This window comes from Marmota flaviventris, chromosome 12, assembly GCF_047511675.1.
Source record: "Marmota flaviventris isolate mMarFla1 chromosome 12, mMarFla1.hap1, whole genome shotgun sequence".
In the NCBI taxonomy this organism is placed as follows: domain Eukaryota; kingdom Metazoa; phylum Chordata; class Mammalia; order Rodentia; family Sciuridae; genus Marmota; species Marmota flaviventris.
The window spans coordinates 72,178,521-72,465,987 of NC_092509.1; the positions used below are offsets into that span (position 1 = coordinate 72,178,521).

At 43.2% G+C, this 287,467-nt stretch overlaps 7 protein-coding genes and 1 long non-coding RNA gene across 17 annotated transcripts; 3 read left to right on the top strand and 5 right to left on the bottom strand.

Annotated features, from left to right (window-relative positions):
* The first annotated feature begins 9,477 nt into the window (after positions 1-9,477).
* Irf6 (interferon regulatory factor 6) lies at positions 9,478-25,883 on the top strand. The gene is made up of 9 exons (XM_027934754.3): positions 9,478-9,539; positions 13,177-13,271; positions 13,802-13,978; positions 17,802-18,006; positions 19,045-19,173; positions 21,235-21,393; positions 22,406-22,798; positions 24,237-24,355; positions 25,170-25,883. The coding sequence occupies exons 3-9, from the start codon at positions 13,805-13,807 to the stop codon at positions 25,392-25,394; spliced, it is 1,404 nt and encodes a 467-aa protein (XP_027790555.1). The 5' UTR covers positions 9,478-9,539; positions 13,177-13,271; positions 13,802-13,804; the 3' UTR covers positions 25,395-25,883.
* A 1,338-nt stretch (positions 25,884-27,221) lies between these two features.
* On the bottom strand, positions 27,222-29,125 carry LOC139701408 (uncharacterized). Its single transcript, XR_011703981.1, has 2 exons — positions 29,064-29,125; positions 27,222-27,498 (listed from the first exon to the last, which is right to left on the bottom strand). It is a non-coding gene; the product is annotated as an uncharacterized lncRNA (long non-coding RNA).
* A 7-nt stretch (positions 29,126-29,132) lies between these two features.
* Positions 29,133-31,569, top strand: C12H1orf74 (chromosome 12 C1orf74 homolog). 5 transcript variants are annotated; one of them, XM_071600106.1, is made up of 2 exons: positions 29,133-29,283; positions 30,197-31,569. In XM_071600106.1, exon 2 carries the CDS (start codon positions 30,271-30,273, stop codon positions 31,078-31,080), a length of 810 nt encoding a protein of 269 aa, XP_071456207.1. In that variant the 5' UTR covers positions 29,133-29,283; positions 30,197-30,270; the 3' UTR covers positions 31,081-31,569. The 5 variants fall into 5 exon arrangements, with proteins under 5 accessions (XP_071456207.1, XP_027790469.1, XP_071456205.1 ...); XM_027934668.3 differs by lacking the exon at positions 29,133-29,283 and adding an exon at positions 29,290-29,508; XM_071600104.1 differs by lacking the exon at positions 29,133-29,283 and adding an exon at positions 29,290-29,485.
* A 3-nt stretch (positions 31,570-31,572) lies between these two features.
* Traf3ip3 (TRAF3 interacting protein 3) lies at positions 31,573-55,877 on the bottom strand. The gene is made up of 16 exons (XM_027934665.3): positions 55,666-55,877; positions 51,542-51,942; positions 49,386-49,533; positions 49,176-49,239; positions 48,628-48,652; positions 48,368-48,397; positions 48,179-48,274; positions 41,082-41,153; positions 38,315-38,455; positions 37,946-38,083; positions 37,007-37,142; positions 36,343-36,405; positions 35,211-35,267; positions 33,808-33,944; positions 32,829-32,942; positions 31,573-31,826 (listed from the first exon to the last, which is right to left on the bottom strand). The coding sequence occupies exons 2-16, from the start codon at positions 51,881-51,883 to the stop codon at positions 31,734-31,736; spliced, it is 1,656 nt and encodes a 551-aa protein (XP_027790466.1). The 5' UTR covers positions 51,884-51,942; positions 55,666-55,877; the 3' UTR covers positions 31,573-31,733.
* Positions 55,878-60,857: 4,980 nt separating this feature from the next.
* On the top strand, positions 60,858-210,694 carry Lamb3 (laminin subunit beta 3). Of its 5 annotated transcripts, none has more exons than XM_071600108.1 (26): positions 152,504-152,741; positions 153,837-154,026; positions 173,160-173,227; positions 173,323-173,514; positions 175,126-175,213; positions 175,976-176,130; positions 186,603-186,717; positions 187,269-187,342; positions 190,513-190,704; positions 191,946-192,009; positions 192,340-192,533; positions 194,363-194,483; positions 195,226-195,414; positions 196,634-196,789; positions 197,204-197,400; positions 197,814-197,928; positions 198,648-199,026; positions 200,553-200,713; positions 200,821-201,041; positions 201,317-201,514; positions 202,001-202,145; positions 205,770-205,977; positions 206,373-206,514; positions 206,905-207,081; positions 207,722-207,875; positions 210,175-210,694. In XM_071600108.1, exons 5-26 carry the CDS (start codon positions 175,183-175,185, stop codon positions 210,309-210,311), a joined length of 3,525 nt encoding a protein of 1,174 aa, XP_071456209.1. In that variant the 5' UTR covers positions 152,504-152,741; positions 153,837-154,026; positions 173,160-173,227; positions 173,323-173,514; positions 175,126-175,182; the 3' UTR covers positions 210,312-210,694. The 5 variants fall into 5 exon arrangements, with proteins under 5 accessions (XP_071456211.1, XP_071456209.1, XP_071456210.1 ...); XM_071600109.1 differs by having other exon boundaries at positions 153,933-154,026; XM_071600110.1 differs by lacking the exons at positions 152,504-152,741; positions 153,837-154,026 and adding an exon at positions 60,858-60,914.
* On the bottom strand, positions 74,938-126,047 carry Hsd11b1 (hydroxysteroid 11-beta dehydrogenase 1). 2 transcript variants are annotated; one of them, XM_027934795.2, is made up of 6 exons: positions 125,859-126,047; positions 124,944-125,074; positions 124,065-124,176; positions 123,756-123,941; positions 77,445-77,588; positions 74,939-75,589 (listed from the first exon to the last, which is right to left on the bottom strand). In XM_027934795.2, the coding sequence occupies exons 1-6, from the start codon at positions 125,944-125,946 to the stop codon at positions 75,372-75,374; spliced, it is 879 nt and encodes a 292-aa protein (XP_027790596.1). In that variant the 5' UTR covers positions 125,947-126,047; the 3' UTR covers positions 74,939-75,371. The 2 variants fall into 2 exon arrangements, with proteins under 2 accessions (XP_071456208.1, XP_027790596.1); XM_071600107.1 differs by lacking the exon at positions 77,445-77,588 and having other exon boundaries at positions 74,938-75,589.
* On the bottom strand, positions 151,277-152,267 carry G0s2 (G0/G1 switch 2). The gene is made up of 2 exons (XM_027934855.3): positions 152,132-152,267; positions 151,277-151,977 (listed from the first exon to the last, which is right to left on the bottom strand). Exon 2 carries the CDS (start codon positions 151,945-151,947, stop codon positions 151,633-151,635), a length of 315 nt encoding a protein of 104 aa, XP_027790656.1. The 5' UTR covers positions 151,948-151,977; positions 152,132-152,267; the 3' UTR covers positions 151,277-151,632.
* Positions 210,695-212,659: 1,965 nt separating the features above from the next.
* Positions 212,660-229,710, bottom strand: Camk1g (calcium/calmodulin dependent protein kinase IG). Its single transcript, XM_027934807.2, has 11 exons — positions 229,619-229,710; positions 224,976-225,104; positions 222,127-222,201; positions 219,803-219,941; positions 219,040-219,163; positions 217,596-217,671; positions 216,537-216,649; positions 215,699-215,777; positions 213,980-214,067; positions 213,320-213,744; positions 212,660-212,750 (listed from the first exon to the last, which is right to left on the bottom strand). The coding sequence occupies exons 1-11, from the start codon at positions 229,708-229,710 to the stop codon at positions 212,660-212,662; spliced, it is 1,431 nt and encodes a 476-aa protein (XP_027790608.1).
* Between the last annotated feature and the right edge of the window lie 57,757 nt (positions 229,711-287,467).

The following is a 287,467-nucleotide window of genomic DNA, read 5'->3' on the forward strand; positions in this document are numbered from 1 at the left end:
CAGAGATTGGTACCTTCTTTCTATAAACAGAAAGTATGCTGTCCAGGTAACTACAGCCCTCACCATTTCTGGACACTCCTACCTTGCTCAACCTATATGATTTTTTTTTTTTAACTTAAAACCTTTAAATGACCTTTCACTGTAAAGAGAAAGTCCAGTCTTCTGTATGACATTTGAGGCCTTCCAGATCTTTCTCCTGCCTAATTCAACCCTGCAAATGCTTCAGCAAATCATAATGCTCTGATTATTCTGTGAGGTACCTCTGAACTGTTGTGATGCAATTGTATTTGCTCGAAATGTTTTTTGCTTCCATCTTTCTTTCCAGAAAACTGATACTGACTTTTAAGGAACATCTTAAATACCCTTTTTTTCTTTGTGAAGACTTCCTGTGAGGAAATTCCCAAAAGTCACATAGTCAGGAGACCTTCCAAGATGCAAATGGTCCACTTGAGATTTCAGCTGGGTCCAGAAGCCTTCCAATTGGTGACAACTTGTAAAAAGCCCCCATTTTCCCAATAAACCAGGACAAAAATAGAAACATTCAATGAAGTAATATCTGTGAATAAAATTAGATACTGCATGAACGGTGTTGAAATGGAGTTGTTGATACTTCATAAGCAGTAACTATTAGTCCAATTGTTAGTTTCTTAATAATCCAATTGGTGAAAATTTCATCAAGGATGGTAGGGTCAGCAGGTGCAAGTGTATTTGAGGAAGACAAATTTAATATGGTCGAAGGGCATAGGAATGCTAAGAGATATGATTGAAAAGGTAGGCAAGGGCCAGAAAAGGTCCTTCTCACTAGTCTTCCATTCCCTTCTGAAATACAGCAATGAGCATAATCTTAAAAACAAGTTATGTCCTCTCTCTTTCTGCTCAAAAGCTTCCAGCGCTTCCTGTTACTCCCAGAGTAAAACTAGCAGTCTTTACCTCTCACACCTTGTATGCTACCACTTTCCCTTCACTCATTCCTCTATGTTCCAGCCACAATAACCTCCCTGCCTGTCTTTATCAGGCAAGCATCCTCGTGCGTGCGTCAGGGCCTTTTCACTAGTCAGCCTCTTTCTGGAATGATCTTCCCTCTGAAATCCATGTCTCCCGTCTCCCATCATCATATTCTTAGGTCTTTGTGCAGATAACATCTTCCTGGTTAGTCTGTCTAAAAGTTGATTGCACCCACGCTACTTCCTAATCTCTTTCAGGTGCCCTATTGTTCTTAGAAATTACCATCAACTAACATGCTTTCCTTATTTATCCATGTTTGTCTCCCCCACTAGAATATAAGTACCATGAGAACAGAAACTGTTATCTGTCAGTCTTGCTCTATAGTTATGTCCTCAGCATCAAGAACAGAAACACAATACACATTCATTTAATGAGTGAAGTTTCTTCATTCAACGAACATGAGGAAATCATGGAGTGTTCTTGAGCAGGAGGAGAGTGGTGAGATCAGAGCTCAGGAGGGTTGTAGGGTAGATAGTAGTAGGGCTGGGACCTGGGTTAGGAGATGATTACAACAGTAGAAGAAGACATCAGTAAAGTTTAAACAGAGGGCATCCACAGGAACAGGAGACAATTGGAGGGAGTCAGTTTCAAAAGGGCAGGGATGTTTTCTGTTGTATAGTAGATGCTCAATAAATATCGACTGAATGATGAACAAAGGAAAGATGCCTGTTTCTCCTGTGTCCCAGAGTTCTGGCCTCAACTTGTCTTAAAAAGGCCCAAATTTGCTGGGCACAGTGGTACATGCCTGTAATCCCAGCAACTCCGGAGGCTGAGGCAGGAGGATCATGAGTTCAAAGCCAACCTTAGCAACTTAAAGAAGCCCTAAGAAATTTAGTGAGACCCTGTCTTAAAATTAAAAAAATAAGAATTAAAATTAAAAGGGCCGGGGATGTGACTCGGTGATTAAGTGCCCCCTGGGTTAAAAAAATAGGAGTTCAGCATAGATCTCCTATAACACCTGGCTAAGATAACGCTCAGGAGAGAAAGGAAATTTAGATCTTTTTTTTTTTTTTTGGTACCCAGGATTGAACCCAGGGGAGATTAACCACTGAGCCACATCCCCAGCCCTTTTTATTTTGAGGCAGGGTCTTACTAAGTCACTTAGGGCCTTGATAAGTTGCTGAGGCTGGCTTTGAACTTGCCATCATCCTGCTTCAGCCTCCCAAGTTACTAGGATTATAGGCATGAACCACCATATCCAGCTGAACTCCTGTAGTTTTTTTATATATATATACCCCCCTTTTCTTCCTTGTCTGAGCAAACCCTCTGTGGCATCTAGCCATTTTAAAAGGTGGCTCAGATCTTAGCACCTTAGTCAGACAAAGCTGGGATTTAAGCTATAGGAATTGAGTTGGGGCTGTCAGTGTCTAGGCACAGGGACCAGATCCAATGGCCTCTTTGAATACTAGGTAACTAAAGTTTTAGGCCTTGTGGAGAAATTGGGGTTGAAGGAGTTTGTAGGATGTCTCTGGTCGGCCTAACCACTCAAGAGAGTGGAAATGCCTATAGACATCATCTTTGTTTTTTCTATACAATCACAGAGTTGTTAACTAGATTAGTCTGGATTGAGGCTGGGCATGTGGACTGCATTAAGAGAAGGTTCTCACAGTGGATGGGTGAAGGGGTGGGGCTGCTACTTTGTCAAGGAACCTCTCATCTATACTCTCCCTTCTCTGTCCTTTAGCAAACTGCATCTTCTCAAGGGATATTCATTAGCTCTGAGGTCCCCACTTGGACCTTACTCCTAATGTAGTCAACAGAAATGAGGTGCCTCATATTCTTTCTGCTTCAAGAATAAATATATAGAAATACATTTCTGTTCCTGAATTTCACAGTTTGGCTATCTGTTCCTTCCTTACTCCTCCCTCTGTCTCTCTCTTCCTCCCTCCCTCCCTCTCTCTCTTCCTCCCTCCCTCTGTCTCTCTCTTCTTCCCTCCCCCTCTCTTTCTTTCTGTACCAGGGATTGAACCCAGAGGTGTTTAACCACTGAGCCACCTCCCCAACCCTTTTAAATATTTTATCTAGAGTCAGGGTTTCACTAAATCACTTAGCGCCTCTCTAAGTTGCTGAGACTGACCTTGAACTCATGGTCCTCCAGCCTCAGCCTCCCAAATGGTTGGGATTACAGGTGCACGTCACCACACCTGGCTATTTCACAGGTTCTTATTAAATGAATATTGGTTGCCAAGAACCATGCCATATTCTTGCCTAAAGATGGATGTGGGTGGGGAATACAGAAGTGAGGAAAAAAAAATGTCTGCTGAGATCATTATTGTTTTCTTTCATTTAATCCTTTGGTCAGTCCTGTGAAATAGGCAGCATTCTTATTTAACGTTAGTAAACCGAGGTTTGAGTAGTTCAGACAATTAAAAAATGAAAGAACGGAAATTTGAGATAAGTTTTGACTCAAAGCAGTTTGTTCTTTGGAACTCAGGGCTGCCTCTAGAGTTTTCTAGCTAGACCCTGTTGGAACTAGGGTCTGTGGCATTTGTTCACCTCCTTTGCAGGCTCTTTCTTCTCTCTTAAAAAAAAAGTAATATTGAAAATATTTTTGTTAATGTAATGTATCTGTGCCAGGTGTGGTAGCAAAAACCTGTAATCCCAGGGGCTCAGAAGGATGAGGCAGGAGGATCACAAATTCAAAGGCAGCCTTCACAATTTAGTGAGGCCCTAAGCAATGCAGCAAGATCTTGTCTCGAACTAAAACATATAAAGGGCTGGGGATGTGGCTTAAAGTGCCCCTGGGTTCAATCCCTGCAATAAATAAAATAAAATAAAATAAAATAAAATAAAATAAAATAAAATAAAATAAAAAGTCCTGTAAGCTTTATAACCAAAACATCAACTCTCTACACTCCCTATTTTTGCTGAAATAATATTTTGTCTCCTGGTATTTTTGTTGAAACCTCTTATCCAGTTTTTATTTGTTTGTTTGTTTGTTTTTTGTACCGGGATTCAACCCAGGGGTGCTTAACCAATGAGCCACATCTCCAGCCATTTTTTTATATTTTATTTAGAGACAGGATATCACTGAGTTGCTGAGGCTGGCTTTGGACTCACGATCCTCCTGCCTCAGTCTCCCAAGCTGCTGGAATTACAGGCATATTCCATCATGCCCGGCCAACACACACACACACACACACACACACACACACATTTCTTTATTGTAATTGTACTGGAATGATCTGAGGATGGAGAAGAGAGAAACACATTTGGTCTATCGATCATATTGATCAGAAGTTTGTCTTCTTGATATACTGTTCCCCCCCCAAAAAGAGATTCTGTATCCACACATACCTCATTTTTCTGAAGCCAACAAATTGTGCAATTCTCCTTTAGCTCTCATTGAGTCCAACACTGTGGTAGGATTTCCTGGCCTAAATAGTTCCTGTCTGGTTGTCCTCAAGAACTTGACAGAGGCCTGGAGAGAATGTTCATGCAGAGCAAATAAAGGGCGGGTGATAGCAGTGATGGTCAATCCCATCCACATGCCACTCTGCCAATCTCAGAGAACTTCCATATCCAGTAGCTCACTTCAAAGCAGCATATAATTGCAGGACAGGTTGTTCGGAGCTGATCTTCAGGCCACTGCTCCATCCCCATAGGACAGCATATTTAAAATTGGAACTGTAAACCTTTACATTTTTGGTGGTTATAGTTTCTTGATCAGCTTTCTTTGGTCTGTAGAGCCATGGAAACTCACCTGGCTAGGGTGAGATGGGAAGTAGACTCTCAGGTTTGCCCTGAAGGGGAGGAAGAATAACTGGAGGGCTGGGGGAGGGGGCTTACCTTCAAGTGATTTAATTGAGCCTTGGTTTTCCTCCTCCTCCCACATAGTCAATTTTGGAATAAAAAAGCTGCTTTTTTATTTTTGGTACTGAGGATTGAACTCAGGGGCACTAAATCACTGAGTCCCATCCCCAGCCCTATTTTGTATTTTTTTAGAGACAGGGTCTCACTGACTTGCTTAACACCTTGCTTTTGCTGAGTCAGGCTTTGAACTTTTGATGCTCCTGCCTTAGTCTCCCCCACCGGGATTACAGGCATGTGTCACCATGCCTGGCAAGAAATCTGCTTTTTGAGAACACTCACCCATTCTCATTTTGGTTCAAGGATAAAGAGAGTCATAAATGAATAACTCTGAACACAGTAGTGGGGAATTCTCCTAGAGTTTCAAGCCTAAGTCTGTTCCATTGCTAGGGTTGCAAAGTGAGATTCATTCATGTGTTTATATTGCCAGCCTACTGTGGCTCCCCACCATCTCGTGATTCTAGGATTTGAAGTATATTCTGGAATACAATCCATATCGCGTAAGATGACAGAGACAGGGTCAATAACAGAGCCACAACCAATGTGTGCAAAGGGGAATGAAGGGAAGGAGGGGGGAATGAGAATAGGAAAGACAGTAGAATGAATCGGACGTAACTTCCCTGTGTTCGTATATGAATACATTACTAGTGTAACTCCCCATCATGTACAACCACAAGAATGGGAAGTTACATTTCCTGTATGTATAATATGTCAAAATACATTCTACTGTCATGTATAACCAAAAATAACAACTAAAAAATTAAAAATAAAAACAACCAATGTGTGTTCAGTTTAGGCTGTGGTTTACAAAATGTGTTAGGCTCATCTCTATTCCTGGTACCTTGAAATCTTGGATGGAGGCTGAGATAAACCAGGACCAAGAAAGGATTTGGAGTAGATCTGAGGCTCCAGAATACTTTCCGGGGCCTGAGTTCCTTTGAGAGAGCACAGAATTGGTTTAACTTAATAGTCCCACTTCCTTTTCAGCAACTCCATCAAACTGGCAGTCTAATCTCAGATATTATTTATTATCAGGGACTCCAGCAAGACTAAGCTCTCCATTGTATGGAGCCCTTGGGAAGGTTCCCAGTTGCCACACCCTCTGCTGTGCCAAGAAGAGAGTAGGATTTGGAGCTCAGGACTTTTTTTTTTTTTTTTGTTACAAGTCTGAAATTACAGAGGTTAAAGTCTCTGAATAGTGAAAAAGACCCCTTTCCACAAAATAAAGCACACCTGAACACTGGGGCTTTACTTTGTTCAATTGCACTTGACTGAGAGTGGGAGAAGGGAATTCCCCAGCTCCCTGTGGCTGTGAATCCGGGCCCCTGTAATGAAGTGTACATCACTCTGCCTGAAACTCAGACTCACAAGTGAGTCAGCAATGCTCCACCTGAGCAGCAACAGAGGACATCACAGGCTGAGTCCCACTGGGGATGTCTGAACCCCGAAGGGGCTACATTGGGAATACAGAAGAATAGATTCCTTTGGTGCCCTTTGGAAGTGCTCACAAGATGTTGTTAACCCCGAGACCAAACCAGGAGGTGTGTCTCAAGCAAAGAAGACTTCAGAGTGGCCTACTGCCAGGTCTGATCATTTGAAGAGCCAGAAAGTTCCTCCTGATCTCCATCTTAATTGTTCTTGCATTCTCTCCTTTCATTGATTCCTCAGTAGAGTGACATGAACACTGGGGCTTTACTTAGTTCAATGGCACTTGGATCGATGGGTGATTTTGGAAAAAAAAAAATAGACAACAAACAGTATAGCACCATTCAGAATAGATTCTGGCTGGAATGCTGAACAGGCTCCCAGTGGAAAGAGCCCTGGGTTTGAGTTCTGGTCTTGGCTTTGTGGGTGACTTGCCTGGTGACTTTGAAAGATTATTTTACCTATGGGTTTTTCATCTATAAAAAGCAGGGACTTGGATTCAGATGTCTACAAGGTCAGGCAGTTAAAGTAAATGAGAAAGCTCAATAGAGTGGGGTTGTCCTTACTGTAAGGTGTAGGCTTCCTCTAAATGGGCTGCTGTTGCCTGGTAGAACTTTTGGTCAGAGTGTCCAGGAACTCATGACTCTTCAAGAGATGCTGTGAATCTAGATGTTTATGTGAAATCTCTTGGTATTTAAAATTCTGTGTGGGTCAAACAAAAGTCTCTAAGCCAATTTTATCCCTGGAATAGAGGATCTAGAATAAAACTCCCCTATCTCAAATTTTCCTCATTCTAAAATGTGTATCTTCTAATGAAGATCCTTAAGAAATCACTTTAGTTATGGGAATTTCAACTAGTGCAAAAGTAAGTGACTGTGTGTGGTTCATATTTGGATGCTGTTGGACTTTTGGCTTCTCTCAAATGGCAAATGGGGTGGTCTCCCCCTAACCCCTACCAATCTGCATACACACTAGAAATGGACTGTTGGCTTGGTCTCAGCAGCCCAACCCTAGGCCAGTTGGAAGATGCTGCTTGTTTAGTGAGCTCATTAGCAGTAAAGAGCAGGCTAGCCTGGTGAGCTAGCCCCTCCCAGTGAAGAGAAGAGTGGCTACAGGGCAGTGGTTGACTTGGAGGCTGGCTGCAGCCTTGCTACCTTCCCAGCCTTTGGTGGCTACATTCCAAAGCTGAGTTGGGGCTAGGAACAAACCTACATTATTATCAGGGGCTCTACAATTCATATCAATTTACTCGGACTGCCATAACACAGTACCACAGATGAGGTGGCTTAAAAAAGATAAAATTATTATCTCATTTTCTCCCCCTTGCAGTATTGAGGATTTGACCCAGGGCTGCTCTACCACTGAGCTACAACTCCATCCTTTTTGGTTTTTAACTTGAGACAGGTTCACACTAATTAGCCAATCAGGCCTTGAATTTGCTATTTTCCTGCCTCAACTTCCTGAGTAGCTGGGATTACAGGTGTGCACCACGGTGTCAGACTTTCTCAATGTTCTTGAGATTAGAAGTCCAAAACAGCCAGGTATGATGGCTCACACCTGTAATTCCAGGGATTTGGTAGGCTGAGGCAGGAGAATCGAAAGTTTGAGGCCAGCCTCACAACAAAAGTAGTGAGGGTCACACGGTTAAGTTAACATGACCCTGTCTCAAAATAAAAAAAAACTGTCTTGGGATATAGTCCAGTGGTAAAGCACTCCTGGGTTTAATCTCTGGTTTGGAAAAAAATGTCCAAAATAAAGGTGTCATTAGATTCTGCCAAGAGCTGTGGGGGGAGGATCTATTCCAGGTCTCTCTCCTTGACTTGTAGACTACCATCTTCTCTCCATTTCTCTCTGCATCATACTCCCTCTATGAGTGTATACCTCAGTGTCCAAATCACTTCCCTTTTGAGGACATCAGTCATACTGGATTAGGGTTTATCTTAATGACTTCATTTTAATTTGATTACCACTCTAAAGACCCTCTCTCCAAATAAGGTCACATTCTGAGATACTGGAGGTTAGAACTTCAACATATGGGTTTGGAGGTGGGGCACAATTCAATCCATAACACCACTCCTCTAGTTTCCCCCTCATTACTTTCAACTCCAAAACCTAAGCACCCGGTCCCTGACCCATCTCACCTGTGACAGAGCAGTGCTTGAGAATGGGAGTTTGTGTCATTTGCTGATATAATACTGCCAGTAAGCATGTGATCTATAAGGATGGGGAAGGTGAGGAAATGCTCATTAAGCAAATGGGACTTGGATTTCAAGTAATAACAAAAGATGCCTCTTATTCTGTGAGGCACTGTCTATAGGGTATTTTTTTTAAAATTCTTACCCCAATAATAATTACAAGTACTTAACATAGCACTTGATAAGTGCCAGGTATTTCCAAGCACTTTATATGCAGTAATTTTAATTCCCACAACATCCCTATGAGGAGGTACCATTATTAACCTCATTCTACAGATAATAAATTGAGGCCCACAGAGCTTCCGAAACTTTTGTGAATCTGTAGTATCTGATGGAGTTGGGGCTGGAACCTCAATAGTTGGCACCAGAGACTATGCTTTTGATAGTGATTAGAAAAGGCAGGAATCATTGTTCTAATTGACTATATGAGGAAACTGAAACCAAGAGACTAACTTATCCAGGATCACACGGGTAAGAAGGCAGATTTCCAGGCTAGAAAGCATTGGACAGGACCTAGTGTTAGAGTCCTTTCCCCACAGCCAACTCCACAGAATAGTAGGGCCAATCTCAAAACCCTTATTTGGGCTTAACTGTCTGCATACCTCTGGGTAATTATGGGGCATGAAAGTGGGGAGGTACTCTCTCAACTTAGATTTGACCTCCCAGTGGTTTCCTGTTCCCAGGACCACTATCCCCGAGGCATAAGGGCGAGGCTTACGTCTCCGACTTTTCTAAGCTCAGTTTAGAAACTGGGAGTGGGCTGGAGAAGAGGCTGGGAGGGGTGGATAGCACAGGAACTCAAGAGTATCATATTTCTCACACGCAGCCAATCCCGAACGTCGGAGGGCGTGGCCACACCTGGAAGGCGTGGCCAGACTGCGGAGGGGGCTGTGGCGTTCTGGGGCGAGGCGCTGACGTGAGCTCCGCGCACCTGGGCTGGGCAGGTAAGGGCTGGTGCGCGACTCTGGGAGGAACCCTCAGTCTCCACTTGCGCAGAGCCAGGAGTCACTGGGCCAGGCCGTCGAGGGTCACAGTGGCTAAGGGTGATCTTATTGCGGACTTGATTCAGAGGGACATCAGCTTCGGGTAGCCAACTGAAGAAAGGTGGGGACGCCAACTTCTGGAGACAACCTAGAGCGAGGGGAGACACCTCCGTGGGTGGAGAAGGGCTCCATTACAGTTTGTGTGGGTGGGAGAGCCTGCTTTGATACCCACTGGAGCTGAGTGCATGTCGCCCTCCTCTAGGTAACTTTGGGGTCCTAGTTCCTCAGCGCTGGGCCCCTCCCGATTCCCTCCTGCGGAAATGGAATTCGCTGTCGCTGCTCTTGGCCCCCTCCCACTCACCTCACCGTCGGATCGCGCCAAGGTGCCCCCACCCCCACTCCCCTTCTGTGTTAACTAACTTGGTCACTGGCCCCAGGGTCCCAGAGGGAACTTCCCAGGTGCTCTGGCCCTAGGTCCTGGTGGGTGTTTTGGGAAATTGGGAAGGAGGACGACCAGGAACTTTGGCCGGTTTGTTTTCCTTCCCTTAGTTTGTTTAGCACAGTCAGGCCTCTGCCCTGGGCCTGGGAGACACCCTTGGATTTCCAAGTAGCTAAACTAGGTGTTGGGGAGGGTGGCGCTAGGCGTGGCCGCTCGAGGTGAGGCCCTCTTTGCCTGAAGGGGCTGGAGGTAGGTGTGGGGAAATGGTGAACGTCTTCCAACCCTGACAGGGAAGGAGGGCTGGGGTGCCACCCTTTATAGGAAGCCTACTTTGTGGCTCCTACTCGGTTCTCTTGGTGGATACCAAGAATGGAAGCCCGGGAATGGAGAGGGAGAAGGTGCTTCAACAAGTATTGGAGACCTTCAGGGTTAGATGTGTGTATAAAACGTGAGAGTGCCACCAGTATCCTGCATCCCTTTTGTCACCCTCCAACTTTAATCCAGCAGGAAGGAAGGAAGGTGAATTATGGGTAGAGACCCAGACTTTACCCCTGGGGAACTTAGGATGGCATTTCAGTTTCCTTCAGGAGGAAAATAACAAGTGGGACTTACTCTAAGATCTGTCTGCAAGAAATGGTGGGTGTATTTTACTATGAGCAAAACTTAATGACAGCCAAATCAGGGCATTGAGGTAACAGCGCCCCTGGAAACTAGCCTGGGCAGGGGCCTGGAAGGTGGTGTCAGTACTGTTTATAGAGGTCATGCCCCCTGGACCCAGCCCATGAGAGAGGACAGTTAGTGCCCTGGGGAGGATGAAAGAGTCCCTGTTCTGTGTTCACTGTGAGGGGAGTGGATGGGTGGCATCTTTGTCTTTGGATGGTTACATACCTGTTTGAGAGACGGCCTTGAATTTTGCTGTGATGGCAGATGGAGATACCAGGGCTGATTTTAATTAGGTAAGTTTGAGTGGTGAGAGGCTTTAGGAAGAGCACTCTGATTTAAGTGTGTTTGAGAATGGGTGTCATCCACTCACTTTGTTGTTCCTTCAGGGAGGCTTTGTTGTTGTTTTGGTTTGTTCTCTTAGTGTGTAGAAGAAGATAGGAGGGTCTTGGAATGTATGTAGAGTGCAGTAGCTAGCTAGATTTGGTACAGCTCACTCTAACTTAGGAGTGTTGGTTCTGGACTCAACCAATACCATATAATGCACACAATTTTTGGTGCCTCAGTTAATGCAGCTTTGAAATGGGAATAATACCACCTCTAGGATCCTGAAGATAAAAGCAGACATACTAAGTAAAAGTACATGTAAAACTGAAAGTCTTATGCAGGTATGAAGGATTGATATCATCTTTTATGAGAAATGGTATGGTCCTGTGGTTAAAAAAAAAAAAAAAACTACTGGAAGTTAAAAAAAAATTGAAACATGTCAATATAGGGAAAGGTAAATGATATAGGAAAATATAAAAAAATACCCATAATCCATCACAAGGTAACATTATAAAACTCATATTGCATTGGTATATTTTCCCTTTTTCATTTCTGTGTGTATGTGCATTTGTATAATAGTATGTTATGTTAAAAAGTGGAAGTACTACATATAATCAGTGTTGTATGCTGCTCCCCTCCCAATTTCAAATTGTAAAACTTTCTCCAGATTCCATAAAATTCTTCCGACACCCTTTATAAATGGCTGTTTGATATTGCAGCCTGAATATGAAACTTAGCCACTTCTGACTCTTGGCATTTTGGTTGTTTTCAATTTTCTCTCTCTGCCTATTTGGAGAGTCTCAGTTATTAGACGGCAGGTGTGTGTGGGGGGATCTTGGCTGACTTTCAGAAGGTGGAGAGGGTTGGCAGTGAGGTAGGTAGGGCACACAGGAGGGCAGGTTGGGACTCTTTCCCATGAGCTGAGGTGGGGTTGTTCAGGTATAGTCCCATCTGGGGAGAACACTGAGAACCCAAGCTCTAGATTTTCATCACTGATCTCTATGGGTGGCTGCTCCTCCTTCCCCATCCTAGTTGCAGCTCCTTATCATGGCCGTATTACCTCATTTTTTTTTTTTCTTCATGGACTATGGATCAACTACAATAAGATCAGTCAAGAGGTAAATTTCATGTGTCTGACAGGCTCTGACACAGGTTTTACCAGTAGTGCAATAGAAATTCTCAAAAGCCCCTTACTAGGCTGATTGGTTTCTGGTCCATTTCTCTATTCTCTTTTTACTCCCTTTGCTCTATTCTCCTTTTGGTAGGGCCGTGACTGGGAGGAAAAGGTAGAACTTGCCCTTGGAAGAAAATGCATTCCCTCCTGATTATAAGGAGTACATGTACTACATGGTTTAATGGGCTTGCATGCTGCCCTTCAAAATACCAAAGTGAAGAATGGGGGCACTTGAATACTGTTTGCCAAGCTCACTTGCCCACTGTGAGCCATGCTCCCTGGGGGAGGGTTTCAGTTGCTGGACTCCGTAATTGGGTCAGAAGGCTCAGATGAGAGCAGTTCCTACCTTGCTCTTAAAGTGCCAGAGGCTGAGTTGGGTTTGGGTTCTTCGAATTTATTAGGAATCTGGCTGGGGAGGAAAGTGGGATTAGGGTCACTCCTTGGCCAGGCTTGTCTGAGTGGGAGTGTTCATCTGACTTACCTGGTTTGGTTTCAAAACTGTGATCTAGCTAGGGATCTTTCTGGGTGTGAATGTCATCACTTCTTTTTAGGCTATTGTGGGGGCTTGAACAGTTCCAATGTGGATTTTCTCAAAAATGGACATCTGATGAAAACATTGGGCTTCAGTGTTTAATAACTAACACAGTGCTTGGCACACAGTAGCGGGTGAACAAATATTTGTTGAATGACTGTTGTTTTTCCAGGCCTCCATTTCTTGTCTTAAGTAAAAGCAAAATAAAAACATCAAAAAGTCCAAACATAACATCGCAGGCAAAAATTCTCCAGTGACTACTTTTTTCTTTGGGCACCCGATCCAGGCAGGCCTTTGTTTTCTGCTGAGTGCCGGCTGCACAGTTATCTGCTGTGCCCATGTATTTTTATGAGAATCAATTGCAGACTTTACCCAGGCTGGCGCCTCTAACTAATCGACTCACTCCAGCCTCTGTGGAGAGATAAACAGACCCAGGTGAGGAGGCTGTGCTAACTGTGCAGGGCTTGTCTTATGTCTGTTTCTTGTAGGTTAAAGCTAGGAACTGTGGTATTTGATTATTATAAGGGCTTCTGAGCTTTACCAGACTGTTTTGGAGAAGTGTTCTCAGAGGCTTTGTCTTTACTGTTCCCGAACATTCTCCTAGAGACTGCTTTTTCTTGGTACAGAATCTTTGGGTGGTCAAGAGAAAGAAAAGTCGACTCAGCCCAGCTCTTCAGAACTCTGTGAATAGACTGCCTGGACAGACTGCCTGCTCACCCATGTAAGTGAGGACTTTGGAATCCAGGATCCGCCCCTCACATACTCACCATGATATGGGCTTCTTATTAAACATTCCTACTCGTTTTCAGTTGTCTCATTTGAAAAGAGAATGCACTTCTTGCCTTTGTATGTGCTGTTTCCATAGCTTTTTTCTTTCCTTCTCATGAGGAGAGATTGTAAAGAGCAATTGCCCTTCTCTTCCAAAGCCCTTGGTACTTCAGGAAAGACTGTTCCAGCAGGGATGACATCACCTTTTTATTTTTCTGCTTCAGATTTAAATAGAAGAAATGTGATCTACTTGCATGATAAGCCTGATTTGGCTAAAGCATGAAGTATAAATGGCTTTGGAATAAGAATCAAAAGAACCTTTTTACCTCTTTCCTACCTGGCACAGTTTATTCCCATATTTAGTTTCTTTACTGTAATCTAGTGAAACTGTAGCTCTAGCATACGGGAATGGTAGCTGGGAAAAGTTCCCAGTGGCTGGCCTAATTTTCCTGCTCTCCCTACTTCTTATCCCCCTACCCCCAGATCATGGCGCTCCATCCCCGCAGAGTCCGGCTGAAGCCCTGGCTGGTGGCCCAGGTGGATAGTGGCCTCTATCCTGGACTCATCTGGTTACACAGAGACTCCAAACGCTTCCAGATTCCCTGGAAACATGCCACACGTCATAGCCCCCAACAAGAGGAAGAAAATACTATTTTTAAGGTAAAGGACTTCTTTACCATATGAATTAAAAATTCTTCCAGTTCTCAGAACTTTCTGGGTTTGTTTGTTTTTATTTTGTCTGTTTTGGCATGAGGAATACACTAAATCTAAAACTGATGAAACAGATTTATGATAGAATACCCAAACTTATCAGGCATAGTACTTCTTGGGGCATGTCTCTTGAAGCCCTGTATTTCCCATTGGTTGAAGGTATTTAATTCATGTTCCAGAGGAGTTGAGGTGGGGTCAGCTAAACTGTAAGTGGTTGTACTGATTGTGCTTAGGTCAGCCACTTTTCTTCATTCCTTCAGGGCCCTTGCTGGAAGTCAGGTGCTTAGACCTGAGGATGGCTCTTAGACTAGGGCAGAACTTGTATTTAGCACAAGCTAGGGAACCTATTAGGGAATATGGCCTGTAAGATGGGTGTAGAGGGCCCTCAGGACATTATTCTTTTAATATTAGAATATATTGCCCATATTCATAATGTCTCCTTAAAAGTTAAGAGTGATTTAAATCCAAATTTTTAATTCTTTCAATACATTTTCTGTGGTATTGGGATTGAACTTGGGGCCTTGCCCATGCAAAGCACACTCTCTTACCACTGAACTACAGCCCTGGCTTAATTATGTTTTTTTAAAATAAAAAATAGCTCTGATATGATAGTCATTTTATTGAACTGAAAATAAGATTTAATCACATAGCATCTTACAAAATTGAAGTGAAACCAAGGGCAGTAGGTTCCATGTAGTTGTACTTCCACGAGATGTACTTCTACTTCAGACCAACTTCTCCCTGCTGCTCCCTTCCATCTCAGAAGTAGATTTAATTCCTGAAGTCCCAATTCACAGAGAAGCGAGTTTGCCCTTTTCTTCCCTGACTGTGAACTGGAAGGCAGAAGTGTAATCCAGCCCTGACTGTGGGCCTCTCAAGATTGATGTCCTGGCTTCTTGTTGATATTGGATCAGGAAAGGGCAGGAAAGGTAGGGTCAGAGCTTACACGAAAGCCATCCTAGTGATATTTCCCCACTGACTGGGTTATGCCAGGTGTAGAGAGGAGAGGCAGAGAGAAAACTGGCCTGTGAGTACTTAGAAGGAATGTAAATGAACACACCTAATGTAGATATAAGTAAAAAAGAGGTGTTATAGAAAATATTTGGAAAAAAACCTCCCAGTTATTGAAGTTGGCATTGAGGGGATTGGCCTGCCCTGGATTACTGGCCTCCCTGTGGCCTTGGTCTGAAACTGGATTTGTAATTGAAGTGTCCAGTTGGTCATGGGGAAGAGGCTGATTCCTGAATGCCTCACACATGAGGGTGACCTGAATGCTTGGGGTTTGAGGAAACTCTGGGGAGTCTGCTTGGCTTTATTTGTATCACTGTATCTGCAGAATATGAGGGAGGGCCTGGGAGGTCAGGAGAAGAGTTAGGGTGCTTTCGCTGAGCCCAAACTCTGATACGCCTTTAGTAAGACACATGGATGAGGAACTGGCATGCACTGGGTGCATGTGTCTATGATCTCACTTAATTCTCATGATAACCCCTGAGAGAGGTATTACCTGCATGTTGTAGATGCAGAGGCTGACTCTCTGAAGGTCTGACTAACTTTTCCAAAATCACACAGTGAGTACATGGTGGATCCAGGATTTGAACTCATGTCTTTTTGTTCCTCTATCCCCTTCCTACTAACACTGCCTTTTCTAAGGCTTATGGAGAATTGGAGTATCTGGCCTCAAATCATGCTATCATCATGAAGGTTACCCCTTCAGCAAGGCAGGTAACCTCAATGGGCTTCAATTTCCCCATAGAATAAATTTGGTATGAAAGCAATCTTACTTGCAAGACTCACGGGATTATTGTGGAAATTAAGTGAAAATAAGTTTTGGAATGGATTTGTAAAGCATTATAAAAAATAGAGAGATTTTCTTCATTTTAGAAAGAGAAATAAATAGTGGGTATGGTGGTGCACACCTGTAATTCCAGTGATTCAGGAGGCTGAGACAGGAGGATTGCAAGTTCAAGACCAGCCTCAGCAACTTAGCAATGTCCTAAGCAACTTAGCCAGACCTTGTCTCAAAATTTTATAAAAAGAAATAAAGATCTCCACAGAGATCAGAATTTCTCTAAAGCACAACTCAGGATGGGTTTGAACAAGTAATATTTATAAGTCACAAAGATTGTTACATGGTACTTCTTAGGACCACCTTTCTTGATTCTGAAAAGAGTACAGTCTTCTGATGCATTAAACATGGATCCTTAGTGTCATCTGAGTGGGCCAGGAGGATGCTGTGGTAAGCAGGAAGGTGGGGCTGTGGTTCTGGCTTAGTTTGGCTGTTCTCCACGGAGGGGCAGGGCTTTAGGGAACCACAGAAATTTGCAAGCTTCTGCCAAAATCTGCACAGCCTGAGTTGGCTGGGTGGGACCAGAGTGAGCATGAACACGGAGGATCAAACAAACAGAAGGAAAAATATGGGGAGGCAGCAATAGGTACAGCAAGTAACTACAGATGTGTCTCCCAGACACTAGGGACCAGTGAAGTTGAAATCACCTAGGGGATTTGATGGAATGGAGCAGCAGTTAGGCCCCTAGTTCCTGCTAAGCCACTGAGTTCTTTATCTCTACCACAAAACAAATGTAGGAACCCAATCTGAAAAGATAGTAAGAGGAAGTGAGTCTGAATTAGAAGAAGAGGAGGAAGATTTTGATTAGCTCTGGAAAGAATCTTCCTCATGACTACCAGGCTCTGTAGGGAGGTGACTGAGGGAGATCAAAAATCTGTAGGATTAGGTAGAAAAATTCAATTTCTGTTTTAGGAAGAAGTGTATGGTCAGAACCAGAGACAGAGAAGTTGGTTTGCACAAGTGACATGCCCTTTCATCTTGAAAAGTTAATGTGTGCTTCATATGTTGAGTTTTCTCTAATGACATTTCCTTATTCTATATCAAGTGTCACACTCCTGAAGACAGTTCAGAGATGAGAGCATATGTTAGCAAAAAGGGAGAGGTATCCAGTGAGTGGAAACTTAAATGCCTGTTAGACCTGGATGGGTTTCTACTACTTGCTTTGTTTCTAAGGAACTTGGTCTATAGGCCAAGCAGCCTGGCTTTTCCTTTTCCTCACTGGGGAGACTACCTTGTTCCCCTTCTCTGGTGATACTGCTGCAAGTTCCCTTATTTGAAATCAGAGAGGAAGAGTCAAAGTGGTTTTAGCCCATGCTACCAGCCATTGCCATGGTGATGGCATGAGGTTTCTAGTGCAGTTGGAGTTTGAGAATAGGGAAAGATGAGAAGTATGGGTTTATTAGAATTTGCAGCCCTCAGCCACGTGGGGCAAGCTGACCCCACATAGTATGCTTCCTGTCCTCCTAAAGGCTATGGGTTTCTATAGTTCTTTATGTATAAGATTAAAGACTGAAGGGAGGGGACCAGCCAGACAAATTCTTTTTATTTGCCACCCCTCTTTGTTGTACATATTCCTACATAAGCAATCCATAATAAAAATGGTTAAGGAAGAAGAAAAAAGATTTGCTCCAGACTTTTTATTGTTTTCAACCCTTCATTGTAGCATCGTCGTCTTGACAGGTGCTGGTACTAGGCTTGAGATAACAGTCCTCCTTTCAAAGTTAAGTTTGCACATAACTTATTTCCCTTTGGCCCCACCCCTCCTGATCCTAAGGGCACTGTTGCCTGCTGTAACCTCTGTAAAATGGGATAAGACTGTGGGTCACTCACCCAGATGTGTGTGCGTCTATATGAGAAGGGGTGAGCATATGCTTTGCAGTGGTCCCAGGCGATAGTAGGCACTAATTGCAGTTTCCTGTTCCTCAGGCCTGGGCTGTAGAAACGGGGAAGTACCAGGAAGGGATAGATGACCCTGACCCAGCAAAATGGAAGGCCCAGCTCCGCTGTGCTCTCAACAAGAGCAGGGAATTCAACCTGATGTATGATGGTACCAAGGAGGTGCCTATGAACCCAGTGAAGATATATCAAGTGTGTGACATCCCTCAGCCCCAGGGTTCGATCACTAACCCAGGTAAGGCTCAGGTGCTGGGGAGAAGGTGGGCTATATGCCAGATTGTGGGATGGACTCTTAAAGAGATAGTCAAATTGAAAACAGCCTGGTTTTCAGAGTTTTAGACTGGTAAAACTTGAAAACCTATCCCTAGGAAGGACCCAAAGAGCAAATGGTATATGTTCAGTAATGTCTTCTTGCTCACATAGGGGAAATGGTTATTGCCTGCATTGTTAGAGCATGAGAAGTACAGTATAGAGTTCTGCTGTAAAAATAGCCTCTCTTGGGACTTGAGAGGCCAGGTTGTTTTGTAGGAGGAGGAATTAGAGCCTAGAAGGTTTGAGTTCTAAACTTCTTTTTATCACTTGACCTGTTGTGGGACTTGAATCAAGTCATTGGGCCTCTTCAGCTCTAAAATTCAGGATCTCATCTTTCTTGCCTATTTCAAAGGCTATTGTAAGAATCAATTGACAAGACATGTAAAAGCTATTTAGTTCTTTAGAAATGTTGGGTGAGTGATCATTTAATTTGTAGGATACTTTTGCTAAGAGAAAAACACCTGATCCTCCTATTTACTCAATTCTTAGTGAATAGTGAAAGCCAGATAATTTAGACATGTAGTCCAGTGAATCCAGGGAGGCCCTGCCATAAGATAAGAGTCTCTGCCTCATGAGAAGCTCAGAAGGGTGGAGCTCAATGAAGACTTGCCAAATAAAAATTTACTTTGCAGAGTTCTTAAAAGAGGTGCCTGAGTACAGAAAGTTAGTAGTAGCAATACTAATGTACAGAGATTAAAGTTTAAGAGAAGGGAATGGAATCTGCAGCTTCTGGATTGGGGAAGAGAGAAGAGCATATATTAGGACCCATAGGAAGATTTGGAACTGGGAGTTAGTATACCCTAGGTTCCCATTTTTTTTTTTTTAAAGCTAGGGTATTGAGAATGCATACTAATCCTGACGAGACTCTGTGCTAGTAGTCCCTTGCTTAGGTGATGGGTCAGCTGCAGTGATGATAGTTTAACTTGAAGCACTAACTTATGGGCCTATGTATTATGTGTAGGATCTACAGGGTCTGCTCCCTGGGATGAGAAGGATAATGACGTGGATGAAGATGATGAAGAAGATGAGCTTGACCAATCTCAGCACCATGTTCCTATCCAGGACACCTTCCCCTTCCTGAACATCAATGGTCAGTGGACTGGTGGGTGGTATGGAGGGATAAGGAGGATGCAAGGATTTTGGCTTTTAAGCTGCTGACCCCTTGGCTACCATTGCCCTGGGAGTAGTGATTGGACCCTGTGGTCAGACTGTGCTGGTCTGAGAGCAAGGAGTAGTCACAGGCAAGGGAACTTTGCTGGCTCAATTATTCCAGTGCAATGAAGTGGGTTCTAGGCATAAAGGACATCTAATTCAAAGAAATAAAAAACAATTAAACTCATTCCAAATCCCACATGCAAACATCAGTGGTTATAAATTTTACCTGTTTTTTTTTTTTTTTTCAGGGCAAGTGCAGATAACATTTTTATGAATTGTAGGCAAACTGTTCCATCAGTTCCCTTGGTATAAATTCTGTGTCACTTCCTTCTACTAGGTAGGGACTACTCTACCTAGGCTATATCATGGGAAACTTGCTGTTTCTATAGCTGTTGATACTAGGCTCTGATGGGATTTATCAGCAAGGAGCCTTTCTTTTGTGAACTTTTGAATTTAGCTTCCCAGGAACAATTAGTTGAGAGGTTGGGAAGCCTCTGTGACTGCACACATTCTGAAGATACTCAAACACAAGTTGAATTGTTCTTCTGCAATATCTTCATGTCATCTCTCCACTGAAATGCTCTGAGCTAAATGATTCACATCCAGTTCAGCTATTTACCATATTTTTAGTACCACCTGTATGTCATGGGTCACTTCAAATAACTTGTGCCACCTAAAAAAAACTTAGTATATCAAGATGTTTTCTTTAGGATTTGGGGGTCTCTATCTTTGAGAACCAGGAATGACACTTATTGTCTGTCCAGTGTCCCTCTTTCACTTATCCTGCCATTTAGATATTTGTAACCGAGTGATGAGTAAATAAAAATTCCGTGGAATTTACTTCTAGGTTAGTATTGCCATGTGCTATATTCTCACTTAGAGAAATTTTAAGATCTGGACATCTGGAAATGCAGATGTTTTCCCAAATTCTTGGCTGACTTATTCTGTTCTTCTCACCCTTTAAAAGTATGAACCAGTTACTCCAGGATCCTGATTTCCTATCTCTGCTCATATTTTATTAAAGTTAACATGTGTCCTTATGTTTTGAGCTGCCTCGGATTATTTTTGGAAAGGTGTGGACTATATATTAAAAACAAAAATGTCAATTGGATACATAGATTTAACTATACTTGAACAAACAGGGTCAAAGAAACATTAACCTCTGTGATTTCAGAGCTGTTGGGGCAGAGGAAGAAGAATTATTGAAGAATAGATGCCTAAGAGGTGAGGCTAGGAAGAGGAATCTGTAGACTTTGGAGCAAGCCAACTTTGACAGTAACAGGGAAATAGGATTAGGCTTTTTACTCTTCTTTAAAAGACTAAATTGAGTATATTTGAATGAATAATATGTTCACATGGTTTAAAATCCATAATCGTACAATAAGGTAATCAATTGAAGTTTTCTTCCATTCTCTCCCTGAACTTTCTAATTCTTTCCCTGGAAAAGACAAATCTATGTTCTTGAGTATCCTTCCAGACCCTTTTTAAAATATATTTTTTTAATTTTTAATTTGTTCTTTTTAGTCTTCCAGACATTTTATACATGTAAAAATATTTGTTGATTTTAATAGAATTTCTATATATTAATATTTACTCAAAGATAATCGGCTAATTCAATTGAGTTCACTTTATGGAAGACAACTAGCTTCTATGTAATTGCTGAGGCCAAACTTTGTTGCAAAGCGTCTCACACTCATGCCTTTTCTAATGTAATGCTTCCCTTCCCCAAGATAAATCACTTGTTTCTGTTAATCTTTTGCAAATATAAGTTTTTAAAACTATGAATTTATGGGGTAAATAATATGATTAGGAAGGAGGTGTTGGGGAATCTTATTTTGTATTGTGAGTTATGGGAATCATCGGGGTGGGAGATCACACTAGATCATGTTTCAGTGTTTGATTCTTGTCTTCAGGTCTTGTTAGTTCTTAGATCCTCAGAGTGGGTGATGTTCTTGTGTGCTACTCCTTCCTGTTCACCCACATCCTTCTGTTCTAGGTTCTCCCATGGCACCAGCTAGTGTGGGCAACTGTAGTGTGGGCAACTGCAGCCCTGAAGCAGTATGGCCCAAAACAGAACCTTTGGAGATGGAAGTGCCTCAGGCACCTATTCAGCCTTTCTATAGCTCTCCAGAGCTGTGGATCAGCTCTCTCCCAAGTAAGTGAGCACTGATCTTTCTGGGTCTTCATCTCTTACAATAATCCCTTCTTATTGCACTTTCTGCTTCCATTTCTTTGGAATGTGTGGAGTAGCTGCCTGCCCCACAAGTGCCCTATTTCCTGATTGTCAGATGAGTCACTAGGGAAGTAAAGAAACATCGACCCATGCCTCATTGCTCATGGGGATGTTCTGATTGGTTATATAGCTTCAGGTTACTCACCTCTTAGGTGGGTAGGAGGCCTGAGTTTATTAGTCTGACAAGGGGATTTGTGGAAGGAAAAAAAAAAAAAAAAAAACAACAGCTGTGGGATAGGGAGGTTAATAGCCATGGATATGGTCAAGGAGGTTCTTGATTTTGAGGAGCGTTAGGGGTCTTTCTGAATTTGGTACAAATTTATCTTAAAGAAGAATCTACACCATTACCCTGATTTCCCTTTCATACTATGCTTTGGTGTGAGAGCAAATATTTTGTCCAAGAGGCTAAGTAGCTTTGATAAAGCCTACTTGGTTCAACGAAGACTTGCCAAATAAAAATTTACTTTTCAGAGAACTGTGCTTTTGGTGTATATTAGAACAGATCCAGTATGTGCTCACATTTGTGATTTCTAGAAAGATGGCTAAGTATTTCTTTTTGTTCCTCTGGCTTCTTTGTGCCAAAAATTAGACACAAATCAGACACCTTACTTTTTAGCTCCTTCCAATGCTTATTGGTGTGGACAGTTGCTCCATGAATATGGAACACCAGGACTCAGCACTTTGGTGAAATTATAGTCCTTAGGATGTGGTAACTGACCAGATGGGCCTCAAATGCTTTGCTTCGAAGCAACCTTTTGTGTGAATATTCCTGGGATATGTTGATGTTTCCCTTTATTGCAGGAAGGATAACTCTGGCAGTGGCCTTTCTGAATTCCAGTTGAAAGGTGGCTTGATAATGATGGACTTGCATGAGTCTTAGGGACAGACAGGCAGAGAAGTGGAGCAGAACTCACTGTCATGTCTCACCTTGCAGTGACTGACCTGGACATCAAGTTTCAGTACCGTGGGAAGGAATATGGGCAGACCATGACAGTGAGCAACCCGCAGGGTTGTCGGCTCTTTTATGGGGACCTGGGTCCCATGCCTGACCAGGAGGAGCTCTTTGGTCCTGTCAGTCTGGAGCAGGTCAAATTCCCAGGTCCAGAGCATATCACCAATGAGAGGCAGAAGCTCTTCACCAGCAAGCTACTTGACGTCATGGACAGAGGTCTGATCCTGGAGGTCAGCGGTCATGCCATTTATGCCATTAGGCTGTGCCAGTGCAAGGTGTACTGGTCTGGGCCATGTGCCCCATCACTTGTTGCCCCCAACCTGATTGAGAGACAAAAGAAGGTCAAGCTATTTTGTTTGGAAACATTCCTGAGTGGTGAGTCTTTTTTCACAAGTTTGATGGTGGGAATTGCTCCTGGAAGTTTAGTCTTCCTCCATCCTTCCTTTTTTTCTCCCTCCTTTCCTGGCTTAGCAGTGATCTTAACCAAAAAACTTTCTTCTGCTGGAGGTCAGGGAAAAGAGAACCTAGATTCTGAAGATGAAAGTGACCTAAGCATGAGGAAAGGAGTTCCACTAGAAGGCAAAAATATATGGAAACTATTTCTAGAATGGTTGTGGCTCCTTCAGTGGCAGGAGGAAGACAGTATTATTGTTAATCCCTGAATGTTATTAGCTTATATTTAACTTTAGAAGGTGGTCTTGTTCATCCTGTTCAGAAAAACATACTTTTTTTTTTTTTGAGAAATATTCGATGAATCGAAGCAGATAATTTTAGGAAGATTATTAAGATGTGAATTTCACAATGTGGTTTGAACCCCAAGACTAGATCAACTACATCTAATAGAAGAACCCTCTGAAATGATGGGGATGTTTTCCAGTATGGTAGCCTGGTAACTGCTAGCCACACGTGACCACTGAGCATGTAAGTGTGACTAATGTGGCGAAGGGACTATTTCCTTTCCTTTCCTTTTTTTTTTTTCTGAGAGAGAGAGAGAGAGAGAGAATTTTTTTTTAATATTTATTTTTCAGTTTTTGGTGGACACATCTTTATTTTATTTTTATGTGGTGCTGAGGATTGAACCCAGAGCCCCGCGCATACCAGGCTAGCGCGTTACTGCTTGAGCCACATCCCCAGCTCCCCACCCCCCTTTTTTTTTGGTACCAGAGATGGATCCCAAGGGCACCTATCCACAGAGCCACATTTCCAGCCCTTTTTATTTTTTTTTAATAAGAACATCAATGACTTTATTTATTTATTTATGGTACTGGAGATTGAACTCAGGGGCACTCAACCACTAAGCCACATCTCCAGCCCTATTTTGTATTTTAGAGACAGGGTCTCACTGAGTTGCTTAGTGCCTCCCTTTTTTGCTGAGGCTGGTTTTTTAACTCACAATCCTCCTGCCTCAGCCTCCCGAGCTGCTAGGATTATAGGCGTGTGCAATTTATTTATTTTTATATGGTGCTAAGGATGGAACCCAGTGCCTCACATGTGCTAGGCAAGTGCTGTACCACTGAGCCACAATCCCAGCCTTTATTTTTTTATTTTGAGACAGGATTTCACTAAGTTTCTTAGAGCCTTGCTATGTTGCTGAGGCTGACTTCAAACTTATGACCCTCCTACATCAGCCTTCTGAACAGCTGGAATTACAGGCATGTACCACTATTCCTGGCTGTGGGACTATTTACTTTTAATTAATTTAAAATTAATTGCCACATGTAGCTAGTGGCTAAGGGGCAGCATGAAAGATGGTATTTACTGAATGGTTATGGACTGACCTAATGTATCAAATTTATTCTTCTATCTTCTGCAGATCTTATTGCCCACCAGAAAGGACAGATAGAGAAGCAGCCACCATTTGAGATATACTTATGCTTTGGGGAAGAATGGCCAGATGGAAAACCTCTGGAAAGGAAACTCATCTTGGTTCAGGTGAGAAAATAAGGGTGTACCAACAATTCTTCTTTTTGCCAACGCATTAGTCCTCAGGTGTGGGTTGAGTCCTGATTGAGTATACATTAGTCTGTGTGAATTTTTATCCCATAAAATAGGGTAGCAGATTCAGACTTTGTACGGTAGAGCCAACTTAGAGAAGATGTGTTTCTAAAATAGGTGATTGATTTAGTAAAGACCTTATTTTTCATTCTCTTACTGATATTAGAGTCTTATTGAGATCTTTTAAGATATGACTCTTGCTAGCTTTCCTTAGAAAAGCCTTTTGAGTTGTTTTTTAAGAAGGTAACCTTATTCTAGGAGTGGCAGCAAGGCCACTTGGGGTTGTGCAGTGAAGCTGGCAATAGATGGCATTTGGTCTTGCTAAGTAAGCAGCCATTTATTTAGGCATTTGATGTGATGCTACATCTACATTCTCTACTTTCAACTGAACCAACTTCTACAGTGAAACTTGGCAGATGATCTGGAGAGATGAAGGTATATCCTATATCTAGACATTACAGTGGTACTTCCTCAAAGACTCCTTGGTTCTTCCTACAATCTTGGTCCCTCCTGCTAAAAATACCTCTTCAAGTTGAGCGTGGTGGCACATGTGTATAATCCCAGAGAAAGTCAGGGGCCTGAGGCTGGAGGATAGCAAGTTTGAGATAGGCTTCAGTTTGAGACCCCCTCCCCACAAAAAAATAAAAGGCAGGTGGGGGAATTCCTGGGCTCTATCTCCAGTTACCAATAACAAACAGATAAAAATTACCTTTATCTCACTGGACACTTGTGTGCTTTGTGTCCTGAACAGGTCATTCCTGTGGTAGCTCGGATGATCTACGAGATGTTTTCTGGTGATTTCACACGATCCTTTGACAGTGGCAGTGTTCGCCTGCAGATCTCGACTCCAGACATCAAAGATAACATTGTTGCTCAGCTGAAGCAGCTTTATCGCATCCTTCAAACCCAAGAAAGCTGGCAGCCCATGCAGCCCACCCCCAACATGCAACTCCCCCCTGCTCTGCCTTCCCAGTAATCTTGAATGCAATCTTCTCCCTCTATTTTTTTTTACAACATTGTACATATGTTTTTGTGATTTTTGAAAAATATTCAGATTTAACCAGCTTTTAAACCTTTTTCTTTTAATAATGTTAGAATTCTCTGACTTTTAAAATATACCTAGCTTTTAAAGTTGATTTAATTTATGGAAAAAAAATATCACTCCTCGAATTTCCTTTTCTTTTTAAAAACATCGGATGGTAGAAGGAAATTTAGTCTGGGAGTTTGGACACCAATGTTCTAGCTGCAGCTTTGCTTCCAATGTGACCTTGAACAATTCATTTAACTTTTGGGCTTCAAATTTATCACTTGTAAATAAATCAGAATTGGAAGGATGCCCAAAATTATGTTCAGTTTTAAAACTCTGATTCAGGAACTGTATTCTACTTGTGCAAGGCAAAACTGCCTGGATCAGAACCTGTACCACATTTTTCTTCTTGCTTTCATTAAAGTTCCCTCAAGCACTGATATGTCCAGGATTGAGCTCTGTTTGACCTGTTCTGCTAGTACAGTAAGCTGGCTCCCTGATGGGGAAAGTAAGAGGCCGACTGGTTGCTTAGGAACCAAGCTTGATATCTAAATAGAAATGGGTGCCAAAGTCTGAAAGTCACCTTGCTTGTGGAGTAAAAGTTCATAAATTGAGCTTCTAAAAGGAAGCTGATGACACAGAAAGCCTAGGGATTCTGTGAAAGAATGAGTTGTCAGGTGTTCACCTTGTTACAACTCAGATACCACCTTGTGTGTGAGCGAGATGAGCACATGTGACTCAGTGGTAGATTTCAGAGGCAGGCTCTCTCTTTTAATTTCCTTTTCTGGGAAAGGCCTATGAATGAGCTGGCCACCTAGGATATATTCCTATGACTATAAAAGGGCCTGCTCCTGTTTGGAGACTTTTAAAAAGTTTTCTCATCATTTGGATTTTTGATGTTGGAAAAAATGAGGTGTTGGGTGTCCTAAGGCCAGGGTGTAGAAGGGTTGGGCAGCACTCTTCTGGAACAGACTCACCTAGCACAAACCTGCTCATCTTCCTTGCTAGGGGAGGTATCTGGGTGTGAACTATGAAGGTGAGGAGTGGTACAGAACACTGCCACTATATCATGAACTAGTCCATCTAGTAATCTTTGCTTAGCTCCTGACCCTTCTAAGAAGAAATTATACATGATTTAAACTCTTATCACCTAGTAGAAAACCTAGTTGTGGGCCCCAGTCCTCTTGAATACTGAATCTGATTGTCTACTTGTTCAGGTCATAGTAAGGAAGCCCATGTGTAGCCTTAAACCCTTAAACTAAACCACCTCCTACTTTTCAAGTAACTGAAAATTGGGCTAGCTTTATTTAGAGAAATTAAAAGCTCAACTTAATCAAAGGTGACAGTGGTAGTTATTTAAAATGCTTAAGAATCGATTTAGGGTCCTTAAGAGAATTAAGGAATCTGGTATTTTTAAAGCATGTTCAAGAGAAATCTGGGTAAAGACCAAGTGCTCACAAGAAAGAGTTGGGCTTTTAGAGACCAGGAATCATACAAGGAATAAAACCATTGCATTTTTTGGTCATTTGTTGAGTAGCTGAAGTGAGAGATTTGGTTCTGATGTTTGACTGTCTGATCTGTATCTGGGAATGCAAAGTTAAAAAGAACCCATTTTAAGTTGGGAGGATAACTTTGAATTGGGGGTGGTTCCTCTCTCTTCTTTTGTGGAATGCTACCAGCCAGGCTGTCTATCTAGATGGGAGGCTAAATGATGTGAGCCGTAAAGAATGGTAAATATAGTGTTCTGAAGCGTCAAGAAGGACTGAGCTTTTAGGATGTGTTTGCAATGAAAAGTTTATGAATGTGTCAAAGGGATGGATAAACGGTCTCAAGTGATTTTAACTAGATAACCTGGTTTCTTGTTTTAAATCTTCTTTAGGATGCCGAGAAAGTACATCCTGGCATCTCCTCTTACTACCTCCAGTCCTCTTTTTCTGGTTTTGATAGTACCAGATGTTTCATTTATTGGGGACTCAGTCTGCTGTCTCCATTGCTGGTTACACCAGTTACTCTGTGGGCATCTTCTACTGCCTTGTCTTCACCTTGTTTAAGCCTGGGAAGGAAGTTAGATCGTCAGTTCTTCCTGTTTCGCACTGTGCACCCCATCACACTAGATTAATTCAAAGTTAAAAAGAAATTGTGAATAGTAAATCGGGAGGAAAAGTGTTGGATATGGGTTGGTTCCTTCCCCCTACAATTAGGTCCTTGGTTCTATGTTCCCATAGCACCCTAAACTTTCTCTTTCAGAATAATCATGTCCCTCGTAATCGTGTATCCTGCTTGACTACAAACTTGTTGAAGGTGAAAATTGTCTTGAACTTTGCTGCTGGCCTTAGAAAAGTGTCTGATACAGTGTGTTCTCAAATATTTGTTGCTGTAATAAATGAATGAACAAAATAAATTTCCATTTTTGGGATTTACTCCTAGCCACCATGAGAAAATAAAATAAATATGAGAAACAAAAAGAATCTAAAATTAGAGAATTAGTTCTATCAATTTCTAGTCTCTGCTTCAGATTCCCTCTGTGCTAAAAACCAGTTAGACTTGCAACCCCTACAAGCTGGTCCTCCTTCCATATTGGCCCCATCTTTACTCCATTGTTATCTCTGAAGTGGTATCTGCAGACTGTGAAAAGAGATCTATGTTCCCATAGTTCCCTATACCTCTAGTATAGGCACCTTACAGCCCATAAATTAGGGTCATTTCCTCAGATACTTTGGTTTTCTCAAGAAAATTTTTCTTTTCATGGCATGGGTCAAATCTCTGTCAAATAACATGATTTCTTAATAATCTGAATGAAACACCTCTGGATCTTCACTTCTCGTTTGGTAGTGGGGATTGAACCCAGGGGCCCTTTACCACCAAAATACATCCCGTTATTTTATTTTGTATTTTTGGGACAGGATTTGGGAAAGTTGATGAGGCTGGCCTTGAACTTGCCCTTCTCTTGCCTCAACCAGCCTGAGTAGCTGGGGTTACAGGAATATACCACAGCTCCCAGCTTGACATGTCATTTGAAATCATGAAACGGGATTCCTAGGATATGAACTCCATGAAGGTGACCGGTTTTATTTGTCTTGTACAATGCAATATTTTTGAAGCCTATGAATATGCCTAGCACATATTCAGTCAATAGTGACACCTTTACACCCTGCCTAGAGATATCTGCTCCATGGAGCTCGCCTATCAAATTTGATTTAGGGAAATAAAAGTTAAAAAAAAAAAGGTTTCCAGCACCACTCACAGCTAAGGATATTCTGCAAAATGTCAGATGATTTGAGACACAATCTATTAGGAAACGTTGATATCCCCAGACACAAAGGGGGTTTATTCTTTTCCACACTTTTTACTGGTGCGTTATGGTTGTACACAATGGTGGGATTTCTCGTTACATATTCGAACATGCACACAATATAGCAATATAATTTGGCCAATATCTTTCACCAGTATTTCCTCTTTCTCCCCCCTCCCCCCGCCGCGCGGCTCCCTCTCGGAGATAAGTGCTCGGTGCCCTGTCTGGCTTCCCAGTCAGGCGGGCCCTCAGACTTCATAAACACAAGCAGAGCACACCCGGAAGCAAAATAAAGGCAAGGGCTCACAGTTAGTTTAAACAGGTACCTCTATCTTTAGTCCGCTTCCGCCCCTCCCCTTTCCTAGAAGATGGGCGGGGCGGCTCCTGCCCGACCGGAAGTGGCGGCGGCTGAAGGCAGCCCCCACTTCCGCCACTCTGTGGGGCTGCCTTGCCATTGGTTCTTACGCGAGGAGCGCCTGCGACTGGATGACATCACCAGAAAAGGGAGAAGCGGGCGGGGCTTGAATGGTTGCGCGTGCGCAACAGGTTGTTTTCGCCGGCCTAAAGAGTAGCGGGTTGCGAGGGTCCTCCGCGCACTGGCGGGACTTCCAGTGTTGTGGCGGGTAGCGGAGAACTAGCCACCTTCCTGGCTGCGGGCAGGAAACCGGAAGGGGTCCCTGAGCCCGCGAACCTGAAGCGGAAGTGGAAGTGTAACGTTTGTGAGGGAGACAGCTACCTCACTTAACAAGTCTCTGTAGTCTCAGATGTGTGGTATGTGGGTGGGAGCCCATCTTCCCAGAGTGCTTGGATTACTGCCAAAAAGGGAAGGCAGGGTCAGCAAAAGTTAAAACAACCCTCGTGCAGTTCAAGCCAATTCCATTTATTTATTTATTTATTTAAATTTACCATTTTCTTTTTTAAAATTTTTATTTATTTTTTTACATGAGCTCTATTATTATTATTATTTGCATTACAATTCTTAGTATTTTTATGTCACAGGATGAGGTGGTTGTTACACATTCTAGTGTAATCAGTTGTTCTTATGAAGAAAAGGGGAAATTAGCAGCAAAACAGTACATTTGGAATCCAGAGCTCTGTCCCCAAAGGGCAGTTTTGGGTGAAATGTGTTGGAGTTTTGCCAGACTCTCTTTGCCTTTTCTTAGACTAGAGCTCCTTAAGTTTAGATTCAGAGAATGTAATTGGTAATAGGTACAATTTAGAATAGAAGTCAGAGATAATAGGAATCAAGCTAGAAGGTTTGAAAGACAAATTAGGGACCAAGGGATATTGGGTAGAATTGGTGATCCCATCTTGTCTGCCTTGGCTGAGTCTTCCAAAATAGAGGGAAGGACAAATAACTTTTGGAAAAATCTGTGAGACTTAATGGGAAGGCCCTTGGTAGGTTTCCTGTGTGTGACTGGCTGGTGTTAATAATTCCCTGCTACCACTTTGTTTCCAGGCTCTTCCTCAAGTGTCTGGAGCTGAGATGCGACCCAGGAAGGGAACTGTGGCTAGCTAAGGAGTCAAAGCTTGATGTTACTTCCAGATCTCATGTCAACACTGAGCCCTCAATTACTGGTGGCAGTTGCTCAGCAGACCCTGGGCATGGGAAAGAAAAAGGGTCCACCTCGAGCCATCTGCCTTCACCTGGCTGGAGAAGTGCTGGCTGTGTCCCGGGGGCTGAAACCTGCTGTGCTGTATGATTGCAACGGTGCAGGAGCATTGGCACTCCAGAACTATCTGGAGGAGCTGCAAGGGCTGGGCTTTCTGACTCTGGGACTTCACATTCTTGAAATTGGAGAAAATAACCTCATTGTCAGCCCTGCACATGTATGTCAGCACTTGGAACAGGTATTGCTTGGTACCATAGCCCTCGTGGATGTTTCCAGCTTCCAACCTCACCCTTCTATCTGTTCCCTGGACCAGCTTAAGGATTTGAAGGACATCGTGACTGAGATCATCACACATTTGAAGGGGCTGCAGAGGGATCTATCCTTAGGAGTCTCCCACAGCATGCTCCATTCCTCAGACTGGAATCTTTGTACTCTATTTGGGATCCTCCTGGGCTATCCTGTCTCTTATACTTTTCACCTGAACCAGAGAGATGACAACTGCTTAGCCTTGACCCCACTACGGGTGTTCAGTGCTCGGATCTCATGGCTGCTAGGTCAAACCTCAGTCCTGCTCTATTCCTTTAGTGTCCCAGAAATCTTGTTCCCAGCCCTAAGGGACACTCTAAATGTCTGGGAGAAGAACCTCAGAGCCCAATTTAGGACTCAGAATGACTTTGCTGACCTCAGCATCTCCTCTGAGATAGTCACACTGCCGGCTGTGGCCCTCTGACTTTAATTTTTGTCCTCCTATGTAGAAGGCATTCAGTAAGTGCTCATCTCTGGGTTGGGGGTATCAAATAGTGATCATTTAAAGTGCTGGTTTTAAGTGCCTGGGGACACTAGGGAAGAATGCTGTATTCAGCTGGCCACATCATGAATGGGAATAGGTAGTGGCGGTGGTGATGCTAACATTAGAAATACATATTGGCCATTTCTATACTAGGAGGTCCTTAGTTAACAGAGGTGTCTGTTCATTTTTCACTGGATAAGAGTTAGAAGGAAAGAGACAGAAGGGGAAAAGAATGGTTGTAGAGGACAAGCAGTATACCCGTGTGTGGTATCCTACCCTGTGTAGATAGTGTCTTTAGAAAAGGAAGACTGGGTCCTTTCTGTATGTTTCTGTACCTCCAACTGAATTGGTCTAAGGGGAGTAGACCAGGATGCTTAAGTGCCACACTTGTAATATGTTATTTAGGAATAAACTGAAGATTCCAGGGAACAGTCTGGTGAGGTAAAGTTTATTTATTTAGGCTAAAAAAATTGAAGTCAGAAATCCCAATTCAGTTGGAGGGTAAACCCAAGCTGTAAAGTACCCAAACCTTCTGCGTTTTTCATTGAGTTGTTTGCTGCTGATTTTTACTCCAGGCAGCTGTCACAAGTTATTCAGATTCTCAGGTTATCTTTGTTGGCCAGGAATACTGCCAGTGCTATAGCAATCACCACTGTCAGGATGGGGAGCCACTGACCACATTGCTTCTGTGTGGAGGGAAGGGAGACAGAAGAAAGCAGCCATAAGTCACTTAGAGAAAATATGGGCAAAAGCACCCCTTCCTATTCTAGCCCAATGGAAGACCGTGGGTTGGTGCTAGAAAAAGCTTTTTACTTCACTGTCTCACTTTCTGTCACCTCTCTTGGGATAAAACCACTTTACTAGTGGTCCCTGGCCCAGGGACCATGTCCAGTAGGGGCCAAACATTTAAATGCTGATGTGAAAAATTCAGATTGGAAAATAATTCAGCAAAATAATATTATTCTCTTTGTATGCCTTAGTACCTTTGTTGTCCTTCCCTGTCCTTGTCATCATGCTGGCAATAGACTAAAAGAACATCCTTTCATACTTGAGTTAATGCAGCTTGAGAATCCCTTACCTGAAATACTTAGGACCAGAAGTGTTTCAAATTTTGGAGGTTTTCAGATTTAGTAATATTTGCCTAGACTTTACCAGTTGAGCAGATCTCATGAAAAAAAAATCTGAAACACCAAATACTCTAAAATCTGAAACTTTTTGAATATCATGTCAATGCTCAAAAAGTTTTGTATTCAGAGAATTTCTAATTTTGAACATTCAGCTTAAAAATGCTCAGCCTATAGCAAATCTTTCCCCCAGGCCTTAAGAGTTCCACAGAAATTGGACTTGGATACATGAATCAGTGTTTCATGACTGCTGTACTTTCAGCATGGACTAAATCAAGCAGAATAGGCAGAGTATTCAGAGCATTTCTGATTTTGAACATTCAGCTTAGGGATGCTCAGCCTATAGCAAATCTTCCCCTCAGCCCTCAAGAATTCCATGGAATTGGACTTATGTACATGAGTCAGTGTTTCTTTCATGACTGCTATACTTTCAGCATGGACAAAATCAAGCAGAATAGACAGGATGACTAGATATTGACATGGGCTGGCAAATTTTATCTGTAAGACTTGGCTAAAAAAGAAATCATCCCACCACCATTTGTACAGGAGGATGGACCCTCTTACTCTGGGAGGTGGCTGCTGGTTGTGGTTCAGCTCTTCTCGACAGTGCTGCAGCTTACGCATGCAGGAGAGGTACTCGTCACTGAGGTTGTCTAACTCCGAATGCAGTTCTCTGCACTGGGGAGAATATCATCGGAGTCATCATCATCAATTCTATCTTGAGACAGAACCCAGGAAGGGGAGACTGCCCTGAGTAAGGTACTCCTTCATTCATTTTGAATGAACTATTCTCCCTTCCCAACCTTCCTCAGAATTTTTAGTTTGTACTGTCTCACTTGTTTTTCTCTGGAATGTGTTGCTTTAAAAAAATTGATTGTACTGCATATATTACACTTTATGTATTGTAAATAGTTTTATGTGACCAACCGTGTATGTACAAGTGCTTTGTAAATGGGGAGACCCAAAAATGAAATTCTTAAAGCACAAAAGACTTCAAAGTATTATAAGTTTCTTTTCTGGGAGCTGATTGCTAATGTGTGCTTTTAGGGATATATATGTATATCCATATGTACATATACATATATATGTATGTATGTATGTATTTAGGAAAGCTTTTGCTATTGAAAAGTTGCTGTGTAAGGCTTTAAGATATTCAGTGTGAGAAAAAGTTTGGGAAGTTAATATGTTTATCAAATGTGGGTTGAGGGTGTAGCATAGTAGTAGAGTGCTTGCCTACCATTTAAGAGGCCCTGGGTTTGATCTCTAGCATTACAACACACACACACACCCCAAAAATATGTTTATCAGATATGTTTTAGTTTGACTTTCTGAAAGGTAACTGTTTAAACCTTAAGTAGGGAATAAATAAGGAAAGAAAAATATTGACAGGTCAGTACAAAAGCAGACATTTTATATGGGCAATGGAAGACCTATGGACATCCAATCACAATTTAAACACAATTTAATCCCTGCTGTCTGGCTGTTCCTAGCAGTTTTCTGTGCCACACATAGATGAGCTCATGATCCTAGGTTAATGGCTCACCTCTTTTTCCTTGGCCTGGAATTGCAAAGTCGTCTTCTGCAGCTGGTCTCTGAGATCCCAGTCCTTCTCCTTCCCTGCACTCTCAGGCTTCACTTCATTGTGGGAGGGCTTTGCACTACACACAGGCAAAGCCTCATCTAAAAAAGCAGCCAGATTCTCAGTGATAGGCCCATACCTATGAGGAAGGATCCTGTCACTGAGTAAGACTCCTAGGAGTAGGGGAAGGGGAAGGAACAGGAAAGGCCTGACCTTTGGCTAGACTGAATGAAATGGAGTTCTCTGGCTTAAAGAACTCCTGATGGAACCCTGCTTAGCCTGAATGACACCTGGAATTTGAGCCCCTTGAGAGCAAGATTGGCATCTTACTTTACTTTGTATCCCCAGACCTGTCTGATATTTTTTAGTGAATACCTATTAATTTAATTTTTTTGTTGTATGCCACATGTTTTAATTTGTGAGGCAGGTGTTTCTTTTCCCTTACATCCTCATTTCAAAGTCCTGAAAATGGCAGTCATATCCTAGAATTTATCTAATGTGGTTAAAGATGGGTTTTCAGCCACCTTGCAGTCTTTTTTTGTGTGGATACCAGGGATTGAACTCAGAGGCACTTGACCACTGAGCCGCATCCCCAGCCCTATTTTGTATTTTATTTAGAGATAGGGTCTCACTGAGTTGCTTCACCATTGCTGAGGCTGGCTTTGAACTCATGATCCTCCTGCCTCAGCCTCCCAAGCTGCTGGGATTACAGGCATGCGCCACCTGCTCCGCACCTTGCAGTCTTAGCTTTGGCTGAAAAGAGCACTGGACTAGAAGTCAGAATTTCTTGATTATCTTAGCTCTGTCCTTGATTTGTGTGACCAGGGGCCTTTATTTTCTTATTCATCCTCTGTGGGTATAATGGCTTCTGCCTTTCATATTATACCCAGTGATTATGAGGAGAAAACAAAAAGCTATGTGTTATGGATAAGTGAGGAGCTATTATTCCCATGTATACATGATGAATTCTTTTCAGGAAGCTTGATCAGCAGACTAGTGCGAGATGACTCTTGCATGCTATGTGATTTGGGGCTGGGGAGTTGGATGTGATTTGGAAAATTAAGTGTGTAAGAATTGACATGAAATCCTGAGTTCAAAATCAATTTATTAAAATCTTCAACATAGACATGTTTTCAGAGAAAGTAGAAATTATTTTTCACAGCATGTATACCTCTCCGGAGAGGAGGCTAACTAGTTAAAGTGTCCTCAGGGCCAGTGATCAGTCCTTAAAAGACTCCCTTCTATTCCTGACTCAACAGACTCCCAGAACTGAGTGGGACTCCAAGAGATCATATAGTCCATCCCCCTGCCTCTAGCAGGCAAGGAAAGAGCAATATCTTAGAATTTGTGGTAGTAAATTTGCTGACCTTTCTTTAAGAGTTTCTCCTGTTCTTGAAGCTGTAAGGATTGATTCTGAAGCAGACCTGTTGGAAAACACAAGAAACTTGTCTGTGCTACTGCAAAGAGCCTCTTTACAGACCTTTGCTTAGAACCTAGTTAATAATATGCCTTTCTGTTATGAATTGAATTCTGTGCTCCCAAATTTATATGTTGAAATCCTAACCCCCAGTACCTCGGAATGTAACCATCCTTGGAGATAAAGTACAGGTAAAAATAAGATAGGTAAGGTAGGCAAAGTAACTGATCGAGTAACTGATGTTGTAAAAAGAGGAAATTTGGACAAAAGGAAGCTTATGGTCATCTTCAAGCCAAAGAAAGAGGCCTGGAATAGATCTTTCCAACACAGCCCTCAGAAGGAACCAACTCTACTGACTCTTGATTTTGGATGTCTAGCTTCTGAACCGTGAGACAATATTTTTCTTTAGTTTAGGTCACTCAGTCTGTGGTACTTTGTTACAATTTTATCATCCTTTTCTACTGTGTCTTTGTCTTCCAGGTCTCTGCTTAAATATTATCTCAGAATTAAAAGTCTCCCAGATGGCCCTACATACAAAAGTGACTATTTTCCCTTTAGCCTGCTCCCGCCTCTATAGCAGTTATTATAATTTGATGTACGTTCAATTTTTTCATGCACTGAACTACACTTGTTTGTAGACCTTTTTTAGAATATAAGAGAAGGAACTGTAAGTTTTGTTTGTTATTGTATCCTCACATTTAGTATGGATCAATAAGTGGTTGATTTTTGGAACCATTCCTAGTGAGATTTAAGTGACATATTCATATACATAATAAGTTAGACTACATAAGAAAAGAACTATACTAGAAAACCCAGTACTTTTAATAATCCATAATTATGGTAGAAATGCAAGTGGTTGTCATTGGCATGGAAGGAGAAAAGTAGAAAAAAAGAGTAGAGCCTGACAATATGTGAAAAGCTATGTAAGTGACTCCACGGAACAAGAAGTAGGTATAGAATGTACAGAGATAGGAGGATATGCCAGAGACTGGGCCCCTAGATCTTCCTCTGAATGAGTGTTGTGGAGCAGGACCCCAAGGAACACCAAAAAGCTTTCTTGAGAATCCAGAAAGGAAACTTACTCTGCAACTGCTGTATTCTGGTCATCAGGGCAATTTTTTCTTCCTCTGACCTCTTTAGTTTATCTGAAAGTGAAACAGTACAAACCAAAAATAGAAGAACCCAGCTTAAAGAACAGAATACCTGAGTATGGAAAGGAATAATTCATGCTGACTTGTCTATGCATCTGATAAGTGTCAAATGGAATTTGCCCTGTCTTCTGATTGTCCTCAGTTCTCAAAAGGTAGACCAGGTACCCCATCAACAACCAGGGGTATGCATCAACAGTGTTGAGTTGGACTAAGGACTCTTTTTATACATTATCTGGTCCTTTTAGCAGACACGGGCTAACTTGGAGACCTTCATTCTGCCTTGTATTTGAACTGACCTTTCCTTTTCAAATTAGGAATGTGGTTCTGACACTTGTGACTAATATAGGAATGGCTGTCATTTGGCCCAGAGGATGGGCTGGAGAGAAAAGAGCTCATGCAATAAGATCCTCTATTGTAGTAAAATGAATTTCCATCTTGGATGATTAAAGTAGTCCTGCCTTTCCCTCAAGGTAAAATGAAATCATAAGGCCAAGCAAACAAATGAAGGCTGAGGCTTTTTCTCCTCGCAGCTTCCTTTCTCTAAGCTCACTCAGCCATGGTTCCTGTGTTCCTGAGGCCTCTAAGAATAGAGTACCTTGAAGGTCCTGGGTATCTGAGTTGCACAGATCTCTGTCCCCTTGCAGGCGTTCAATCTTGGCCTGCAGTTCCTGGTGCTCATTCTCCAGAAGTCGCAGGGCTTGGTTCATCTGTGAGTCTCTACTATCTGCTCCCTGAAAGGAGGAGGGAAGGGCCAATATAGAAGCAGGTCTCATGGAAGAGGAAAATTACTGAAAATTATAGAATTTTAGAGGTAGAGGAGTATTAGGGTAATGGAAAAACATGGAAGTGTGTGTGAGCCACATCCCCAGCCCTATTTTGCATTGTATTTAGAGACAGGATCTCACTGAGTTGCTTAGCACCTCCCATTGCTGAGGCTGTCTTTGAACTCGCCATCCTCCTGCCTCAGCCTCCTGAGCTATTGGGATTAAAGGCATGCCCCACTGTGCCCGGCTATTCCTCACATTTTTAACAGTGCATTAGACTTCTGGTATTCACAAGGAACATATCTTAACACTTTGATAAATCTCAAAATTAAGTCATAGCAAGTCATATCTTTTCTAGATATTTTCACTTTCTTTTTACTTACCATTCTAGCCCTATCAAGTTTGTTTGTTTTGAGGATGGTAGAACAATTTTTTTTTTCATGAAGAATTAGGTTTAAGAAACTCAAACATCTTCTTAAGAATTGCCTTGTAGTTGACAGGAAGATAAGAACAACAGAGGTTGAGATGTGCATTTGGATAGTGTTATTCCAGTTGAGCACTTAGTTCATTTGCATGAATAGTGTAGGTATTCTTACTAAACTCAAAACTATCTCAGAACTCAAACAGGGAGTCTGGTACTAAGTGGGTAGTGACTGAGGAACTGAAAGCTAGATGCTCTGAGCTGCCCTTGGAGTCCCCAAGCTGGGAGCAACTTTTCTCACTACTACCCCCCTCCACCTTCCTGCTCTTCTTACCCCCAGTGCCTGTACCTGTAGTTTAGACTGAAGCACATGAAGTTGGCTCTCCAGCTCTCTGTGTTGGGTCCCGAGGGCCCTCCAGTCCTCTTTTAGAGACTCATATTGGTTCCTCCACTCTTCACATTTCTGCTCTGCCAGAGCCAGGGACCGCTGAGGGAGATCAGAGAGGAGGGAGTTTCAGTAGAAGCCTCCCGCACCAAGGCAACAGCTTGGTGGAAAGGTTGCAAAAGCACATTGTACCCCCTCAATTGTGTATTGTAGATTAATAAATTCTAGGTGTATTTATGAGGAGAAGGTTCCAGGAATTTGTGTAGCTGGACCCCTTGCTTCGTAGAGCTTCCCCCCGGATTCCTAGTCCCAAGAACTGTGCAGCATCCCCACCTGTGTGCTCTGCAGTTGCTGCTCTGCACTCATTTTCTCTTCCAGCACTTTTTGTAGTGATTCTTTGGCCTTCTGCTCATAGCTGTTTTTCTGGTCTTCCATCTCCATTAGCACCTTTTTCATTCCCCAAGGGGAGTATTTCTGTAAATTTGATGAAGTTCAACAGTTATACATTGAGCTTCTATGTGCCAAATACTGAGCTGGGATACAGAAATGAAAATTTGGTCTTTCCCTTAAGGTGGAGACACTAGTGATTTGGTTGGAGCTGAGCACAGAGTCAACTCAGGTGATCTGAGAGGTGAGTGCCATAGGATTTCTGTACATTGTACCCTAGGCCTTGTGCAGGCTTTTGGAAACCAGCATGTCCAAACAGAACTCCTATTTCTTTCTTTTTAAATATCTTTTAGTTGTTGATAGACGTTTATTTTATTTATTTATAGGCAGTGGTGAGAATCGAACCCTGTGCCTCACACATGCCAGGCAAGTATACTACTGCTGAGCCACAGCCCTAGGCCTAACTTTTATTTCTTTACCAGCTCTTTTCTCCTGAGTTTCCTAGCTCAGTGATCAACATCATTACCTACCCACTCTCCCAAACTTTAAACCAGGGAGTCCTCTTTAATTTTTCTCTTTCTGCCAGGAATTATTTGGTCTTTGAGCCTTGTCAAGTCATCTTCCTGAACAGTTCATACCTGTCTCCTCTATATTCCTACTGTTAACTTTCATAATTCAGATTCTAATAATTCTATTAAATGGGTTAATGCAATACTTTCCCTATCTCCAAGTCTTGCCCTTCTTCAGAACTTTTTTAGTGGATTCTTTTTAATACATAAGTCTGATCATGGTACTTGTTGTGTAAATCTCTTAGTGGATCCTTGATGTCCTAATGATCAGGTCCAAACTCCTTGACTTGCATACTTCCAATCCAGACTTTCCCTCCGTGCTATCACTGCCCAAAGGAAACTGCTTACAGATCTCCTGAGCATTGCTTTTTTGGCCTTTGCCATTTCCCAGATAGGTTCTTTTGGCTGGAGCCTCCTTACCCATCTTTTTTTCCTGGCTAAACTCACTCACACTCAAGATTTAGTCCAAGTATCATCAGTTCTGATGATAAATCTTCACTAACCATGCACCATTCTCCAACTCCAGGTAGCTTTTCTTAATGTTTACATAGTATTCTCTGTATGCCTTCATTATTTCAATCCATCAATTCATCTTTCTTCCTTACTGGATTGTAAATTCCTTAAAAGCAAGGTACATGTTACTATTTCTTTAAAAAAATCTTTACGGCTTCTGATCTGAGAAATCCAGAGTAGACTCAATTAATGCTTTTAAAATTAGTGAATTTAGATATTGAAATTATTCCTGGCTTCAAGATCAACAACAAGGCATAAGAACAGGGGCTGGGGTTATGGCTCAGTGGTAGAGCGCTTGCCAAAAACGTGCAAGGCACTGGGTTTGATCCTCAGCACCACGTATAAATAAATAAGATTAAATGTATTGTGTCCATCTACAACTAAAAATATATTAAAAAAGACATAGGGACAGATTTGTAAATTCACTGGAGGTGAGTTCCCTTCATCTCTGTGTGCTATGATTTGGTGGAAGACAGGCAGCTTTCATTGTCAATTCTGGACTACTCATGGGAGAAACAGAAGTCCAGATAATGAAAATTTAGGGATCAATATGAATCATTTCCATTTACCTTTGGAAATGTCTGAAAATTTGGGCTTATATATGAATAGGTCTTATATCTTTGGAATTTTTATTTAAAATAGGTCTTAATATTTTTGGAATTTTTGTTTCATATATGGGGGATGTTCCAGTTATTGGTCTTATCATACTGGTGACTGGCTAGCTTCAACCCCATAGAAAATGAATAGGCTGGCATTCTGGGTTATATGTCAAGACTCTTGGGAGCTTGATTGGCATTATTTAGTTTAAAAGAACCTAACAAAGCAGGCCAGATTGAAGAAAACAAAATTTGTGGACCAGAAAACCTATGGACTATATAAACTCTATTCTGGAAGACCCCAACTATACAGCCAAGACTATCTTATCAAATTCTAAATCAGGCCAAATTGGGCTGGGGTTGTAGATCAGTGGTATATATTTGCCTAGCCTGTATGAGGTACTGGGTTCAAACCTTAGCACCAAATAAATAAACAAAGACATTGTGCCCATTCACAACTAAAAATATTTTTTAAAAAGGGATTAGGCCAAATCAAGAGATTGCTGAAACTGGATAATAATGTCACAGAAAAGCCAAGAGTCACATTCTTACTTTCTTGCAGAGGTTATTACTAGAAGAAAGTTGGTCCTGGAATGAAAATAATTTTATGAAACTTCTTTATAACATGCAACTCATCTGTTCAAAGATTGGGACCTGAGAAGGTTAGCTGGGGTGTTGTGATTTTTTTTTTTTACTAAGCCTCTCCCTACAGTTTTAGGTATTTTCAAGGTTCCTCTGGAGCTAACAATAGAGCTAACAATAGCTAACAATAGAGCTGGTATTCCTTTACAGGATGTAAAAGGAAAGATACTGGGAGAAAGGTGCAGATAGTGATATGGCAAATTGGTACCAAATATGGTACTAACGTGAAAATGGTCAAGACAGAACTGTGTAAAAATAGGTATGTTAATCGCTATTTGGTAACATTTCTGGAAAACAGGATTGAGGTTCAAGCATTCTTCAAAAAAAAAAAAAAAGCATTCTTCTCATTTAATTCTAGATTCATGAGCTGGAAGTATCATTCAGAATGCTTACCTGGGTACAGGTATAGAGTTGGTTTTCCAAGGACCTTAGTTTGCCCTTCAGTTTGTCCTCATTAAGCTGTCCCTGAAGCAAATGGGAAGAGGAGTTAATAAACTTGGGCCAAAATATAGTCTGCAAAGAGATTAACTCAATATTTCTAGCCCACTGCTCAACACATAGTCAGTACTCAAACATTTATGGAACTGAGTTCTTTCAAGAGGTTTGGGAGGAGCACAGATGACAAAGATATGGGGTAGAAAAGGATCTTCTTTGGGAGGCTAAGGCAAGAGGATTGAAAGTTGGAGGTTAGCCTCAGGAACTCAGTGAAATCCTGTCTCAAAATAAAAAATAAAAAAGTCTAGAGATGTAGCTAAGTGATAGACCCTGGATTCAATCTCCAATATGGAAATAAATTTTAAAATAAAAATAAAAAGAAGAAGGAGAAGTAAAAGATCTTCTTCTCTTTCTCTGGGGTAGGACAGGATGCATCAAACTGGTTCCCCAAATCCTCTTTTACCTTGAGGTTCACCATCAAATGGTCTTAGGGTATTTTGTAAGGGGCCACTGGAGGGAATGTTTCTAAGCTGTCCTTCCTTTTTTGCATTACCTCCCTCCTCACCTCATCTCAGTCTTGTACCTGGACTTTTCTCATAAAGTATAGGCCAGTAAGGCTAGAGGAGGAATTTTTATTCTTTTCCTTATTCCCCCAAATTTATATGTTTAAGTTCTAACCCTCAGTACCTCAGAAGGTGACCATATTTGCAGACAGAATCTTTGAAGAAGTAATCAAGTTAAAATGAGGTCATTAGTTGGGCCGTAATCCAACATGACTGGTATCTTTATAAAAAGAGATCAGGACACCAAGATATACCAAGGAAGAGAATGTGAAGACAGAGTGAAGATGGCCATCTGCAGCTGAGGAGAGAGGCCACAGTAGAAACAACTCTGGGGACACCTTGATCTCAGACAAGTCTCCAGAACTGCAAGAAAATGAATTTCTGTTGTTGAAACCACCCAGGCTGTAGTATTTTGTTATGGCATCCTTGAAATACAATCATTCGTTAGTGTCCACTGGGGATTGGTTTCATGTTTCCTCCTCCCTCTGGGATGCCAAAATCCATGGATAGTCAAGTCCCTTATGTAAAATGGTGTAATATTTTCATATAACTTGTGCAATCCTCCCATATACTTAAAATCATCTCTAGATTGCTTATAATGTAAAAGCTATGTAAATAGTTATTACTGCTGTATTGTTTAGGGAATACTGACAAGAAAAACAAGAAAAAGTTTCTGGATTTTTTTTTTCAATTAGTTTTGATCTGAGGTCAGTTGAATCTGAGGACGTGGAAGCTGCAAATAGGTAGGGCTTGCTGTACTAATGCACTCTCTATAGCATACACGTACACACATACCTATGACTCAGAATGAGAGATTCTTTAAGAAAGCAAGAAATGGAGGGAGAGATATTAAAACAGGATGGGGGCAGGGTAAGGTACGAATACTTCCCAGAAAGTCACATTCTATTTCTTGACAAGCTGGGTCAATCTTATGGCATTTATTTATATATTTGTTTATTTACTTATTTCCCTCTCCCTGTCCCTGTCTATGTCCCTCTGCCTCTGCCTCTGTCTCTCCATCTCCTTCTCTGTCTCTCTTTCTTTTTGGTGGTGATAGAAATTGAACCTAGGGCCTTCTGCATACTAGGCATCTAATGGCACTTTGGACATTCCAAGGGGGATTCTGATCTCAAGGCTGGGAGTGGAAAAAAGTGGGCAGAAAGGGCCATTCTGTTTTTCAGTTTGTTAGCATTTTAGCAGAGTAGTTAATGATTTCCTTGTTGCTTTGTAGGCTTGTGACTTTTTTTCCAGGTTGCAGTTTTGTTCTTCTAGACTTGAGTTTTATTTCAGGTATATCTGTCCAGTGGGGTGGGGAGTACCATCAGTGATGGCAAGTTTTCCGGAGAAAGGATCATGGGCCTCTTCAGAAATAACTGGTTTCCATATTCTTTTTCTAATTTTTTCCATCCATGCCCTGGGGGACACTTGGGGGGTCTTCAAATTCCACTTCTCTTCAGGTCTGGGATGCTGTGGTCCATTTCAATTAGACAGCTTGGATGTTTCTCTGGAAACCTCATAGTGTTTTCAGTTTATAATGGTCTAGGGCCCAAGACAGGATCTCTGTTATGAGGTCTGCCACCCTGGATGAGTGTCAGGGTGCGTTGGGGGAGGCAGGAAGTGGTATCTCACAGCTCCTGTTTTGATCTTGTTTGGCTGATTCTTCTAACCATTGGGGCCAGGGGGTGCCCCCACCCTTTCTCCTTCCTGTGTTACTCAGCTGGGCCTTGCAAAAGCAAAAAACATTGCCAAAAATAATTTTTTAAAGTGCCTCCTGCTATTAATGTTTTTCCCAATGTCTCATGAGAGAGAGAGCCAAGAGTTAGGGATTTGGCATCTACAATAACCACAGGGCTTTGGGACAGATAAAAGAGATGGATGAACACTTCTACTCTTTGGGTCTTGGAGTAACTGGTAAAATAGCCTCATTCCCCAAAGTGGCCTGTGCATTGAAAATCCACAGGCCCTGAAATCAACTGTCCGCATACCCTACTCCCCTGTTTAAGATCTTCTAACTCTGTGCATTTTTATTGCGTACATTCTTACTCTGTAGAATGTCACCAAACCCTCCAAGTTTAAGGATTACCTTGCCATAGTTTGGAAAGAAAACAGGCCCAAGGCAGTATTCCTAAAATTTCCAGTCTCCTTTTTGGGTAGTTCCTTTCTCCCTGTTCCACAGTATGGCTTTAAATCAATATTTCGTCTCTTCCAACTGTTTTTGCATTTTAGCCCAACACCAAATTACTTTTCCATTCATGTTGCAATACAAAACAATTCATGAGAGCCCCTTCAGTGGGGATGAAGGGCCACCCAAGTCCAGGGCTTGACCAAAATCTCTTGTCTACAACTCTGCCTTCCCAGACTCCCCAAGGCAGGCAGGAAAGTTGCAGCCAAGTTGTTGCAAATGGGCCATGTAAGTTTCTTGGTCTGAGCCCCAGTTCTCCTCACGCTGAAGCCCAGTATTACAGTATGTGGGAAGAAGCATTTCTTACAGGCCCATTGCTGACCTGGGCCCAGAGGGCATAGTTACCCGCCCCCCACCCCCCACCCCCAGTAGAAAAGGGAGCAAAGTAGAGGCCATACACACCTGGTGCTGGTCTGAGGGCTTCTGCTTCTGCTTCTGCTTGGTTTTCCCCTGTCTCTGATCTGTTCCTCAGAAACAACACCACCTCACCACAGAAGTACCAGCCCACGGTTCATCTGTCTGCTTTAGCAGAGCTCGCTTGGGGCTTGTAGCCAATCCCCTACTGTGCTGTGTCATCTTAAGATCTTAAGATCTTGATTCCGCTTTGTAGATGTCTTTCTTTTTCTTTTTTTTTTTCTTCTTCTTCTTCTTTTTTTTTTTTTGGTATTAGGGATTGAACCTGGGGTACTTAACCACATCCACAACGCTTTTATTTTTTATTTTGAGATGGAGTCTTGCTAAGTTGCTTAGGGATTTGCTAAGTTGCTTAGGACTTTGCTAAGTTTCTGGGACTGGCTTTGAACTGGTGATCTTCTTGCCTCAGCTTCCCGAGAGGCTGGGATTACAGACAGGCATGTGCCACCACACTTGGCTAACCTTGCAGATCTTTTATTATTTTTATTTTATTTCTGATACTGGGGATTGAGCCCTGGGGCACTTTACCACTGAGTTACATCCCAGTTCTTTAATTTTTTTTTGAGATTGGGTCTTGCTAAATGCTGAGGCTCTTGCTAAATTGATGAGACTAGCCTTGAACTTGTGATCCTCTTGCCTCAGCCTCCCACATTGCTAGAATTCCAGACATGCACCACTGCTCTGGGTTCCATTTTGCAGATCTTAAAATGCAAGAGTTCCCTGCTTTCATTTTTTTATATTGCCCAAAGTTGAACTTTCTCTACTGGCTGATCTGCTTCTGCTCTCAAGGTTTGGACCCAGCTCAGTGTTCTCAGCTACACTTCAGGACTGTGGTATCCCAAAAGCTCAGAATCAGCTTGGAGGTGGAGGCAGACAAAGGTGCTGATTCTTAGGGTCCTAATAGAGAATTTTCTGTGAGCTTCTCTGCATGTGAAGTTGGAGATTCAAATCACGGAGGCCAAATGGAAAAAAATAAAGTGTGTACTGGGCTGGATGTCAGAGTCCCAGTTCTGGACACATTCATCCAATTATTTTCCTCAAATACTAGACTGGTACTTTCACTGAAGTTGAAGCTGTCATGGGATGGATAGAGAACTGAATTATCTTGTTTTTGGGAAAGCAAAAGCCTTCAACTGAACAGCCCAAGACTGTTTTTCTTAAAAACAGGAAGCTTCAGGCTTGGGGGTGGGGACGGAGAAGAGAAGGTGAAGATTGGGAGGGGTGGGAAGAAGGAAAGGAGAAAACCACAGCCAGAGGAACTTCTGCTCTTGGGCTGTAGCATGGAGAAGAAGTCCCCCCTCGGAGTCCATGTCAGAAATATTTCTTAATGTATCTTCCCCATTACCATCAAACTTTCTCTAATTCAAACTCTTAAGTGTGACTTACCTGTGCTTTTACAAATCTCCATCCCCACCACCCACATCCAGAGCCAGGTCCTTGTCAGATAATCTGTTGAACACAGAACTTATCATTCACTTTCAATTCAGTCCCACAGATAGAGATGAAGTTCCTTCTAAGTTTTGGGTAGACTGTTCGGTGTAGGATTTTAAACCCAAATAAGATATAGTTACATTGCTACCCTGCTTCTTGCCTGTAACAGTATTTCTCAAACTAGTGGTAGTAGGCGTTTTCATAGATCTCTGAGATAACACACAGAGACATGCAGCCTGAATCTAGATATGTATATATCTTTCCTTTAAAAAGGGGTCCATACATAATATTATTCAACAGTAATAATTCTAGAAACCTACTTAAAGTCCTTTCTTTGGTACTGCTCTGATATTATCCCTTCATTTTAGCCACACCCAATGCTCTGCCATTCCTTTATCTTTTTTAAAAAATATTTTTTTAGTTGTCAATGTACCTTTATTTTTTATATATTTATATGTGGTGCTGAGGATCAAACCTAGTGCCTCACACATGCTAGGCAAGTGCTCTGCCACTGAGCCACAACCCCAGCCCGTGATTCCTTATCTTTTGCACCCTTTTTCTTTCTGCTTTTTTCCCTATCTGCACTCTATTCTGTACTGGTGAACTCCTACTCATCCATTAGGACTCAGCCGAGCTATTCTTTTTGCTGTGTGGGAAATTTATTCTGATAGAATAATTATTTTTTCCTCTGTATCATGTTGTAAACACTGCTGTTGCAGCCTAGTCACACTATTTTGGAGTTACTTATTATGTTTGCCTCTTCCTGGCTAAACTCTGAGCTCCTTAAGAGCAAGGACTTGACTTCTTTTGTTCCTGAAACCCAGAGCCCAGCATAGAGTAGGAACTTATCAAATGTCTGTTGCACAAATGAGTGAGATGATCTTAATTTAGGTCAGCACTGGAAACCACCTGGCACACACAGCTGTCTGCCCCAGGCTCCTATTCTGCAATGAAAATTATTTCTTTAGCAAGCAGGAGCTCTGGTCACAGACTCCCAAATCCTGGTTTGATGAGTGACATGAGGAGGAAGGGCTGAGCTTAGGAAGTATTTTGTATCACTGCAAACTTCTTAGCTATGTTCTACACCCTCCTGATATTTTCCTCTGTGGAGATGAAAGCCATCTTCCTGGTAGGGCGAGGTTCCCCGAGGCTTGTGAGGGCTCCTTTCTGCCTCACTGCCCATAGTGTTTTATACTCTTTATTATTCCCTCAATATACAGATTTCAGAATGAAGTCGGAGGACCATGGGAATCTTTGAGATCCTTTCAAGGGATGTGCAAGGGATCTTTTCCAATGAAATGTCTGTGTGAGTCTGAATATTTTCCATATACTTCAATCAAAAGAATGTATTCTAACAAATTGAATTTAGAAGCAAATAAGAAAATTTAGCTGTCTTTTGTTCAGCTAGACATTAAAAGGGTTTACAAAAGTGTAAAGCAATGCCACTCTTATTTTTTTGTTTTTGAAAACATGTTTTTTAAATAAAGAATCTGTAGTTTAAGTTAGCATGCAATGGTTTACTATTATTATTTTAAAATTAATATTTCTAAATATATTTCATTTTTTTGAGGTACTGGGGTTGAATTCAGAGATATTCTACCACTGAGATACATTGCCAACCAAATTTTTTAAAATTTCCTATAGGGTCTTGCTAAGTTGCTGAAATTGGCCTGGAACTTGTGATCCTCCTGCCTCAGTCTCCCAAATCTCTGGGGTTACAGGCATGTGCCATTGTGCCTGGCTATTTCTCATATCTTTGTATTGTTTATGCATTTGCCTCTCATAGAAAATAATGAGCTTTCTAAAAGCAGGAGCCTTGCCTAAAGAATCTTAGGATGTCCACTGCTAGTCCAGTCCTTACTAGGAAGAACATGGTCTATGAATATCTGTAGAATGAATGGATTAAAATTAGAGGCCAGAACTTTAGTTCCAGTTCTGTTACTAACTAGCTGTGTGATTTTGGACAAATCACTTGGCCTCTCTGAGACCCAATTTCCTCATGGGAAAAATAAGATTAAGCTAGATCATCTCCAAGGTCCCATCCCATTCTGACATTCATGTCTATGCTGAGTAGTGGGTGCAGGCTGGCTTGAATGAATATTTGTGTGGATCCCCTATAAAAACCGTTTGATATTTACCATATTCAGTAATATAAGCTATACTGGGAACTTCCTTATGTTCTTCCTACAAATTAAAAAATGGACCTTCTTGCTATTTTTGGTCCCAAGTCTTCCCAGTGAATATAGCAGCATGACCTTCAGTTGAAGACCCATATCATTAATTACTGTGACCTGCTTGACTTCTAAGTCTGAATACTATATCCTCCATTTTCTGCCTTTTCTTAGTTTACTCCTGAACAGTGAGACCATTCCTTCTTTTGCAGGATGATTTGGAAAGAAAAATGAGATGGGCTCACGTAGATGCCCACATAAATTCTTTCAAAACAAGGATTTTTATTTCCTTACCTTCCAAGAGCTGTCAGAGGCCCGAATCAGGGTAGATAGCAGGTCTTGGAGAATCACCATTTTCTGCTTTAGGACCAATTCCCTTTGTAGGGCCTCCTGGGGTCGGGGGCAAAAATGCATGAAATAAGATTAACCAGGAGAGAGAGTAGTAGATGAAGAAGGTTAGCAGAGAGGTCACATGCCACTTACTTTGAGGTACTCAGAAAGTTGGATGATTTCCTAGAGAGAAAGAAAAAGAAAGTTCCTTGAAACCATGGATCATAGAACCAAAATCTGGGCTAGCTTGTGTGGAGCTAACGTCTTCTTCATTGGGTCTCACAGAGGCCCACTATGTCTATGCTAATTACTCCATTGCCATCCTCCACCCCTCTCAGTTTATCATGGAATACCAGAGTGTCAGAACTTAGACACCATCTGATTCAACCCCTTCAAGATGAGGATGTTCGTACCTTATCCAGAACTGCGACTCCATAACTGAAAAGAGAAGGGAAAAAAAATGACAATGAACCAAAGAAGTAAGTCAGGAGGCAGTGGGTTGATTCCTTCTGGGCTCCCTTCCGAAGAGCCAATAGAGCAGGGAAGGGTCCCTTCTTCTTCTTTTTTTTTTTTTTTTTGATACTGGGAATTCAACCCAAGAGCGCTTAACCACTGAGCCACACCCCCAGCCCTTTTTAAATTTTCATTTAGAGACAGGGTCTTGCTGAGTTGCTTAGGGCCTCCCTGAGTTGCTGAGGCTGGCTTTGAACTCACAATCCTCCTGCCTCAGCCTCCTAAGGTGTTGTGGCCCTTCTTTTTAAATTAAGGTAGACATGGATATTTGTTGTGTTCTTTCTTCACTTTACCTGGTGGAGGTATTCAAGTAAAGTTTAGAAGAGAAGAGAAAATGAAATTTGATGGGGGCCAGCATCTCTCTCTCTCTCTCTCTCTCTCTCTCTCTCTCCCCTATGTGCCACGTGACGATACAATGAGAAGGGCCAGGAATATGAAAGGGACTCACCTGGTTTGCTGACTGGCGTCATTCTTAATTGTTGGCTGTGCCTCTTCTGTCTTTGTCTGAGTACCTGAGAGATGGAAGAGAAGGTGATTGAGAATCCACTGGGAGGAAGTGAAGGAAGTCAGGAGGGAAAAGGATTTTTCACTGCTGATGACCTGAACTGCTGTGGCAGAATTCTGTGTTCTGTCATTGAGTGAGGGAGCTTTGTCTTACCACGATGGTGTTTGTGAGGTTTCTTGATGGGAGAGTCTTGTGGTGGAAAGGCCCTTGCCTGTGAAGAGTGGTGGTCAGCCCCAACTCTCTGGACACTTGAGAGAGGGCGATGTGGGGTTGGAAAGACATTGGTGTTGGTCCCTGTCACCTGAAAAACAAGTAAAGGCTGCTGAAAACCACTTTTTAGAGCTTCTTAGGGAAAGATTCTCCAGATGAATGTAGAAAGAGGAACCAATGATCGTGTCTGTTGTAGACTGAAGGTGTCCTAAAATTCATGTTGAAATTCTATTTCCTAATGTGCTGGTATTAGGAGGTGGAGTCTTGGGGAGATAATTATGGATAGTAGCCTCTCTAGGAAAGGCAAATGGGGAGCTGGAATTGTCTCTAACCAATCATTGGTTTCAGCCATTTACAACAGCCAGTGTGGTGATGTGGAAAGAGAACTGGACTGAATGGGGAGGGAGACATGTGGGTTCAGATCCTGCCTTTTCTACATATCAGTCTCCTGTCTATATAGTGAGTTTCTAGAGATGGATTTCTTCCTGTGAGTCATAGTTGTGGAATTGCTGAGGTGTGAAGGGAAGGTAAAGTTGGGAGTTGAAGGAAGGAGTGCAGCAGTTGTAGTCACAATTTAGTCTGTTATTTTTGTATTTATTTTTCCTCAAAACTAAAAAAGTTGATATTGGTAGTAAAACACAAAAAGGACAAGATGCTGAGTGAGGTGGTTCACACATGTAGTCCCAGCTACTTGGGAGGCTGAGGTGGAGGGATCACTGAGCCTAAGAGTTTGAGACCAGCTTGGGCAACATAGCGAGATCCTGTCTCAAAAAGTACTCCTCAAAATGAAAACAAAACCAAGCAAACCACAGCAGTATTAAACAAAAAGAGCTAAGAAATGTCATGTAACTAATTCAATCTCAATGAAACATTTAAAAATTGATAGGCGGAGGTAGAATTCTTTTTTTTTTGGTGCTGGGGATTGAAACCAGAGCCATTAAGTCACATCCCCAGCCTTTTTTATTTTGAGACAGGGTCTTGATAAATTGCTTAGGGCCTCACTAAGTCACTGAGGCTGGTTTTGAACTTGCAATCCTCCTGCCTCAATCTCCCAAACTGCTGGGATTATAGGCATGTGTTGCTGCGCCTAGCCTTAGAGGTGGAATTCTATAGATAATTGTATTTTCTGTTCTTATATTTTTCTTCCCCCAAAGTATTCAGCAACCTTCTTACTTAGAAAAGGTAGTTGTTTCTCTTTGGCAACTGGGCTCTAGAATCATTTCTCTGAATAGCACCTCCAGTTGAGCATAACAAATCCACTATTAAGAAATCCCGACAGAGCACCTACTCCGGGCATGGCACCATGCCAGGCATTTCCAGGAAACACAGTGGACCTGTTCCTCCTATCAATGTGTGCACAACATGGGTAGGAAGACAGAGATGGTTTGATGGCTGAGGTAATCTCAGCAGACCCTGATTTTTTGCCAGCACTGCTCTTTTCTGGGACAGAAGAATGGACTCTCTATGAGTTATGTAATCGTAGAGGATTTATAACCTCCCAGACCCACAGAGAGCAGAGGTGGCCTGGAGAAGCTAGGGAAAGCTTCCTGGACTAGATGAGTGAGGCCTTAGTTTAGTGAATTTAGAAGACTTGTCATGTAACAAAAGAAAGAGATAAGTTGGGCAAAAGCCTCACAGAATAGAGGATAGATGTGTGGTGTGTGTGTGTGTGTGTGTGTGTGTGTGTGTGTGTGTTTTGGGAGAGGGTATCAAGAGGACGGGTGTGGGTATCTGGCATATAGTAGGCATTCAGGGAATATCTGATGAATAATGGGTGAATGAATGCTGTAAGGTAGCTGTAGAAAATATGTATAGATTCCACGTATGTGGAAGATAAGTACAGATTGCTGAAATTTGAACTGTTACTAGATAATGGCTATGAAATTGTCTTAAAATTTATTTTCTCTCTCCTCAAAGGCAAATGTGAAACAAAAAAGAGCTAAATGTGAAACAAAAGCACTAAAACTAAAATATCTGAATGAGTAAGTGGCTAATGGAGACTTGACTTTATGACTAGAGAAGAAGGGATTTAGTTTAAATCCCACCCCTTGGTATGACCCCTACCCCCACAAAGCAGTGTGTCCCTGGACATGGCCCACCTGCTGTCCTGGAAAAGAGATCCTGTTAGCAGACGAGGCCTCCTTGAGGACAGCTGCCTGGCCTTTCTTCCTGGAGGGAACTTGCTCCCTGGCCCAGGGACGCTGAGCCTGGCCTTTCTCTTCCACTTCCAGGTTCCTCCTCCTGAAGAACTGCAGTTGTCGCGCTCTCTGGAGCTGCTCTCTGTGCTGAGTCCTTAGTGCCTTCCCCACCTGGCGGCAAGTAGTCACGTTGGGGCGACAGCGGCGACTTTCACGGGTCTCCTGCCGGCGCTCACACTTGGCCTCATAGCTCTCAGCCCACCGGGCCAAGGCAGGGGAGGGCCTGGGGTCTGGGCTGATCATGATGACCTCTGAAGCACCTGTTGTGCTTGGCTTCCAGTTCCTTGAATAGCTGCCTGGATCTGCCAAATGCCAAGAGGGAGGAGCCAGAAGATGGGCAGAAAAATGACTATCTTCCCAAATCAGGGGGCAGAAATAGCACAGGGCTCTATCCTGTGGGTTGAAAACTGAGGATGAAGTGGTTTCACACTGGGAGTCAGGACTCCTGTGCTTAATCCTTAAGGAACTCATAAAAATCTAACAAAAGCAATTTCCTGCTTCTAGCCCGTGTCCCACCTCTGTAAAGTGCACTGCCCCCTTCTTCCTTGACTAAACATCTCACTATTCTCTAAGTCAGGGGAACTTTATAAACGATTGATAAAAATCATAATGAATTGATAGCCTCTTGAATAGCAGGTGTGTTTATTTTCTAGACTTTTAGAAAAAATTAATTTCCCCTTCTTTCCTACTAATCTAAAAGGAAAGTGGGCATCTTGGCCTAAGTTGTTACTAAAATAGAATGATACTTCTCCTGACCTGGAGGGATAAAAATGCCCCCTCAGGAAATGATCAGGCCTGTGACTGACACCCACTGCTCCCATCTTAGCCCTCAGTAACCAACTTGTGGGCCCAGACCTTGTGTGTTTTAGGAGGGAAGCCTACCCTAACTCCTCCATCATGACATCCTGATGTTGTTCTACTGGCATCTACTACCCGGTGGCCGGGACTGGGCCCTGATTCTCAGGTGAAGATCAGGTCAAATCAGTATTGGCTGAGCATCTGCCACATGCCCAGTATCGACCCACTTCAGAGCATCTGAATTAACATCTCTTGGAGATGAGAGTTACCACACTTTTTAGGGTCATCTCCCTTTCAGGGTTGTCTGTTGCCAAGTTTGCTTTCCTAAGCCCGGATGCAGGTTGTGACTTCTAAACCAGTAAGCACATGGATTATACCTCATAAAGCTCCTCTAAACAACAGAGAAATAAAACAAACATGCAAAAGCAGTAACCCAAAGTCCCCAGGGAACAAGAGGCCACCTTTGATATCCCTCCACATGGCCTTGCCTGCTGTCCACATAATACCCAAACCCTAATCCCCTCTTCCTTCCTGTGCCTCTCTATCCTACTCTCCTCTACCTACCTTCTGTAAATTTGTTTATTCTCCTAGAAATCGCTGGTAGCTTTGTTGAGTTGGGAGTGGAATTGGATGAGCTGGTTTCTGAGCATCAAAAATTCTGTGCCCTGCCCCCTCTGCTCCCTGGAGTCAGACCAGGCACTGATGAAGGAAGAGGTACTCCCCCTCACAGCTGCTGCCTCTTCTCTCCGACTCATGACTTCATTACCCACGGCCCTGGGAACATAGTTCCTGGGTGGGTCAGAGGAGAGTATCTCAGCTTCACCAGCCAGTAGGCATTTGCCAGCTCTGGCCCTTTGGGTTTATTTATAAGCCAAACAGACTCAACAGGTAGCAGCTTCTCTGCTCCTTTGTTGGGACTTCACTGCCCATCCCGGCTCAGTCTGGAGTTCTGCAGGTTTTGTTTCTCTTTCTCTGATCACAGCACTCATTCCCAGGGGACATGGGTGGAGCATTATCACTCTCTGGAGGGGTATTATGTAGCCATGCCTTGGGTACTCTCAAATGCCTGACTTGAGGGCTGGAGGGGCACACTCTGGCCTTGGGCACTGCTGACCCTAAGAAGAATTGTGAGATTGTCAATATTTATCCCCTACATATCATCTTTGAATGGCTTTTTTTCCTCCCTCCTACTCCTTGGGTGTCCCTAGACATCCCACCTGTTACTCTGTTTATTTAAAAACTTAGTAAAGGGAGCTGGGATTGTAGCTCAGTGGTAGAGTGCTTGCCTAGCATGTATGAGGTACTGAGTTTGATCCTCAGCACCATATAAAAATAAAAAAATAAAATAAAGGTATTGTGTCCATCTACAACTGAGCAGAAAACAAAAAAATAAAAAAACCAAAGGATCAGAGAGGCCCATTTCATGTTAAGTTATAAATGGCACGGTGGAAGAGACTTGAAATTATGTGTACACAAATTCCATGTCCAGAACGTACACTTGTGGCATCCAGAAGTCATAGCCCCTGGTTATTCTGCCATCCATGGTGGAGGAGACTTTGCTCTGTGGTGTGACTCTGTGGACTCATGTCCTAGCTCCATTATTGTCTACCTCTGTGTATTTTTAGACAAGGTATTAAATGTCCCAAAGCCTCAGTCTCCTTATTTATAAAATGGGGTTAAAACCTATCTGGAAAGATTATAAGAATTAAATGGCAAAATGTACATCATGTACCTGGTATATGGCATACAATAAATGATAGGTTTCTATATTAATAAACATAGTTATTATTATCCTTATGTTGGTGTTGAATACTGAAGATTTGGTGCTGTAAGAGAGAGGTCCCAGGCTAAAGTACTCCCAGGGCTAAGAATGCTTGATCTCTTTCTCTAATTCCCCCAACCCTTTCTCTCACTGAAGAAACATATTGTTTTCCAGATGGAGGGGGTATGGCCCCAGCTTAAAATCACCTTTATTTCTCTAATCTTTGTTTGGGGTTGGGCTACAAGGAAAAAGGACTTCTCTGTGGTCCCAACATAACCACCATCTCAATTAGGCCAAACAGAATGGCAAAGAAGAGACGGGGGTGAGGAACTGGTATCCAGCTTACCTGCACTGCACTATTAAAATGTGGGGTGTGAGGTCCTTCTCTATTTGGCCTCAAGTTACCTTCAGCTTTGCCGTGGAGATAATTTATCCAGTGTTGAAAATTCCCCTACCTTCCGCCTATTAAGAGGAAAAGGCTGTTGGGGAGAAGATGGGCCTGAGATGAGGTCCCTCTGGATGCTTCACCTAGGCCATCTATAGGTCCACAGAACCATACCTGCTCCATTCTGCAACCTCAAGGCCAGATATTGGGATTTATTACTCAAGAGAGGAATTGAGGTAGAAATGGCCCCTTAGAGAAAGGAGGATTCCTATATCCCCAGGCCCCCACACCTGGTAGAATTTGGAGTGACCTAGGTGAGTGGAGATATATCTGACCATACTGATTTTCTTAAGAAGAAACCATGTGGGATGGCTGATGAACTAGAATGGGCTATAGACACAAAAGGAACTGATCCTTAAAGAGTTCAGAGAAAGGTCATAAGGCCACTGCTCAGGGTTTCTGGCAGCCTAACAGGGCCCAGTTGTAGTTAGGAAGAAGGGGTGGTGCTGGCCGGGGGAGGTTTTCCTCACTGCAATAGGGAGAAACCAGGGTGCTGCTGTGTACTTTATTGTGGCTTGTCATTGCCTTTCCAAGTTCCTGCTCTTCTTCCTGGCCATGTGTACAATAGAGACAATGGATAGCTACCTGCATGGGTCTGGACTTCCTCATCCAGAGCTCTCAGTGTGAGCTGAGGGAGAGGGTCCTGTCCCCAAGTTACTGGAAAAGTAGCTTCATGTGAAAGGATCCCTGCTTTGAAGGGAACTATAAAAGGTCAGTTAATTCATGCTGCCGTCACAGTAACCTAAACTCCAAGCCATGTGTGACCTACTTCTAATCTAATGGATGGAGCAAGGGAGTCATGGGAGCTGTATCCCTGTGCCTGGCCGGGGCCTCAGGAATCCCATGCAAGATGCTTTCTTGGTTACCCCAACCCTCAATACTCTTAAACCACACCACCCACTCCTATGTTTCCCTCCCTTCTATTTTTCCAAACAAGCTTCGATGGTGGAGTGCCTTCTGCCCCACCCCAAAGTCAACAGTCCCAAACCTGACCCCAAAACTCCTTTTTTTTGCAGTTACCTCTAGGTCCCAGGCTCCAGTATAAGCAGCTCAGGAAAACATTCCAGTTCTTGGACAGATCTTGGTTCTGGTCTCAGGTGGAGCATGGCAATGACTGGGTAAAGTGCAAGTTGTCAATCCATGTTTCTGGGCTCCCTTAGCATTTCCCTTCTTGGTACTGTCTTTCTTTTTGCACAGCAGCCTCACTGAAACAGGAAACAGACAAAGCCACAATGCTCGCAAACCCCAGTTCCTCTGCTCTCCTTGCAATCTGAGTGGGCCCCTGAGCCCTGGGGCCTCCAGGGCTGGGCTGAGGAGCTCCTCCCATCAGAGGGCACCCCAGCTACCCTTTCTCTTGCTACAGGATTGGTCTGAGCTCTTGGACAGTTTCAAGTCAAGATCTGTTTCCAGGATTAGACAAGGATGCTCCTCTGGGTCCCATGCCAACTTTGCAGTTTCTTTCTTTTTTTAAAAAATATTTATTTATTTATTTTTTAGATGTAGTTGGACACAATACCTTTATTTTATTTATTCATTTTTATGTGGGGCTGAAGATCGAACCCAGGGCTTTGCACATGCTAGGCAAGCACTCTACCGCTGAGCCTCTACTGCTGAGCCACAACCTCAGCCCCAACTTTGCAGTTTCTATGAGTGGAAAATGCCTTTTTTGTAGTAAGACCTAGATGAGATGTTCTCAGCATAGGTTTTCACGTGTATTGGGTAGTTCTCTGTGTAAGGTTTTTCCCTTTCCCAGGTTGGATTGGGAAGAGATTTCATTTTTCTGAAGACCTGGTGTCTTTTGCAGAAATCCAAGGCCAGCTCTGGGTTTGCTCCTTCTTAAGCAATGAAAAGGGGCTGAAAAGGAAGATGGCTGAAGATGAAGAGAGGAGTAGCAGGCAGAATCTGGTCAAGAAAATTTCCCAGTCAATTAAACTAGGAAATTTGGGGGAAAATAAAAGGAATCTATATGCATTAAAAAGAAACTATTACAAATGATCTAGTTAGGGAATTCCCAAGAAGTTCAGGATAAAATAATGGAGAGGGCACTGGATTTAGACAAGCTCACTGAACCGATTTGTAAACTCGTGTAATTCACCTTGTTTAAATGAGAGACTCACTACGGTGATTGGGTGATTTATGTGACGCCTCTGAGGCAGGTAATGAACTGTGATATCATTTATTGCCAAATATGGTGGTACACACTTGTAATCCCAGCAACTCAGGAGGCGGAGGCAGGAGGATTGCATGTTTGAGGCCAGCCTCAAAGACTTAGTAAGACCCTGTCTCAAAGCAAAAAGGGATGGGGATGTAGCTCAGTGGTAGAGTGCTTACCTTTCATGTGGGAGGCCCTGGGTTCAATACCTAGTGCCACAAACAGACAAAGATAACATTTGTTAATCTGAGGAGTTTATTAGGATCCTCTATACTGCTTCTACTTCCTCTATTCTCTGAAGAGAAAAAAAAAAAAAAAAAAAAACGAGGAATAGGCAGTTGAAAAGAACAGGATGGATTCTCAAACACTAGAAAGCAAGACAAAGGACATTCCTTCAGGATGACACAGTAGTCCAAGGCTGGTATCTGGAGTTTGACATACAGACATGGAATGAGTAGAGGATGGAGGGGTCAGAGAGTCCAATGTGGCTGAATAAGAGAATTTCATTGACATAGAGGAGTGAGAGGGTTCCAGAGTATTATGGTTTAGATATAAGATGTCCCCCAAAAGCTCATGTGTGAGAAAATGTAAGAAAGTTTAGAGGTGAGATGATTAGATTATGAAAACCTTAACCTAATCTGTGTATTAATCCACTGGTAGGGATTAACTGGGTGGTAACTGTAGGTAGCGAGTGGCTAGAGGAGGTGAGTCATTGGGGTTGTGCCTATAAAGTGTATACACACACACACACACACACACACACACACTTTTTTCTTTTCTTTTCTTTTTTTTTTTGGTGCTGGGGATTTAACTCAGGGACACTTTAACACTGAGCTACATCCCCAGCCCTTTTTATTTTTTATTTTGAGACAAGGTCTCACTAAGTTAGGGCCTTGCTAAGTTGCTAAGGTTGGTTCTATGTCCTGAGCTGCCACTATGTTCTGCTCCCCTGGGGCCCAAAGTAAGAGTCAGCTATGTATGGATTGAGGCCTCTGAAACCATGTGCACCAAATAAACTTCCTCCTCTAAAATTGTTCTTGTCAGGTTTTTTGGTCACAGAGATGAAAAACTGACTGAAACATAGAGTTAAGGGCACTAGAGAATGGGGGCGGGGTGGGCAGGAGACTTTAATAAGAATTTCTGCAGACCAATTATTTGGAGTCTATTAAAATCTGAAACAAATGTATATAAAAGATACAAAATTTAGGAATAATACCTTGGAAGTAACCACAATGCAGTGGAAATTAAAATAATTTTAGAATAATTTGTATAACTATGTCAATGATTTTGAAAATCTAGATAAAATGGATTTAAGAAAACTAGTTCACCAAATTAGTCTCAAGTTGTGATAAACACTCTCTTCATCAGCTGGCCTCCGCCTGAGGGTCCCCTTCCTCTGTATGGAATGTAAAGGGAGGGTTTAATCTTGAGCTGGGCACCTGGAATCAATTGACCAGGACTCTGTGCTTCTTCTCATTCCCTGGTTCACTGGGAACCTTAGCTCCCTTGTTGATTGTCGCATTCTGGAACTTCCAGACATAGACTCCTTGATAAATGCTGGGCCTTGTTTGGACTCCCATGAAGGGAAAAGCACTTTGCTTTATAGCCTAGTTGCTTTTCTTCCCACAATATCAGACAAGCATATATGGGATTATTAGATTTTATTGTAGAATTGGAACAATTAAAAGGAATCCCAATTATTAAAAGAAAATGCTTGAACTTATGCTAAAGTGACTTTCCCCATATTTCAAGAGATAACATTAAACACTTCATGGGACCCCCTCTTGGATGCTACTAGTTCCACTTTTGCTTCTCTTTCCACTCTACTGAGTGATTTCCTATTAAACTTTTGGGAAATGACAAGCTTATCCAAAGAGTTGTTTTTCTTAGGATCCTTTTCTATACCCCCTACAATGTTTTCTCAGCAATGCATTCCTCAAGTCCAAGTTATTTTTTTTAGAATAATGTCACAAATATTCTTAATAAGATAATACATGATGGTCTTGGCACCTTGGTATAGTTTGGATTGGGAATGTCCCCCAAATGTTCATGTATTAAAGAGTTGGCTCCAGCTTACTATTAGGAGGTGGTAGAATCTTTAAGAGGTGGGGCCTTTTAGGAAGTCCTCAGGTCACTGGGGATATGCCTTTGATTGGAATACTGCGACCCTGGCCACTTCTTCTCTCTCTCTCCTTCACTTCCTGGATACAAGGTGAGTGGATTTCTTTGCCATGCACTTCTGCCGTCATGTGCTGACTTGCCACAGGCTCCAAAACAATGGCACCAACTGAGCATGGAATGGAACCTCCATAATATGAGCCTAAATAAATCTCTTTATAAGCTGACTAGCTCAAGCATTTCCTATATGGAAGGAGAAACTGACTAAGTTTGCAGAGCAGCTCAGAGTTGGCATAATTAAGTCTGTCTCTATTCAAAATTTTTACAGATTCTGCTTTTTGGTCTTCAAAGTATCTAGCTGGTAAGCATTTAATCAGATGTTCACACAGACAATCCACGGACAAATATTTATTCTTAGAGGTGATAAATTTTAAATTCATCAGAAGGAAAAATAAATATTTCCTTGACTCCTATACATTTGCAAGATTACTTCTCTACAGGGGAGTTATGACTTTACTATATCATGGTGGATATAGTACTCAGTCCTTTTCAACTCTTTGGTGGTTTTGTATCATCATTGTTGGTAAAAGGCTTTTTAGCATAATACAATTTAAAAGTTGTGCTGTAAGAGAGTTCAATACTAGCAAGAGCTTTATCTGTTGTATAAAGTTGTCAGAATAAACATTTGTAGCCCTACCCTCTACCCCAAATAAAAAATAATAAGGGGAGGATATTAAATAAAGCTGGGAAGTTATGAAGGATGGAATCTCATGCATGTGTGTCTGATAAAAAGAACAGTTCACAAAAAGTGATGTGAGAACCACAACCTTAAACAAAGTCCACTGCAACCTTACACAAAAATATACTTCTGCAAGGACCTCTGCTCAACCACTGTCTGTTTTGACTTGGACAGATGCCATCCTTGTCATTGATCTTTGCAATAAAGTGTCATTGTTTCAAAAGATCTTATGTAATCCTCCTCATTTTGCCTTTAAAAATTTGCCCTTGCCTCAGCCTCTTTGAATATGCTCAATTTATTATGGCATGCCTATTTCCGTTACACTGCTATTTCCAAATAAATTTAATTAATCTTTGGAGAATTTCTTTCTATTTGTTTTGTAGTTTGACAGTGCTAAGAATCCGAAAGACCAAACCATAAGGCACAAATAACATTGGATCTATTCTTGTGGGTCCAGCATTGAGCAAGGAACAAGTTACTTTTTGTCCTAACCTCATGAGAAGGATAGGCTCACAAGTTTTGACTTTGAAGGTCCCTGACAGGATGCAGCCTCAGGGCTGGGGTAGAGGTAGAGGCAGGTGAGACAGAAGAAGAAAGAATACCATAGACCAGAAAAAGGAGGGCCTTCTAAGTACCCATCTCTGGCTCCAAAGGACAAACCATCTTTAGAACAACTTTAGTTCTACTTTATCCTTCCTTTCAGATGTGTCTCCTTGGGCCTGCCAGAATATGAAATTGCTTATTTCTGAGTTAAATATCATAATGACTTGTCCTATCAGTTTGAAATGCTGCTTTATAAACTTGAAACATTTCTGCTTTTTAAGTTCACTCAACACAACTCAACTGACCAGATTATTTAAAAAATGTGCGTCACCCTGTACTACATAAAAGAAAAATATTTTAAGTGACTCATAGCATCCTTCAAAGTAAATGCTCTGTAGGCCATTTAACTTCAGCCCATCTGAAGCACCAACTCCTCTCCCCAGTGTGTGTGAGTTGTTTAGTAAACAACTAGCTTATGACCCAAAATCCCACATTATTAAAGAGCACACTTACTAAGAGAATATGTTACTGAGTTACCAAAAATCATCTCCTAACATAAAATTAAAGATATGAAGCTTCTATTCATTAAAATGTTTCCACTTCCTTTTCTTCCTGTACATATTGTTTTTGTTATATCTTAGGCAGTCAACTCTTATTAGTGTCTCCAGCTGAACATCCTAAGAGCCTCAATGTGGGAGTTGCTACCTCTCTAATAAGGTGAGTTAATTTTGTCCTAGCCAATAGAGTGGTCCCCTTTCTGAAAGTGACAATTTTCCTTCTTTGTTGTTTCTTGGTACGGCCCTATCTTGCAGAGACCTTTTTCTCTACGTTTTACATATTTCTGTGTATCTTTCCAATCTAGTTTTTTACTTATCTATACAAAGAATATTTAAATTGATGTAGTGAAATTGAACCAAAATTAAACTCACTAAGAAAATGGACATATTAGTTTGCTTTCAGACATGATGGCAGAGAGCACTTGAGGGACTTACTTTGGAGACTGATCAAGAAGGCAAAATAAAACTGGGGACACAGTGGTAGAGCATTTGCCTAGCATGCATGAGGCCAGGGTTCCATCACCAACACTGCAAAAAAAAAGGAAGATAAAGAAGATGACAATAAATCAAACATTCAGTTTTCTAAAAATTATAGTATCACTAAAAGATTTTTTTAAATAAGTACTTTAATTCCACCACCATCTACAAATCAGTTTCATATATTAGTTTTTATCCATATGCACATGAATTTTTGTACACATTTTAAATGTAGTTAAACCTACAATTATGTCTATTCTTGGTACTAAATCATAATTACTTTTCATGTTTTTATATTTTTCATCTTTTAATGCTGTTATGATCTTTTATAACATTAGTGTACCACAATCTATTTATTAAGGAGTAGCCATGCAGCCTAGTATTACTCAAAATAATTATCAACCACTGGTTAGTGCAATGTAAATACAACAGAATTCACATAATAAAAATGAATTTTTAACTATAATTATAATAATTCAGAGCTAAGATAACTTTCAACTTTGTAACAAGATTTTTTTTAACTTTTTTGGGAAAGTAAGTACTGGGGATCAAACTCAGGACCTCAAACCTGTCATGTAATGCTCTACCATTGAGCCACAAGATTCCTTTACATATCACCTCTGTTATCTGCTCCTCAAGGCTGTAGCTCATCTGAAGCACATTGCCCTGAGTGGCAACCAGGGATAATTGATTGGCAGGTGCATCAGAAGTTGGACTGCCTGAGCTTGAAGTTGGACTTTATCACTTTAAGCTTTACCACTTATTGCCTGCTTAAACTTGGTAAATCTTTGCATTTCCCATGTCCTCCTTTGTAAAGATAACAATAGTGTAGAACAGGTGCTTATCACCCTTAAGACTCTGGTTTCAATCCCCAGCACTGGGAAAAAAACAAAGCAGTAATACCTACTCTACAGGATTATTTTAGGATTACATTAAATATACTCATAAAGCACTCGATAAATGTTAGCTGTCACTATTGCCATAGCAACATCTGCAACTGGGAACATCTACCTGTGACTTTTAATGGTTATGATAAAGTTGATTCTCATCAGCTCTACAATTGAATGAAAGAATTGTTTTAAATCAATTACTTGGAAAGATTAATAAGCAAATGACACCTCTCTACCCATGGAATAATAATAAAAGTTAAAATGTACATTTTTAAGTTCACTCAACACAACTCAACTGACCAGATTATTTTAAAAATGTGTGTCACCCTGAACTACATAAAAGAAAAATATTTGAAGTGATTCATAGCATCCTTCAAAGTAAATGCTCTGAAGGCCATTTAACTTCTATTTTAAGTCACACTAAACCAAATGTGCTCTGGGATAAGTAATGGGAATCATAATAGCACACCTACTTCTTAGGGTTGTTTTGAAGATTTAAATTCATTAATATTCAGAGTAGAATAGTGCCTGAACATAGTAAGTACTTCAGATGTGTTTGCTAATAAAATAAAAATAAAATTGTTCCAATATGGTGAAACTCTTACTAGTTTTTGCATGATGTGATCTGTAATTTTGTTCATATGGAAGCTATACAGAGGAATTTAAATTTTATTTTTATGGATATTTTTGTCATTTCTATTTTTTAGCTTTTACAGATAATGCTGCAAATGGGAATCTTTATGCATGCATTTATTTGCTTTTCTTTAAAAAAAATTTTTTAAGGATAAAATCCCTGGAGTAGATTTTATGGTGCCGGTTAGTGAATAAGCAGTTTAGTTCAGACAAGAACACTGTTTAGAACTGGGCTTTAGGGCAGTTGAATTTGCTGGAGTTGACAAGATCCAGAGAGCTGCCCAGAGATGGGGGTGTTCCCAACAGCTCAAGGGCTGGGTGCTGCTGGTTGATAGTGGGAGGGGAAAAACAGGGTGATGTGATACAAGGAGAAATGGCTGGTATCCAGTGAGATGATTTTTAGATCCATTTACACCTCTCCTTTGAAATGCAAAGTTGTTCTGTCACCAGGATCTGTTTTCGTCTTTCTTTTCTTTTTTCTTTTTGGCAGTACTAGGGATTGAACCTAGAGGCTTTCAACTGCTGAGCTATATCACCCGTTCTTTTTATTTTCAGACAGACTTGCTAAATTGCTGAGGTTGACCTTGAATTTGTGACCCTCCTGCCTCACACTTGTGAGTAGGTGGGGTTACAGGTGTGACCTCCACACTAAGCTCAGGATCTCTGTTTCTATTAAAGCCTTTTCCTGTATGGGGGCTGTGAATGCATTATTTCTCTATATGCTATATATATTCTATATATCCTATACATGCTAAAAACTGCATTTAGAACTAGGGATGCAACAGTAAGAAAAATATGGTCAGTGCCATCATGCATTTACATGCAACACAGAAGACAATTTTAAAGGTAAATTTAAGATGTGAGAAACTCAAGTGATAGATGTAGAAAATTTTAGAGGCATGGGACAGATCTGGGAAATCATTCATCCCAGACTTAAGATATGAGCCTGGGTGGCAGAAAAAACATTTTCCTAGAGGCAATAATGGTCAGGCTAAACCTTAAAAGGTTGAGCAGAAAAAGGAAGAATAAAGAGCACTCTGAGCAGAGAAGATGGCAGGGCTTTCAGAGGACCAGCAATTTCATATCCTTGGGGAGTCAAAAGCAGGGCAAGTAGCTTGAGATGTGGCTGGAGAGACAGGCAGGATCCTTGTACTTTGCTTTAAAGAATTTGGAGTTTTTATGGACATGGTGCCCAAGAATGGCTTTGGAAATAAGCCTACCTCCACTCAGAGCTATCTGCCCTGGTTTCCCCATACCTTGTTTTTTCTTTCCGTGAGGCTTGGAGCACCTTGTCATTTCCAGCTAGGGTGACCACTAGCTGTCGCTATTGAACAGATCCTGCTCCCCACAGCTCAAGGCCAAGCTCAAGGCTGCCAGGGCAGGGCTGTCACCAGATGGCTGAGTTGGCCTCCTCTAGGTTTGTTCTTGGGCTGTGAACAGTGACTTGCTTGTGGGCTCCTTCACGAGGAGGTGGTGGTAGTAGAAGCTTGCCAGGAATCACATGGTGCCGTATTCAGCCACTGAGTGGTGCTGCCTCCCCTGAAGGCAGAAGGAGGCCTATGAAGGGAAAGTCTAGTCAGGGTCTTACTCTTTGGTGCTAGAGTGGGCTAGCTTTGGGGTCCACTCTGTCACCCGGGGCTCAGGCTGCCACAGGACTGTTCAAAGACAGCATGAAGAAATCCTGAAACACCTCAGCCCAACAGTCCAGATCAGCCAGTCTCTTAGACATGTGAACACTGTGTCCTTTAGGCCTCAGCCCTCACGGCTGTGGGGCTCTTTGGCCATAAATATGTTCATAAATGTGTACATGTGGTTGCAAAATGGTTTTGCAAAATGCTCATGCATCCTTCTATGTGGCCTCTGTTTTCTTACCCTTCTTCTCAGAAACTCCTCTCTTCACAGCCTTCCCAATTCACCCACTGTTCATCTGACACTTTTCTATTTTTTAAGAATCCATTTATATATCTATAACATATATCTATATGTAATTACATACAATATATGTAAATACAAAATGTTATATAATTTTACCATATGTTTTTGTTGCATATAAGTACTTACATATTATGATATAATTATATATATAGGATTACCATAGCGGAGCAAACTAACATATCCATAGTTACCTTGTGTGTGTGTGTGTAAAGGAGGCAGTGAAGAACCTAAAATCTCTCTTAGCAAAGTTGTAACTATCCTCCTGCTTCTGGTGAAGTGTTAAGCTGAGCCATTCTGGCATATGGATTACTTAAGTTAAAGGCACTTACAAACAGCAGGGCCAGAAGGTCACTCTGACCTTTGAGTTTTTTTTTTTTAAATATATAAAGCAGAAGTTGCAATTCCCATGTGAAACATGTCCTTATACTAAGAAAAAAAGCAATATTCTTATTATCAAGGACAAGAAAACAGAAGCCAAGAGAAAACTGTGCAAACCAACCTTGTTAAACTAAGTTTTTGTCCTTCCAGTCACTTCTGTGTCCAGTTAAATACCTGAGCCCAAACCCCTTTGCCTTTTCACATTGTCATAGTTTAACATTCTTTGTCTGATTCAGCGTCTAAGAAACTGACTCAAACAGCTTCTTTTGATCTTATGTGGGCTCCAGTGCCACAAAAATTATATTAAATACATTTCAAAGCTTTTCTTCTATTAATCTTGTATTAACTTAATTCTTGGGCCCAACAGGGACCCTCATGGAAGTGGAGTTTTGCCATCCCCTACCCTGTAGTTACATCTCTAGGCTTATTTATCTTCTATAAATGAAGCTATGTGCTCTTTGATTTCCATCTCCCTGTTCCTCCTTCTGCTCCCAATGGTAACCAGGACCAACCTTTTGATTCTGTGTATTTTGAGTTTTATTTTTAAGATTCTGCATTTAAGGGAAGTTATGCTGTTTTTGTCTTTTCTGTTCTAACTCATTTTACTTAGCATAATATCCTCTAGGTTCATAAATGTGTACATGTTGTTGCAAATGGCAAAATCTCCTTTTTAAAGGCCAAATAATATTTCAATTTGTGTATACATATATATGTACATATGTATACATATACCATGTGAATAGTGTGTGTGTATATATATATGTGTATACACATATAAATGTGTATGTGTACACATATTTATACACACACACCATGAAAAATGCCATGATGATCATGGGGGTGCAGATACCTTTACTATATGGTCATGTAATTTCCTTGGTGGTACTCAATACAAAGATTGCCAAGTCATACGTGTCAATATAAAACAAAAACCAAAGAAAATAAAAAATCATCAGAGATTCTTCAAAGAATAGTGACATTTATTTGATAATATTACAATGGGAATATGCATACCATAGTAAACTATGGACGTATTCAAAGAAGTTGAGGCAAGGGTAAATTTTTAAAGGCAAAAATGAGGTGGATTGCATCAGTTACTTTCAAACAATAATCCTTGACCACAGTGATTAATAACAAGTGTTCTAAGTCCAAGGTTGAGCAGTCAGTGACTAATTTTTGTAGAAGATTGCAGTGGCTTCTGTGCAATCTCATGGTTCTGGCAAAGTCTCAGGCAAACATGCATAAAATTTCTTCCTTCATGATCTCCTAGCTTTATTTACATTTTGTTGTTGTTGGGTTGACATAAGTGACTCCATTTTTATTCTTACAACTCTCCCATTTCTTTCACCTTCCCTAGTCTTGGTCAAGATCTTTCTATGGAAACATCACTGATCAGTCATCCTAGAGTTAGGTTTTGATTGACCCTTCTGGATTGGGACGGATCTGTCCCAGTTGTTGGTATGGTTTGGTCCCACTTCAGGGGATGTAGTAGATGGATGGGGTGTAGGGTAAGGGGTGGGCAGTGTTGGAAATCAGTGTCAAAACCCTTTTAGCCACATTTGAGCAAAAGATGTTTAGTAGGAGCGGTTCTCAGACTGTGTTTACCTTAAGTGCATTTTTAATTTCTATTCTCTCTGTCTTGTGGGTGATAGCTATCATCTCAAAGCATTGGGCCAGCATTATTTTTTTTTTAAGAACTGTACTTCTGCAGAATTTTGACAGGCAATAGGTACAAAGGTTAAAAAGGAAAATATAAAACAACATCAAAAAAACCCCAAACAATCCCATGCCATTTGCCATGAATTGGTGATCCCTTGGAGAAGGATGAAAGACTAGGGGTGCTGAGATATTGGCGTTGTGAGACATCACGAATACCTATTTCCCTTTCCCTTAGTAGTACAAATTAGCTTATTTATTTACTTCCCATGAGAAATTAAGGGGTACTTCTGGGACTTGTTAGTATATGTCCCAGCACTCTGAGGTGAGCACAAATGAAGAAGAATAGGAGTTCTTGGAAAATTCCCTAGACCTAGTCAATACCAGAAGGGATCATGGGTTCTATCCTATATCACTTTGAAAGGGGAATGGGAGCTCATTTTGAGCCAGGAGGTCTGCCCCATAACCCAAGTCCTAAAGAATTGGTTGTAAGCCTAACATATGCTGCATTCTTACTCTAATGCAACTTTAGAGCCATGTATCCAAAGGAGACATGTAGTACAAACTACTGCAATGTGAGAAGAAAATATTGGAATTTATTTTATCTTGTCTTTTAAAGATCTTATATCTTCATGTTTTATATTAGTAAATATTTATGCATATATTATATAAAAGATAATTATATCTCCTTTAGAAATATATATACTTAATCATATTTTTTTTCATGATTTAATGATGAAGTTTGTGATCAAAAGCTTTGGAGACCACCACTCTGGAGAATCTTTAATTCAGTCCTTTGAAGCTTATCATAGACTATTGTCTCACTCTGTTTTCTGTTGTTATAACTGAATACTGTAGTTTGGGTAATTTATAAAGAAAAGATTTATTTGGCCTGTGATTCTGGAGGCTGGGAAGTCCAAGAGCATCCTTTCACCCCAGCCTCAGCATCTGGTGAGGGACTTGTTTCATTGTAACATAGCAGAGAGCAGCATATAGTGAGACAGAGCAAGCAAACTAGAGAGCTTACTTTTAAAATTTTTTTTTTCCACAAAAAGTCACTCCCAGGACAATATACTAATCTATTACTCCATGACTGAATTACTTCATCCACAAGGGCAAAGTCAGTACAGAGTCATAGCCAAAAGATCCCACCTCTCAACACTGATGCTTTAGGGACAAATTTGTAACACATGAACTTTTGGGAAATGTGTTCAGACCACAGCAACTATCCTTTGGGATGGATCTGAGATGCTGGCCCAGAGAAGTCCATCCCAGGAAAAAGATCCAGTATACACGGAGAACAGAAGGACAGATGCTCTGGAGAAAGACTTGGTGTAGAAGTAAGACTTAACTGTCCTTGAGAAGTCACTCTCTAGGACAGCAGGTGGGAAGTCTGTCCCTTGTGCCATGGAAGTCAACTCCTCTGAAGATGAAAAGACAGGATACAAAGAATTTTTAGGGTAGTGGAGCTACTTTGTATAATGCCATAAGTATGGATACTTATCATTGTACATTTGTCTAAACCTATAGAATATATAATACCAAGAGTGAATTTTAATATAAATGATGGATTTAGAGTGTCAATCCTCAGAGTTCCCTCACACCTGATTTCTAGAACCTTTGATTACATTCTTTCCTGAGGAGAGGGATTAACAGTTTCCCAAAGGGCAATTTGAAGAGGTGGGAGGCCTAGCATAGTTTCCAGCGTGGGTGGAGCCATGACCAATTAGAATCTTGCAGCTAGTCTGTGGGAGTGGATGCTGTCAGTGTGCTTGAGAGCATGACACCTTAGAAATCCTGTGTCCTCCCTGCTTCTGTAGTGATTTACACTTGTGACAAATGCCTGATTTGCCTAAGAGAACCCCAATTTTTTTGGGGGAAAACTCCATTTGTCAACTTCTCCTGCAGGGAAATGTCCTGCAGGGTCATGTGATGTGGCTCTGGACCATTCCAGACTTCCCAGGATGCCCTCTATCAGGGATCCAATTCAGTGCACGTGCACCTTTTGCCTTTCACCTTGTCCCTTGTCCTTTCTCTTGCTGGAAAAACATGAGTGATTCTGAAGGCCGAGCAGCTATCTCAAGACCACACAGCTATGAGGAGGAAGACGGATAGCTGAGTGGAAAGACAGAGGAAGTCTGGGTCCCTGAAGGCTCTGGTCTGCCCCTCCCAGACTTTTGTTACAGGAGGAAAATAAATCTCTACATGATTCAGCAGCGTCAGACAGTTAAATTTTCTATTACTCCCAGGAGAAGGCAGGGCTTACAAACATGAAAGTCTAGACTATAGGACTCTCTGACACTTTGAAAGAGGCTGCTGCTTCCATCAATATGCCAATGCTCTTAGAACTGAAGAGTGGGAGCCCTGGTTCCCTCTCCTTCTCTGGCAATCAGAGAAAGATTTCCTGCCACTCTGCTAGGCAGCTCCGCCATACTTGCTGACAGGAAAAAAAAAAAAAAATCCAGTTTGATTTTTGTTATGTGAGTTTGATTTCAAATCCTGGAGGGGAGAGACAGTGAGCTTATTGTTTAAGAGGAACTAATTCTGTCAGGAATGTGGAAAATGAGAGTCCCTGTGATATGCCAGGGCTGGCTGTGTGGCTTGAGAAACTGATGATACCTATCTCTTCTTCATCCACAGGAGCCATGTCACCTGGGAGGTGCTGAAACTGACTATTTGCATAATTACATCCTGGAAATAGGCAAATGCTACAAATCAGAAATCCAGGCATTTTCCCCCTGATTTTATCTGGAGAGCTAGTTGTTAAATAATGACCAACACGCCACTGGAAAAAGAAGCAAGATCTAGTTTAATATTAACAACATAGATATTGTTTCGCTGCTTCATTGCTCTCCTGCTTTCCCGGGCCATCTAAAAACCTGCAAATAAGCAGAATCAGGGAAAGGTCTATTTACATGGGACAGTCTGAAGTCTTTAGTTTGTCTTTGGGGCTCAGGAAAACATGCAAGGGTTCAGTCTAAGAGCAAAAACTCATTTCAACTTGACTTTGGATGTTGATTACGTTCTGGTCTTAGCACTCATCCAGCCTCCTGATCAGCCTTCCTTTCTCCATCCTGTTGACAATCTGCAGGGCTCTTCTCTTGCAAAGCTGGCTTTTTGCCTGCCCTGTGTCAGCCCCAGAAACCCTGGATTGGCATCCGGCCCCCCCTCATGATTTTCTCTGGCTCAGCACCTATGGGGCAGGTGTTCCTCTAGGTGTTGGGGGACAAGAATCAAAGCAGATAAAACTCCTGTCCTATGAAGCTGTTAACAGTGCTGCCCCTTTTTGAAGTGTCCTTTGACTACCCCTCCTTTCCCTTGGCATTCTAAATTCTAAAGGAAAGGCACACCTAAATGATTAAGATGGAAATTGCTAAATAATCTTTCTATAGCTTTACAGAACTGAGAACATCTGGTGACCTTCAGATAACATTGGAATGTGTAACACCCTTCATATTCTTTAATTCCGAACATCAACTAACACCGAGCATGTAAAGGGCTGTGATATTTAACTTGTAACTTTGTAACTAGCCTCAGACACAGGCCCTGGATGACAAAGACCTCTCTCAGCACGTAGCCTTCCTGCCCAACCCCCCACCTTCCCTCTCTACAAAAGCCTTATGCATTCCCTGAGTTTCTCAAGATGGAAAGTGGTGGATGATAGCTTCTCTATCTTTTCAGAGTGAGCATTGAATCAGCCTGCTTTCCTTCCCAACAATTCTCATCTCCCCAGTATTGCCTTTCAAGTGGTAAGCAGCTAGACTTGGGTCTGTAACAAAGCCAGTCCTAGTAGGGAGAATGTAGCAGATGGTATTTTCCAAAGATGGATACTTCAGTATGTTGCTCAACCTACATGTTGTTCTTATGATATAACACTGACACTCCTCCAACAAGAGGTGAGGTTTGTGTTCCCTTTTCCTTCAAATGCGTGGGTCTTCAGGTCTGCTTTGATCACAAGTGTATGGTTGGTTCTAAAAGGCAATCCAACTTCTGCCTGGCTCTTTCTCTTGGGACTTATGGCTTGAGTCTGGAGGCTCTGTCAGAAGTCCAGCAACCCTGAAGTTGCCAATCTGAAAGACCACAGAAAGGTAGAGAGACTTCCAAGGTGCTTTTCAGGCCCCAGTAGCTATTTCAGGCCCCAGTTGTTTAGGTATTTCCAGTACAAGTACCAGACATGTGCATGAGCAAGCTATCTGATGATCCCAACTCTTGACCTTTGAGCCATTGCAGCCTCAGTGATGGAACAGAAATTAATCTAATCTCTGCCCAGACTGCTTATTTGTGGGAGGTACACATATTTTGTTTTAAGACACTAAATTTGGAGATGGTTTGTTGTGTAGCCATAGTAATTTAACGATGATGGGGGTGGGGGGAGGAGAAGAAACGAGACAAGGAGAAGAAAAATCAGAGAAGGGAGATATATCTGGGCAGTTTTGAAATTTCATTTAGAGTGGTAAAGGAAGGCTTAATAGAGAAGGCAACTTTTGAAGAAAGAACTGAAGGAAGAGAGGAAGATGGCCTTGTGGATCATTCCAGGCACACAGAATATGCTTAATATGTTCCAGGAATAGGTAGGCCAATGTGGTGGGAGAGGGGAGAAGAAGCTAGTAGGAGACAAGGTCTAAAAGCTAATGAAGAGTGAGATCATAGGTCTCTGTGAGGACTTAGGTCTTGACTCTAAGTGGGTTTTGATGCTGGTGTGACATATTTCTGTTTTAATCAGATCACATTTTTGCATTGAGATTCCTAGAAGTGAAATTTTCTGTCAAGAGATGTGTAGTCTTGGCTTGTCTTTGTTGGTAGTCCAAGATTATATTACTGCCTGCATTCATTTCCTGGGCTGCAGTAAACTGGGTGGCTTAAAACAGTAGACATTTATTCAGTCACAGTTTTGGGGGCTAGAAAATCGACTGTGCTGGCAGGAGCACAGTCCCTCTGCAACCCGTGGAGGAGAATGCTTCCTTGACCCTTCTTACCTGCTGATGGAGGTTTTTGTCTTTGACCTTGGTTGCCTGCAGCTTTATCACTGGAATCCTGCTCCTGTTACCACACACTGTTCTCTCTGTGTTTCTTTACCTCCACATGACTGCCTCTTTGTAAGGACACTTGTCATATTGCCCATCCTCATTCACCATGACCTCATCTCAGTCTCACTAATGATCCAGTTCCAAATATGGTCATGTTCTGAAGTACTAGGGATTAGGGTTTAAACCTGTATTTTACAACTCAACCTATCACACTACCATTTTAAGAACCTCAGGACTACTCCTCAGGGGAAGACATTCCGAATTTTGTAAGTTCTCAGAATAATGCCTTATGTAGTTAGCCTTCCCATTCTCCATCCCTGCCCATTTCCTATGCCTTGGGGTTTATTCTGTGTGAGTACATATAAGTCAACTTGATCCCTTGTTATTATGACATAGTGGTTTCATAATATCGATGTCCTCTAATTTAAACATTTTCCAGTGAGTAAACATTAAGGCTGTTTTCAATTCTGTCTTAGCTACTACAAATGTAATACTTGGTGAAATGGTTATTTTCCTAATGGTTAAAACAGCTCCTTCGTGGGAAGATATTATTTTTGTTTAAAAAGATATTGCTGGGTGGGCCTCAAGCTAGAGTCAGAGTCAACTGTGCATGATAAATGGGAGACAGGGAGGAATGATATTGGACTCTCTGAGAGCTGGACTCAGATAAGAGGTGAAGCACTTTGAAAGGGACATGGCCAAGGGGCTATCTCTTGAGTTAAGAGGTGCACACTGAATGGATATAAACTCAGTCTTCTTTCTTCCCTCTGTAATACTGGAAAGTACTGTATTGCTCAGGATCCTTTCAGTGAGGGAAGAATTCCTTTCAGAATTCACAAAGTGATGCTGAATTTTATGTCAGTATTAGTGAGATGGGAGTGATGTATACCTGGATTCCACATGTGATACGAAAATGGACATCCTTGTGCATTTATCATTAAGCTCATGGTAGAGTGAGCTAGAAAGGGCAGGTTCTTTTTTTTAATTTCTGGGTACTGGGGATTGAGCTCAGGGGCACTCGACCACTGAGCACATCCCTAGCCATATTTTGTATTTTATTTAGAGACAGGGTCTCACTGAATTACTAGTGAAACTTGTCCAATAATAAGGGCCATTGTACTGCTGCTTACCCAGGTAAAGAGGAGTACTATCTTGATACAGCCAGGGCCTGCCAGAATGGGGAGGGCAAAGTCTGAATGTTATGAGGTACTGGCATTTAGTTTAATGTGGGGCTTTAGCAAGGTGGTGTGGTGAGTATTGTGTAAGGATCATAATACAGAAGTTTGAGATTAGTGAGCACAGTATAGCCAGGGTTTTGAAGTGAGGGATCCAGGGAGACTTAGGAGTAGCAGTCATTTGATGCTATCTATTGAAAAGCTGAGCACTTGTAAATGGGTTTTTTACATTTATCTTACTAGACAAGAGTTTCTTGGAATAGTAAAGTCACACTGAAAAGGACAATGGAATTTTTTTAATATTTATTTTTTAGGTGTAGATGGACACAACACAATGCCTTTATTTATTTATGTGGTGCTGAGGATCGAACCTGGGTCCCACCTGTGCAAGGAAGCCACAATCCCAGCCCGACATTGGAATTTTAATGTCACGCTAGTGAAGATGATAAACTACATGGGTGTAGATGGTTTCAGTTCTCAGACCTACTTTTTGAGATCTTTCCCTTTAGATTCTGGGAAAAGGCTCTTGTAGAAAGGTGTTACCTGTCCCCAAGCAAATTATAACTCAGTTATAATGTTGTCTCCATCCTTCATAAGAGGAATTGCCATCCTTCTTCTTCTCATTCTGAAGGGGGAGCCTCATTTCTTTAAGAAATTGAGTGGTGTTTATTTGATTGATTAGAAACTGAGATGTCTATCAGACTGCATGTTACTAGTGTGCAGTGGTGCCTGCTTGTATTTAAGCATGGTATCTAGTTGGAAACCAGACTTCATACTTTTGGTGTCTTGTCTTGCACACAGGTGTGTGGTCAGGCTTCTCTTACTGCCTTGCACTGAACATGACCTAGAGAGGACCCCTATCTAAGACTAGCCATATTCACACACTCTTTGCTCCAGCTTCTTGTGTATGTGGTTAGCTGGTTCAGTAGACTCTAATCCATGTTTTTGCCTAGGCATTTAAATTCAGAAGCAGGAAAGGGAATTTCCCCCAAAATGTCTGTGTTTCAGCATCACTTAGCAGGATCCTATGTTTGCGAGTGTTGAGCTTATGCTGGATATCTATCTATCTATCTATCTATCTATCTATCTATCTATCTATCTATCTTACTTCATATTCAATCCATCACTCTAGAACCCTTTCCATTCTTTTCCACACTGCTTGGTGCATGGGAAGTTGAACAGTATGGTCTACACCAGTTTTTTCCTTTGTTCCCCCGTTTAGCTAATGGGAAGCACTGGTCAGAGATCAAAGAGGGGGAAAGAGTGACGCTGGGGTGTCCATTCCCCCAGTTTCCTTCTTCATGGTCTTTGGTGACTACATCCCCTAGCCAATGGCACAGTTCCTGTCATGTGGCACTCTCCAAATAGGTCTCTTTATCCTGGATTCTGGTAACTGTCCTCTTGTGTCTACAGACCTTTGGGTAGAAAGAGCTATAACTAGCCCTGAGATATTACACTATTGCTTGTGATTTACCTATACTTTCCTCACACTTTTGTAAATAGTCCCCTTTTATTAGATTCTACTAAAATCATCCAACATGTGGGTGCCATCTCTCACCTATTGGGTCCTGACCAATAGAGGGCTTTTCTGAGTTGTCAGTATAGCTGATGATTTGTTTCCCATTTGGTTGTAGTCAGGTGATGCCTAGCAATGTTTATTGAATGAATGCATGACTAAGCGAGCTAGTGGTGGGATCTGAGCTCCAACCCCTTTTCTCCAAATTTCAGTATACTTTGAGAATTCTCATATAAAATACAGATGCTTAGTGGATTGTGAAAAAAAATATACCAGCCTAAGTTCTGTGACTTAAGTTTCTAGGGACGACTTTACCACTTGCGTTTGCCTGAGTGACTCATGTTCAGGTATCTTCCTTTTCAGAGGGACAATGTATAATAATATGAAGAGTATATGAAATACACAGAAATGACAAAGATATGATGCCCACTAAATAATGAGTAGGATGGTTTCTTCAATTCAGGAATAAATAAAAAATTCAGACCACAAAATAAGAGATGAACGTTGAAAAATTTCACTTATAGTTTATGGTTTGAAAGGAATCATACTGAAGAGACTCAGTTATAGCGATAAGTTTTGATTTTATAAAGTTTATGTGACCTTTATTATAATTAATATTGTATTAAGCATCATAATATTATTACATATACGAGGTAAATTGGATATAGCTACCTTGTAATTATACCTATTGTTACTATCAGTTTCACAAATGTAGGCTGAAGAGTGGTTCATGACATTTATTACAATTAAATTTCCACTGTGCACATGTTAGAGGAACTTATTCCAATTGTGAGATGTACCCTGTGACTTGCATGTCTCTGGAAGTGCTCTAGTTATCCCTCTGGGAAGATGCTTTCATGGATAGAGCTTGAAGAAATACTGGACAGAACATCCCAAGATCCCTTACCATGGCCAGTCCTAAGGGAGTTACTAGTTGTTTATAAATTTGTCAAAATTATATTTCCTTAATGCGAGAAATTCCATGATCCTCCTCCCTGGATTTCCTAGCAGGAGAGAGGTCCAGATTGATTTGTCATAGTATACTTCCTCTTTCCGCAGAGCTGCCCCTTTGATGATCTCCAGGGCACAGTCCTCCTTTGGAGCTGCGTCTGCAATGAATATCCCAGAAGTTGCCTGCATGGCTGTTTCTGTAGAATGACAAAGGAAGAGTGGGGTTATCCAAGACTAGTAGAGTCTATATGATTGAAGAACTGCAGGCAGCAATAGCTTAGCTTCCAGGGGCTATTTGCCAGTGCCTGAACCAAGAGCTGGGTATGTTTAGAGTCTGCTGGTCCTAGAGAGAACGTGGTTCTAATAGAGGCTTTGCCTCCCTGGATAGAGATTTGTGGGGTAGTTAGAGGTGATCAGTTGGAGTGCTCCTGTCTCAGGTGTTTTGGTTGGAGTGGGGGATTAATACAGGGAGCACAGAATAAGGACAGAAGTCACATGATGACCCAGCAGCTAACAGGAAGTATCAGTGAGTAAAAAGAGAGCTATAGAATGATGGCTTACTGACATGTCAAAGGAAAGATACAGCCCAGATGTTTTCTCCTTTCTTAGCATTACCCACTCTCACTGAGAAGAAATGCTACTGCTACTTTCTCTCTCCTTCCAAGTTTTCATGTCATCCTCATATAGCTTGCCTGTCTCGCCTCCTTTATTGTTTGACTGTGTGCCTCTGTCTCTCCTGTTCTAGAACTGCTACTCAATTACTCTTTAAATACAAATTCCTTTTAACATCTGATGCACATTTTGGATAAACTTGCATTTGGACTTAGAGAAAACTTGTAAAAAATTGTACCAAGTGTCCCCTTATATACCACATCCTACTTACCCTAATTGTCACATTATGCATGACTATTGTGCAATGACCAAGAATAAATATAATAAAATTAACTAAGTCACAGAACTTATTTTTTCCTAATGTCTTTTTTTGTGTTCTAGGATTATATCCAGGATTTTACCTAGTAGAAATTTCTTCTTGTTTTTTTTTTTTTTCTCCAATCTATGACAGTTCTTCAGTCTTTCCTTGTCTCTCATGACTCTGTTACTTTTGAACAGTATTGATGAGTTGCTTTGAGGAATGGCCCTCAATTTGAGTTTGTCCACTGTTCTGATTTGGGTGAGGTTATACATTCTTGGCAAGAATACTACAAAAATGATATTGTGTATGTTTCAGGACTAGTAGATACTAAGGGCTTATGTCATCAGCATGTCTTATTACTGTTTATATTATTAAGAGAAACAGTCATATAAAAGGTAAGCTGGTGCTGGGCATGGTGGCTCACATGTATATCTCAGCAGCTTGAGAGGCTGAGGCAGGAGGATCATGAATTCAAAGCCAGCCTCAGCAAAAGTGAGGCACTAAGCAACTCAGTGAGACCTTGTCTCTAAATAAAATACAAAATAGGGCTAGGGATGTGGCACAGTGGTTGAGTGCCCCTGAGTTCAATCCCTGGTAACCTGCCCCCCCCCCCAAAAAAAAAAAAGTAAGCTTGGTGTGATGGCACAGGCCTGAGATCCTAGCTACACTGGAGGCTGAAGCAGGAGGATCACAAGTTCAAGGCCAGCCTGGAAGACTTTGAGACCTTGTCTCAAAATAATAATGTAAAACAGGACTTAAGATATAGTTCAGTGGTAGAGTATCTTCCTACCAATCACAAAGCCCTGGGTTCCATTCCTAGTACCAAGAAAAAAAATATATATAATGGCCATTGAGAGTCCATGAAGGCATAAGATATTCAGGGAAGGATAAGGTGATGAATGTGGTGTCACTCAATAAACTTGGTGGTCAGAATGGAAAGGAGGGTCAGAGAGTGTAGAGACTCCACAAGTGACAGAAGGCTTCATTAAATGAGAGTACTCTGTGCTTTGTCAGTCACTGCTTCTTGTTGCATTACTCATGTGTCAGGGACTATAGTACCTCCCATTACCACCCTTGACCCACAGTGGTAAGGCAGATAGTCCAACTATTGATTATTTATTCCAGTACTTTAACTTTACCTGTGTTTATGAGGCCAAGGATACACAGAGTGATTGACACATTGACCTTGGTCACTAAATATTCTTTCCTAAGGGAAGAGAAGAACCCGTCCAGAGCAAACTTGCTTGCAGAATAAGGAGCAATCAGAGGATGAGCTGTTTTTCCTAAGTGATAGATTAAAGAAATGGGTTAATAAGGCAATTCACTTCAGTTTTGGACAGAGCTCATTTTGATTTTTGGTAGGCTTTGTAATCCCTGTGGTTCTCTTACCTCTTTGAGTTTTCTTTATCACTAAACCCTAAGTTATCCTGCTGTGTTGAATTCTGAGGGGAAAAACATCAGGGCATTAAAGGGGTAAGGTGTGGGGTGTGCTGTAAGATGGAGTTCATTGAAGAGGGATTGGTTAGATTTTTTTAAGGGTGATAAATAAACTAGGTTACAGAAGAGCTATGCAATCCCACGGCTGCTAACTAACTCTTCCACCTCTGACCCGGGTGCTGGAGATTGAAGAGCTCTCTGACAACTCGGTGACCTGTCACTGATAGTAGGAAAGTTATGTTTTACTTTTTATGTGAACGGTATAATAAATCCTTGCCTTTGGTTTTTACATGCACCTCCTGCCCTCTTTTAAAAAAAATTATTATCCTGATTCTCACTACAGTTTGGGGGAGTATTTATGAACATAAACCCCACAGGATAGCCTATTCTTTATACTCTTTCCAAGAGGAGAGAGTAGCCTGATACCAAAACCAGGCAGAGACACATCAAGGAAAGAAAATTTTAGACCAATATCCCTGATGAACATAGATGCAAAAATTCTCAATAAATTTCTGGCCACTTGCATACAAAAACATATTAAAAAAATTGTGCACCATGATCAAGTGGAGTTAATTCCAGGGATACAAGGTTGGTTCAATATACAGAAATCAATAAATAATTCATTACATTAATAGACTTAAAGACAAGAATCATATGACTATATCAATTGATGCAGAGAAAGCATTTGACAAAATATAGCATGTTTTCATGTTCAAAACACTAGAAAAGCTAGGGGTAGTAGGAACATACCTCAATGATGTAAAAGCTATCTATGCTAAACCCAAGGCCAACATCATTCTAAATGGAGAAAAATTGGAAGCATTTCCTCTAAAAACTGGAACAAGACAGAGATTCCTTATTTTTCACCACTTCTATTCAACATAGTCCTTGAAACTCTATCCAGAGCAATTAGGCAGACGAAAGAAATTAAAGGGATACAAATAGAAAAGAACTCAAACTATCATTGTTTGCTGATGAAATGATTCTATACTTAGAGGATCCAAAAAACTCCACCAGAAAACTTCTAGAATTAATTAATGAATTCAACAAAGTAGCAGGATATAAAATCAAAACCCATAAAACAAATGCATTTCTATTCATTTGTGATGAATCCTCTGAAAGAGAAATTAGGAAAACTACCCCATTCACAATAGCCTCCAAACAAGCAAACAAACAAACAAACTTGGGAATCAACTTAACAAAAGAAGTGAAAGACCTCTACAATGAAAACTACAGAACACTAAAGAAAGAAATTGAAGAAGACCTTAGAAGATGGAAAGATCTCCCACGGTCTTGGATAAGCAAAATTAACATTGTAGAAATGGCCATACTACCCAAAGCACTATACAGATTCAATGCGATTCCAATTAAAATGCCATTGTAATTCCTTATAGAAATAGAAAAAGCAATCATGAAATTCATTTGGAAAAATAAGAGACCCAGAATAACCACAGTAATCTTTAGCAAAAAGAGTGAAGCAGGAGGTATCACAATATCATCAGAATACCTCAAACTATAGTAACAAAAACAGCATGGTACTGGTACAAAAATAGACATGTAGACCATTGGTACAGAATAGAAGACACAGACAAACCCACAAAGATACAGTTATCTCATATTAGACAAAGGCACCAAAAACATATATTGGAGAAAAGATAGCCTCTTTAACAAATAGTACTGGGAGAACTAGAAATCTATATGCAGCAAAATGAAAATAAATCCCTATCTCTCACCAGGCACAGAACTCAATTCAGAGTGGATCAAGGACCTAGGAATTAGTCCAGAGACCCTGTGCCTAAAAGAGGAAAAAGTAGGACCAAACCAAATCTTTATCACGTTGGATTGGGCCCTGACTTCCTTAACAAGACTCCTAAAGCACAAGAAATAAAATCAAGAATTAATAAATGGGATGGACTCAAACTAAAAATCTTCTTCTCAGCAAAAGAAACAAATAATGTGTTGAAGAGAGAGCCTACATTTTGGTAGAAAATTTTTGCCATACACATGTCAGATAGAGCACTAATCTCCAGGATATATAAAGGACTCAAAAAACTTAACACACACACACACAAACAACAACAACAACAACAACAAACAATCCAATCAATAAATGGGCTAAAGAGCTGAACAGATACTTCTCAGAAGAAGATATATATTCAATCAAGAAATATATGAAAAAAATGTTCAACATCTCTAGTAATTAGAGAAATGCAAATCAAAACTACTCTAAGATTTCATCTCACTCCAGTCAGAATGGCAGTTATCAAGAATACAGACAACAATAAATGTTGGTAAGGTGGGGGAAAAGGCACACTCATACATTGCTGGTGGGACTGCAAATTGGTGCAACCAATATGGAAAGCAGTATGGAGATTCCTTAGAAAACCTAGAATGGAACCATCATTTGACCCAGCTATCCCACTCCTTGGTCTATACCCAAAGGACTTAAAATCAGCATAATATAGTAATACATCCACATCAATGTTTACAGCAGCTCAATTCACAATAGCTAAACTGTGGAAGCAACTTAGATGCCCTTCAATAGATGAATGGATAAAGAAACTGTGGTACATATATACCCAATGGAATATTACTCAGCATTAAAAGAGAATAAAATTATGGCATTTGCAGGTAAATGGATGGAGTTGGAGAATATCATGCTAAGCAAAGTAAGCCAATTCCCCCAAAACCAAAGGCTGGATATTCTCTCTGATAAGTGGGTGCTGATCCATAACAGGGGACGGAGCATGAGAAAAATGGAGGAACTTTGGGCAAGGGGATGGAGGGGTGAAGAGGGAATATGGGGGCAGGAAAGACGGTGGAATGAGATGGACATCATTACCCTAGCTACATGTATGCCTGCACTTATGGTCATACATGTGTACACATCGTGCACAACCAGAGAAATGAAAAGTGTGCTGCAGTTGTGTACAATGAATCAAAATGCATTCTGCTGTCATGTAGACCTAATTAAAATAAATAAATTTTAAAAAGAGGAGAGAGTAGAAGTGAACTGAGATCTTATACTCTTTTCTGAACATTGTTAGAACAACTATTTTAAAAACCTCTATATTTTAAAGTATAATGTAGTTGTGTGCCAAATCAGTGAAGAAAGGATTGTTTATTCAATAAAGATAATGGAAAAGTTGTTTAGCTAATTTTAAACAAATAAAATTAATTCTTTATTTATAGCATGTATAAAAAAATTAGGTGGAAAATCATGGCAGACAGTGTTGCCTTCCCAAAATTCATTCCCCTTTCTTTAATAAAAGAATTTGATTTTGTTCAGGGTGGCAATATGCTCAGAGGAAAATATCATTTCTTCAAGATTCCTTGCTCTAGTTGGCTACATGATATAGTTCTGGCCAATGAGAAATCTAACAAATAGGGTATCCAGGAAAGATACTGACTTCTCAGTAAAATAGATGGGTTCAGATGACATGCAGCTTTCATATTTTGCTTTCTTTTTCTTTTTAAATAAACTTCATAGGTGATGTGTATTGTAGCATTCATTTTGTGAGCATTAGGAAAAGCTTAATATTAAGGATAGTGGAACAGAAATGTGGAGTGAGCCTGGATTCTTGAAGACCTCAGAAGTCTACCCAAACAGCCCTGAACTTATTACCTCAGAAGAAGGTACCCCTATGTTTTTTAACTCTGGATTTTTTAGTGGTGCATTATAATTATAAATAATAGTGGATTTGTTGTTATATATTTGCATACAATATAACAATATAATTTGGTCAGTTTACTTCCCCTTTCCCTCCTTTTCTCAGGCCCCCTTCCATTCTTCTGCTGGTCTCCCTTCTATTTTCATGAGATCTCCTCCCATCTTTTTATTATTTTTTTTTTTTCCATTTTCCTCCTCTCTGACTACATTCGAGTCTTGACTTTTTGGTTTTGGCTTATTTTGCTTAATATAATGTTCTCAAGTTCTGTCCATTTCCCTGAAAATGATATTATTTCATTCTTCTTTATTGTCAAATAAAACTCCATTGTGTGTGTGTGTGTGTGTGTGTGTGTGTGTGTATCACATTTTATTCATCCATTAATCTATTGATGAAAACACCTAGGCTGGTTCAATAATTTGGCTATTGTGAGTTGTGCTTCTATAAACATGGGTATGCATGTATTGCTATAATATGATGATTTTAATTCTTAAGGATAAATACTGAGGTGTGGAATAGCTGGGTCCATATTTGGTGGTTCCATTTCTAGTCTCTTGAGGAACCTCCATGTGGATTTTCACAATAGTTGGTACTGATTTATAATCTTACCGACAGTGTAAAAGCATGGGACCCCTATTTGTTAAAGCACTATAAGTAGGGTTGGAATACAGCAGATTACAAATTCTGACTGACACAAAAATAATTCAATTACAGGAAAAAGATAATACAGGGGGCTGGGGTTGTGGCCCAGCAGTAGCGCACTTGCCTAGCATGCATGAGGCACTGGGTTCGATTCTCAGCACCACATACAAATAAATAAAATAAAGGTCCATCAACAACTTAAAAAATATTTTTAAAAAGAATAATATAGGTGAATATTTACTAAATCCTTGGTTATAAAAGATCATTCTAATATAAAAGTAAAAAATATGTAAAGTCATTGAATATTTGATCTTACAAAAAGTAAAACTCCTATATGTCAAAACAATAGTATAATAATATCAGTATAAAGGGAAAATAAACAATAAACTAAAAAACCAGCTTTCTGAGACACTTCAAGAAAATTCTCCTCAAGTCTTATTGGTCTGAAATGGCCTAAATCCTCAATATGTTAAGAGTTTTTACAAATAAAACATAAAAATCTATATTTTTAGAAAATTAGTCCAACTCCATCTCAGTTATGAGAATTGCGTTGGGATGACTCACAGCCAAGTTCTGGGAATGGGTATGTGACATAGGGTGTCTATATAGAGAATCTGATACCACCAGTTTACTTGTTAGTCCAGGGCTGGGCCAATGATTTCAGCAAGGCTGCAGAACACTTTGGTGGTTGCTTAACCAGCATTTAGTTTTCTTTATTTTTTTTTTTTTATTCTTGAACAGAATCCCAATTGAACTCATGTTTCTATTGTTGCAAATAGTACTCTATTATATATTGAATATCCTCTCAATATATATTCGGCCCTTCTTCTATACTAGTAGAACCCAGATTTGTATCTGGACTCATAGTTATCTGGAATTAAGTCTACATTTTGTAGCTTCCCTGAGTCAGATTTTGCTAAGTGACTAAGTTCTGTCCAATGGTATGTAGGCAGAAAAGCATTATGTAACTTTCAAGATATATCCTTAGAGGAGAAGTCAGTCTATGTCTTTGCACTCCTTTGTCCTTGGTGTCTGAAAGTGGATATGATGGCTGTCGCTGCAAAGCAATCTTGGTCCATGTTGAGGATGGCAAAGCGTTGAGATAGAAGGAGAAAGCCTGGGTGACTTTGCTGCCATATCAGTATATGGCCTTCAAACTTGATTTACCTTCTAGCTTGTTAAATCCCCTGTTATTTTAATTTTCTGCATTGGGGAGATGAATTTGATCTTTATTTATAGCTCTCTTCACTTCTACACAGTCCACGTGTCAAAAGAAATCTCACACCATCTCTAACTCTACATGTAAGCTTGCACAATATATTTACTCTCATCCTTTTTTACTAATTATTGATACAGGAATGGGCCTGCGGCCCATTTCAGACTAATAAGACTTGAGGAGAATTTTCTTGGAGTGTCTCAGAAAGCTGTTTTTCTTCTGGTAGTTTTTTTGAGAGTAATAATCCTCTTTCTGTTCTGATAGACGTTTTGTGCATGGATATGGGTATAGAGCTATTTTAGCTAGCTTACTGTCAGGCTGAGGATGAAGTCACATGGAAGAGAGCAGAGCCAAAGAAATCATGGTAACACTGAACATGAGTCAAGTCAACTATGAAGCCCACCCCACATCTGAATTTCCAGTTACATCAATAATTTTCCTTATTGTTTAAGTAAAAAAAAAAAATAGATCCAAGTGATTTATAGGAATAGCATAGTGGTTAAAAGTATGAGCTTTAGAGTCAAATGACCTGGGTATGAATCCCAAGTATGCCAGTTCTTAGCTAGAGTATGTGGACAATAATATTACCAAGCTGAATACTCCATGTAACATACTTAGCACAAACTCTGGCACATAGAAAGCATTCAGAGAACACTATTATTGTTAGCAGCATTAGTATTCAAATTGGTGAGAAAAATATGAGCTATTAAAAAATAATGTTGTGACAAATAACTGGTTGCTTGGAAGAAAGAAAAAAATGCCATTCTAATAAATTCAAAATTACATTAGAGAATATATATGGAAAGTAAAATAAAAAGATATGGGTGAATTTATCATCTGAAGCTAAGAGATATTTTTAAAGCATAAAATAAAAAACACGCGCAATGAAGGAAGATTTGAAATAGGTTTGAATATATAAAATTTAAAAAGATTCAGTGTACGAGAAATGCATACCATTGCCCTACTATACCCATCCCCTTCAAAGAGACATTTTCCTAAACTCAGAAGGTCATTTCAGTAATAGGTAATGTGCATACTGGCTTGACCCACATCATGGTCTCTCTCTTAAAAAAATGAAATAAATGATAAAAGCTCTAATTGCTGCTGTTGGATTTTGAAAAAAGTTATATAAGTTTGGGACTTGGGTACATGTTTTGAGTCATGGAAAGGGAAAATCAGCAGAGACAAATAACCTGAAGAAATACGGGGCAAATGTAACCACAAAAGTTGGAGCTGAATAGGAGCTAATTTTTTTTTTTTTTTTTTAGCTCTTATGCGTCAGTCTAAAGTTCAAAGGCTAAATAATTGCATAAAGTTGTAAGATTAGTGAATGGGAAAATAAGAATTCAAGTTTGACTCTAGTGGTCTAGTGGTCGACACTTTCTTTTTTTTTTTTTTTTAGGTACTGGGGATTAATCCCAGGGGTGCTTAACCACCAAGCCATATCCCCAGAATATTTTATTTAGAGACAGGGACTCAATGAGTTGCTTAGTGTCTTGCTTTTGCTGAGGCTGGATTTGAACTTGTGATCCTCCTGCCTCAGCTTCCCCGTGTCTGGGGTAGTAGATACTTTCAAGCACTGTGTGGTATTTTCTCTATTAAAGCCATTGTTTTTTGTATGATCGTTTTCCAGGAGCCATATGTCAAATCTGCCTCTTCCTGTGTTGGTAAGGATTCTCTCTGCTTTGACAAACAAGGCCAAAATAGGCAAAATTTATGAACAGTAGTATTATTTCCTCTTTTAAATTGACATATGAGGGTACCCATAAATAGATAGGCTAGTCATTTCTAGTTCCTTTATAAGTTTCCTAATACCACAAACTTGATGGCTTGAGACAACAGAAATTTATTCTCTCACAGTTCTGGAGGACAAGCCAGGCATGGTGGCATTACACCTTTAATCCCAGTGACGTGGGAACCTGAGGCAGGAGAATTTTGCAAGTTCAAAGCCAGCCTCAGCAATTTAGAGAGGCCTTAAGCAACTTAGTGAGATCCTGTCTCAAAATAAACATAAAATAAAAGGACTGGGATGTGGCTCAGTGTTTAAGCACTCTTGGGTCCAATCCCTGGTACCAACAATAACAATAACAACAACAAAACAACAACCAAACATACAACCTCTTCCCCAAAACAAACAAACAGAAAACTCCCCAAACTCCAAAATCAGTTCTGGAAGCTATAATTCCAAAAGTAAGTTATCAGCATGAACATTTTCTCTCCAAGGGCTCTTAGATGGAACCCTTCTTTGTCTCTTCTCATGTCTGCTAGCAATCTTTGGTGTTCCTTGGCTTGTAGATGCTGCACTCTGAATGCTACCTCCATCTTCACATCTCTTTTTCCTCTGTGCCTTCTCATTTTCTGTCTGTCTTTTTTAGTCTTCCTATAAGGACACTTGCCATTGCATGTTCTCCCAGTCAGATAATCCAGAATGATTTCATGTTCAGATCTTAATTACATCCACAAGGATACTTGTCTGTGTAGGGTCACATTCATAGGGTCCAGGTGGACATGTCTTTGGGGGTTACACTTTTGTAGTTTACTATACCCTCCTTAATGGTGATAAAGATATTGACAGTGTTATTTAATGTGTTTGTTCAGGTGGGAACAGAGATGCAGAAGCAGGAGACTATGAGAAGTCCTAATCCGAATTCCTGTAGTGGTGATTTTTTTTACCATTTTTGGGAGCTCAGTGCATTCCATTTCCCATCCTTAATTGAACCTTTTACTCAAGGTACAAAGAAGGGTCCTAAATGGTTTTTCAGGAAAAAAAAGGAGAGGAAGGTGAGAGGAAGGGAAAAAAGAAGGGAGAAAGTTAGGAAAGGAGAGAAAGACATGGCAGAAAACTTCCTGAAAAATCCATAACATAGATACATGGTTTAAAAAAAGTATGAAACTTATCAGGCAAGGGTCAAGTCCAGATGAAGATTGTTGAAAAATTGTTAGCTTTTATTATGAAGATTATGCATGAGGTACACTATAATACAACTAATTATGGCTGCAACTGTCATTGGTTTTCATTATAACTATATTTCATCTCTCAAAGTTCATGACCTGCTATTGATCTGCAAATCTTTAAACCAATATTTCTTAAATTCAGTGCACATAAGGACCTTGTGTGGGGCCTGTTAATGTACAAATTGGGGCCTGCTCTCTGCCTTGATTTTTCTAGTCTGTGTTCTGGACTGGCAGCTATGCTGAAGTGTTTGGTAGAAAAAAGTGGCTTTATCATAAACTGCATTTATTGTGAGTTTTGAGAGGGGGTGTGAGGGCACAAAGACATGACAGCATAAGCTTTTTGGACCTAGTCTAGGAATTCCCAGGAGAAATGGGGAGGGAATGTATTTGGAAGAGGCTCAAGTCCCACAGTATCAACTGAGTGAGCTGTCACTGAACTATTAGTTACTAAATCTCTTTAAAGCCCAAACTAATATGGGGTGGGAAGACATTTTTCCAAATCTAAACTGGCTGTTCAGGTGAAGATGGACACCAACTCACCAGGAAACTCTGCCTAAAGGAGGCAAGCTCTGAACTCTACTTTGATGAAGGAAGTGAAGAAAGGATCAGGAAGGTGGGGAAATGGTTTATACAAAGATGAAGGGCTGGGGCTGGGATGGTGGCTCAGCAGTGGAATGCTCGCCTAGCATGGGCGGGACCTGGGTTCGATCCTCAGCACCACATAAAAAATAAAGGCATTGTGTTGTGTCCATCTACACCTAAAAAAATAAATATTAAAAAAAGATAAAGGACTACTTGTACATTGCTGGTGGATCTACAAATTGTTGTAACCATTCTGGAAAGCAGTATAGAGATTCGTCAGAAAACTTGGAATGGAACCAACATTTGACCCAGTAATCCTACTTCTTGATATGTACCCAAAGGATTTAAAATCAGCATACTAGAGTGACACAATCATATCAATGTTTATAGCAGCTCAATTCATAATAGATAAGCTATGGGATCAACCAAGGTACACTTCAACAGATGAATAGGTAAAGAAAATGTGATATATATATATAAAATGTAACATTACTCAGCCTTAAAGAAGAATGAAATTATGGCATTTTCTGGAAAACGAATGGAATTGGAGATTCCATTAGATCAACACATTCCATTAGATTAACACATAGGTAGACATTTTAACTACTGAAGTGAGTTCATTCTTGAGATGGGAGCAGCATCTTTTTTTTGTTTCATGCTAAATGAAATAAGCCAGTCCCCAAAAACCAAAGGCTGAATATTCTCTCTGATATGGAGATACTGACCCATAATAGGCAGAGGGGAGAGAAGGGAAGTTCGCCAGACTGGACAAGGGGAAGTGATGGGGGGATAAGAATGGGAAAGACAGTAGAATGAATCAGACATAACTTTCCTATATTCATATATGAATGTGGCCAGTGTAACTCCACATCATGTACAACCACAAAAATGGAAAGTTATACTCCATGTATGTGATGTCAAAATACATTTTACTGTCATGTATAACAAAAAGAACAAATTTAAAAAAAAGAAAGTTGCTAACACGCCAAGAAGAAAGTCATTAGCATTTTCCACACAACCATTCACTATCAGAAGTAAAAATTTTGTCATTTTATATTTTAATATTCGTTAAAAAAAGATTAGGGGCAAGGCCAAATGAGGCTGTGAGAAGCTAGTAGGACTAGAAAAATAATAGCCAAGTTCATCATGTTTTCTCCTTTATGAAAGTACAGCCTTATAAGTATCTACTTAAAGCTCTTTGGCCAGATACGTTATGAAATTCAGAACTATTTTTGGATTTAGAAGGGAGTATGTTGGGAGGCATCCTGTAAACAAACACATTATAATTTCTGCATTTAAACATTTTGAAAATTCACAGAGATTTTTTAAAAAGGCCTTGCTTTACCAGGCATGGGGGTACTCATCTGTAATTCCAGCTGCTCTGGAGGCTGAGACAGGAGGATTACAAGGTCCAGATCAATCTGGGCAACTTAATGAGACTGTCTTAAAAAAAAATTAAAAAGGAATGGGGGTGAAGTTTAGTGCTTCCTTAGCCTGCATTAGGCTCTGGGTTGAATACCCAGTACTGCCAAAAAAAAAAAAAAAAAAAAAAAAGAAAACAAACAAACAAACACCAAACAAACAAAAAACAAAACAAAACAAAACAAAAAAACCCAAACCAAAAAAGCTTTGCCTCAATTCAGCTTAAATTAATTATGTAAAGTTATTATGAAAGTAAAATTCTTAGTTTTAAGATTTCTTTTTTCTTTTCTTGCCCTCATGGGTTTTGGGATTTGGGGATTTTGGAATTTCAGATAAAGACTGTGAATTGGTCCAGACTCATTAAAGGAATGCTGGAACATATTAAAAAGAGAAAAAAAAATCTCTCAGGTTCATACCATTCTAGCCAACATCAGTGCATGTAATTAAAATCTGTTTCCTCTTCACAGATACTGTTCTTATACATTTTTTATCACATAATGCCAATTAGTTTGTGTGAGGAAACCTATGCTTTTGGTTCTATGTATAATATATTTAGAAGTTTCAGAAAGCTGTAAATAGCAAAGCCCTCTAAAAATCCAGATTTTTATTGTTTTAAAAAACGTTTTGTGAGTGAAAAGACCTGGTCAAAGTGAAATAAACAACATGCAGCAAGTTGTTAAAATTTGACTTTTTCTGCTCTAGTTTCATCTGAGTTCAAAGGCTAAGAACACCAGTAATTGGCAAATGCCTTCTTATTCTATTTGTACACTTGCACGGGACACAGTAATGCAAACAAATAAGTAAACACGCAAAATCAAAAAATTGGTTTGCAACACTTAAACCCTCAACCACCCCAGGGGAATCAAGGGGTTGAAGTTGAGGTCAGAGAGGATGGGAGTCAGAGAGAAGGAATTAGCAATGTCTCATTGATCTTCCAAGAAAGGGTAGGGGCTTCTCCTCATGTCAATTCTTGATTCTGCAATCTGTAAGAGGAACTTTAAAGAGACCTTTGAGAACCTGACTCCAGGAGTCTGAGGGACACGGAGAAGAACTGGGAGTTGACCCAAATTGAGAGACTGCAAGTGCAAATTGCGTTGTACACAGGAAACTTTCTCCTGTGTGTGGGCTGAAATGTAGTCTTCACTCTGCTCACCACCCTATGGGCCTCCTCCCAGGGCTCATCCCTTCTCTCCTGGGGCCATTTTCAATCTAGTCCAAAAGGACATCTTGAAATGTGATTGTGTTTTCCCTGTATTTTCTGAGGGAAATAACATAAACAACTCCTGTCAAATGTCAGAAAGAACTACTAATAAATAGTCCATACTCCATGAGGGACCTCCAAAGAACCTGTGAAAGGAATGGATTTGATCATCCACCCCATGATCAGAAAGGGTAAGTTCTCAACCTCTGCCAGGACCAGAGACCAAAGCTCTACTTGCCCAGTTCTAGCCAAGGAAGACTTTTCCTACTTCTATTTTTTCTTCTCTGCATCCTCCCTTTTCCTTTGGCCTAAGAAAGGCTAGAGGGAACCTGATGAGTAAAGAGGAGATCTGAGAAGGAGGAAAAGCTGAACACATTTCTCTTTCCTACTTGGGTTTCTTACCAAGAACAGGTTCCAGCTTTATATGGGGAGAAGCTTTTGTTAAAAAGTTAGATTACAGGGCTGGGGTTATAGCTCGGTAGCAGAGTGCTTGCTTAGCACGTGTGAGGACATGATCCTCAACACCACATAAAAGAAATAAACAAATAGAATAAAGGCATGCTATCCATCTTCAACTACAAAAAATAAAAAAATAAAAGTTAGATTAACACATGGTTAGACATTTTAACTACTGAAGTGAGTTCATTCTTGAGATGGGAGTAGCATCTTTTATTGTCCCCGAATGACCAGAAAAATGTTGCTATCTGCCCTAGATCACACTGGTCCAGAGAAGAGCAGGTTCTCATGGAGCAGGTTTGGACAGGCAGTGGGAGGAAAGGATCATGATTTTTTTTTCTGATGAAATCCTACAAGGTCTACTTATCCAGCTACCAGTTAAAAAAAATTCTGCCAGAGTGAGCTTCATTAAATAAAATTAATCAGTGAATAAGTGTACTATAATAATATGTAACCATAAAAAAGTGAGGTGATTAGAAGCCTAAATGCCTGTGCCCAAGGTCAACTTTTGGTTTATTTGCAGAGAATGGAGTCATTGCAGTAAAATAGATAGATGGCAGTTAGCTTTCTCTTCTGGGAATTTTTAGACCACAAAGAAACAGAGCTATGGGGACCATATTTTCTGAAGCAAAATGTGGAATGAGGAGTCTGACACGTATGAGTGTAGACGTGGTGATAAATAGGACAGAATGTTTGCAATTAGCTCTGTCCCAGAAACGCTGGGACTTAGCCACTGTAGAAACAGCAAGAGCCAGAGAGCTGGCAAGAAAGTTATGCACTGGGGCTTGTTAGCTGAGCTGAAGAGGTCAAAGGGAGGCTTTGGTGCTTTTGTTCATCTTCTCCCCACCCTCCATCCTCAACTGTTTTGCTGAGATTTTAAAATGATTTCCATTTCAAAGGCGTATTTTTAGCTGCTTTAACTGAATGCTCAGAAGAAAGTGTAAAGGATTGAAAAAGCTTCATTTCTGCCTTCCTCCAGACTTTTAGAGTGATCCCAGGCAAATGAGCCACATCCTCTATTGAGTGAGCACCAATTTGAGGATCAACATGCTTCCATGGCTTTGAGGCTGGATACACATCCTGGATCCCGCCCCACATTTCTTTATGGCTCTTTCTAAAAAATCTGTCCTTAAAGCCTCATCTCTGTAGTGTTTTGGGTTGAGTCAAGTTCTAAAGATAAATCCATCTGCCTTCTCCAGGCTCTGGAGCACCTGAGGTGTCATCGTTAAGTGTTAAGACAACTTTACAATCCAGGGATAATTGAAGCAACGGAGATGGATGGAATTGCCCAGGAAGAGTGTTGAGTGGACAGAGAAGTGGGTTTAGGATAGAAGAATCCCCAGGGAAACCAACAATTAAGGTTGGGGAGATGAAGAGAACCCTAAAAGAGATTAGTAGACCTGACAGAGGAAATCCAGGGGAATGTTTTGGCTGAAGACAAGGGAGGAGTACATGGTGTCGTAATAATACAAAATGTTCCAGAGATAAGTTTGATAAAACCTATTACCAAAATTTACAAGATAACTTTTGCAAGAACATTTCCAGGCTGGTATGGGACCTATGTGTAACAGAATGTGAAATGTGGTTCCTCCTATTGCCCTAGAATATCAGCACCTCTCTGAAGGCAAAAATAAAGGGATAGATTTGAAGAGTCTTCAGAGTCGAAGGGTGGGCCCAAACCAGTCCTACCAACATTACCTAACCATCCATGGCCAGCCTAAATAGTGCATGGAGGGGGAAGATAGTCAGTGTCTGTATGTCTGTCTACCAAGACTTAGAGGAAGCAGTTGCATCTCCCTGAGCTCAAACCACATGATAAATACTTCAAAAACATTATCTGGAGAACTTTTCAAGTGTCCCCTGTAGTTCCAAAACTGGTGTTTGACTAACATCTGGAAGTCTAAAGGCAACCCTGAGGACAAAGCTGAGTATATTGTGGGATCAATTATGTCTAGGAATGGCATTCTTCCCGGAGACCAAATGTGGATCCTGTGGTAGAGGGCTGGGCTGGAGCACCTGCTCAGGGATGGTGGAATGGACAGGATCAAGAACATGGGGCTGATCAAAGCCCTGGAGCTGAGAAGAAGGCCAAACCTAGAGGAGGTACTTCTCTCCCCTAGGAAACTGGTATCGGGATGACTGTGTCTCCTGCAGGTGATCTCTAGAGAATTCATGACAAAGCCCCACCAAATATACTTTCATATCTCCTCTAAGTCACTAGACACCTAGGATGGGGAATTTTTTTTTTAATAATTGCAAAATTTGAAAGATTAGTACACATGACCTATATTTATTTTTTTTTCTTTTTTCCCCATGAGCCCTTTGAGGGTAATTGCTGTAATTGAGGTCACTGCTGACCTCATATCCTATCACCCTTGAGTGCTTTAGTGTCCACGTCTTACACATAGGGACATTGTTGTACATAAGCACAACATAATAATCAAAATGAGGAAAGTAATTCATTAGTTTCTTAGGATTGTTATAGTAATTTTTGGAAAACCGACTGCTTAAGATAAGAGAAATTTATTCTCTCACAATTCTGGAGTTAAGTAGTGTGAAATCCAGGTATTGGCAGGGTCATGCTCCAGGGGAGGATCTTTCCTTGCTGTTAGCTTTCCTAAGGATTTATCACTTTGCTCTAATCTGTGCCTGTGGCCTTCTCCCCTCTATTTCTTCTCCTTCCCTTTTATAAGAATACTTGCCATTGGATTTAGCACCCACTTAGGTAATCCAGAATGATCTCATCTCAAGATCCTTAGTTAAATCTGCAAAGACTTTTTCTAAGTAAGTTCGTATCTGTAGGTTTGTTGAATTAGGAAGTGGATACCTTTTAGGGGGCCACCAGTTAACCTACTATAGTAATATTGATATATCCTGTCATTTAATTCCACAGACCCCTTCCAAGTTTTGGCATTTGTCTAAATATCTTTTAGAGCAAAAGGATCCAATCAATGATTATGTGTTACATTTAGTTGTCATCACTCTTCAAATTCCTTCATTTTTTTTTTTTTTTTTGGTGGTGCTAGGACCTCACACATGCTAGGCAAGAGCTCTACCACTGAGTTACATCCCCAGTCCAAATTCTTTTAATTTTAAACAATTGCTCAATCTTATTAAAAAAAAAAATTTGTTGTAGGTGGACACAATACCTTTATTTTGTTCATTTATATGAGGTGCTGAGGATTGAATCCAGGGCCCCACATGTGCTAGATGAGCACTTTATGGCTGAGCCACAACCCCAGCCCTAATTACTCAATCTTTCTTTGATTTTCGTGACCTTGATGTTGTTGAAGAGTACATTCAGTTATTTTGAACAAACTGTTATGCTAGGACTGGTTGACACTGGATCATAAGAACTGACTGTTAAATGCTCACAAATTTTTCAAGCAAGCTGACATCACATGGTTATGGCTATCATGGGAATATTTACACTATGGAAATGCTACAAGTGAGGTTTTAACTTTTTTCCTTTCCAGAGAGCTAGTTGCTAAACATTTATCAGTATACTACAGATGAATGTCCTTCAGTTTGGATTTGTTTGATGTATCCTTGTGATTTGATTTGGGCTATGCATTTTTGGAAGAATTACAGAAATAATTCTGTGTTCTTCACATTCCATCCCATTGGGTAACACATGATTTCAGTTTATTCCATTACTTGTGTTGTTAATTAATCTTGATCATTTGATTCAGGTTGTATCTATCATGTTCTCTCCACTGTGAAATTACTCTTTTCCTTGTAATCAATAACTATTTTATAGAGTAGTACTTTTTTGTATGATTTTAACTATCTTTAAATACACAGTTCAATGGCTTTTAGTATACTCCTACTGTTGTGCAATCATTACCATTATCCATTTCCAAAACCCTTTTTTTATGTTGCAAAATGGAACTTTTTATTCATTAAACCGTAACTGTTCATTCTCTCCTTCTCCCAGATCCTGACAACCACTGCTGGGAGCCATTAGCCAAGTAGGTATGACAATTTCCTTGCTAGCGTACCCCATGTTGCTGACATGTTGCAGCGACATTGAATGTAGGTGACCTTGCTCAAGGACCAAGGCAGATTAGGGTGTTCCCGGTTTTAAGATAATCGTGTTTAGGGCGTTCCCAGTTTAGGTTCCAGGTTTAAGGTTTAAGATTATTCCTGCTGGGAATAGGGCGTATCCTGCTGCCTGAGTTCCCCTTGAGTTCTCACGGGATTCAGACAGTATATTTTTGGAGATAGAAGCCCAGTGGAGGTGGATTTGGGCAGAGAACGTGGATTTGGGCAGAGAACGTGGATTTCCCCAGAACGTGATTGTAGACGGCTGGTGTGAGTTCGGGAATAAAGAGTTGCTGTTTGAATCTACAAGCTGTGTGGTGGCTCGTGATTGTGTGCCCAGCCAGACTGCGGCATTTGTGCCCAGCCAGACTGTGGCATTTGGTGGCCCGTACGGGGATCGAACCCGCGACCTTGGCGTTATCAGCACCAAGATCAAAATACCTGACAAGATCAACTTGAATAGGAAAAGTTAATTTGGGGCTCATGGTTTCAGAGATTCATTCTGTGGTCACCTGACTCCATTGCTCTGGGTCTGAGGCAAGGCAAAATATTATGGTGGAAGGGTGTGTTGAAGAAAAACTTATCAGTTCATGGCAGCCAGGAAGCAGAGAGAGGGAGTAAGGAGTCAGGGACAAGAATATAGTCCCCAAGGGGTAATGTGAGTGAGACAGTGCAAAAAAGTACCACTCTACAAAATATATTGATTATAAGGGAAAGAGAGTAATTTCGCAGTGGAGGAACATGATCAATACCATCTGAATCAAATCATCAAGGTTAATTTACATCATCAGTAATGGAATAACTCCCAGTGATCTACTTCCTCCAGTCATGCCCCACCTGCTTATAGTTACCAGCAGTAATCCATTGAAATTATTAGTTCATCAAATGAATTATTCTGCCAGTTAGGTTACAGTTCTAATATCTCACCTCTGTACATTCTGAACATTCCTGCATTGTCTAACATGATCCAAACCATAACATTTTGCCTCTGGCTTCCAAAGGCTCATGTCCATCTCACATTGCAAAATGCATTTAGTCCATCTCCAAAAGTCCCCACAGTCATAACGATTATAGCATTGCCCAAAAGTCAAAGTTAAAAATCTCATCTGAAACTCCAGGCAAACTTTTGGCTGTGAGCCCTGTAAAGATCAAAAGCAAGTTACCTATATATATTATATAATGATCCAGAGTAAATAATCTCATTTTAAAACAGAGGAATAGGGATATAAGAAAGAAAAAAAAATGAGATCAAAGCAAGACCAAAACCCAGCTGGATAAACAAGTCCTGTAGTTCCATGTCCAGCATTTGGGGCACGTGTTGGTGAGATATGATCTCCAAAGGGTTTGGTAAGTCCTGCTCCTATGGCCTTGCTGGTTGCATCCCAGATGGCCTCTCTTTTATGCTGGCTGTCCACGGACAGCAGTGTTCCTTGGAAGATATTCCACATTACTGACATTTCTTAATTATGCAGGTCTCCACTGTAGCTTTGTCATCATTTTCACAGCTTCATGTATCATCCTCTCAGGGGCTGACCACAGAGATTACAATCCTGCTACACTTTGCTTGGTCTCTCAGGCCTTCCTTTGAAATCTAGGTGGGATCCTCTAAGAACCCCTAACTCCAGTGTTCTGCATTCCTGCAGAACCAACACCACATGGAAGATGCCAAAGTCTGTCACCAGCTTGAGCAGCATCTGGGGAGCCTCTTGGACCATGGTTATAGTGGCCTCTGAATGCTTGGGAAATTGAGCACAGTGAAACCAATCCTGGGAAGCACTTTTCTAAGTACTCCCAGGTGAGCAGGCTGCCCCCATGGTTTCTCTCTCTCTCTCTCTCTCTCTCTCTCTCTCTCTGTGAGTGTGTGTGTGTGTGTGTGTGTGTGTGTGTGTGTGTTGGGGGGTGGTTTACTGGGGATTGAACCAAGAGGCACTTAACCACTGAACTATATCCCTAGAGCTGGTTTTATATTTTATTTTGAGACAGGGTCCTGCAGGGTTGCTTAGGGTCTCACTGTGTTGCTGAGGCTGGGTTTGAACTTGGGACTGTCCTGCCTCAGTCTCCCAAGTCACTGGGATTACAGGCATGTTCTACCATGCTTGGCTCCCCTTGGTCTCTTAAATTACATTTCTGATTTTATACCCTTGAAGCTGCCATAGGTATGGTCCTGATTCCTGAGATGCCATCAAGGCAACTTTTCTATTGCTCTGTGCAAAGTACTTAGTTTCTTTTCAATGAGAGTGATATCTTTAGCAACCACCTCTTCCTTGACCTCAAGTTTATAAGGACTTTTTTGGCCAACCTGTAAATTTTTAAAATATTTCTTCTCTGCTTTATGCTCCTGATTATCATAGTAAACCTGGCTAAAAGCTTCTAGCAATACATATGCCAGTGCCTGAATGCTATATTGCTTTGAATTTCCTCTACCAGATTAATTAGTCCATTACCTCTAAATTTAGCCTCACAGAAAGTCATAGGACATGGGTGAAATGTGGACAGCTTCTTTGACAGAATATAACATGAATGGCCTCTAGTCTATCTAATTCCCAGTGAGTCTATTCTTATCTGAAACCTCATGAGCACAGTCATTACTGTCTGCATTCCTATGGACATTCTGGTCTTCTGATTTTCCACCAGGATCACCCATTAAACTTTGCTTATAGTATTCTAAGGCTTCTCCAGCAGGCATCTCCAAACTTTCCCAAACTCCTCTCACAAGCCAGTTCTAAAGGTGTAAACCACATGGTAAAGTTAGTCACAGCAATGGCCCCATTCCCAGTACCAATTTATGTTAGTCATTTTTTTTTTGTTGCAGTGATCATTTAAAATACCTAACAAAATCAATTTAGAGGAAGAAAAGTTTATTTTGGGTTCATGGTGTCAGAGTTTCAGTCCATGGTCGACCAACTTCATTGGTCTGGGTCTGAGGTGAGGCAGTATATTATGGCAGAAGGACATGGTGGAGGAAAGCTGTGTAGCTCATGGCAGCCAGGAAGGAGAGAGAGGGGGGTGGGCGGAGAGAGAAAGAAGGAGGAGGAGGAGAAAAGAGAAGGAGAGAAAAGAGCCAGGGACAAAATATAAACCACAAGCGTGCAGTGACTTTCTTTCTCCAGCAACACCTCACCTACTAATAGTTACCACTCAGTAAGCTATTCAGATTATTAATCTATCAGATGGTTTCATCCACCAATTAGGTCACAGGTCTCATAATCTAATCATTTCACCTCTGAACATTTTGAAAGTTCCTGCATTGTCTAACATGATCTTTCTTTCTTTTCTTTTTTTTTGGTGGGAGGGTACAACTTTTATCCAAGTCATAACAAGTATATATATTCAGAAATAGAATTTCTGGATTATATGGTAATTTTATTTTAATTATTGAGGAAGTGCTGTACTGCTTTTCATAGCAGCTTCAGTATTTTACATTCCCATTAGCAGTAAACAAATTTTCCAAATTCTCTACATTCTTGACAATTCTTTTGTCTTATCTGAAACCTCATGAGCACATGAGGTTTTCCTTTCCCTTCTCCTTTCCTCTTCATTGTTTCCTTCCTTCCTTCCTTTATTTATTTATTTATTTTTGCAGTACTGAGCATTGAATATAGGGATATTTTACCTGTGAGCCACATCCCCAGCCCTTTTTATTTATTTATTTTTTATTTTGAGAGAGGGTCTTGCTAAGTTGCTGAGGGTCTTACCAAGTTGTTGAGGCTGACCTTGAACTTGTGATCTCCCTGCTGCTTCCTGAGTTGCTGAGAGTATAGCTGTATGCTACTAAGCCCAGATCCTTATTTTTTGATAGCAGCCATTCTATGGGTGGGAGTCAAATTAGAATGTAATGCAATCCACTATTGTCATGTATGTAAGAACTAATAATAAAAAAAGATATGGGAGTCAAATTCTCATTGTAGTTTTGATTTACATTTTCTTTATGATTAGAGATGTTGAAGCATCTTTTCAAGTGGGCATTTGTAAATCTTCTTGGGAGAAATGTCTATTTAAGAAGCCCTTTGCCCATTTTTAAATTAGGTTTCTCACTTTTTTGTTGTCAAGTAGAGTAGTACTTTGAGACTATGTAAATATGTTGTTTCTTATTAAACTTTTACCACTTGTTTTAGTTCCCATCAATCCAATCCGTCCTTTAGACAAATGTACATATTTTTTCTTTTTAACCATTATTACTGTGATGGTTGCTAATTGGTGATTTTACAATTTTGTTATTCCTTCTATATTTGTCATTTGACTTTCCACTATATGGAAAAGATTTCTCCTCTCTCCACTTATTTATATCATTATGAACTTTTTATTTTCCCATCATATATAATGAACTATCATCTATCATTGTTATTATTGTTTTAATACTCTAGTGGTTCCATATTTGGCTACTGGGATCCTACTGGTCTCTGTGTCCCAGTAATACATACCTATTATTCTTTGAGCAGATCTTTGTTTACTGGCAAAGCAAGATTTTTAGGCTCCTCTATACCTTTTCTTTCCCTGGAGTAATCTTTGCAAGAAGATTTGGTTTCTTTTATTGGAGAATGATATTTAGAAAATAAAATCTGGGAGCTAAGTATGTTCCCAGGTATCAGTGGACATAATGAGGGGAATATATGCATGAATATATGGTTACATGCATCTGTATTTCCATATTTGTCCATGTATATTAAACCAGTTCATACTCACACCACCAATTCTAGTACAATACCACAGGGTTCATTTTCTCCCTTTTCATATTTGTAACACCAACAGTGAATCTAGCTTCCCTTATCCTCATTATGTATTACTTGTTTGATTAATGTCCCCTGTAAGTGATCATTTTTCAGTAGTCATCTTCCCTCCTCATCCCACCTGGGTTCTTCAAGACAATGTGAGGCTACCTGTTTACCCTCTTCACATAATGAAGAATGGTCCCATCCCAAAGTCCAATAGTGTCCCCATCAAGAAGCCCTGACATGAAAATCCAGAAATAGAAGGAAAATAAGAAATTATGATATTTGCCAGCAAATAGATGGATCTGGAGACTATCATGCTGAGTGAATTGAGCTGGTCCCAAAAAACCAAAGGTTGAATGTTTTCTCTGATAGGTGGAAGCTAACCTACAATAACGAGGGTGGTGAAGGAAAGAATGGAAGTGCAGAAGATTAGACAATAGAGGGAAGGGAGAGGGGATAGCAAAGGAAAGAGAGTGGAATCAATCTGACATAGTTTTCCCATACATTATATGAAAACAACACAGTGAATCTCACCACCATGTACATCATAATAATGGGACTCTAACTAGAATAAGATATATTCCATGCTTGTATAATTATATCAAAATGGAGTCTGCTGACATATATAACTAAAAAGAATCAATTAAAAAGTAAATTAGTTATTCAGTTAAAAAAAGAAGGGGAAATATGGCTATGTATCATTATCATAGTTTGAGAAAAGACATACAATTAGAAATTTAAGTAATAGTAAGCCAATTTACCATCTACTCATTCAGGAAGAATGTGTTGTTTGCCAAATTTATTAGCACTGGAAATCAGAGATGAATGAATAAAGGGCCTGCATTTAAGGATTGAAGAGGCAAGCCACTGTGGTTGAAATGCTGGATTTCATTAGCTTTAAGGGGCAAGCAGTTGTAAGACACATAATTATTTGGTATACCAAGGAACAAAAAGACTACTAATAGAACATAACGTGATTCTTATCCCTTAGAATTTTATTCTATACCCATTGGAAAAGTTCCTATAGACATATATACATATTTTTTCTTTTTAACCATGTATCATCCCACACATTCAAACAATACTTTTCAAACCAAAGCTATTCCCCCCATGCAATATTACCCTTTAGTATGAAGTATTTCTTGAAAGAGTGTTTTCCAAGTAACTGATACCTATTTGCAACTTTTGATAGTTGCATGTTTTTGATCTTTTAAGAAAGTATTATTGACAAATAGTAATGTCTTAATATTCATTAAATTCATTATATTTGATGTAATTGATACTTTGGATTTTTTGAACATCAATTCCAAAGGACTTGGGAATCTCTTTTTTCCTTTAGTTGTATCGCTGTGTGAATGTTTTCATACTCTCAGTAATAAAATAAAACAGAGGTTCATCTCTTTGTATTTTCCTTTGTTAGTTCTCATAAAGACCTTGGAATGAAATTTCAGTCATTTCTATATAAACAATATTTGCTTCATTAATGTCAAATTTATACCAGGCTGTTCTGAATCTATGCATTTCTTGTATGCAGTTGCTATTCACTTTGAGACTGAATCCTGGTGCAATTTTTAAAGAAATTACACTAGGTAGGTGTGTCTAACAACAACCACATAGTGCAACTCAATTGAAATATGACAGTATGAAGAGCAATGGCTATGTTTGCATGTATAGGTAATGACAACTATTCTACAACCACTGCTTAGCTGATAGTGAAGGTAAGATGCAATCTTTTTCAGATGCATCTCTTTCAGTGTTGTTAAATGTTAATAAATGTGCATTTTGAAATCAGTGAAACATGTCACAACCATAAACTTTCCTTGCTCTGATTCCACACTCACCAAGCAATGTTACAATGATAAACTTGGATTCTTTGGTTTCCTGATGTACTAGGCATTTGGAAGGCCTAGCAGAAGCAATATTTAGGGGAGGATATGCAAGTGATTTAGAGAAGTATCCTCTTAGTCATTTAACAGTCTACCTTCCTTCTGGTCTAAGACTGCCCTCCCTGTGGCCTTAACTGATGAGACCTGTTTCAATGACTATACCTCTCTAGGCTGCTCATTATGAATGGCTGGGAGGGAATGACTATTTTCTAATTAGCTAAACCAGTTAGATAGTCTTTCTTTGGGGGAATACTGAAGTTGAGAGACTGAAAGATCAAGCTAGTTGGCAATGTAGCAGAAATCAAAGGTGCATTGACAGTTGTTACACTGGGAAGGGGATTGGGGCATCCAGGTTGAACTTGCACCAAATGAAGCAGAGGCTAGTACAGAGAAAAGAAAGAGGAGCAGGCATTTTGAGAGAAACAGGTATAATGATGACACTCCTGGGAGATCCTTGGGTGGTATCATTTCTTGGAGGCTAGTCAACTGCAATTTTTCGTAAGTCCAGCCATCTCTCTTGGACTGAGACAGATGTGTGCCCCATGTGGACCAGTGAACTGGCAACTTTCAAAATTCTTTAAATGCTGTTCAACATTTATTTATATAAAGAGTAGAGGGAAAGGCCAATTTACTGATTCTAGAGATAAAGGATTTATTTTACACATTTATTATAAGGGAGTTCTTTTTTTTTATAGTCAACGAAACTTTATAGTAATGCTTAATCATATTTTAAAAATAAATACGACAGATGTTACCCATACCTCTTTCAGTTGTCCTAGAGTCAGTTATTCAAAATGCAGAGCTAACACATACATTGTACATCATCAACACCTGAAAGATGTATGTGTTTTATCTAACCACTGTATAGCTACTTTCCTTTTATGTTCATTACTATTCTTTTTAATTTGATTTCTCTAGGTATCTTTCTTTCTAGTTTTATTTCTTGCCCTCCTTTGCTCCTGGTTTGGCAGAGGTCATGCCGTTCTCCTAAATAAGCTTAAAGCTGAAAATTTTCCTGATTCAGAAATTATGTGCCAATTTAACATTTGAATTCTCTCTAGGCTTATGACACATGACTTTCTGTTTACATTTTAATCATTTAATTGAATTGGTATTTTAAACATCCTATGTTTACCTCTATCTATGTAATCATTACATTGTTGTCTCTTTCATTTTTAGCAGTATTCTTCTCTTCCAGTTCTCTTTTTTTTTATATTTATTTTTTATTGTGGGTTGTTCAAAACATTACAAATTTCTTGACATATCATATTCCACACTTTGATTCAAGTGGGTTATGAACTCCCACCTTCACCCCATACCCAGATTGCAGAATCACATCAGTTACACATCCATTGATTTACAAATTGCCATACTAGTGTCTGTTGTGCTCCGCTGCCTTTCCCGTCCTCCCCCCTCCCCCCTCCCCACTTCTCCCCTCCCCTCCCCTCCTCTCTCTCTACCTCCTCCACTATATAACCCTGAGGGTCTCCTTCCATTACCATGCAATTTCCCTTCTCTCTCCCTTTCCCTCCCACCTCTCATCCCTGTTAAATGTTAATCTTCTTCTCATGCTCTTCATCCCTACTCTGTTCTTAGTTACTCTCCTTATATCAAAGAAGACAATTGGCATTTGTTTTTTAGGGATTGGCTAGCTTCACTTAGCATAATCTGCTCTAATGCCATCCATTTCCCTGTAAATTCTATGATTTTGTCATTTTTTAATGCAGAGTAATACTCCATTGTGTATAAATGCCACATTTTTTTTATCCATTCGTCTATTGAAGGGCATCTAGGTTGGTTCCACAGTCTTGCTATTGTGAACTGTGCTGCTATGAACATCGATGTAGCAGTATCCCTGTAGCATGCCCTTTTTAGGTCTTTAGGGAATAGACCAAGAAGGGGAATAGCTGGGTCAAATGGTGGCTCCATTCCCAACTTTCCAAGAAATCTCCATACTGCTTTCCAAATTGGCTGCACCGATCTGCAGTCCCACCAGCAATGTACAAGTGTACCCTTTTCCCCACATCCTCGCCAGCACTTGTTGTTGTTTGACTTCTTAATGGCTGCCAATCTTACTGGAGTGAGATGGTATCTTAGGGTGGTTTTGATTTGCATTTCTCTGACAGCTAGAGATGTTGAGCATTTTTTCATGTACTTGTTGATTGACTGTATGTCCTCCTCTGAGAAGTGTCTGTTCAGGTCCTTGGCCCATTTGTTGATTGGGTTGTTTGTTCTCTTATTGTCTAATTTTTTGAGTTCTTTGTATACTCTGGATATTAGGGCTCTATCTGAAGTGTGAGGAGTAAAGATTTGTTCCCAGGGTGTAGGCTCCCTATTTACCTCTCTTATTGTTTCTTTTGCTGAGAAAAAACTTTTTAGTTTGATTAAGTCCCATTTGTTGATTCTAGTTATTAACTTTTGTGCTATGGGTGTCCTATTGAGGAATTTGGAGCCCGACCCCACCGACTGTAGATCGTAGCCAACTTTTTCTTCTATCAGACGGCACGTCTCTGATTTGATATCAAGCTCCTTGATCCATTTTGAATTCACTTTTGTGCATGGCGAGAGAAAGGGATTCAGTTTCATTTTGTTGCATATGGATTTCCAGTTTTCCCAGCACCATTTGTTGAAGATGCTATCCTTCCTCCATTGCATGTTTTTAGCCCCTTTATCAAATATAAGAAAGTTGTAGTTTTGTGGATTGGTTTCTGTGTCCACTATTCTGTACCATTGGTCCACCCGTCTGTTTTGGTACCAGTACCATGCTGTTTTTGTTACTATTGCTCTGTAGTATAGTTTGAAGTCTGGTATCGCTATACCGCCTGATTCACACTTCCTGCTTAGCATTGTTTTTGCTATTCTGGGTCTTTTATTTTTCCATATGAATTTCATGATTGCTTTCTCTATTTCTACAAGAAATGCCGTTGGGATTTTGATTGGCATTGCATTAAACCTATAGAGAACTTTTGGTAATATCGCCATTTTGATGATGTTAGTTCTGCCTATCCATGAACAGGGTATATTTTTCCATCTTCTAAGATCTTCTTCTATTTCTCTCTTTAGGGTTCTGTAGTTTTCATTGTATAAGTCTTTCACCTCTTTTGTTAGGTTGATTCCCAAGTATTTTATTTTTTTTGAAGATATTTTGAATGGAGTGGTTGTCCTCATTTCCATTTCAGAGGATTTGTCGCTGATATACAGGAATGCCTTTGATTTATGCGTGTTGATTTTATATCCTGCCACTTTGCTGAATTCATTTATTAGCTCTAATAGTTTCTTTGTAGAGCCTTTTGGGTCTGCTAGGTATAGAATCATATCATCTGCAAATAGTGATAATTTAAGTTCTTCTTTTCCTATTTTTATGCCTTTAATTTCTTTCGTCTCTCTAATTGCTCTGGCCAATGTTTCGAGAACTATGTTGAACAGAAGTGGAGAGAGAGGGCATCCCTGTCTTGTTCCAGATTTTAGAGGGAATGCCTTCAGTTTTTCTCCATTCAGAATGATGCTAGCCTGAGGCTTAGCATAGATTGCTTTTACAATATTGAGGTATGTTCCTGTTATCCCTAGTTTTTCTAGAGTTTTGAACATAAAGGGATGTTGTACTTTGTCGAATGCTTTTTCCGCATCTATCGAGATGATCATATGGTTCTTATTTTTAAGTCTATTGATGTGGTGAATAACATTTATTGATTTCCGTATATTGAACCAGCCTTGCATCCCAGGGATGAATCCTACTTGATCATGGTGTACAATTTTTTTGATATGTTTTTGTATCTGATTCGCCAGAATTTTATTGAGGATTTTTGCATCTAGGTTCATTAGAGATATTGGTCTGTAGTTTTCTTTCTTTGAAGTGTCTTTGTCTGGTTTAGATATCAGGGTGATGTTGGCCTCATAGAATGAATTTGGAAGTTCTCCCTCCTTTTCTATTTCCTGAAGTAGCTTGAAAAGTATTGGTATTAGTTCTTCTTTAAAGGTTTTGTAAAATTCTGCTGTATACCCATCCGGACCTGGGCTTTTCTTAGTTGGTAGTCTTTTTATGGTTTCTTCTATTTCCTCAATTGATATTGGTCTGTTTAGGTTTTCTATATCCTCCCGACTCAATCTGGGCAGATCATATGACTTAAGAAATTTATCGATGCCTTCACTATCTTCTAATTTGTTGGAGTATAAGGATTCAAAATAGTTTTTGATTATCTTCTGTATTTCTGAGGTGTCTGTTGTGATATTGCCTTTTTCATCCCGTATGCTAGTAATTTGAGTTCTCTTTCTTCTTCTCTTCGCTAGCATGGCCAAGGGTCTGTCGATTTTGTTTATTTTTTCAAAGAACCAACTTTTAGTTTTGTCAATTTTTTCAATTGTTTCTTTTGTTTCAATTTCATTAATTTCAGCTCTGATTTTAATTATTTCTTGCCTTCTACTTCTTTTGCTGTTGTTTTGCTCTTCTTTTTCAAGGATTTTGAGATGAAGTATGAGATCATTTATTTGTTGGTTTTTTCTTTTTTTAAGGAATGAACTCCAAGCAATGAATTTTCCTTTTAGAACTGCTTTCAATGTGTCCCATAGATTCCGATATGTTGTGTCTGTGTTTTCATTAATCTCTAAGAATTTTTAAATTTCCTCCTTGATGTCTTCTGTAACCCATTAATCATTCAGTAACCTATTGTTCATTCTCCAAGTGATGTATGCTTTTTCCTTCCTTCTTTTATCGTTGATTTTCAGTTTCATTCCATTATGATCAGATAAGATGCATGGTATTATCTCTACTCCTTTATATTGTCTAAGAGTTGCCCTGTGACATAATATATGATCTATTTTAGAGAAGGATCCATGTGCTGCTGAGAAAAAAGTGTAACTGCTTGATGTTGGGTGGTATACTCTATATATGTCAATTAGGTCTCGGTTATTGATAGTGTTATTGAGTTCTATAGTTTCCTTATTCAACTTTTGTTTGGAAGATCTGTCCAGTGGCGAGAGAGGTGTGTTGAAGTCTCCCATGATTATGGTATGGTGGTCTATTAGACTCTTGAACTTGAGAAGAGTTTGTTTGACGAACATAGCTGCACCATTGTTTGGGGCATAAATATTTATGATTGTTATGTCTTGTTGTTGTATGGTTCCCTTAAGCAGTATGTAGTGTCCCTCTTTATCTCTTTTGATTAACTTTGGCTTGAAATCTATTTTATTTGATATGAGTATGGACACTCCTGCTTGTTTCCGAAGTCCATATGAGTGATATGATTTTTCCCAACCTTTCACCTTCAGCCTATGTATGTCTTTTCCTATCAAATGCGTCTCCTGTAGGCAGCATATTGTTGGGTCTTGTTTTGTGATCCATTCTACTAGCCTGTGTCTCTTAATTGGTGAGTTTAAGCCATTAACATTTAGGGTTATTATTGAGATATGGGTTGTTCTTCCAGCCATATTTGTTTATTTATGTTACTAAACATGGTTTGTTTTCCTCTTTGATTATTCCCCCCCCCTTTACTGTCCTACCTCCCACTGTTGGTTTTCATTGTTATTTTCCATTTCCTCTTCCTGTAATGCTTTGGCGAGGATGTTTTGAAGAGATGGTTTTCTAGCTGCGAATTCTTTAAACTTTTGTTTATCGTGGAAGGTTTTAATTTCATCTTCCATCCTGAAGCTTAATTTCGCTGGATACACAATTCTTGGTTGGAACCCATTTTCTTTCAGTGTTTGAAATATGTTATTCCAGGATCTTCTAGCTTTCAGAATCTGTGTTGAAAGATCAGCTGTTATCCTGATTGGCTTACCCCTAAATGTAATCTGCTTCCTTTCTCTTGTAGCTTTTAAAATTCTCTCCTTATTCTGTATGTTGGGCATCTTCATTATAATGTGTCTAGGTGTGGATCTCTTATGATTTTGCACATTCGGCGTCCTGTAGGCTTCTAGGATTTGGGATTCTGTCTCATTCTTCAAGTCTGGGAAGTTTTCTTGTATTATTTCATTGAATAGACTTCTCATTCCTTTGGTTTGGAGCTCTGTACCTTCCTGTATCCCAATGACTCTTAAGTTTGGTCTCTTAATGTTATCCCATATTTCTTGGATGTTCTGCTCATGGTTCCTTAACAGTCTTGCTGAGCTGTCTATGTTCTTTTCCAGTTGAAATACTTTGTCTTCATTGTCTGATGTTCTATCTTCTAAGTGTTCTACTCTGCTGGTAGTATTCTCCATTGAGTTTTTAAGTTGGCTTATTGCTTCCTGCATTTCTAGGATTTCTGTTTGTTTGTTTTTTATAACCTCTATCTCCCTGTATAGTTGATCCTTTGCTTCCTGGATTTGTTTGCGTAATTCATTGTCGAAGTGATCTTTCATTGTCTGATTTTGCTGTTTAATGTCTTCCTTGATACTCCAGATCATTTGAAGCATGTATATCCTGAATTCTTTATCTGACATTCCATCTGCTGCAGCTGTTACCTCTTCTAAAGTTGCGTTGACCTGCATTGCTTGTGGTCCTTTCTTTCCTTGTCTTTTCATACTGCTTGCGTATCTTTCCTGCAGGTGCGGGCGGCGGCTCTGCTCTCTCCTTATTCCAATTGGGGTTTCGTGGCTACCCCGCCGGCAGGACACTGGGCCTGTTCTGGGAGCTGGCGGCGGCTCTGTTCTGCCCCTGCTCCGATTGGGGTGACAAGTGTACCACGCCGGCAGGCCACCGGGCCTGATCCGCCGGTCGGTTGCAGGTTTGCCTACCCTGCAGGCGCGGGAGGCGGCTCTACTCTGCCCCTACTCCAAATGGGGTGACGTGTCTGTCATACCGGCAGGCCACTGGGCCTGTCCCGCTGGTCGGTCGCAGATCTGCCCACCTTTCGGGCACGGGTGGAGGCTCTGCTCTGCCCCTACTCCAATTGGGGTGTCGTGACTACCCCGCCTGCAGGACGCTGGGCCTGTTCCTGGCACAGGCGGCGACTCTGCTCTGCCACTACTTCAATTAGGGTGGTGTTTGTACCACGCCGGCAGGCTCCTGGGCCTGATCCGCCGGTCTGTTGTAGGTCTGCCTACCTTGGAGGCGCGGGCGGCGGATCTGCCCTGCCCCTCCTACCACGCCTGCGGACCCCTGGGCCTGATCTGCAGGTTGATCACTGGTCTGCTCACCCTGCGGGCACGGGTGGCGGTTCCGCTCCGCCCCCACTCCAATTGGGGTCACGTGACCACCACACTGGCAGGGCCTGATCCGGGCGTGGCAGAAGGATCTGCTCTGCCCCTACTCCAGTTGGGGTGACGTGTGTACCACAGTGGCAGGCCACTGGGCCTGACCCGCCAGGCTGTCACAGGTCTGTTTACCTTGCCAGCGCGAACGGCGGCTCTGCCCTGCCCCTCCTACCACGCCCATGTACCACTGGGTCGCGGGTCTGCCCACCTTGCGGGTGCGGGTGGCGGCTCCGCTCCGCCCCCTCTCCAATTGGGGTCACGCGGTCACCATGCTGGCAAGCCGCTGGGCCTGCTCTGGGCGCTGGCGGTGGCCCGGCCCCTCCCCTCTGGCTCGACAACAAATTGAGGAGACTCGGGTGACTGTGCCTCACCCCCCCTACCGGGAGACCAACTGCTTATGTCACCGCTGGTATTGATGAAGTTCTCTCCAACGCTGCTTTCTGCTGACATCAGATCTCTGCCATGTTGGTATCCTATGTGAATGGCAGCATTTCGTTCCCCTTGCCAGGCAACCAAAGCAACGGGTGAGTCCTGACCGGCCCTCAGCAGGACCCGGACCGAGAAGCAGTTTCCGCGGGCTCCTAGCCCCGGGCCAGGGAAGTTCTGGGAGCCGGAACTCGGCTGCTCCGTGCTCTGTGTAAGCTCCTATAAGTGTAAGCTCCAAGAAGCAGTCCCGCGGGCTCAGTTCCGGGAGCCGGAATTCGGCTGCTTAGTGCTTGGTGTATGCTCTGATAGGCGCAGGGTCCAAGAAGCAGCCTCCGCAGGCTCCGCAGCCCTGGGCCAGGGTGGTTCCGGGACGGTTCCAGGAGCCGGAACTCGGCCGCCCCGCGCTCGGTGTTCGCTCCGATAGGATCAGGTTCTAAGAAGCACCCAGGCGCTGAACCCTAGCAATCTGTCTGCAAGCCGCAGGCGAATTGCAGCCTGAAATTACCTGATCTATGGCTGAATGAGCTGCGGTCAGTCGAAAACAGGGGTGGTGACGTCAGTTTACTAACATGGTGGCTGCGGGCCTCCTCTGTGGTCTGACCGGTGTGGAGAACCGAGATGGACCGCTTCCTTCCCCCGTCTCGAACCCAGAATTCAGCCCTGAGTACGGTGCTTGCGCGGCTGGCAGAAACTGCAGCGCTGTAACCCTGCGTCTCTATCCCAGCGTGCTCTGCAGACTTTAGCCGCGGGGCGATTTGCTGAATAAGCAGTGTTACCCTCCGTGCGACAAACCTCTCGCGTTTGAGTCCCCGTAGCCGATCCTCGTGCGATGGAAATCCTTCCTCCAGGTTCCGGAGCACCCCACTATTGCTGGAAATTCCTAACAAAATATCCTTTAGCCGTCCTGACTTGTCATACTCCCACACAGTGAAGCAGCACACGGGGACAATGCACTCCCCTCGCCGCCATCTTCCTTCTCCTCTATAAGGGAGTTCTTGAAATAGACATCTTCATGGAAAAATATTAAATATAAAACTCACAAAGTAAAACCAACAAAGTTATTAGTTTTTGACTTTCAGTTGACCGTGATGGCTGATTTTAGGCATGTGTTAGGTGGCTGTCTTAGGCATCATTATCTGTGTTTATAAGTTCATAGAGCCACTGAAAAAATTCTACAATAAATTCTACATCTGTGACTATAGTGATGATTATTCTTGATAGACCCTTAGCATTACCTTTGCTTGGCAAAATGATAGACATGGTTTTAAGGCTCTTTGTACATATTGCCATGTTGCTTAAGACCAAATAAAAAAATAAAAGACTGGCCTTTGAAAAATCAATAGTGAAAATGAATTAACATGATTAAAAAGGGCTGGGGTTGTAGCTCAGTGATAGAGCTCTTGCTTAGCATATGTGAAACACTGAGTTCTATTACTTGCACTGCCAAAAAAAAAAAAAAAAAAAAAAGTGAATAAAGGACCATACCCTTTCTTGTTAGTAGTATATGACAGGACCCATCTCACATCTACTGTGCAGCATTAACAAAGTTTTCAACAATTGATAATTTTGTAGGCAAACCAAAGAGCCAAACAATAGTCATAGCCACAAAACACTAAATAGCAACAACCTTCCACTGCACTGGTCTTTAGTGGTTATAATTTGAATTTATAAGTTTACTCCAAGATGGGACACATCTCTGTCCTCCGGGAGGAAGTCACCTATCTTGATAACAGAAATATTTTGTTTTTGGTTACCATCATAGAACCCTATTTTTCTTTTTAAAATTTTGTTCTAATCAATTTGGTACCACGTTAACTGTACAATACGCAGTTCAGAAGTGTACAATGAAAAGATTCTTTTCATTTCTTTTAATACTCTTGGGCTCATATTAGATATAGTATTCTGTAAATTGCTTTCCATTTAAACATACAATTTTTTGTGGTCACATATATAGCATTTGGATAATATTTCATTACGATTTGGGAGTCTGTTCCAAGAGGTGGGTATTTAGGTTGCTTGCAGCTTTTTTTATGACTATAAAGAATACAATAACAAAATGGCTCACGTTGTAATCTGAGCTCCAGGACAGGCACCTTAGCTTTTTTCACTCATTGCCATAGCCCTGGCAACTGGCAGAGTGCCTAGCTCAGAGTGGGCCCTCACTAAATATTTAAATTTGGTTTTTACTTTGTTAATTTCATATTTAGCTGAACTTCATGCCTTTTTCAAAGTCTGTAAAAGAAGCTGCAAATGAAATTGATTTACTTGTATTTGTTAGAAAAATTTTGCTACCATTTCAATGGTAAAGGTCATGGAAAAATAGTTCCCAGGATAAAATATATAAGTAGCCTATTAACACATGAAAGTGAAATTGGTTCATGAGTTCCAAGACTTTAATTAAATGTCTGTAACAGGGGTCCCTTTCATATAATAGGGGTCTACTTCATGCTTTTAATATAGAACTTACTGTTCAACTACTGGTGGCTTATTTTAAAACTGATATATATATATATATATATATATTTTCTTCTTCTTCTCCTTCTTCCCCTTGTCAACCATGAGGGAAACAAGAATAACATTTCTCTTGTCCTAAGCCAAGTTATCTGCCCTTCCACTCACTATCCACAAAAATAAAGAAATTTCAGATCTAGGAACTAAAAATACAGCTTTTTCAAGAACATGTTAAACATTAATTAGATACACTGATAATGAAACCTGGAAAAGAGCCCCTGTATTGACCTTTTTAAAGCCCTCTGTTCTCCCTGGCAGTTAGAATGGCAGCTCTGTGACTTGAGTCTTTGCCTTTCTCCTTTGCTAGCAGATATTTACAAGTTTTCTATGTCTCTCAAAACTTCATTACTGGATCAGAATCAGGGACATGGACAAAAGTGTCAATCCAGGTGGGACATGAAAGTGGCCCCAACTCAGACTTCTTGGGAAGGTGTGGTGCTCTAAGTGTGAGCTTGTTGAGAGCCCACCACTGGAGAATTGGGAGATGGGAGTTAGACAGGAGGAGCTCTTCCCATAAGTAAAGGGAGGGACTGAGGGACTGTCCCAACAGCTGCTGAAGCTCCTTTTGCTTCAAGAAACTCCTGTGTTTTCTCCCTGAGCTGATACGGTTCACTATACCATTTGTTCTACTTTGAGAGAAAGGAAACCATGTAATAAAGCAGTGACACCTCAGCCATCTGGTAAGCTCTCCTCGTGTGTGTACTGAGAACTTTGATTCCACACATCTTGTTCCCTTTCTTGGGAATGTTTGGTCCTTCTTCTTGGGGACATCTGTGGGATTGCTGGTGTAGGGATCACAGTTAAGTGGGTGTAGGGAACTTAGGGCCTTCCCCCAATCTAGTCTGTTTTAAAGCTTTCCAACCTACTGGCCTTGGTTTTGTAGGAATTCCCTATGTGTCTGTGTGTTTTTGTTGTATCTATTACTGATCTTTTTAAGACACAGGTAATACTAAGTCAATTCCTGCCAGTGGTCTCTTGGGAAAGGTCTTGACTTAATGGAGCTATAAGTCTCTAACTAAGAAAAAGATGGTGTTTTACTGTAACATAGTTGGGCCAATGCATGTTTTGGAAGGCAAAGAAAGGTGACCACTGAATGGTATTCTGAATTATTATACAATCTATCAGTTGGAGTTGGTCTGCCAGAGGTCAGATAAATGAAGGAAATTTTATGTGTGCAGGCATTTATGCAGTTATATGATAAGTTTGAACAGCCAGGAAGTAAAGGTACAAAAAAGGCTCAGCCAACCTCTGTCTCTGGTCCACCCCTAAGCAACCACAGGTTGTCTCCACGGCAAGTTGAGGATCTGTAGGTCCCTGGATGGAGGAAAATCATGGTGAACTGTCTGAGTTGTGGGGAAATGTTTGGTGAGTAAGGCAGACTCTCTTCTGCCATGGAGGACCTGCCCACTGAAGAGAATGCAGTGGCAGTGAGTACCCTGCTGTAGGCCCTGAGAGATTATGACCCAGGTATGGGAATGGTCTTCCTTTTTAAGACTCAATGGTATACCCTTCATTTTGCTGGTCAAACACCCATCATAGGGCAGGGAGATTCCTGCTTTGACAATGCCCATTGGCATAAATACACAGGGGGATCAGCATAATAAGCAATTGAGCAAGAGAAAAAAAGCAAACAAACCTACACAGTTGGTTCTGATTCCAGAACCCATGGCTAAAACATAAAACTCTGTGGCTCCAGGGCAAAAGGCATGGCGAAAAGTGTGAGTCAAACAGCCTGGGGCCCTGCTTCAGCTGTACTAGAGCAGCAGGGGCATGGCTGCCTAGAAACAAGGAGGAAGTCCCCAGGTAGGAACCCAGCTCTGGCCTTTGCTTCTATAACCTGGAGTCCCCTTAGCCATAGCCATGGCACCAGGCCATAGCAGGAGATGGGGAAAGCCTCCTGTGTACTCTTGAACTCTCTGCTCTACCATCTCACACCATCTGGATGGCTGCACTTTCCCTCCTACCATCAGGAGACACATCTGGGTCAAACATTGCATACTGCCTGCCAGGCTGAGCAAATGCCCCAGTTCCTGGGTATACAGGCACCTGCCTTTTGACATTGATTGTTTCTGCAGAGAGAGACCCCTGAAAATTTCTGTATGGTTAATATGACCTTCATTGGACAGAATGTCCTAGACATAAGGAAGGTGCTTCAACAGCAGGGGGAAGGGGCAGTTAACATGAACCCATCACAGCTAGTTGATATTGCCTTTAAGATACATAATTCCCTGGGAGGAGTGAAAACTGAATACGATTGTCTAAGGCAACAAAGATCCCCAGGACCAGGTCACTCCTGTGTAAAACAAATGATCTCCTAAATATAAGGCTCAGATGACAAATGACAGGACAGAGGGCTTAAGGCCTTAATGGAGATTCCTATACCAATAGTCTTACAAGAGTCCTGGATATAATTGACATTGGGAACCCAATTGATTGACTTCTTGATCAATGCTGGCACAAGTTATTCTGTTTTAAATTCTAAATTAACCTGTTCAAGCAATAGCACCCTGGAAGTGACAGGAGTGATGAGTCAGACTCAGTGGTATCAATTGCTCCAACCCCTTGAAAGCAAACTGGCAGAACAAAGATTAAGACATAACTTTCTGCATATGCCAGATTGTCCAATTCCTCTCATGGAATGATATTTTTTATGTAAATTAAATGCACTGATAATCTTACCCTAAAATCAATGATTCCATTTGCAAGTGCCACTGGAAATGTGCCCTGATTCCAGATTTCCCTTGCCAACCAGGAAAAGGAAACTGAGTCCACTCCAGTGGAGGTCTGTGAGAAAGTGAATAAGGTCATTGGGCCAATGAGATCTAGGGAAAGGAGGTCAACACTACTCTGATTAAGATTTTATTCAAGGAGGAGTTAATCTGCCCCAGGAAGAAACCATGACCCTTTAGGAGAAAAAGGTGTTGACAGGAATCTATCCTATTCTAGATGAATTTTTAGAACACAGATTGAATCAATTTTGCAAGATTCCCTACAACATTTCCATCTTTCCTCTTAAGAAACTTCACATTGATGAGCACTGATTTGTGCAAGTCTTGACAGCTATAAATAATATTGTCTGGTACATTCACCCCACGATATCAAATCCCTATACCTTGCTGATTGTGGTGCCAGGTAACTGTAACTGGTTCATAGTGCTGGACTCAAAAGATGTAGTCTTCTGCCTCCCACTGGAAAGGAAGTCCCAAATATCACTTGCTTTTAAGTGACAGGAATTCCAATACCAAAGTAACCCCCAGTATTGCTAAACTTTCCTACCTCAGGGATTTGAAAACTTTCCTTCTCTGTTTAACGAGAGGGTATAGCAAAAGACCGGCAAGGGTTATGGCTGGATCAAGGAATCCTTTTGCATTATGTGGATGACATGTTTATAGCCAGCCCCAAATATGAATACTACCCTTCAAAAACACTATTAATTGTACTGAACTATCTTACCTCATGTGGACATAAGGTGTCCACTAAAAAGTCTCAGATTTATAAACAAGAAGTCACTTATCTGAGATCCAGATTAGCCAAGGAACTCAAAGTTTAATGTCATTTAGAAAAAGGCTATCTTGAGTCTTAGAGAGCCCAAGAACCATTAATGGGAATGGCAGGACTCTGCCATATTTGGATCTCTAATTTTAGACTAATAGCTAAACCCTTGTATGAGGACTCAATAGGAACGGAAATGGAATCTTTGCTTTGGACCCCAGAATTCCAAGTTTCCTTTGAAAAGTTAAAACAGAGCCTCATAACAGCTCTTGCTCTAGGCCGACATACCAAGGGAGCTCGTGTGCAGGAGAAACAAAGTACATGCTTGGAGTTTCTTACAGGCTATGGGGGACATATGGCAACCAGCAGCCTATTTTTTTCCCAAACAGCTTGGCCATGCAAAAAAGAAGAAGAATGAATCCCCTTGCCTTCAGACGGCTGCTACTTGCGATTTACTATGAGAGGCTGAGAAGTTCACCCTAGACCATACATTGCTGTTTGTTCTTCACCTAGTCCTGGTCTTATTAGAATAGAAGGGTGGCTACTGGCTGACTGCTGAATGGGGAGATAACAGGCAACCCAATGTCCTCAAAACCATGTCCATATTAAATCCAGCAACCCTGTTGCCTGCAGATGATAATGGGCCAATACAACATGACTGCTCAGAGATCTTGGAGACTATTTATTCCAGCAGGTTGAATTTGTTTGATCAGACTATCAGAGTTGGACTGGGCCCTCTTCACTCATGGGAGCAGTTTCATGCACAATGGCCATAAGATAGCTGGATATGCCATGGTTAGAGAGAACAGGTACTGGAAGCCAAGCCTTCACTGCTGGGAATGTCAGCCCAGAAAGCTGAGCTAATTTTTCTGACCAGAGCTTTCAGACTGCCCAAAAGAAGGAAGGCAAACATTTACAGTGATTCAAAATATGCATCCACGATACTATATGCACATGGAGCTATCTCAAAAGAAAGAGGGCTCCTAACTTCTGAAAACAAGGACATTAATTGTGCCCTAAAAATATTGGCATTAATATAAACTGTGGTCAAACCAAAGTAGCTAGCAACCATGCACTGTCCCAATCATTAAAAATGAACACTTACATGGCCAGGAAAAATCAGGCCACTGATAGGGTAGCCAAAAGGGCCATGAAGAGTAAGAGTCCTTTGTCAGGGCCCTAATACTTCATCTTAAATTAGACCAATACAAATCTCTTTATACTGAAGAGGATGAGAAATGGACCAAAGTGGAGTTTTGACTTCTGGGATAACACCGCCAAGTGGAGATGAAATTCCCCTGATCATCCTCCTGCCTGAAGCACTGATCTGACCTTATAGGAGAGATGGGAGGGATCCCTTGGTAAATTTCATCAAGGTCCACTTGCAAGGGCCACATCTCCAATAGACTACTCAGCAGGTGACTCAATTGTGTATTATGTGCCCCAAACAATCTGAAGACTGAAAGGAACACAATATACAGAACTATAATCTTTTTATGCTTGGCAAATAGATTTTACCTAAATGCCCTGCACCATAAGAAACTTCAGATAGTGGCTTATACTGTAGATATCATTTCAGGATGGGTTGAATTTTATTCCAGCAGGACAGAAAAAGCTTTGGAAATAATTAAAGTCCTCTTGAAGGAGCTGATCCTAAGATATAGGCTTCTCTCCTTAATGCAAAGTGCTAATGGACTGTCTTTCATTGCAAAAGTGACCCACCAAATGAGCAAAACAGTAGATATACAATGGAAATTATGCATATCCTGGAGACCCCAATCTATAGGGAAAATGGAAAAGATGAATCCCACCTTAAAGAAAATGGTGGCTAAATTCTGCCAAGAAACCCACCTGCAGTTGGATAAGGTGTTGTCTACTGCTGTCCTCCAGTTATGGGTAACCCCAGAAATAGGCTTAAATGGAACCCTTATAAAATATTATATGGGGAGACCCTTCCTGGTACCTCAGGAGATAGCAGAAAATGGCTATAACTGAAAAAAGTAGATTAAAATGGTATGTACAGCAACTCAGTCAAAATTAACTGTAGTACATGCGTATGTTTCTTCTAGGGACCACCAAATTTGGAATCACCTCTTTATTCCTTCCAGTAAAATTCCATAAAGCAAAATGACAACAACAGGTAAAAACCTTCAGTTCTAGAGACCCCATTTGTTGTCCATTCTCAGCAGAAAGCAGCTTGGAGATGTCTTTGCCCATTAAGGTAGAAATTGATAGTGGGTAAAATGTAACAGGGGTCCCTTTCATGTAACAGGGGTCAACTTCATGCTTTGAATATAAACCTTGCTGCTCAACTACTGGTGGCTTATTTTAAAACTGACTTTTCCCCTCTTCCTCTACTCCTTCTCCCCATCTTCAACTATGGAGGAAATAAGATTAACATTTCTTCTGTCCTCAGCAGAGTTATCTGCTCCTCCCACTCCCTGTCCATAAGAATAAAGAAACTCAGGACATGAGAATTGGAATGATAGCTCTTTCAAGAATATAAGTTAAACAACAATTAGATATACTGATAATGACACTTGGAAAACAGCCCTTATATTGCCCTCTTTAAAGCCCTCTGTTCTCTCTGGCAGTTAGAATGGCAGCTCTGTGACTTGAGACCTTTGCCTTTCTTTCTCCTTTGCTAGCAGAGCAATACAACTTCTTTGTATTTTTTTCAAAACCTTGTCCTCCTTATTGGAACAGCATTAGGGATGAGGACCAAGCTTTTGGTATCATGTCTACCACATGCTAGGCGCTGTTGTAGGCATTGAGGATATAAATGGTAAGCAAAAACAGCATTTTATTGCTGTCAAGGGGACAGGACCCTTGTTCCACCTCACAAGGAAACATAGAAGTTCAAATTAGAGCTACTAAACATGTTTTTTTTTTCCCTGCAAAACTGTCAATTCTGAAAACTTTGTTAACTCCGCAAAGTAGGTGGGAGATGAAGACTCATTTGGAATGGGAAAGGGAAACCATTCTTAAATTAATTTTAATTAATTTTTACTTTTGTATATTTTGAAAAAGTCTAGTTCTTTATTTTTCTTTCTTCCTTTCTTTTATCTTTTATTTATTTATTTAGAGATAGGATCTTACCATGTTTTTTTGTTGCCAAGCTGGTTTTGAATTCCTATGCTCAATGATCCTCCTACTTTCGCCTCCTGAATAGCTGGAATTATAGGTGCATGCCACCATATCTGGCTCTTATTTGTCATTTTTTATATGGTGATATGTACCAATAACATTAAAAATGTTCCCATCATTTTACTCAGTCTAGTCCTAAGAATCTGTCAAGGAAATAATCATCAACTTAGTCATAGATTCAGAAATAAAAACATTTGTTGTGGGAGTTTTGCAATGTGAAAACATTGAGAGAAACCTAAATGTGGTAACTAATGAGAAAATGGGAAAATAATTAATTTGCTATAGCTATATATTTATATATAATATAATTTATATATGATCTATTATATTTATATATATTATAATATTTATATATGATTTACTATAGCTATATATTTATATGTTTGGGAGGAAATTCTGAAAATACTGGCATGATTATATGTAGACTACAGGACCATGAATAATTTCTATTTCCAGTTTTATATTATTTTTTTGTTTTCCAATTTTTCATTCTGTGTATGTATGTATATGAAACTTTTATGTCATAGAAACATCTTTTTTTGTGGGGGGGTACTGGAGATTGAACTCAGGGGCACTTGACCACTAAGCCACATTCCCATCCCTATTTTGCATTTTATTTAGAGACATGATCTCACTGAGTTGTTTAGCACCTTGCTTTTGCTGAGGCTGGCTTTGAACTCGAGATCCTCCTGCCTCAGCCTCCCAAGCTATTGGGATTACAGGTGTGCTCCACTGCACCTGGCTCATAGAAACATCTTTAAAAGTTGTTGGAGAATGGCTCTTTCCATTGCTTTTCCCTTCTGCTTATAATCTTTTATGAGAAATATATTTCAGAAATTATTTGCTTCTTTCTTTTGAATATAATCTTATCTATACAGTATACTGATCTTTTTTTCTTTTTGTTAAGAAATTTGAGAGCTAAATTTGAAACTTAAATATAGCATCTGTGTTGAGTCTAATTTGAGTTCATTTATGTTCTTCTTTCCTTAAGACTTGGTTTTCTATTTATATATTTCTAAATAAAATGTATTTGTTATGGGCCTATTCAAACCCCTAGTGATGAAACATAAAGACATGACTAATGATAGAAATTTGATATTTTCATCTAGAATTACACATGAATGAAACCTGTGGTCTAGCCGTTAAGTATCCTTGACTACTTAAGCTCTACCCCAGCTTTTTAAGGGAACTTGAAGCAATAATTGTCATGGATCACATTATATTGTTTTCAACCTGTGCTAAATTGTTGCTGTCTTCTTCGGAAAGTGTCACGTCCCCTAATATCACCTGATTCCAAATCTTCTCCATTCCCCTTTTCTTTTTCTTTTTGGTACTGGGGATTGAACCCAGGGATGCTCCACCACTAAGCTACATCCTCAGCTCTTTATTTTGAGACAAGGTCTCACTAAATTGCCCAGGCTAGCCTTGAATTTGTGATCCTCCTGCCTCAGCCTCTGGAGTCACTGGGCTTACAGGCATATGCCACTGTGCTTGACTTCCATCTCCTTCTTTTTAAGCAGATACAACATAGAACTTTTAGATAAATACAGCAAGTTCTGTCTTGATTCCTCAGGTTTTGCCCAAATAAAATCTCTTAAATCTAGATAACAATGACTCCTGGAATTTTTATGCCCATGTTGATGATCTCTTTGGCATTCTTTCAGGTCCTCTTGGTGACACATCTATATACACACAAATCTCTCCTCTGTTATGTCTCTATGGCTGTCCCACATGCATAAAACACTTCCACTCATCTTGAAAACAGTGTTCCCTGAAAATTACTTCTGAGGTAACTGGATTTAAGGATAAAGATGCATATTTTCTTACTGTCATGTGTAACTAATTAAAACAAAATTTTAAAAATGCATATTTTCTTTAAATAATTAGTACAGATTTAAGGAGGGATAGATGACTGCTTTCCACTCCAATTCCACGGCCTTTCACATCTTTTCACCACCTCCACCATACCCCAAGGCACTTCCATACATTGAGGAACTGGCCCGTGTTTCAGGATGGGGTGGGTGCCAGAGCTGTAGATGAGATTAACATCTGTATATTCCTGTCTTTATATAAAACAACATCATGACTAGTCCAAATCCTGTTAGTTGATATGTGTATTTGAGAAACATGTTTTTTTTTTTTCTCTTTCTAATGTCAAATTCTTGAAATAGGTTTAGACCACACAGGCAGCTCTCAACTGACAAATAGATTAAGGTCCAACAAGTGACTTCATTCCTTGGTTTTTAGTCTTGCCACTAAAGCATTGTCTTCTGAGGTATTTGCCCCTGACTAGTATATTGAAATACTGTACATTTACATTTAAAAAACAGTATGAAACAATGATGCCAAAGAGCAAACCAGAAAAGGAATGCATTTGAATAAAACTCTATATATTTATTTAAACTATATATTCATATAATTAATTAATTTAACCAAACAGTACATTTAATTAATTTATGAATATATCCATTAGTATATTGATAAATATGCATCAATTAAAAATGTATTCATACCTTAAATATATATACATATATAATATTATTAATACACATATAATACATATATGATAATATATACACATAAAATAATATATTATTAATACACATATATATGTATATATATTTAAAAGTTGATCTTTTGAAAGATTTGGAGTTAATAGGTAACTGTAGGTTACTGAGACTGTTATACAGCTTCCAAAGAGGTTCTTTATTCCTTTCAGTATATTTTTATTCTGGAGATTTAAGAAACCCAGTTCTTTATTATGTCTGGTTTCACTTCAAAATATGCCTTTCATTTTCCTTGATACAGAAGAGCCATTATCCCTACACTTATGCTTGCCCAAGTATGTTTAGCATTTGTGTTATTGCTGTTAGTAGAATTGGGACCACAGGAGAAATTTTAAAAAAGAGAGAGAAATAGAGAGGAAGTAGAATTTCCAAAGGCAACTTATCAAAATGTAATAAAGACAAAAAAGCAATGTTTAAATGACTCTCATGAGTCCTGAAAAAGTTTTCATGTGAAGGGTGAGTTAAATAGATTTTGAGAGGAGAAAGGAACAGAGGGATGGTGGGGTTTGCCCGTGATTGTCTGGGGGCGCAAAGAGGCGGTGTGGAGAGGCAGCATTAGGTGCTCTGTTCCAGCAGCCAATGTGTAACTGATAGGATGCACCACTGTTAATGGGGTTCAGAAAGCCAAGGGGCTCAAAAATGGAATCAGCTTCACCTTCTAGAATTAAACCCAAGACAACCCATTTTGATTAATGGCAGATAAACTTTTGCCAGACGTTTTCAAATGTTCTCTGCCCGATCCAGGGAATTTCTTTAAAAGTCAAGTTCAAGTATTATTTCTATTGCAGTTTTTTAAACAAATACTAACTGGAATTCTCTTTCTATTCTTTGCCCTGCTGCTTCTTCACACTCCCTGTAGCCCCTGCCTGATGGAAGGGGTTTTGTTTTTGTGATGGATCTTGAATGTGAGAGATAGAGTGGATGTGCATGTGTGTGTGTGTGTGCACAAGCATGTTTTTGTATGTGGTACATGTGTTGGGTGGCCTGAAGGGCATGTTTTCTTCTACACTTATGTGTTTCTTGGCATGAGTGATGCAGAGAGATCATTAGTTAATCAATGCCTTATATGAGCAATATCAATGCCTTTTATAGAAGTAGAACCTATGAATTTTACCTGGACACATGAATAAAGACCACAATTGCAGGCAGCTATGGCAGAGGAGAAGAATACAACTTTCAGGTGGTATCCTTCTTTTTTCATATTTTTCTAGCTAGAATTCAAATATAACAGCAGACCATCTTAAACATGCGGATGAAATGATACCATAGGGATGGTGATTCTGAGACAGAAGTGTTCTTATACAGGTTCATGGAATGACACTACCATATCAGCCTTGGACTGCCTAACCTAGGCTTTTTCCTGGGAGGAAAAAAAATTAGATTTGCCTAGGGCATTATAAAATGGATATTTGTTAAAGTAGCTAAACTTATGTCCAAACTAGCACCTGGTGGAAGGAGGGGAGACTAATAAATGTAACTTGATGTTACATATACAAGAGAGTTGATCAGTAGGTACCAAACAAAGGTGTTGCATTAGGATGAATGAATGTATACCATAGATTGCCAGAAGCATCAATATTGTCTGTTAATGCTAAAGAAGTAGCTGAGCCTTTAAGTAATATATTAAAAGTACAATACTTCCATCTAATGCAATACCTGGAAATGTATTGGGAATAAAAATGATTGCTTGTCACTGTAATTCAATAACAATGGGTTCCCCAGAGGAAAGATTAAAACTCCATCCCAATACTTTAATTTTCTGTGGTACTAGGGGTTGAACCAAGGACACTTTACCACCAAACAACATCCCCAGCTCTTTTCACTTTCTATTTTGAGACAAGGTCTCTCTATGTTGCCCAGGCAGCCTCCAATTTGCAATCTTCGAGCCTCAGCCTCCCGAGTTGATGGGATTACAGGGATGTGCTACCATGACCCACTTCCATCTCAATACTCTCAGTGGCCTTAAGACCAAATTGATGCTTAGTATCTTATGTTTGTGGAGTTCAGACTTTAAGGGGATGTATTAATGAATATGTTTACTGACTGTTTATAAGAATAAATCATGGAACACAGAATATTAATATTCTTCAGTTAGGGAGAAAAAGCAATGTGTCTGTACTTTGTAAGTTCACAGATGTGCTTCATAACAAAAAGGCAGAACTCTTGGCTATAGTAATCCAACTAAATTTTTACCCTCAGAATCCATGGCAATTACCAAGTGTCATTCTGTAGGTGTAGAAGATATGTGGAAACAGAGGTTATCAGAATTTCATCATGCCCTTGGGCTTCTACAGTAATTCATATATTCCTTCCCAGCACATTTAGATAGTGCGTACATTATAAAATTTAAATTCTCCAACCAAAGATGAAACACATCCTTTGCCTAGAGTGAATGTATTGTTTAATCAACTGAAATCATTAAAGCCACCTACACCATAACTGATGTGAGGGTTTTGGCCAATGTCCCAGGATGCATTGGGGATGTGCCCAGCACCCTCCCACTCAGTATGCATCTGGAAACTCTCCCTTCCTTTCAGCCCAGAGAGAGTCTGTGACTGGGGAGGGGTGGGGAGTCTGTGTTGGCTGGGAAGCACAGGGATGCATATCAATCACTCTGTTTGGCGGGTAGCACAGACACACTGGCCCTTTATCCAATCACTATGCGGACTTTCCTGGGCCAGAAAGGAGAACTCTTTACAACATAGATGATGTTATTATTTTCAGTAAGAATGGACAATTGTGAAGTACTTAATAGTTTACAGAGTCTTCTAGGTCATTTGTTTTTATGTTGCCAGGAACTACATTTGATGGCTGGATTTGATCCTGGTGTTCAGACCTTCCAGCCACATCCCTCTGACTAATCAACAAAGGTGTGTAGAACTTCTCTCCTGGGTCCATGATGAAATGCACCTAGGAATCCCTCAGCCCAGAAACTCTGGCTTTTTACTGGTGATAACTTCTGATACTGTCACCCTCCAAAGCACCAAGGGTCTTTTCTTGATCCCAAAGAGATCTTTCTATTCATGAACATTTCTCTGTACATGTTTCCTCCCTACTTAGATAGTTGTTTAAATTGGACTTTTAATGTAACTAGTTGAGATTTTGGAGAATACCCCTAATATAGGCATGTCTGTTAATTATTTTATAAGGAGTTGTTATTGTTGTTGTTGCTATTGTTCATTTCCTTTTGCCCTAGCTAATCTGCCTATTGTTTGTTGTGAAAGTATTTCACTTCTACCTTTGCATTGACTAATTGTACCAAGCTACAACTCTTGGTCATAGAGGAAGCAAAGTCTTTTTTATTCACTGTGACTAGATCTCTCCAATAGAGAGACCAGGACAGGCTGTACTTGCAGCAGTTTGTTGATTTTTATTTTTTTTTTAATATTTATTTTTTAGAAGTAGTTGGACACAATATCCTTATTTTGTTTATTTATTTTTATTTTGTGGTGCTGAGGATTGAACCCAGGGCCTCGCACATGCTAGACGAGAGCTCTACCACTGAGCCACAATCCTAGCCCCGATCTTTCATTTTTAGATCACAAACCACCAGGCTTCATATGGGCTCTCTGACTGCATTTTCTGTTATTTTCAGGGATTTTATAACCTGCCTGTTTTGACCAATCCTCATATCTTAGGGCCCACCAGTTCTTAACAGCTTCGCTTTTATGCAGCTTGTATGCCTCTCGTTGAGTTTACATACTTACTATTTCTGCCTGTCCATACATATTTGTTAATGAGCTTTTTGCTTAATATCGCGGTAAGCATTTCAACTTCAAGTTTATAGTGTGTTACTTCTCTGCATGGAAAGTGATAAAATTCATGTTCATTACAACCTAGCACAATCCCTGGGTGTTTTTTTTTTTTTTTTTTTTTTTTGGCTCCTACCTTCCACACTGGTCCCTGTTCCACTCACCAGCCAATGAGGAGATGACGACAATGCTTCCATTGCTCTGCTTCAGCATGGGCAAGGCAGCCACACTCAGGACCACATAACTGAGGAAGTTGACCTCCATGGTTTTGCGTACAATATGGGTATCATTATTAAAAAAAACCAAAGGAGAGTTGGTGATGTGGTTGAGAATGAGCATGTCTAGTCCACCTGTAAGAGATGGCTGTGTTGAAAGAAACCATCTAGGGTAGATACTTTCCCTTTCCCTTTCAAAAGCTCTTTGGTGACCTCTAGGGCAAAGTCCAGAGGAAGAAAGAGGAGAAGCAGCCTCACCCATGAGTTCTCCTGCTTTGGTAACAAATTGTTCTGCAAAGGTCAGGTTTTCCATGGTTCCTGCAATGTAATGTGCTGAGGCTGCTCCAAGTTCTAGGCAGCGGGACACCACCTGCAGAGAGACAGCAGAAATGGCATTGGTCTTGCCTGTAGAATTTTGGATGCAATCTGAAGTAATTGGGGCTTAAATGAGAGGTTGTTTGCAGCCCTGTTTAGAAATGGGATGTGTGTGTGTGTGTGTGTGTTCCTAAATAGACTCATGATTATTGTCCTCCATCTGAAATAGCTTTTGGAACATGGTAGGACTTACACTATTAAATTGTCACTGTGATGGGGATTAATTTCATTACTTATGCTCATGGGGCTTGTGAATAGGTCTTTCTGAATGCACCGTAGCTAGGGATGCTGGTTTCTCTATCGGTGGCTTTAGGTTTGTGAGTGTTAGTACATCCTTGGGCTTGTGAATCTATGAGAGGGCATTGCCTGAGAGTCTGCATGAAGTATAAGGATATGTCTTCCTGAATAGATACTGGAATTTCAGTATCTAAATATATGTCTCTGTATCTATGGTTTCATGGACACTTGTGTGTGAATAGGTGTGATTATGAGCATTTACACCTCAAGAATTTTACGGCTCATTGTACAGTGTGTGTGTGTGTGTGTGTGTGTGTGCGTGTGTATAGAAATGAATGCTTAAATGCATATTTTTATATTCCTATGGGTGTTTGAACCTGTATATGAGAGTACAAAATTGGAAGAAAGAGACAGAGAGGAAGAGAAAGAGAAAGAAGACATACTGGATTTTATATACATATATGAACATATAGAAGAACATATCCGGACATCTAAGAGTAATGTATGTGGGAAAAGAACCCTCACCTTCTGTAGACCTTCTTCTGACCTCGCTGTCACCGCCACATGGGCTCCCATCTTCGCCAGATGATAAGCCATTTCTCTTCCGATCCCTTTGCTGGCTCCTGTGACAATCACTTTCTTTCCTTGGAGCATCTCTGGAGAACCCCAAAAGGAGGTGAAGATCACATCTAACTTGGCAGTCACATTCTTTCTCCCTCTCAGGATATGAGCAGCCTCATTTCACATTCCAACATTAAAGGTGATGAGCCCAGATCAGTTTGTCTCTAACTCTGTAAATCACTGAAGGAATGGTTCCAGTTGTTCATAAACATGCTCTGAAGTGGGGTTTGGCATGGTTGTTCAAAACAGAGGCTGTCTGCTGTCATTCCTAAAAGCCTCCCTGTACAGAGATCATGAGGATAGGCCAGCAAGGTCATGATTCACGTAAAACACTGAAGTTCCAGACGTTACTGGGCTTATTTCATTCTGCTTTGTTGAAAGAAAATTTAAAAATCATCCAAACACATGTGTTCATAGAGATTCCTGGACTTTCTTTACTTCTACTTAGTCATCAACACCAGAGTCCTTTTTTGCTTCCCAATTAGCAGTCTGTCCATTGAGCCTTATTATCTGACTGAGTTGTGAATTTGGGTATTACCTTCTTTTTCTTTTTTGGTAGAAGGGTTGAAATTGCTTTCCATTAATGGTGCCAAGTAAAGCATGGTCTATTTGGCAAGCTTTTGGCTACATGACTGCTCGTCCTTGCATCCCTCCTGACTACAGCCTGTGGCTAGAGGACACAGAGATGTAATCCTACTTCGGGGTTCCTTCTTTTTCAACAACTTTGGGGATCAAGAACACATCTTGATCCTTAGGAATACACTAATACCCCTGTGTTTTCTAAACTATTCCTCCCAAATGAGACACATTGGTACTTACCTGGTCTGAATTCCTCGTTTGCAGAATAATAGTAGTAGGCCAAGGAGACCACCAGGATGGGGAGGAGATATTTTGTCATAAAAGCCATCAGATGAGGACCTGGCCCCCGGGAGCCCTGTAGGACACACAGAGAGAACCTACAGAGCTTTCTACAACGTCCTAGGCAGGCAGCAGCCTCTGAATTGTGACATCAGGGACGGGGGAGGCTGGAGTAGTCTCAGGCAGTGCTAGCCAATTTCCCTGTCAGAGCAGCGATTGGCTTTGGGTGGGATCCCATTCGTCCCTGGCAGCCTGCGTGGTGGATTTCATAATGGACAATGTTTACTCCATTTCATTGAGCAAGAGGAGACTTCCAGATGGCCAAGCTCATGACTATACAGGACTGGATTCCTGAGCATCCCTACCCCGAGCCCATCTTCCTCTTAACACTATTTACACCAGGGATCAATGGCCTTTCAAAAGTGGTTTGTCAAAAGCGGGGGTGGTTGGGGGGGGGGCGGGGAGAGAGAGAGAGAGAGAGAGAGAGAGAGACAGAGAAATACATGCGGGGCTTCTGGAGAAATGTGAGTAATAGCAAAGAGAGCCGAATTCAAGCCAAATCTCACCCTCAGCCCCACCCCCCAGTCGGAAGCAATTAAAAATAACAGCACAAAACAGCAAAATAAGCTCAAGAAAAAATGTGCACATCTCGGGAGAAAAAATAAATAAATAAAAGCAAACAAGTCCTATAAGCCCCACACTCAAGTTCAATGAAAAAGTATTACAACATCAAAGGAAAATTGCAATCCTGCCAGAAACCCAGATGGCGGGAAACCCAAGACCAGTTCAATAATCTCAGGCAAGTGCAACAGAACATACACTTATTACTTTAACAGAGAATGAGGAAGAAATAATGAGTGCCGAGAGAGAGAGAGAGAGAGAGAGAGAGAGAGAGAGAGAGAGAGAGAGAAGCACTGAGGTATTAAATGTAAATGCTATAGAGGAATGAGAAGCATGGGGCGTACACTAGGAAGAATAAACCCAGGGAAGGAGGAAAAGACCTAGCACACTTGATGTGAAGCTAGTGTGGGATGCCCACATCCCAGCTAGACATCAATTTAGTAACAATAAAAGGACCAAGAGGAGGAAAATCCTAGCAATTTAGAATTTATTATCAGGGAAGAATAGAAACAACTACCTTGGCATATCTGTAGCAAGATTTCACTAAGGCATAATCCTCTAAGAAAGGATTTAAGATGTGTCATTGCTGTTTTTCGACCTAAAATCAACCAATCAAATCATGAAAAGTACTCCATCATAAAGCAAATTCTACATTCTGCAAATTACAGAAACAAATTTAAGAACGAGCATCAGTTCTTTGGTGGAGAGATGGGGGTTTGAGATGGGGGAGGTTGGAATTTATACAAAATTAGGAGACATTGAATTATGACCCTCAATACAGTATCTGGAAATATTCAGTGAATTTTCACTTCAGAATAAGAGAAAATAATTTAAGACCCAGAGGAGATGAAACAATTTGTCAACAAAGGCCCGCAGCTGTGAAGTTCACTTCCAGAAAACAATGGTGATTTGAGAACAGTGGAGAGCTAGACAGAGCTCAAGGTTCATGGAGGACAAAAATAGAAAACAGATACAATTCAAGTGAAAATTAGATTACATACTCAGAACTGCCAGATATATTTGCATAATTTCATAAAGGACTTTATGCTACCGATAAACATTACAAACCAGACTCCTTAGAGGGAATTTATTTCCCTAATCCTATACTATTAATAGTAAAATTACAGGAAACAGTGAAGAGTTGCTTTAAAACATGAATGATGGTGAAATGATAGAAAGATGGGCAGAGTAGAGAAGCTTATTGTCTGACCAAAAAAAAAAAAAAAAGAAATAAAGAATTGTAAAGTCCACTACAGAAAACATAAATTTAAAGAAAGCAAAAATAATGAGTGAGAACATAAAGGAAATGCACTAATGATGGCTGATTGTTGGCTCAAGTAATTGTAACCCAATATTGCGCAGCCTCAAAAGGTCCAGAAACAAAGAGATTAATAATTAGATTACCTAGCAGTCATCATGCTATGAAAATCGGAAAATCATCCAATAAATTGATTTTTCATGGAACCAGATGAAATAATCGTTGTATGATATACATTGATGAGAAACAAGTACACAGTAATGGTCATGTTTTAGTAAGCTTTTTCACTGCTTGGACTACAGGACCTGACAAGAACAATTTTAGAGGAGGAAAATTTTAATTGGGGGCTCACAATTTCAGAGGTCTCAGTTCATAGATGGTTGGCTCCATTCCTCGGAGCTGAAGGTGAAGCAGAACCTCATGGCTGAGGAGTGTGGCAGAAGGAAGTGGTTTACATGATGATTAGGAAGGAGAGAGAGAGAGAGAGAGAGAGAGAGAGAGAGAGAGAGAGACTCCACTTGCCAGATACAAAATATGTACCCCAAAGTCATGCTCCCAATGCCCACCTCCTCCAGCCATACCTACCTACCTTCAGTTACTACTCAGTTAATGCCCATCAGGGGATGAATTCACTGATTGGGTTAAAGGTCTCATAACCCAATCATTTAACCTCTGAACATTTTTGCATTGTCTCACACCTGAGCTTTTGGAGGACACCTAATATCTAATATCTAAACCATAACAGGTAATGATATATGAAGTCTTAATGGTCCTCAAACATTTTGGTCACAGGACCCCCTAATGCCCTTAAAAATTATCCAGGACCTCAAAGAACTTTTGCATGTATGTTTTACCTATTGATACTGATACTAATAGATTAGAAATTAAGACTGAGGATATATATATTTTTTTAACTTAAGAATACAAAAGCAAACCTTCCATTAACAGTCAGAGTATGACATTATTACACCTTCTGTAGCCTCTAGAAGCCTCTAGTCTTAGTAAGATTATAAAAATAATTTTGATCTTTCAAACTCCCATTATTGGGTTCTGCACATTGACTACATTATATAATATATATCAATCTTCTGCATGTGCACATTTACACAGCTGGTTTTCTCATTAGCTTGTAAGCTACTGGAGGACATGAATTATGTCTTTTTCATCTTTGCTTCTCTCCAGTCCCTCAAGTCTTGTTCCAAAATAGGCATTCAATCAACTTCTTCTTGTTTTGGTTTAGTTTCTGAGATGCTATAGCAATAAGAAAATTGACATCTTCCTGGAGCCTGGTTTAATCCAGGGAAATCCCTGGGATTCAGCATTCTGGTCAGAATGGATCAAACTCACCCCCTAAGTCTTCTTCCTGGGGTTTGCACCATATTAAAACCAAACAACAATAAAAATAAAGACAAAAGAAAATCTGGATGTTTCATCTACATTTTTTTTTTTTTGAGTCACATTTTCCTGATTGACAAAGTTCCTTTTCCTGTCACAGCAAGGAAACTAGCCATGGACTCAGCTCCTCCTCGATGCCCCTCCTTTGTCATGCACTGAGCACTTACATCCTACAGCAGGCTTCCAGAGTGTGTCTTAAAGCCGTAAGTTTGCAAATACCCATGCAGAGTGAATTCTTCCTGTGAATGTCAGAGCCTGGCCAGGAACTCTCTGGATTTGATTATTTCTATCTGAATAAATGGGGTCAAGAACAAACAAGAAGGTGAGAAGAGCGTGGGGCGGGGGGTGAAGGAACTCAGAGGGATGGGCCAGATCCAGGAGGCCAGATAGGAGATAGAAGAATGTGAGGAGGAGCAGCTGGGAGGTGGATTTCCATGCATTTGGCATAACATGTAGATTATGAAAGGAACACCTGTCATTTCTGAGGCAGCAGCTCTATTGCTTTCCATGACTATTTAGTAGCTCTGTTTAGAAAGTGGCCTTTTACTTTTGAAAAATCAATCCTGTTGGAGGCACAGGGGGTGACCGTGGGGCAAAAAAGTGGGTATTCAGAAGTTCTGCCTTCCTCTGGGAGAATGACACCAACTCCTTGAAACAGGAAAGGATCCTAGCGTTGTGTTTAAATGCATAGAATTCTCCCTCTTTTTGTCATCCCATCCCCACCCCCACTCTGGTTTTCCTCAGGTCTGGTTTTAGGAACTCATAAATCTGTGCCAAAATCTGTTCCCCATGTCAGGAGAAAAAAAAATCATTTTATATAATTTTATCCAATAACAGACTTTCTCCTTCTCCCCTTCCTCCTGTCTTCCCCCTTCCTGTATATCTCATGAAGGGAGAAGTTCTTATTTGGCAACCCTTCTCCTCAACCCTATTCCCAATGGACAGATTTACTCCTATTTTCCACTGATTGGTTTCTCAGGTCTGGGAAAATTGGATAAAATGCCCCATGTGCACTATCCTGTCCCTGCTGGATGTGTGGCCTGTATGTCGTAGGGGCACTGGTGTGTCTACCTAGAATCTATTTGCCTGGGAGAGCCACTGGCATCTTGGGAAAGGAAGGACCCTCCTGTGCCTATGGGCTTAGTCTGATCCCTGTTCCTAGTGTGGTGGGGTCTGAGATTATGTTAAATTGGTTGCCCTTGCAGTTTTTCAGGCTTGGACCTGGCTCCCAAGGACTTGCACATGAGCATAGAGGAGAGAGGAACCACATAGTAACTGAAAAAAGGACTCCTTGGCACGATATGGGGTGTCCAGTTAAATCTGAATTTCAGATAAATGATGAATACTTTCAAAGAATATTTATCTCTATACCTATCTATCTCAACTATTGAAAGAGACATACAAAAATCTTCATCGTTATTTGTCTGAAATTCAGATGCATTGTTTTACTTGGCAACCTTAGAAGTGACATTGGGCTTTACCTAAGAAACTCTGCCTTAGGTGTGGATGAAATATCCTGGAGCATGGCTACTAATAGTCATCTCTCCCACCTTCATTACAGCAGACATAGACAGCCCCCCAAAGGGCCTTAATTTGGAAAAGAAGAAAAGGGTCCAGAGCCCATGGCAACTCAGTGGAATATTCACCTACTAGCATCTGTTTAGTTGGGTATTTACCATGGGTCAGGTACTATGAATGAAGAAGCAAGTTAAATTCTCTCCAGATTCTAGCAGACAATGGGAAGTAAACATGTAGCGTGTTCCCAGGGCATGGGTGGAACTCTAGGGTGGGGGGTGTAAAACAGGAAATAATCATTCTCTGTGTGGGACAGGCCAGAAGCCTTTCCTAAGGCTTCCTAGAAGAGATTAACCTTGATCCATATTGAAATCTGAGCAGGAATGCTCCAGGCAAATAAGGAAGGGAAAAGTGAGAACTGAGCTGGCTTCCAGGAGTGTGTGGGGGAGAGAGGAGGGTTGGTTTGAGAACATTCCCTGCAGAGAAGCAGTGTAAGCAAATAGAAGGAGTTGTGAAGGAGAACGACACGTTTGGGAAACTGCAAGCACCTTCATATGACTTTATCACTGGATTTTGTGAGGTGGGATTAAACAAGCCTGAAGAGGTCATCAGAGGTCGTATCTTTGAGGGTCCTAAGTAGCCACCGCTAGAGTTTGTAGTTCTGACCATTTATTCCAGTTATGAAGACTCCCAACTCTGTGGGCCCTCCATCCACTTCCAGAACTCTGCTTGTCCACTGGCCCTTTGTAGTTACTCATTGCTTTATGCAGAAAATTAGGGATATTTTGTAGTCTGTGGCTCATCATTCCAGCCCACTCTGTCCATTCCCTCTTCCCTGCCTTGCCATTCAGGTGCGGGATTGTCCCTGAGGGTTTGCAGCCCCTCTGGAGCTATGCCCCAAATGTTACCTGGCTCCCCATACCCACTATGTCTTCCCACCGTGCCTTCCTTTCTTTGGCTCTGTGCACAGTTGCCTGACTTCTCAGTATTCCTGCCCCCAAACATTCCTTCCCTTGGCCTCTGTCAATTCATTTTCACTGGGTTTTCTTCCTACTTCTGATTGCCTCTCAGTTTTCTATATAGACTGCTTTTCCTGTTTGGATTCCATGAAAGTTGGAGTTGTCCTTAATTCTTTTCTTTTTTAAAAATTTGTTTTAATTAGTTATACATGACAGTAGAATGCATTTTGATACATTGTACATAAATGGAATGTAATTTTTCATTCTTCTGGTTGTACATGATGTAGAATCACATTGGTCATGTAATCATATATGCACATAGGGTAATAATGTCTGATTCATTATACTTTCCTTCCTACTCTCACACCCTGTCCTCTCCCTTCACTTTCTTTTGTCTAATCCAAAGTACCTCTATTCTTCCCTAGGGCCCCCCATCCTTATTGTAAGTTAGCATTCCATATATCAGAAAAAACATTCAGCCTTTGTTTTTTTTTTCTTCTTATTTTGAGACTGGCTTATTTCACTTAACATGGTATTCTCTAGCTCCATCCATTTATCGGCAAATGCCATAATTTTGTTCTTCTTTAAGGCTTAATAATATTCCATTGTGTATATACACCATATTTTCTTTACCCATTGTCTGTTGAAGGGCACCTAGATTGGTTCCATAGTTTAGCTATTGTGAGTTGAGCTGCTATAAACAGTGATGTGGCTGTGTCACTGTAGTATCCTGATTTTAAGTCCTTTGGGTATGAACCAAGAAGTGGGGTACCTGGGTCAAATGGTGGTTCCATTTTAAGTTTTACTGCTTTCTATGATGGTTGCACTCATTTGCAATCCCATCAGCAATGTATGAGTGACTCTATCCTCACTTTTCCTTCTCTTTCTCCCCTGGGATAACCTCTCTTACTCTCATAGTTTTGATTGCTGTCTTTACACTGAAAACTCCTAAGTCTTCCTCTTGTGCAGCAGCATTTTATCCTAGCTTCAGGTAGTATAACCATCTGTCTGCTCAACCTCTCCTAAACGCCTAACTCAACAGGTCAAAACCAACCTTATTATTTTTTTAACAGCTTTATTGAAGTATGATTTATATACCATAAAATAATATCATTTAAACATATATTTCAATGACTTTTCACTAATTTGTGGACTTGGGAAACTATCATCATGATCCAATTTTAGAATATTTTATTACCCAAAAAAGATTGCTTGTGCCTATTTACAGTCATTCCTTTATTTCCGTCCTTGGTTCCAGACAATCAATAATCTACTTTCTGTTTCTATAGCTTTGCCTTTTATGGAAATTTCATAGTGGTGGAGTCACACAATGTGTAATCTTTTGCATTTGACTTCTTGCACTTAACATGATGTTTTGAGGCTCATCCATATTGTGACAGAGCTTGGTACTTTGTTTCTTTTATATCACCAAGCTAAATATCATTGTGTGGAGATACCATCTTTTGTTTATGCATTCACCAGTTCTTAGGTATTTGGAGTTTTCCACTCTCTGTTTATTATGAATAGTGCTGCTATGAACATTGGTGTGAGAATTTTCTGTGGGGACATTTGTTTTTATTTTTCTGAAGTCTATACCCAGGAGTGGCATCACTGGGTTGCATAGTAAATTTATGTTTAACTTTTTAGGAACTGCCAAGCAGTTTTCTAATAACTGCTTGGCAGTTCCTAAAAATTATTTTAATTCACCATCACCTAGGGATACATATTATCATCAATGGCTTCACTATCTATTCAATTGATAATCCAGAACCTTAGGAGTTCTTCTTTACATCATCCTCTGCAAATCCCCACATTCCTCAAAATTTCATAATTTTTACCTCCTAAGCATCTCTGGAACCATCTTCAGATCCTTACTGTCACTGTGAGTATCCAAAATCAGGTGGTCACTGTTTTTCAGTTTTTGTAACCTTCTCATTCATCTCTCTCTCACCTCCAAATCATTTTTGAAAAGTTATTAAATATTTGGTATGCACCAAAGAATATATTAAAACATAGGTTATTTATGAAGCATAAAAATACAAAGGAAGCCTGTGGGCCCACCACCCAACTTAAAACAGGCATTGCCCATACTGAGAGGGTCCCTGTGGGCTCCAATCCATCAACTCTTCACACGGCGATGGACCAGTACATTTCTCAGCTTCAAAGCAGTCAATGGTTCCCTATTGTTCTTAGGATACAGGCCAAAGTCCCTATTTCAGCTTTACAAATTCTTCTTGATCTTTGAAATCCTTTCTCATGAATCTCCACCAGCCCCCATATCCCTTCTTGTCTTTCAGGTATAACTACTCAAGGTCACAGCTGAAGGAAGCCTGCCTTAACCTTCCCATGGACAAGATAAGGAGCTCCCCAACACTGGACACTTATCTCTTATCATAGCACTCATCACTTTTTATTCCTTTTTATTTCTCACTGGACTCAGCTCTGGGAGGGAAGAGGCCTGGCCCATCTTGCTTGTCAGTAAATCTCCACTGCTACTGTGGTGCCTGGCACTTGGTAGGCATTGAGAAAACATTTTTTGTGTCCATGAATGAAAAAGTTCTGATATATTCAGAGGCAGGTAACTTATTTCCCTCCTTCCATTTTTGGAAAGCAGATGAATGTGGCTTTCCCGTCCACCCATAAATCTTGGGAGAGGGTGAAGAAAAGAAGGTGGAGAGTTACGTTCCTCAAGTGTCACCTCCTCCTCAGTCTTGACCACTGTGTGTACAAATCTCATTTTCATTTCTGCCTGGTATCTGGTAACTATGTGAAGCTCAGGAGAACAACTTAGGCTTTTGTTGAGAATTAAATAATATAAGTTAAAGTTGAAACCATAGGATTGGATAACATTATCCAGGAGAAGGTGGGGGCTGAGAGGGGAACATTTCACCAAAATTTAAGAGTCAAGTAGAAGAAAAAAAAGCCAGTGGGCTGGGGATGTGGCTCAAGCAGTAGCACACTCGCCTGGCATGCGTGCGGCCCGGGTTCAATCCTTAGCACCACATACAAACAAAGATGTTGTGTCCGCCGAAAACTAAAAAATAAATATTAAATAATTCTCTCTCTCTCTCTCTTTTTTTTTTTTTTAAAAAAAGAAAGAAAAAAAGCCAGTGAGAGAGAACAGGGGAGAGTTAGGAGTGAGAAGTCTTGAGAGAATATGGAATCCAAAGGGACAAGTCTCAGTAAGATGACAGAGGTCGAGGAGGGTAGGAGGGAAAGGAATATACTGGGGTGTGGCATATAGCAGTCACTGGAGAGCTATGCCAGGGAGTTCCAAGATACTAAAGCTGGAATGCTAATATGAGCTAAAGATTGGAGGCACATGACGAAATAAAGTGTCTAGTTTGAGCATGGGCACATCCTTTGAGGAGCTTGAGGAGCATGCTCATTCAAAGGAGAGTTTTGATTTTGGGGTGGGAAGGAGTTAAATTTTCATTCAAATATTTCTGGGAATTTCCTCTGTGCCAGACACTGCTAGGCTGAGCATCTTTTTGGTTTGTGGGAAAGATCCAAAGGGAATGTGAAGACAATCACTGGAAGGACATGATTTATGGAGCTCTATTCCAGATGACATGGCATATGGCTTTGGAAAAGGAGACCACTTCTTTTGAAGATCGAGGAAAATAGAGGGTGGATATTGAATCCTTGCCTTCTGCTTCCATATTCGGTGAACTTTTTTGGCCTAACTTATTTCCCTCCTTCCATTTTCTTGGAAGGCTGATGAATGTGGCTTTCCCGTCCACCCATAAATCTTGGGAGAGGGTGAAGAAAAGAAGGTGGAGAGTTACATTCCTCAAGTGTCACCTCCTCCTCAGTCTTGACCACCATGTGTGTACAAATCTCATTTTCATTTCTGCCTCAGTCTGTTCCCTCCTACTATTTATATACTCATAACTTCAAGTCAAGAAAATCTTTCCCAGTTTTAATTTTCCCTTTTCTGTCTGGTGGGAGTTTGAGGACTTGGCAATAGCCCTGCAAAATGACCTAATGGGGAGGGAACTGAGGGAGAATTTCTGTTTTAACAGAAAGTTTTAACAGACTTCTGCCAGTAGAGGGAGCCCTAGGGTTGGAAGAGAAAGCTCAGACTGCAGGGGTTTAAAACTAGAGATGGGGACTTCATTTCTGGTTGTATTTTCAGTAGTTCTGCAGGAATTATGGGTCAAGATAAAATAAGATTAAGGAGGGAGGAAAGGAGAAATACAGACTCATAATGCACTGACATATGCCCAGAAACAAGGTACACACGTAAAAATATGTGTCCTGATTCCCTTGCCCCTCCCTATGCACTCACAATTTCTGCTCTAGTTGGGTGGTTCCCAAACCTCACCCAGTCATCTGGGGAAAGAAGGGCAGATCCCAGACCCCACCAAAGCCTGTGCAGTCAGATGCATAAAGGGTGGGAGCAGGAGTCTGCATTTTTACTGAGCTTCTGATGAAGATTCTCATCTTGGTTCAGCTGTAATGAGGCACCTGGGCCTTGTGTTAGATCCATCTGTGCACTTTCTTGTAAAATCTAGTTTTAGCAAGAACTCTGCTAAGTCAGTTAGTAAGACCTGCCTCCCCCACCAACACACACACACACACACACACACACACACACACACCATCCTCAATATCTGTTCAACTTCAATATCTGATTAATTTTTTCATCCTCTACCATCCCCCGGGGATGTCTGATCACCCTGGCCAGTCTTCAGCTAGAATCCTGTTAGATCAGTTTGCTCAGAATCCTCCTCCCTCCCTTACCCTTGATGTTTCCTTTTAGTAATTTTCATCTTCCAATCACCACCCAGTGATTTGGCTGTAAATTTTCATTTGTCCATGCTGTATTGGAACTGAGTGCAATTCCATACTGAGGCCTCTCTTCCCTTATTGCAATAGTCCTGTATAAAATCCATTCTTACTATTTTAACCACCCTCCCAGCTTTGATTTTATTTGACACTCTCCAGATGACTCTGAAGTAACCTGTGGATAGACTGGAGAACTTCTGCATTAAGTAATTAGGTAAATACTTCAACCAGAACTTTCTTGAGATGCAGGAACTCTAGGCACCAACACCTTACTTGTCAGATAGAATGTGATGCCTAGGAGACTGCTCTGTAGTGACTGAGACATTTCTTTTTAAAAAAAAATAACTCATATTTATTGATGTAATACATGAGGAGGGCTTAAAAGGCCACATGGTACCAAAAGGCTTATAATGAATAACAGAAATTTTTGCCTCTTAACAGAGGCAATCACTGTTAAATATTAATTCCTGCTCCCACCATCACCTCCATATTTTTAAAACCATAATCTTTTGGTTTTTGCAATCTTAGAACTTATTGACTTCCTACAGAGTTATACTGTGACCTTCTTTTCTTTCTTTTAATGTTTTTACAAGACACACACACAAACACACACACTCCCCTTTTCTAGGTCCCTAATGCTATAAGATCACAATTTTAATGAAATGGCTAATCCCTCCTCATTTTGTCATGACTCACTGTTTACACCTGAGTGAGGTAGCACACTAGTATCACATTCCTTTTTTTCTAGTCTTTGTTTTACCTTGGAAGTTAATAATCATCTCATTTTTATTTGTTTGCTTTTTTAGTTCTTCTTATTCTCCAAACCCTCAACAGGAGCTATAAACTCAAATAAATATGTTGCATTAATTGGATAATCCACCAATTTTCTTTTTTTAATAAATATTAAAAATTTGGGCTGGGGTTGTGCCTCAGTGGTAGAGCACCTGCCTAGCACGGGTGAGGCCCTGGGTTCGATCCCCAACACCACATAAAAATAAATAAATAAAGATATTGTGTCCAACTTCAACTAAAAAATAAATATTAAAATAAATAAATAAATAAAAATAAAGGTATCATGTCCAACTGTAATTAAAAAATACATATATAAAAAAATTAAAAATTTAATTCAAGACATCCCATTTGGATTCTCTTCCTCTTCTTCTGCCTATTTACAGCTGGACTAGGAGCTTTCTAGGCCATTTATATGGGCCATCCCTTTGCTATTACCTGGAAACTCCCATTTTTCTCTTTCTTGATGCACTTTCTCGTGGATGGTAGGGAATCTTTTTGGAGACTTTGAATAGAGAAGCGGTATTTGACATTTTTAACATCTTTACGCGGGTACTAATTCACCAGCCCCTGGCCACGTAAACACCAGTGTGGCAGTTCGGTCAGCCCTGTCTGCTTGTCCTTACTTTACCTTCCCTGGATTGTTTTTATTGGCTGGGTGAGGATTTTTAGATTGGAGATTATTTTCTCTCAAAATTGGAAAACATCGCTCTATTGCCTTTCAGAGCTAGCTTCCAGTGTTGACACTAAGAAACCCAGTTGCTGTTTTGCATTCCTGATCCTTAGTTTGTGAACTGTTTTTCTCTCTCTCAAAACATTTTAGATCCTTTCATTGCTGGGGTACTAACATTTCCAATAATGTGTTTTGATGAAGTGTTTTTTTATTGTTGTTGTTATTCATTGTGCTGGGCATCCACAGGGTCCATTTCATATGGAAATGTAAATTTTTTAATATTTATTTTTTAGTTGTAGTTGGACACAATACATTTATTTTATTTGTTTATTTTTATATGGTGCTAAGGATGGAGCCCAGGGCCTCACTTGTGCTAGAAGAGCACTCTATACCGCTGAGCCACAACCCCAGCCTGAAATTTAAATATTTTTAATGGAAATTTTGAAGAAATTATGTGCTGGTTAATGATTCCCTTCCATTTTCTCTGTGGACTCCTTTTGGATTCCTACTGGAAGATGTCAGAACTCCTGGGTTGATCTTTTAAGTTTCTTATCTTTTTCTGCCTTATTTTTTCATCATTTTTCCTTTCTGTCCTATTTTCTGGGAGATTTCCATAATCGTATCTTCCATGGCTTCATAATAATTTTAAAGATTCCAGTTGTATTTTTATTTTGAAGAGCTGTTTCTTGTTCTCTGTACTCATACTCAAGGGCGGGGTGGAAGGCTTCTTGATCTTTTATTTTGAATTTTTTTTAGGCTTCTTGATCTTATTTCACGGATGCCTCATCTTCTTTTATCACTGGGGGGAATCAATGCTGCTGCTTCTGTGTTAATGGTTTCTTCTGCTTTCTCAATTGCCTCTGTTAGGGTTTTCAATATCAGAGGATTTCATCCCATGCCTGGTGTTCCTTGCAGCTCATTTTCTGGCTATTGGAAGCTTTGTGAGTGAGTACAGGCATTGTCAGTTGGTGGCTGCTTTGGGATAGTCCAGAGGGTACCTGGCAGTTTCATTGGGAGACAATCCCCCTCCCCCATACATCAGTGTTGGTCATATTTGTCTCTTTGGTTGAGTTCTTTCTACAGGAATGACTCCTTAATTCTTCTGCCTACTGTAGGCTGGAGTAGGGTGGGTGGAAAGGGGTATAAGCCAGGCTGTTCTTGTTCTGGGAGCTGAGCCAGAAACAGGGGCTGGGGAATCTCATCTTTCAGGATGGAGGCTTTCTCTAATCCCACTGTTTCTAGCTCTCAGCCTCACCCCACCCTTGGTTGTGCCTGGTGTCTCTTTAGTCAGTTTCTCTAGAAAATAAACTTTCTTTCTGCAGGTGGAGCAGCTAGGGAAGGCAATTTACTCTCATCTCTCTTTCTGTTTCCTGAGGTTCCTGATCCCTGAGAACCTCCTGGGCTCTTGGCTTCTTGTCAAATTCCTATCATGGGAACTTGGGCTTCAGCAGGCTCAGATTTGCTAAGTCACTGATCATTTGTGCATTAGCTTTCCATCTTCAAAAGGGGTGTTGACACTTCTCAACTGCTGCTATCTCCCTGTTCCTATGTTCTCGTTCTCCTTGTCCTTACATTTTATAGCATGAACATTTTTCTACTGTGATCAGTGTATATTCTAAGGAAGCAGAAACTAATATGTGTGTTCGGGGAGCCACGTTTAACCCTGGAGAGCCTTTTTTTGAGTGACCTATCAGGCTTTAAAGCAGGGGAAGTTTATATTAGTGACATTTTCTATTTCCCCAGCTCCAGTTACCCAAGAGTCAAGGGCATTGAAATGAGACTTTATTAAATGATTTTAGTATAAGTAAAGGAGGGTATTTCATTTATTCATCCGTCCTTTTTTTTTAAGATAAAGCATTTGTTAAGCACTAATATATGCCTGAAAATGTGCTAAGTGCTGAGGATGTAAAGGCTAAGTTACATGTGGTATCTTCCTACAAGGAGATTGTAGTCAAGTAGAAGGAAAGTAGGCAAGGGAATCAGAGCTTACAGTGGCATGGTAATATACTATATTGGGAGTGCCCATAGAGTGCCACAGAGCACAGAGTAGGACATCCAGACAGCTCAGGTGGCAGAGAGGCTTCTGGGAGGAGATGACCTTGGAACTAAATTTTGAAGACTTAGCGTGACTTTTGGAAATAAAGTGGATGAAAGGCATTCCAAACAGAACTGTATGTATTTAGGTGAGGAATCTAGAAATAGCATGACATGTCGGAGGAACCTCAAATCCATTGAAATGGTCAGAGCAAGGGTCCATTGGGGGAAAGGGACTAAGTTTGTTAACAGTCATCTGGTTGTAAATATCCATGTTAGGCCAGTGTGTGACCCTGGGCCTACCAACAAGCCATTTGGAAATAATAGGATCTTATTCCCTCTGTGAATTTGAGCATGCGTAAGATGACATTATTTATAATATGAGGATAATACAAAGATTATAGAAAGAAATGAGGTATGTAAAATGCTGGATCAATGACAGGAATAGAGAATATTCTATTTTTTTCATGACGAACCTGCCTTAAGTCTGTCTTCTACTCTCTTGTATCCTAATGGTAATGAAAACAGATTCTTAACTTTTAAGAAAATGTGTTCCTTTTGTTTGTTTCTACCAAGCAAGATCACTTGAGTATCTTTGATCTGAACATCTTATTCCATCAGAAGAGACAGTGTTTCTGAGCTCTTGGGCATCTGCGCACTTTCCTGTAAAGTTTGGGTGATTTCTTGAAAGGCCCCTGGGTCAGAAGAACAGATTCCAGCTTCCCCTCTACCACTGACATATGTACAACCTAGGGCAAAACCCTTCCCTTGTCTTGGCTTCAATTTCCTTACCTGGCAAACAAGAGGAGTTAAATTAGATTACCTTGAAGATTTGTTCCAGCTCAGAAATTGGATTCAGGGAGCTTTTAGCTGTACTGAAATGAGTATTAAGATAGAACTAAGGTTTTTGGATTTTATTTTTATATCATACTAAATAGGGGAAGGCAATTCCTTTAAAATCTTGGCAAGCAAGCAGAAGTGAGATTGTGCCATCTCTCCTTACCTCTCCCACCTTCCTTTCAGCTTTCGACTCTGATTAGCTCACACAAACCCCAAAGAAAAATACTGACACTAAAAAAACAAAACAAAACCCACTTCAAGTATATCCCTATGATATTGTTAAGCTCTATGGGGAAAGTTGGGGGAACAGGACTCTTAAAAGCCAACTGTTGTGAAAACACATCATCACCATCTATAGATGTTTTCTGAAGCAGGAGCCTAGCTATTTTAATCTCTCCGAGTGAGTGATTGGATCAGTAAACTGCAACCCTGTGGATGATTCTGCCTATTGACAACAAGCAAGGGTTTGGGTAAGTGGTGAGGGTGGGGAATGGCATTTCCTTTTCCTGTCAGGGTTTCTCTAACTCCCCGACCTGAAAGAAGTGCCTTGGAATTTTCTCTGAACAGTCCCCTTTAAGGCGAGAAGGTCAGTATCCTGAGCAGCCAGGCTGGATGGGGATTAAGGTATAGATGGCAGCACATGAAGCATTTTGATAGACAAATTTAGGCCTCCCTTGGTCCATTGAATGAGACTTCTTGAGATAAAATAAACCTTTTACAAGCTGTAGCTCTCAACATTAATAATATTAAATCAGCCAATGATTGGATGCAACATGCAGATATTAGCACTTTTAATAATTCCCAAGCTAAAGCATAGGGGTTCTTTCTGTCATTGGTTTAATGCCGATTAAAAAAAAATGCTTGTGCCCTGGAATTTTTGTATGATTCCAAAAGAGCATGCAGACATTTTGTTACACCATCTTTGTAACTTTTTACTTCCAACTTAATTTTCTGTCCCAAAATGATCAGAATGCTCTCAGTGCCAGTAACAGACGTCTGGTTCCATCTGCATCTTATCATATCTTACTTCCTACACATTTGAAAGCTCATCGGGCATTTCTTTTTTGTTTTTTGTTTTTGTATTTTTTTTTTTTTTGAGCAGCATCTGACACTGAAATTTCTTTTCAGCCTAGTCCCTCCCGTCCATTTCAATGGATTCATTATTTTAACAGCGTTTTTTTGTTTGTTTGTTTTGGGGTCCTACTATGTAGTAGGCCTGGATGCAAAGGTTGATACTGTTACATATAATCTGATTTTTAAAAAGTCTTACCTTGAGGTTTCAAATAAGTTAGACTTCTTTTTATTGATCTCCTTTTCCCTTTTGCTCCTCTTCTCTCTCTCTCTCTCCCTCCTCCTCTGCCTTTCCTTCTGTTTCATCTCTCTCTTCCTTTGCGGTTTCCCACTCTTTGGGGAGGGGCAGGATTTCCTGCTCAGAAGTTGGTTGGTTTCTGGGAGGAGTCAGAAGACCTGATTCGGGACTGAAACCAGCTGGTCTGCCACCTGATACAAGAAGGTGAAACCCAGGCCAAGAAGAAGGCCCTTATGCTAGGACCGAGCTGGCAGCCAGGAAGTGCCTGTAGAGGGAGCCCCAAAGGGAAGCCAGAGTGGGCCTGTCCCAGGCATTGGGCATCAGGGCTCCCAAAGGGCAGAGGAGACCCTAAGCAGCTCTGGATGGGAATACTTGGAAGTGGTCCTAGTTGCCCTGGAGACTTACCCATTACTATTGTTAGCTCTAAATGTGGGGAAGCACCGCTAGACAGAGCCCTTGTCCCACCCTTAGCAGGTGCTCACTCTCAGATTCCTGGCTTTGCCTTAGAGGAAGTCACTGAACAAGAACTGGATTTGGGCAGTTTTTCCTTCTCTACAAAGAGAGACTCTAGCAATCTGGTGTATTCTATGAGGCCTCTATGTTCAAATACCTCTCAACTATAAATTCCTTAGGGAATTGCCTAAGAGGCTTTCAATTATGGTGATCACAGCAGCAGCAGAATGGAGTGGATGACAGAGGGGGGACAGGAGTCTGCAATGGAACCCATAAGGGGTAGATACTCTGTAAGTAGGAACAGTAATCCCACCCCTGATCCACATCAATTAATGATGGAAGAGCACATTTTAATTTGGAGGTTTGAATTCTTCTGGATTAAGAAATGGACTAATATATATATATATACACACACACACACACATACATAATACATATATGATGTTACATATGATATCATATATGATATATACCATGCAATTATGATGCATGTAACATACATACATACATACATACGTGTGTGTATGCATATAAAAATTCATTTTCTTTGTCCATATATTTATTCAATTATTCAACAAATGTTTCATGAGTACCTATTCTGTTCCAGGCACTGTGCTAGTAAGCCATGGTAGACAGAGTTGTGCCCTGATGGAGAATTTAATCAACATGGTTATACACTGGGACCTCTGAGATTCAGGGTTATGACTTTAGAGGAAGGACTAGAAAAAAATTTTAGTCTAGTTGGATGTTTATGTCTCCTTAGGAGAAGCACCATCAGGCAGACTTTGGATGGTGATCTTTTGTTTTTTAGCCAACATGGGATACTGGGTCTTTAAAGGACTCTTTGGCTTACAGCAGCTACAAGTATTCCTATCAGTAATTCTTAGAGGATAGGAAACTTTTTGGTCTTGTTTTTATTTCAGTTATTTTTTTTCTAGAGAACCATAAATTCTATTAATTTCTAGCTTGGTTACTTTCTAAAACTCTCTGAAGATGTCTAACTACATGATGGATATTTTCTGTGCTGCCAGGTTCACATTTCAGTTAATTTTTTTCTCATTAATTCATGTTTGGGCCAATTAAAGAAAAACAGAGGGGGAAAAGATAAGATTTCCTTTACTTCAGAAGCTGGACCTATTTTGGAATACTCTCTGAAAGTTTTCTGAAGTCTCTTTTCACTTTTATGTAGTTTATTATTATTAATCTTTGTCTAATGTATTTGTCTTGGTTCATTTTCTGTTGCTCTACCAGAATCCCTGAGACTGAGTAATTCATAAGGAAAAAAGAAAAAAAAAAGAGCTTACTCAGCTCATGGTTATGGAGGCTGCGAAGTCCAAGAGCATAATGCTGGCATCTTCTTGGCTTCTGGTGAGGGCTGGGTGCTTCTTCAACTCACAGCAGAAAGTGGAAGTCACAAGCAGGCAGGCACGAAAAAGGCAAACCAGGAGGGCCAGCCCTGCTATAACAACCCACTCTGGTGGTAAGTAATCCTGTCCTGAGAGAATTTCATTAATCCTTTTTAATGGCTTAATTGCCTCTTTCCATCATCATAACAACAATCAAGTTTCAACATGAATTTAGGAGGGAAAAAGCCAAATCAAACCATAGTATTTCTTTAGAAGAAAGATCTTTGAAATTGCTTTTAATGCTCATTTGTTCTTCATTTTATACAACTGGGCTTTTTGTTTCTTTGTTTGAGGCAGGGTCTACTATGTTGCCCAGGCTAGTCTCAAACTCCTGAACCCAAGGGATCTTCCTGCCTCAGCATCCCTGCCTGTAGCGAGGACTACAGGCATACGCCATTGCACCTGGCTTATGACTGAGTTATTAAATTCACTCTTTGTTTCATTTCATCCTTTCCTACCTCCCAATTTTTTCTTTTTTTTTGTGTGTGTGTGGGGAGGATTGAACCCAGGGCTTTGTATATGCTAAACATGTGCCTACCACTGAGCTACACCCCTCACCTAAATTCTTTCTTCCTTATTGCTGCTTCGGGATGTCCTACCGTCATACCATTATAAAGAAACACCTTACACGTTTGTAGTGATGCTAGTGTAAACAAACCTGCTGCCCTTCCAGTCATATAAGAATATAGCACATACAATTATAGTCAGTACACAATACTATACTTTCTACGATCACTTATTTTAAAAAATTGACTATAAAACATTTTTTTTTCTGTAGTGGAGGGACTAACAATGGAACCAGTTGATACGGATCTGTAATTCAGAACAATAATTCAGTTTTGTGTCACTTAGCTACTGCGATACATTCTGAGCTATGCATCGTTAGGTGATTTTATCATTGTGTGAATATCAGAGAGAGTTCTTGCACAGACCTAGGGGTCTAGGTCAAACACCATCCTGATACTGTGGTAAATGAGATGTATGAGGTTACTGCTGGTGTAAAATAGCATGCTATTTTATAATCAACTTTTAAAAATAAGTGATTGTAGAAAGTATAGTATTGTGTACTGACTATAATTGTATGTGCTATATTCTTATATGACTGGAAAGGCAGCAGGTTTGTTTACACTAGCATCACTACAAACATACAAGGTGTTTCTTTATAATGATATGACAGTAGGACATCCCTAAGCAATAGGAATTTTTCAACTACATTATAATCTTATGGAACCACCATTGTATATGTGGTCCATTATTGACTGAAATGTCATTATACAGCACATAACTATATATCTAATAAAATCCTGAACTGTGGCTGGGACTGGTGGCACATGCCTATGATCCCAGTGACATGGAAGGCTGAAGCACAAGGATTGAAAGTTCAAAGTCAACCTCAGCAAGTTAGCAAGAGCCTGTCTCAAAATTGAAAAATAAAAAGGGCTGGGGATGAGTTTTGTTTCCTAACAACTCTGAGATGACTCTGAAATTTATCAATTTATTGATTTTGATATGACAAAAGTTCTACACAATGGCCATTGCTATTTTGACTCCAAATTTTTGCCCTTTACTAAAGTAAGTGTAAGAGTTAGGACCACAGTGCAGTTTTATGTAAGAAGCAGTTCTTTGGGAGTAGGCTATAGTTCTGACATTGAAGAAACCAAGAACAACAAGAGAGGCCACTGAATAGAGTGTGTGCCTATGATTGGTATCTTGGGTTCCCTTTCTAAGCAAAATGTAGAATAAGGCCAAACACTTCCAATCCTTGACCCTGGAATATAGACGAAAGGTGATCTTTCACACATCCACAAGATAGAGAATGCTCTCATGAAAGTTTTGTAGGAGACCTACAGCTGTTGGCCAATTGCCTTTTCCTGAATCAGGCACTAGTCTTTTGTATCTCTGATGGTTACCCATGAGGACCAGTTTGTGTTTGATTAGCTACTTATTGGGTCTATATTTACATCCATTCCCTATAAAATGCTTCACTATTCATATGAAAGAAATAAGAACAAAACCAAAACACACAAAATAAGACTTTATGATAGCTGGGCATTGTGGTGCATGCTTGTTATCCCAGTGGCTCAGAAGGCTGAGGCAGGAGGATCACGAGTTCAAAGCCAGCCTTAGCAATTTAGTGAGGACCTACGCAACTCATTGAGACCCTATCTCTAAATAAAATATATAAAAAGGCTGGGAATGTGGCTGAGTGGTAAACACCCTTGAGTTCAATCCCCAGTACCAAAGAAAAAAAGAAAAAAGACTTTATGATACAAAGGAAAAGCAAAGTGAGCAGCAGAGGAATTACCAGTTTAGTAGTAGAAATATTAATCAGATGGTATGCCTCCAAAACAAGAGGTTTAATGAACTTATGCAAAGATCTATTAAATGCATCTGAAAATGCCCATAAATTAAAAAAGAGTCATGCCTGAACTAGTTAACAATATACTTCCCACACAGAATGTCAAGTGATCTTATTCAAAGACCTGTGACTAATTACTCAGTAACTAGACTTTATACAAATGTCTAGGTATAATTGTTTACCAGAAAGTATACCTATAAGCTAAAAATTTCTAATTTTTTAACAAAAATAGAAGTAAATGATCTAAAAGATTTTCTTGGCTACAAATCACAAAACAATAACGACACAAATGAGACTTGTCAGGGTTCAGATTATTGTTGAGATGTAACTTACCTGAGAATAGATCTGAAGAGAAAGAGAATTTGTGCAGAAGACATCCAATCAATATTGTTGGTCCAAGGGTCCCCTGGAATACTGCCAAGCAGAGGTCTTTAAAACAATCACAGTAACCCCTACAGAACTGTTAAAGAATGATGAGATCACCACTTAGTGCCTGAGTTAAAATGTAAAAGGTGAATTTATAGCTGATTATAGTAAGGTGAGTTTGCTGCTCAATCTTTCTGAATAGGGCAGACTGCTGATTTTATACAAGATAGGGTTTTGGGAGAGCATGAAGATCAGGGATTGGTGTGCTTTCCTAGATGTAAGTGGACTGACATCATCTGCAAAAGCATGCCTATTTGTTGATTTGTTGGCATACTGAGATATATTTAATGGGGTGAGTTCATTCCTGATTGGTTAGTATGCATAAGTGATGGCCAATCCTTTGGCTTGTAAAAGATTGTTAACAAGTGGGTTGTTATTGATTAAGTCAAATGGTTTTAAACTGGTTTTGATTACTATGAGTGAAGAACAATCAAACTTTTCCTAAGAATATGGGAATATTTAATATTCTCAAAATTGATACCTACTATTTGTTTTCATTAGGGTATATAGTGAGATAGTATCTGATGTAGTACAATATTATGTATTTCCTTATTTTTTATTTTATTTTTTTTGTTTTGGTACTGGGGATTAAACCCAGGGATGCTTACCCTCTGGGTCACATTAAGGTCTGGCTAAGTTGCTTAGGGCCTTGCTAAATTTCTTTTTTTTTTTTTTTTTAATTTTTTATTGTTGGCTGTTCAAAACATTACATAGTTCTTGATATATCATATTTGCCTTGCTAAATTTCTGAGGTTAGCCTTGAACTTTTGATCCTTCTGCCTCAGCCTACCAAATTGCTGGGATTCCAGGTGTGCACCACCATGCACAGCATGATTATATATTTATTTATATGAGTAGGTCAGAGTTTTGTGGTGTTTTGTAAAGGACAAGATAACTAATAGGTGTTTCACTTGATCAGAGTTGAGAACTGTGTCTTCAACCACTATGTAAGGCATTTTATGCAAAAGCATTGGTTAGATGAGCTTAATCAACAAATAATCTTAAAGTATAATATTTTGGTAATAATGATATCATTGACTGAAAGTCTACTATCTGTTAGGTACTGCTCTAAGAATTGACATTTAGTATCTCATTTAATCAGCAAAATTATCCTTTGAAGAAGGTACCTTCTGTAGGTAGGAAAGGCTATAACTTAAGGCAGAGTTTAAGTAACATTTCCAAGGTTTTAAGAGCTAGCAAATAGGGGAGCCAGGAGTCAAACCCAAGCAAATCCAGGGGGTCTGATTTAACTTCTTTGTTTTCCAACCTGACTGATTGCAACATATAACAAAGTCACCAACTATCCTTTTTTTCCTGGACATTCTACTTCTACTAAGAAGGAATTAATTTGTTGTAGCAGTCCAATTACAAGCTCTTGTTGGCTTTAATGAGCTTGTAATCACCGAAAATTTCTAGGTCTTTTTTATACGATCTGCTGCTAAAATAAGCCTTCCTAATTCAGGGGTCGTACAATTGACTTTCTTGGACGTAAATTCTATACCGTATCATCTTCCCTATTCAGTATCAATTGGTTTACATACATGCATGGTTCCAGCTTGTTATTTTGAATCCTGACTCTGCTATCCCAGCTCTGTGTCACCAACAGAACTGTTAAGTACACTTTCTGACACCGTTCCTACTTGTTGATGAGATTACCAAATAGAATAGGACCAAGGACGATTGGTGCAGCTACTTATAAATTTGATTGCAACCAGACATTATCTTATGAGACTACATCAAAACCTTGATTCTGAAAATATTAGGCAAAACCTTTCTCCTTACTTACCTCTAATTTAGCTTTTCTCAACCTCAGCCATGTTGACGTTTTGAATTGGAGAATTATTTGCTGTAGAATTATTGGCTGTCTCATGCATTAGAAGATGTTTAATAGCATCCCTGGTTTCTACCCACTAGATGACAGCAGTGGTGTCCCTCCTGCCACCAGTCAACCAGATCTCTCTCTAGACATTGTCAAATGTGAACTGTGAGGACAAAGTTGCTTTTCCTTCCGTGTACAACCACTGCTATAACTGTACAAATGAATTGATTAAACAACCAAGTATTTGTTAAGGAACTACTATTTGCCTAGGACTTGGCAATTTCTATGAACACTGAAGAAGACATGGTCCTTGACCTTGGGGCCATGAAAGACATTACAAAACCCCCAAAACAACTGGGGAAAAAATAGCCCCCTACTGAATGATCCAGTAGGAAATCTAGACTGTATTACCTGTAAGAATTCAGAGCAATGAAAAGATCAGTGAGGATAGAGAAAATTTCATAGTTCAGACATGATTGGGTTGGGTAATTTGAAAGTGAGGAAACATGCCAAATGTTTTGGCATGTGTCCTCTGATATAAAGGTGACTGACCCATAATGAGGTAGGGAGGGGGAGCTTGGGAGGAATAGAGAACCTTTAGATAGGGCAGAGTGGTGGGAGGGAAGGGAGTGGGCAGGAGGTGAGAATGATGGTAGAATGTGATGGACATTATTATCCAAAGTACATGTATGAAGACATGAATTGGTGTGAACATACTTTATATACAAACAGAGATATGAAAAATTGTGCTCTATATGTGTAATAAGAATTATAATGCTTTTCACTGTCATGTATTTAAAAAATAAAATCAATTAAATATTTAAAAATATTTAAAAAAAGAAAGTGAGAAAACATGGGGCATTAACTTCTAAGTAAATATATATATATTCTCTCTATATTTAAGCATCTATATTTTAATATATAGGCAAGCTCCCAAATACAGGCATTAATTACCATCTATACCAAAAATCAGAGCACATAATTTTTTTTTTGTATTTTTTTTTAATTTTTTATTGTTGGTTGTTCAAAACATTACAAATTTCTTGACATATCATATTCCACACTTTTATTCAAGTGGGTTATGAACTCCCACCTTCCCCGCATACACAGATTGCAGAATCACATCAGTTACACATCCATTGATTTACATATTGCCATACTAGTGTCTGTTGCAGAGCACATAATTTGATATATAGTTTGACAGTGGGCAGATTTATTTAAAATTCTACCTCTTGGAGAATTTGAGGTATGTAGTTTCAGAAGGCGCAGAGACTGCGGGTGAAGGTACATTGAGGTGGGAAGAGTAATGTGGATGGAGTGCCAAAGACCAGAAGAGAGCAGGATACCAGATATCAGAGTATCCTGCTGAGTAGTTTGAGAAATCAGTGGAGGGGGGAGGTGGGAGCAGATTGTTGAGCACTGAAACCTGGCAGGGGAGTTTAGTCTGATGTTTCTAAGCCAAAGAGCATCAAGATGAAAGGTATTGAGGGAAGACAGTCTGGCAATGGGTTGGTTTAGGGTGAACATGCTAGAGAGAAGTAGGGGATGGTTTGAGTTATTGAGAGCTGGACAAGGTGGTGATTGAATGGGCAGAGGAGTATGAACATAGAAGAGGTATTTTGGAATGGAAGGATTAGATTGGGTGAATTCCTAGGAAGATTCTGGACATTTAAGATTAGGCTCTGCCTCAATATGAGGTCAAATATCCCATATAGTAAACAGGAAGAACAGTAGTGTCACTGACATTATTTTCCTCTAAAACTACAAATATGTTTTTTTTTTCCTTGATTAATCTCAACACATTCCTACTACTCTTTCCTTTGGGGTGATAAGAATAGATATTAGGGGGAGCTAGTATTTGATCAAGTCCAGGAATGTTGGGTGGAATTTGAGCTAGCAGAAATAAATAAAATGCAGTGTCTATATGTGTACAGGGATGGTTTGTGGGTTAGCTGAATCAGGTTTGGCAAAAATACATGGCCATTAATAGCAGTAGTAAAGCATCTGTCCCCATTTAGGATAGGCAATATTAATAGTTCCAGAAGGGAGTATCAAGCTGTGCCCAAGCCGGTGGCTAACTCTTTGCTGAGTCCTACAGAGCTTCTGAGTTAGTTCTTGTCACAGAACAAACTAGTCCCTGGAGGAAGAGGACTCAGGTCTGTGATGATCATTATTTTCTTTCTAACCTAGAACTTAAGTTCCAGAATTTAAGTTCCTGGGGAGGAAGGCTGGGTAAAGCAAGACTCCTCATCTGATAGGTGTTCTTGGGAGCTTGCCTCTTAGGCTACCAGGTAGTTAGTTTCCTTCTTTCTCCCAAACTCCCACCTTCTCTTTCTCTTCTCTTCTATTCTCTCTTTTCAAGAAAGAGGTATCAGCAGCTATGGTAAGGAACCCCCAGCATACAGGTGTAAAGAATAAACATGTTTGTTTTTGTTTTTTTGCCCTGGAATTCATCAGTTATCTCCATTAGCTTTTTCTAGGTCAGAAATTGACTTATTTTCTGATCTTAAAATACTTCTGGTGGGACTTATGAAAATTTTGCTTTCTATCTGTAATGGGAAGTAAAAATGAGTCCTCGATATGTATGTATAATAGCAATATCAGAGTCCCCATGAAGCAAGTGTCCAAAGCTGTTCAGTGTACAGTACTCAGGGGAGACCTGTCACCAGCGTGCCCACCCTCCATGCTGCCCATTCCAGGTCACCCCATCTTTCAGGAATTAAATTATGAGATACAGTATAAAACGTTTTTATTTCAAAATGCAAAATGGTGTTAATTATAATAATAATAAAAATAATAATAGTACAAAAAGCATTTCTCCTTCTTCCCTAGTGCAAAACAATAGATTCTCAGATAGCTTACAGATACACAATTTTGGATATATTATCACAACACAATGCTGCATAGCAGCAAAACTCAATCCCAAACTCCTTTTGGTGGATCCACGTGGCAGGTCAGTTCTAGGTGTGAGTGACTTCTCCCAAAGGGCACATGGCTCCTCTTGTCTCCCATTTGAGTCAGGATCTGTCTGTCTGTCTCTGTCTGTCTTTCTGTCTGTCCCCCCTTCCCTTCTGCTGATCTGGAGTTCCTAGGAGGCATGCTGCCGGTGGGAGTGGGCCCGGCAACCGAGCAGGGCTTCCTCTGGCTGCTTGCCTTTCTCCAGCAGGGCTTGCCTGCGTTGGGCCTGTCGCTCCTGAGCGCCCCGCAGCTCAGCCACCATTGCCTCCTCGTCCCGCAGACGGCTAGCTGCTGTGAAGGGGCTGCACACTGTCTCCATCAGGCCCAGCACCACGCCGAAGAGGGCCAGCACACTGCCCAGCACGTACAGCTTGACGAGCTTCCCCTTGGACTTCTGAGACATCATCTCCTTAGCCAGAGGAATCAGCTCCTGGACCGTTTCCATTTCGGGTCCGGGCTCTAGCGAGTGGGTTACCTGCAGGAGGAGTGGAGAAGAAAACGTGGAACCTTTAGTCCCCCAAGGTGGCTCCAGCTTCCTGGGCACCCCTCCCTCGGCTCTCTTGGGCAAGGCCTCCCCGGGACAGTGCGCCCAGCCCTTGACCGGGTCTGCGTGCCCAGGCGGGCTTTACCTTGGTGGCGCAGCGCGAGCTGGGGCGGCGGCGCAGCGGCGGTCAGCGCGTCCGTCTGTCGGGCTGGCCTTGGCGCTTTCCTTCTCCGCAGCTGCAGCTCTTCCAGAAGGAGACTCCGCAGCTGGCACCTCGTCAGCGTCTCTGGGCCGCTTATATCTTTTGCCGAAGACCCGCCTCCTGGTTTGCTGGCCCGGGCCAGCGCTGCACAAGCCAGAGAAAGGAGGGGGAGGAAGAAGGGGAGGAAGAGGGGGAGGGGGTGGAACCCCCGCAGAAACCTGGCGGGAGGTGGCCACGAGCTGCGCACGACCTGACTGTGTGATCTGGGAGACCCTGGACGGGGCTGCTGCAGCGGTCTGGGCGGGAGGGCAGGTCTGCACTCCAAGTCCCAGTTGGGGCGGCTGGAAAGACCTAGGGAGGTGTCGGCATACATTTCTGACATGACACTTTATAGTGGCGTTGATAGGTGCACAGCCTTTCTGCCTGATGGGCTTTATTCGGGCTGGCCTTGGCGCTTTCCTTCTCCGCAGCTGCAGCTGCCTCCGTAGGTGCCTGCATTGCTAGAGCCACTTAACAGAACACTAATCATTGAGGGTGCCTTTTATGCGCAGAGGTAGGGGTAGGTAGTGGGGTGGGGGTAAGTCCCTTTACCTGTAGGGTGTTTCTATGGAACAGCCATTAAATCCAAGTTGTCCTCCCTCCCATTTGAAAAATGACAACTTCATTAGGGCAGGCATGGCGTGGAAGGGAGCTGCTAGTAAAAATTTGTCTGCTCCTTTAGAATGAAAATATTTCAATGATTCTTTGCCACTTCCCTGGATCTGGGGGTACAAGTTCACTGTGCCAGCTCAGCTGTATCATAGAAGCAGTATAGGGCAGGAGGGGGTGAAGTAGACAGATTGGGTAAGAAACCAGGGTGGATACTCTTGGAAGCTTGAGACTATAGGATTCAAATTTTATCCCTGCATCCCAGATATCATATTTTCCCTATTTATAGCATGGCGTATATAAATAAAAGATACCATATTGTCCCAGAGTTTTATTTATAGGATAATCTAGTTTCATTCTTAATGATAATAAAGAACATTTAAGCTCTAGATCATGATTTTCAACTTATTTTAATGCACCCATGTCAATTTCATTGAAATATTCCCAGAATTGAAAACTTGGAACTTAATGGGATAATTTGACTAGGATTAAACATAATCCGCTGCGGGGTGGGGGGGCAAGTTGGGTTCTAATTTAGCTTTGGTTATTGATATACCAGATAATTCTCAAAGTGGGGGGGGGGAAGGAGAAGAGAATAGGCCAAAGGGCTTTAAACAGGGACAGGGAGAAGATAGGGGGAGGAGTGGAGAAAGGCATTGGCCAGAAAATTGCAAAGGTCACTGATGCAATCTTGCAACAGCCTTCACAGTCCAGTCTGTCTGGCTGAGCCTCACTGAGCTCCGCTACAGTGGAAGGGGCTGCCTTACTTGGGTGGGTCTGAGGTATACCCCAGATAATTCAGTCAAAAAAGGAAATCATAACAACTCTCTTTTGCTTTGGCTATTAGTAATTCAGGTGAGGATTTGTGAGTCAAGGTTACCTAAATAGCTAATTTAAGATTTGCACTTTAATCTGTACACATGCAGTCAAAGTGACCAGGGGTCAAACGGGGATTATCCCTTTAGGACTATGTCCCCTGACTATTGTTCTTTTAACCTAGACCAGCAGGAAAATTCTGAAACAAGAATCAAGCCAAGTCTTGGCATTTTCTTTGAATCTTCCTTATAACTTCGTAGCATTCTCTAATAACTGGCAGAAATGATTTGGGAGTGTTCCAAGCATGGTGGCTCCTGGAAGAGTGTATGATGTGACCTTGATTTGAAGGCCCTCCCCTGGTTTTCATTCTGAAGGTGAGTCAGGCCAGCTTCCAGCCCAAAACTCCGAAATGGGGCAGAAAGCATTTCCTGTGTTTCTGTAACTCGAAGACGTAAAGCATACCTCTTACATGGTCAGCAGGCTGTCACTTCTCGGGGGGTTCCCCTTTAGCGTGATCTGCTGTGTTAGAGCACAACACCAGTTCCCATGAGCTTGCTTCTTTTTCTCTTTGTCTGACTTTGACCCCCAGATCTCCACCCCCACCATCCTACCTTGCTGGGCAGAAGGTGCAGCAATGCCGTGGATTAAGGTCACAGGGAGATTTGGTGTTGCTGGTTTAGGTGGTAATTGAGGATCAGTAGAAGGTCTTGGGAGTAGAAGGTCAGGGAATCAGGGACAATTCATGCCTAGGAATTTTGAGCATCCCTCCTCTCTCTCAGCAAGGAAAGAGGACCCAGTTCCTGGGATGGCTGGGTGTGGAAGGTTAGGTAAGGCTTGGGAACCAAAAAGGTGTCTTGACCCTGCTGACGTCACTTTTAGAGAAGTAAAACATGCGTTGCATCACACATAGGCACATATTATAGCTATGAAGGTCAGACCAAGCCTGAGGGTGGTCAGTCATGTGCTCAGGGTTGAGGGATTCTCTGAGATGTACTATTTTCAGTGTTAAAACTGAGTCAGTTCTGAGCAGAGAATTACCTGTATTAGTCCATTTTTTTTGTTGTTGTTGATATCACAGACTGGGTAAATTTTAAAGATAGGAGGTTGATTTGGGCTCATGGTTGTGAATTTACAAACATCAAGGAGCCACATGTGGTGATGACCTTCTTCCTGGTGGAGTCCTCATATGATATAGGACATTGCATGACAAGAGGCAGGGAGCATGTGTGTGAACGTGTGTCTCTTCTGGTCTCTCTCCCTAATCGTAAAAGACACCAGGATTGAATCATGGGGCCTCTACTCTAATGACTTTATGTAATTAAAAAAAATTTTTTTTTTAGTTGCCCATGGACCTTTATTTTATTTACTTATTTATATGTGGTGCCAAGATTCGAACCCAGTGCCTCATACACATTAGGCAAGTGCTCTACCACTAAGCCACAACCCCAGCTTTTATCTAATCTTAATCACCCAAAGCCCCACCTGTAGATACTGTATTCAGATTAACACCCCTGATAACTCACAATGGGGATTCAAAATCAACATATGAAACTGTAGTGGACATACTTAAACTATATCCACACCATAGCACTACCCTTGAGTCTATCAACATTTAATTCTTGCCCTTTCTAGGAATGCTGCAAGGACCAGTTTAAAATTTATTTATTTTGCTTTTCAAATTCTTTCTCCTACACATTAAAACACCCACAGCCATCTGTAGAGGAAGAAAATCACAAAGAGGCAATATGTGGTCTAAGGGGTAAGTGCCAAAGAGGAAGAGCTGTCCCTAATACTGTGCCTTGGATATTGAAGAGACAGGGGACAGAGGTCTTTTAAGTAGTTTATTGTGTATGAACCTCAATTATTAACACTGTTATTTTGTTGATGGCTCTTGCTACCTGCACTAAGTCACTCCTTACCCCTGGAATTCCAGGAGGCTGGAGGCAGGGGGTCATTATGGAGATAGGCAAAAAAAACCTATTTATTTTAAGTCCATTTTTAAAAATTGCTTTAATCCTTGAGTTTCTTTCATTTCCTATAAGTCAATTTTAGAGAGAAGACCTTATCACTCAAATATCAATGGATGATTGTGTGTGTGTGTGTGTGTGTGTGTGTGCGCGCGTGCGCGCTTACGCCCACGGGGGCTTGCAGGCACATGGGATCAAACCAAAGGACTTGCACATGCTAAGCACATGCTCTGCTACTGAGCTACACCCCCAATTCTCAATGGATGATTTTAAAATTTACACATGTAACCTTACTCTCCTTTAGTCTTACAGACTAGTTTTGGAGTTTAGATGTTTCTGTCTGTTATCACAGACTTGACACACTTTTAAAACAAGACTCTTCACCTTCTCTGTACTCTTTCAAACTAAATCCTTTTCTTAGTATCTTTATTTCTTGCAGTGCCAACTCCATTTTATTGGTTCGCTGGGCTTGAAATATTGTGTCCGTTTTTTTTGGTGAGGCCTCTGACTACTCCATTCCACCAGTCTCTGCTCAATGTTCCGCTGTGTTTATCTTTACAGATCTTTACTACCTAACTGGATGTTGATAGAGCAATGGGAGTGGTTTTTATATTGTCTCTCACATCCAGTGGAGGATAAATTTCACGAGGGCTGGAACTTTTGTTTTGCTCTTTATTGTGTCCCCAGTACCTAGTATAATCCTTGGCACATACTAGGTTCTTAACAGATAACTGTGGGATTGGTGGATGGCCTCTGCAGTGGACTGGGAAGCATGATAGAGGAGGGACTATGTTATATTCACTGCAGTCAGTGGATACTCAAGATGACAAGCTACTGGATTTTGGATGTAAAATTTGCATGACCTAATATTTTCGAAGATCTCTTTGGCTTATCTTCCCAACCCATTTAGCTTTAGCCCCCATTCTTCTCCCATAATAACCCTTTGTTCCGAAGAAGAGTTTCTTCTCCGACCAAGAAATAATTCATTCTTGTTTCTGCTGAGGACAATGCTCAGCAATTCTCCCTGCTCACTTATGCTCACTCTGCTCTTCTTCACACTACCTAAAATGCTGCCCTCTCTCTTTTGTCTTCCTGCCTTTCCTGAGACCATGTCCAAGTTCATATGCTCTGAGAATCCACTAGCTATGTGAGCACACCTTGACCTCTCCTTTCTTTGAATTTCAGCCGGCTTTGCGGTTGCTCCTGCACGGGTTGGCACTGAAATGCATACTGAGTTTTACAGCTGGCTCATTGTTTCTAGTGGGCTTGCCTCATCTCAGCGGAAGATAAAATCCCTCGTGGTGCTAATGTATAACAGGGGTCCAAGCAGTTACATTGACCTAAAAAGTTGGTACTAGGATATATATTGCAAAATGACCAGTTAGGATTCTCTTGGGAGGTTTATTTTAGGCAGAGTGGCCTGTCCTTGGCTCAGAGCCCTGGGATTGAAATTGCTCAAGACCTGGCAACTTGGTTCAATTTCCTCAACTTTGTCCTCCTCACCTTTCACTTCCACTCATAATTTAGTGTCTGGCATTGCAGTCATTGGCTCACTCTGGGCTCCCCCTCCAAATTGGCCCTGGGACAAATCACTGAGGAACAGACCCTTCATAGACAATTAGCATTTGACCCCGTGGCTTCTGGTCAATAAGAGCCACCAAGCTGCTGGAATAGGCAGGCTGTTCTGGGACCCCAGCACTGCCATGGATAGAGTGGTTAGGATCACCTGCACACTGCTGCCCACAAACCACGTCTGAATCACAATAGCATGCTTCACAAGTCTGAATCAGCACCAGGAACTTCCCTCAAGCTTAAATGTCAGTTGGACTTAAGAATATAGGTCTCTGAAGTCAAGCAGACTTGTGTTCATTTAAGTCCTGACTTCTCCACTTGCTAGGATCTGACCTTTGACGAGTGATTTAACTTTTTTGTTCTCTATTTCCTCATCTATAAAGTGAGAGTGATGATAACCCCTGTTAAATAGGGTATGGTGAGGAAGGAGTGAGAGAGAGCACATTAAATTGTTGAATGGTGTTTTGCACAAGACAACAATAAATAAATATAAATGTAAATAAATACATAATATATATTATATAATATGTAATACATATATAACAAATAAATAAAATAGAAATAAACATAAAAATATAGCAACCAATAAATGGCTATCATTATTCAATTGTCTTCATCTTCCACTACACGTATGCAGTTTCCATGATTCTTTATCTCAGCTGGGACATTCACACTTCCTAGGTAACATTTAGGAAGCTTCGAGGAAGGTCCAGAAATATTTGTTGAAGCCATCCATGTATATCATGCTGTGTTTAAGCACAGTTATAGAAAGCAGAATACAAACTGCTACTGACCTACAGAAACTTATTGTCAAGTAGAGGACACACATATAACAAATTATTACATGTACTAGAATAAGCACAAAAACAGACATATATGACTGGTGAATAAAGAGACTGGAATGTATATTCAATTTGGGGAGGAGGTGATCAAAGAAGATTTCTAAGTGTGACGATCTGTGAGCAGCTTAGGAAGTTAAAGACTGGACAGTGTTTACCAGGTGACTCTGGGAGGGAGGGGTGCTCAGGCTGGGGGAATTTGAACAAGAGAACTGCATATGAAAAGGGGAAGTGTGTGAAAAAGCATTGCTTAGTCCAAGAGAAGTTAGGCAAGATTGGTGTCACAGTATGAAGAACGGGTTTTTGGAAATGCCAGGAAACGAGGAGGAAGTAGCAGGCAGGAGCCAGATAATGAACAGTTATGTAAATGATTGCCTACATATGTCATTCTTAGGAACAGTTGGCCACTCTTTTCTTCTAGAAACACATTCTCCTTCACTTCCATGACACCATATTCTTCTAGTTTTCCTCCAAATCTATTCTAGACACACCTCAGAATCTCTTTCTTACTTTTCCTTTGTCTTCTTTAGGTGATTGAGTTTACTGGCAGGACTTCCATTTCTGCCTCTACATAAATAACATCCAAATCTGAGCTCTAGATCTGTATATCCCTTTACTTAGTCTACATTTTGACGCGAGTGTCCTACAACTATCAAGCTTACCATGTCCAAAGACAAATTCAATATTTCTACCACCAACTTTCTTAGTCTAAGTAAATCATCCTAGCAGCTCAGCCTTCCTGTCGCCTCTCATCTGTAAACAATCACTTAAGACTTGTCATTCTTCCTCTCAAATGTCTGTTGATTGTATCTGCTTTCTATCCCCTCTGCTACCTCTGAATTTAAACCCCCATTATCTCCTAGACCCTTGGTGTGGTCTCACAGCTGGTCTCTGCCTAGGGTCTGGACCACTTCACTCCAGTCCAGTCTACTCCACTTTTATCCAGTGTAAATATAAAAGAATAGAGTATAAATTGTGATATGTCCCTGGTTTCCTTCAGATCCTTCAGTGGATCTCCACATTGCCCTTGGGATAATGCCTGATTCTTAGCATGCTTCATAAGGCCACCCAAGATCTTAACTTTATCTATTTTTCCAGCTTCGTTACATATCCCTTAATCCTCATTATCTAGGTGGAGCCACACTATTCTGTTCCTCGAAACTTCAGATCCTTTCTCATATTGTTCTCTGCATTTAGAGCACCTTCCCCATCTGCCTTCACCTGGTGACCTCTTACTTATTATCCAAATGTCACTGTCCTCTCACCCTCAGGGAGACCTCTCTCACCTGGATGAAACTAGCTCTCCTTGGCTTGTTCCCACGGCTGCCTTACTTTCTATTTCCTAACTCTGTTGTCTGTCTCCATTGCAGATCTGAAGGCTCCATGAGGTCAGGAACTGTCTCTGTCTTTAGTACATATTAGTGTTTGGTACAGTGTTCTCAGGGCTAGCGCAATGCATAGTTCATTGAAGTATTTAGTACACAGCTACTGATTTGTCTTAAGTTGAATTGGATGACTTATAGACAGGGTCCCAATATCTTCTTCAAGGGCATGCCACTGATGACTTAACTTCTTTCCTCTAGGACCCACCCCCTAAAGGTCCTGAAGGAACTTAAATACCTATTCCCCTGACCCTTTCCAGACACTACCTTTCAATAGTGCCACAATAGTTTGGCAGGTGACCAAACTTTTTAGCATATGGATTTAAGATCTGACCTATAGCAAACATCATCTTTTGTTATTTAAAAAAATTTTTAAAAATTTTTTTCTACTTAATTTTTTAATTTGTTCTAATGAGTTATACATGACAACAGAATGCATTTTGACACATTGTGTTTTTTAATTAACAAATTTTTCTAATGAACACTTAAACTTAGAAGAGCAGAGTACAAAGCTGTACAATGTGGTCCCAATTTTATATTTATATATTCTATGCAATCTATGGTATATGTGTCAAAAGATACTGGATATAGAAAAATTAACATTTTACAGACACATGCTTCCTCCCTCATTATTAGTATGTTTTACTTTTTTCTATGAGGTTTTCTTTTTTATAAATTCTTTTATTGATGCATTATAATTGTACATATTAGTGGGATTTGTTGTTACGTATTCATACATATACACAACACAATTTAGTCAATATAATTTGCCAGTACTTCCCTTTTCCTTCTCCTTCTCCCTTCCCCAGTCACTTTCCTGCATTCTATTGGTCTCGCTTCTATTTTCAAAAACCACCGTTTAATCCCTCTTTCTTACATCTCCATCATTCAGTTTTTCAGCAGGTCTTGTCGGTTCTACTTGCAAATGGATGATTTGATTCTATTCAGTTCTCTGCATCTCCACTGCCTCTGGCCTAGGCCAAGCTTCTGTTGTCGCTCACATAGGATGGTTGGAGCTAAAAGTCATTGCATCCTTAATTATGTGCTTTCTAAGATCTGAGTATGTGTTAACATTAATCCTACAAGCAATTCCATGAGGTGGATTATTATTTTCTGCGTTTTTCAGATGGGGAAACTGAGGAACAAAAGGATTAAGCAAAGTGCCTGGGATCATACAGCTAGTCAGCAGCAGCAGAGATGGGATTTAAACAGACTGTCTTATTCTAAGGTCTAGGTTCTTCCCCATTCAATTCTCTGTCTCTAGCTGATCACAAGGCCCCATGTCAGTGGGTCTTCTCTCGGGTTGCAAGTTAAAAATCATTGAAGGAACTTAAAAAAATACCGATTCCCCAGTTCCTTTCCAGATCAGTTAGATTTCCTGGAGTTCAGCTTATGGATCATACATTTTTTAAAAAATTCCAAGGAATTCTCATACATAACTAGGGTTGAGAATCATCTCCTGTGTGTGATCTGCCCCTGCCTGGCCCTCCCACCCTTGTTTCAACCCCTTACCTTGATCAGGCTTTTCTCACTCCTTCTTCTTACTCCTTGAAGAGGCCAATTGCACATGCTAGGCAAGCGCTCTACCACTGAGCTGTATCTCCAGCCCTGGCCAAGCTCTTTTCTGCCACAGGACCTTGTACTTGCTCTTCCTCTGCTTGGAACAATCCTTTCTGGCATCATCTGGGCCTTGAGTGTGAGTTTAGAGATCCTAATCCTTGAAAAGTTTGAGTCCTCCTCCCTGTCATATAAATATAAGTGAAAATAATATTAAACTTTAAAATAAGTGTACGGAGGGACCTCCAGCATTCTAGTTTTTCTTAAGGGATCTACTTCTTATCTTTTTTGAAATATTAAAAAGACAAAATTTCAAAAGGAATTTTGGAACGCCTACTTTGCTGCTACCTTTAGTAGCAGCAAATTCACCCCTAAGGCTTTCAGGCTCATCCCAAGATCACCTCCTCAGAGACCCCTCTTTATCCCTCTTAAAGAGGCATCCTCACCTTCCTGAGATGCCCTAAATATAAATCACCCTGTTTTTTTTTTTTAAAAAAAACATTTCATAGCATTAAATTCTGTAATTGTCAGAGTTAGCTTTCAGTCTACTTGTTTATGATTTGTGTCCTTCTGAATGCAATTCTCCTCTATTTTGTTAGATGCTGTATCCTAGTAGTACATAGGATGTCTGGTAGAAAACCGGTGCTCAATAAATATTTTCAGAATGAGTGAACAAATGAATGAATGCATGCTGATGTATAACAAAGAGTAGTGAGCAGAGTCAGCTCAAGGTATACAGGTCAGCTTAGCCTGTTACCCTGTAAAAGGTGGTCTCCATAGGTTGGGAAGGGAGAAGAAGTTTTTCAGATGGGTAGGTATTCCCGTTGGAGGAGGGAGTCCCTGGCTTCAGCGAGCCAAGACTCAAGGCACCCAGGAGGGCAGATGGCAAAGAAATGTGCTATGTATGATTTTGGATGGATTCTGGGGGCAGTAAAAGCATACACACACACACACACACACACATACACATTTATATATATGTATATACCATTACTATCGAAATGTATATATTATAATTTCTCTGTGTTGCATTCACATTTTCAGACAAGTTTCTTAAACACAACAGCTATGCATTTTGTTCTTTAGAAAATGGAGGAAAGGACATGTGTTCATCCTTTGCTTTGGGGGCCAAACTAGGCTACAGAGACTGAGGTCAGCTTGGAGAAGTGGTTGTAAAGAAAGCTAGAAGTGTTTTGAGAGAGGCAGCAGGTAGAATGAATTTTTATGTGAGCATTTAACTCTAGAATTCTCAGAAGTCTTGTTATTGGGAGAGTAGAGGAAAGAGTGACTCATAGATGGCTAAAAAAGTTGAATTAATGCTGGGTGAAAAATTAATAAACCTTGTCCCAGGTGACAGTGGTCTTCTTCTGGAGAGTAAGCATGTCTGACTTGTTTACTACTGTATTACCAGGTGCCTTACATTGGATGGATGCTCAATAAATATTTGTTGATGGTTCTGGATGTTTAGTGTTTCTAGGTTAGAAGTCAGAAAGATCTGCTGAGGTGATGAACTCGAAGAACATTTCAGGAACCGAGGAAGAAGATCAGACAAAACCAGAAAGTAGAAAGGTATCAATATGCAGTCTGATTTTCTGGGAGGATTCAGACCCCATATTTAGGCCCCAGAACAACTGGAAGGATAACAGGTATCATCAAAGACCCAGATGGAAAGACCAGAAAAATAGCAGACTGGATACATAGTTGGGCTCTAGATTAGTGACGCTTCCCTGTTAGTTTCTGGGACATTTCCCTGTTAGTTTCTGGGACACTGTTGACCCCCAGGCAACAGACTTACAAAAATATTCATATTTGCCTGTGGGGAGAAGTTTCTTAGTATACTGTACTAGGTATGGTGCTCACTGGCCAAAGTTTGGGATGGGCTTGAAACTCCCAGGAGCCACATTATTGGCAGCAATTGATAGACTTGCTTCACATGTTCTCTATTCTTTGGGAGAGATATAGACTCCTTAAAACTTGTTTAGGGGTGTCTTGCACCTTAAGACCCTCAGTCTTGCCTTCCTCTCCACCAGACCCACATGTTCTTCTTTCATCATGTCTCAAGGTTCTAAATCCTAATGACTAGTCCATGGTCGACCCAGAAATTCAAAAACCAAATGAGCATCAGTTTGGGTTCTGGTCTTCCTGTCCCTAAGCATAGTGATGGTGGATAGAAGAAGTTGGCTTTGAACTTTAGGTCACGTAGGCTTATTCAGAACTTTTGATTCCAATACTTAGGGATGGGAATTGTTTTCCTGGATAGGAGAGGGAGTCTTGAGAGGAAGGTAGGGAGAAATATGCATGACATCATGTTCATTAAACAATATTTTTAATTAGGGATTCCCTTGCCCCAAGAATACCAACTAATAAATCAATATCTATTTTTTTTCAGTAGTACTATAAGCATTAAGCTAGGTGCCAAAGGGTTATCTTTGATCTTGAGGAGTTTATATTCCATATTTGGGGACAAATCACAAAATATTTAAAAATTGAGTAAACAAAGGAAACAAATTGGAGATATTTATGAAAGGAATTTACAAAACAGAATAGAACTGATTGCTGATTAGATTGTATAGATAATGTCTGCTGCCCAAAGTTGGGAAGAATTTACAGATATTACCAGAGAAGCCATTACTGTTTTAGGAATTGAATCCAAGTGTTGGATTAAGATTTTGCCCAGCTTACAGGAGGTGAAGAGGACAGTATAGACAGGCAGAGTTGGATGAATGTGTGGCCAGAGGACCAGATGGCAGGATTAAAGCTCGTGAGTGAAGGGGATTGTGTGTTAGGACCTGAAAGGAAACTTTTTGGCTGGACCCTGGAGATGATGGAGAGTGTGTGCAGGTCAAAGTCCATAGCAAACCCAACTCATTGCAAGTGGAGCAAAAGCCCAAACTCACAAGATGAAACACAGCAGGAAAAAGTGCAAAGTCACCTGTGCGTCTGTGATGTGTGTACTCACACATTCTAACAATTCAGGATGGGGCAATCTGTTTCAACAGTATTCGACTTGAAAAAGACATGGGTATTAGAGTATCTACAAGCTCACTCTATTTGGTGGCATGACTTGTCTGGGACAAGCCATCTGACCAGCAGGCTATAGCAGTGGGGATGGCATGCTATTTTCCTCCTCTATGCCACAGACAGGAGTGCTTGCTCAGGTGAGCCGACATTCTTCTAGAACCTTCTAAGCCCTTTCTTATGGGAGAATTTTATTCTCCTGGGCTGTTTCCATCCAGGTTGTTCTTGAACTCAGAGCCAACTTTACTTTTTCAGATAGTTGCACATCTTCACACAGAGTTTACCGAACCACCTGAGTTAATACCTTCAAAAGCTCTCTGGGAGTAAAATATTAACGTACAACCGCAGTGATCAGCTGTTCCAATTTGCCTGGGGACTGAAGGGTTTCCTGGGATGTGGAACTTTCAGAGTTAAAAGGAGGAGAGTCCTGCTCAAACCAGTCATACCAGAATCTTTGCTTTGATGATTTAGCCCTTCCCCCCCATGATTTTTCTCTTAGAGACTGGAGAGGCAAACACATCTCAGCTGTCTGCTGGTTATAATTTGCAGAGTCTCATTGTCTATGTTTTTAGTGTTTTCTTGGAAGGAGAATGTTATGATCTAGGTTTAGCAAATCTAAGACATTCATCACAGCCACTTTTCCTACCAGTTTCCTTGAGGCGTCATATTCTGCAAATTATCCCATATGACATTTTCTTTCAGGAAAATAGATTGCCTCAATCTTGAGAGGCCAAATGTTCTAGTGGAAAGAGACTTTGGAAGCTAAAGATCTGCCTTTGAATTCTGGTTTCACAATATGCTAGTTGTGATAGATAATGCTATGTGTTCACCAAGTTCTACTTTGTTTTCCTCTTCTGGGCAAGTAGAAGATTACTTAGGAGCTCTGTGAAAAGTTCTGGCTGATGGGGTGTAAGGCCAAATAAGTGTCATTTTGGGACTGAAGCACAGAATCAGTGAGAGGAGTTCCTTCATGTCCTCTCTCCTAAGTAACTATGTGAAATACAGGGTCCCTCCTCCCACCATTGTCTTGCATATTTCTTCTTGTAAGTAACAATAAACTTTTATAGTATTTAGGTGCTCTGCTGAGATGTTATAGTTAATTTATTACTGCAGCATATTATAGCTTGAAATGTTAGCTCTGTGACTTTGTAAAAGCTGCTAATAATACTGAAGCTGTAAAAAGAAGATAAGAATTTCACCCTTAATGAGTCTTTTTTTTTTTTTTTTTAATGGAATCTGGTTATGTTGCCCAGGCTGGCCTTGAACTCCAGGCCTCAAGTGATCCTCTTGTCTCAACTTCCCAGTAGCTGGGACTATAGGCATTCACCTAACACCCAGCCTTCCTAAAGGACTACAGCAATGCTCAAATGAGATACAGTATATGTCTTGCTTAGAATGGATCCTGATAAACAGCAAGAGTTGGAAAAATGTTTTTTTTTTTTTCTCTTGTATTCTCTCAGCAAAGCACATAGCTATTTATTTCTGGAGTGGTACTTAAACAAAGGAATAAATACAACCTGTAATGCCCAGGAAGCACACATGCAATCTCCAGATGATGGAGGGATAGGCTCATGTCTATACTGGCTGCTCAGCTCTTGATCCTATACCTGGAGAGTCCTTTGGCAAAGAGTCCAGGCCACCACAATGTTAAGGCATCTGGAAACTAGGACACCTATATTCATGTTGAAACATCATATTTTAGGAATATTTTTGATGGATGGGAAACGTTCTAGAAGAAGATGACGAGGAAAAATCTGAAAGTTATGGGACTAGATGAACCACCCACTACAGGTGAGGTTGTCAGATTTAGAAAAATAAAGACAGGAAGCCCAGTAAACTTTGAATTTCAGATAAATAGTGAATAATAATTTAGTATAAGTATGTCTCATATGCCCAGCCTTCCTAAAGGAGGCTATTTATGTCATTGAAGTATTCTTTGTTTATGTGAGATTCAAATTTGACTGGGATTCCTATGTTTTATGTGGCGATCCTGAGTATAGGGAGCTTATATAGTCTTGTTGGAGACAGTGTGCATACACAAGATAGAGATGTAACATCATAGTCATGAACTTACGTGCATATTTATGCTTAAACAAGGTCAGCTTCTGGGTATACAAATTTCTCAGTGAACAACAGGAAAAATCAGCATCAGCTGGCATTATCCAGGCAGAAATGTATGGGAGAAGCAACTTTGGATGAGGGCAGTAATATTAGTTATCCTCTCTTTTTTTCTCTCTAGATAAATGAGAATTGACTGTTTCTTTGTGGTCTACACTAATCCATACAAGCAGTTAGTTATGAAGTAGGAAGACAAGATGCTCCTGGTTTCTTATCACATGTCAGCCCGCCCTCCGTTCCTGTCTTTTTTCTTTCCATCCTCACATACTTAGTGGGTAGGTTTATTGAGGAACCATGTCAAGTGCTCTTCTGATGTAACACATTTCACAGCCCCTGGAATCAATGCTTCCTAAGAAAGGAACCATACCTTACGAAATCTACGTGCAAGTATACATAAATATATTTTGAAAGTGTACAGAGCAAGCTCTCAGGCAGTCTGTGGGTTTAGAGGATGGGGGTTCAGGGTGAAGCAGGGAGCAGATCCTCAAAGGTGACTTGTCCTGGACACAAGTCACTCTCCTTATCCCAAATCTGTTATCTTTATTTTTACTGATTTTATTTTTACTAAAATAAGATCATCATGAAAGATGACAATATACATAGAAACATAAAGAGGTAGAAATTATTAACATTTGGGGTATTTTCTCTTGAATACTTTTTTTCTTTTAGGGTTAAGAAGATTTTCTTCAGATTTATTTTCTTCCCCCAATTTTCAGTTAACAATACTTTCCAAAGTTATAAAAATGTCTGTATCAATATTTTAGATCAGAAGAGGGCTGGTTCTGGATTCTGTTTCCAGGAGAAAGAATTAGATTGGGTGAGGATTCATTATCCTTGTCTGATGGGAAATCAACAAGACTTTGATCTGCGAATGCAGAGGCTAGCTCTGCTGCAAAGTACCATCCAGACTAGCTTTGACTTCAGTCTTTATCAGGTGTTGGACTCTGGTTTTACTTGAAGGCCATAAAATAAAAACGCCTGTCACATTTACACTTGTTCCTTTACTCTCCACCCTCTGTACTCTGTGTTTGTAAATATTCCCTCCCACCATCACCTCTGTGTCCAGGAAGAACAGAAACATAGCCCAATGCCTAGGAAGCAGGCCCTCTTGAGGGCTTCTCTCCCCAGATTATGGCTCCCTGGGAGTTTGCAGCCTCTAAGGAATGTGGAGGAACACACAGATTCCCAGTTTGGGGCCTGGAGCTCTCCTGGGGGACAAAGGGAACAGCCTGAGTCAGCTGATTGCCTGGCAGGTGAGTTATGAAACATCTGGATGGGAGTACTATTTACTTTGTTAGTAAATCTAAAGATCATCCACCATAGCACTCAATACCTGGGCCTTGATGCACGTGGAAACAAATACCTTTTGTAGAACAGGAACCTAGCCAGGCACTTTGCTGAGAATTGTGTATGCATCGTTTCTCTTAATCTTCACAGGATCCATGGGGAGCTTTGTCATGATTCCCATTGACAGAATGGGGCTTCTGGATGTTAGCTGCAGTGTCCAAAGTCACCCCGCTGGTGAGGGCAGAACTGGGACTTGAACCTTCATTTCTTTAACTATAAAATCTAGGCTTTTCACTACCGTCCTAAGCTACCCAAGCAGAGCATCCTAGAGCTGAAGATGTCATCAATATTTCCCACCCCTGTCTGCAGCTTAGAATTCCCAGGGGAACCATTAAAACGTATGAATGTCCCTGTGCATCTGTAAGTTAATGAACGTTCTGGGTGAGACCTGGCCTGACCAGTGCTCTGAATAATTCTGAGGGGCAGCCTAGATGAGAACTAGTAGAATTTAATGCCCCCCCCTTTTTTTTAGTAATGACAAAACTGAGGCCCAGGGAGTGACTTGCCCAAGGTGTTTAATTTTTTTTTTTAAATTTTTGTACTGGGAATTGAACCCAGGACCTTGTGCCAGCTAAGTACATGCTGTATTGCTGAGCTATATATCCAGCCTCAAGCTTTCCCAAGTTTACACTTCTATAATTCTATATATTAAGTAGCAGAGTTGGAGCTAGGTCAAGTCCATACATAGAGCCCTGTGTGGCCACAGGTTCTGTGGGAAGTAATGATTAAAAGGCTTTAGATGGTGTTGCTTCCAGACAGGTCCCTAGACGCACCCATACTCTCTTCCCCTCAAACCACAAGTGCTTATTTCTCCACACTCAGCCCTCAAATGCCAATTTGAACATTGAGACATTTGTTCTGTCTCTCTAGTGGCCTTTTCGTGGTCATATTTAGAATGTTAAAATCTCATGTTGCAGCTCCTCCGTAGCCTGGGGAGAGGGTGTCAAGATGCAGACACCTCCCTTACTCTCAAGCATGCCTAGGTCCTCTGTTCCCAGATGCTCTGACCTGTGAGAGTGGCTACATGTTGCCCTTTCAGACGGTTGTACATATCTTTCTTCTTGGTGAGGCTGGGCCACTGCCACACGGTCAGCTCCACATGGCAAATCTGTGTCCAAAGGTCACAGAGCCTGGAGTTAAACCCTGAGAACCCAATACCCGGAGGTCAATGGCTGAACAGAGGTAAAGGGGGTGGAGAGTGGAGGAAGGGGCATGGCGAAGAGCCAGCTTGTCTGGAGGAAGGTGAGAATCAGGGAGGGGTTGGAGGGAGTGGCAGGAGAATCTCTCATTTACCTTCTTCTCTGGGAGCCAGCCAGCTATGGTCAGCATAGGGCTCCAGCAAGCTGCAGGCAGCACTGGGCTGTACTTCTCAGGAAGTGTGAGACATCTGGGGATGTGCTTTGAGAGGCAGAACAGGAGTGGAGGCCCCAAAGTGGCCCAGGAGCCTGACCCCAGGGCAGGGAATCCCCATCTTTTGGTGAGGGGAAGTTGTGTTATCTCATCATGCCCTTTGCTTCATAATCTGTCAGCTCACTGCCATGTTTGCCCAGTCAACTTCTTTGTCTTCCTACCCCTCCTTGTTGACTCTTGCCCTCCCTTGGAGCAACTCTGTTGGTGAAGGAGAGAGCCATGTTGGTATATGCCAGAGCCCTGAGATGGTACCTTTCCCATCTGTGCCCACACAAGAGAAGCTGTGGATATGGAAGACCTCAGCAAGGTCCCTGAGCATTTACTATATGCCAGGCATTTGGAAAAGAGTAGTGTCTGTTCTGGATGTTTCTATAGCATCAGCACCACCTCTGAAGCCCCAGTCAATAGCAGTGCTCCAAGGGTTGGAACAAGAGCAAAAGAAGGAATTTTGAGAAGTTGGGTCTTGATGAGATTTGGGAGACATATAGTCCAGAGTCTGGTGGACTAGGAAGGATGCAGATGGGACTTTAGGTGATGTGGCACAACTGCAGCCCTATGTAACCATCAGGAATATGAATGTTGGAGCAAACTGGTCTTGGCTCAAGTCACCAGTTACTAGCTGGGAATGATTGAAAACGGACCTGATTTCATTCATCTGCAAAGTTATCTGCCCCCACAGGGTTGTTGCAGGCATTGAATGAGAGGACTTAGAGTTGTACAAGTCACACTGAGGGCCCTCAGTAATTGTCAGCTGTGGTTGTCAGGCCGACTGCCTGGTTTCTCTAAGATCTCAGGCCTGAGCTAGTTTGCATGTCTGCTGGCTAGGCAAATGTCCTGGTTGAGTAGGCAAGGGTTAGGGAGAGGGGAAGAGTCATCCCATCTCAGGTGGCCTCAGCCTCCTGTCCTGTGTGTTTGGCCCCTGCCTGAAGCTGGCTCCCTTCCATGCCTCTAGCACATTCCAGGCCCACTTTCTCTCTCTGGTTCTGGGGAGAGACACAGAGAAGGTGACCAACTGTCTGGATAGCTGGAGTGTAGGACCACGGCAGCTTTAGTCACATGGTTAATACCCAGGACCATTGCTGGGGTCCACCCTGTTCCCCAGACAAGGATTCAGTCATGACTCACTGTATTCAGGTGGTGCTTGAGCCTTAGTCACCTGGTGTCCCTTCCTCCAACACCTGAGTGCAGCAGCCTGGAGCAGGCTTGCTCCTCCTCTTTTATTCTCTTCCTTTCTTCGTCTTCCCTTGCTCCGTATCCCTTGATTGCTCAGTGATCAGATCTTGGCTGCTTTTCCTGGCAACTTACACTGTTTGAACCTGACAGATGGATAATGGAGACAGTAGCTTCTAATGCCACCCCCATGTTCTAGCAGAGTCATTGCCAGGAGTGACTGCTAAGCAGGCAAAGGAAGGTACTGCCTATATTGACATTTTTATCATCTGGGATAGGTGCCTCAGAGAAAGACCTCAAGCATCAGCTGACTGAGGCATGAATTTCAGCAATTAATAATCCATTCTGGTGACCAAAAGCCTGGACTGCCCCCTTCAAATGTGAAAAAAAAAAAAAAAAAGCATGAGAGACACATTAAATGATATCAATTATTCATACTTCAGTGAGAATATTTTTATTGCACAAAAAGTGAGCACCTACCATATGCCAGGCGCTTGGAAGAGAGTAGTGAACAAAATACACAACCACCTTTACCTTCCTGGACTTAACATTCTATTGGGGAAGACAGAAGGTAAGCATGATAAATAGATAAACTATTTTATGTTGGTTAGATGATGGTTAGTATTGCCAAAAATGAAAAAAAAAAAAAGAAAGAAAGAAAGAAAAGAGAAGAAAACAAAAACCCACCAAAAAATGTAAAGTAGGTGGGGTTGGGTGTGTTAGGAATGTTGAACAGATATGAAGCAGGAAAGTTGGTTGTAAAATTAAATAAGGTAGCCAGAGTAAGCCTCATTGAGAAATTAGAATTTGAACAAAGACTTCAAAATGGTGAGTTAGTTTTGAAGATATGCAGGGGAGGAGCATTTCAAGTGTCAGGAGCAGCTGAGGCAAAGACCCTAAGACAGAGGCAGACCTGGGGCATCTGGAGGCACAGCGAGGAATCTTTGTGGCTGGGGTGAAGGCAGGTAGGGGAAGTAGCAGAGGTAGAGAGGTAATGAGAGGCTGGTCCTGAGTGAGATGTGGAGCTCTTGCAGGGTTCCCAGAAGGGGAGTGAAGTGACCTGCTGTGTTCGGCTTTGACAATAGACCTGTGCAGAGGAGACCAGGTCTGCAGTTGCAGAAGTCCAGGGCAGAGAGGCCCATGCAAAAAGGTGGAATTAGATTCTGGTTACTTTTGGAGGGAGAAGCTAATGGCATTTACTGGTAGACTGGTGTGGATGTGTGAAAAATAGGAGTCAAGACTGATTTCACCAGCCGCTTTCCCAAGTAAAAGTTCTAATGAACCAACAAGGCTCCAGGGGAGAAGAGCTCTTTGTAGCAGGAAAGTGGCTGGCAGGGTGAGAAGAAAGGGGTGTGCAGAGGAAGGATGAGGTGCTTGGGGCACGTCCCCATCTCCTCTCTAGCCCTGGTCAGACCCCAGCTGAGCCTAAGGCTCTATTTTAGAATTCTGGGGCATCCAACACAGGCTTCAGAATGTCAAAGCCTAATGTGTTCATCTAGGCTTTGACATTCTGAAGCCTGTGTTGGGTGCCCCAGAATTCTGGGAGCTTTGGGTCCTGATTTGGGAATGATCAATGTCCTTGAAGAGGAGGCATACTCTTGGCAGTCTGCATAAACAGCTTCCTGAGCTTTGCTGGGGAGTGCGTGGGGGGCCCTAGCAGAGCAATTGACATTTCCATTCTGTGAAGCCAATCTCAGGGACCTGTCCCAGCTTGTGAAGTCTGAGACACCAAATGCTTATTTACCTGAGCTTCTAGCCTCAGAAAGGGGGAGGAGTGGGGATTTAAAGAGCTCCAGCTACTCATGGTGAGGTCCCCCACATGTCTGCCCTGCCTGCTTTCCTCTGGTCTAGGAACTGAGATTACAACACCTGCTCTCTTCTGCTGAGTTAATTATTACTGAGTTCTTTGTCATATCCTTTGGTGATGGGCAGAGAATGAAAGTCCCCTGAAGTTTTATGTTCAGAGAGTTGAGGGAGTGGAGAAAGAGAGAGAGAGAGATCACTATGTGGGAGGGCTCAAAATGCAGGGACTTCAAAGTGACCCTTCTCTGCAGTGGACTGAATGGGGGTCTCTGTGTTCTGCAGGGCTGATGAAATCAGGTTTCTTGTTCTGACCTCTGCTTGCTAAGTTAAGGCAGATTTCACTGGAATTCTTACAGTGGGCAAGAAACTAACATTTATTGGCACGCCAGCTATGCATCTAAACAACTTACTGCCCACTTGCTGATTACAGTATTCTCCCACCCACCTGAACCTGGGCTAAATTAGAATGTGGGAGTTAGACATACCTAATTTAATCCACAGAATCCTACATTTGTCCCTAAGTGTTCTCCAACCAATTGCTTGGGCATAACCCCTGTGGTGGTAGACAACTTTCTGCTTAGAAGACACTAAAATGCTAGAATGGGAAAGAGTCTCCTTTAAAGTGCAACTTTAGGCAATAATGTTCCAAAAGGATGCCAGGGTAAGTGCTCCAGGGCCAAGATCGGGACTGAATGACCTTCCAGGTCTCCACAAAAGCCCTCTGACCCAACAGGGTGGGGAAAGAGTGTCCAATGAGACCAGCCTTTCATCCTGGACCTGCTTTTGCCATTTACAGTGGTTCTTGGGCCTAGGAACCCTCAGCTAGGAGCCCGCCTAAGTCCCACAAAGGGAGCCGTGTTCTCTGGCCTGGCAGAGGGCCAGGGGAAGTCTGCTTTGACTTTTCTAGTTCAGCTCTGCCTCAGCTTTTCCTTCCACCACTTGTGGTCAAGTCTGTTTTCTGGCCCTCGGGGCTGGCATTCCTGCCCAGGAGGGAGGGGCTAGCAGACCAGCCCTCCCTGCAGCCCAGGCAGTGACTCACAGGTAGTTACCTGTCATAGGGCTCCCTGCCAACTCTGTGGAGGTAGCCAGAGGCGAGGCTTGGAGTTCTTCTGTTCATCCCTCTTAAACTTCCCTGGAGAGTTGAGCTCTGACCATTTCCTGATCCTTTTAAGTATCCTCCAAAGTTCCCCAAGAAGCTGGGATTTTCCACATTTTCCCCTTGTGAGGGGTCTGGATGTTTGGGTCTTCTCACCTGCCAGCCCAACCACATGTCTAGGCTTTAACATTTTGTATACAAGCTCTGCTCTTTGTGTCCCCTGCTTAGTCTTCTTGTCTAGGGTGGTCCAGGAAATAAGAGGAAGGTGACCACTACTGGCCTTGGAAAGATGCCAAGTAAGTGCCTGGTACCAAATTGAGAGCCTTTGCCCACTCCAGGGGTCCAGGTCTGTTATGATCACTCATATTTGCCTGGTGCTTTCTGTTTGCAGGACCCTTTCCAACCCTCAAGGCACCCATAGGTCAGTGGGCACTGCAGAGCTTGCTTCAGAGCCTCAGGATGGCCCACTTGCCCAGTCTCGTCTGAGGGTGGGGGTGCAGTGACGACAGATGGGCGTGACTGCTACCAGATTCCTGAGGCCCGCCCTGCAGTGGGACTACGCCCAGCTAGGGAGTCTCCAGAGGTGAGGCTGTTGTTTAAAACTTTGAAGCCAAGAGAGGAGACCCCCACATTTGAGGGGAGCTCTTAGAGAGGCGATCTGGCGAGGGAACAGTATCACCGGGAGAGGTATGTTACCTGCCTTCACCTGCCCAGAGGGGGCGGGTGGGGAGCAGGGCTGTCTCTGGGTGCCTGGAGCTGGTAGCAGAGCCTGATTCCTTCCTCCCTCTGGGAGCTCACCTGAGTGAGTGCACCTCCAAACGCTTGTTAAGATGTCTGCTGCTGTTTGCTCTGCTTTTCTACCTCTGATAAGCACCTCAGTGACTTAGAAGAAAGCCGGTTCAGGTCTGGAACTGAACACAAAAGAGAAGCGGGAAGGGTGGGTTGGCCCAGCCCAGAGTGCTTCATTCCTGGGGGATTTCCAGCTCTGGGGTAGGACTGCAGAGAGAGCACTGGACAAAAAACAGGAGGTAGGCCTCTCTCTTAGGTCACTGACAATCGTGGGACCTTAAGCTGCATGCTGGCTATTGGAAGGAATTATTATTTTTCTCTTTCCACTTTTTTTTTTTAAATTTATTATTGGTACATTATAGTTGTAGATAGTGATGGGATTTTTGTTACATATTCATACATGCTCACAACATAACAATATAATTTGACCAATATCGTTCCCTAACACTTCCTCCCTCCCTCTACTTCTTCCTCCCCCTGGTCCCTTTCCTCTACTTATCTCCCTTTGATGGAAAAAATGATTTTAAAGCAGTAGGATTTAAAGGTTTAAATGCCCCCAGATTACCCATGCCAGTCCCCCATCCCTCTATGCCAGCTAATGGAGTGTGTGGCTGTCATTGGAGTAGAGCAAGGTCCAATCCAAGGCATAGGGAAGACACTGCAGGAGGAAGGATGGAGCATGCCTCCACGGGGCGGGTGCACCTCTGGGACCCCCCACTTGAGGCTTCTGAATCTTCATTTCCAGCTGCCTTCAGATTCTCTGCCCATAAATGAGATATTTTGGTTTGCTTTCAGTTTAGATTAAATCCTCTGTCACTCTTTAAAAAACAGCCAGGCCCCACCTGTCTCCCATTGCCTCCCAGTTATCTGCTTAGTCTAGAATTGTGCTCACCACAGCCCCAGCCTCACTGTGGCTCTTGGTGATGCCAATGGTGGGAGAGGGCTTGCTCCCAGGATCTCAGCCACTTGCCCTATTTGCCTGTTGGACTGTAGGCTGGACTATAGGTTGAGACTGCTGGTCCAGGCCCTGAGGAAGATCAGTCTTCTCCCTGGAGGAAGGAGAAAGGCCTGGGGTCTCCCTACAGCTCTCTTTCTGTTCCTTTCTACTCCCCACGTCCTCTTTATGGCCCAGTGGAGTGAGCAGGGTTGATCCTCCTTCCTAACCATTTCACAGGAAGAAGTTGAAGTCTGGGAGGAATGGGATTTTCCCAGGGTACCCTGTGAGTCACACAACAGCTAGGAAGGGGGTCTAGGACTCTGGCATTTTCCAAGATTTTGGTCACAAATGTGTTTGCTGCTTGCTGTTGGCCAGGACCCTAAGTAACAACTTCTGAAAAAAACATGGGCCCAAAAGCCTAAAAAGAAAGGGGCTCATGTCCCCTAAGGAGGTTGTATTATTTTACAGAGTCTGCTTCGCTCTGCCCAAAGGTGAGGTTCTCTCTGAGGATCACCCCACTGGCTGATGATGAGGCTGTTCCTTTTCCTGTGTTTTGGTAAGTGTCCCTGTCCCATGTCTTGTCCTTTAGCAGGGAGGTGACCATCACAGGTAGAAGAGAGTTTACAAAAGTCTAATGGGGACATCTGTGAGAGTTTCCGTACTCTGTAGGGCCTTTGAGGAAGAAGATTCTCTGCCTCTCTTGAAAGGCTCCCAAATGTCTTTTATTCTTATCTGAGGGTGGTGTGTGATTTCCTGAGCACTTGTCACCATTTATTTGCTACCTTCTCACTTTCAAGCAGGTTCTAGAGCCACTGTGACTTGAATTTTTGATTTTCTAGTGAATCGTAACTGAATACCTGAAAAAAGTGGCTGGGTCAGTTTTGCAGATAAAGGAGTAGAAAGAATGCCACCTCTCTCCATCTTCCACAGATGGCTCAGCAGTCCCCTCCTCTAGGCTGTTGACAGGACATGCAGTAGGCAAAAAGAGCTTTGTACCATGTCCTGGTGGCTGGGTGTGTCTCTAGCTTGATTCTAAAATCCCCTGTAGACACAACATTTAAAGGTTGGGTGGGTTTAGGTTGCCATGTTTCTCCTCTGAACATTCTCCTCTTCTCCTTTTTAAACTTGGGATTATAGGATATAAAATCAGATTTCTCATCTAATAGTATCAGGACTATAATCATTACCACCAGCAGGGAGTGGGACAGGAGTGAGACAGAGGGTCCAGTCCTGCAAATATCAACTCTCCTGAGGGATATGTGGCCAGTTAAACCCTCCTCTCTCTGGGCCATACCCTAGCACACCCCTGTGATTTCAGCCTTGCCCGGCTTCCTGCGTGCCCAACAAGCCTGCTCCCGTGGGGCCTGCTACCCACCTGTTGGGGACTTGCTCATTGGAAGGACCCGGTTTCTCCGAGCTTCATCTACCTGTGGACTGACCAAGCCTGAGACCTATTGCACACAGTATGGAGAGGTAGGACCTACTTCTATGGCCTCTTGTACTGGAGAAAGGTGGGGTGGGCCTGCCATTTGTTCACTGAGTACTTAGAGTGTGCGACTGTGAAGAGCAGAGAAATATAAGAAACTTAAGGCTAGATCCCTGCTTTTAAGGAATTTACATGTTAATTGGGCAAGAGAGAATATACTCAGAATTAGCCAAATGTCCTTTTTCCCTCTTTCATTGGATAAAGCTGAAAAGGTTTTTTTCTCAGCCCTTGAGCATGGGCATTGGCAAAGGATAGATTTCAAGCTTTGGGGATAGGCGAATGGACAAATATTGATCTCTTAGGTATGCAGAATCTCGGGTGCCATCTTTGGTGGTCAAAGATAAGACTGGTGGAACATGGGGGCTGAGATGTGCACTGACTGGTGTTCTTCCTACAATGTGACCAAGTTGAGCATGGTCCCTCTGTCACCACCACTTTTTTGACCAGTGTTGGAGTGTGGATGGGGCAGAGCTAGAAGGAGAATATATGACTGGAGGCTAGAATCTATCTTTTGCGTTTTGCCACTGTTTTGTGTAAGGGCCAACTTACTTATCTGTTAGTGGTCCACTGGAAAATACTCAAACTTGTTAAAAACAAATCAGTGAGATAAGTGAAGAAGTGACATGAGGTTATCGGTGACAGTCAGATAACTGATAAATTGGAAAAGAAACCAAACAAATCCAGGAGCTCAATTTTGGGAGCTATGTTGATTAACATTGCCTGTTAGGTAATTGGCTTTTTAAAAGAACTGTTGGGCTTTTTCTTCCATGGTGCATCTGAATCTCTTTTGTAGGAACATTTCCCTTCAACAAGGTGGGATCTTTCTACGCAAAGTTGAAATTAATTACTCAGTGTTTTCTTATCTTCAAGTTGCTTTATTAGTCATTTTGCTGCCCTCAAAACATAAGCCTGGCTGGGCATGGTGGTGCATGCCTGTAATCCTAGAGGCTTGGGAGGCTGGGGCTGGAGGATTGTAGGTTCAAAGCCAGCCTCAGCAATTTAGTGAGACTGTAAGCAAGCTGGCGAGACTGTCTCAAAATTTAAAAAATTAAAAGGTCTGGGAATGTGGCTTAGTGCTCTTGGGTTTAATCCCTGGTACCAAAACCCAAACCAACCAACCAAATAAACATAGTCCTGAAAGAAGTGGTTAAAACATGGTTTGCCCTGAATCTTTGCAGCCTTTGGGGGAAAGGGAGAGAGAGGAAGAGAAAGTGAGATTGATTGATTGCTATGAAGGAGACTCAGGTTATCTATGGTTTCCTCTTTCCAGGTGCCCTTGTCCTTAGGACTTGGGAAGGTGGTATCTGATATGGTTTCATTGGCCTTTTAGTCCCTAGTGTTCTCTTGGCTATTTTTAATAGTACTGAATAATAACTTCAGAGGTGCTGAGCAGAGATGGCTGTGGTTTCTGTGTCTCACCCACTTGGATGTGGGAAAGCCCATTTGACAGGTTTGGGTAAGGCAAGTACTCCCTGTGGGCCCAGATGACTCCACAAGCATCGGGGGACCTGGAATTATTGAGCTTTCTAGGCAACAGAATGATTTTAGCTGCCCCCTTCCTATATTCCCCACTGCCCAGTCATGTGCCTTTGAGCCCATGTCTGAAAATTCCAGGGATACCTCTTGCTGGTTTCTTCATCAGACTGACTTGCCTTCTGGAAGGGGAAGCAAGGAGAGATCAGAAGCCCCCATATTGGGACATGCCCTTGCTTTCAGCCCTGTCTGGACAGCCTCTCCCCTGCTAGGCCTGGGCTTTTGGCTTCTCCATGGTCTGCCCTCTCCTTCTCCCAGATGCCCCAGGGAGCCAGCTGCATTCCATGTTTGTAAGCAGCCCCATGAGAGCAAAACACAGTGCTTGCAAAAGAGAAGTCTAGACTTTTGCAACCCTGGGGATGGATAAATCTCAGCTATTTTCCTGATATGAAAGCTGAGAAGCATTAACTCTTTTTCTATAAGGGAAATAAATCCAGATAGCCTTTGGAAAAGAACGGGGGATGGGAGCATCTTGAAGGAGGTGTGTAATTCCAGGTCTGCCATTAACTTGTGGTATGACCTTGTCTGCCAAATTACCCTTAGTCTTGTTCTTCTCTTTCATGAGTGAGTGTTGGACAAGATGGTCCCTCTTTTGCTCCCACATTCTTTGGGAATGAGCCAACTACTGACCACCAGCACCTCTTCCCTGCCCTCTTCCTCTCTTTTTTTCATTTCTTTTTTCCTCTCCTTTACATGCCTAAGCTTCTCGTAGGCCATAGCTTCCAACGATGGATACATATACTGATGACTCCCGGCAGTGGTGGCTGTGTGAAAAAATTTAAGAATTCAGATTTCAACTGTGTTGAGTTTCAGTTCCAGTCTTTAAGTTTCTTTTGTTCTTAAGTGATACTAGTAGCAACTCTCATTTATGAAGCACACATTATATACTCTAGGCAACCTACTAAGAGTTTACGTGTAAGCTAATTGTCATGACACCCCATGGGTGGCTCTTGTTATTCATATGAGCTATTGGAAAGTTTTCAGTATGTGTTTGGACCCCACACTTCTGGTGGAAACACACAGGTGTTGAGAAGGCACAGGGGCATGTTCTGGATAGTCACAGGTGGATGATACAGAGCTGTGTACCTAAGTACCTCTTCACCCTTTGACCCCTCCTTTCTACCAGCTCCCACTCCCATGTACACACCATCCTCAAGTTAAGGCCTCTGATTAGTGCCTCTGTTCTATTTCCATGCAGGGGTGATGTGGCGAGCCCTGAGCCTAGTACAAAGTCACTGGGCACACACTGTCTGCTGCTGATGTGGCATGGATTCAAGTGCAGTGGGGGTTCATGACTTTTGGACATTTCTGTTTTACTGCACCTCCCACTTCCAATCCCACTGACTAACAGAGGGAGATGGTGGGGTGGGAATTACAGGAGTAGCAGGGACTCCCAATTTCAATATTGTCTCTCCTATCTCCTGAACTCTGAGAAGCAGCTCCGTTTTTGTGGACCCACCTTAGCCTGTTTGCATGCTACCTCTCCTGTCTGATTCTGTCTCAGTGGTTACATCATACTGGTCTCAAGGGCTTGCTCTTTGGGTTTTGGATTCATGTTGCAACCCTTGCAATGGATTTTGGACTTGGCCAGGTTTGCCCTATGGCACCTCCTCCCAACTTCCCCAACTTTGGCCTTCTGGGCGGCAGCCCGCCTTGATGACCTATTAAATGTCTGGGCTTGGGCCTAGGCTGCTCTTTTTCAAAAAGGCCTGAGGCTGCAGTTCCAGCCCATCCCCTTGTTTGCTCTCTTCTAGCTCCAAGATAACTTCTGGGTAAACTCACCACCACCACCATTATTTCTTTAGTCTCAAGGCAGAGTCAAGTGACTGTGTTACCTCCTTCCCCTCATTAATTTCTATGCTGTCCCAGAGCTTCATTTGGTAAATAGGAGCAATTGACAGCACCCACTTTAAGGGTTGCTCTGAGTATTGTGTAAAGGAATGTGCACAGTGGATGTGAGGTGCCTGGCAGAAGCTGACTGTTCTGTCCTGTCTCGTCCCCGTCCCTGCCTCCAGAGGCTGTGTCTGCATGCAGAGAATGCCCATCTGCAGATCCCCCTCCTGAGCATTTCTTTCTTGATCAGGATGCATGCTCACGTACCTCGCTGAAATCACCTCATCCTGGGGTTGGTCTGCTCTTGGCCTCCCAAGGTGACTGCTGCCAATCTGATCCACAGTGGGCTGCTGAAGAATTCAAATGCAGTCACTGTCGTCAGTGACATCACCCCAGATCGGGGGTGAAGACTCTCTAGTTCTGGTCCTGGTTTGACCCTTAGAATAAGTTGGAGACCTTGTGAAGGTCATGACTCCTTTTCCATTTCCCGTTTTATGAAATGAAGGAGTTGAGTTAGTCAGCCTTTTACTCTGTGTTAGTGACTGCCTGCTTCTGAGATAACTGAGTGACGTGTGTGACACTGTGGGTCCTCAGTCTTTCTCAGGGCCAGGCTGCAAAGGCTGAGCCACATCCACTGGTCATCTCTGGGCTGATACCCACCCTCTAGAACCAGGGAGTTTTATCTGGAAGCTTCCAGCTCTGGGTTCTGCTCCCAATAATGTCTCTAACCTTGTGTTTGCTCCCTTTACTGTTCTATTTATCCCCCACATCTCTCCCTTTCTGAGGGAAAACTTAATTATCCAGTTGCCTAAATAACAGTCTTACACAGCACATTCCTCAGGTTAATTAACTGTATAAACCAAACAGCTGTCATTTTTATCTCTTGGAAAGAAACTGGGGAGCCACAGCCAGTTGGAGATTCCCTCTTTCCCAACACACACACAAGCATACCCATACCCACATGTGCACACATCAACAGTCACTGTCCATTTGGATCTGGAAATTGTCTGTCTTCTTGACCTTCAGTTAAGCTACTGTGTAGGCTGAGGATGTGTTCCTATGTGTACAATCATCACCATCCTTTGCCTAAGAGGGCTTTGAACCTGTGTGACCAAAATATCGGTTTTTCTGGTTCCCAGAGGCCTAAGGTCTAAAAATCCCCAAACTCCTGCTTTTGGGGTGTCACTGTTTTGGATGGAACATTGTTGAGATTCTTGTTTTAAATGCAGTCACCCCTAGGAAAGGCAAAACAGCAACCTATGATCTACCATAGGTCTGCCTCAGCAAGGGTTTATCGAAACTTAACTGTGACTTCTGCAGAGTCTCAAGAGAGTAAGACCAAGGGGGAGTCAATTTTGAGGGAATAGAAGAAAATAAAAAGGGGCAACGTAGGGGGTTGCTGTCAGAAAGATGCCAAACATGGGTAAAATGTGAGACCCGAGGGTCCTGGCTGTTATGAGTGAGGAAGAGGGTCTTGTGGAGCAAAAGGGAGAGAATAGAGGGGGAAAGGTGTAATAGAAGACTTAGACACATAACCAGGATGGCTTTACAACTTTGCTGGCCTGGCCTCTTGCCCCACTGACCCTAGGGTTCAGCACCCTGGAAGCCTCTGGGCAACATATGCCAGGCCTACCTTATTTCCTTGACAGCCTTCTGCCCTCTGCCTGTGTCCCTGGCAGGAGCTATAGAATCCCATTGTCAGTCATGGAATCTGTAGAGGTCCCAGACACACATGCCAGCTCTCTATGCTCAGGACGAGGGGGACATCTCTGTTTCTAGATAGGTCTGTGCTACAGTTGGGAAGGGAGTACCCTGCAAATCCATTCTAGTCTGCAAATTCTAGTAGTTGCCAGCTTACCTCTGTACTCCTTAAATCAGAATAGCATAGGTAGGTTTGAGTCAGACAACCTGGGACAAGAATCTCTGTTTCATCCCTTCCTAATTTTATGGGTTTGGACATACTTCTTATTTAAAGTTCACTTTCCTAATCTGTAAAAGGGGAATACCCACTATTTGTAAAATGTAATTGATTTTGGAAAGATAAAGTAAAATCATATATATACACACACACACACACACACACACAAACACATATACATATATATGTACACACACACACACACACACACACTGCTCATGAGAGAGACTGGTGCAGTGTAATTTTGGGGTGTATAGTATGCATCATCTCTATAATCAGCTTCAGAACTGACCTTTCTAAAATTAGTTAGGATGGAGATAGGGCTGCACTAAGTTAAGGCTCTGATCAAAATTTCAATTCATGATAAGGAAAAAACTGAAGTTGAAAATGGCTCAAAACAGCCAGCACCTGCCGCAGGCCCTGACTTTTGACGTTGCCCGGCAATCTCCTTTCACATAGAAATGCTGCAGCTCAAGGAATCTAACAGATACTTTGCTGATTAAAGACCTTCAGGGATTCCTCTCCCACCATCCTCTTCTCTGAGCATCTGGCCAATGTCTTATTTTTCTCCTGCTTCCTTTGTATGCTTGCTGGGAGTGCTTTTGACTTCTGGGCTGATAAGCTGGAGTAGAGGAGAATTCCAATAGCATGTTGGAGCACGATGGAACTTCATTATCTCATCAACCCCTGCATTTTACCAACGAGGAAGCTGGTGTGGAGGAAATGCCTTTTCTTGAAGGCAGCTGGTTTTTGTTTTGTTTTGTTTTGTCTTATTTTGTTTTGGTCTTGGCTTCCTTCTTTTGGCCTTGGATGGTGGCCATGACCCTGACTGTAGCTTCTTAGATGGACACAGGCAGTCCCCTGGCTCACTCCTGAGAGGGAGCTATGCTGGGTATAACCCAAGCCCGTTCTCCTATTTTCCCCCCCCAGAATTAGCTCTGTGTTCTGCAAAGGCACAGAGCTTTTCATTTGCATTTGCCTTTCTTTCTACCCTTCTCCACTGAGATTTAGGCCCCTGCTGGCTCTTGCTTACTCCTCTGCCCTCCTCCAACTCTCTGGGAGGGTTGTCTTCCAGCCAGACTGCTGAGCTTCTAGAAAGCTCTAAGAGAAGGGAGAAGGCCCAGCATTTCCAGCTGGAGAGCAAGCAGAAGCCAAACTGGCTGGAGGCCTGACACACTGAATTGATAATAATGCTGCATCTCTGAGCTGGCACAGCCAGGAGGATACTGGCCAGATGACCCCAGAGCGGGAGGCAGCTGCAGCTGAGAGCTTCCATCTCTGAGGGAGACGGTGCACATAGCACCCATGAGAGGAAAAGCCTCATGCTGAGACTCACCTACATGCATATATATATGTGTGTGTACATGTCTGTGCTACATATGAGCTCACAAGAATAAAATAGACAGGGACACTGAGGCCCAGGGGAAACAAGAAATATGCAGCTTGTCTTCATACAGGCTTCTGCTGCTCTATTTCAGGCCTTCATCCCACCAGCTAGTTGACAAGCTGAGCTACTTAAAATACCTGTCTCAAGCCTGTTGGCTTAGCCTGCCTCCAAGGATTGAACTAAATCCCTCCTTAGCTATGTTACTATGATAAGCAGCACATAGTTTTTAAGCCCATGAGGCCATCTGATCCCTCCATCAGTGCCTGCACACGTGGAAGGAGGGTGAAGAAGACATGGAGAGCCCCAACTACCCCTGGAGAGACCAAGGGAGGAGGCAGGGGAATAAGCCCGTGCTGAACACGCTCACATTTTTAAGTCTATTTTGTTTTCTAATGCTGTTTTTGAGTATAAAAGTTAATATATATTCAAGGTATAAATGTTTAAACATATTAAAAGATAACAGAGAAGGAAAAATGTGACCTAGAATCTTATTACCCAGATATTAGGTTGAACTATCTAGTTGTTATATTTGTAAGTCAAAATGGGTGAATATCAGCAATTTCATATGGTGCCATCTAATATATAGCTATATTTCCTTCTAGACATTTTCTAAATGTTTAAAAACATGTTTGAGGTGATGTTTGTACAAGTTTATGTCCAACATTTTTTTTCCCATAAAAAGGAATGTAGTCACTCCTTCATGTAATTAAACTTTTTATTTCAACTTTTAAAAAATTTCTTTTTGTGTTACTGGCAATTGCACCCACTAAACTGTCTTTAATAATTACATAATATTCTGTCATTTGGGAGTATCAAGGGCATTTCCACAGTCTCTAGCTCTTTGTCCCATGGCCCAGGGAAAGAAAGAGCCTTGTTTCTGGCACTCTCCTGGCCAAGGGCAGGCTGGGATCAGCTCCCAGCAGAGCTGGGAGTGGGGAGCTCTGGTGACAGGCGCCTGGCCGGAAGGCAGCTGGCCCTTGTCTCTCCTCAGGACATGTGCTGAGTGCAGACAGAGGATGGGGAGTGGAAAAGTTTGCCCCTGAGGGGATGGGCAGAGTGTGGAGAAGGGCATGCTCATTGCCAGGGACCAAAATAGGATTCTGGAGGGGAGTCAGACTCCAGCAAGAGCCTTCTCTTGCTCAGAATGGACTATGGTCAAGGCCCAGGTATTCAGCCAGGGACACATCTCCAGTCTTAGTGGTAACTGAGTTGAAGAAGCCGATTCTTCTCAAAGACTCTTTGCCTTGGGCATCTCCCACGATTGGCTTCAGGGTCCGCACAAACCCTTCTTGGAGTTCACTGGGCAAGATAGAGATGGTCACCCTTTACTGTGCCTCTCGCAGGGTCTGCTGTTCAGATGGTTTCCTATGGAAATAGGGGGTAAAAGGGAGGGGAAAAAAAGTGAGGGTGAGAGAGGTGGTTAGGGACTCTTTGGTGCTGACACTGGTGATGACTCCATAGGAAAGTCATATTGCCTCTTTGAGCCTCAGCCTTCTCAAAAATAAAATGGAATGAGCAGTACTTATCACATAAAAGTTATCATGAAATTTATATGGGAAATTGTATTGAAATTACCTATTATAGTTCTTGGTACATAGTAGTCACTCCATCACTTCTTTGTTTATTTATTTATTTTTGCTATGGGGTCTCCCTATGTTGCCCAGGCTTATTCTGAACTCCCGAGCTTAAGCAATTCTCCTGCCTCAACCTCCAGAGTAGCTGGAAGTATAGGCCCATCATTTAATAATGACATTTGATTTTCTCCTAAATGCTCACCTCTCCTTTTAAACTCTGGGTGAGGGAAGGAAGTGTCTATCAATAATGTTAATGAAAATAGTTGGTATTTATTGGGCATTTACAATTCATTCTTTCATTCAACAAGTATTTAGTGAGGGTCTGCTATGTGCTAGATGCATTTCTAAGCAGCGGGACTACAAAAGGGAAGGAAAGCAATCATCATCCCCCTGACCTCATGGAGTAAACAAACTGTAAACAAACAAACAAAAAACAGATGATAAATGCACAAATGTCAAGTGGAGATATGTATTATGAAGAATAATGTAGCAGGGCAAGGGAAGGGACAGTGACAGAGATGGGGAAGGGACAGGTGAGTAGTGGGTGCTGTTTATATAGGGCACATGTGCTGGCATTATTTGAGCATTAAGCTCCCAAAGGATAGTGTTTAATAAGGCGGATTTTGATTATGATGAGGATGCCTCCAAGCATCTGGAAGGGTGACAGCTCTCTTCTTTTGCAGATTGGATGTGAGAGCTGGGAAGTGGAGTGGGAAGCCGAGGCCCAGGGCAGGGCCTGTGGCTCCCCCATTGTGTTCTCCGGGTCCCACCTTTGTTGGCAGTGGAGGGGGAAGATGAATGCTGGGCAAGGATTTCCTACAAGTCAAGGCACAGGCACGGCGCACTCACTCAATCTCTTTGGAACTGAACTGTCAGTGAATCCATTCAGTTCTAAGACACCAGCCTCGTCCGTGTATGGCCTTTTATGAATGTGGTGGAGTCCGAGGAACCAGCAGGCTGCAGAGATGGCCACCAGATCCCCTTCTCGATTGTGATGAAAGGAGGTTTAGGGAAAAGCAGAGGCCTGGGGTATGTGGAGGTCCAGTTGTCCCTACCCAGAAGGACCAGCAGGGTAGGGAAGTTCTATCTAAGACATACTTTTGCTTTGTAGAAGGAAGAATTTGTAGTCCTCTGGATTGTATTCTTGAAGTTGAGCACAGGGCTTGGGATCATGCTTACTCAGAGAAAAGCAATTTTGTATGTATAGCATGGGAGAGCGGGGACATAGTTGTTTTGTAATCTGTGTTGTGTGTATGTATGTGTGTGTGCACATGCATGTGTATGCATAGGCACAGACTCAAAGAGCAAGGTACATGTGGCCTCCCTGGTCATATATTTTTCTTGGTGATCTTTGCCTACCATGAAGCCCATGGGATTCACAGCACTTGAAGAGATAGCCACAGTCCAGGGAAGGTGACTTGGGACTTGGGACTTCCTCAGTGAGGCTGGCTTCTCTCTTATGGATAGGGAATATGAAATCTGGGGAGACCCTACATCCCAGGTGTCTGTGCTGGAAGGCCTTGGAGATCACTTAACATCATCCCCCTGAGGAAAGGGCCTTTGTTTTGTTCACTATTTTAACTCCAGAGCCCACAGTTGTGCCTGGCATTTGGTACCTACTCCATCAGTATTTGTTGGATGAATGAATGATTCTAGTCCAAACCACACTCAATTTATAAAGAAAATCAGTGTAAGAAGTGGGTTAACAAAGCTAGCCCTGAAAACACAAATTTCTTTATCTTCTTTTAGTGTCTCCTCTTCCTGATCCTCAAAATCCCAGCGTTTGCCAGTCAGGCTTTCAGGGTAAAGGAGATCAGATATAAAACTTTCCAGCTTGCATCTGACGCATACTCCACGCTAAATTGATGCAAATATCCCCTCCTTCTTGTTGCCTTTGGCACTTTTCTCAAGTTTCTCTTCAAGACAACATCGTGTTTCAAGGTTATTTTTTCCACCACTTTATACCCCTTTATAGCTACAACATCTATTTACTATTCAATTGTATGTTAGTAGGGACAGAAAGGAATTAAATCAAAAGATGTCCAATAGCTCTGTTTTTAAGAAATTTACCTTTCCAGGTGTATTAATGAAATCAATGGATCCCTGGAGGTAGGATTCCCACAGAGGGCATGATATGTTGGGATCTCAGGTCACAAGGGCTAATTTGATGAGGACCCCCCGACCCTGAGCCTCTGCCATCTCTCTCCCCAACAGTGGCGACTGAAATGCTGCAAGTGTGACTCCAGGCTGCCTCACAACTACAATAGTCACCGAGTGGAGAATGTGGTCTCTTCCTCTGGCCCCACGCGCTGGTGGCAGTCCCAGAACGGTGAGGATCTCCCACCTATAGGGGCTCAAACTTGCGGGGGAGATCCACAGGCTGGGGCTAGATGGAGGTGCTCAGGAACCCTTTGGGTTTCTAGGTATTTCTTATGGCAGTGGGGCATGGGAGGTTGACAAGCAGAACCTTCTAGATATATATATTTGAGATCTATTGGGTGTTAGAGGTGAAAAGCTTTTTGGATGTTAAGGAAAGGTTATGAGGAGAGAGAACTGCCTTTATTTCACTCTATGGAGTTTCAATGGGTGGTGCATGGAAAGAATTGAGCTTCAGAATCAGTGTGGACAGACAAGTTGAAACCCACTAAGCTGTGAGAAGCATCAGGTGATGGCGGGGAGGAAATTTGGCCAAAATCAGACAGGATCTTGAATAGATCACCCAAGTACAAATGTACTGGTAATCTCCTCTCCCAGAGGTAAACCAGAGAATCAAGGTTGGAGTGTTTTGCACTTCCTAGAGCTAGTCTAGACCAGGACCTTATGCAGGCCTGGGAAGGTGGGAAGTCTCTGACCTAATGCTTTTACCATTTTTCCTTTCAGATGTGAGCCCTGTCTCTCTGCAGCTGGATTTGGACAGGAGACTGCAGCTTCATGACATCACAATGGATTTTAAGGTGTGCTTTCTGGAAACGGTGATGGATAATAGAGGCGGTCCTGCGCTCTGTGGGCTTAGGCCACTCCCAGGCTGGGAGTGATAGCACCAAATGCTGCGTGACCCCCTCCCCAGGCCTGGAGACATTTACCATGAGCTTATATCAAGGTAGCAACAGAGGTTTGGCTCTTGAAAGGAGTTGTGTTGCTAGGCTCCCTGTCTTGTTTATGTCAAGATTGTCTGTTCTCTTCCTCTCTGTATCCCCTATCCTTAACCCATCTGATTAACTCAACTCTGCCAAGTACTGATTCTGGTGGGCCCAATTGCTTATTATCCACTGTGTATTCTGGTATACTCTGTTTAATAACTTTGCAGATGACTTTAAATTTAGCCAATAGCAAAGAACTATCCATGCGAAAGATGTCCCTTTAGGACGGCTCTCTTGATGGGCCTTCCACTCCTCCAGTGCTATTACTTTTCAAATTATTTTCAGATTCCTGGACTAATTTCTGAGATAATCCTTTTAGAGAGGACATTTCCTTCATTCTTCCCTTGCTTAGGGCCTCACTAAGTTACTGGGATTGGCCCCAAATTTACAATCTTCCTGCCTCAACCTCCCATGTCACTGGGGTTACACGTGTGTACCACTGTGCCCGGTGGAATACATTCATTCATTTGTGACAGGTCATTTTTTTCTTTCCACAGAAGCTTTGATTTCATTATTTCTACAGAAATCATTAAATGTGAAAGGATCAAGTTTGGTTAATAAGATTAGATGATCAGGAAAAGCAATATGATTTTCAAGAGTTAAAAAGTGCTTGGAGTTAAAAAGTAATAGGACCTAATTTCTTACATGACTGAGAAAGTTGGCTCTAAGAGCCATGCCTTATGTAAAGGTCAAGAGTATTTTGAGAAAGGACCGCATTGTTTGAATGGATGCCCAGTCTCTCGAAAGGTGACAATTTTGAAGGGCAACTGTCACTTGGATGGACACTCTTAAATGGTCTCATTGCTTTATTATGCTTCACCCATTCATTTATTTGTCAGTTCTTGTCACACACGTATTGGACACTGATTACATGTTGGGTTTGATGTCAGATGTTAGGGATAGAAAGATAAGTAAAGCTGAATCAACACTCTTCAAGCTGCTTTTACAATATGCAGGGAAGACTGAGACCTAGTAGTGACAGTGTAATGGGTGTTGGGACATTGGTAAGAATAGGCCTTGGTGAGCATGGGAGGGGGTATCCAGCTAGGTCTGCCTTGGTATGGGGTGGTGGTGGGGTTTTCAGAGAATGCATTCAGGGGAAGATTAAACTTCACAGATCAGTAATAACCAGGACAAAGGTGATGTTCATTCCAGGCCAAGAGAATAGCAAGCACCAAGGCCAGGAGGTGAGACAGGAAGGTATACAATTGGGGAGGGGGCCAGTGAATCCCTCCTGGGTTTGGAGGCTAAAAAGCATTTATGGAGGTAAGAGGACTGTATACTGATGAGTGGTGAATTTACAGATGTAAATGTGTAGGGGGCAGCAGACTAAAGATACATTCATCCAGAAAATGTATACGAAGCACCTACTGTGTGCTTAATGCTGGGGATACAGCTGTGAGCGAGATGGGCCATTTGGCCTACGCTCTAGTGTGCTGTTTCTGAACCAAGGGTGATTTGGCTGTCTACATTTCCCTAGGGGATATGTGGCAATTTCTGGAGACATGTTTGGTTGTCCCAACTGTGGATACAGTATTGACATCTTCTGGGTAGAGGTCAGGGATGTTGCTAACCATCCTACAATGCACAGGGCAGCCCCTCGAACTAAGGGTTATCCAACTCAAAATATTAACAGTGCAAAGGTTGAGAAATCCTGGTCTAAAGTAAGAAAATAAAAAGTAGGAAACTGAAAAATAATTCATTGGAAATTGTGGTGGGTTTTCTGAAGGAGATGAGATGCTGGGATAGGAAATAATGGTGGGGTGGGGTGGGATGAGCATGGTGTGGGCAGAAGAATGCACCTCCTCGAGGAAGTGACATTTAAACTGAGAACAGAAGATGAGAGGGGATGCCCTGGGGGGAGGACCATTTTGAGCACAAAGAGAACAGGAGGACTGGCACCAAGGTGTTGAGGGAGTGAGGTTGGTGTGGTTAAACTCTTGTGGAGATGGAAGTGTCTGAGGAGGGTGAGGAGGCAGTCAGGGCCCAGGAACCCAGGGCCTCTTCTCTCACAGTCAGAAGATCGGATTTTAAAAAGAGTGGGTTGGAGGATTTTTAGCCAAGGAATGACACAGTCCATGTGTATGTTTTCAAAGAGAGAGCTCTTTCTGTATGGGGCAGGTGTGACTGAGTTAAGAGGTAGGAGCGAATGGATGAGGGGATATAAGATGGAGACTGTGGGGAAGGCTAAGTGGTTGTGGTGGTGGTGGTGGTGGTGGGGTGATAGGAAGTGGCACTGAAGTTGAAGAGGTGGACCTGATTTAGGTTCTGTTTTGGAGCTTTCTGAACTTTCAATATAAGAAGTGGCACAAGCTGAGAAGCCACCCAGAATGGAGGTAATCACCGAGGAGAGGGACAGGGACATATGTATATCATGCCTAGAGCTTGCATTTTATCTTTAGACCAATGCAGATTGATAGGGGAGTGTCATGATCAAATAAATAAACTATACAGGAAGATCTCTCCGGTGAAGTGGGGGGAGTGGTTGGAGGTCCAGGACAGAGGCTGGACATGAGTTCCACGCTGTGGGCAATAATTCAGGGTCAGTATGACCATAGCCTGGACTATGGCCATAGATGACCATATCAGAGATGAGGAGAGGGTGGGTGCGGGGGAGAAGAAGGACAGAACCCAGGTTTACTAGGGATAAAAATGGTTGCCGTGGGAAGTGCAGGTGTGGGAGAATTTTCTGGCATGGAAGACTGGTGGGGGAAGTGGGGTGACTGATCTAGGAGGGATCACATCTTCTGGAATACAGATTTTGTTTCTGTTTCTTTCCACAGTTTCCCTGGGCCCAAACTTCTGTGGTCTATGGTTTGCCAGGAGGATTGGGTGGGGATGCCCCTGAGTCTACTTGTTCCTACTGGGCCTCTTTCTATCACCCTCATTGGAGGAACCTGTTTCTGTGATTATGTTTCATGGGCACACCACCAGAGCCCCCTTTTCCTTTGTTTCTCAGGGTCCTCCTGTTTGTGTCTTTCCAGGGGCCTCTGCCAGCAGGCATGCTGATTGAGCGCTCCTCAGACTTTGGCAAGACCTGGCGGGTGTACCAGTACCTGGCTGCAGACTGTACCTCTGCCTTCCCCCGGGTCCGCCAGGGCCAGCCTCAGAGTTGGCAAGATGCCCGGTGCCAGCCCTTGCCCCAGAGACCTAATGGACACCTAAATGGGGGAAAGGTATGTAGAGAGACCCCTGAAAAAGTAAGCACAGCTGTACCCAAAGTCCCCTAGTTCACAAAGTCACAAGGAGTCTTGAGAAGAAGCGATAACACCGGTGGCCAGTTTCCCTTGCAGTCTCTCCTGATTTCCCCAATAATGATGCCCTGCAAGCATTGATTGGGATATTTCAGAAGCAGCTTGAGGCCCTCTTCCATAGCCTCTTCCCAGGCTACTCATTGGCACATCCCTATATGGAGAGGAGAAAATTACAAAAATTCATCTTCACTTTGGCAGGATTCAACACAAAAATGAAAATTTTTTGATTGAAATCATCCATTTGGTCCAGTCCCAGTCCTTGGAGGGAAATTCAGGTATAAAGAGTTCTAGGTTACTTGAATTTAAATCCTGAGCTGGGAATGAGAACCCGATTCTATAAACACCCAGAATGCTTCTCTACAAATCCTCCTAAATGTTGGCCAAACTTTTTGTAACTGAATTCCCCATTCCCTGGTGGAGGAGGCTGGTTTCTCTTCTCCTGTCTCTGGCTGGGATGGGGTGACTCCCAAGAGCTGCACCCAGGTGAACCAATGCCGAGTGATCCCTGCCTGCAGCTTGTATAGCTGCTTCCTTTGGGCGGGACAGTGCCTCCTTGTTTACATCCTTATCCAAGTCTAGGTTCCCCATGCTCTCCAGACTCTAGATCAGAGCCAGGACTTTTTCCTGATTTGTGGAGGGTTGGCTTAAAAACTTCCTGGGATATGCAAGGAAGTCACATCCACTGAGTGGTTTTGATTATAAATAATTAAAAAAAATTGAAATTAGGATTGTCTAGAGTGCCATGGTTACTAAGTTCATGTAGTCTTGGGTTCTAGACCCCTTCATTCATCCTATGACATTAGAAAATTAGAATCTGTTGAAACTCCATGTGTAGATCATGTATATCACAATAATTTTTGGCCCAAGAAAATCAGAAAATTCTTGAGATACCTTTATTTTTAACTGGAGAGGAGAAGTTGTACAAACGCACACATGTGCATGCGTGCACACACACACATACACACACACACACACTCACTTAGTGCCTAGCAGTTATCTTGCTCATCCAGAGCAGGTGGCGGGCTCATGAGGTGGTCTCTCTCATGTTCCAGAAAAGAAGAACCTCTGATTATAAGAAGGGTGGAGCACAGAATGGAAAGGAAGGGCTCCGAGCTGGGGCATGCTGTTATGCTTTGGTTCTTCCCTTTCTCCCCTCTGTATAGGTTCAACTTAACCTTATGGATTTAGCATCTGGGATTCCAGCAACTCAAAGTCAAAAAATTCAAGGTCAGTTTGGCTGCTCTTCCTGCTAGTGGGACTGTTAGTGGGGAATGAAACAAGTTGGAACCAAGGTCATGGAAATTTCCTGTTCTCTCCTATTTTTCTGACATAATTCTTGCCTGGCTTGCCTCTTAGGGTTATTGTGTGCAGGATGCTGTGAGAAGGTGGGGGGCTGGGTAGGGTGGTCCCTTGGATAATGTGAAGGCAGGACAGAGGGATGGGGCTAGCAAAATACTTTTTAAAATCTATCCTGGCCTAGGAGACTATTTGCCTCTAACTTCCTTTCTTGGTTTTTACCTTTCCCAACCTCCCCCTCCTTGTTTCTGCCCCTCTCAGAGTTGGGAGACATCACAAACTTGAGAGTCAACTTCACCAGGCTGGCCCCAATGCCCCAGAGGGGTTTCTATCCCCCCAGCGCCTACTTTGCAGTGTCCCAGCTGCGTCTGCAGGGGAGCTGCTTCTGTCACGGCCACGCTGACCACTGTGCACCCAAGCCTGCAGCCCCTGAAAGTCCCTCCTCTGCTGTGCAGGTGACAGCCCAGGGTGGGGAGGGCCATGGGGAAAGGGCAGGACCGGGTAGACTAAGGGTGTTCTTGGGGCTCCTGTGACACAGAGAGGACACACAACTGAAGACTTCGGTATTTAGTATTTCAGTAATAATAAAAATTATTTTAAGGAACTGTCATTTCTGAAATTAGACTTTTGTGGTATTTATGCAGACCTGCTTTATAGCTTGAGATGGTTTTGATTTTTCTTATCAAAACCATATTATAAGTGTATATGTGGCTGCCCACGGGGAGCTTAAGGCAAAGCTTCTTACCCAGGCTATGTACTGTATTTACAATGCGTAAATTGCCATTTACAACATTATTATCTAAAAACGTAAATATGAAAATATTGTAAATTATCATTTTATTGGGTACTTAGGAAAAACTTGCATGGACCTCCACCATCAGGTATTCTATTTTATTATTTGATTTAAAGGTTCAGGAGGTTGCAGGGTGCCACCAGGGTAAAGGCTATCCAGTGTGAGAAACAGGGCAGGTGATTGAGTAATATTAGTATGGATGGGAAGTCTATCCCAGGCTTGCAAACGGGGTTCAGCAGGGCTGGGTATAGAAGCCCCAGTTTAACAAGCTTCCCAGGGCGTTATACTGTGAAACCAGGCCCAGGAGTGGAAGAGAGAGAGCCTTGGCTAAAGAAGCCCTTTTCTGGGGCATCGGTTTTTCTGTCAGCACATGGGGGCACAGTGTTTGTCCTGGTAGTAAAGGGACATGAAGAAATATGCAAATCAGCCCAGGGTGGGGAGGTGCAAATGGCATGGCATAGTTGCTTTGTTCTTTATTCCTGGACCAACTGCAACCCCAAGTTGCAGAGGAGTCTAGCAGGGGCCAGCTCAGGGGACGGACCGGTGATCCCTTAAGGCCCATAAGACAAATGAAAGGAACTGAAGTGCGGTGAGAGGAGATCACTGCTTTTAAAAGGCACAGATGCCTGGGCCTGTCCCCTGAGATTTAAGCTGAACTGGGTCTGGGCATTGGTGTTTCCCAAAACACTCCCCAGGTGATTGTGAAGTGCAGCCAGGGTTGGAATTTATGGAACTTGAGGGACCAGGGAGGTCTTAGGAAGGAGGTGCCATTCTAGCTGGAGTTACTGGGTGGGGATTTGCTGGGGAATACAGAAGAAGAGAATTCCAGACGGAAGGAAAAACATCAGAAATGGCCAAGAGATGGGGGCAAGCAGGGTACAGGGAGTGATTCAAAGCTCAGCTTGCTGTGCTGTCGGCAGGGAGCAGGGGATGAGAATGGAGCAAACGTGGTACGGGTCCTCCAATGCCAAGCTGAGGGTGTTGGGTTTAATTTGGGAGGCAATTAACACACAACAACTATTCTATTTTTATACCTTAATGAGCCTAGTAACGATTTATCGTAAGAGTCCTATTAGCCAAACAACTTATTCATGAATTGCTGGAATATAAATATCCAGAGAGCCCACCACCCTTCTAGAATCACAGTTTACCCACAAGGGTGTCTGATCACCTTCTAGGTGCAGCCTTGGACTGGGCATCCTGAAGAGTCCAAGGGAAAAGAATGAGCTTGTAAAATCCTTGCTAGAGGAACAGTGAGGGTACATTCACATGTGTGTGCTCTCACACACAGAATAACAGTAGGAAGGACACTGTAACTGTCACAAGAGCTGGGCAAGGGCTGGTGGGTGCATTCAGGAAGAGCATCCTGAGGGCCTGAGGTCTGGGCAGGCCCAGAGGGGTGGGCAGGAGGGTCTCACAGGAGAGGGCAGCTCCATCCCTGGGGCTCTCCTTTGTTAATTATTCTTGATGACCCACGGCTGCCTTTCCCAGGTCCATGATGTCTGTGTCTGCCAGCACAACACTGCTGGCCCCAACTGTGAACGCTGTGCCCCCTTCTATAACAACCGGCCCTGGAGACCTGCAGAGACCCAAAACCCCCATGAATGTCAAAGTAAGAACCTGGGGTCACCCCCGTTCCCTTTAATGACTGAGTTGGTTGCTGACCCTGCTGCAACTCACTGACCTTGCCTGGGACAGAGCGAGAATCTGTTTTTTATTTTTGAAATCTAAACCAAATTGGAATCTTGCAATTTAAGCTGTCCTGGCTGTGTGGGGGTGGAGAGAGGATTGGGTGGGAACTTCTACTGTCTCTGCCTTGTTTTCAGCCAGCCCTGGAGGGGCCAGGGCTTGGTTTCTGCTGATGACACATGGCTCTCACAGTGTCCCCAGAGCCTTCTTCCTCTGGCCCCTCCAGTTGCTTTATCCTGGGTCAAACATATCTGGTTCCCTATTGTCAGTTTTTCTACATCAAATGGTCCCTTGGAGTCAGAGTCTTTGCTCACATAGCCCCAGGAAGGCAGTGACCCTGCAGGAGATTCATGGTGGCCAGAGGGCTGAGGATAGGCCATTCAAAGGGCTCTCTCTTTGCTCCAGCAAGGCCACTATTCTTGACTTCACCCCTGCCCACCATACACCTGGGAATCAGGAGGCCTGAGTCCTCATTTTACTTAGCTTTCTTCCTGGTTGTGTATCCCTAAGTATATTACACAAGGCTCCTTGACCTCATCTCCCCATTTCCCTGCCCTGATGGTCTTGTAGAGTTGCTAGAGATTCTAAGGAGCTGCCTTGGCTCATGCTTGGTGGATGGCAATGGTGCTGGTCAGATATCAATTTGGGGATCCCCTTTTTTTCAGGGTGTGATTGCAATGGGCATTCAGAGACATGTCACTTCGACCCATCTGTATTTGCTGCCAGCCAAGGGGCACATGGAGGTGTGTGTGACAATTGCCGGGACCACACTGAGGGCAAGAACTGTGAACGGTGTCAGCTGCACTATTTCCGGAACCGGCGACCAGGCGCCCCTATTCAAGAGACCTGTATTCGTGAGTAGGGGCCCCAGGGACCCAGAGTGTCATTCATCTATTACTCCCCACTTTCTCTAGTTACAAAAGGACACATGTCCCTGGGGATATAAAGGCCATTGGGGAGCACAAAGACTTGGTCATAAATCAGGACTTGTGGTGGTTCTTTTAACTTAGCTGTGTACTATTAAACAAATCATTTAACCTCAGTGGACCATCAATCAATGAGCCAATCAGTACATAGCCTTACTTTGGGCATAGAAGAGAAAAAAATAAACGTAAGCTATGGCTCCTGTGGTCTGGTAATATAAAGCATACACACAAAAGAGGAATGAAATCTCTTTGCCCATGATGTTGCCTTTACCATGTGGCAATGTGGTTTGATACTTGTTTTTCTATTTACTCAATATCGATAACTCTTCCAAGATCATGTCTTATTTTCTCTGGTCCTAACACAATTGACTAACAAATAATCGATGCTCAAGGAATGCTTGTTGAATGAACGCATGAATGTAAGGGGCTGGAACAGTCAGAGGCGGCTAACATGCCCACAAGGGCTCAAACTGCACACAGGAGAGAGCAAACTAGACTGAGGCAGGCGGGTGGAGGCGGTTTTAATCAGCCAAGACTTTGGCAATGAAGGAGTATTTTGTTTTGAAAAGCATAATAGAGGCCAAGGAGTCTGGTAGGGGAAAGCTGGGTCACTTCCTGTTGATATTATTTGTTTATGGAAAGACTGAGACACACTTGAGTTTGACTCTTGTGTCCAGCGTTCACTTGCAATGTGACAATGTGACCTTTAGTAAGTTCTTTAGCATCTCAGAGCCTCAGCTTCCTCATCAGTACAGTGGGGATTAGAATCCTCACATTTCAGGGTTATCATGAGCATTATGAGACAACATTGGAGAGTGCCTGGTTCAGTGCTTGGTACATAGTAGTTGTTTGGTAAATCATGAAAACCAAAATACTGGTATAGTGTTTAACATCCTCAACTGTCTTTCTACCTAATTGATATTTACTCTTTTATTACTCATAAGAAGCTAGGAGGGCTGTATTATTTTCCCATTAAACAGATGAAGAAACAGAGGTGCAGAGGGGTATAAAGTACTTGATTGAGGTTGTAAGATTAACAAATAACCGATGGTGGAACAAAGATTTGAACCAGGCAGTGTAGCTCCTAGAATCTGCTTTGAGCTCTCAAAATTTCTTTATTATTGCCACGGCTGCTTTTGTCTCTCAGCTTGTGAGTGTGATCCGGATGGAGCAGTGCCAGGGGCTCCCTGTGACCCAGTAACCGGGCAATGTGTGTGCAAAGAACATGTGCAGGGAGAGCGCTGTGACCTTTGCAAGCCAGGCTTCACAGGACTCACCTACACCAACCCACAGGGCTGCCACCGTGAGTAGGGGACCTGGCCCAGTGTGGTGTGGTGTGGGCTGCATGGGCCCCCAGTCCAAATCTTGCGCTGCTGTCTTCAGAGGAAATCCCACTCAAGGGCAGACAGTGGGGTTGGGTTGGTAGGTCAGATTTCTTCTTTCCCAGCACAAGTGCTGTGCTACTAGCCACCAGCAGGTGGCAGCACAGGCCCTGGGTTGGAAGGTAGGACTGAGTCAGCCAGAGCAAGGGTGGGCCTGCCGGCCGCCAAGCTGCCAGGTGGCTGGGAAGGCACAGTGGTCGTGAGTCAGCCATGTTATCCACAGGGGACCGCCCTGCCCAGTGCTTTTTCCTGGCTGGCCTCCTCCCTGCATGTGTGTCTTCTGGAGCTGAATTTTTTTCGTGGTGTCTGCTTGAGCTCAGCCCGCCCTCCTGCAGGTTGTGACTGCAGCATCCTGGGGTCCCAGCGGGACATGCCCTGTGATGAGGAGAGTGGGCGCTGCCTGTGTCTGCCCAACGTGGTGGGTCCCAAATGTGACCAGTGCGCTCCCTACCACTGGAAACTGGCCAGTGGCCGGGGCTGCGAGCCATGTGCCTGTGACCCGCACAACTCCCTCAGCCCCCAGTGCAACCAGGTATGAGGTGGGATGGCCTCAGCAGGAGAGGGGGTTCTGCCCACCAACATCTCTGTCTTAACTTCATGCTACCCTTGTGGGGACTTTGAAAGTCAGGCTGGGATGCTTCTATCCCTGTTCCTCTTGGGGAAGGCCACCAGATGTCCCTCCCTCTGTGGCTCACAGCCTTGGGCAATGCCATATTTGCCACACCTTCTGCAGAGCAACTTTGGGCTTTGACTTTTGTGCTTGTCTCTGGGGGGGGGGGGGATCCTTTTTTTTTTTTTTTTTTTTTGCAGTGGGGTGTGGGGTGAGTGCATCCTCTCTGGCCCTTGTTTCTATCTGTGGAGCAGGGGGCTGGGACATGATCCCTGATACCAGGGCCAGGCAGATCCTGTAAGATAAGGCCCCTGAAAGGTTCTTTCCCCTCTCAGTTCACAGGGCAGTGCCCCTGTCGGGAAGGGTTTAGTGGCCTCAAGTGCAGTGCTGCCGCACTCATCCGCCAGTGTCCAGACCGGACCTATGGAGATGTGGCCACAGGATGCCGAGGTGGGAGCTAACTGCATGGTGAGACAAGCTTGTGGTGGGGTCACCCAGGTCTGTGAGGTGGTTGGACATCCTGCATTGTTATGTGTGGTGTGAACCTGGGCAGCCCGGTGAGTGCCACACTCCTGCCACTGCTTGTCCTCCTTGCCCTTGAGTGAGGCTAACCAGAGGCGGCCCCCACATCCACACCTCAGGAGGGTTGTCTTGCTCCCACTTCCCTTAGAACAGGCATTTGGAGAAGCAGGAGCAGGGAGGGGAGGTTGCTTCTTCTCTCTGCATCATTGGAGAAAGCAAGCCCTGAGGGGGGAAGGGTGTCATTCCCAGAGTCGGCTTGATGTAGTGACAAGAGCACAGGACAGGAGTGTCCAGACCCGGTGCTGGCCTTAGTTCTGCCTCCCTGGTGTATGAGTGAGCCACTCTCCTCTGCACTCAGTTTCCTCATCGGAGGGAGGAGGCTTGTTAGCTCCTGTGCCTGAGCTGCCTCATCTATAAAAGTGGGAAGTACAGGGGGGGCACACCCAGCCTGTGTTTCTGTTCTAAGGAACAGTACGTGGCATCTGGGGGCTTTTGAGTAAATTTTGCCTTTTTTCTAGCCACTGTGGACTGTTATTCTAAGTCACACAGGCGGTCCCTCAGGTCAGACCTCCTCTGTAGGTCTCTCTCCCCCCATCGCCTTTCTCTCCCTGGCCCCAGTCTCTGACTGCCTTTTCTCCTGGCCCTAGCCTGTGACTGTGACTTCCGAGGAACAGAGAATCTGGGCTGTGACAAGGCCTCGGGCCGCTGTCTCTGCCGCCCTGGCTTGACCGGGCGTCGCTGTGACCAGTGCCAGCGAGGTTACTGTGACCGCTACCCCGTGTGCGTGGCCTGCCACCCATGCTTCCAGACCTACGACTCAGACCTCAAGGAGCAGGCTCGGCGCCTCCACAGTCTCCGCAATGCCACTGCTGGCTTGCGGCTGGGGCCAGGCCTGGATGACCGTGGCCTGGCTTCCCGGGTGCGGGATGCCAAGGCCAAGATTGAGCAGATCCAGACAATTTTGGGCAGTGCCTTGGTCACAGAGCAGGATGTGGCCCAGGTGGCCAATGCCGTCTTCTCTATCAGGTATCACTGCCCCTGCACAGCACTTGGAGAATTAAGCCACATAGGTTCACATAAGGGACACACTGGTCTTTCCTTACCTTTTTACAGCCCTTTATAGTTTACAAAACATTTTCACATGCACCCACTCTCAACTACTGTGACAGTCCTGTGAGGATAGAGTGGTGGCTGTTATTACTTCTGTTTTACAGGTGAGGAGACAGGCATTGATAAAAGATGTCATAGCCACGTGGCCACTGAGGGGCAGGGCTGGACTCAGAGCACAGGCAAGGAGCCCAAGCCCAGGACTCTTTCAAGTGCTTGGCGCTGCCTGTAGGAGAGAGTCAGCTCTGGATTAGTCACCCTGGTGGAGGGCATCCTAGAGGCAGGGGTGCTAAATATAGATCCCAACTTGCTTTTGGAATGGAAGCCATCCCACCCACACCCCCCTCCCACCAGCAGAGGTGACTTCTCAGTGAGATTTGGTTCTGGAAGATTCTATAATTAGTTTATATTTCCTGAGCACCAGTGGACTGGTGGTACACAGAGATGTCCAGGCAGCAGGGAAAAGGTAGCCCAAGAGGACTGAAGGCTGAGCCTCTTTTACTCATGGAGGTGCTGAGCTTCTTCAGGGGCCTGAGCAGAGGAGCTAGAGCAAATGTTGGGAGTCATTTGTTCATTCACTCCACAGATTTAAAAACCCCTGGTGTGATCCAGGCATTACACAAGGTGTGAGGGACTTTACAGTTCACAGGACATGGTCTTCACCCCCCCAGAGGCTCTTGTGCAGCTGGTTGACGTGCCAACAGTGAAGAATAGTAATGTGGACATGTGACAAGAAGCTAAAGCTCCCCTAACGGGTGGCTGTGGCAGGCTTTACAGGGGAGGTGCCATCTGACCTCAGTTTCTAAACTGTGTAGTATGTCCATAGGGGTTCAGAAGGCTGGCAATGCAGGTGTGGAGGGTGGAATGGTGTTCTATGGCCGAGCAAAGTCTGAGGTGGAGGATGTGACACTTGTGGGAGGGAGTTGAGATGGGTGGTCAGACAGAGGGCATGGGGAGAGAGGACCCTGAGAGCCCCATGGCTGGGTGCATCATGAGCCCCCTTCACGTGGGCATGTCCAGCCAGAAGGCGATGGGTTTGCAGCTCAGTGGGGTGGTGTGTGCCCCAGAGGAGCAGTTTGGGAGCCATAGCTCAAGTCAGACAGTAAGAGGCCAGGAGGAGAGGGACAGGGTAGCACAGGCAGAGAACTATGGGAGGGGGAGGAGAATGGAGAATACTAAGGCCAGAGAAGTCAAGGAAGGAGAGCATTTAACAGTCCACCTGCAGAGGGATGGAGCAAGACTGTGTCCCTGCCTCGGCTGACCCCAACCTCTGCCCAGAAGAATTGTCTTCAGCTGGTGGATTCTCCCTTCTGTTGCTTTGCTGAGGACAACTGCCCTGTGCAGCCTGTTTCTTCTGACTCAGTGGCAGCTTTACCAAGAGGAGGTTGATTCTGGCAAGCCAAACCCCCTCCTACATGTTAGCCCATACTCTTCTCCCATTCTAGGCGGACTCTCCAGGACCTGCAGTTGGATCTTCCCCTGCTGGAGGAGATGTTGTCCCTCCCAGGAGACTTGGACAGTCTGGACAGAAGCTTCAATCACCTCCTTGTTATGTATCAGAACAAGAGGGAACAGTTTGAAAAAATAAGCAATGTTGATCTTTCAGGTGAGAAGAGAGAGACCCAGACAACCCGCCTCTCCCCATCTGCTCCTTCCCATCTCTTCAGGCCTCCTGTGCCATGGACAGCTCTCTCTCCTCCCCTCGTTCCACAGGAGCCTTCCGGATGCTGACCGCAGCCTATGAGCGGTCATCGCAGGCCGCTCGGCAGATCTCGGACAGCTCCAGCTTGCTGCACCGGCTTAGGGAGGACCGCAGACGAGCAGAGGGGCTGGACAGGCTGGTGGGAAGAGGTGAAGGTGATGGTAGCCCCGATCTGGCATCCCTGCAGCTGGAGATGGCCTCCTTGCCTGATCTGACACCTACCATCAATAAGGTGACTTAGGGAATGGGAGTCCCTCTTCTTGGAACCTCCACCCTAGCTTATCACACAGGGACTACTGCCACATCCCCACATTTCCCATTAGGGCAAACCTGCCCCAGTGAGAACCTGCTCACCCATCCTGACCCTCATGCCCCTCACTGTGTATTCAGATGTTGCCAAGGAAACACGTTTCTGATGCCGGTTGTCATGGGGATGTCTGACTGTTTCCTGGTGTGGGGTGGGGGTGGTCGTTGAGAAGCCTCTTTGACACCCCCATCTCTCCACAGCTCTGTGGCGGCTCCAGGCAGACGGCTTGCACCCCAGGAGCGTGTCCTGGTGAACTGTGTCCCCGGGATAATGGCACTCTCTGTGGCTCCCACTGCAGGGGTGCCCGCCCCAGGGCTGGAGGGGCCTTCCGGATGGCGGGGCAGGTGGCTGAGCAGCTCCGCGGTTTCAACTCCCAGCTCCAGCAGACCAGGCAGATGGTAGGTGCAGCAGGAGGGAGGTGGGCACAGGTAGGAGGGGGCAGAGAGGAAGGAGCTCTGCAGGCAATCCAGAACTTTCTTTCTCCTTTTCCTTTTCCTTTTTTTTTTGGTACTGGGGATTGAACCCAGGGGCACTTAACCACTAAGTCACATCCCCAGCCCTTTTTTATATTTTGTTTAGAGACATGGTCTCACTAAGTTGTTTTAGGGCCAGAATTCCCATTTTAAAGTCAGAGACTAAAGCCCAGAAGTATTAGGTGATTGTGTTAAGGTTCCACAGCAAACATGACATAGGGTTGGAATCAATGTTTTTGAGTTTTATTTATTTATTTTTTAAACCAAATTGTGTCTTCTGGGGCCAAACTTGATTGGTTACAGATGCTTTGTAAGTAGGTCCCGAGGTCGAGGATGATTCATGGAATCCTTGGGGACTGCTGAGAGGCTCCATGGAGTCCTGGCCCCTTCTAACACATGGTGTGTCAACAGATTAGGGCAGCTGAGGAAGCTGCCTCGCAGGTCCAATCAGATGCTCAGCGCCTGAAGACCCAGGTGAGCACCAGTCACTCCCAGATGGAGGAAGACATTGGACGCACGCGGTTCCTCATCCAGCAGGTCCGGGACTTCCTCACGGGTGAGCTGGCTTCAGTCTCCCCTCAGCTGGTGTCCAGCTCCTGCCTCTCCCTCATTCCCAATCTTATTCAACAATCCCCGGTCTCCCTCCCTGCCTCCATGGCCTCTAGCACCCTGGCCCAAGCCCCTGTCACTCATCTGGCCTCTCCAGTGACTTCTCTGCCTGCTCCCTGTGTGTGATCCATTCCCAATAGCATGGTCTGAGACACCTTTGAAAAATATTTCAGATGGCTTCCCACTCTTGCTTTAAATCCTTCAAAGGCTTCACCTTGTTCCTTGATAAACTCCCAGCTCCTCTCTTGACTCACAAGGTCTGGCTCTTGTCCATCTCCTGGATATGACCTTGTGCTCCTCCTTCCTTCACTCACTGGATACCCTTTTCTCTTTGCCTTCCTGGGATGCTCTTTCCAAGGTGGCTGCTTCTCATCCTCCAGGTCTCAGTTTCAGCATCATCTCTGCAGAGGAGCCTTCCCTGACCACCCTGCCTGTGGTCAGCCCCCTGCTCCCCATTCCCCATACCTTCACCCTGCTATTTAGGCTCTGCTTATGAAGTTCATTTGTCTGTAAATATGTCATGTGTCTCCCCACTAGAAGACTGCAGACTACAAAAGGGCAGGGATGGTTGGCTATCTGGTCTATGGCTGTATCACCACAACTACCATAAGGCTAGACACAGAATGCACCCAAACTGATGAACGTGGTCTCTTCCCTGCTGTCCTGGAGAGTGGCACAGGGCTGTGCAATGGAAAGATCCTTGGACAGGACTCAGGAGACTTGTGTGACTTTGGAAATGTTGCTTTTTCTCTTTGCCCCATCTTTCGCTTGCAAATGGGAATGGTAGTATTTCACAAGTTTATTCTGAGGATCAAATAACTGATGTAAAATGTGCTTTGAAAAATTAAAGGTGCCTCCGGAATGTGAGTTGATATTATTAGATTTCTGGTCCCTGCCAGGAAATTTGCTGGCTGGGAGCCCAGTTAATATGAGCTGAGAGTTTGGTGTAATGACAGTGGCTCTTCTTGCTACTATTGCAGTGTTTTTGCCCCAAATAGGCCACAGCTCTCTCCTGAGTGCAGATGGCAGGTCAGAGAGAGGCAGGAAGGATCCTCAGAAATCCTATGACTTGCTTGAGGCCATAAGGCCCACTGGGGGGAAATGTTACTAGGGACGCAGGGAGATGGTACCCAGCAAAGAAGCATGAAGGGGCAGGCCAAGGTTTGGGGCTCAGACTCACAAATAAGGGAAACTTGCCCTTATGTAGGCTAAGAGGCCACTCATCTTGAATTAACCATGGCCAGGACCCAAGCCCAAGAGGTGGATGGAGCTGGAATTCCCAGGCTGGCATAAGCAGGCAGGGAACAACCAGTCCCTTTTTGTCCTCTCAGTTATGCTATGTCTCAGGTCAAGTCCTACGATGGGTCCAGAGGCAGAGAGAAGGAAAATTCTCACACTTATCAAAACGGTGGGTTCTAGCTTCAGAGAACTCTTGCAGGAGGCGGGTGCTAGCTGCTGTTGGTATACAGAGTACCAGCATGGGAGGGAGAGTGGCAGGTCTATGGAGGAGGGAGGTGACATCATTTTTCTTCACTAGTTCTTCAAATGGAATTGAAAAAATTAATAGGTAGAGTTCATTCCTAAGTACCGGGTACTGTTCTAAGGGCTTTGCATCGATTATATTATTTAATTCTAGCTACATGAGCTAAGTACTATTATTACTTTATTTTGCATATAATGAATCTAGGCACAGAGAGGTTATGCAACCTGTCTAGGAACATCCAACTTGGAGGTGGTGTGGGTAGGATTCAAGCCCATTGTTCTCGCTCAGTTGTGCACATCTACATTGTTGCATTATGGGATGGACATACACACTCACTTTCGCTTTTGCTAATGTTTTCCCTCTCTCTGGATTGTTTACCTTCCCTTGTCTCCCCTTATCTGGGTAATTCCTGCTCATCCTCTAAGAGTTCTCTCAGGAAAGAACTCCAGTCTCCAGAAAGCCTCCCTGGACCTCTAGCCTGGGTGAGGCACACCTTCAGTGACCATCCTGGCACCTCTACCCTCATTGGTTTTGCTTCCTTAATTATCAACATGTCTCTCCCACTAGATCCCAAGCTCCATAAAGGCAGGGACTAAGGCTAATTTGATCTGCAGCCTCAACTCCTTATGTGCTGTTGCGCAGAACAGGAAATATTGACTAGGGCCCACTCCAAGCCTCAGAAGGCCAGGAACTGAGTGTGGTGCAACTGCAGCCTGGGTGAAGTTTTGCAGAATATGTGAAGCACCAGAACTGGGAGGGGCTGTGTTCAGTGAGGGAGGCTTTGCTGGGAGGATGAGGATTAAGCCTTATTTGGAGAGGACTCTGGGTTAGAGGAGAGGTTGATATCAATATGGGCAGGGTCCTTGTGCAGCTTGCAATGGAATAAATCCAGTTAAACCCAACTGCAGTTATGCCTTGGGCTCCTATGTGAAGCTGCTGTAGGCTGGCCCTAGGGACATGGCAGTGAATAGGACTAGCTTCCACCTTCCAGGAATGTCCTTCCACCTGGCGTGAGAGGGGTCTGGGGAAGAGACTCGTGTAACCAGTGGTGAGGAAACCTGGCAGGCATGGAGCAAGGCTGGGCCCAGGGCCACAGAAGAGTTCAGGCCCAGGCCAAACCTTCTGGTGGGTGGGGCCTCCTGGACACTTCCATTCAGGTAAAATCTTAAAAGCTAATAGGAAGATGTCATCTCTGTACTTCTGACCTCACTCTCTGACTCAGAGTTGGTTAAAAACTCTTGCTAATTGTCACATCACAACTTCAGAATGTGGACCCATAGTCCTATTTCCGAGATTAGGAAACTGAGCACAGAGAAGTCACGTGACTTGTTGTGAGGTTGTGAGGTTGCTTGAATGGATAATGGGAAGCCTAGATCTGGAAGTCATTCATCTACCCCACAAACATCAAGGACCTCCAAGTGCAGGCACTGTGCCAGGGTCTGGGGAAAGAGCTGTGGGCAAAAGCCAGTCCCTGTTCTCATGGAGCTTACCTTGTCTTGGGGGGAGAGACAAAAACCAGGTAATGAGTTCAGCATTTGCACATGGGTGGTAAGCACTGGAGAGGAAGATAAGGCAGAAAAAGAGGATGAGAAGTCTGGCTCTAGTGTGGATGGAGGTCCACGACTGGCTTCTGAGAAGGTGACATTCCAGCAAAGAGTGCTAATCCTTATTTGCCTTTGAGCACTTCTTTGGGAGGGGGGCTGGGAAGCAGTCTCATGGCCAAGGAAGCAGCTCCGGTCCCTGACTGCTCCCCTCAGTTTGGGGCTGATTGCAGCAGACATTGCTCAGTACCAGCTGTCGGGCGCACCAGCTCCTCCTCCTCCCAGCCCGCAGCTTCCTGTGGCACCAGACACTTAGTTGCCACAGCTGTGCTGACACGCCTCCTCCCCACAGCACAGAACACAGGACAATCATCCTACAGCATCTCTGGAAATTCCTAGAGAATGGGCGCCTGAGTTTGCTTGAGAGTGGGCAGTATTTCTCTGGGGGGCCACATCAGAAGGGCCACAGAGGCATTGTCTGTGGTGCTGTTTAAGAGGCTGCTATCCTTGAGTGGCCTCCCCAGTCTGATGGATGGCTGTCTTCCAGACCCTGATATGGATGCAGCCACCATCCAGGAGGTCAGCGAGGCTGTGCTGGCTCTGTGGCTGCCCACGGACTCGGCTACAGTCCTGCGGAAGATGAACGAGATCCAGGCCATCGCAGCCAGGCTCCCCAACGTGGACCTGGTGCTGTCTCAGACCAAGCAGGACATTACGCAGGCCCGCAGGCTCCAGACTGAGGCTGAGCAGGCCAGGTAGGGCCTTGGGCCCTGAGTTTCTCCCTACCCAGGATTGGGCTAATGTTTTGTCCCTCAACCCTGTTTCTGAAAGAGAGGAACAAAGGGCTAGGACACGGGGGTGGGGCGTGCTGCCTACTGTGGTCAAATGACATGAAAAGTCCAGGTTTCACTTCACTTACTGGATCCTGTCTTCCATAAAAGAAATGGCAGAGAAGATGTCTTAGGTATAACACACATCACTATCCCTTCTTGGTGGGGTCCCAGGAGGGAAGAGCTACGGAGCTAGTATTGTCCCTGCTCTTTGTCTCAGCTGGAAAGGGTGTTCTCTCAGGCTGGTGCCTGAGTTAAACTACACATTTATCATTCACTGTTCACTCCTTCTCTCTCTGCTCTTCCTTCCTGTTCCTTAGGAGCCGAGCTCACGCAGTGGAAGGCCAGGTAGAGGATGTGGTTGGGAACCTGCGGCAGGGCACGGTGGCATTGCAGGAGGCCCAGGACACCATGCAAGGCACCAGCCGCTCCCTTAAACTTATCCAGGACAGGGTTGCTGAGGTGAGGCCTTATAGATTCTTCTCCCCCATTTTAGAATGAATAGACAGATTTAGGCATAAGGTATAGAAGATGCTAGTAAGTGACCTTGTTGACCAAGCTGGAGGTCTTGAGAAGGCTGGTTTACAAGCCTCAAGTCTGGTTTTGAGCTCTTGGCCAGGATGCAGAAAAAGCAGGGGTAGACCCTAAGGCAGGTGTGGGGTTGGCTGAGCTGGAGAAGGAGGAGGCCTGGATATCATGGACAGGCAGGAGCTTAGGGAGAACCATTGGGATGTCCTGGTTGAACAGACTTTTCCCTGTCTGTAAAGTGGGAGAAAGGATGGTAGAAGCAGGCTTCTGGCTGCCTGTAAGAGTCACTACAAACTTTCAGATTTTCTCTCTTTTTCCACAAAGGTTCAGCAGGTCCTGGGACCAGCAGAAAGGCTGGTGATGGGCATGAGGGAGCAGCTGGGTGACTTCCGAGCACGGATGGAGGAGCTCCACCGCCAGGCCCGGCAGCAGAGGGCACAGGCAGCCCAGGCCCAGCAGCTTGCAGAGGGTGCCAGCCAGCGGGCACTGAGTGCCCAGGAGGTACAGAGAGGGCAAGTTAGCCCAACAAAACATAGCCAGTGAAGGGCTTCAGGATTAACTCAAATTTAGCCTCCACTGCCTTTGTGTAACTGGTTTGGGGATGCTGAAGATGATCCAGTCCAGTTGAGACATCTGGAGCTGTCTACAGATGAGGCGGTCACTCACCCCTGCCCAAAGCTCATCTATAAAGCAGGTTTCTTACTGTGTTATCTGGAGCTTGTCTCCTTAATCCCTGGACTGGGCACTCAGCTTAGACCAATGATCTGGGCTCCATCCCTATCAGAATTAGACCAGAGAAGATTGAAGAGCTTCTCCCAGTGTCTGAAGTATGCCACCTGCTTCTCCCAAGATTGCCAAATATGCTTTTAAATGACACCTTAATATGAACCTATGATTATGTGTTTGGCATTATGCTTAAAGTGAGATGGGTGGGGGGTGACAGGAGCGAGAGATGGAGGGAGGGGAATGCAAAATTTTAAGACATAATCTGGGGCATAGTGGTTTTATAGGTGAAAGATGTGCATGGGGGATAGTAGGAGGCACCTCATCATTGTGTGTTGATTCAGGTGATGTCAAGTGCTTTAGCTACAGCACTTTTGGACTGATGATGGTGATACTGAGGTGGTTCTATTTTTTTCAGGACTTTGAGAGAATAAAGCAAAAGTATGCTGGGTTGAAGGACCGTTTGAGTCGGAGTCCCATGCTGGGTGAGCAGGGCAGTCGGATCCTGACTGTCAAGACAGAGGCAGAGGAACTGTTTGAGGAGACCATGGAGATGATGGACAGGATGCAAGGTGAGGGGCATGGACTGCTGGGAATCCCTGAAGGCTGATCCCCCACCCAGGGCTGCTGAGGTCTACTCTGGTTGGAGCAGCAGTGCTAAGGGAGTGAGGTCAATCAGGGTTAGCATGTGTGACAGCGCTGTCGGGAATCAGAAGTGCTCACATTGACTTGGCCTGCCCCGAAGAAGCTTGCACTCCAGATGAGGTCATTTTCCCTATCATGTGAACGGTACCCCAAACTGTATGTAATAGCCTGAGGTGGCCTGTGAAAGGGACATGACTAATGAGTTCAAGGAGACCAATTACTTCTGAGAGAAATGTTCAGTGAAGGTGAGAAGGGGGTGAGAAGGAACAAGGCATGTCTTGAGGATGGGACAGGAATCGGCCAACAGGAGAGGAGGTTGACCAGGACCTGTGGGAGAGACATAGAATAGCTCCACGTGGCTGGCCTCCAACCCAGATGAAGAGGGTAGACTTGGCCCTGCATGTGGCAGGGAACAATCCAGAGGTTCTGAATATGGCAGAGACATCATGATAATAGCTTTTAAAATGGTTCTGAGCTTTCCTCATAAAGAGGAATAAGGAATCTAGAAGCCACTCATTCTCTAAGTTGTGATGGTGGGTGGCATCACTGGGCTGGTGTGTTCAGTAAATGCTGCATAGTTTCTCTGAATTTTGGCAAAATCCTCAGTGGGTAGCTAAGTGGACACCATAGAGAAGGTTGGATTGGTGGGTTCATAATGAAGAAATGGGAGGCTGTGGCCACCCACCCATAAAGGGCAAGGAGCTAAACTCGAGGAAGGAACCAGAGCCTGGGTCAGTGCTTTTCCTGGCCTTGCCCATCAATGCTCTGTATGAAGATAAAGAATTTGTTTGTCAAATCTGTGTATGACAGAGAGTTAATACACCAGGCAATTGCAAATGATGAAAAAGATGGGATGAAACCAACAGGATGAAATTAAGTAAGGATAAACCTTCCCTCTGGCCTTTGTGGGCCTAGACCACAAGTACAGCTCAGGAGAGACTGGCTTCTCAGTGGCTCATGTCACAAATTGTTACTCACCTGAGAAAGTCCCAAGAGTTCTGAGTAACTGCAGGCTTGTTTTGAAGCAGCAATGTCTTGCTATTACTGAGAGCTAATAAACACAAAGCAGCCAAAGTAAGGGGGATCAGTAAATGCTTAGGGGGTGATATTCAAACTACTTAGCAACTGGTGCAGCACATACCCACCAACTAGAATAGTTTCAGGTCATAGCATTGGAATGGACATTTACCTACTTGAAAGAATTTACTTTAATTGGAAGATAATGGTGAGGATTATGCATGAAGGAGGCCTTTGGAAATGGGGCCCTGAAATGGAACAGCAGTAATATAACCACCACTATGGATGTATTTCAAGATTTGATCAACCTGGAGGCCCATGTGGATGTTCACTGGCTGACACTGTCTTATGTTCTCCTTCATAAGGGATATTGACAAACCTGCACACATCAGGAAGAGAGTGCCTGGGGTCACTGGGAACAGAGGGAGGGACGCAGCAATTGTACCAGATGAGGAATGGAGACCTTTAACCTGGAGAAAACGAAGCCTCAGAAATGTGTGGGACTTCCATGTGGGAGCAGAGCAGATATATTCCTAAATACCCAGGAGACAGTCTTGGGACAATTGGGTGGAAGCAAGAAGTGGTTAGATTTTAGTTGTCTGAGAAGAGGACTTAGCAAATAATCAGAGCTGCCTAAAGTTGGAGCCTTGTAAGGTAGTTGTGCTCCCTCCCTATTTTTGGTGAAATATAGGCTAGGGGAATGTGGTACAGGGGACTCCTGCCTAGGGGACACAGGCCAGTCTGGGTCATTTTTCAGTGTTCTTCAAGCCTTCACATATAATCAGAAGGGACCAGGATGGGGGTGGGGTAGGAAGAACTAGATTAATCTGGGGGAACATTTTGGCGGGGAGAGTGGGCAAGTGTCAAGATGCCTACTTAAGTGTTACTGGTAGGATGGCCCCTGTCCGGGTCCAACAGCATTGGGCTGCTAATCTTGGTATCAGTATCCTTGCCCCCATCAGCCTGGTACAACTGAGAGAGCCTAGAGAAGACAAGAGGGGTGAGGGGTTAGGGGATAATCAGAATTGGGGGTCTCCAGGACTGGAGAGAGGGGAGAGGCTTCAGTGACCGCCACCTGGAGGCCAGCCTCTGCCGAATTGGTTCTCCTGCCCATGCTGCCTCCAGGCAGGGGGAGGAAGGGGAAGGGATGGGAGTCTTTGGGTATCTCACCATCCACTCCTCCTCCCCACACTGTTCCATCTGCCTCAGACATGGAGTCGGAGCTGCTGCAGGGGAGCCAGGCCATCATGCTGCGCTCAGCAGACCTGACAGGACTGGAGAAGCGCGTGGAGCAGATCCGCGACCACATCAATGGGCGTGTGCTCTATTATGCCACCTGCAAATGATCTCCAGCTCCCTTTGCTTCTGGGGAGGGGGCAGATCGGGTGGAATGTTTTCTGACTCCAGGAGACTTGGATGCCACCTGTGGCACACCTGGACCACCCAGGTGGGCAGCAGGAAGAGCCTGCACTGATGGGACAGCTACATTTGTGGATAGAGGTGGTATAGGTGGGTCTGTCATCATGCCTGGAAATTCCCAAGTGGAGAGACCCAAACTGGGCAATGTCTCTGTCCTTGTCCTCTGTTGTGACTGAATCCTGGACCAACACAAAAATGTAATGAAAAAAGATGTGAAAATGAAAAGTCCAATAAAAATCTTTGGAAAGGAACTAGAAGCTCAGGGAGGGAAAATGGTCTGTCTTCCCATTCAATAAACTTTTGTCATTTATTTCTGACTCTCATTGGAGTTCCTATGAGCTCAAGACCGTTGAGCTGCCCTACTTGCTCAGTCTAGCTTGCTCATCACCTGTACCTAGGGAGACTAGGCCCTTTTGCTTCAGGACCGGATAGACCTCAACCTTGGGAGGCCAGAGGAACAGTTCCCACCTTTGAACAGCAATCCAGCTTCTAGTTATAGATGTGGAAATAGAAACTCAGAGCCGGAAGTAATATGGCCAGATTCACACAGCTCTCAAGAGGTAGGACTTACATTAGGATCTATGTCTCTAGGGATCTCAAAGAGATCTCAAAGAGTATGTGCCGTGTGTGTGTGTGTGTGTGTGTGTGTGTGCGCGCGCGCGCGCGCGCGCAGTGCACACATGCACACATGTGCACATGTGCAAATATGGAATGGCATGAATATTTGTGTGCTAACCACAGCCTAGGTACAGTGCTAGGCATCTTATCTACATTAACTTCTTGATCGTTATTAATCATTTTATTTATTTATTGAACACCGTGTTGGACACATTTGCATTAGCTCATGATGTAGGTGGCATTGTTATTCCCATCAGACAAATGAGAAAACCAAGGCACAAAAGGCAAGGAACTCACCCAAGGTCACAGAAGTGGCAGAGGAGGGCAGAGCTGGGCCTCAAACTCATGTTCTTCTAATACAGCCATTAAGAGAATGGACACTGGAGCCAGGCTCTGCAGAACCTGCTCCTGTTGTTGTGAATGGGGTAGCTCATGTTTGTTACTAGGTGCCCGGCACACTGCCGGCTCCTGATACACACCAGCCCTGATTGCTCCTTCCGACCTGACCTGCACCTGTCCAGGTACCTTCCACTCCAGACAGACTTAGGTCCCTGAGCTGCTTCTGCCTTTGAAAGGATAAAATGAAGCTTTGTAGAGAAAAATATGTCCATTTTATTGAGCACAACAAGGAGCATGAAGCTGGAGGGGGTGGGGCGAGAAAACTATGCAAGGACAAGAACGATGCACTGGACTTCCAGGGAGGCAGGATTGGAACTCCTAGCTGAAATGAAAATAGTCAGCTTCCAGTCTACTTAATTAGGGTTGTGTGGGCAGGATGATGGGTCCTTGCAGCCCCTAGTCATGGATTTCTTTCTAGTCCACTTTGGAGGGTGTAGCACTGCGTTTAGATTGAGGTGGGGAGGAGGGGAGAGTCTGAAATGTTCTGGGAGTGGGCTGGCAGGTCTCAGTGCAGTGGGGAGCTAATCCTGGAGTTAAGGATTAGAGCTTTGAGGCCCCCCTGGGAGCTGCCTGGTGTTCATGCAGATGGGCAGGCAGCTATGACAATGAGCCCAGTCTGGCCAGGAGGCCAGAGGAGACCAGAGAGGCAGGAGTGAGTGTGTGCAGAGTGGGGAGTCTGAGTAGAGGCTTCATATGGCTTTGCTTGGAGAAGGTGGCACAGCCTGGCCAGTCCACTAAGCTTTTCACGACAAACAATACAGACCCAGGCGAGCACTATCTACGCACACTGCACAGAGCCACGGCACGTAGGGTGTATGGAGGGGCAGAGAGCAGACAGGTCAGGGAGACCTGGAAGCCGGCAGATGCCGATCCTCCTGCCCACAGCTTCAAGGAGCCTCCTCAGGTCTTGGGACTTCCTCTGGGGCCCCTGTGAGGGTCTGCCCCAGGCGGTGGCAGGTTGCTGTTCCAGATCAGAGCCCCCTCCTGCCAGGCCCTGCGCCACTTGTTGGCCTTCTGCCCTCTGCAGGGTAGATGCCAGGTTTGGACGGGCAGAGAAGAGTTGGACATGTTCCCTGCAAAGGAAAGGTGTTCAGAGTGCAGGTGGGGCTGCTGTCACTGTCCCCTCAGAACCATCATTTAAACCCTGGGCTGGGGCTTTCCCTCTGGAATAGAAGCCCTCCCTGAGCCCTGCATCCGGGTTTCCCAGCCTCTAGGCCTCACCTGAAAACTATAGTAACACAGGCCTGGACTCCAGGGATCACATAATGAGACAGACCCCAGTCTGCCCTGCCCGGCAGTGGGAACTGCCACCGGCTTTAACTGGCACCATGACCTCTGATTTGAAGTTCCTGGAAAGGAGACAGCAGAGGCCTTGAATTATTTGAGGGAGGAAGAAGGAAGAGCTGTGGGTTGGGGGTGGGGGATGTTCTCTGTGCCATGGCATCCGCCCAGCTCTCCCTTCATGAGCTCCACAAAGTTCAAGCTCCTGTAGAGAAGACAAGACAACCCGCGTTCCTACCCCTTTCCTCCCCAAACACGGAGGTCCTAGAAACTCAGGGAATCCAATGCACACCCCCACATACACCCAGTTTTCTGTGAGCTTTTATAATCTCTGTTGCTTCACCCCAGTGTCTCTGTGGGGCAGGCTGAGCAGGTCAATATGCTTCAAACAACCCATTTTGCAGCTCAGCAAGCTAGAAAGGGAGACACTCACTAGTTGTCAATGGCCTCACAGTGAGTGAGTGGTAGGGACAGGCCTAGAAGCAGCCCCTTCCCCCCAACCAGGCTCTTCCCACTCTCAGAGCTGCCTTTGAGCAGAGAAGAGGCCTTGTTATTAATTTCTTTCAGTCCTTTTGCTGGGGTTCTTTCAGACCGGTTGAGCACAGCTAGGGCTCTGTTGTTGGCTGAAAATACCTACTGTTTTTTGTTGGCCTTTTTGAGGAGTGTGGGCTCCGAGCAGTAGGAAGACTTTCCCTTGTTCCCAATGCTCAGGCAGCTGGAGCAGCAGCCACAGGGCCCAGTGGCTAGAGGCCCCTGGTGCATGGGCACAAGGCTGCTGCTGATGCGGAGGGAGCCATTGACCAGACAGTTGAGGGACCTGCCACCGGGGACCACAGACTGAGGTCCGTGCTGGCAGGGCATCTGAGTCAGTGTGGGGAGTGGGGCGCTCTGGTCCAGGGCTGGTGCTTCTGTGATGGTAATCTCAGGGGAGCCGGGTCTAGAGACTTCCGAGGCTTGCGTGGCGGGTGGCCGGTTCTCGACCTCGGGGCGGGTGCCGGGGCTGTGCAGGTTCATATGGAGCTTCCGCATGTGGTGCACCACGGCGGCTGCATTGAAGGCTTGCTAAGGAGACACAGCATCCTTAGAGCCTCAAGGGGCTCAAGAGTGTTTCCTTTCCCGGTGGCCTCTTGAAGCCAATGTGCCCACTTATCATTTAGGGGGATCAGGGGCTCTCTATTGCCTGAAGGGATGCCCTGAGGTAGGCTCTTCCACTAGCCCCCACCTAGCCCAGCCTCCAGCACCTCCCCTGCTCCCCACTCCCCAGCAGCTTGCACACCCCCTGCAGAGGACAGCTCACCCTCCACTTGCTCTTGGCAAAGTTCTTCTGGATCTGGAGGCTGACAGATGGGTAGATGTCCCGGTGGAGGGCTGTGTTTCCATTGATCCTGTGGATGCAGGAGGGGTCCCTGGCTACTGGGTAGCTGTGGACACTCAGTCAAGGGGTGGGCAGGGGGCTGTGAAGGTAGGTCCAGGTTCAAGCTGAGTAGAATGCCCCAGGAGAAGGCTGATTCACAATAGGAAAGGGCTGGAACCAGGGCTTTTCTGCTCCCATTGGGCAAGTCATTATGGGCTTATACTTTGGTAAAACTAAATATTTTTAGAGCACGGTTGGCAAACTATGGCCTACGGGCTAAATCTACCCATTGTCTGTGTTGTCTAGTCTGGTCCCACTGGAATGCAGCCATGGTTATTCATTTAGGTGTTTTTGTGCCCAGTAATCGAGTAGTTGTCACAAAGACAGTATGGCCAGCACAGGCTTTACAGGATATATTTATGGACCCCTGCATCACTGGGCACTTGTGACATTACTATGCTTTAGTTCCAAACCTTGCTTGCAACTAGCTCCTCCTGAAGCTGTCCTCAGTGAGGCCATTTGATACATGATGGCCTTTCCCCTCCCCTTAGTCTCTTACTCACTTGTATTCCACAGACATTTGCCATGTGCACAGCACTAGGACAATTACTAAAGGACCCAGAGAAGTGAGAGAAATGAACCCCAATCCTTAAGAGCCCACAATCCAGGGGTGTGGTGGTGTTTCATGCCATGGACCAGGGAAGGTGACAGTAAGCTGCATAATTAATAAAGGGGAATGAGGAGGTCTGCATGGATTGCAGGAGTCACAGACTTCTGGGAAGGGATCCCGACTTTCAAACATGCAACACAGAGGGCAGGAGGCAGGACATTCTCAGAGGTGGTATGATCCAAAAAATAGTTAGGAAAGAGCTTGGACGAGAGGGTAGAAAAGGACAGGAAGAGAAGTATAACTTTAGGTCTATCTGGAACAGAAGGTGGTGTGTAAAAATCTTGGGAAATGAACATGGAGATAAAGGGTCAGATTAGGGAAAATTTAGAAAGACCAAGAAATTTAAGCTCACTATGGCAGGAAATGGGAAGCTACTTCAAGTAGCCTGGGAAAAAATTTCTTCACATGGAACAGGTTTGATCTTAGAGTCAAATGATGCTCTTAAGAACATGAGACGGGGGTGGGGGTGGGGGGGTGGGGGGGTGGGGGCGGCGGCTGGGGATGTGGCTCAAGAGGTAACGCGCTTGCCTGGCATGCGCGGGGTGCTGGGTTCGATCCTCAGCACCACATAAAATAAAAATAAAGATGTTGTGTCCACCGAAAACTGAAAAATAAATATTAAAAATTTCTCTCTCTCTCTCTCTCTTAAAAAAAAAAAAAAGAACATGAGAGGGTTTTCTTTTGAGCAACTAGTACTGAGCACTGCACCACCTGGGAGTCACCAGGACACCCAGGGCTGCTGAATGACAGCGCCTGCTGTGTCTGCCTCCAGAATTGATTGGATAACCCAGCTGCCACTCCTGGGTCAGAACCTGCTTGATTAAATGCTATTTGCATCTCCACCTGGACTGATGAACAGTTAAGTGCTCCTGGATGTCTCCACCGTCAGGGGCTCAGGGCAAGCCAGTTCCAAGAAACCACCATGTGGATGAGTCAGGTGTCTTTGGGAACCACAGGATGAGAATTGAGGGTTCACGCTGTTTCTCACTCACCAGGGGTGCCTCAAGGCCTTCTCGCAGGTGTACCGCTCATTTGGGTCCTTCTCCAGCAAGTGGCAAATAAAATCCTTGGCTAAGGGGAGCAATTAGACACAAGACAGCTAAGGACCAGATTTCATGACTGATGTAAATTCACTTCCGGGCTGGTGGGTGGCAGTGAATGCATCTTTAGCTAATCTTCCAAAGAGGCAATTTTAAGAGTCTTAAAAGAGGAAAAAAAAAAAATCCAAACCACCTCATAACAACCCACTATAAACTCCCAAGAAGAGAGGCTCTGAGCTGCGTCACCCACACAGCACCGCAGAAACCTTGCTAGTCATGAGGCACCAGGGTGCCTGCACTCCATGTGTGCATGCATTTGCACAGATATATGGGCCAGCACTAGCACATGGGCTCACACGTGAGTGCTGGCTCATTCCATTTCTGATCTCCACTTCACAGACACAACAAGCGTGTATGATCACCTTCTCATATGAACAGACATTGCGTGCCCTGTCCTGGTATCTAAGTGCTTGGTTTTGCCACAATTGGCCTGAAACTCTTCTCTCTGCCTGACTCTGCCCTCCCAGCCTCTCATCTAAAGTTCACCCTTTTTCCCGCCCCTCTCATCAGACACACTGTTTCCACCTGTAAGAAAATAAGAGCATAAACCTTAAATAGTTTATCTGGACTTTGAACCAGATGAAGATTTCTTTACTTTCCCTGGTAGCCTGTTTTATAAGATCCCCGGGGACTTGGAAGAACCAGGACTGTCATCCTTTGTTAAGATCTTTTCTCTTGGCAGCCTCTGTCTTGAGCCTGTTATCTTGTCCTTCACACCCTCTGGCCTTACCTGACTCAGAAATGTCATCCCAGAATGGAGACTCGAACTCATAGTAGCCTTCTTTGATCTTCTCAAAAAGCTTCGACTCTGTTTCTTCATAAAAAGGAGGGTACCCACACAGCCTGCAGCGGGACAGGAAGGAGGTACACTACTGAGGTACACCCCATCCTCCCTGGGTCAGTTTCTCTCCTACCCTAATTCTCACTGTACTCACGAGGGTGAGGGCATAAGGGTCTTAAACCAGCACTATGACAGGATGTGGATCTACCTCTGATTCAGCAATGACACAGGTCCCATAAAGACTATGTGCAGGAGCCCAGGCCTGACCTGGCATCCCTGGTCTTTGTACATTATGTCCCCCAACCCTTACTACCTCTCCCGGTACTTCCTCCGACTCTTGGATGCCCTGTACAAAATATCTTTGAGAAGGCATGTGGAATGTCCTCCTGAATGTGATTTTAATGAGGTATTTTTTTAGGCTGCTTATTCAACATAAACTGAGGAAATAGAGAACCGAATCCACACTAAGGGGTAAATGTCTAATAGCGGATTATTTTTCTTAAGAGCAAAGCCTGCTACAGGCAAGGATAGATGTGGGGAAGAGGGGGTGAACAGGTCAGGAAAGGGAGAGCCCTAGAATATAAGGAGAGGAGCAAAAAGCAGAGGCCCTGACCAGCTTTACTCAGTCTATGGTTTTGCCCTGGGAGACTAGGTAAGGGAGAAAACTGAGATGCAGTGGTGCTGGGTCCACCTGGGCTCCCAGTCTGGCTTGACCTCTTGCTGGTTCCAGAATGGGACTTGGCATATTTATATGCAACAAATGGAGGTGGGTGCAGGAGGAGGGAGCACCAGGTGGTTGAGCAGTGGGTGCGTGCTGAGCTCTGCTTCATAATGTTCTGGAGATTAGGACCAAGCAACCTTTGGAGTTGTGTGCATGAGTAAGCATGCATATGTGTGCATTCGCACACGCACTTGCTTTGGAGGAGGAACTGAGATGGGGAGGGGAAGAGAGGGGTGGGCAGGCTTCAAGATTTCCTAAGGTCTGAGCCAATGCCAGCTTCTACTCACAGTATGTAGGTGATGACGCCAATGGACCAGCAATCCACAGCCTTGCTGTAGGGTTTCTGGGCCAGCACTTCCGGAGCTGCAGCAAACCAATGTCAGAGTCAGGGCTGGGGGGCGAGAGAAGAGGGCTGTGGAGTGGGGACTGGAGGTCAGGAAGAAGCTTAGAGAAGGGAACAAGGGTAGTTCAGGGGATGGTATTGTTTCTGTGAGACTGAAAACTCTCCAAGAGCAGAAGCTGTATTTCCCCTAGAAAGACTAAATCCTCCTATGAAGAGAGACTGTGCCTCCTCCATTGGACTGGGAATTCCCATGTGACAGGCCCTATGACTCCTCCATCAGACTAGGGATCTCTGGAGCTAGACCTCCCCTATCATATATTGAGTATTCTCTGAAAGTAGGACCATTGTCTTCCCAGCCAGATAGGGGATCCCCAAGGCAAGGGTTGCATCTTTCCCTTCACACTGGGAGAGCCCCAGGTAGGTACTGGGAGAGAGCTCCCACTTTCCTGTGGAAAACAGAGGCAGAGTCTCCTCATTAGTTAGGAGGCTCCTAGAGAGCAGACAGTAACTTTCCCATCTGAGTACCTCTGAGAGCAGGGGCTTTGCCAGCCATGAAGACATGGACGAGGTCTATCCTTTGACTGGGAGCCTGGGGCAGTAGAGAGCTGCCTTCTGTATTTATCCTAGATACCTTGGCTTTGTACCCACTAGAACTCAATATCTTTTGGAGTAATTGACCTCCCTTTTTTGGGAGAGAGTAGGTTCCCACTCTGCTTCCCATTTTCTAATTGCAAACAGATGATGATGGCCTAAGAGGAAATGGGCAGGAGTGGATATTCTGTCTCAGCTTCCTCCCCGAGAGATCCCAGAAATGCTTTCACCAGGCACCCTGCCTGCTCTTACCTTTTCAGGATCCCTAGAAGCCCAAAGGTCTGCTTGGATGGGATGCCCCACCTATGCCAGTTCCCCAGAGTGCTTCCTTGGGTGTAAATTTAATGGGGCCCGTAGGTAGGTTCTTTAGGCCCAAACTCAGCATCCCATGCTTCTAGGCTCCCCTCACAGTTGGAGGGTGAGGTTTCCTCTAGAATCCAGAAGGATCGGGGCTAGTGCTCAACCCCTCAGCTCTCTACTGATCTTTGAGTTTGTGATCTTGTTTCTGGTTTTGGCCCTACTGGAAAGACCTGTCTGCAGGGGTGACAGTCAAAGTATAGCTTGAGGGCTGGAGAGGGCTTAGGGGTAGACTGTCTTTAAAAATGTCAGATTTGAAAGAAGTAGGGGTAGTTCTGGAGATAGATGGATTGGCTGGTCCTGAATCTCGTAAGTGAATGCTCTACCTGGGTAACTCCAAAGGGGAACCCTGACTCCTCACAATCACCCCTCTCTGTGACTTACATCCCTGTGGTTGAATATAGTCAACTAGTCAACTTCTTTCCTGCCTCCAGACTCACCCACGTAGCCTGGGGTCCCACAGGCTGTGGACATGACACCACTCTGTTCCATCTTGGACAGACCAAAGTCTGTGATCATGATCTTCGAATTCTCTTCAGGGGTGAGGTACAGCAGGTTTTCAGGCTGCAGGAGAAGGAAATGTGTGGTATAGGACACAGTCCCTTGGAACACATCTCTCTTTCTTTCTCTTTAATATAATTTCTTAGGAAGCTCAGCCCTGGGCTCCTGTCTCTGAGGCTAACTCATCTTCTCCCATTCCTCCTTCCTCCCTTTAACTTGTGCCCTCACTTCCGTACCCCAGAACTCTGTGTTTTCCTTATGGTCCTGACTTTGCTTAGCCTTGTAACCCTTCTCCCTTCCCTCCCAACTACCCCCACGACCATCTGATTTTTGAGGAAACCAACCTTTGGTTAATTCCTCTGACCTCACCAAAGTCTACCATGATGCCTGGTCCCAAATAGACCCTCAAAAAGTATTTGTTGCTCTTGATTTCACTGTGACCGGATTCAAGAAATGTGTGGAATATTTTGATACCTTAAATAGGGTAAGGCACAGTCCAAGGTTCAGGAAAAACCTGAGGTGCAAATTAACAACCATTGTTTAGCCACCCAAGACTTGTTTAAGGAATCTGAGGGCAGAAGAGGCCTTGGGAGTCCAATTGGTCCAATCCTCTTTTTTTGATAGCATCTCGACTTCTCACAATTCAGGTGTCTTCTGAAAGGGTCCTTCCCTGTTTCCCACTGGGTGCTTAGGCCTTGGCACCTTTAAGTCTCGGTGGACGATGCCATTCTCGTGGAGGTATTTCACTGCTGACAAGACCTGCTGGATCACCAGACTGGCATCCTTCTCTGTGTAGACGCCTCGCTCCAGGATCCGGTCAAAAAGCTCCCCTCCAGAAACACTGTGGGCAAAGGGCAAGAACAGGAATCCAGTTCTTAATGCAGGTCAGTGGGATGCCAGTGTGTTTGCTTTGTGGCCAAGGGAGATACAGCTAAGACACAACAGGAAGGTGCCCAGGAACTGTGATTAGAAGGGGAGGGGAGGCCCAATCCAGTCTCTGAACAACTCCTTAGGTGCCTGGTGTGATGTAACTAGGGAATCATTTCTCTGAGCCAAGTTTCTCTCTGGGAGCTTCCTTTATGATGCAAATGTCCCTGTTTGGGGATGCAAAAGAAGCCAATAATCCCTTACTGTGCACACATTCCTTATCTGTCTTCCTTCCTGGCCAGGGACACAGGAAGCCATTATGAGAGAAGCAACACAGAAATTGGGCAAAATAGGAAAGAAAAGGTTTGAAAAATGAGACAACTCTGCTTATATCAGGATCTCGTTCCTCATTTTGGGAAAATGGACTACCTAAAGCTGGCATCATAGGTGGGGCCATAGAAGTATTTCGAGACTCAAATGGCATCATGTCTCAGGATACAGGGGGCTTAACAGCAAGTCCAACCTCCCATCTCTTGAATACCATTGACACCATTTTTGTCTGAAAGTTTTTTAGTCTGTATTAGAACACATAGTTGTCAGAGAACTCACTACCTCTGATGACAAAGTGTTTGGTTTCTTAATATTTCCATGTATTATGTTGAAACCTGATGACCTTTAATTCTTTCCAGAAGACACAGATTCCACCCATTGGGACCACACAGAACAAGCAAAACATCTTTTTACAAGAATCGTTTCAAGTATGTGGAGCTGGTGAAATGCTCTCCTGAGACCTCCTCTTCTCTGGGAATGAACATCCTGGACTATTTTGAACATGATCTGGAGGTTCTGATACTCTTACCATCCTGGCCCACATTTCCACTGTCACATGTCATTAGTTGTGGCTCTGCACAGCTGATAGCACCATGTAGCAATGGAGGAATAGAATGTATCCAGTCAAACCCATACCATTTTGCTCTCCTTGTTTCTGTCTTTGGGCTCTGGGCTCTGTGATAGGAACTGGAGGCTCCCAAGAAAGATGTTCTTTGAATACATCTATGAACACCTGACTATGAATGGCCTGGGTCCTGGAGTGGTGCTCTTAGGAGGCTTGGTGGCTCCCAAGTGACATCTAAACCTGCCCACCTCCTTGTCTCCTGTTAGCTTGTAGAATACCTTTGTGCTAATCTTGTTGAATTGGCCTCCTGAAGGTGCCATGTGGTCCCTGCTCACTGATTATTGTCACTTTGGGCCCTTCCCACCTCTATCCCTTGACTGCCTGCTTCTTCTCTTTCCTGGGCTTCAGTGAGCCAATAGTTAATTAAATTAGTGCACTGAAGTTTCTGAGGAGTTGGCTCATCAGTCAAAACCCATGGTGCCCAGCCATACTGAGTTTACAGAGTGGCGTGTATCTATGGGAGTTCTGTGTGTGCCTTTTAGACACCATAGAGGTGTCTTTGAACCCAAGGCTGTGCCGTCGGGAGCTCTGACCAACCCACATGCAGTCACCATCAGGCAGAACTCTATGTGGATATGACAGCAACAGAGACCTTTCTAATGACATTCTATTTCTGTCCTACAGATGGATACACACAATACAGTTTTTAACTCTGAGTGGATCTCTTTTGAGAAAGTCTTTCTTTATATTGAATTGAAATCTATCTACCCGTGCCTTCTACTTCTATAGTAACTTTACCCTGAAATGATGTTAATACATTTGCTATCCAGTTGATTGACAAAGACTTGTCAAAATGGACACCAGTCATGGCGTCAGAGAAGGGTTCTGGTGGCCCATGCTGTACCTGGCATTACCCCTTCAGTTGCTGCATTGTGGAGAAGTCACAGAACATCTCCGGGAGGGATAGGGAGGCAGAAGAGCACAGACAGCTCTTTTCCCACTTGTAGGAAATATTGTGATGACAGGAAACCTGTTCTGGTACATACCAACTCAATAATCAGCCCCAGATTTACTCCTCAGCTCACACAGCACGCCTACGACCAGGGGTGTACTGACTCCAAAAGGTGTCTTGGCAACTCAGAACGTCTTGGACTAATTCTGCTTTTGTTTTTTAGTTGCCATGCTCTCTCCACTGACCAATCTCCTCTGAGCCTCCCAGGCTCCAACAGGCCTCTGTGGAGGAGGGGGGTCACCCTTCACTTACAGCTGCATGACCAGGTAGTAGTGAGTGCTGCTCTCGTAGATGTCCTCCAGGGTCACGATGTTCTCATGCTTGATCCTGGGAAAAAGTAAGCGTCATGGTCAAAGGTATGTGGTTCAGGTGGTCTGGACAAAGAATGCAGCCCCAGCTCCAGAGAGTCCGCTAGACACTCTTTATGGCAGTGTTTAGAAAGACGGGTTCCTGGGGGAGCCTTTGTAAGAAGTCTGCTGTCATAAAGTATTCCCAGAGAAAAGATTCCCAGGGTGGTGTTTGATCCACATTGATTGAATGAATAATTGATTGTTGTGCTTTCAGGGAACAAATGTTTCAGTGTTACTTCAGGATTTTTATTAAACTTTAACAAAAGACAAAGTTTAAAGAGCCTAGAAAGGGTTCAGGATGTAGCTCAATGGTAGAGTATGTGCTGAGATTTTACTAGGATGTGAGGCTCTGGGTTTGATCATCAACTTCAAAAGAAGGAGGAGAAGGAGAAGGAAGAGGAGGAGGAGGAAGAGGAGAAGAAGGAGGAGAAGGAGAAGGAGAGGAAGGAGGAGGAGGAGAAGGAGAAGAAGGAGGAGGAGGAGAAGGAAGAGGAGGAGGAGGAAGAGGAAGAGGAGGAGGAGGAGGAGGAAGAGGAGGAGGAGGAGGAGGAGGAGGAGGAGGAGGAGGAGGAGGAGGAGGAGGAGGAGAACAACAATGGAGGACTAAGGGGTACCTAAGAATTGAGGAAGACTAAAGGGTTCCCAAAGCCTGGTTATTCTACAAAATGGATACCCGTCTCTCTTTCAGAAACACTGCATGGAGAAAGTACAACAGCAGGAGAGGTGTAGGTGAGCTGAACTCCCTCTTGGGTAACCATGGTGGAAGTTGTTGAAAATTTATTATTCCAAGATGTTGTGAAAAACAAGGAAGATACTTATTTTCTGTGTGATGTCCCTTAGATCAGTAATTCTCAACCATGGGATATTTTACCCCTCAGGGGACATTTGACAATAAAGACGTTTTTGATAATCAGCGTGGGATGTGCTACTGGCACCTAGAAGGTGGAGGCAGAAATGCTGCTGGACATCTGACATGCTTGGGACAGTCCCCAACATAGCTCAGAATGATCTGAAGTGTCAGTCGTTCTGGGAAACCCTGCCCTGGGTGACCTTTGTCTGTGATTACTCAGAGACTGAGTCAAGTGGATTAATCATGTTAGCTGAGGGGCTTGGCTTTCCAGGCAGCAATTCTGGGCATGCCCGGGAGGAGGAATGTCTTCAGCAAGCTTTACTCATGGCTGTGCAGCACAGGGACTAAGTCCTTAGAACCTGGGCCTGCTGGGCCTGAGTTCAGATCCGAATCAGGCACTTACTAATTGGGTAACAGTAACTAGCTTTCTCAAATCTTCTAAGCCTCATTTTTCTTGTCTGACAAATATATTTCTCTCATAGGATAATAGTGGGCCTAAAAGAGATAATGCATCAAAAATGCTAAGTATAGTGCCGGGAGAAGAGCAAATACATAACCAATCATATCCGTTTGATTTAAGCTAGTGTTAAAAACACAGACCTGGTTGCACTGATGTTTCTCTCTACTTAGTGACATTTGTCCAATCTCAGATCATCATTCATGCTTTTCTTACCGGTCAACTGCAAACCCAATCACCTTTCTTTCTGAACTGTCTCTTGCCTCCAGTTTTCTTGTTCCCATGTGGTCCTGCCACTACCTTAGCTTTTCCTCACTCCATGCCTAGACTGTTGTGAAAGTCTTATCATTGGTCTCCCACCCTCTGGCTGGTCTCCTCCAACTCATCCTCCACCATGCTTCTGAGGGATGGCTCCCAAATACTCCTCTGATCGTGTGACTCTTTAAAATCCTTTTGGGACTTCTCTCTGCCAACAGAATACAGCTGATGTTCTTTATCAAGGCATCAAAAGAAAATCCTTTGCAATTAGGCCCCATTTCACATCTTAGTTTCATCTCCTTTCCCTTGATGTTACTCATTTCAAATTTAGGGACTTCTAATGCTCAGTTTTCCCTAGTAGCCCTTGAACTCTAAGATTCTACGCTCATGTTTGTGCTACTCTCAGCCTGGACTTCCTTTCTGGACCTCCCCTCTTGCCCTTATAAAATTTTACTCATCCGACAATTTCCTTCTTTGAAAATGTGCCTAATAATTCATGAAAGCCAGGTAGGTAGAACAAATCCTATGTCCTTCACGCCCCACCTTCTGTTAGTGTACCTCCCTTTGGATGGGGTTAGAGTTTGTTATGGGAACTTCTGTCTCCACTTGGAAAATGTGAGTTCCTGAGATTAAGGAATTTTGTCTGTCTCGTCTTTTTGTCCCAAACCCATGTGCCTAACATACTTTTGACACATAGTAGGGGTTTCGCAAAAGTTTGTGGTAAGAATCTTATTGTAAACATTTTTTTTTAATTGAAACATTTGATGATTTGTTAGTGTCACCAATGGTTACATGACAGTTGGGGTGCTGAACCTGCATTTGTTTTTGATCAAACTGAAGCTAATTTCTGAATCTCATGCTGTCTCCTTAATTATTGATTCTTCTTGGTGCTGGCTATCAATTGACTTTTGTTCCTTTGGGCTAATTACTCGCTGGCCTACATGCAAACACCAACTCTGCCACCAGTGGGTTTGCTAGTCAATTTTCTGGGGAAAAACAAAAAACTCAGCCAGGGCAGCTAGCTGTCTGACTAAATTTATCTGATTGACCAAACTGACCCATGGTCTCAAAGGGAGCAGTGTCTTTGAATGTGGCAATATAGCCTAGTTTTTCCCCAAAGTAATTAATGAAGGGCACATTGTGATCCCACAGTTGCAATACCCAACCAACCCTAAGAGCCACTCACTTTTTCAACACAGCAATCTCATTCTCCAAGCTGCTGTCCCGGAAGGCAGGTGACTTCTTGATGCACTTCAAGGCAAAGAGCTTCCCAGTCACCCGTTGCTTCACCAGGAAAACTTCTGAAAATGCTCCTCTGGAAGGGGAAGAGGCCAAGAGATAAGACTTAGTTCTGAATGTCTAGAGAACATTCTGGAGGGTATGTGATGGGTCTCCACTGTCACGGTGGGCCTGGGCCAGCTGCATGGATGGCAGGACTACCTGACATACCAGGATACCTTTTCCTTCGTGGGTCATGTGGGAAGGAAAAGACCCCTTTCCGGGCGTAGGCAGGGGCTTTTCCTGTTTCCATAACTGGGGGATGACTTCCAGAGACTCTCCCTCGGCTGTGGCTATTTCTCCACTAAGAAAGTCCATGAAAGAGAGGCCACTGCCGGGGCCATTCTCTTGCAAGAAGGTGCAGTGTGGCCCTTTGGAGTGGCAGTGGTGGCAGCAATAGAGGAAAGACTCAGACATAGTGGGGCAGGGAAGGCCAATGTATTCATTTTAGATGGTGATAATTTCTGAGAACCAGACGGCTGAACACCTTCTCGTTCTTTCAGTGGGTTCTGCAAAGACTAAAGACAGAGCCCTGCAGCTTCTGGGGTAGACCCTGAAAACAGTAGATGGAACCCAAAGGGAAAACATAGTAGGATTCCAAATTGCAGGCTTCTTCATTTGCAGGGGATCTTCTAGAGACCCGGCCATTGGAATAGCAGGTAAAGGGTGAGGGATGTGGCTCCTTGGTATGGTGCTTGCTTAGCACACAGGAGGCCCTAGGTTCGATCCCCAGCACCATGAAGAAGAACAGTAGCTAAGCTGAGGGTGGATACTGGAGCCTGATTGTCCATGTTAGAATCTCAGGTTTGGGGAAGCTGAATACTTAACTTCTATATTTAGTTTCCTCATCTGAAAAGTGGAAACATTGTAGACCCTGGTCTGTAAGGTTGGTTGTATAGAAGATTAAATAAATTAAATATGTAAGGTGGTTAGCAGCATTTCTGACATCTATTAAGGCCATATGTGTTAGCCAGGCATGGTGGTGCAGCTTGTAACCCCAGTGACTTGGGAGGCTGAGTCAGGAGGATCTCAAGTTTGAGGACAAACTGGGCAATGTTGCGAGACCCTGTCTCGAAAAATAAAAAGGGCTGGGGGTGGGTGGTGTAGCTCAGTGGCACAGTGCTCCTGGGTGTGTAATCCCCAGTACCCAAAACCAAAACCCAAACTCCATATGTGTTGGATACTATAATTATTCTTAATTTGAATAAAATCATGGAGAATACCTAACTATGCAAGAGGAATGGAATGTAAATGAGGGAAGAGCTGAGCCACGGTCTCCCCTGCCATCTGGGAATCCTGGAATGAAGGCCCAGCCACAGTCAAGCTTTTGCAAGGACTTTGAAAACCTGCCTTGGAAAAATACGTGGCACTTCCTGTGTCTGGTTCCTGCTCCTTTGCTGCACAGAGCTCATTTGAGCCTCAGGGCTTGCTTGTGCATTCATTCATTTGCTTATCCCTTCAGCCAAGATTTATTGAGCACCTACTGAGTCTTAAATACTGGAGATAAAAAAACGGAGATTCCCATTCTTATGGGGTCTGTAGAACAGCAAGGAGCACAGACAAGTAAGCAATTCGCATTCAGTTTGAAAAAAGGCTATCAGGCGTTCAGTGAATGCTCCTCTAACTGATGGAAGCTTTGTGAGTGAGAATCTAGTATGAGAGAGACACACATGCACATAAGGATGACATATTATGAGACCACAGAAAACCTACACTTCACATGGTATCCTGGGGGCAGTGGTTGGGCAGGTTGTGCACAATTTCAACAGGTGCCATTCACCTTGTAGCCCGTGTATATGCTCACAGGATAATTATTACAATATTTTCCTCCCAGAAGACAGAAAGAGTGCCGGGGAAGGGGCACCTTTGTCTTAATTTGTTCAAAATGACCCATTAGGATAGCCAAGGAGCACATAATATATCACCTCCGATTTAAGAATAATCTGAGCTCAGTTTTAAGGAGTGGGGAAGAGTTGGAAGAGTTTCAGGTGGGAGTGGAGAGGAAGCACGAGAGAAAGTGTGGAGGGGCTGGAGGTGTAGCTTGCCTGATTCCCTTCTAGCATTGGCTGAGGGGTGGAGGGACCAGGGAGGTGAGGAATGGCACCATCTGTGAAGTCTGAGGCAGGGTATAACGGAAGGTGAATGAGGATGGCACCAGGCCCCACGGTTGGTTATGTATAGAAAATGCTCAATAAATACTTGCTGAAGGAATGGGTGGTTTAGTTCATGGAGGGCAAGTTGGGGTCAGGAAAGGATTCGTTGTGTGTTCACATCTTAGAATCCACTTTCCTAATCTATAAAACGACAATTGAGCTACTTGGCCTCAAAGATTTCTTCCAGCTGTGACATACTAGAATCCACCTTCAGATTCCTATCTGTCAACCTGAACCTCTGGAACCACACATGGATGGTCCCCTGATTCAGAGCTGGGGCTTGCTGGGGGATGGCATCAAGTAAGGGCCTTCAGTATGCCCAAACCCGAGGGTGCCATCCACATGGCACCATCTGCATGTGGGGTCACCTGGAGTTTTGTGGTACTATGGCACTTTGAGAGGGTATTACTGTTGTTCTGTCTCAGGCTGCTTTAGTCCTGCAGGTGGCTCCATTGAGGTGGGGTGAGGCACAGGAGGAGGACTAGAGGGCTTTACCCTGCCACTGCCAGGGTGGGGAGCAGAGAACTAGTTTTGAGCAGTCAAGGTTGCCTGTGTCAGAAGGTAAAACAGGCAGCGCCTTGTTCTAGGCGATGTAGACAGAGAAGACTCAGAAGAGGTGACATGTCATGGTATTTGTAACTTGTTTATAAATGGTTCAGAGAAATATGTGTGTGCATAAAACAAATGCATCCCTGAGCATCCATGGGGCACTGGTTCCAGGACCCTTTAGGATACCAAAATCTGTGAATGGTCAAGTCCCGTCTATACAATGATGCAGTTTTTGCCTGTAGCTTATGCATCCCCTTCTGTAGACTTTAAATAACCTCCAGATTACTTATAATATCTAATGCAATGTAAATTCTGTGTAAATTGTTGTTATAATATATTGTTTAGGGAATAATAATGGGAAAAAAATCGGAACAGATTTTTTTTTTTGGAACGGATGAGAGTTATTTTGTGAATATTTTTGATCCTCAGTTGGTTGGATCTGCACTCGTGGAACCGGAGAATACAGCGGATCCACTTGTATAAGGAAATGTCAACAACTGTTGGATTTAGGTGGTGGGTATATTGATGTTCACTTCACCTTTTCTTTCTGTTTAAACATATTCACAGTTAAAAGCTGGAGTGATAAGCTCTCAGATGACCCCAGTGTCCCTCGAGGTTTAGCTGTTTCTACAGTAGACCTCGTTGAGCTCCTAGGGGGGCAGCATCTGTCTACTGACAGTCCCACAGCACAAGTTTATAGCAGACGTGGATAAGCTCTCGTCAACCTGGCCTTCCTTCTCCCCGTTTCCCTCCATTCTAGGGATGCTTAACAAATCATTTCTGATTCATTCATGAGCCTTGTCCCTCTCTGCTGCTAAACCCCCCCCCTCTCTAGCTAACTGTATCTTGGCAAGGGCCCCTGATGGAAGGCCGGCACTCTGATGACCAGCACCACTGCTGAGATCCTCAGCAATGTGGCAGAACCTGGCAATCAGTCTGTGCCAGGAAGACCCAGAGGGCTCTTCTTGGCTATGCCTGGCTCCTCTCTGCAGCGAGAGCAAGGGCATCCGTCCTCATCTGCTGTCTCCTAGCCAAGGCAGAGTGCAGCACACTCGGCCAGGACTGGCTAAAGGGAGAGCTTGCCCCATGAACACTCCTCCCTGCCCAGGCCCAATTAGCCCCGGCTAATTAGCTGACCAGCTGGGCCTCTGAAGAGGTGGGGGCCCATGGCCCTGAGCTGCTGCCCGCCTGCGTCAGAGACTGCAGCCTCCTGGGGGAGAGGCACGAATAAGTGGAGAGTCAGCTCCAGAGAAGCTGTCTGGCGACTGCCAGCTCCGTGATCATCGTCAAGGGGCAAGCACAGGCGCCTGCGGGCTGGTAGGAGTTTGGACAGTGGCAAAGCCCAAGCACTAAAACACAGAGAAGAGAGGAGGTGGGGGCCGCTTCCGGTGTGTGTGGCCCACACCTCTCTAGTCTCAGAAGCCCCTTCTCATTTATCCAAATCGTGCAGTGAGATTGGCTTGATCACGGATGGGGGAAATGTGGAGTCCCAGGAAAGTTCTAGAATCACTGAATCTCCAGAAGTGCTCCCCAATTCCTCTTTTGCCAAGGAGAGAGGGAGATCTGGAAGTATGATGGGGGCCACTGGGTGTAGCTCAGAGGAATGTAGAACCTGAGGGAAAGGGGCTGGGGATCCCTGAGGACTCCAGTGCACTAAGTCATCCCAGGTCTTAAACAAACGTTTCCCTCATGCCACTCGCCCACCCACAAGCCACAAAACTCCTCCTAGGCCCCTTAGAGTCACAGAAGCCTCAGTCCAGTTCACCCATTGCTGCTACCAGAACAGCCCTTCCAACTACCCCCAGCACCTCCCCAAGCCCTCCCAGGGCTCCCACTCCCCAGGACTTACGACCCGAGCACTTCCATGAAGATGAAGGTTTTCCGGATGTTGGTGGTCTGTTTCTTCCAGGAACTGCAGTCATCTTCTTCCTTTCGACCCATCGCCTCCAGAGTTGAAGCTTCTGGGGATGCTTTTTTGGAGGGAGGGAGAGGGGAAAATATTCTGATCAACTCGTTTCTCAAATAAGATGGGAACAGGTTGCAAAAGAATCTAAAATACATCATTTATGTAATGGCCAGAAGGAAGGGTTGAGAGCAAAACACGGATCATTGACAAAAATAAGAGTATTCTCCCCATTGTTTTTTTTAAAAATCGCTACAACAAATTTATTGAACACCTGCTACATGAGCATCATGCTTGCTACATGATGGAGGAGTCTAGAGTCCTGTAGTGGAACCCTACTTTGTAACCTGTGCGTTAATTGAGGCAACAGTGTGCACGGATCTAGAATAACATGGGGAAACCCACCTCCAGGGATCTGAGATGAGTGAAGCGTTTCCTGTGTTACCAAAATGATCACCAAGATGTTTACTCAGACTACAGAGCCAGCCTGACTCCTTTCTAACTTCACAGTTCTGCCACCGCCTCCCAACTCTTCCTCCTCCTCCTCTGCTCTACCTGTTATAGCTTAAATAAACGAGATTATGTTTCCTCTGCAGCTCCTACAATATCCAGCACAGTGCTGGGTAAACAGTTATTCATTAAAATCTGTATTGAGTTGTATCCTAACTCTGCCAGAGTTCTGGATTACATATTCATTCAGCAGACCACACATAGTTATTTAGCACCTACTATGTGCCCACTGCTGGATATGTAACAATGGACAACTTAGATGATGGCCCTTCCCTTCTGGATCTGCCAGTCAAAGGAGACAGGCAATGAGCAAGCAAACCCCATGCAGATGTGTTCCCAAGGTGTCAGGGAAACCTGGATGCAGGATTACTGAATATCTGGGGGATGATGAGTGACATATTTCTATCAAAGCCCTCTCCACCCAAACTCCTTGAACTTGACAGGGAAGTAAGAAAATATGTCTAATGACTGCCCCTCTCACACAATGCCTTCCATCCCCACTTTTAAAAATGCAGAATCTCCAAGGTCTTCTGATAGCCTCAGAATAAAAAGAGAGTTTGTGCTGTCACAGCTGAGCATCAGGTGAAGAGCACAGGTTTGGAGGTCAACCTGATTTTGACTCCTCCCTCCATTAGTTCTTGACCTCCTGGAGTCTGACAGGCAGAGATTGCTCGGAGCAGGAAGAACTGTTCAGGATAGGGGGATATCTTAGCCAGATATTCTGCAGATGCTGAGCTCCAAATCCAGCTACTTCCGCTTATCAGGCTGCTTGGCATCTGGAATGCACGAATTCCCATCCCACCAGGCAGTAAAAATGGGGGAATAGGAAGGTTTCAATTTGAACTTGTCTGCTCTAGCATATCACTCTTTTCAGGTATTAGGATCTTGCTTAGCTGACCCAGTCTCCAGGGGTAGCTTCTTATTGGGCAGCTGGGAAGTCCTGAAGAATGCAGGGGATTTGGGTGAAGTATTGGATGGGATGTTTAAAGGGGCAAACCTCTGTCTCTCCCTCTGCACAGAGCGACAGAACTGGGGCTACTCCTTTCCCAGGTGAGGGGCGACCAAGAGCCTGGTCTAACTCCTGAGCCCCTGGCTGTGCCCATCACGCCCCCTTCTGGAGCCCGGTGTAACTGCCTGCTCTTCAGGAGGCTCCACCACCTCATTAGCAGATCTGTACTCACTGTTCCTTCTTTCCCATGGCTCTGAAATAGCTTTAAAAACATAGTATTCTTAGCCGAGGCCATGGAAAACATCTTTCCCGCCCACCCCTCCTCCCATACACTGAATCCTAACAATTTAGTTTCATCATCGGAGCAATGTGGAAAACACAGGGACCCAGATCTAACCTCCCCCTCCGTCTCCCAGTGGCTCTTTGTTCCCACCCCTCCATAACCTCAGAGAAACCTCCTCCAGGAGGACCCCTGCCTGGTACAGGTCTAATGGTGGAAAGGGGTGGTGCACGTTCCCTGGCTGCACCCTGCTTCTTTCTGCTAAAGCCCTCCCCCCTCATCTCTTGACTTCTGTAATCTAGGCCCTTTCAGAGGAAAAGAAAAAAAAATTCTGAGAAGCATGAAGCTCCAATATTGCTCTCATTTGCTTCCAAAGCACTCCCCGCCTCTCACTCTATATCCGGTAACAACTTCCACTGGGTTTCAGAGCTCAGGGGCAGCCGCTGCAGACTTCTCCTAGGCTTAGGGCTGGTTTCACATCCATGGTCCAGGAGATACCATGGACTTGGTGTTCCTGGCTGGTTCAGGCTCTCAGTCCTCAACAGAGGAAGACCCTCCTGAAGGCTCTGAAGACATGGCTCCAGACAAAGAAAATGATCTAATTCATAGGACGATCTTTGAACTGTAGGAGTAATACTCCTTGGTTCAGCAAGCATTCATGGAGTATCTAGTGTATACACACTGGACTAAATACAGACATTCTGGTGCTATGAGCCTGACTTTAAAAGTGCTTACAATCATGTTGCAAAGACAAACCTAAGTATACAGGGGTATAAATAAACAAGGAAACCACAGGCAGTCTGCTTAAAAGACAGAGACCATGTGCCACTCAATTCTGAATCCCCAGTGTTTATTACTGTGCCTGAATGAGTGAATGAGGAAGATGGCCCTGCAGAGTTGGTCAGGGAAGGGTTTTAGGCTTAAGATGACATGGAAGGGCGGTGGGGGTGGAGGCTGCAGATACATTCTTTATATTGCTCTAGAGAGGAAATTAGCAAGAAGATCTGTATTCTGGTACAGAGAGTGGCAAACCCTCTCTTTCTCTCTCTCCCCCCACCCCTACTGTGAGACTTTGCCTGTTACCAGCAGCAGGAGAGGGCAGAAGAGTCATAGAAGGCAGAATTGTCTTGGCTTCTTGCCATCATCATCATTTCACAGACGGAGTACGTAAGGCCTGGGGTGTCCACTTTTTGGTCAGCAGAACTTTGCTGAGACACTTGAAGAGGCCCTTGCTGACTATTCTACCCAGGCCCTCCCAGACAAGCTGATCCTTTCTTCTGTAATACACATGACCGTCTGACATTCCCCTGCTTGAGGTCAGCATCCTCACTAGAAAGTAACTCCACATGGATGAAGACAGTCTATTTTCTTGTCTTCCTCTGGCTTAGTACAGTGCCTCGCTCCTAGTTAGTGCTCAGTCAAAGACCTGGTCTTCCTGGCCTCTTGGGGAGCATTTTGCAGCTGGGGAGGAGACTACAGAAAGAATGTTCTTCCTGAAGGATTGGCAGTGCAGGCTTAGGGTGGATACCTCCTCTAGTGCAGCCCTTACTCTGCTTCTGGGGCAGGTCGTCTGATCCTTGGTGGCAGCTGTTGATGAAGAGCTGGTGAGAGATGCTTGGGCCGTGAGCCCAGGAGGCAGGTGGCCTTCACTCTCCTCTCCTTCCCTGGCTCCATTTGTTCCCGGGAGCAGCAATGGTCCCAGATAGAACTGTCAGGTAGATGAGATGTGTCTGCAGTGGTCTCCTGATTGCCACCACATAACTCAGAAGTGTCATGACCCCATGCTGCCTGGACCCTCTCTCTGGACTCTTACTTCTGTAGCCTCCCTACTAAATTTCCTACTTGATCACAAGCATTTAGGACCCTGCTCTGAGATGTGTCTTAAAGAAATAGCTGTTAACCTTTTGTTATGATATCCCAGAGTCCTAGGGGCATCACATCGTAATCCAAAGGCATAATTCATTCCAATCCATTGCAATGTATATGCGACGAAAGAATAATCATAGTGCTCCTAGACTGGGCATGGACAAGCCGAAGAGATGAGCATAGGCACAGAGAGAAAGTTGGAGCAGCACCTCAGCAGTCCTAAACCCACAGATCATGGCTCAGTTCCACCCAGGGGGAGAGTTGGCATGCTTTTTTCCAGTGCTCTTGCTTAGGGCTTCTAAACAAAACCGTGTGAATCACTCTGGGGCAGAGTGAGCAAGTGTCATTGGTTTCCAGAGCTTGCTGGGCTTTTACTCATTTCAGAAGAATCTGTCCACCCTAAGACTGCTTTATACTCTTTGCTTCCTGGGTTTTTCATTTCTAGGGAGCAAGACTCCATAGGGTCTGTGGGCTTTGGGAGGAAGGTTATCAGTAGGATCATCTTTAATAAGAAAGTGCTCTCTACCTCCTGACTGGGGCACACAAAGTCATAAAGATATATACTACACCATATTATAAAGGGGTAAAAGGCTAATGCTGGGAATTTTTCTTGCCTTGGATCCATGATTTCCTGAACTCTGGTCCACATTAGACTTTGCAGCATTCTTCGAGTTGAGAGGCACACTAGAAAGAAGCCAAGCTTTGGCACAGTCTTGATTCAGCATAGAGCAAAACTGTGCAGCCCCAAGCGGATCATTATACATCTCTGAGTTTTTTATCTTTTTCTTTAGTCAAAAAAAAGGAGAGTGAACTAAATTAGGGTTCCCTGAAGTTTGATTTTTAGAATATTAGTCCTGGAAGGCTGTGAGGAAGGCAGATTCAGTCCTATGGTCTCCCTTCTTAGAGATTCATGATCCACATTAGCTTATTAAAAGTTCTGAGGGCTGGAGATGTGGCTCAAGTGGTAGCACGCTCACCTGGCACACATGGGGCACTGGGTTCAACTCTCAGCACCACATAAAAATAAAATAAAGATATTGTTTCCACCCAAAAACTAAACATATATATATAAAGTTCTGAGTTCTACTAAAGACACCTACTTAAGGCGGTTTAACGTGGAATTTCCTAAATTTAGTGATGGTAAACTCTTTCCTTTTTAAACACCTGTTTTCAGAAAGGGGAGCTGGGATTGCTCAGAGCCTACTCTGGAAAATGCAAATGAGACCATCACTAATGCTTTGTGGTTGTTCATCTTTTGGAGGAATATATGAAATTTCTAGCAGCCCACTGCCATCAGTCAGTGCCCTCTTCAGTGCCACACACTCGTGGCTGGGCCCATCCAGCCTTCAGAACTTGTTTACAGCTCATGGGTTGCAACCCAGGGCCATGTCAGCTATCCAGAGCTCAGGCTCTGTTTCCCAGAGGTTCCTGGGGAAGTCTCCCAGCAGAGACTTCTGCCTGGAGAGGAAGTCCACAGACCATTCCCTTCACCCTACCAGCCCTCGTGCTAACCCTGCATTCCAAGACCAGAGCCCCATGCCAGTTTCTGCTCACAGAATAATTGAGCAAGAAACTCTTTCAATTGCTGCTGGCAGTTTATTTTAGGTGCAACCAAAACCAAATCGTTCCCTCTGCAGTAATAAGCCAGAATTCATGCATTGCTTAAGATTTATAATGTGCTTCTCATAGAGGGAATGAAGCCCATTCTCTAGAGTTTCAGTTGGTGATTGAAAGGTCAATACCATAGGAGTCTATGGAGAGAGCAAAATTTTTCCTACTTATTCTTAACATGCTCCTAATCACATTGGGCCTCTGCTGATGGGAATGATGATCTCCCTGCTCTATTTCTCTGCATTCCTTTTGAGGTCTAATGATCAATGGGCATGAAAACATTTTGTAACCTCCAAGTGCCATGCCATGGGCCCACATTATAGGAATATAAATTAAACACCAACCACTGGGAAAAGAGTCAGGAAAACAAACAATTTAAATAGGAGTGAGCATGACAGAGACGTGAATCTTCTCTTCCCTCAGCTAGCCCTCGCTCCCACTTGCCTCTTATAATGTGAGCATCTCATTTTATTGAGAGTCTCGCGTTGGATTTTCCTACATCATGGCCGTAATGCAAGCCAACTACTTCATCTGCTCCACAAATGGGAGGAAACCATGCCTAGGTTGGGTTTCTCCGAGGGCCATGTGCTGATCTCCATTGAGGCATCTTTCTGAGGAGTTAAGGGTAATGCCAACTGTATGTCACACGTGCTGCTGGTAAGCCTGACTCTCATGCAAGAAGTGCCTCCTTGGTACAGGCGTGGGGCGCAACCTTACTAAATGTCCCAGCCAGGTTCTCCATGGTGGCTCCCAGAAGGGTGAGCAAGGATCCATACTGAGAGGGGATTGCAGAAGGAAGGACAAAGCTCTGAGCTATCACCCTTCCATCGGGGGACATTCATTCACAGGCGGTGCAGCTCCCTGACCCCCACTGGCTCCCTTTCTTGCTGGCAGCCGCTCCACCCCCTCCCCCTTGCCATTGACCATGGCGGCGCGCCTGCGGTTGTAGCATCAGGCACGCAGCCTGTTTGCAGACTCAGCCGCTCCCCCTCTCATTCATGCTGCAGCTCATTCACTCTGCTGGCTCTGGCAGTCTGTGGCTGGGCGCCGTCACTCGCAAGCACTCCGTGTGGCAATTTATTTCTGGCCGGGTGTGCGTGTGTATGGGGGAGAGGGAGCGAGGGAGGCATTCTCCTTTTAGAGGGGGGTGTTTTTCCCTTCCAACCAGTATCGCTCCCAGGCCTTGTAGTAATCTTGGCTATGGACAGAGCACTGGGTGGGGCACTGTGCTAGGCACTTTCCACGCACAATTGTGTTTCATGCCTCACTGCTATTAAAACACCTTGTCATAGTCGAGCCATCAATGAATAGAAATGTTCGGAAAGAAATGCCCCAAATCCAACAGACAGTTAGTGACAGAGCTGGACTGGGAGTTCCAGTCCCTCAAACTCCTACACCAGTTCTCTTGTCACTATACCTTGTAACCTGTTGACTCTTTCCTGTTTCCTCTTTGTGGGAATGACACTCATCTCCACCTTCCTCTTTGTGATGCTGTCAGGCAACCATCCAACACCTGAATGATCCACGCCCCCTCTCCCCAACACACGGCTGGCTTGGGTGGTCTGAGAAGGCTGAGTTCCCGGGCGCTCAGCTTTCTCATATTGAGGCTGGAAGAACCGCGTCTATTACTGGAGCCTCCTCTGGTAGCAGCTTAAATCTTTTCTGACTCTGACCTCAGGCTTTCCCCAAAGTTTTGCCCCATCTTTCTAAAGAGTATTCTTGAACCCCCCACCCACTCATAGCTATCTGTAGCAACATGGAAAGGTCACTGAATTTACCAGAATATCTGGGTTCAAAGTAGTGCTACCACCATCAAATAAGTACCACCAGTCTGCAGCTTTGCAACCCCAGGCAAACCATTTAACCCCTTTGAGCCTCAGTGGTCTCATCTATACCAACGGGGTAACAATACATACCCCATGACCCCTCTGAGGGATTGTCCTTAAGAAGATAAATTAAAAGCATATCATAAACTGTGAAGTATGGTCCCCATATCAGGTATTACTAAGCAGTTTGTGTTGTGGCCTGTTTCAGATGTGAGTCTCATCTTTGGCCCTGGTTAAGCTCAGGTCTCAGTAGGAAAGACAGAGGCCAGGGTCTGTCTCTGGCTTCTGATCTGGAAAAGATCATCTCCTTACCCAAGTCGAAACCTGCTTGACTCTCTTGACCCTTCCCAGAGATTTTCCTCATGATCAGTGTATCTGGTTCCAGAGCAAGAGACTGGCCAGGCGCACACCGCAGCCAGACCAGCGCCAGTCCTGGCAGCCACCTCCGGAAACCTCAGGGTTAATGTTTGTGCGTCAAAGTTACGTGGAGAGAAGGGGCCACGGTGCGGATGGGGGTGGCGGTGGGTGGTGAATCCAGACCTCCTTTTAACAGCTTTACAGGAGAACTAAACTAGGGAAGTTTAAAGAGTCCAGGGAGGTGGACATGCCCCTGGGGAAGGTGAAGGAGCTATCTTGTGACTGACAGCTACAGCATGCCCAGGTTCTGCATCTAAAGGCAGCAGCAGGGGACCGGGAGCCTGAAGCCAGTGCATGGAGGGTCCGGAGGCCTGATCCTGATCCTCTTCCCTGGGGTTTGCAGAGCCATGGACTGTTTACAAATCCCTTTTATGCCCACTGGTTCTCCTTACCCTCCCCAAACCCCAGAGAGGTGGGCGGAGCGGACATTTTCCCATATGACAGTTGGGGTCAGAGGGGTTAAGAGATGAAGGGGGAGCTGGAGGGAGGGGCTGCTAGGGGGCTGGAGGTCCTGACACTCTGCAGATGGACAGGGCCCCTCCCGGGTCGGAGTCAGAGGCATGGACAGATATTTTGCTCCCCTTTCCCTGCCCAGAAGTATAAATGATTCCCATGGAGCCAGCCCAGGAGTGATGGTCAGATGGCTCCCCAGAGAAGTCCCACTCAGAGACCCTCATTCACACTTGCTTTCCACAGCAGCTACAACTTACCCTTGAGACCGCAAGATTCAGGGAAGACTGGGACTGGGGCTCAAATGAATGCCCAAGTCGCTCACAGAAGTGGCTCTTCAAACCCACTCTCCAGGCACTGCGTGCCTCCCACTGGGCGAGGAAACCCCCCAAAGCAAGAAAAGAAGCAGGTTCATCTTACCCAGGGACACGGAAGAACGGTTGGTGCTCTAGGCGCTCCCACTCCTGCTCCTACAGGTCTGTGAGGATTAGCTGCTCCAGTGCTTTAACAATAAACCCAATTAAAGGGGAGGAATGCAGGGGTTTTCTTTCCCAGGACCGTAACCAGGCAGCCTTAAAGGGGAGTAAAAGTAGCTAGGGTGGCTTGCATCTCCCCTTCTCTTTCCTCTGCTCTGCTTTCCCTCCCTCCCAGTGAGCTGTATCAGAAAAAGGTTTGCTGGAATGAGCCCTTTTATGCCCGAGGTGTGCGCGTGTGTGCGTGCGTGCGTTTGGTGTGTGTGTAATTGTGTTTGCATTGATGCGTGTCATAGAAAGAGAGAAAGGAAGACAAAAAAAAAAAAAAAAAACAATAAAGCACCAAGTTATAGCTTTTTGCTGGCCTGAATGGGAAGATAACAGCAAGTCAGAGATGCTTTCTAGGTCTGTATGCCTCAGTTTCCCCCTTTAACCACTCAGTTGCTGGAGTATGTTATCGGAACACCCTCTCCACCCCTTTACTAGCTTACACATTGGCTGACATGTGGAGACTGACGACTGCTCAGTGTCAACTTGCCTCTTACAGGATGGGGAAGGGAGCCCTTGGGTGTCCCACTGGAAGCTCCTAAATGGGGTGGTTTCACCTAACATCTCTTCTTTCTTCCAGCAGCACATTCTGATCCCAACCCTACCATCCTGTCCTCAGCCCCGAACCACTGGACCCAGGAGACAAGTCCTCTCCTCTGGGGGTTCCCTGCTCCCCCTTTTCCCTTGTCCTCATCTCTCCGTCCTGCCTCTTGATCAGGACTTGACAGTCTCTACGTAAGCTCTCTACAGCTGCCTCTTCAGTTAGGTCCTTAAACTTCTGTCTTGTGCTCTCTTGATTTCTCTTTCTTTTTTCTTTCTCTTATTATTATTATTTGTTCTACTTAATTGTACAAGACAACAGAATGCATTTCAATTCATCATATACAATGGAGCGCAACATTTCAATTCTCTGGTTGTACACGGTGTAGAGATGCACCACTCATGCAATCATACATGTGCTTTCTCTTTCTTTAATCTCCTCTTCATGTTCCCCACTCACAGGCTTGTAACCAACTTCATGGGAAACTCAGAGATCAACACCCCATCTGGGTATTCATCCTTAACCCCAACATCCAATTGTCCACTTTTATAAATAAATAAGCTTGAAGATGTTGTAGCCACCTTCCAACCCACTCTCCTTCTGGGGTCCTCCCAGCAAAGCCAGTGGGTCCCCATCTCCCCTAGCGCTAAAGTCTGATACCCTGTTGATTTTTTTTTGTCTGCATTGTCTCCTTGATTGTCTTCCAAATCCTATCAACTCTATGCTCTTTTATTTGTTCCTTTGAATTAACTTTTAAATTATGCCTTCTATTTTATATCATCTGTTTTTTCAGATAAATGACACATTCACATGAGTCAACAACAAGAACCATATTAAAGGCATACATGAGGTGTATCACCCCATTCCACATCTGGCCCTTGTCCTTGATCTTGACGCTTATACCAGCTTCTTGTATATCTTTCTGGTATTTCTTCATGTGAATGCAAGGAGATGAGAATATTTCTCCATTTCTTACATACAAGGCAGTGGGGAGATACTGCCTTTTATAATAACATCTCTCCAATGGTATTTCATTGTGATAGGCAAGGCTCTCACTGGGTACTGGGTGTGGTGCTGCAGTAGGAGAGTTAAAACTGGCTCTGAAGAAAAATTCTAGGTTGGACTCCTGGGTCTTCGGGATTGGATGTAGAGCTCTGGATAAGTGACTTAAGTTCTCTTTGCCTCAGTGTTCTCATCTGAAAAATGGGGCATTACTGAACTAATTTCATATACTAGTAGGCTAAAGTGAGACAGGATACAAGTTATTTACAGCCTTCACTGGCACATGGTAAGCACTCAATAAGTGATAGCTATGATTATCTCTCTGCTATGGTGGAACATTTGGGTCCCCCTCAAATTCATGTGTTGAAACAAGGTGATGATATTGGGAATGGGACCTATGGGAGGTGATTAAATCATGAGGGTGGGCCCCTCATAAAAGGGATTAGTGCCTTTATAAAAGGGGCCCTGGGAGCTGCCTTGCCTCTTCTACCATGTAAGTGGGGACTTCATTAGGCATTGAATCTGCTAGTGCCTTGAACTTGGACTTCTCAGCTTCCAGAACTGTGAGAAACTTAATAAACCACTATTTCTGTGGTTTATTCAGCTTCCTAGTTTATGGTATTATGGCAGCCCAAACCAACTAGATACTTTCTAATCCAACTTTGATTCTGGTAGAATTACCCCAATGAAACATGTTGCTTCTACCTTAAAAATTACCTAGAGAATAATATTCAAGCTCCTTAGCCAATCATAAAAGGCATCCCAGGTTCTGGCACAAAACGGCCCCTCTCCCCAGTGTCTCTTCCTTCTACCCGTCTGACGCTCAGCCACAGTATATGAGACACCAGCTACAGAGCTCTGGGCCTTTGCTTATCCTGATTTATGGTTATCAACTGCCCTTTCCTGTATCTTTGCCCTTGGAAATGTTAGAATCAAAAATCACCAAGAAACACCTCTTCTTCCAGGAAGCCAGGATTTCCCCATCACCACAGAACTAATAATCACTTCTTTCTCTGGGCTCTAACCCAAATTCTTTGTCTATGACTCTCCTTAGTTCTACATCTTTTTCTGCCTTGAAATCTAGTTTGTGTCTACTTCTATTTCTCTTCTTGAGTTCAGAGTTCGTTAAGGGCAGGAATTTTGGCTTGATTTCTGTCCCCTTTTTCTCTCTCTCTAATCTTTCTACAGTGCCTAGCTTGATAAAGCTAGGTGACTGGACCTTATAGGTTCTTCATCCCTCAGAGGTGGAAACCCCTTGAAGAGTCATTAAAAGTTAAGTAAAATATGATTTGCTAGTGAGTGGTGCACATAATAAGTACTTGATAAATGCTAACTCATTCATATTGATAATGAGAACTATAGCATATTATTACTATTGTTTAACATCCCACTTACTGCTTAGATTCTCTGGGTAGAGTATCCCTGACTAATCATTAGCCTCCTCCTGTTTGAAATCCTGGAGCAGAGGAGTTAATCACAGCCTGAGACAGCAAGTAATGCCATGGGCATCAACTCATGTTAGAAAGTTTATCTCCATGGGAGCTCAATTCTGCCTCTCTGAAGTCTCTCCAGCACACATACACATACAATCATTCCTTAAAATATTCATCAAGTGCTGACTGGGTACTAGGCACTGGGGATATGAAACCCTACCTTCATAGAATTCTACTGTTCAAGTGCGTGAATCAGTGAGTTCTGGACTTTGTAAAAGCTGAATCAGGCAAGGAACCGCCTGCTATCGCCAGCTCATCAGAACCTTCTTCTTTCTTCCCTTTCTCTCCAATCCACCAGTATACTATAGGTCATGGTGAGACACAGACCATCTTCTAGGTTCAGAAGATATCTGGGGCCAGATGGAAAAGCATTGCCTCTTTATTCTGGGGTCAGAAGCTAGGTCTCCCTGCAAACACTGGCTGGGCCACATGCCAATCATGAGAGGTCAGGGTGGGGTCCGAACATTCCTTGCTCAAGTATTGGCACAGGTGACTGGAGAAATGAAGTGGCATTCAGTAATGTTTCTCCAGGATGTGAAAGAGAGCTTTGGGAATTAAAGAAAGCACATGGACATGGATGCACACATTTAAACACACTTATACACATGCACAGTTGTGTTTGCAGGTTTTGGCTAATTCAGATTAATTTGATGGCCTTTTTCCCCACATTTTCCCCAATCAGCAATTTCACCAAATATTTATTAAACACCAACTCTGTGCCCAGGGGAGAAGTGATGACTAAAACATGGAAAATAATTGGAGATTAATCAATAATGAAATAAGGTACTAGTGACTCATGTTGTACCCAGAAATGGGGACCTGGGGAGATTACCATGGACTGGAGACATCAGGAATGATTATATAAAAAAGATAAAAGTTAATCTGAAGCTCAGGGATGAGTAGGACTAGATTTGGGAAGTGTCAGTGGTGGGTGGGGTGAGATTGGGAAAAATACAGAGGGTGGACTCCACAAAAACCTGAGCTGGAAATGAGACAGCAGCCTTGCAATGTTATGGGAGATAAGGCTGAATGGGTGGGGAGACAGAAGTCTGGGTGAGGGCTTTGGATTTGGCTGGAAAGGAAGCAGAGAGTCAGTGTAGCCCTGTTAGCAAGGAACTCAAATCAATGGCAGTATGCCTGTGGTTGGAGAAATTTGAGACTGGAAAGTCAATAGGGAGGCTTTTTTAGGTCCCTACAACCTGAGGGGATGTGGGGATGAAGTAAGGTGGTAATAGGAGAGAAGAAGAGAAAGGCATGATCCAAAGGAGGCACCAGTGTGTGGTACGAGCATCCTCCCCTCACCCAGAACAACTGGTGGTTCTGAGCTTAACAAGCCGTTTGATTGACAGGTGATGCTTCTGGTCCTCAGCAGAGGTTGCAAGAACTGAACAAAACTGAAGAATGTAGGTTTTCTGGTGTGTCCTGTGTTTGATACGATGAGTCACAAAAGCAGGGTGGGGCTCAGGGTTTAAGGAGTACATGGGCTTACCGTGGGCTGCCCTAACGGACACAGAATTCACAAGTACATACAAAGCAGCCCATTCCTTCTAGACCATGTTGCATCTTTCAATTTCTTTAGAATCTGCAGAGCACTGGGTGTTGAGTGAATGTGCAGGGTTTCTGGCTGTGTCTTAGCAGGAAATTGTCAGCCCCGTCTACACGCACTTTTCTCTTCTCCTCTGTCCCATGGCCTCTTCTCCCCATGTGTGTTTCCCCTAGAATTTTCCATCCTCCTCCTCAGCCTCTGCCAAGTTTCATCAAACATTCAGCTGTATTCAGCTCTGCCTTGGGGGAGGCAGGGTAGGGATGGTGGCATCTGGTAGGTGGAATGTCTCCAAGGTAAGTAGATCTTCACTTGACCCTCAACTTCTATGTTTGCAGTGGGTCTATTTGCTAAAAGAATCTCTCGCCGTTGTCCTATTCCCAAATAACCCAGCCTGGACACATGCTGTGTTCAGAAGAGGTGGGGGCAGAAGGAAGCCTACTACTTCGAGCTCCTGATTTTTGGTGACGATCTAGCCAGTTCCTATGAGTGGATCTGCTTCTGGTTCTCAGCAGAGGTTGTGAGACCTTTCTTCCTTGTATCCATCATTATCTGCATGTACTTCTGTATCCACAGCTAAAGGAATTAGCAAGGACTCTCCAAGGTCACCAATGTGTGACCTTGAAAAACCAGTGGGAGGGAGTCTAGGGCACTGAATATCACTTGCCTCATTCACACTTTATCATGGCTGCTTACAGAGTATCCGATTGAGCAATTTGTTTTTATTCTCCCTTTTCTGTTTCTTCCTAATGCTCCAGGGAATGAGCAAATGACCTACAAAGGAAAAATTAGAATAGTGAGAATTCCACTAAGGAATTTAGCCCCGTCATCCAGTTTGCAGACAGTCCTGAATTCAACCTGGGACTGGGGCTCAAGAGACTTGTTATCTCCCTCCCCACCCCCAGTCCCTTATTAGCTGGGCAACCTGGGATGAGTCTAAACCTCAAGGATTTTCCTTTTCTCATCTGTCAACTGGGCTAAAAATCTCAGTCTACCCAACAGGGTCAAAGAAAACAGAAGGATGTGTATGAAAATATCAAAGTTAAGTTACTTTTGTCCCCTTCTGAAATCAAGTGTCCACCTACCTCCAGGAGCCGCCTGCCCCTTGGGCAGAGCCATTGTGCCGCAGGACTGCTCTGGCTTTTCTGGGGAGACTTGGCTGTCATGACTTCCTCACTTCTAAGAGTGAGCTGCCACTGCCCTCTAGTGACAGCATCCTGTCTAGTGCCAGATGCGCCGTGCCTGTGTCCTCTAGCTGATGGGAAGAACAGGTTGTTTTCTTGGTCTGTTTCTGACCAACACTTCTGCCTTGCCTCAGTGTTCTCCATCTTTCCAATATGGCTGGTGGCTGCTCCTCCTTTTCTTTAAGATTTTAAGAACTAACAAATGTGTGCCAAGTGTCTATTATGGATAAGGCAGCATGCAAGCATTGCAATGTCACTTTCCCCCCTTATCCCACCTGGCTCTTCTTCCTCCCTCAGAGGGAAATCTTAGATCAGTCACCCCCAGGATGCCTGCCTTCTGGAAATTTCCCAGGGATGATTACTGAGTCCCTTCCAAGAAAAAGAACTCAGTGGGACCACAGGGACTTCCTAATGGTCCTCTCTGTTCCCCCATGGTACCCAGCACAGAGCAGCGCAGAGCAGGCATGGAATAAACATTCTGGAACATTCTACTAAGTGGATAGTTGACTTTTAGGAGTGCCTTTTCTGGATATATTCCAGAATGCTAATATGTGTCCATCTTTTTGAGAGTCATTGAGTGAAGAGATTGAATCAAGTATGAGCAGCCGACTTGGCATTGGTTTTTGGGTGCTTTATTACTAGTAATACGATCCCAGGCAAGTTTCTTGACATTTCTGAGCCTCAGTTTTTCAGGTATAAAATGGATATAAAGAAATGATACTTTCTCAACAAAAGAGAGACCAAAGAATTAAATGAGATAATGTACATGAAATGCTTTGGAAAATGATAAACCTCAGGAAGAGAACCTTCTGGGGGCAAGAACCAAATTTAAGACAGTACAGTGATTAAAGTAGCTCAGGGAGCTGGGTGAGGGCAGCACACTGGGGCAGGGAAGGCATGTCTGCATGGAGGGTGAGCATGGGTGCACATGTGTCAGGTCTGCACATGCCAGATGTCCAAGATGGACAACCTCCATGTATAGGGAAGTCCCAGCTTATGATCCTATGACGCAGAGGTGGCAGGTACTCTCCCCTCTTGGAACACCTGTCTTTTCCAAGAAGAAAAATAATCCTGAGCTCCTAAGTGGGAAGCCAGTGAAACAAAAAAAAACCTTTCCTTAAGAATGGGCCTGGAAGGTGACAATCAGGACTCTGCAATAAGTGGAAGGTCTAGGGCTTGAAGCCAGACACTTCTGCCTCCAGGTGGCCCTGGGGAAAAGTAGCAATAATGGAACACTTTGTCTTGTCCCTTGACACCTCCTTTAGGGAGGCGAACCTCTCCTGTTCCCTCCTTCCCATTTCCCCCCTCCAGCCCATGCAGGAGGTGGCAGGTTCTGAGGCAAGGAGACTGCAGCATCACCACCTAAATGCTCCCCTTGGCCATTGTTCCTGAGATGGAACATTTAAATAATAGAGCTGACGATAAGTAGAAATCAGCAGAAATAATCGACTCCCAAAGAAGGAAACAATGGTTTGATTTAGACACCAGATCTCTTGTCTGCGTGTTCTCAGTGGATGGTCCAAATCTGACCTTCAGAGATGGATTGAAAGAGCCCTGTGGAGGGAGAGCTGCAGGCACAGTGCCACCACCAGGCAAGGTCTGTGGGCTGAGAACAATGGCCTGGCTCAGCTCTGTGCGGTGCATGGAAACCTGGCACAATAGGCACTCTGGATCCAAGGCTAGTCCTTGCATTTTCTCTCCACAAGTCCCCCACATGGGGACAAGGAGCAAACTGGCATTACTGCTCCTTCTCATAGATTGTTTTGATCTCAGCTTTCAGAATTTCTCCCTTCCCCACCCCCAACAGGTGGGAGGAAGCAGAAAGAATGCTCTGTACAGGTTTTCCAAAACCTTGGGGAAAAGCAATCAGTCTAAATGATTGCAAAGAGACAAAGAGTCATTTCTTGCAGAGGTGGCAAGGCAGAGCGTTTGGCAGCACTGGAAAATTATTGATTGATCTCTGGGCCTCAAGGACCCTAAATCAGGCTATTGAAGTCAGCCCAATGTTTGGGCGACAGGCCTGCAAGAGGAGGTGTGGGAGAGAAGAGAGGAAAAAGAGGTTTCTTTTTTTTTCTGCTGAACTAGGGCTTGTGAAAGCAGATTCCAGGAGGGAAGAAAAGGACAGAACTAGAGGCTGAATCTGTCCCCTTCCCAGCCCCAGGAAGCTCTGGGAGTGCCAGCCTCTGCAAGACAACAGGACCAGTCATTGTGGACCTTTCTCAGTTAAGTCAGGGCAGTCTGGGCAGAACCTGTAATTCAGCTGAGAACAGAGAGACCAGGAGGAGCTCAGTATCTGGAGAGGGTGGTGGTAAGCAATTGCTGCTGTGCCCAGTGAAACTGTCCCCACCCAAAGTTCCCAGGAGAGGTGAGGGATGGCATAGCGCAGGAGTGGGGAGTGGAAGAGAAGGTAGGATTCTGAGATTTCCGTGCCACGAGCCTTTGCATGGGTCGTTTCCTCTGCTGGCATGTTCTCTTGTTTGTTTGGAGGCTTACAAGCTGTGCTTCAAGAAGAGCTCACTTTTTATCCTCTGAAACCCTCCACAGCAAAATCATTTACTTTTTCTGCAGCATTGGGTAATACTTTATCTGTGCTTTGATTGTCTTCAAATTTTCAGTTATTAATTCAGTTCACTCAATTTTGAGCCCTTAGGCATCTTTATAGCTGGCATTTAACAACTTGTAATTTATTTGCTCATTATACAAAAGTACCCTAAGATTCAAGAAGGCAGACTGGCAGGTAGCATGAGGATGAGGTTTGGTGGGAGAATTCAGAGTGAGACTAACAAGACAAGACTCCAAGCCTGGGGCAGAGGTAGAAATAAAAGCAAGGAAGTATCCCTGTCCCAGTGAAATTGGGCATGTCACAGAGTTCTAATGCAGGGACTGCAACCCAGGAATCTGGACTGGAAACTAGATTCAGGGAGAATGGTTGTGGGAACAAGTCAGAGACTGAGCACAGAGTTGAACTTTGGGCCTGAGAAAGGATGGAAACTGGCCAAGATCTATGAACATAGGACTGTAGGGGCTTCTAGGCTCCTTGATGGAAGACTGTCCTGGTGACCAAGATTCGTACTGGGCTGAGTCTGCTGTTGGGACATGGACTTGGAGTGGTCTCAGTTGCAACTGGAGGACTAAGGTGCCAGCAGCTAACAAGTCAGTAAGCCAGACTCCTGACTACTGTTTTGTTCTTATTTCTCCAAAAAGGGAATGCAAGCAGAAATAGACAGCCTTCTAAGCCAGAGCAGAGCAGCACTAGCATTTGATTGAATCCTGAGAGAATCTGCCTCATGCCATCGTAAGATATTAGACATTTTGTGCACAGAATTTGAAAATGAAACTTTCAGCATAGACACAGATGCATCCATGCAGGTATTGCCTGCCCCATGTGTTCTACAGGACATACTCTAATTTTTAAATGCAAGCATTTCTCCACCACTGGAGAGCGTGGCACAATTTTTCTCATCAGGACAAGATTCCTAGGAGAGATTCTGCTTCTCACACAGGGAACAGAGCAAGGTTGCAGGTTAGAGCTCAGGTATGCAAAACCCATCCACAAGTGGCGTTTAGTCAACGCAAAAACAACTAGAAAGTTAGGTGAAAGTGTATGAAGCAGTAAGTCTGGGCATGAAGGCAGGTCAGGTCCTAGTAGTGCCCCTTTACAAACTCTCATCTCATAGCTGAGGTTTTCAATCTAAATTTGAGTCTTGTTTGAGTGACACTAGACAAATTTAAGTATGGGTTACTTCGTCTATAGAATGGGAAGAATAAAGCAATCATTTCTTTTTTTTTTATATCAGAGATGCTTAACCCCTGAGTCACATCCCCAGCCCTTTTTAATATTAGAAACAGGGTCTCACTGAGTTGCTTAGGGCCTTGCTAAGTTTCGGAGGTTGGCTTGGAACTGGTGATCCTCCTGCTTCAGCCTCCTGAGCTGCTGGGATCATAGGTGAACACTTGTCATCCAGCTAAATAAAGTAATCTTGATAGCATGGAGGTTCTATGAGCATAATGGATGTTTCCTGTGGCATCCACAAGCACTCCTTCCTCTTTCTGGGTGCACCCTCGCACCCTGTTTTTGCTGGGAAATGCCCATCTTCCTGTCATATGGTTCTAATGAAAGCCACCACACCCACGTAGAACTTACCCCTGACCAGAGGTGATGGATCACACAGCTAGCCCAAGTCAATTCAGTTCAATTTTGCTGCCAAATGAACTTCAAATTTTTGTTAAAACATTTCCGTTAGTTTTCCAGGGCTCTTCCAATTTTGGAATTGCAGACAATGGGTCGTGGAATTGTCTTTTCTAATAGAATGTGAATTCTTGAAGGCAAAGGTTCCACAGTCACCTCAAGTTCAGCAAGTATTGAGCTGCACCTGAGGAAAGTGAGAAATATGGAGTAGACAGTGTGAAGGGTCAGGTGAAGTGGAGCTATGACACCAACATGATGGCTTCTTTCCCTTTCCTGCCTGTCTCCTCTGTCATGCAGCCTGGAAGGCAGAGCCACTTGCAACTCCCCACCCTTCCATATCCAACAAATCTACAAGTTTTGCTGATTTCACTTCCTAAATAGTTCTTTAATTTTCCCCTTCTTCTCCATGCCATCATTGTTTGGATTATAGGAAGAGCCTCTGAATTGGTCTCATTTCTTCTAGTTCTCCCTCCAGTCCTCATTCTTTACTAGTCCTACTAGAGCAATTGATCAGTAATGCAAATCTGAGCATATTGCTCTTGTTTAAAACCTCCCCTTGGCTTCCTATGGCTTTCAGGATCAAATCCAAGCTCTATAGCACAGTATGGATTTGGCTCAACTCCCTGTATACACCTGCTGTTTTCTGTTTCATGTACTTCATCATGCAGGTGCTTGCCCTCTGCTAAGATATCTATCCTGTATTTCTTCACCTTTCAAAGCCATCTCAGACTTCAGCTCCTTGAGAAATCATCTCTGGACTGGGTGAAAGGAAGCTCATGATACCCTATCGCTCTCTTTATGTGCCTCTATCATTCAATTTGTGACTCTTTGATAGTCTTTTTGACTATCTTCCCAGCTAAATTGCAGATTCTTTAAGAGCAGAGGCTCTATTATATTTATCTTTGTGTTTTAGTTCTTAGTACATGATTGGAACTTTGGGTGTGTATGTGTGGATTTAAAAAAATTGTTCTAATTAGTTATACATGACAGTAGAATGCATTTGGACACATCATATATGTTACACTGGTCATGTAATAATATATGCCTATATGGTAATAATGCCCAATTAATTAATCAAGTCTACTTGCATGGACATGAGCAGACCCTGGGAAAGACCTCATGTATGTCCACTGATGGAATTCAGTTATACCATCCAAATCTTTGTAAACCAGGATTGTTCTACAGAAACCAGTATGTAGGGGAGCCAAGGAATCTTCTGGGAGAAGTCCTGCTGAGGCACGATGAACTTGATCCTGGGAAAGATACTACTGGGTAGAGGGAAAAAGTGATCTGAACTCAAAAACGAGTTTCTTTCAGAAAACTCTATAAAACATGAGGGCACAAATAGCACTGCGCTGAGATGCCTCTTAACATGACCCATAAAGGGGAAAGAGTCATTTCCAACCCACTTCACCTCCTCCCCAGGTTGGCCTCACACAGCAGCTCTGGTGAAGGCTGAGGGCATTGGGGGTGCTATGTGATGGATCAGTGACTCTCACCAGGGAAGAACTTTAGAGCTCAAGAGAAAAGTAGGTGACACCTGAGTGGCTGGCAGAGAATCCTGAAATATGACAGAGTAACAGCCAGAAGCAAGGACCACCAGCTCAGTAGAGCTGCAATAATAGCACCAGACTAGACTTGTTGAAAAGTGGATATGACATGCCCCTGAGGATTTATATAGAATCTTGGGACAACTTTGGAGAAGGCCTCATGTTCAGTGTGACTTGGAGGCATGGGGTGGAGGAAGTAGAGACATGTGAGTTACTACTCCTAGTAAGATGACCAATTTATGATGATAGGTTGGAAGGCTGAAGAAATTAAATCTAAGAGCTAATTATTTAGTGATCGTTTTTTGTCTTTATAACCTGGACATTGGCATCTCCAATTGGCCTGGCAGATGGGCTGATTGTGGAGGGGGAGAACATGTACCCCTGTTATGGGTTGGATGGTGTCCCTTCAATATTTGTAAGTTACAGTCCCAACCTAAGAATGTTAGGATCCCAGAATGTGATCTTATGTGCAGATGTAGTTGGTTGAGTTTAGATGAGGTCATACTGGAGGAGGGTGGACCCCCAGTCTGTTGAGACTGCTGTCCTTATGAGAAGGGGGAATTTGGACAGAGACATCACACAGCACAAGTGTATGGGGATGGCAGAGATACTGGTGATACTTTATCCACCATAGATGGCCAGCAGCCACCAGAAGCTAGGAGAGAAACCTGAAACAGGTTCTCCCTCATAGACCGCAGAGAGAATCAACTATGTCTACCCCTTGATCTTAGATTTCTAACCTCCAGAACTGTGAGAGAATAAATTTCTATCATTTCAGCTCCCCATTCTGTGGTACTTCATGATGGCAGCCCTAGCAGATTGATATACCTCCAGAGGGATGGCTACGGTTGAACTCTGGGGTCAGAAACTTGCTCAGTTGGTCAGGGATATAGAAAGGAAGTCTGGGGGTCAGTCCGCCTCCCCTGCCCTTGGAATGGAATGATAGCCCCTGTAGATCCCAAGTCTGCCTTTGTTGCCCTCTCAAGAGATAGATTTGCTGACAGTGTGAAATCCTGAATCCTCATTCTTCCGTTCTCAATCTGGAGTCATGGCCCTTGGGGTACCTTCAGGAACTATGTGTGTGTTACTTGCTTTATGTGTCAGAATCAGCCAAGAAGCAAGTTGTTACGGTTTGTTTTCCGAAGCACAATTCCCACCGCTGGTCCATCTGACAGGCAACTCTTGCAAGAAAGGAAAGATACATTTCATAATTTTCATTTTGGGAGACCTGGCCCAAAAGAATTTTAGTCACTACTGGATGAGACTTTGCCTTTGGGCATGATAAGAACATCATAAACTTTTGAAGGCTCTTTACAATACAGACCTCCAATGCAGAATGATTTATTTGAGTATGCAATTAAATCCCAATCATTCTTCTCAGTCAGATCTCTGGTTGTAAATGTTGAATAAGTGTGTGTGTGTGTGCGCGCGCGTGTGTGTGTGTGTGTGTGTGTGAGAGAGAGAGAGAGAGAGAGAGAGAGAGAGAGAGAGAGAGAGAGACAGAGAGAGATGGAATGACTAGCTATGTATCTTTAATTGCTGTTCAAATGAAATAGTATTTTTCAGACTGCCTTGAAAACACGAGTGTTTCAAAATCATTGCCAAGAAGATTTTGAATTTTTATTAAGAAAAACAGGAAATGAGAGGATTGTAAACCCCAGGGAAGAAATCTGACAGTTTGAGGCCAGTGACAGACTCCCTTTGATGCACTAACAAGGACCATTGTGTATTCTGCGCTTTGGGTTGAATGGATCCCTCAGGATGAGATAACAACCCCCAGAGATCTTAAGGAATGACCTTGAGGGCTGAGCTATCAATGGCATTTGAAGCACTAGACCATCGCCCTCTGCTGGCCGACATGGGCTCAGGCAGGGGCTCTGCCGCTAATCCTACCCATTCCACTCAAGAAAAACCAAATTCATCTAATCTCTCCTGTCCAGGTGAATTTTTTCCCTCTTCTATCCCTTAACTGTACTTCTTTCCTATCTTCCTCTTTATCAATTTCTTGTGAGTTGAGATTCTTATATGAGACAGAATAAAGGAGTAGAGTTTTTATTAGTGCTAAGACTGAAAGTCTCTTCCTGTGATATTGTCAAATAAGAACCTACTGCTGTCCCCAAGAGTAGAGGAAGAGGACATGCTCAGGTCTTGGGGTGGGGATGCCACAGCTTGCAGTGTCTCTCCAGGTGGAATAGAAGCAAGAGGAGGGGATGGGGGGAGAGGAGGGAAGCCAGAGAAGGAAGATTCCCAAATCCCTATTTAAGGGTGACCTGTATGATCTCTGGGAAGCAATTATTTGAGAAAAGCCAAGAAATGTTTTGTTCCATCCTCCTGATCTCTGGTCAATGACTAATATTGTATTTTGGGGGCATGGGCATGTCTTGAATGGCCTTCCAGACATTGTAGGCCTCAGGGGAGGGCATTATTTTGGACCTGGATTCCATTTTAACATATTTGGCTTGAACCAGCTCCTTTCTTGATCAGTAGAGCTATGTGTGTATGGAGGCTCTCTCTGTAGAACTGCCTGTATTTGGAATCTGTGTGTTTAAATTATTAGCTCATCTAGAAAGCAGGGCTTTCACTACAATATCCCAGACTCTTCAAAATTAAAAGTAACTGCACAGGGATGGGATGGAGCAGAGCAGTGGTTAAAAACACGGACTCTTTTTGGGCGCAGTGGTGCACACCTGTAATCCCAGCAGCTCAGAGACTGAGGCAGGAGGATCATCCGTTCGAAGCCAGCCTCAGCAACAGCGAGGTGCTAAACAACTCAGTTGAGACCCTGTCTCTAAATAAAATACAAACTAGGGCTGGGGATGTAGCTTAGTGGTCAAGGGCCCCTGGGTTCGGTCTGGTATTCCAACCACCACCAAAAAAAAAACAAAAAACAAAAAACAAAAAACAAAAAACCCAAAAAACAAGCAAATAAAAAACATGGACTCTCTCCAGTGTCAGACTAGTTGGGTTATAATCCCAGCTGTCTCCTCCTGTCACTATGACCTATGCAAGCTACCTAACTGCACTTTGCCTTGGTTTCTTCCTTTATAAAAATGGGAATGTAAATGGCACTTAGCACATCAGGTTGTCATGAAGGTTAAAAAACACTTAGAACAGTTCCTGGAACATAGTAAACACTCAATAGTTATCATCTACCACCACTACCACATTATCATCTGCTCCTTCATCACTACTCTATCACCAACATTTAAGAGGCTAAAAATGTGTCTTCACTGACCACCATGCCATTGGGATGTGACTGACTCTACATGTTCTTGAGAGTGCAGAGAGATGGCTGGGTGGTCTGGCTGACTATCTATTCACCAAATCCAGTTCACCTCTTCTAGGAACATGCAGGACTCCTGCCTGGAACATGGGGAGGGCAGTGTGACTAGTCCTGTTCAATGGAAAGTAGGTAGGTGTGGTTTATGTCGTCATTTCTGACTGAGACAGTGAAGAGCCCAAACATAATTATTTAGTTTCTTTTCCTTGGTGACAGCAGCCGAGAAGTTCCTGTATTCCAGAAGTTGCCACTGTATTGAAGTTGTTCCTGTATTGTCAAAGGTTGGTGGGGTATCGATTAGTCTCAGTTTTTAAGTGATTGTGTGGAGCAGAGCCTCAATGGCTTTTATTCCATATGTAGCATGAACAAAAAAATACACCTTTGTGGTATAAATTCAGTGATATGCAGGAGCTGTTACTACAGACAGCTGAGCCTGAGGTTCTCAGTCTAGTCCTGCCTGGGAATGTTTTAGAGATGCAAATTATCAGGCTTTACCTCCCACCTTAAATCAGAGACTAAGTGTAGAGCCAGCCATCTGATTTTAATAACTCTTCCCCATGATTCTGACACAGCTAAAGTTTTTTTTTTCTCATGTGTCAGACAATGTAGTTATGTTCAGAGTTGAAAATATTAGATTGTGAGAGTTGTAGCTTCATCAGTGGATTAATCTATTTCATTGGTTAGTAATCTGAACAGACTGGGTGGTAAATATAGGCAGGTGGTGTGTGGCTGGTGGAGGTAGGTTACTAGGGGCTTGCCCTTGGGGACTGTATGTTGTCCTTGGGATCCTTGCACACACTCTTTTTCTCTGCTTTCTGGCTGCCACGAGCTGGGCTGTCCTCCACCATGCCCTTCCTCCATGAAGTTCTCATTCATTTGGGGCCGAGAGCAATGGAGTCAGTAAACTATGGACTGAACATCTGAAACCAGGAGCCCTAAATAAACTTTTCCTCCATTAAGTTGTTCTTCTCAGGTATTTTGGTCACAGCAACAAAAAACCTGACTATCTCATCTATCATCTATCATGAGTATGTATGTATGTATGCATGTATGTATGTATGTATGTATCTCTATCTATCTATCTATCTAATTTCTGTACACTTTTCTATCAATGTTGGCCATATGAGAATCAACAGGAAAACTTAAAATCCTCAGCCTACACTTGCAGCCAGTTCTATCAGAATCTGTGGAGGTTGGTACCAGGCATCCCATGATTCCACTAAGCAGCTAAGGTTGAGAAACATACTCAATCATCCTCCATCTTCTCAAGAATTTAACCTGGAAAGAATGAAGTGGGCAGAGGTGGGTCCCGTTTCTTTCTTAGTGGGATGTAGTCTTTGGATGAAAAGCACCAAAGACCCTTACATTTATTCTTTTGAGGGGCTGTAGGACATCTGTTTCTCCTCTCTAGCAAAATCTTCAGTGGCAAAATTACAACTGTATATTGACTTGTAGTACTAACACTACCAACTACTTTTTAAAAACGGTTATCATATATTTATGTTGTATCGAACTCTAAACTTACCATATTGGTCTTCTATATCTTCCTTTATCAGCACAGGAATTTGTAGTCCTATGTGTACGTGTGTGTGTCTGTGTTTAAACGTTTTACTTATAATTCAACTTCTGCATCCCCCAAAGCCTAGCATTCTCTTACTATGTTTCTTTTTAAAGTTTAGATGAGTATATATTTGTCATTACTTCATCCAAGAATCACAGTAGATTCTACTAAATAGGTAAAAACTGTGCTTGATTCAGAAATGTTGACAAAGGTAGTGGATAGATGTTCTAACACATTTTTGAATGTGCATTAGTGTGTATTAATCTTTTTGAAAGTATAATCAGATACCTATAGCCTTTCATGTTACATATGTGCCATCTTTTTTAATCCTTTTTTTATTTGAAATGGGGACTCACACTATGTTACCCAGGTTAGCATTAAGCTTGTGATCCTTCTGTCTTAGAAGAAGTAACTGGCATTACAGGCCTGTATCACCTCGCCCAGCTTTAATGCTTTTTAATAAAGTATGAACGTATTCTTAAACATCATGCGTGCTTCTCATTGTTTATTTCCTTGTATAATTCAATGTGTTTGTAAGCATTTATTTATCTACTAAAACTTTGATAATTTATGAAGTATAAGAATTTTTGAACTAGGTATAAAAAATTTGGAGAAGTCGCTGAACAATAAATATACAAATGAACCTGAGAGAAAGAGTGGATTATATATAACACCATAATGGGGCATAAAGGTAGTTGTAAAATCTTTAAAAAGAGGAAATATGGTTAAAATGGAAAAAAAAATTAGCTTCATTCTAAAAGTATACTATAGGAAGAGTCAACAATCTGTGACGAATTTGAAAATGCATGATCTGAGAAATATATACTTCAGTTATTAACACTGCATATAGGATGAATGTTTTATTAATGAAAACTATTAATGTCTGCTTAAAATGAAGTATGTATTCTCAGATACAGTTGCTTTCCATGAATTCATTCCTCTGTATTCTACACCTTTTCTTCAAGGATTACTTACTTTGTGATGTGAAGTTGTTGACATTCTTTCTGTTCTAAATTGGGAACTCTCATTTTCTTGGGAGGTTTCTTTTTTTTTTTTTTTAATTTGTTTTAATTAGTTACACATGACAGTACAATGATCTTGACATATCATACATTTGAATCAGATGGGATATAATTTCTCATCTTTCTGAGTGTACAGGTTGCAGAATCACATTGGTCATGCAGTCACGTATATACCCACAGCAATAATAATATTTATTTTATTCTGCTGTCCTTCCATTCTCCCTTCCCCCTCCCCTCCCCTCCCATAACTTCTCTCTACCCAATCTAATGTGACCCACTTCTTCTTTTATTTTCCCCTCACATCTTCATACATGTATTTTGTATAACGATCAGGGTCCCCTTCCCTCTTCCATGCGATTCCCATTCTCCCTCCCTTTCCCTCCCACCTCTCTTCCCTATCTAAAGGTAATTTTCTTCTCATGCTCTTCCTCCCTACCCCCATTTGAGTCACCTCCCTTATATCAGAGAAGACATTCGGCATTCTTTTTTTTGAGGGGGGCGGGGGGGAATTGGCTAACTTCACTTAGCATAATCTGCTCTAATGCCATCCATTTCCCTGCAAATGCCATGATCTTGTTATTTTTTAGTGCTGAGTAATATTCCATTGTGTATAAATGCCACATTTTTTTATCCATTCATCCATTGAAGGGCATCTAGGTTGGCTCCACAGTCTAGCTATTGTGAATTGTGCTGCTATAAACATTAATGTGGTTGTGTCCCTGTAGTATGCTGTTTTTAGGTCTTTTGAGTATAGTCTGAGAAGACGAATGGCTGGGTCAAATGGTGGTTCCATTCCAAGTTTTCCAAGGAATCTCCACACTGCTTTTCAAATTGGCTGCTCCAATTTGCAGTCCCACCAGCAATGTATGAGTGTACCTTCCCCACCCCCCATCCTCGCCAGCACTTGTTGTTTGACTTCATAATGGCTGCCATTCTTACTGGAGTGAGATGGTATCTTAGAGTAGTTTTAATTTGCATTTCTCTGATTGCTAGTGATGGTGAGCATTTTTTCCTGTATTTGTTGATTGATTGTATATCCTCTTTTGAGAAGTGTCTGTTCAGGTCCTTGGCCCATTTGTTGATTGGGTTATTTGTTTTTTGTTGTTTAACTTTTTGAGTTCTCTGTATACTCTAGAGATTAGAGCTCTATCTGAAGTGTGAGGGGTAAACATTTGTTCCCAGGATGTAGGCTCCCTATTCACTTCACATATTATTTCTCTTGCTGAGAAAAAACTTTGTAGTTTGAATTCATCCCATTTGTTGATTCTTGGTTTTAATTCTTGTGCTATAGGTGTCTTATTAAGGAACTTGGGGCCTAACCCCACGTGATGGAGATTAGAGCCTACTTTTTCTTCTATTAGATGAAGAGTCTCTGGTTTAATTCCTAGATCCTTTGCCGCAGTCTGGCTGGGCACAAATGCCGCAGTCTGGCTGGGCACACAATCACGAGCCACCACACAGCTTGTAGATTCAAACAGCAACTCTTTATTCCCGAACTCACACCAGCCGTCTACAATCACGTTCTGGGGAAATCCACGTTCTCTGCCCAAATCCACGTTCTCTGCCCAACTCCACCTCCACTGGGCTTCTATCTCCAAAATATACTGTCTGAATCCCGTGAGAACTCAAGGGGAACTCAGGCAGCAGGATACGCCCTATTCCCAGCAGGAATAATCTTAAACCTTAAACCTGGAACCTAAACTGGGAACGCCCTAAACAGGATTATCTTAAAACCGGGAACACCCTAATCTGCCTTGGTCCTTGAGCAAGGTCACCTACATTCAATGTCGCTGCAACATGTCAGCAACATGGGGTACGCTGGCAAGGAAATTGTCATACCTACTTGGCTAATGGCTCCCAGCAATCCTTGATCCATTTCGAGTTAACTTTTGTGCATGGTGAGAGATAGGGATTCAATTTCATTTTGTTGCATATGGATTTCCAGTTCTCCCAGCACCATTTGTTGAAGATGCTATCCTTTCTCCATTGCATGCTTTTAGCACCTTTGTCTAATATAAAGTAGTTGTAATTTTGTGGGTTGGTCTCTGTGTCCTCTATTCTGTACCATTGGTCTACCGGCCTGTTTTGGTGCCAATAGCTAAAGTTTTAAAATCACCCCTCTAACTGAACTGGAATGAAACAGGTGGCAAAGGAAAGCGTGAGAAGAGATCTCATCACCTTGCCTTCCAGGTTGAAAGGGATCTTGCTCCACAGCCTGTATATGGGAAAATCCATTCTACTGTCCTCCTTCCCATTGGTAGAGATATTTAGTCATCTGCTACCTGGGAATATAACAACACACATACCAAGGCCCATGATATTTACCTAATGTCAACAAACTACTTGGAAATGTTCAGTTGTTGCTTTAAAGGATGAATGCTTTTTAGTTCTTCTCAGGTGTGTGCGAAACCATCTGGTTTATGGCCCACTTTCTCACTCTTTGCTTTATAGCCGGTTATGGTTTGGATCTGGAATGTCCCTAAAAGTCTCATGTATTCAAGGTTTGCTCTCCAATGTGGCAGTATTCAGAAGTGGAGTTTCAGGGAGGTCAAGGGAGTGCTAATCTCATCGGTGGATTCAACCACTGATAGCTGAACAGACTACTGGGAGGTGGTGGAAACTGTAGGGGCGTGGCTGAGGAAGTAGGCTGCTAGGGGCATGTCCTTGAGTACCATGTTTTTTTCCTGGCCCCTTCCTTGCCCTTGTTCTCTGCTTCTCAGTTGCCAATGAGCTGAGCAATGGAAAGTAGGTAGGTGTGCTTTATGTCATCATTTGTGATTAATGCCATGATGTTCTGCCTCAGGCCCAGAGCAATAGAGCCAGCTGACCACAGACTGAAACCTCTGAAATCATGAGCCCACATCATCTTTCCTCCTCTAAGTTGTTTTTCTCAGCTATTTTGTCACAGTGATGAAAAGCTGACTAACACATAGCCCTTCTTTGCCCCAGGAAGAGAGGATTACTATCTCACTAAGGAGAAAAGTGAGGCTCCAAGTGGTCATTTTATTATGGGAATCTCAGAAGCTTGACAGCTTGGTCTTTTTCCCTGATGCCAATGCAATAACAAGGACACAGTTTTGAGAAAAAGGAAAAAAAAAAGTTTTATTGCTTTGCTAGCAAAGGAGAAGCACCGGGGATTCCTGTCCCAGAGGCTGTGATTCTGCCCATCAGTGAGAACACAGGGTTTTTAAAGAAACTATTCAAAGGCTACATTCTAGGTGTTCCCTATAGGATGATTGTGATTTACTTGTTAATTTGGAAGAGGGAGAAGAGGAGAATATATGTCCCTTTTAAGATAAGCCTCAGTGGTAGAGCAGCAAGGGCTATATTATAAGCATGAGGTGGACCACTGTTAACAATGTTAACCAAACCATGGATATATGCTGGGAGCCATTAGCCAAGTAGGTATGACAATTTCCTTGCCAGCGTACCCCATGTTGCTGACATGTTGCAGCGACATTGAATGTAGGTGACCTTGCTCAAGGACCAAGGCAGATTAGGGTGTTCCCGGTTTTAAGATAATCGTGTTTAGGGCGTTCCCAGTTTAGGTTCCAGGTTTAAGGTTTAAATTTATTCCTGCTGGGAATAGGGCGTATCCTGCTGCCTGAGTTCCCCTTGAGTTCTCACGGGATTCAGACAGTATATTTTGGGAGACAGAAGCCCAGTGGAGGTGGATTTGGGCAGAGAACGTGGATTTGGGCAGAGACGGCTGGTGTGAGTTCGGGAATAAAGAGTTGCTGTTTGAATCTACAAGCTGTATGGTGGCTCGTGATTGTGTGCCCAGCCAGACTGCGGCATTTGTGCCCAGCCAGACTGTGGCAGATATATCACTTTGCACTGCATTCAGCCCTGGTGCTGGGTTCACACCAGCAGATATTCAGCAAATAATTGTAGGAAAATGATACAAAAACATTTAATGACCCAACCCATTGCTTAAGTGTCTGAGTTTAGTTCGATTTCAGTCTGGTGCCTGTGACTGCATCTGGGTGAGTGCTAGCAAAACTGAGGGGGATGAGCATGACAGCAGGTAGAGGCAGGAGGGACAAAGCAGAGGACTGGGCAGGAAAAATCTGATCCAGGCCTATCTTTGCTAGGCAGAGCTGTGAGACGTGAGAGCCTGTGGTCAGCAGAGGGCAGTATTGTTTCAACAAATCCTTCACTAACTGCTTTGGAGGATTGTGCCCTCCACCTGAGCTTTGGGAATATTGACAGAATTGACAGGGATCAGAGGGTCCGTTCACTTGAAGAACAAACACAGCAAAAAAGATGGACAGCTGTATACCTCCCATCTATTCTGAACATTCCCTGTATAATTCTTTCAATTTTTCTGTCTGAAAAAATTTTAATCGTGAAATGTTGGAAGGAAAGAGGGAACGGAGCTCTAAGCTGTACCTGCCCCAGCTCTGCCCTGGCCTGCAGCCATTGCCAGCAGTGACATCTGTCTGTCTTCACGAAGCATCTTATTCTTGATATTCCTTTGATTCTTGCTGCTCAGATGTGGGCCTCTGACCAGCTCTCTTTCCTTCCCTGTCTTTCTTCTTCTCTCTTCCCCTTCTCTGTCCTCTACTTCTATTAGGTGTAGGTCTGCGTAGCTCGTGCATGGCTTATCAGGGCCAGCTACTGGGCACCAGGGGAGTAGGCCTGAGGACACGACAGATCCCATTCGTTGGACTATCATCTGAGGGAGAAACCCGCAGGAGCAGGGCTTAGAGGAGAAAGGCAGAACACTTAAATCATATTCTCTGGGCCACAGGGTAAGTGCAAGCCCAAATCTCGGATTCAAAGCTGGGCCTCAGGCTCTGTAGTTCTTCAGGGCTTCCTTATGAGCTTTCTAGAATGTACCGTTTCTGTGTCTCTGAGCACCACAAAGTTTTCCAAGGGGCCAGTTCCTGTGTCTGACTTGAGAGGGCAGCTCAGCTTGTCCAAGGGGTCTCAGTTACACATCTCCTCGTATTCTTAGAATACATTCTTCCATCCACCTGGACCATTCCAAGACTCTGTGACCCAAGGTTGGGTACAGCCTCCTAAGACCACTGCAGGCAGGGGCAGAGTTCAGAACCCTGGCTCTGTGTCCCCAGGCTCCGGCTCAGCTTTCAGAGAAGGAGGCCATTGCCTACCCCCGTGCTGCCAGAAGGCGCCAGGATGCTCTGCCCGGAAAGGGGTGTGGGGAGGTGAGAACACCATTAGCAGCCGCGACTACATTGGCATTAGGAGATTAATGAGCCTTTTTGAATAACGAATGTAGCTTCAGCCAACTGTTGGTAATTAGTTAGAGCAAAGCCACGCTGTGCACCGGATCTGTCAGCTGGGATCTCCAGAGGAGCTGAAGAGCGGGATGGGTGAGAGCAGAAAGGAAAGAGTGGAAATTCCATCTCCTCTGCCCTAAGCCAGGACTAGAGGTCTGTACTGACGCTGAGCTGAGCCTTTTCAGAACCATATCAATCTGATATCACTTTGAGAGACACAGGGCACTCAGGGGTCTCAAGCAGTCATCTCGTCTACCGTCCCACCTGCACTCAGGCCCACAGAACAGTGCTTCTGGAAGTTTAATCTGTTTATAGGTCACCTTCGGGCTTTGTTCCCAGCTGATTGCTGATGCTGCTGGTACAGGGTACTCTTTTGCAGCAAACCCATAAGAGCGGGAGAGAGAGAGAGAGAGAGAAATGCTTTAGAGCCCAGAGCACATTTATTTCATTAAGTTGAGATCTCAGGGTTTATAATTCACTCATCATTTATTTCTTCGTTCATTCAACAGAGTCTACTCTGTGCTTAGGCATTTGGATTCATATGTGCTGGTGCAGAGTAGGCTGAAAATAGCCCAGAGTAACCAGAGAGATTCCCTTGGGATAGAAAGGGAAGGCTGGGGAAGCAGAGTGGGTCCAGGCTGTGGCCACACAGGTGTGGGCTGCTCTCAGCTCCTTGGGAAGAGCCAGTTGCTCCTCCTCCCTTCCAGGAGGGCCCTTCTCCAACTTCAGGAACTGAAGGCCAACAGCCAAGGCAGCAGGGGGCAGAGAGAAGTCATGCTCACATCATCTTCTCTTTAAGAAAGAAAGTGCATCTTAAAAACAGTGGGAGCTAATTTGCTCTTCTATAATCAATCACACAGTACAGAAAACAAAACCACACTCCAGCAAGCCCGGAACAGCTGAGAGGAGACACAAGGCAGGTGGGCAGGGAGGGGGATTCTGCAGAGAGGAAGTTTTTCTCTTTAGGGGTTTTAAATCAAATGACTCTTAAGGACATAAGGCAATCGTGTGTGTAGGTGTGTGTATGTCTGTGTGTGTGTGTGTGTGTGTGTGTGTGTGTGTGTGAGGGGGGTTGTGTGGTGTATTCCGGGTCATGTTTAAGTGGTGCCAATCTTTTCCCAGCTTCCAAGCATCTCGCCCCCTGGCCTGCTCTTCTTTGATCTGTTTGTGGGCAGTGGGGAACCATAACCCATTCAGGCTATGCCACCCTGGAAGCAAGGAGCTTAGCTTGACCTCGCCTTTCAACTCATCACCAGTTAGCTTTCTATTCCCTCCTGAGCCTTGATTGCCCTCTCTGTTGAATGGGGAGATGATGACTCTTCCTTCTCTGTCTCACACCACTGGAAAAACAGCAGCAAGCATTACTAAAAAAATGGTGAAAGATAATCTCTGGGGGAGCCTGGTGCTCTAGCTATTTCCATCTGGATCTTGGGTTTGGGGTGAGAACAGCCTAAACTGGTCTGAAGTGGTAGCTGAGAAGAAGCACCCCCTCAGGTGCCACGGCCCCTGGTCAGGTGCTGTTCTAGGTGCCTCTTTTCCCCAGCTCAGAGATGCACCCCTCCCAGGTGCCTCATCTCTTGTCCCCCTTCCTTCCTCTCCTTCTTCCTCCTATTCTTTCTTTACCCCTGTATCTAGCATGACCACATTTTCCGAATTTAAAATTGGGACATAGCCTGACAAAAGGGTAGACTGAACTGTGGACATTTGCGGGTGTTCTGGGAGGTACCATCACTATAAATGTCCCTGTCCACGGGCTTCCTCTTCTGCCCTTCATTTGCTCTGGGCTATAACACCATGGTCATAAGACAACCAATTGGGGTCAAAGCATTGCCAAACATCCAGATGTTTAGAAATGTCCAGATGGTAGATTTAATGTTTGCAGTTTGGTTTATTCTGGGTGCCCTGTGGACACAATTCAGTAAAAACAAATAGAAGAATAAATAAGAAAACCTCTACAACCCAAGCAGTGAGTTGTTCAGCATCTTATCTTCAAAACAAATGATAATTGCTGGCATTATTTTGGTGGCATGCAGTGTAGACTTCACCTAAACCAGCTCCAACCACACTTTCCACCCACCCCTGCTGGGAGCCATCTATGAGCCATGGGTAAACTAAGCCGTGTGGGAGCCATTAGGCAGGGAAGCTTGGTATCCGGAACTCCCAGGAGGAATCCACTGGTTCTAGAATGCCTGATTTGTGTGGTGCCCTGCCTAGCCCTCTGCTCAAGTTCTAGCATAATGCCAGAGACAGGAGTGACCTGCTGAAGCCATACAGCCTCTTGAAGATGGGTGTAGCTTGTCAAACGCCCATCAACTCTTTACTGCAAGACCCCTGCCACACCAAGAAGCAAGACTCCTCCCATTGAAACCTTATCCCTGCCTTTGATGGACTCTCCCTTAAATAAAGAATCGAGGCCTTTTTTCATCTGTTCAGTTCCAGTTCCCATCAGGACTGGAAGACCCATCCGATGCTCCACTTTATAAATCCAATCTCTGGCTTTGTTTTTATTTCATACTGACTATTTCAGACTTTTTATTTTCCCAGGCAGCTCATACCTCCTGGGCAGAAAGCTGCTCTGTTGGGGTGCTGGCCACTTCCATACACCCCGCCCCCCTGAAGAGACTCTTTCTTGGAAAGAACACCATGTCTTGGTTTTCTGGAGCCACAGGGTCTGTGAGTGGAGTCCTTGGTCCAAATCCCCAGCAAATCATCTATCTGCCCACATACCCACACTACTTCTCACCCACCGCTTCCTCTCTCCCTCCCTCCCTCCTTCCTTCCTTCCCTCTTTCCAAACTTATTTGTCTTCTATGTAGCCTGCACTGTGCTAGACACTAGTCCTTGCCTGCTCAGACTCACAGTCACACATCTCTGCCTGTAGCTATTAAATCTCAATTGTAGAACATGCCCAAGGGCATTTCTTCCCATGTCTCTACATTCTAACCTTCTCTTCCTGGCTTCATGCTTCCTTCACCACCTCCCCAGCATGGAAGTATTTTTTTCCTGAAGTTCCGGAGAATACTAGAGAAGCTTTGCTCCTTGGGGTGGACAGATCTCCTTCCCAGATCCGTGCAGGTGGCTGGAAGAACTTCATATGCAAAAGTTAGAGTGCTGTCCTTTTCTGTCCCCCTAGAACGCTTAATTAATGTCTCTCTGCAGAACAGCGGCCCTCCTGCTATGGAGAGCAGCCACTCACAGATGCGGTGGAGGGTATTTCTTGCCTCAGAATGTCCTCCCTGGCATCTTCACCCCAGGTGGGAGCAGACGGACAGGGAGGCCGAGCCACTTGTTTATTTCAGTTCCAGCTGGTGTCTGGCCTGGTGGGAGTGTAACCAAGAGGAGAGAAGGCTTGTGACTTTTGGAGCTTAATTAAACATATTTACAAAGTCCAGCACTGGTTAGCTAGTGAGGCACAAGGAGACAGAAGCCGGTATTGCATTATAAGATTAATAAACCAATTAAGTAAAGACTGCAGCGTCTTGCTGTCCCAGTAGGGCAGGAGGCGAGTTTGACAGCTGCTCTTTCCTGATGATTGCCACAAATTTCAGAAGAAAAGACAGCCTGGGCTTTCCTTCTTCCATGAGAGAATACCCCAGGCTGTTGTCCTGTCTAATCTCTCACACAGCTAGTCAAGTTGTTTTCCAAGCCCGTGGGTCGGATGTCATGTTTAGCCAACTGGGAAGAAAAGAAAACAAAAGCTATTTCTGTCCCTCTAATCCCAACAAAAACAAAAAGCACTGGTATGAGTTCATGTATTGCTCCTTGGGATGCACCATTCTGGGGTGGAGTAGAATAGGGTAGGTGGGGGAATTTTGGAAGATCCAGCAGGCATTCTGCAGAGGAGCTGCTCAGGGAGGGGGACACCTACCTCCTGCAGGGTGGCAGACTTGTGGCCTGTCGCATGCCCTCTTCTGTCAGTGTTAGCAACACGGCTCTTGTTCTTCTGAATCAAGTCACTGTTTGCTTTTTGCATGCATCTCATTAAGTTTAAATGGCTCTCCCTTCCCATCGTCTGGGACATAATTAATAAAAACGGGCCCTTGTGCAAGGTCCAGTGAAGACCCCGCAAAGCATCCAAACAAGCACCCCAGCTCGGGGAGCAGCAGTGAGGAGGGGGACCCACACTCAGCTCCAGTCTCAGACTTCTGCTGCCATATCCCTCTCCCACCCAACCCTGGGCCAGGGCTCCATGGCTCCTGCTCAAGACTATGAATGAGAGTGGAATTACAGGCTCCTGCATGATGGGTGTATTAGTTAGAAATCCACACTTTGGTGATATCTGAAGTGTGTCTTAGGGCTTCTACTCCTGCTCAGCTGCACCAGCCGGGCAGCCCAGGGCCCTGGTGTCACATCAGCTGCCTTGGCCTGGTTTCAACAGCTGTCAGACTGCTCTGATCCAGAGCTTCGAGAACACGGAGGGGCTTGCCAAGTTTCAGGAAAATTTCTGGGGATTTTAGTTTCCTCATTTGCAGAAATGAAAAAAAGAGTAGGGCAGGGAGATACTAATAGAATAAAATCCATTCTGCCCACTTTATAAAATTAGCAGAGAAGCAAGAGGCATAATGTCTATGGACAGCTCTAGATAAATATGAATACTGGGAGTTGTCAGGCAAGTGCCTTAATTCCTTTCTGGGACAAAATAGGGAATGAATGAATCCAACTGACCTGAGTTGCTGCAGTCACGGTCTTGGCAACCTGTTAAAACTCTCAGAGCCTCCTTTTTAAATGGGCATGACAACCGGAGGTCAAAAGTGTGGTCTATGCTGTCTTAATCAGACTTTGTCACCTTCTAGTTGTTTAACCTTGGGAAATTTATTTGAGCCTAATTTTTTTTTTTCCTGTGCAAAATGAGGGTGATAATAATTCCTACCTCATAGGATTACTGTAAGACTTGATTAAGATCACTCATGTAAATTTCCCAGCCCAGTGCATCTGGTACATAGTAAATGCTCAATATCATCATAACAAAATTGATTGTTCTTATTAATAAATGAGATTATGTATACATAAAACATCCTGTATGGTATGTATATAAAACATCCCACACAGCGCAGACGTTTGATTAGTAAAGGTTTACTTACACCTCCTCTACTTCCTACATCAATCAACCAGTCCATACAGTAAAAACCTGGCCCAGCAGGGCACAGTGGCCCACACCAGTAATCCAAATGGCTCTGGAGGCTAAGGCAGCAGGATCCTAGGTTCAAAGCCAGCTTCAGAAACTTAGTGAGGCTGTAAGCAACCTAGTGAGACCCTGTCTCAAAAAATAAAAAGGCTGGGGATGTGGCTCAGGGGTTAAGTGCTCTTGGGTTCAATCCCTGGTATGAAAAAGTCAAAACCAAAACCAACAGAAAACCTGGCCCAGCTGTTTCCCTTGGAAGACTAGATACCTAGTGTGGATAGTAGGTCACATTGCTTTGGGAACCATGGTCCACAAGATCACTGCTTCTCTCCAGGAGAAAGAAAGGCTCAGAAGGAACAAGGTGGGAAGAATAAGGAGAGGAAATCCTGACCCTGCTGGAAGCACAGGTGTGGCCTCATCCCCAGGCTCACAAGTAGTGCCCTTCTGGTTTGCTCAGGGTTCTCTGAAAATGTCTTCCAAATGCAGGCAGCTCCTCAAATGCCCGCAGGTTAACATCTACGAGATTTTCTCCATCAGTTGAAGTCATTCCAAAGGATATAATTTCAGGGTATTATAAATATTGACTCTTTAAAATGAAACCATTATTCGTTATTAAATGTATTGGGTGGAATCTAACTACCATAGTGATTTGATATCCATCATCATTCGCTTAAAAACCATGCGAACACAGCTTTTCTTTCACATTGGCAAAGTTTATTTCATTCTCTAGCCTTCTTAAACCATCTTTCTAGTCTATCTCCCACAGAATTTTATTCTTATGCAGTATGTTTTTAGTGTGGATTGTCTTTTACTGATCAACCAATATGCATCTCTGAAATGACACTATGTTTATAATTAATTTTTTTTTCCAAAGTTAATTTTTTTGTTGTTGTAAAAAAAAAGCAGCATAAAATTTATCATTTTAACCACTGTTGGATGTGTAGTTCAGTAAAGTTAGGTTCATTCTCCTTGTTAGGGAATAATCAGAATTTTTAATAATATATTTCCTTAAAGTTCTAAATGTTAAAATTACTTCTTGAGTATACAGGCTCATGCTGGGAATCCCAACAACTCAGGAGGTTGAGGTAGGAGGATCATCAAGTTCAAGGCCAGCTTCAGCAACTTAGTGAGGCCCTAAGCAATTTAGCAAGACCCTGTCTCAAAATAAAAAAAAAAAAAAAAAGAAGTATACTCTATTTATGTATGATCTATCAAAATACATTTATTGTCATATATAACTAATTAGAACAAATAAAAAAATTAAAAAGGTCTGGGATGCAGCTCAATGGTTAAGCATTCCTGAGTTCAATCCTGGGTATAAAAAAGAAAAAAAAATACTTATTGAATGAGTGATCATTATAATTGTTATCAGTATACATATGACCAGAATAGTATAAATTTTGTCAGTGATAAATTAAATAAGTAGTAAAAATTTATAAGGACTATATCTCTTAATGAGATTAGTGTGAATTCAATTAGATAATAAATATTACTTATTGCTAGAATGAGAAAGGATACAGAATCAATTCTCTTCATTATTGAAAATTTATTTTGTTTTTATAGCTGTGCACACTGACAAATCTTACATGCGTAAATTGATGGGAACAGAAAGGATTTTATTATGGTAACTTCATTAATTATTTGAACTCTGAGTTCAAATGCCCTAAATCTCACAGTGACCCATCATTGAAACTTACTTTCTTTTTCAATTTTGTTCAAAGAAAAAAAAGCTTTCCTCAGGGATTTGTCACCCATAATTAGAGCCATTTGCTTTTTCAATTTCTGGGAATATCCAAAAAGCCTTTTCCAAAATTTATTCCATGATTATTAATTACATCTGTTATTTTTTCCACTTAGCAGCAACTTGTCTCATTCAATTTATTAAGAAAGTGTTGGAAAATTAGAATATTATGCATTTCAATACACTTTTCCCAATGCAATTTGAAAATATAAAGTGCATTTATTTTATTACATGGTTTAAGTATCTTTTTGTTAAAACCTTCCAGCTCAGATTTAGCTCATTCAATTTATGGCAAATGCCTTGTGCATAATCTATTTAGCAAAGCTAGTCTTCCTTGTCAAGACAGTCTGCAAATCAGACTTTTGGGTAAGAAAAATTCTGACTTTAATTTTTAATTCAAATCAACTTTACAATATATGTTTTGAGGAATACTATAAAAACCAATGAAGAAGGATTACTTCTAATCTTGTAAAAAGGATTATTGAAAAGAGTCAAGACCAAAAACCATAAAGGATATGATAGAATTAATCTATTTTTATAGCAAATTATGAAAATAAGAATAAATCTATATGCTATTTCTTATTACTTGGTTTGTCAGAAATAAGTGTTATGTGCAGTTAAAATTGTAAGTTATTTATGAAACTAAAAGGTGATAAAAGATGTGGGTCCTTTTAGTAAATGTGTATGCATGTATGTACTACATTTAGGCTTTGGGGAATAATTAAATAAATAATCTGTGTAAAAACACTGAAATTACTCTTTTAATTTGATTAGTTTGAGATAAACTCTCCAACTAATTTATTGAAAGAGAAAGGTATATATCACTAGAAATGGATTGGTCCAGAAGCTGGCATTTAATTTTATTTTTTGATTAATAGGAGGTGTGAGAGAGACATGTTTTAAACATTTTATAAGATTATAAATAGTCTCAGAACTGATTGTAATTGGAATACATACCTCATTATATTATTGATAAAATAGATTTTAACTACCTATTGAATAATGCACCCTGCATTAAAAAGAAATCACATAAAATGTTTTATCTCTGGGTTTTATTTCATACAACTTGTAAACTTTTGTTGTCCCTGAAAGTCCCTGTGCTTAAAACAATCAAGGTTCTAAAACAAACAGATGCTGATTTTGTTGCTAGAAGACCTTCCTTCTCTCCCTCCCTCCCTCCCTCTCTCCCTCCCTTCTCTCTCTTCTTTTCTGACATCCTGGGTTTATATTGATAGTAGTTGAAAAGATTGCTTGTGTTTAATATGTTGGAGCAAAAAGTCAGTTTTAGCTTTCATTAAGATTCCTAGCAATATCATCTCGTCTTTGCTCTCCTCAAACTGTCAAAAGCAATGTGTTCTTTGACAAGATAAAGAGAGCAGAGAAGAGTTCTGACCCCTGAATCGCCCACCCTCCCATTGCCCATAAGCTATGATACATCTGATTAAAGATGATTAAAGAGCACTTCAACCAGGGCCCATTACTAAAGTTGTGGCTTTCTCTTTTACCAAAGAATGTATACAGCAGGAAGGACTAGAAGTTCAAAGGTGGGTTTATTGTGTCTTAATTCATGGTTTAGGAGATGCACTCCAAAATAATATTCATAATTGTCCTTTTTGTTGGTGCCCAAAAGAATCTCACACTCTGGAGCTCAAACTAAGTAAAGCTGTGTTGAGAGCCCAGCCAGACTGCGGCAAAGCTGGAGACTGGTGAGGGAAACATCTTTCTTTTGTAAAGTTGGAGAAAGACAAATAAAAAGAATGCAGGAGAGACCAGGGAAGCAACAGGAAATTAGGGAACAATGGGATCTGAGTGCCTGCGGGGCATCAAATCAGCCACATCTGCTTATGCCTCAGAAGGCCCTCACTCTGTTTGCATCTGCACATACAATCACACGTGCACACACACATATGAACATGCACACACACACACACACACAAATTCACTCACCAAGCACTACCAAGCACCACCGCCTTGCAATTTGTTTGCTCAGTTTTAAGGCCATAGCTGCAGACATCATCTAGAGCTCCCCTTACTGGGGTCCAAAGTCTTATTTTCCTCTGCGAGTGTCAAGTGGTCTAGTTTTTTGTTGAGTTGTTCAGCCTCCTTCTTTCCTAGGATGATAAGGACCTGGCAAATCCACAGGAGTCCCTGGCTGCCTAGTGCTGTGTCAGCACAGCCCTGCCTGCCCTGGGGACTGGGAGTGTTTCCCTCTGAGGAAGCCCAGCCACCGAGCCTGTCCTGATGGCACGGAAACCCGGGAGTGTCTTTAATTGATGTTCAGGTCTGCATCAGTCACTGTCTGACAGTAAAGGAAATCATGATCAGTGTGCCCAGACACACTTGTGCCCCTGTCATCCTGCTTGTCCCGTAGGAGGCAAAATGGTTGCTCGAACGTTACCTTGAGATAGAGTTCCTAGCCTGCCCCAGTTGTGCTGTGTGACCTTGGAACAAATAAAGATTTTTCTGGGCCCCACCCCTCACCTCTGCAGTGTATGTGACTCTAATTGTGTGTGTGTGTGTGTGTATGGATATGAGTGTGTGTGTTTCAGTGTGTAAGTTGAGGCCATTTGCAAGTGTGTGGCATGTGTATGTAATGGGAGTGTGTGAGTGCACATGTGTTTGGGTGTGAGTATTTGCAAGTGGGAAGATGTATGAGTGTGTGGTGAGTGTGAGTGTGCACACAGATGTATGGTAGAGAAAGGGTGGAGGAAGCAGAAGGGAAACCTGAAAGGCCATCCTAGCATCTCCAGTGATGGGTGAGGACATAGTAGGAGACCAGTTTCTTCTTTGAGCTGACACAGTTGGAATGATATGTGTTTACTGCTGGGCTCAGTTTTGGAGCTCAATAGAGAACAAGATGAACTCAATCCTTGCTTTACGTGGAGCTGACAGTCTTTCAGGTGAGAACACAGGCTTTTGAGGTTCACCCCAGGAGTTACAAGAGGAGCTGGCAGGAAGTGCTAGAGCAGAAGGTTTGCACACACCTTTCCCCAGCCTACTCAAACCCCTCTCCCAGCATTCATATGTAGAAACTCTCATCCTCAAGGCAGTGGTGGTATTAGGAAGTGGGGCCTTTGAGAGGTGACAGGTCATGATGGTGGAGCCACCCTGAATGAGATGAGTGCCCTTATCAAAGAGGCCTATGGGACACCCTAGCCCCTTCCACCATATGAAGACAGAATGAGAAGTTGGCAGTCTGCAGCTGGAAGAGGGCCTTCACTAGAACCCAATCATGCTTGGACTTCCAGCCTCCAGAACTGTGAGAAAGAGATTTCTTGTTTGGAAGTCATCCAGCCTGTGGTGATTTGTTATAGCAGCCTGCAAGGTACGGAATCTCTGGTAGCACAGAGGACAGGCACCTAGACTGACAGCACGAGGAGGAGCAGAGCCCTTTGCTTTGGGGACCTGAATAATGACAGGTGTGTGGGATGCAGAAGAGACAATGCTCCAGGCCTGCGCTGCCTGATATGGAAGCCTCTAGTCACAGGGCTCGCTATGAAAACATGGCGAGCCCTCAGTGAGAAATACTGTAGGAGTACAATACACTCTAGGTTTTCAAGACAGCATGAAGGAGTGCCAATTATCTCATGAATGATTTTTATGTGGATTACATGTTAAAGTGGTAACCTTTAGGACAGACTGAGTTATAAAATGTATCATTAACGACAAGCTCACCTGTTTCTTTTACTTTTTTTTTTTTTTTCCCATGGTGGCTCCTAGAAAACTTAAGATTGTGTATGTGGCTCACATTCCATCGGCCAGCGAGGCTCTGGATGATGAGAATGGTCTCCACAGAGCTCAGGGGCAGGCGAGAGTAGGATGGGTTTAGGGAACTGGAAGGGATATTTAATTGCTGAACTGGGGTTTGAGGGAGGGTTGGTGAGAGCTGAGACTGGAGAGGTCATGGGCTGCCTCATGCAAGGTCCCAGGGAGCCCTTTAACAGAGTCTGTATCCTGAAGGCCTCAGGGAGGATTTTAAAGCAGGGATGTGACCTGATCTGAGTGATGTACTTTAGAAATTTTACTCTGGCTTCTTTGTGGAAAACGAAATGAAAAGTGAGGGCAAACCTAAAGCAAGAAGACAGGAAACTCTAGCAGTGGTCCTGGAGAGGGAAGCCAGTGGCTTAGGCCTGGGTTTCTCAGTGTGGATGGAGATGCATGGACCATTTATTTCAGATTCCCAGGAATTTATTTCAGCAAGGAATTTTGCAAGAACTAAACTCACCAGCACTTGCATCTCCTACTCATGAAATCCTCAAACCACAGAAGGATGGGGCAGGAAGTGTGTTTGGATATTATTTGGGCATTCTTCTTTGGAGGTTTTGGTAGAAGGCCATTTAATTGTAAACCTATAGAATAGATGAGGGCTTTGCTTCCTGGGCTGGAGAGAGGAGCTTTTCTGCCTAATACAACCTTGTTAAAGCTGCAGCAGCTTGAGGGTACCCCGGATGCAGACCAAACCCTTGGAACCTGTCTTGTTTTTCAATTTCAACAGGTGACCCTAGAGGCTGCTGACCCATAGAAGGTCTGAGCCAGTGGCTTTAGATTCTCTTTCTGCAGAGGCTATTGCTTTGGCACATGTGTAGGGGATAATGGGATACCTGTCACCCTGGTTCCCTGCTGTTGCCTACATTCCCAGCCCATAGTACGTCAGCCTCTTCACCTGACGTCACTTCATCAAATGACGCATCTGACTTAGAAAACTCACACACTGCTTGCCAGCTGTTCTTACAACAGTCTCTTGACTGCTTTCCTCATTGTCGATCTTGTTCACTGCCCCCAACTTTTGATTCTTTACTTGCAATACTGAATCTAATTACCTTTCTCCCCTGCTTCAAAATCTTCCACGATGCCCCCTGGACCATAGACCAAAGCCTGGCTCTCCTAAACAGGGCATTCCCAGCTCTCAGATCCAGTCGTCTTCCTCTCCAACCTCATCTCCATTATCTTTCCAAGTCTCTAGTCCTGATGCCTGACCACCTGCTAGTCTCAAAACAACACGGCAACTTGACTCATGCTGCTTTCTACCTACTCTCAACATCCTCTCTTTCTCTAGGTGTAGACTGTGTATTTCCCTAGGTCAGGTACATCTACCTTCTTCCTGATCCCTCCCTTACTGTTTCTCTTCATAGCGAGTCTTTTTGCTTTCCATGTTCACCTTGGTGACAGCACTTACTTATCAGCTTTGGTTCATCTTTTCTTGTTTATAGGTTTCCCTTCCCTACCATGTTGTGAGTTCTTTATGTGCAGGGGCTCAATCTGCGTGTGTCTGTATCTGTTTGTGATCCAGGGATACACAATACATATTGGCAGAGTGACTGACTCTGAATTGGTAAGGTCCTTCTCTTAGTCTTACATAAGGACCTGACACATTCATGGCAACCTGGGGCAAGAGGCAGCTGGGATTAGGGTGAGGTGAGTGGAAGAGTCCAGGGTGCAGAACTTAAGAAGGCACTCACTCTTGGTGAAAGCTTGCCTGACTCTGAGGGGGCACACCTCCTAGGTACCTCACTTGCCTTACCCCAGGTCCAGCCCTAGCAGGAGGGAGTGATTGGAGAAGTCCTGGGATCTGAAATGAGTCCATCTCCAGGGAATCTACAGGGACAGGACAGGCTCCAGAGAGTGAGTTTTTCCTCTCATATTATTATACGGAAATAAACGGATGAGTGAGCCCAGGCCATGTCCAAGGGGCACAGACCTATCAGCATGATTCTAGAACTTGCTGGCACCATGAGAGTATAAGTGTCCAACTGATGGGAATCTGAAAGGCTGATGTTTGGAACACTCTGGAAGAGGGAGAAGGATGACCCTCACATGTACCAGGCCTTGGGCTGGGACACAGCCAGAGAGTGGTCTTATATTAAATAGCTAGTAAAAGCCTGGAGACCACAGCTGAGGACTGAGGGCTAGGACAGGATTGGGTCCTTCAGAGATCTGAGGTGCTAGGGTGTCCAGTTGGGACTTACGAGAGGAGTTATGTTTTCATGGGCTGTCCATTTTTGGCCGGTTGGGGTGAAAGGAACAGAAATAGTTACATCCTGGGAGGAGGTATAGACATTTAGCCAATGTCACTAGATTCTGGGTTTGACGGCATTAAACAAGAGTGTTGCATGGGGCCCAGCTCTCAGGAGGCTATGAAACACCACAGACTCTCCTGAAGGAAGGAGGAAGGAAGGGAGGAGGGACAGTGGGGCAGAGGCTATTTAAGTATGGGGAAGACAACGAGGTTGGCTTGGAGTTGAGGGTAGTGTTGAACTTCCATGAAGAACAACCAACAGACCCAGTTTTAAGGCTCTATCCGTGGTTCCATATTGCCAGGCCAGAGTCTGGCTGTTTGAACACACAGTTGGAATTGTGTTAAAATACAGTTTCATGGAGATTCTGCTTCAGTGGGTCTGGAGTCACTTGAGCTCTATGGGTGATATGCAGCCTGATCTGGGGACCACTAGCTGGGAGCAAAGTGAAAAGAGGCAAGGAGACTGGCAATTCATTTGGAGTTAATCCCAGGTCTTCCTTGAGACCTACACTTAAGGCATGAAAGACCTGAATAGGAAGTTCCTCTGATACGCAGACAGAAATCAAGGTCCAAATTTGAAGGCACACTTAATGTCCCTTTCTTCTGCACCACCCTGTTCAGATGTCCTAGTGTATGTTTTCTCCCTTTAGCACAGTGATTCTCAAGCTTTTCAAGCACAAGAATCCGAGAGGGCTTTATTAAACACATATTGTTGGGTCCCCACCCCTAGTACAAATAGGTCTGGGTTGGAGGGGGCCCTGATAATTATCATTGTTAACAACGTCCCAAGTGACGATGTTGGACTGCTGGTGAGAGGACGACAATTTGAGATGGATATTCTGGTGAGACAAAAGGTGTAACCTTTTGTAATGTGTAATGACTAGAAAGAGAAGAGAGAAATGGACAGAAGAAATATCTGAAGCCATAATGGGCCAAGAATTTTCTAACATTAGCGATAGACACCACGCTACAGATCTAGAAAGCTCAGAGAACACCAAGCAGGATAATAAATACCCGCAAATTGACATCGAGGCATACTGTATTCAAATTTCAGAAAACCAAAGACAAAGAAAAAAGTGTGAAAGATGACAGAGGAGAGAAAATACCTTACTTATAGAGGAACAAAGACAGGCATTACGGGGGACTTCCTGTCAAAACCATGCGGCAAGAAGAGAGAGGAGTGAGATCTTTAAAGTGTTGAAAGAAGAACCACCAACCTAAATTCTGCATCCAGTGAATTAAGACTTTTCTCAGAAAAACAAAAACCGAGAGAATGCACTGCCAGCACATTGCCCCTTCAAGAAATGTTCAAAAGAGTTGTTCAGAGGGGAAGAAAACGGTAGAGGTTAAAGATTAAAGGATGAGCACCAGAGAAGGAGTAAGTGGAAGCAAAACAAGAACTTTTATTCTTTTTATCCTTAGCTGCTCTAACAGAAAAGTGTTCCAAGTAACAATAGTAGAAATATATTTTGTTCTCATCAGCTTTTCATCACTGTGACCAAAAGACATGACAAGAACAGCTTAAAGGAGGAGTTTATTTTGGATCATGATTGGCCAACTCCATAGCTGTGGTGCTGAAGTGAGGCAAAACATCATGGCAGAAGGGCCCCCGAGGAGGAAAGCTGCTCAGGACATGGTAACCAGGAAACAGAGAGAGTGCCACTCACCAGGGACCTACTTCCTTCAGCCACACTCTCCCTGCCTACATTCCACCCAGTTGATCCGTATAAGTGGATTAATGTGCTGATGAGGTTACACCTCTCATCCTCTGATCACTTCACCTCTGAACATTTTTGCATGATCTCAGACACGAGATTTTTGGGGGACACCACATATCCAACCTTAGCATATTGGGTGATTATAGTATACGGATGAGTGAAATGAGTGACGGCAGTGTTATAAGACATGGGAAGGGAGGCTGAGACTACTCTGTTAGGAGGTACCTGCACTACCTGTGAAGTGATTTAAAACCAGAGAAGGCAGAAGAAGAAGGGAAAGCAAAATAAAGCAAGCAAGCAAGCAAGCAAAAAACAACAATGAGACAGAGAACACAGACGGTAAGTAGGAAGCAGTTAAAATGTGATAGACATGAACCCAGCCACATCAATATTCCCTTTAAAGATGTCAGGTCTAGCAGCTGGAGAGTAGCTCAGTGGCAGAGCACTTGCCTAGCACATATGAGGTTCTGGGTTCAATACCCAGCACTATAAAGAAAAAAAAAGATGAACGATCTAAAAATACTAATTAAAAGACAGAGGATGTCAAAGCTCATTAAAAAAAAAATTACGGGCTGGGATGTGGCTCAAGCGGTAGCGCGCTTGCCTGGCATGCGTGCGGCCCGGGTTCGATCCTCAGCACCACATACAAAGATGTTGTGTCCTCCAATAACTAAAAAATAAATATTAAAAAAAAATTCTTTCTCTCTCTCTCTCCCTCTCTCACTCTCTCTTTAAAAAAAAAAGTTACAAGACGATGAGTAAATGAAGAAGGAAGAGGAGGAAACTAGGTCATTAAAACTCAGGGGTGTGGAGTGACCAGAGTTCTTTTAAGAACTTCAATACCTTTGGTTCAGTGTCATTTATAGGGTTGCACTGTGTTCAATAAAGCCTGTTAATCTTAAAAAAAAAAATACAAGACCAAATTTTATTGTCAACAAAAATTCCACTTTATATATAAAGACACAGATGGGTTAAAAGTAAAAAGATGAAGAATAACAGCTTGGGCAAAATCAGCTCTCAGCAGGAAAGGCTATCAGTTATTTATACTTTCCATGAATTTCTTAGTGTTCCTTTCATAGGATTTTTTTTTCTTTTTTTCAGTTTAAGCTTTTTGTGATGTGAAAGGACACGTCAGCTGTTAACAGGATTTTGAGTGAGAAAGACCTCCTTGGGCTTCCTGAGGTGGTCAAACCCAAATGCCACATCTGTCTAGAGGCTGGGCTGGGTGGTTTCTACTTTCCTGCATCTGCTGGAAGAATGGGCTCTGTGAGCCAGGTCTTAGGCAGACTTGATGTTCGTTCACATCCCTGGAAGCCTTCCAGGTGAGTCAGAGTGAGAACACATGGGTCAGTACCCAGCATGGAGCCAGGTCAGTATGCTGCATGGAGCCCGGCCACAGAAGACAGGCAAAGAGGAACGACCTGTATCATTCTGGATTAGGGTTGATTCTGAGCAGGGCACCTGTGAATTCATCCCTTCAAGGTACCAGCAACTGAATGGAAAAGAAAACATTTAACTGGTTGTTATGTCACATCTGATGCTGAATGTCAATGTTTTGGGCTGAACTGCTCAGGTGTTGGGTATTCTGGAGTTTCAGTAAGTGCATGTTGATACATTTATGTCAAAGATGCTCAGATAATGCATTGAAGTGTATGAGTTTCCTGGAATATGAAAAGATGCTCTTTGTGCCCTGGTTGGGCCTGTACGTGCTGTGGTACAGGAGTACGGGGAATCCAGGTCCTGAAGTGTCAGGTTGGACAAAGGGAACAGGTTTTGTTTTAGTGAGTTCTTTGTGACCAAAAGACTTGAAAAGAACAACTTAAAGGAGAAAACGTTTATTTTGTTTTGGTTTCAGAAATTCAGTGCACAGTCTGCTGACTCCATTGCTCTGGGCCTGAAGTAAGGCCATACATCATGGCGGAAAGACGTGGCAGAGGACAGCTGCTCAGTTTATGTCAGGAAGCAGACATCTTGAAGGCCGGGAGCCAAGGATCATGTGGTACTCAAGGGTATGCCCCCAGTGACCTCCTTTCCTACAGTTACCTCCCATTGATCCATTCAAATCATTACTCCATCAAATGGATTAATCCACCAATTAGGTTACAGCTCTCATAACCTGCTCATCTCACATCTGAACATTCCCGCATTGTTTTACACATGAGCTTTTGGGGGACGCCTCATATCCAAACCACAAGTCTCCTTGTTATGAACCTTTAATATAGGAAACTGTGCAGCAGGAACCTTATCAGGTAAGGTGGAGAGCCATACCATGCTTGTGGTAGTTCCTAATTTATTTTAATAGGGTCTCTTAAAAAACAAAAGGAATGCCTGTCAAATATCCTTCAATGTGTTACTTAAACAATAAGAGGTTATAAATAATTTTTTTTTTCAGGTGAAAGAAGACATGGAAGTAGGTAGTCCAGGTGACTGTGACCTTGTGATATGACTTGGGACCTGCGTTCTTTTTACCTCTCTGCTTTTTAGATCATCACCTCTCTCCTTGAGTCTCTCTGTGATTCTGGATGAATAATGATGTGCTCATGTCACACACTTGTAGCAGGCACGGAGCTGGAGAAAGGAATGAAGGGCCTAAGAATGAAGTGCACTTCCCCTAGGTCCATACCTCCCTAAGGAGATTTCTTAGGAGCCCCATCTCATGACATCTCCTTGCCTGTCACTTCTAGCGGTGGAGGCTGGGAAATGCAGACCTAGATCTGAGCACCTTGCTGCCCTGAATTACATCAGCTTTATAAACAAAGAGGAAGGAAAAAAAAAAAAAAAAGGTTGAGTCTGAAAATAGACTCTGTGCAAACATTGAGTCGCACATTCTTCAGGGACAAGCTTGGGAAATGTGGCTAGATATTCATTTTCTGTTAGTCTCCAGTGGTTTATCCTACCCACATTAATGGTCTCAGTGGATATCTCTGTATCTCCTTGTATATTTATCTTTCTCCTACACACAAATACACAGAAATACACATACAATTAAACATATGTCTTAGATTATTCATAGGATATAAAAGACTAATAGAGTATTAACGTTCAGTGGCTCTAACCCTGGTCACCCATTAGAATCACTTGGGGGAAATTATAAAAATATCTTATGCCTGAATCATAATTTGGGGGCGGGGATAAGGCCTCAATACTTTTCTCTTTCTTTGAAAACTTCCCTGTTGATTCTGATCTATATCTAGGGTTGAAAGCTCTTGGCCTACATCAACTTTATCATCACAAAGGGCCATCATCTGTGAACCCATTTTTTTTTTTATGCCCATTTCCCCCATTAGACTGCAAACCCATAAGAACATGAATGGTATTTGCTTTCACTATATACATTACCGAAGCTTAGCACAGGTTGGTACAGAGTAGAATGAATAAAGGAGTGAATGGATGAGTAAATGTAGGCCCAGAGAGGGGAACACACCCACACAAGGAAATATGGCAAATGTACAGCAGAATCAGGATGAGAACCTTTGTCTCTTGATTCCCTGCTTAGGGCTCTTTCTGGTATCCCATGACTTCTACGGTTACATGGTCAGACTGTGGAACACTGTATTCCTGAGCTGGCCAGTGCTCACATGTTCCCACAGGATGTAATGCGTGCTGTTGTAATTATTCGTGAACCTCAGGTTTGAGATTGTATCTTATTTCTTCAAGCGTCACCTGCCACCCACCATACTGGGCTCACTACAAAAGATCCCAGATAAGGAGTGAGGTGGAGAGTGGAGGAGGACAAGCCCCCCCCCCCACCCCCCCATCCCACTCAGGCCTTTGGAATACCACAGCTTCTTTTCAGGGCTTCTCTTGCTGAAGGCCACTTCTCTGATCTTCAGCCTTCCCTGACTGCGCCCTAAACCCTGGAACCTACATCTTCTCTAGTCATTTGTTCAATTTTAATTGTCTTGTTGAAAAGTTCCAAAAACGAATTCACAGGAGGTGTTAATGATTGACAAGGTTTATTGGAATGGCCTCCTTGGGGTCTTTGCTTATCAACCAGAGACAATGTCCTGCTTCAAAAGAGAAAAAAAAAATCTAATTGGGAAATTTTAAGTATGAGGTGCAGGCGGGGTGGCCTTTCTAGAGGAATTATGGGCAACTCCATCAGAGCAAAGCAGTAGTGTTCAGAGCAGGGCATGGGGAACATAGCCCTGGGGGGCAAAGTCTCCAGGCTGCTTGGTTGAGAGGTCTGCTATTCTCACTTAGTCATAGGTGGTGTAAGAATGGCAGCTTCCCCGTGGTCCTGTGGGGGGCTTGGCTGCAGGGACTGAGACCCATAAGGGTCGAGGAGGAAGCACCATCAGAGCCTGAGGCGGGGCTCTTAATAAACACTAACTCTTTCTTCTCTCAACTGGGATTGCTCAGCCAGCAGCCCCAGAGGGAACAATTAGGTTGTTTATCCAAACCTCAGCCACTTTGCTATGTAATTGATTTTTCATTGAGTGTATTTAGAAAATGGTTATTTACATGAATGCAGGCACACCAGGGACAAGCAGCATCTGATCACAGGAAATGGGAGGGGATCTAGATCAAAGGGGCTCCTGGAGGAGGAAGAGTAGGAGGCTGGTGGGCTCCAGAGGCAGACAACCTAGGCTGATCCTGACTCAGCTGCTGACTGGGCTTATCAGACAATTCAGCAACCCTTTGCACCCTGGTCTTATTTTATTTTATTTTTTAATTGATTTTATTTTTTAAATACACGACAGTGGAATGCATTACACGACTTATTACACATATAGGGCACCATTTTTTCATATCTCTGTTGGTATATAAAGTATGTTCACACCGATTCATGTCTTCATACGTGTACTTTGGATAATAATGTCCATCACAGGTCTTATTTTAAAAGAGTGGTGAAACTACATCCCAGTAGAGTTGCTATGGGGATTAAACTAGAGGATGCTAATTCAAGTGCCAAGAGCTGAGCCTGCCACATCACATGCACTCAGTAGGTCCCAGTTATTGTTATTTCTATTGCTACAGTGATTGCAGCATTGTCCGTATTGGGGGAGGGGGCTCCCCTCCTCCACTCAGCCTGCCTGTTCCCTGCCAGGTCTCAGCACTTGGCACGGATCTCTTCCCTCCCTCTTCACTAACCACCCTCCTCCATGAACATTGATGAGATTGAGTCTGTAGAACCATGACTTAAGCCTTAGTTATAAGCTGCAGAGTTTTATTCTTTTCTTCCCCCTTTTCTATTCCAGGAGTTAGTCAACTATGGTGCACAAGTTAGATTTGCCCATTGCCTGTGATTGTATGGCCTGGGGGTTAAGAATAATTTTCACATTTTTAAATGATTGAGAAAAATCAAAAGAGGACTGTTTCATGACATATAAAAATGATATGAAATACTAATTTCAGAATTCACAGATAAACTTTTGGTGGCATATAGCCACAGACATTCATTTGCATACTCTTTATGGCTGCTTGAGCGCTATAATAGTAGAGGTGCATAGTTGCGACAGAGACAAGGTGATTGGTAAAGCCAAAGTACTATTTAGACCTTTACAGAAAAGTGTCCTGGGCCTTAATTCTAAGTTCCTTATTGGCTGGCAGTATGTGTCATTCTTGTCTGGATTCCCATAGCACATGACATAGTATTTGTAATATATCAGGCATCTTAGTCTGTTTTGTATTGCTGTAACAAAATACTTGAGACTGGGTAACTTACAAAGTAAAGAGGTTTATTTGGCTCATGGTTCTGGTGACTGGAGGGTCCTAACAACATGACACCAGCATTCTGGCAAAGATTTCTTGGTGGCATCACAATATAGAGAAGAAAAAGTGAACAGTGTATAGAAGGGGCTAACTATGTAGTGGCCTCACTCTATACCAACCCACTCTCATGAGAACTATCATCTTGTGAGACCCAACCCACTCTATGAGACCAGTATTAATTCATGAGGGTGGAGCCCCTATGACCTGATCGCCTCCCAGTGGGCCTCACCTCTTAAAGGTTCTGCCATCTCAGTACCACTACACTGGACACGAAGCTTCTAGCAGGGCAACCTTTGCAGGGTAGACAACTTTCAAACCCTATCAAAGGTGTGCCAAAAAAACAAATAGCGAATGTTTTCTCTGATATAAGATGACTGACTCATTGTGGGGTAGGGAGAGGGAGCATGGGAGGATTAGAGGAACTCTAGGTAGGGCAGAGGGGTGGGAGGGGAAGGGAGGGGGCAGGGGGTTAGCAATGATGGAGGAATGTGATGGACATCATTATTCAAAGTACATGTATGAAGACATGAATTGGTGTGAACATTTTTTATATACAGAGATGAAAAATTGTGTTCTATATGTAATAAAAATTGTGATGCATTCCGCTGTCATGTATTTAAAAAATAAAAGCAATTAAAAAAAGTAGAGATAAATTTTAGTGATCAATTGTACTGTACATGGACCACAGTTGTTAATAATTTATTCTATGTTGAAAAATGAATAAAATAGATTTTTAACATCCTAAAAAAAAAAAAAAAAAAAAAAATAGGTGTGCAATAAATCCTTAGATGCTGATTGCAACAACTCAGTCTCACCACAAGGAGGCTCTTGTCTGTCATCTCTCTGCTCCTGCTTCCTGGGAGTGGAAGGCTGTTAGTACTGCAAGTGACGGTGTGAGGTGTGTCCACGGTGGAGTCCAAGTCCTTCACGGCTGAGAGATCCGTTGTTATCGCAGAGCTTGAGAAGAGGAGGGGAGGTAGAAGGAAATGAGTATTAACAGGTCCCAGTGTGCACCGGGCTCCGAGCTATCGTAAGTTAATGTTCTCTTGTCGGTCAAAGTCAAACCTGAAGTCTGAGTTTCCAATATGTAACAAAAGCGTGCTTACTGCAACCTAAAACTTAAATTTCACAGCGTGTGATTAGGTGGAACCATGTTAAGTTACAAAACCATAGGGTTAAAATGTAGCCATTCCCAACTTGGTTAGCCCTTTCCTTTGCCCGCCCCCAATATTAAAAATAGCCAATCGCGTAGACTGTAACCCAGAGCTCCTCCCATCAGAGCAAGGGGTAGCAACGCCTTAGGGATAAAAGCAGGCTCCCTGCCGCCTAAGTGCACTTGCTTGCCACACTTTGTTGGGTAGCGCACTCTTCTGCAGAAGTTTGCCTTGCTGAGCGTCTTCCCAGTACGTGTCTGGTTCCTGTGACACCCCAGGATTTCTAGTACTCTGTCCTTTGCACCTTTTGACTCATCTCACACCCATTTGTTTATTCAACACACATTTACCAAGTGCCTACTGGTGGACCAGGCGCTGTTCGATACTAACAGAGCATTTGCTGCCATCATTGAGTTTACTTTCTATAGAGGGTGGGATAGACATTCTAAAACAATGAATAAACACGCTATGTTGAAGTATATTGTATTTAGGTATGAATAAATGCTAAGGAGAAAAAGCAGTGATAGGAGACCCTATTTGCTATCTCTTTTGAGAGGGAAAGTGCTGGAATTTGAAGTTGGGAGGTCAGAAGAGGCCTCTATGAGAAGATGACTTGAGCAAAGATTGAGGGTGTGAGCTGTGTGGATAGCTGGGGAGCAAAACACTATGGGCAAGGAAAACAGCCAGTGTAAAAGGCCCTGAGGCTGGAGAGAGCTTGGTATGTCCAAGGAACAACAAGAGGAGCAGTACGGTTGGAGTGAGGAGAGAGAAAAGGAAGTAGCAGGAGAAGGTGGAGAGGCAAGGGGAAGGAGAGCTGGAGAGAGATTTTGAACAGCTTTTTTATTCCTGTGAGGATTTCTACTTCTTGCTCTGAGACAGTAAGTCATTGAAGGGTCTGGAATACAGAATCAGGGGTGGGTGAGCACTGGGGATTGAACTCAGGGGCACTCAACCACTGAGCCACATCCCCAGCCCTCTTTTGTATTTTATTTAGAGACAGGGTCTCACTGAGTTGCTTAGTGCCTCACCATTGCTGAGGCTGGCTTTGAACTAGCGATTCTCCTGCCTCAGCATACGGAGCCCCCATATCTGATTTCTATTTTAAAATAAGAGCTGCAGGAAGTGTTACCTGTTTTCATTCTACAGGAAAAAAAAAATTGAAATAAAATAAAATAAAAGTGATTTCAGACGGCACCGTGTCACATGCCTGTAATCCCAGACATTCAGAAGACTGAGGCAGGAGGATAGCAAATTCCAGGCCAGCCTCAGCAACTTAGCAAGACCCTTTCTCAAAATAAAGCATAAAAAGGGCTGGGGATGTAGCTCAGTGGTAAAGCACCCTTGAGTTCAATCCCCAGTGCCAAATAAATAAATAAATCTGACTTCAGAAAGACCAGTAAGAGGCAGAGATGGGATTTGAATCTAGTCTAAATCAGATTCTCTCTGCTACCCTCTCGATCTCCCTGGTTGGTATAGAGTAGAACCTTAACAAATTTTCACTGAGGTACTCAAAGCAAATTCTGGGGCTTGGATGGAGGACTGAGCAGCCCAGTCCCCACACTGCCCCATCTGCTCAGCTCACCCGGTGCTGGGAACAGCTAGTCACTCGTCTAGGGCCTGACCAGCAGGTCCCTTCTGTTTCCTTTACCCTTGCACCAGCCATACAGTGGCCAAATGACAAACATTAATTAAAGTACGAGGGAACAACTTAATTAGCTCCTAATAGTCACATGCTGCCAATTAAACACCTTGGTGACTAGTTTACTCAGGAGCTTAATTAGGGATTTCTCAATAAATCTAGCCCCGTGCTACCACCTGTCAGTTCAGGAGCCAGGTCTGTTCTTGGATGTGCCCCTCTCTTTCTTGGGAGGGAGCAGGATGACTGGTTTAGGAGGAGAAAGGAAATTGGATATTGGCATATCTCAAGATTATTTCATAGTCTTGTTGCATACTTGAAACTTGGTGCAGGTGATATTTCACTCCCTGTGCTGCTTCCAGACCTCTGGCAACAGGAGCCTTTAGCTGACGGGCCTCTGAGAGAGAAAAATTGAAATGTGGTGGATTGTGACTTTTTTTTTTTGGAAGGTAACATGAAGTCCCACTTTTTGGTCCTTAACTATCAGCTGCCTGAACGTAGGTTATGCTCTTGATAACAGCAGAATTGAATTTGTTATGAACGAGGGGCTGGAGCTTAAGAGCATCACAGGGGAGAAAGCTTTCGGCCCCTGCACGCTTAGTGTTTGTCAAGAACCGAGAGACTGCTGCAGACCCAAGCCCAGATCTGCTGATGGAGTAGACATAGCAAAGGAGATGATGCTCAGGGGTGTCTGGTGTTCATCAGTGACAAGAGCTTGGGTGCAAGGGTGGCAGCTTCCAGGGAACATTGAAAAGCACAGGCATCTCCCAGGGGTGCTGACTGATTTGGTGAGGGGGCTTAGAAGTCAAAGCAGTTAGGAAAGGATGAAGAAATAGAAACTGCTTCTGGGAACTAGGCAGAGTAGTCATCAATCCATGATGAGCTGCTGTAAACAGAGGGTGTAAACAAGTTGTATGCTACTTCCTAGGGCAGTGCAAGGGTCCAGAGAGAGCATTACTATAACCCACACTTTGAACCATTGAATTTTCTGGAAGGGGGCTGAAGGTTAGCCAACTTTACCTCCCTGTTCTTTCCCCCATAGCATCTTGCAGGCTATGGTGCTTTTAAGACATGTCCTCACAGGTCTTTAACGCCCCCTCACACCAAGAGGTGGAGGCTGCATCTCCTCTCCTTGATTTTGCAATCTGTGACAACTTCAAGAGACCATAGGGAAAGCATCAATGAGCCAGCATCCAGCTCTGGGCCTTAAGAGACTGGCAGCCACTGCTTCCTCCTTCTTGGAACCTGCACCATGAACCCAGCCACCACACTGCAGGGAAGGGAGCGGGCACTTGGGCAGCCATGTTTAGGTGTTTCAGCTGACAGCTCCAGCTGAGATCCCAGACAGCAGCCAGCATCAGCTGCCAGACACATGAGCAAGCGGAGACCAGCTGTCTGACTGACCCCTGCTCCCGTTGCACACTCTTGAGCAAATACACGCTTGCTATTGGTTTCAGCCCTGTATTGGGGGTGGCTCATTAGATAACTGGAGCAGAGACCAAGTCAGGTTCCCAATCCTCAGCACCCGTCTTATAGAGGTGTCAGGTGTTTCTGCCTCTGCTTTGGGTCAGGTGATAGTGGCGACTCAGGGTGTTTGTTGAATGAATGAATAAATGCATGTTCCAATCATGATGGTGGAATCCTTACCGTAGTCTGGAGACTCAGTTCTCCTCCAGTACCCTAGTTCAGTTATTTTTAAACCTTGATTTTAACAATGGTGTCCATTTTTTCAAATATAATGTGAAGATCTTCAAAAAGCGTAATGAGCTAAGTGGAGCTCCTCTGCCTGAGCTGAGGAGAGGGCTCTCGGCCTTGCCAGCTGGGCCTCCCCCTCACCACCTCACAAGGGCCCCCAGGAACTTGGTGTCTGTGAAAGCACAGAGGGAAAAAGCAAAGTCCTCGTTCATCTACTCACCTTTGGCTGTGGGTCCTGCTCTTGAGTTCTACCCCGACAACTTTTCTCTCCCATGGGTAGCAGCAGGGGTCAGTCTGAGTGAGAGTAAGTGTAACAGTGCCTGTCGCCCCCTAAGCATCCTGGGGAGCTCTCTGGGGAACAAAGTGCTCATCTCTTGGTGGGTGAAAGTGAGCCCTCGCTCCTACTAGGGCTCTGTGGGGAAGTGAGGCAGGCCCTCCTCTGGGGGAGATCAGGGGCGGCCAGTTTACCTTTCCACAATGAGGGAAGGGCAGAAGGTGAGAGGGGGTTCTCCACCTGTGGCAAGAATAGCCCTTAGCAAGGGGGTCTGGAGCACTGGTGTTTGTGCTAATGCAGAAGCCCCAGGAGCTGTCCTCTGGCAGGAAGGCTGAGGCTCACCAGGCCTGGGTGAGGAAATTTAGGTTAAACATGGTTTGGAAAAGGGACAGAGAGGCCTGAAGGGACACTGGGGGCATAATCCATGTGTGAGGGTCCATAGAACACAGGAAGCTGGGCCCTGGAGTTGACTTGGGATGAAGGCAGAGATGGAGGGTAGTGGAAGGGTGCTGAGACATGTGGTCAGAGGCATGAGGACATGGGGCAGGGACTGAATAAGGCGGGCCAGGGAAGAAGGACTGGTGAAGGGCAGGGCGGGGCTTCAAGGAGGCAGCTCATCTGGAAGCTTGTTCCCCTTGAAAGTGCCTGAGAGAGGAAGGAAGATTGTTGGAGAAACCTGTGATGGGACCAGACTCCCTGAAGACTGTCTGAACCATGCAGTGTCCACCTGGCCTGTGGAGGGACCCTGTGGCCCGGGACTTGGGTCCTGTTGCTTTTACCCAGAGTCAGTGTGATATGGTAGGAGAATCAGTGTCCTGGAGTCAGTTTTGGCCTCTCATATGATTTGCCCACTAACAAGTCTTCAGTTTTCTGAGCCTTTCATTCCATTACGTGTGAAACGAGGAGGTCGATTGTTATTGATTGCCAAATCCCTTTCCGTTCTATAAACTTCATGATTGAATTGGGTCCAAGAAGCAGGTGGGTCAGGCACAGGGCTGGGCACTGGAAGTGCAGGTAGACCAGTTGCCTCTGTCTGCATGGGGCTCAGGCTGAGATGGGGACTGTGGGGCTCAACTTTGAAAGGAGGATGGAGGCACTGATTCAGTTACTAGTTAGGGTGAAGTGGTCAAAAGGAATGGAAAAACCCCAAATGGAAGCTGAAAGAAGAACTGGTGGATGGGGAGGTGGTAAAGGCGATCTGGGCGGGTGTGTTCCAGGCTTCAAAGCAGAGAGAAGGTGAGCTAAGCAACAAGAGCAGGGACCATTTTGTTCTTGCCCATTCTGCGCTATTGGCCTTGGCTGAACACCCTGTGTGCCTGGGAAGGCTCCCCCCAGGGCCGTCTCCCCTGACAACATCCCTCAGAATGTGGCTCAGCAGCACGAGTGCTCAAATCCATCTCATTTCTTTAAAACACATTTATTTTTTAGAGTATTGATTTTCATTTTAGAAAGATTGGAATATCAGAAAACAAACAAATAATTCATGACGTTAGCAGCCAGTAATATGGCAAATATCCTAGCTTTTGCTCTCTCTCCACACACACACACACACACACACACACACACACACAGAAGGTTATATTAGACTATTCTTTATTTTTCTCATTTGGCAATATATTTGAACATCTCTCCTTGTCGATAAATATGGATTGACATCATCATTTTTAATGGCTTCATAATAAT

What these genes read in the sequence shown, in the direction of transcription:
- Irf6 (XM_027934754.3), top strand. Translation starts at nt 13,805, where the DNA reads ATGGCGCTCCATCCCCGCAGAGTCCGGCTGAAGCCCTGGCTGGTGGCC. An exon ending in AAGAAAATACTATTTTTAAG is followed by an intron (nt 13,979 to 17,801) that starts GTAAAGGACTTC and finishes CCTGTTCCTCAG; the next exon opens with GCCTGGGCTGTAGAAACGGG. An exon ending in GGAAACTCATCTTGGTTCAG is followed by an intron (nt 24,356 to 25,169) that starts GTGAGAAAATAA and finishes TGTCCTGAACAG; the next exon opens with GTCATTCCTGTGGTAGCTCG.
- C12H1orf74 (XM_071600106.1), top strand. Translation starts at nt 30,271, where the DNA reads ATGTTACTTCCAGATCTCATGTCAACACTGAGCCCTCAATTACTGGTG.
- Traf3ip3 (XM_027934665.3), bottom strand. Translation starts at nt 51,883, where the DNA reads ATGATCAGCCCAGACCCCAGGCCCTCCCCTGCCTTGGCCCGGTGGGCT. An exon ending in ACCTCACAAACACCATCGTG is followed by an intron (nt 49,240 to 49,385) that starts GTAAGACAAAGC and finishes TCCATCTCTCAG; the next exon opens with GTACTCAGACAAAGACAGAA. An exon ending in TGCTTCAGTCTAAACTACAG is followed by an intron (nt 37,143 to 37,945) that starts GTACAGGCACTG and finishes TCCTCCTTTCAG; the next exon opens with GGAGCAGATAGTAGAGACTC.
- Hsd11b1 (XM_027934795.2), bottom strand. Translation starts at nt 125,946, where the DNA reads ATGGCTTTTATGACAAAATATCTCCTCCCCATCCTGGTGGTCTCCTTG. An exon ending in CAAAGCAGGAGAACTCATGG is followed by an intron (nt 123,942 to 124,064) that starts GTGAGGCTGCTT and finishes CATCTCTTACAG; the next exon opens with GTGGACTAGACATGCTCATT. An exon ending in CCTTGGCCTCATAAACACAG is followed by an intron (nt 75,590 to 77,444) that starts GTAAAGTTAAAG and finishes GTCATTCTACAG; the next exon opens with AAACAGCCATGCAGGCAACT.
- G0s2 (XM_027934855.3), bottom strand. Translation starts at nt 151,947, where the DNA reads ATGGAAACGGTCCAGGAGCTGATTCCTCTGGCTAAGGAGATGATGTCT.
- Lamb3 (XM_071600110.1), top strand. Translation starts at nt 175,183, where the DNA reads ATGATGAGGCTGTTCCTTTTCCTGTGTTTTG. An exon ending in AAACCCCCATGAATGTCAAA is followed by an intron (nt 194,484 to 195,225) that starts GTAAGAACCTGG and finishes CCTTTTTTTCAG; the next exon opens with GGTGTGATTGCAATGGGCAT. An exon ending in TCAGCCCCCAGTGCAACCAG is followed by an intron (nt 197,401 to 197,813) that starts GTATGAGGTGGG and finishes TTCCCCTCTCAG; the next exon opens with TTCACAGGGCAGTGCCCCTG.
- Camk1g (XM_027934807.2), bottom strand. Translation starts at nt 229,710, where the DNA reads ATGGGTCGAAAGGAAGAAGATGACTGCAGTTCCTGGAAGAAACAGACC. An exon ending in TTCATGGAAGTGCTCGGGTC is followed by an intron (nt 225,105 to 229,618) that starts GTAAGTCCTGGG and finishes TTCCCCTTCCAG; the next exon opens with AGGAGCATTTTCAGAAGTTT. An exon ending in TACTACCTGGTCATGCAGCT is followed by an intron (nt 219,942 to 222,126) that starts GTAAGTGAAGGG and finishes CTTTGCCCACAG; the next exon opens with TGTTTCTGGAGGGGAGCTTT.